General features: G+C 52.0%; 9 protein-coding genes, 1 long non-coding RNA gene and 2 pseudogenes across 20 annotated transcripts; 7 read left to right on the top strand and 5 right to left on the bottom strand.

The window, feature by feature from the left end:
* Positions 1 to 5,959: 5,959 nt before the first annotated feature.
* On the bottom strand, positions 5,960 to 41,397 carry TMEM255B (transmembrane protein 255B). Its single transcript, XM_026008899.1, has 9 exons — positions 41,352 to 41,397; positions 37,743 to 37,885; positions 34,949 to 35,011; positions 24,267 to 24,356; positions 15,453 to 15,533; positions 13,109 to 13,194; positions 11,786 to 11,945; positions 9,841 to 9,984; positions 5,960 to 6,094 (listed from the first exon to the last, which is right to left on the bottom strand). The coding sequence occupies exons 1-9, from the start codon at positions 41,395 to 41,397 to the stop codon at positions 5,960 to 5,962; spliced, it is 948 nt and encodes a 315-aa protein (XP_025864684.1).
* Positions 41,398 to 41,914: 517 nt separating this feature from the next.
* Positions 41,915 to 43,143, top strand: LOC112927505 (CCAAT/enhancer-binding protein gamma). Its single transcript, XM_026008913.2, has one exon. It carries the CDS (start codon positions 42,153 to 42,155, stop codon positions 42,594 to 42,596), a length of 444 nt encoding a protein of 147 aa, XP_025864698.1. The 5' UTR covers positions 41,915 to 42,152; the 3' UTR covers positions 42,597 to 43,143.
* A 7,999-nt stretch (positions 43,144 to 51,142) lies between these two features.
* GRK1 (G protein-coupled receptor kinase 1) lies at positions 51,143 to 67,030 on the bottom strand. The gene is made up of 7 exons (XM_026008807.2): positions 66,332 to 67,030; positions 64,647 to 64,774; positions 61,366 to 61,523; positions 60,804 to 60,887; positions 57,707 to 57,831; positions 55,564 to 55,765; positions 51,143 to 54,615 (listed from the first exon to the last, which is right to left on the bottom strand). The coding sequence occupies exons 1-7, from the start codon at positions 67,028 to 67,030 to the stop codon at positions 54,317 to 54,319; spliced, it is 1,695 nt and encodes a 564-aa protein (XP_025864592.1). The 3' UTR covers positions 51,143 to 54,316.
* Positions 67,031 to 74,808: 7,778 nt separating this feature from the next.
* Positions 74,809 to 80,364, top strand: ATP4B (ATPase H+/K+ transporting subunit beta). 3 transcript variants are annotated; one of them, XM_072761124.1, is made up of 7 exons: positions 74,815 to 75,013; positions 75,377 to 75,505; positions 77,213 to 77,326; positions 77,471 to 77,673; positions 78,514 to 78,570; positions 79,455 to 79,553; positions 80,067 to 80,364. In XM_072761124.1, the coding sequence occupies exons 1-7, from the start codon at positions 74,902 to 74,904 to the stop codon at positions 80,226 to 80,228; spliced, it is 876 nt and encodes a 291-aa protein (XP_072617225.1). In that variant the 5' UTR covers positions 74,815 to 74,901; the 3' UTR covers positions 80,229 to 80,364. The 3 variants fall into 3 exon arrangements, with proteins under 3 accessions (XP_072617226.1, XP_072617225.1, XP_025864574.1); XM_026008789.2 differs by having other exon boundaries at positions 74,818 to 75,013; positions 77,474 to 77,673; XM_072761125.1 differs by lacking the exon at positions 79,455 to 79,553 and having other exon boundaries at positions 74,809 to 75,013.
* Positions 80,365 to 81,569: 1,205 nt separating this feature from the next.
* Positions 81,570 to 124,186, bottom strand: TFDP1 (transcription factor Dp-1). 3 transcript variants are annotated; one of them, XR_012002067.1, is made up of 13 exons: positions 124,098 to 124,186; positions 123,329 to 123,403; positions 104,178 to 104,244; positions 95,473 to 95,579; positions 92,097 to 92,218; positions 90,860 to 91,025; positions 90,340 to 90,483; positions 89,741 to 89,809; positions 87,796 to 87,947; positions 86,922 to 87,088; positions 86,068 to 86,146; positions 82,619 to 82,877; positions 81,570 to 82,461 (listed from the first exon to the last, which is right to left on the bottom strand). XR_012002067.1 is itself a non-coding variant. In XM_072761123.1 (12 exons), the coding sequence occupies exons 2-12, from the start codon at positions 123,338 to 123,340 to the stop codon at positions 82,730 to 82,732; spliced, it is 1,233 nt and encodes a 410-aa protein (XP_072617224.1). In that variant the 5' UTR covers positions 123,341 to 123,403; positions 124,003 to 124,121; the 3' UTR covers positions 82,595 to 82,729. The 3 variants fall into 3 exon arrangements, 1 of the variants encoding a protein (XP_072617224.1); XR_012002066.1 differs by having other exon boundaries at positions 124,003 to 124,121; XM_072761123.1 differs by lacking the exon at positions 81,570 to 82,461 and having other exon boundaries at positions 82,595 to 82,877; positions 124,003 to 124,121.
* A 64-nt stretch (positions 124,187 to 124,250) lies between these two features.
* On the top strand, positions 124,251 to 146,480 carry LOC140599324 (uncharacterized). Its single transcript, XR_012002068.1, has 3 exons — positions 124,251 to 124,504; positions 137,387 to 137,543; positions 140,604 to 146,480. It is a non-coding gene; the product is annotated as an uncharacterized lncRNA (long non-coding RNA).
* Positions 146,474 to 204,427, bottom strand: TMCO3 (transmembrane and coiled-coil domains 3). Of its 7 annotated transcripts, none has more exons than XM_072761119.1 (15): positions 204,159 to 204,411; positions 193,104 to 193,212; positions 188,302 to 188,408; positions 186,848 to 187,371; positions 184,370 to 184,549; positions 182,680 to 182,871; positions 181,515 to 181,643; positions 178,835 to 178,927; positions 177,456 to 177,642; positions 169,301 to 169,418; positions 158,550 to 158,745; positions 154,706 to 154,856; positions 150,721 to 150,800; positions 149,368 to 149,517; positions 146,474 to 147,228 (listed from the first exon to the last, which is right to left on the bottom strand). In XM_072761119.1, the coding sequence occupies exons 4-15, from the start codon at positions 187,289 to 187,291 to the stop codon at positions 147,115 to 147,117; spliced, it is 2,034 nt and encodes a 677-aa protein (XP_072617220.1). In that variant the 5' UTR covers positions 187,292 to 187,371; positions 188,302 to 188,408; positions 193,104 to 193,212; positions 204,159 to 204,411; the 3' UTR covers positions 146,474 to 147,114. The 7 variants fall into 7 exon arrangements, with proteins under 7 accessions (XP_072617220.1, XP_025864595.1, XP_072617219.1 ...); XM_026008810.2 differs by having other exon boundaries at positions 169,301 to 169,421; positions 204,159 to 204,405; XM_072761118.1 differs by lacking the exon at positions 204,159 to 204,411 and adding an exon at positions 203,897 to 204,108 and having other exon boundaries at positions 169,301 to 169,421.
* Positions 170,564 to 171,048, top strand: LOC140599323 (small ubiquitin-related modifier 2 pseudogene; annotated as a pseudogene).
* Positions 204,428 to 211,150: 6,723 nt separating the features above from the next.
* Positions 211,151 to 239,518, top strand: DCUN1D2 (defective in cullin neddylation 1 domain containing 2; the record flags this gene model as incomplete). Its single annotated transcript, XM_026008817.2, is given in 7 exon segments — positions 211,151 to 211,342; positions 211,344 to 211,416; positions 214,467 to 214,635; positions 221,512 to 221,642; positions 234,304 to 234,386; positions 236,042 to 236,138; positions 237,322 to 239,518. Coding segments are annotated over 7 exon segments (825 nt in total), but the record flags the coding sequence as incomplete, so codon positions are not given.
* Positions 231,522 to 232,265, bottom strand: LOC112927450 (protein FRG1 pseudogene; annotated as a pseudogene).
* A 1,324-nt stretch (positions 239,519 to 240,842) lies between the features above and the next one.
* On the top strand, positions 240,843 to 258,404 carry ADPRHL1 (ADP-ribosylhydrolase like 1). Its single transcript, XM_026008813.2, has 7 exons — positions 240,843 to 241,384; positions 245,822 to 245,986; positions 250,622 to 250,747; positions 252,474 to 252,614; positions 255,329 to 255,456; positions 256,746 to 256,878; positions 257,527 to 258,404. Exons 1-7 carry the CDS (start codon positions 241,177 to 241,179, stop codon positions 257,682 to 257,684), a joined length of 1,059 nt encoding a protein of 352 aa, XP_025864598.1. The 5' UTR covers positions 240,843 to 241,176; the 3' UTR covers positions 257,685 to 258,404.
* A 7,075-nt stretch (positions 258,405 to 265,479) lies between these two features.
* LOC112927490 (uncharacterized) lies at positions 265,480 to 274,326 on the top strand. The gene has a single exon (XM_072761117.1). It carries the CDS (start codon positions 265,611 to 265,613, stop codon positions 269,412 to 269,414), a length of 3,804 nt encoding a protein of 1,267 aa, XP_072617218.1. The 5' UTR covers positions 265,480 to 265,610; the 3' UTR covers positions 269,415 to 274,326.
* Positions 274,327 to 274,567: the final 241 nt, after the last annotated feature.

Here is a 274,567-nt window from a genome sequence, read left to right as displayed (position 1 = left end):
GTCCTGATGGGAGGAGGTGAGCATCCCTCCTCACCCATGGCTGGCCCTCCCCTGAAGGGGTCTCCAGGTCTCTGGGAGAGCTGGCCATCACAGACACCCACCAGGGGGACCCCTCCCCAGACCTGCTACCCTCGGAGATGATGGCAGAAGGCAGCAGATGCCACAGCAAGGACACAGGAAGGCCCACGGGCTGTGGGAGGCCAGGCCACTGAGGCTGCCCAGGGGTCCCTGGCACCTCCACCATGCCCTCGGCACTCCCTTGCCTGCCCACAGCCACATGTGTGTCTGAACACCACCACTACCTGCCTGAATTGTTTTCCTAAGTATTTAGTAGCATCTGGGTGGAAATTCTGTTGACTCAGGACTTGAGAAAACTAGTCTAAGAGGTTCTTCAGGTAGTTTTTCATGCCGGTGCATGAAAAACAAGGGATGCAGGGAAGTGTGTGTCCTTGGAGGGTGCATGTTGGGCTGTCCCTGGGCTGCTCCAACCAGCTGTGTCCTCAAGAAATGTCCATCTTCAGCCAAGGTCCTAGTGGATGGGCCCCTTCCCACGGCACTTCCCCACTCTTGGTCTGCAACCGGGGTGGATCTATGTTCCCACTTGCACCATAAGGAGACCCCCAAACCCAGGCCCCCTCTGCTGGCTCTGGAATGGGCAGGTAGCTGGGTTGGGCTGAGCTGGTCAGGCCAGGACTTGGAGCTGCAGGACACAGCCTCAGTTGTCCATCTGGGGAGTGAAAGCTCAGTTTGGGGGCTTTAGTGTTGACCAGGAAGGCCAAGGCTTGGACACTGCTCAATAAGCAGGAAGCCTCACCCCAACCCAGACAGCCTCCAATGCCAGCGGGCTACAGCTCTAAGAAGTGTGGAGGTGGGTTCTGCCTGTGGCCCCCCGGGAGAGCACCATGCTGCCCACCAGGGGCCTCATGAGACATCGGGAGCCCAAAGCAGCTTTGGAGCCTGATCCATTTTTCAACTTGTCATTGCACCATTCCCCGTGGTGTTGTCTGGTTTCCCTCACTGTAGAGGCAGCTCTGGAATGTTCCTGTGGAATGTTCCCCTAGCCAGCCCCAATCTCTCAAGAAGGCCAGGACGGCCAGAGCTAAGAGCACACACACACTGAGCTGCAGGACCCCGTGGGCACACACAACAGAGGCCATGGCTCAGGGGCATTCTGACCACCATGGGTTCATCTCCCATCCAGTGGGGCTAGGCACAAATGTGTTTCCTGCTGTGGTGGGCGCTGGGGGTTATTCTAACTACTACCAAGAAAAAGCTTATGGCCGTAAACAGCTGAATGCAGCAGTACATTGCCCACCTGTGCCAGGCATGTTGGCACCCTCACCACCATCCAACCAGGCAGGACTGGCTACAGAGGACTCTGGGGCAGATGAAGCTCCATGCCATTTGACTGTGTGCCATGGGGCTGGGGCAATTCCGCCTGTGTGCTGTGGAGGGAAGGGGAATGATTCTGACTGTGAACCCTGGAGGTGGGGCTGGGGTGATTCTGAGTGTGTGCTGTGTTAGAGCAGCTGGATGAACTGATTCTGCCTCAGGGAGGAGGATCCTAGACCATTTGATTTGTGCTATGGAGCTGCAGTGGGGAATGGATTATGCTGTGTACAGATTTATGGTCTGTGTTGCTTGTTTGCTTTACAAGTGAAGAGCCACATTAATTTTGTTTGCTCTTTGTTCTTTGTGCCCCAACCCCCACAGCATGCATGACAATCACAAATGTCTCCAGACATTGCCAGATGGCCCCCAGACACAAAACCATCCCTGTTGAAAGCCGCTGCATTAAAAAAAAGGAAATTTGAAACTTAACTCACATAATACAAGGGTAGACTATCTATTTAGATCTAAAAGTAATCTATAAGGCACTTAGAAGATCATGTGAGACTATAGCCAGTCAGTGAGTGTTATCTACCCCTCCTTCTTAGTAAAGCTCATTGGCACACAGCCACGCCCATGAAGGTACTAATGTCTACACCTGTATTGGTCCACAGTGGCAGAGTTGAGTAGTAACTACACACCTACTGGCCTCTAAACCAACAATATTTACTATCTGGCCTTCTACACACAGACTTTGCTGACCCTTGTGACAGAAGAGTGTTATCAAGACCTAAGATAGAGACCTATTTCTTAAATAAAACACAAAATGCCCTCATGATGAGAGAAAAGATTTAAAACTTGAGCAACATTAAAACCAAGAACTTCATGAACAGACTTACAAGATTGACTGTATGTGACTTCAAGACCTACTGCAAGATACCATGATCAATACAGACTGGTATTGCCAAAACAATAGACAGATTGATCCGTGGAGCGAACAGAGAGCCTAGAAATAGACCCACATAAATACAGTCACAGGTCTTTGACAAAAGAGCAAAGGCAATACAGTGCAGCAAAGATCATCTCTTCAACAAATGGCACTGGAGCAACTGGATGTCTACTTGCTGAGAAATAAATCCAGACCTTACACCTTCACAAATAACTCAAAAAGGATCACATACCTAAATGTAAAAGGTGAAACTATAAAATTCCAAGATTGGGCATGGCGATGACTTTGTAGACACAGTACCAAAGGCATAATCCATAAAAGACAGATTGGGCAAGCTGAACTTTAGCAAAGTTAAAACTTTTGGAAGACAAAAAGAAGGAGAAGACAAACCATAGACGGAGACAAAGTATTTGCAAAAGACACATCTGACAAGAGACCCATATCCAAAATAAACAAAGGACTCTTAAAATTCAACAATAAGAAAACAAACAGCCCAAATAAAAATGGGCAAAAGACCTGGACAGACACCTCCCCAAAGCAGGTGCTCAGGGAACTGCAGATTAACATGACAGCAGGACACCGCTGCCATAGACCAGCATGGCCACGATCCAGACCGCCCACAGCACCCAGTGCTGGCGAGCACGAGGAGCAGCAGGAGCTCACCCACTCTGCAGAGGGAGTGCAGAACGGTGCAGCCACCCTGGAAGACCGTCTGGTGGCTTCTCACAGGGCCAAACACACTCTCAGCATCTGATCCAGCAATCACGCTCCTTGGTATTGATCCAAAGGAGCTGAAACGTGTCCACACAAAATCCTGCACTGGGGCAGAGGTGGGAGGGGCTGGGCTCTCAAGTGCCTCAAGCCCTTATACCTTAGCTTTAAGCATTCGTTCTGCCCGTATATGAAATTTCATAATTAAATCACTTTAGAACACGAGAAAAGGAAATACATACATATGTAACTGTTGCTGTCTGGGGAGCCACTAATGGAATGAGGGCCTTGCCTCCTGGACTTTTTCCCTCTTCCTGTAGGCCAGACAACATTTCCCCTGAGTTCATAGGGTATCTCTGCTCAGCTAGGGGCCACTCTTCACAGTGATGATGAGGGTTTCGTTCTTGTTAACTGGACACACGCTGTACTCCCGGTTCTGCTTCACATGCATTGACATCAGGGTATTCCGCCCTGTTTCATTGAGATACAAGTCACCATAATATTCACCCTTTAACAAGGTACAATTCAGTGGGTTTTATACATTAACAAATCTGTGCAACCATCACCACCATCTGGTTGTGCAGGGTGCAGACTGTGGGGCACTATCTTGGGACTGGGGGGTCAGGTGTGGGCATGTGTGGGGTGCAGGGCATGGAGACCTATCCCGGGGACTGGGGCGGGGGGTCAGGTGCAGGGCATGGGAGCTGTCCTGGGGATGAAGGGGGGGTGCCTGGAGCCACCACCAGGCTGGGAGTCGAATTATTCACATTCTTTGTGGCTGGTACAAGGGATAAAGACATTCTTGTGGGCAAGAGCAAAATTGTTGGTCTGGGAGTTTAATATTTTTATCAGCTCTTGGGTTCACCAGCCAGATAGAAGTGGGTTTGGGTGACATGGGTGTGAACCGGGACACTACTGTGTGGCTCTGGGCCCAGGATGAGTGTGGAGGTCAGAAAGTATCCTTGTGTCTCCTGGTACGTGCATGGCCATCTGCTGGGGTTGGCGGCCTGGGTCCGGTCAGCACAGGCTGCCAGGCTGCAGCTCAGGGGTGCTTCTAAGCAGGACGGGTCCTGAGGAGGCGGGCGTCCTGGCCCAGGAGGCACCACTTTACTCCCCCAGATCGCCTGAGAGCGTGGGACACACTCCAGTGGGTGGAGTCCAGGCTCCCATGACAGGGAACTCAGGGATGGAGACAACACCTCAGATTGCCACAGCTTCCTGATTGGCCACACGGAGCTGGTTCCTAAACTCCAGGCAGATGAGGTGCTTGCTGGGGGGCCCTGGCCCCAGGGGCCCCTGCTCTGGCATCCCCTCTCAGACCCACCCAAGCACAGGGCTGGCTGCCTCCACACTCCCCTTTGCCAGCCCTGCGCTGAAGGGGGATTTCCTCTGCAAAGGTCAGGGCTGGGCCGTGACCAGTTGGGGCTCGGGAGCCACCCCAGACTCCATCCCACTCCTAGAACCCGAAAGCGGCTCACAGGACCAGAGGCCAGGCCTCCCGCCTCTGCCTGTAACAAGCAACTCCTCTAGGGCCAGCGTGCCGGGCTCCTCACCTGGCCCACCACACGACCCACATCCCATGTGCGCTACTTCCCCGTAGGAACCTGCACGTTCACCTTTAGAGAAAGCACTCCTTGGGCTCAGGAAGCAGGGGGAGGGGGGATCCCTGGGTGGTGCAGCGTTTTGGCGCCTGCCTTTGGCCCAGGGCGCGATCCTGGAGACCCGGAATCAAATCCCACATCGGGCTCCTGGTGCATGGAGCCTGTGTCTCTGCCTCCCTCTCTCTCTCTCTCTCTCTCTCTCTATCATAAAGAAATAAAACAATTTTTTTAAATATTAAAAAAAAAAAAAAAAAGGAAGCCGTGGGAGGGTTTCCGTTCCAGGCCCGGAATGTTGCCTGGTAGATGTGCCTTCGCACCAGCTGAGGGGGCAAGAGACCACGGCTGCTGACCAAGGCTCCTGTTCCGGGGTTTTCTCTCCCTCCCCCACCCCCTCCCGTCTCCACCTCTCTTTCTCCAGTGCTCCAGGATTGTAATGTTCCCAGGCCTGTCACTCAGCCAGGATTTGATCATTGCCCAGGTGGGTGCCCACCTGCTGTGCCAGGTGTGTCTTGGTCAATGGCTGTTGGTCTGCAAGAGGCAGAGTTGTGGCCCAGGCTCTGGCTGAAGGGCCTCAGAAGCCGCCCACCCCGTGGTCACTTGGAGCAGAGACATTGGGTCATAGAGGGATCTATTCTGCAGGCAAGGGAGGCCCCCTATGGGCCACCCCACACAACAGATTGGACAGCCTCTAGAATAATCCATGAAAGATGGCAGCTGGAAGCAAAGATGCCTTGAATAGGAAACATGTAGCCTTAGGTAGCAAGTCTTTCTGCAGGTGTGACAACAGGTTGGGAAAAGAAGTGCACACAGACCTCAGTGAACACACATACCTTACAGGCAGCATTTGATATTTAAGCCAAAGCACCTTTCAATCCCCAGCAAGTACCATTTGGTTCATTTGAACACAGCTCTGAGCACAGAGCCCTGCACTTTGTGGGGACACACAGATAAGTATGTAAACATACTACCCACCTCCTTGATACAGGATGTTCACATGGGGCACACAGGGCCATATTCCCTTTGCAAAATAATAATAACAAGCTCACTGGGGGGCTGGTAAGAAAGTGAGCTTTGTTTAGTGAGTGATGACACCATGCCAGGGCAAGGAGGCTCCGGGGGATTTGGGATCTCTTTGGTGTCCAGCGTACACTCTGGGTGGCTGAACAGAAGTGCAGCCTTGGGCTCTGTCCCCCCACCACTGATCCTGGCCTCTCTGCCCACAGATGTGCCCAGGAGGAGAAAGAGGGCACAGACTCAGAAACATTCCCCCAATGTTCCCAGGAGGTTGGCCACAGAAGCAAGGTTTGTAGAGGCTGCTTTGTTTTTTAACAAACCAAAAATAAATTATTTTTCAATCTATGCCCATGTGTCATGGAGTGTAGGGGGGGGGCTTCTCCCCTGGGAGGAAGTGGGCTGGAGCACAGAGAGATGGTGTGTTGGGAGGCTGCACATCCTCAGACATAGGGGGGTCCCTGGGAGTCGAGGCTGGGAAGCCGCCACAGCGCTGAAAGGAACAGAAGGGTGGGGCTGGTCAGCAGAAGGGCCAGCCCCACACACATGCACATGGAGCACCACAGCACCCCAGAAAAAGCCCCCCTGGGGGCCAGGCTTCCCCACACCCAGGGTCACCCGCCTGACCCAGGCCTCCTGATCAGGCTGCACCGCCAGTGAGGCTGGGGGGGCCCCATTCAGTCCGCGGGGCCCTCCTCTGCACACACTCGGCACCCGCAGCCACCCGCAGAGATGCCCATCCTCCCGGCCCACACAGCTGCAGTGCAGGCATCTCCCACCAAAGTGCAAACATGTCCAAGGAAGAGGCTACCCCAAGCATCTGGGTTCCCCAGCACTTCATATTTTAAGAAAAAACTAAGACACCAACATTTTCAGTATAGTTCGATGGTTAATTTTATGTGTCTACTTGGCCAGGCCTTGGCCCAGATGCTCAAACACTGGCCCAGATGTTCCTATGGAGGTATTTTCTAGATGTGATTGACATTTAATCAGGCCATCAGTTCAAGGCCTTGAGAGGATAAGACTGAGTTCCCAGGGAAGAGGGACTCTGCCTCTGGACTGCCTGCCCATGCCTGCAAGACCCGTTCTTCCCTGCTCTGTAGCCTATGTCTACCCCATCCTGCAGGCTCTGGGCTCAGTCTGTCCTCCTGTCCTTCTCTGTCTCTCTGCCTCTGTCTCCATCTATCTCTGTCTCTATCTCTGTCTCTGTCTCTTTCTCTATCTCTCTGCCTCTGTTTCTCTGTCTCTGTCTCTATCTCTGTCTCTCTGCCTCTGTCTCTCTGTAGCAGTATCTGTATCATCTATATATGCGGACACATCCTGCAGGTCCTATTTTCCCTGGGGAACCCTGGCTAACACACACAGACTCAAGTAAAAGTGAGTCTGAGAAGAAAAATGTTGAGTATGGCACATAGTTTAAATCAATAAAATTTCCAGTTTTTCTCGACCTGCCAACAAAACTTTTAAGTTTTTTCCCTTAACTTCTAATAGTTAGAAATGCCTACTTCAAACCAGTATTTAAATAAATAAAGCAAACAGTCCCCTCTATGAAATACACAGGGTGTTTAAGAGCTCTGATCTCCTGATGGTGTTCTGGTCCCTCTTACCTCCACCTGTCAGGTGTCCAGGGCCCCCAAGAGGCCAGCCCATCTGACCTCTGCGGCTCCTTCTGGACCCTTCCCCACCAATGACCCAGGGGCCCCCAGGGATTTAGCATTCTGAAAGAATAATGTCCTCACAAGCTGTAGCTGAACCCAAGAATACTGTCCCCTCAAAGTCAACAGCATGGGCTTCAGAATCCAATGGCCAGGCCTCTGCCCACCTCTCTCTCTCTCCTCTCTGACCACAGGAGACAAATCAAACTTCTAGAGAACATTCTCTCTGGTCTGCTAGGAGCTCCCAGCCTTTACTGTGCATGTGTCCACTAGCTCTCCACTGGAAATGAGCAGCTGCAAGACCACACACTAAACCACCATGAACCCTGGACTGAACCACCACAGACCATTAAAAAACTGCTGTGAATCATGAGGACAATCTCTGGCAGGACAGCTTTGCACACCCTGGCAGCCCTGTTAGGAAAGCAGACAAGACACAATTTGGTGTAGGATGCAGCTAACCCTCTTCCATTTTTGTTCACACATGTCATGATGCCAAGCCCTCCTGTGTGTCCTGGCCAGGTGACCACTAGAAGCAGGAAGGGTAGTTCCCTTGAAGGTCTTTCTTTCAATGAATGGCTCCAAACAGCTGCACCTGCTGTCTGGCCCCTGCTATTATGTGGGGGGGATCCGTTGCTTCTAATGACCTCAAACACTCCTATTCCCTCTCTGTGGTCATGGAAACAAAGCATCGGTTCCCCTTCCATCGCCAGGACACACATGGAGCACCCCAGTCAGTCATCTCCTTGAGACCTGGTCATTGGTGTGAATGTACTGATGCTCCTGCACATGCTGGTGATAAAGCTCACGAGGCACAGGGAGAGCCCAGGCATCCCCCGGAGGACAAAGGGAGATCTTGTCAGGACAAGCCCGGACAGTGGCTGAGGATGGGATATGCCACATTCACTAGCCAGCACCATGGCCAGCACATGGAAGGCCACCCCCTCGCCCCATGTCCTATGAGGAGACACATCGTGACACCCACCCAGGGCTCTGAGGTCAGGACCCAGACCCAGAAGAGCCCCCAGCAGCTGCCTGCCTCCAAAGACCAGCGGGTGCCCAGGACGAGTCAGGGCTGCACTTGGACTCATGCGGGTCCACCATCACAGGCAAGTTCATGGGAGGCGTCCAAAAGGAGTAGGAGCCCCTACAGCACACACCAGAGCTTGGAGGGCACAACTCCCCCTGCTGCCTGGCATGGATGGGTGACAAGTGAGCCAATCCAGCCTGCACTCAGGTCCACTTTTCTGCACTGGGGTTTGTTCCCGAAGGTAGCCCACCAGCCAGTGATCCAGCCTCCCCACGGCTGTGGATCTCACACTCTGGGCTTGGCAAATTGAAGGAATGAGAAGCAGAGTGGAGCCTTCCGGGCACACGGAAAAGGCAATGTGGTCCTCACGGCGGTGGGGACTGAGGGGCATGCCCAGACATAGGCAGCACTCCAGGGAAGTTGAGGCTGTCAAGTGTGGCCCCCAGGATGGCGGGGACAGCTGTGCCCAGTGGCATGGGGATGAACCTGCCCTCGGGTGAGCACTACAGGGGTGGTAGACAAACCTCTCCTTTCTTCAGCCTTGGGACCATTGTTCTCCCACATCACAGAGGAGGGTAAGATACCCTCAAGCGAGGCCTCACCCTCTTGGGGACACGGTGCTTGAAGGGGCCTCATGCCCATGGAATCAGGACCGAGCACCCTGCGGTCCCCATGGGGACCTCAGCACCTGCTGGGTACTGCCTGGCAGACGCTTCTTGGGAAGGAGGAAGCGTCCCTTGGCACAGCCCTGTGGAGACCAGAGTGGGGCTTGACTCTGGGTGGACGGCTGTGTCGGGTGCCCTCTGGGAATTCAAAGACATCACCCACGCTCAGGCAGCTCAGCCACTAGCCTCATTTTCCAGGTGAGTAGAGACAGCACCAGCAGGAGGCCGGCACACCACTCAGGTCGCACCCAGTGGGCCCTCCGTTGGCAGGCTGCAGGTAACAGCCCCCTCAGCACACCATGCCCCATGTCCCGGGCTCCAGAACCCCCTATACCTGCTCCCAGCCACCTCACTGACACCCCAGGCAGCCAGCCGGCCTGGCCAGTGGGGTCCCCAGAGCCACAAAGGGAGCTGTGTGGAGACAGGACTGGAAGACAAGGCAGGTGCCACTCTGGGAACGACCACAGCTGCCCCAGGCCCATGTGTCCTACTGGCTGTGAGGTGGCCACTTCTGTGGGTGTGCATGGCTGGAGGGTGAGCTCCCATGGTCTCCAGATAACTGTGCACAGGCCACAGGTGGCTGGCCGGGACTCTGCGGTGAACTGCCACAGGGTCCGGGCCTGGGTCAGAAAAGGCTCAAGGCCTGGACGATACCAAGGGCCAGGCCAGCAAAGGAGGCCTGAAACACTGGAGGGGCCGGGCTGTCTGCCATGCCTCCCTCACAGGGCCCCCATCCCTGGCCAGTGCATGCTGGCTCTGCTGCCCTTAACAAACTGGGGGAAGGGAGGCCATGGACCTCCATCTGGGTCCCGTCTGACCAGGGCTGTCCTGGGCGACTGCAGCCTGTGATGTGGGCCCACTGGCTTCTCCCAGGCAACACAAGGCCTACCTGGAGAGGCAGAGGGTAGGACGAGCAGGTGGGGAGGGTCGCAGGCGATGGGCAGAAGCCCGTGTAGGCCAGGATATGCTGGGCGGGGTTGTAGAGGATCTGAGGCAGAGCAGACGGGCCGTAGGCCAGCTGGGACAGAGGGACCTGCCAGCAGAACAGATGTGTGTCAACCGGCCCTCCCAAGGCCACCCACCCTGGACATCAGGCCACCAGCCGCGGAGCCCAATCCTCCTGCTACCCTCCTGTGACACCTGCAAGGGAGACAACACTCCTGGATCAGAACACCTAAAAGCAGGGCTTACTTTTGCATTTTTCTATTTGTCTCAGGGACACACCAACGTGCCAGGCTAGGCCAGGATTTCTTTGGTGTTTTATTTGAAAAAACAAGACAACCACTAGCTCCAGGGCACCTGGGGGGCTCAGTCGGTGAAGAGGCCAACTCTAGATTTCAGGGTCCTGGGATCGAGTCCTGCATCGGACTCCCTGCTTCCCTCTCTCCCTCCGCCCCTCCCCACATGCACATGCTCACTCTCTTTCTAAAATAAATAAATAAACCCTAAAATGATTAAAAAAAAAAAAAAAAAAACCACAGCCCTCGTTCCTCTCCAGGGGAGCCATGTTACAGGGCATCTCTACCTGGCAGGTGCCTGCCTTGGAGCAAGCCTCTTCTGATGACTAATGAAATGCCTTCATTCCTTAAGATAAATTTTAAATTATAAAATCCATCAAAGTTACAAGACTATCTACTCAGTAGGTGTAAAATTTAAAGAACCTTCTAACAATTCTATTGTGGACTCTGATGAACGCCAGAACCTGTTCCAGAGCACCTGGGTGGCCACTGGCCATGCCTTCACCCAGGCTCATAGAGCGGCGGAGGTCTAAGCCCATACACCTAAAATCTACGCTCCTCCTGTCTCAGAAGATGTGCCAAGAGTGGAAGCTTTGAACTAGCTGCTTTGGCAAAGCCTTGCCTCAGGCTTCCACAGGAGCTCCCCGCGGCCTGTGCCCATCAGCATCCTGATCCCAGTCCTGCCACAGTGACATTAGTACAGGAGGAGGAGGCTTGTCTCATATGAGCTTAGAGACCCCTTGTGCCCCAGAGCTTGGAAAGGCTGTGCACCAACCAGTGGGGGAGGGGGGCTGTGGGTGGGGGGGGGAATCTCCCTCCATGACTCGGTCCAGACAGTGTGAGATGAGTTATATCTCAGGAGGGCTGCAGGCTCAGCTACTAAACATGAGCTGTGACCAGTCTGCAGCGCACTCAGGCCGCGTGTGGCCTGTGGGGCATGGGATCCATGTGTTCACACTAGCCGGTCCCAGCTTGTGCTCTCTGGAGTCCATGCCTGAGGTGGGGCCTCGCCAGCCAAGGACAGCCAGTGTCAGGAGGGGCTGTGCACAAGAGGTCCAGCTGGGTACAAGCCTGTCTCAGGGAAAAGAGGGGACAAGAGGTCCTGTGCAGCCCTGTCCCGAGGACAAGCTGCTTCGGAACAGAGAACCGGGCTGAGGGTGCCCCCGGGGCAGGAGGGGGAGGAGGGGGGGTGTCAGCTGGAGCCGCCTCGGCCAAAGCACCGGCCCCAAAGCTCTCGTCCATGGTCGGAGGCATCTCTAGATCACCCCTAGTTCGGGCACACACAGACCCAAGCCCTGGATCCGTAACACGGGGCTCTGGGCTTCCGTGTGCAGCAGGGCGTGACAGGGTGGGGTGAACAGACTGGGCTTGGGTCCCATCACATGTCCCACTCCTCGAGTGGCTTCGTGTACCACATGCTACTGAGGACTGGCTCCCGGGACCAGGTGGTAAAGGCTTGCTGTGACCCTAATGTGGCTGGCAGCTCATGTGAGCCTCTGTTTCCCCACTTGCAAGTGCGGATAAGGAGGCCCACCCTGTCCACCTCAGTGACTGTGGACCTCAAGCCCCGACCCGTCTCCAGTGGGTCCTACTCACCATGTCCTTGAAGGCACCCAGAACTGCTGCTGTGACGATGCCTAGGAGCACACCCAGGACATTCAGCAGTGCCGAGGCCCAGAGCAGCCGGTACAGGTGCAGCACGTCCTGGCAGCGATGCACACCCACGAACTCATAATAGGCAGGAGGGTGTTCAGTGCTGCCCAAGGGTAGCAAGTGTCACCCATACTGGCGAGGAGGTAGCCCACAAGCAGGGCAGGGCACAGAGCCCAGTGGTCTGAATCCGGACAAGGGAAGGTCAGGGGGATCCCCTTCGTGAACCAGCCCAGATGCACCCTGAGGTCACAGTGGCAAGGCTGTCTCCCAGGGCTTCTGGAAATCCTTCCAGGGAACAAACCCAGGCCTGTGAATGGGCAGGACCACCCGAGCCCACTCCCCAAACCCAGGTCCTGGCAGAAGGATGATGGAGCCCTGACTGGGTCACCCTCAGAGCCAGCAGGACTCGTGGCTGGGCTCTCTCTACCTGCTGCCGTGCAGGGAATATAGGAGGGTGAGCCCCTGCGAGGGTCTGTCCTGCCCCCCCACGGGCCTGCAGGGGTCCACACATCTGCTGTTTCTCCCATTTTGGCTTGGAAATGGGACAGAACCCTCTTTGGGGATAATGGGGTTTCTGCTTAAAGCCCTGGTGTTTCCAACAATTCTGGGGAGGGGTCCCCAAGAAGCAAACTTGGACGTCCCTGCTAGTTCTAACGTAGGTGATCCAGTTAGTAACATGACACGGGGGCCCAGGGCTATTGTAGAAGCCCTGCCGCATTAAGGATGGATGCCTGAGGCTCTGTGCAGGTGAGTCTGAGCACCAAGAACCCCAGGGCCCGTCCTGGGGAGGCCCCCACACGCCGTGAGCTTTCCGGCAGCCTGGGCAGGCTCTCCCAGCCCACGCAGAGAAGAGTGCCCTCCGCTGTTCACAGCGCAGGTTAGGGGAGGCACTCCAGGGCTGGCCAAGCACTGCGTTCTCGCCAGGACCTGAACTCAGAGCCCCGCAGGCCCGGGGAAGGGAGCCCTGGCTGCAACCACCCAGCCCAGCCCCAGCTGACCAGGAAGGAACAGGGAGAGACCTGGGGCACATACCATCCCGAGGCCCAGGTTCTGACAGAGCCACAACCAAGGGGCGGGAGGCTGTGGCCCTCCCCATACCTCAGCACCTTGCTGTGCCTCGGTTTCTCATCCATGAAATGGACTCAACACCCCTTCCTCCCATGGACATCTGAGGACTGAAGGGGACTGTGTGGGTGCAGAGCCAGGGCCCAGAGGGTCAGGAGCATGGATGGCGGCCATGTGGTCAGGCCCCTCCCTACCACTCACCTCTGGCAGTTGTAGAGGTCACAGCAGTAGCACGTGCTGCTCCTCACCTTCAGCTGGCACTGGCCATTCAAGGAGTGACAGGTGACCTTGAGCAGAGAGACCTTATCAGGTGCCGGCCATTCCTCACCCCAGAGGGGACATGGCTGCCTTCCTGGGAGCCAGGCAGCCCCTCCTCCTGGGCCCTGTCTCCTCACCTTCCTCCATCCACCCACCCCAGGGGCAGTGGGCTGCAGGCTGGTAGGGTCCCCTTGCTGGACACTCAGAGGATGAGGCTTGGCCAAGACAGCCATCATTTGGTGGACAAGGAGAGAGTGAGGGTCCCAGGCACTGAGCATGTAGGCAGGGATGCACCAGGAGGGGACAGCTCCAGGAGGCGGGGCGGTGGGGGGGACAGCTCCAGGAGAGGACAGGGGGCAGCTCCAGGAGGGGACAGGGGGTTGGTACAGCTCCAGGAGGGGAGGGGGGGACAGCTCCAGGAAGGGATGGGGGGCAGCTCCAGGAGGGGACAGGGGGACAGCTCCAGGAGGGGACAGGGGGCAGCTCCAGGAGGGGACGGGGGATGGCTCCAGGAGAGGGGGGTACTCCATCAGCGAGAACTCCTCCTGCTTACACATAGGCCGCACCCGGCAGCCCGGTGTGGCCGAGACTGGAGACCGCCTGGCATAAGAACATGTATCCTGCCCTCAGGCACCTGCCAGAATCACCCTATAAATGGCTGGGAGACTTATGATGTTAAAAAAGCAAGATTGGAGAAGAAACATGACCTTCTTCCTTCCCCCAGTGTGACATGAGCAATGCTGCCAGTGTTTGGGAGTTAGTGGCGCAGGACCGCTCCAACTTCTGAGGGGCAACCTCTGGGGAGGGCAAGAGACTCCTGAGATAGGACGACATGCCAAGTGAAGGGCAGGGGGCAAGCTCTGCTGGTCCAGGGACAGGTGAAGGAACAGCCAGGCCACAGGGTACTCAGAGTGTCCCTGGGGCCCCGGCCCTCTTGGCCACACTTCCAAAACCACTGGACTCGTGGCCTCCCCTCAGGGTCCTGTGGTTGCAGGCTGTGGGGTGTTCTGGTATGGGCAAGCACCTGGAGCACATAAGGACAATGTCCAGATCAGCAGGGCCATGCCTGGGGTCCTGGGAAGGGCAGGGCTGCAAGCTCAGGGGGCAGAGGGGCAAGGGAACGGGGGCCACCCATGGCTCCCTGGCCCCGGGGGAGTGTGCAAGCCCAGGGGATGGCGGCTTAGAGCTGGTTGGCCAGTAAGAGGCCTGGAGCCCAGCCTGGCCCCCCTGCCTGTCATGCAGGCAAAGCTCTGTGTGGCCATGCTCCTCTGTTCCTGTGGCCGTTCTTGCACCAGGGAGCCGGGGACGAGTATGGGAACAGAGACCCTCTGGTCTGTAGACCCTGAAAAATCACTGACTCTTTATAAGGGAAAGCCGCTGGGCCTGGTCTAGAGCTGTGCAGGCAGCGCAGGCCCAGAACCTCCAGGGAGCATTTCAGATCCTGAGTCCAGTGAAGCCACAAGCTGGGGGGCAAGGGAGGGCAGCATCAAGATTTGCTCAAGCTCCTGGGCTCGTTCCAAGAGAAAGAGGGTTGGGAATGAGGAGTGAGCCAGGGCAACCCCAGGGTCATGTGGCCCTATCCTCAGAAGGCCTGACAGATGGGGTTCAGGAAGTTATCTGTGCTCCTCTGTGACCCCAGGAGCAGAAGTGGACAGGTGGCCACCAGCAAACGATCCATCGGGGGGAGTCGGAAGGAGGGCAGACGGGAGAAGTGTCTGTGGATGGGTGGGGGTGTACAGGGAGGACCTGTGACAGCCTCTGGCCGGAGAGCTCTCCAGCCCCTCATCCCAGGTAAAAGGCCAGGAGGGCTGGGGGCAGCCTTTGGAGAAAGCTGCCTCCCCCTTGGAAGGGCAGCAGGGAACCTCCACCCCTGAGGCTTCAGAAGCACCCAAAGACATGTGGGGGTGATCCGCAGTGTCTGCTCCAGGCACCTAGCTCCTCCTGCACATGTGCACAGTTGGGAGGACGAGTTTAGTCAAACTGACACGTTTGTGCAGAACTGGGGCCAGACAGCCTGCCAGAGGGGCCCCATGCCTGTGCGCCACCCGCTGCAAGTGGCCACCTACAACCCGACAGGCGACCCGCAAGACTGCTGTGTGTCCCCAGAAGCCACTCCAGCTGCCACATGGTGGGCTAGTCAGCACTGGCTGGAAGAGACAGGGAGCTGTCCATGCCCCGCACAGCAGGGAGTCGGGAAGCTCCACTAGAAGCAAAGCCTTGCAGGCTGCCCTGGGTGCCCTGGGCCGGATCAACAGAAGGAAGCCCATGCACCCCAGGCCCTGTGTACCTCCGTCTGGTAGGTGTCGTGCACATAGCCCACCTCGCTGGCGAAAAACTGGCATCTTCCCGCAGTGAGGGGCCTGGGCTCCTAGGCACAAGGACACACAAGTGGGATGGAGTGGCTTTGACCCCAAGTCAGGAGCGATTCCAGACCCACCTGCAGGCTAAAAGCCTGTGGGCATCCACTGGGTGCGGGACGCAGAGCAAGAGACCCCGCCACTCCTCGTGGGTGGCTGGGCCACTGAGGGCAGGAGGCCCACCCCAAGTGGCACCTACCCTGCAGGCTGGGCTGACACATCCCTCCTCCCTCTACCTACAGAAGCAGCAGAAAGGCCGTTGCCTGACCTACTGCTGTGACCTAGGAGACCTGTCAGCTCCTGCCTCTATCCCTAAAACAAAACAAGTTTTGTACCAGGAAGGGAGAAAAAAAAGACCCGTCATTAATTCATTTACCCAGCCACCCCTCCACCTGATCATCCAGTCATTCACCATCTCTATATCCTTCCATCCATCCCTCTATCCATCCATCCCTCCCTCCATCCCTCCCTCCCTCCCTCTATCCATCTATCCATCCCTCCATCCATTCCTCCCTCTTTCCATCCATCCATTCATCCTCCATCCCTCCATCCATCTATCCACCCCTCCTTCCATCCCTCCCTCCATCCTTTCCTCCCTCCATCCATCCTTCCCTACCTCCCTCCAGCCATGCACCCACCAACCACTCAACATACATCCATCTATGGCCCTATCCAATTTTCCATCCACAAATCTGTCCCCGGTATTCATGGAGAAGATACCATGCCAGACGAAGAAGGTGCCCAGGTTAGACATAGTCCCTGCCCCGAGGGGACACACAATAACTGACACCCAGGAGCTGTAACATGCTGCGAACCTGTATTATCTATAAGGTACACAAGGGTATAGGGTCCCATAACTGTATTTATTTCTCCGTTAGTCCTATTTCTCAGAACACCCCCACCTCTGACCCAAAAATAACATAGGTTACCACCAGCAACAGCCCCTTTGGGATGCAGCCCGGGACACAGAGCTGGGCAGCCCCGTGGGTCCACCTTCCTGCAGGAGACAGACAGCAGAGCCAGGAAAGGGGTGTGGGGTGCAGGACGGACCACAGGGCTGTGCCAGGATGGGGGCTGGCAGGCTGGTGTGGCCAAGGCCCCGTGGTGACCACCACTGAGCCCTCACAGGATGCCCACTGATTCTGCCCTGCCCCTCCCCCTGGGCTGTCATCCCCACCCAGGCTTGTTCCAAAAGCTCCTCTCAGTGTCCCAGTGGATGGCAGGCGCCAGGGGCACCTGTGATAACAGCATCCGGTGACTTGGGTCCCATCCTGCTGCATCAGCGCCCCTCCTCACACCAATATCCATATGGAAACACCCTTTCTGACTGTACATCGCAGTCTTGCTAGAGGCGTCCAGATGCACAGGTCACCCGTCCCCATCCGAGTCCAGCCCCACTCGAGCACCAGCCACGCCCAGCCTCAGCACCGTTTCCACTTTGGTCAGCTGGGCCACTGTGACTCATGCCACAGATGGGCGGCCTGATGAATAGACGCTTGCTCCCACAGCCCTGGTGGCAGCCGCAGACCAGGGAGCAGCCTCTTCCTGCCTCGTCTTCACATGGCAGACAGCGGGCTCTGGTCTCTGTCCAGATGCTAATCCCACCACAGGGCCCCCCATCCCCATGACCCCATCTGACCCTGATCACCTCCCAATGGCCAGCCCCCCCCCAAGTGTTCTGGCAACACAGATCTGCAGCCACGGCAGCTCAGAGGACAGTCCACTCCTGGCACCACCTTAAGTCAGACATGAAAACTCAGCGGACAACATGCACGTTTCAGCAAACTATCTTCCTAACACAGAAGCTCCGGTGGCGTAATTTCATTTTCTGTCTAAATCTTCAGTGTCCAATCAGGAGGAAAGAATTCTTAGCTTGAATTAAATAAAACTGGGACCTATTTTAGTCCCACCGACCACACAGCCTTAGTTTTCGAATGTATGATGACACCGAGACTATGTTTCTCTGGGGATAACCCTCACCTCTGCTGGGCTGGAGAGAGCCCCGAGTCCGGGTCACTGGGCCTAAGAAAATAGGCCATGGGCATGCAGAAAGACTGTTGACAAATTTTACTTCCTAACTCTTCCACATAAATCAACATTAAGACACCATGCATATTAATATCAGACTCTAAGTCACTAAAACTCAGTTAAAACCCCGTTGTCTCCTGCAGGGGTCAGCCAACCATACCCTCGGGCCATGTCCAGCCCACCACCTGATTTTGTAAATAAAGTTTTATTGGCACAAAACCATGCTCATTTGTCCACATCTGTGGTTGCTTCTGTGCTTCGACAGCTGAACTAAGTAGTTGTGGCAGAGGCCACATGGCCACAGGCCTAGGGTGCCCCTGGCCCATTGCACGTGTGTCAGGGCAGGACCTGCTGAGCAGCTGTGAACAGAAGATGTGGGGCCGCCAGGAGGATGGGGACACTGTGCCCCTCACCAGTGTGGTGTGGTCAGCCCAACCACCAAGTGACCACTGTTCTGCCCACCCTGAGGGTGGACAAGTCCACCCTGAGCCCATTATTTCCTGTGTCTCCCGTCATAAACCAGAACCGCTTGTCTCACAGCCCAGACAATCTGCCCGAAGGTCCTGCTGGTAGAAATAGGTCGTTAGCTGCCAACAAATGTGCCAGCAACGACTTTCCGGACCCTGGGCACTGATGTTCCACTTCACGGGGCATCCAGCCAGCTTGGAAGGGGGAAGCCTGCCGTAGCTGCTGGTGACATTCATGCCCTGCCTGCAAGGACAAATGGCTTCAGCAGATCCCACTGGTCTTAGAAAGGAGATGGGGGCTGAGGGAGAGCACAGCTACCCTTTCACTCCCACGGCACTGTCTGGGGTCCCCGACTTGGGAAACAAGCAGATTTGAAGGATATTTCTCTCCAATACGTGCTGGGTGGGCGACGAGGCTGGCAAACACCCATGCACAAGGCAGGGCCAGGCTTTCCCTCCAAAGCCGGTGTTCCCAAGGCTGCCCACCTGGCTCCACCCTCGGGTCTCTGCTCAGAAGCCAGAGTGAGTGCTGCTGGCAGCAGGGAGACTGGGGCCTGGAGCGGAGCATGCAAGCCACACCGCATGCAAGGCTGCAGTGCCAGAGCTGGACCTGACCAGGAGGGGCGCTGACGCCCAGTGGGCACTGGCTGGGTCCCCAAGGCCCAGACACACTGTCACAGCTCCTAAGTACTTCTCAGGCCAGCTGGATGCCAATGTTGAGGAGCCACAGGCCATGATGGGGTCCACCCCACAGGCCCAGGGGTCCAGAAGCCACCAGCAGATGCTGTGCATGCCTGGGTACCTTGGGGCATTGGTGCCACATCCAGCACCGGGATCCTGCATCTGGGGGCAAGTTTTTCCTGGTGTCCTCCCACACCTTGTCCCCCAGTCATTGGCACCTTAAAGTCATAATTTGGGGAAGTGCTAAAAGCCGGTTGCAAGTTTGTAGGAAAGAGCCTTGATGAATTGATTTTATCGTCTGTGGGGCAATCACCCCTGCCCCCCAGTCAGGCTGCACGTTTTAACCCAGAGACCCTGCTTCTTCAGACCCATGCCCACATCTTCCCTGATGCACACGCCCTGTGCCACGTCCACGTGCAGCTGGAGGGAAACAGAAAACCAGACCAAGGAATAAAGAAAGGTGTGGGGATGGGGAGTGGGCAGGGTTGCGGGTTCCACAGGCACGACCCCTTAGCGTCCAGGCAGCCTGAGCCCTCTGGAGACGCAGCACCCAGGAGCTGAGCCAAGCCCCTGACCCAGGAGGGTGAAGCTATGCACTCAGTCCTGGCAATTTTTAAACCTTTTGTTTGGAAATAATTTCAAACCTACAGAAAATTGGAAAGAATCGATTACAAGGCAAACCGAGATTCGCTGAAGATTATCACCAGCCAGTGCTGTGTGAACCTGTAAGGAGCTGGAGTCCACGCAGGACACAGGGGAGCCTCAGAGAAGGGCAGAGAGGGGCTGTCGGTCGGGCCCGCGGCAGACGGACGCTGGACCAGGCCCCTGTGCACCCAGCCCCTCAAGCTCCTGGGCCCCCAGCAGGCAGGACATGGGCCCAGCAGGTGCCCGTCCTCAGACACCACATCTCCTTCTCGGTGAAACACAGCAGACAGTGGCCCTGTGGTTAATAGACAGAAAAGCCTGGTCCGTGAAGCCCTCTGACCAGACAGCCTATGGTTCTCGTTTCAATGGATAGAACGGGGTCTGCCCAGGAAGGGTGACTTCCTTGATCTGGCGACCCTGGAAGGCACGCGTGACTCTAGGGCATCTACCACTAGGACAGGAGCACCGCCCCTTTACAAGCAGGAAATGTCCGAGCCCTCACTTTGCGCCTGTGTTTCTCCAAGTGCAAGGCCTGCAGCTTCTTACCTGAAGGTTCCCTGGGCTCCACAGCCCGTGGCCCTCTGAGCGGGGCGCGCGTCCCAGGGCCAGCAGTCTCGGACACGAGACCTTTCCTGATTCTGCGGCCACGCTGCCTCTCCCGACGGCTCTGTGCCTGTGGCAGGATCCCAAGGCCAAGCTGCTCCACAGACCCCCTCGGGCGCCTCCCTCATAGAACAAGCAGGAGACAATAACGTTTCCCTGGCGCTTGACCTGACGCGGGAACGTCCTGCCCACCATCGATCAACGCTGTGAAGAGCGTCCTTCCTCGGGCACGCTGGCGGGTCCCCTCAATTGCCGCTTCACTTGCCTTTGCTGGTAAGCATCTGCGTCTGTGTCTGTCGTGCACGGACAAGCTGGAAGGGTGTGTGCTGGGTGATGCTAGCGGCCCTTCCACGTCGATGGGCAGGCCCGTGATCTGAGTCCTCACTTTGCCTGGATGATCCTCACCAGGGTGTGGGTCAGGGTCCATACCCCCTGGCTTGAGCACAGGTCTTCTTCTGCCAGCAGGTGGGGTCACAGGACCGGGTGACCACCTCTACAAACTGCCTGTCCTTCCTGGCTGGAGGGAGCTGAGCCACCTGAATGCAGAGGGGGCACTCACTCCGTGGCGGCTGGAATATCACATCGTCTCAAAATACGTTAAGTGTGCATTTAGAAGGAAAAGAACACGTGGTTTGAGAAGAGGCGTATTTACACTGAGAAGCCATCCACATTCACGCTGAGGCCTTCAGGATGGTGCCTGGCTCAGGGCGCGAAGAGGCCGCCTGGCCAGGAAGGCCTGCAGACCAGAGAGCTGGGCCCTGGTGGGAAGGACCCCCCCACCCAGGCCCTGCTCCAAGCCCTGCGCCAGCAGAGCCTGGCTGCCCCTGCCTCGGGCATGCTCTGCCCTCCGCCCCATGAGGGACACTTCTCCACAGCATCACCTACAACCACCCCTCCTGGCGCCCTCGGGGCCTGAGCGGAAGAGGCACCCTGGCCTCCCTGGGCCCGTGACACCTGAGCCGTGGTCACACTAAGAGAAAACCATAACTGACTCTTTTTAGAGCAGGATGCCACTGTGTGGACAGGCCTCATGAACCCAGGAGACGCTTACCTGGAACAGGTGACCAGTTGGCACAAAATTCCGGCCAGGCCAGGGCGGACAACCTGCATCTGCCCAAGGTGGAGCCTCCACCAGAGAAGTAAGGTGACTCAACTGTTCTAAACTCTTTCCTACTGGCTTGTCACAGAGCAGACAGGCCAGAGCCTGAGGGAGTTAACTTACTAGAAGCTGTTTTTTCTGCACACTGGGAACTAGCTCTACCCAATTTGGTGGGGGAAATGAAAATGTTCACAACAATCATATTTGGAGCACCTGAGTGGCTCAGTGGTTGAGCGTATACCTTTGGCTCAGGGTGTGACCCCAGGGTCCCGGCCGGGATCGAGTCCCACATCAGGCTCCCTGCGGACAGCCTGCTTCCCCCCCCCCCCCCCCGCCTGTGTCTCTGCCTCCCTCTGTGTGTCTCTCGTGAATAAATAAATAAAATCTTTTTTTAAAATCGCATTTGACTCCTGTCATCAGAAATTACATTATTCTCTGTGTCTGTTGGGAGAGAAATGGGTTTGTGCAGCAGACATGCAGCCTGGAGTTGCCGGCGGTGCTGTTCCCACCAACCAGTCACTGGCAGCCCCACAGCAGGCTTCATGCGGGGCCTCATGGGGTCACACACACACCCCATCTGCCAGCTTCCAGGTCAGCCTGCTAACACTGCACCCACAAACATCCATCCCCCAGGCGCTTCTCAGAGAGTGGCACTGAGGGCACATGTGGTGCATCCTCCTTAGAAGGGCTTGGGACACCCACCCCAGTGGCACATCTTGAGCACAGAGACCTCTGTGCCCCGGCTCAAGGAGCCCTTGGTCTGTGCCACCAGCTGGATGACCTGCAGGCATGACCGTCCAGCACCAGAGCACATGGTGGACATCACTGACCAGATTGGGATGGGAGTCAGATTCAGGATATGCTTTCTGTTCTAATCTGCAGAGTGCCAGAACCAGGACAGCAGATACTGGCCAGAGACTTGTAGTTTGAATGATCTTTCCAAAAATGAGACACAGGAGTCTGAGACAAAGTATATAGAAACTCCTAAAAAGTTCTAACAAACGATGAAGATGCAGAGGCACAGCCATGGGGCCCTGGCATCTATCCCTTCCAGGTACCTGCTAGCCGGGTCCACCCAGGGCCACTCGTGAGCCCTGCAGGCGCCGCCCAACGTGCAACCAGGGCTCTCCTGGGAGCTCTGCTGGAAGGTTCCATCCTGCTCTCCCTTCGCCTGCATCCATCAGCAAAGGCACAAACCACATTATGCAGAAGCAGAGGAGGGGTCACCACCACACCCCGACCCCCTGTCAAGGACTTTGCTTGGCCCCAGGAAGAACCCCCAGGCAGCACCCCACTCTTGGTACCACAGATCTTATATCTTAGTCCACACAGTCTGCTGCCACAAAGATGCTATAAATTGAGGGTTACTGAGCAACAGACGTGTTTCTCACAGTCTGGCAGCTGGAAGTCCACAATCAAGGGCCCCGGATCCGGCGTCTGGGGGGAACCCATGTCCTGGTTCAGGGACAGCGTGGCCTTGAGAATCATGAGCGAGCGAGCCCTCAGGTCCCTTCACAAAGTCTCCACCTTGTGACCTCCCAGAGGCCACGGCCTCATTCACCGTCACCTTGGGGGCTAGCTTTCAGACATGAGAATCTGTGGGGCACCCAGTCTGCCTTGACCTGACACTGCCACAGAGCCATGTGCTTGTTGGCGAGCTCCAAGGCCGCAGGGCAGTAGGAATGCAAAGTCCGTCAGCTCCTGGCCCATTGCTCCTCAGGCCGTGAAGTTCTGTTGAGGGGTCTCAGGGAATGACTGGCAGTTCACTGTCCTTTAGTAGGACAGGACACTGGGAGGTCAAGCGGACAGCAGAGGCAGAGTCAGCACCAGCCCCACCAGCTCTTGTGTCCAATCTCCAAGGTCAGAGGCGGCCGCATATGACGGGCATCTTGTTTCAGGAGAAACGTGGGCCAAGGACAGGTCAGGCTTCCATCTACCCAGTTTGAAACAAGGGCCATTTCCTGACATTACAGCAAAACTTTTCTAAACACACAAAAGGCTAAAAAAAAAACCCACATAATTTGACAATGGATTTTACATTTGCCTGTCATGTAGGAAGTTGAATTTGGATTCCAACTGAGTTGCTGATGCTGGTGCCTCTGTGTGTGATTGTGTCAGTGTGCACGTGTGCGTGCACATGAGTGTGTGTGAGTGCATCTGTGTACACGCATGCCCATGAGTATGTGCATGTGTGCATGTGAGTGTTGCATGTGTCTCACCTTGACTAATTTTAGCATATTTTAATATTTTTATGCTCATCATCCTCATTGCTCTCATTTCTCTTTCACGTGGAACCTCTGCCACAAACAAAATAAGCCAGTGCTCTGAGCTGTGGCCGCATGAGAGCCGCAGTGCTAGAGCGCGCACCCTGTACGGCTCAACCATAAGGGACTACTGGGGGAGTCTTCCATCTCGGACTTTGCACCGTGAGGTAAGATGGAGGTAAACGCTCTCACAGCACCAGCCAGAAAATATTGTCACAGTCTCTCCAGACACATATTTGAATTAAGATCTCCAGCAAGTGCTCAGGCAGCGGGTTTCTGAGCCGTGAGTGAGGAAAGTCATATAGGAAGTTGAATTTGGATTCCAACTGAGATGCTGATGCTGGTGCCTATATGTGTGTGTGAGTGTGTCAGTGTGCACATATGCATGCACATGAGTGTGTGTGAGTGCATCTATGTACACGCATGCTCATGAGTGTGTGCATACACGTGTGTGCATGTGAGTGTTGCATGTGTCTGTGCCCATGAATGTGTGCATGCACTGTATATACGTGTGTGCACATATGCACGTATGTGTGTGAATGTTCTCAGAGTATGTGCATGTACATGCACAGGACTCTGTGTATGCCTGTGCCTATGAGTGTGTGCACATGTATGCATGCACATGAGTGTGTGTATGCACCTGTATGCATGTGCATGCACATGAGTGCATGAGTGCACTGTATGTGCACACATGAGTTGTCCACATGTGACTTGTGCATGTGTGTGCATGTGTATTCCTGCCCACACGTGTGCATGCTTGTGCATGGGCATGCACATGTGCTGAATCAGTTTTGCAGGGAATGAGGAAAAGCCAGAGAAGTAGAAACAGCATCTGGCAAACAAGTGGAGAGAGAAACCAGGAAGGTCTATGAGCTGAGTTCTGCCAAATGAACTTTTGTTTTTGTAGATGTTTCTAAACCCCCGACAGCGATGGAGAACAAAATGAGGAGAACTCACTATGTGCCGAGCTGCAAACATGCCGTCCACGATGGCGCAGCAGAAGGCCGCCACCACGCCAAAGCTGATGAACACGATGGCCGCGAACAGCTGGGGCAGAGGGCAGAGAAGCGAGTGGGCATTACATGCTCCCAACAACTGTTCTCCAGGACAAACCGCCCACAGCCCCCTGCTCCCGGAGCTCGTGGCCTGTCCTGCCCCTGCCCTGCCCGACACTCCCCTCCTGGGAGGGCTGCCTTCTTGCAGGTTGTCCACATGGCAGACGGGGAGCTTCTGGCGCTGGCTCCTCCACACATTGCTCATGAACAAACTGACTATTGAACGGTCTGCAATTTCTCACTATTACAAACTCTGCAGCAAAGACCCTAATACATTGTGTCTACAGCTCTGGTTTCTGTGGGGGAATCTCCACAGGACAAACCCAGGAGTGCACAGATGGGACACATTTGGGTCACTGATTTTAGCAGCAGAGAAGCCACAAGGTCCCATAAACAGGCTTCACCAGTTTGCACCCCAGCTCTCCAGCACCTGTGTCCTTATACCCAAACGATACTTCCTATTATTAATCATTTAGACACTGCCATCTGATGCACAAAACAGGCTCACAGTATTTCCAGCTAGATTTCTATTAAGAACCTTTTCTTAGGTTTGTTGGCCATTTCTTTAAATCCTTAAAACATATTTTGTGAAATAATTTTAAATTTACCAAAAAAGAAGCAAAAATAATACAAAGAAGTCCCCTGTGTCAACCCCTGAGATCCCCCAAGTATTAACACCATCAAAACCACAGCCACACAAAAGACATGAAGAGAAATCTCACAGAGGAAGACATGGACATGGCCAACAAGCACATGAGAAAATGCTCCGCATCACTGGCCATCAGGGAAATACAAATCAAAACCCCAATGAGATACCACCTCACACCAGTGAGAATGGGGAAAATTAACAAGGCAGGAAACCACAAATGTTGGAGAGGATGCGGAGAACAGGGAACCCTCTTGCACTGTTGGTGGGAGTGTGAACTGGTGCAGCCACTCTGGAAAACTGTGTGGAGGCTCCTCAAAGAGTTAAAAATAGACCTGCCCTACGACCCAGCAATTGCACTGTTGGGGATTTACCCCAAAGATTCAGATGCAATGAAACGTCGGGACACCTGCACCCCGATGTTTACAGCAGCAATGCCCACAATAGCCAAACTGTGGAAGGAGCCTTGGTGTCCATGAAAGATGATGGATAAAGAAGATGTGGTTTATGTATACAATGGAATATTCCTCAGCAATTAGAACGACAAATACCCACCATTTGCTTCAACGTGGATGGAACTGGAGGGTATTATGCTGAGTGAACTAAGTCGATTGGAGAAGGACAAACATATGGTCTCATTCATTGGGGGAATATAAAAAATAGTGAAAGGGAATAAAGGGGAAAGGAGAAAAAAATGAGTGGGAAATATCAGTGAGGGAGACAGAACACGAGAGACTCCTAACTCTGGGAAACGAACTAGGGGTGGTGGAAGGGGAGGTGGGCGGGGGGTGGGGGTGACTGGGTGACGGGCACTGAGGGGGGCACTTGACGGGATGAGCACTGGGTGTTATTCTATATGTTGGCAAATTGAACACCAATAAAAAATAAATTTATAAAAAAAAAACACAGCCACAGCTTTATGTCCATAATCCTCTCGGCAGGAAGGACCCATTATGTGTGTTTATTTACCGGGTCCAGGATCTGCATAAAGCCACTTAGAACGATGCACCTCTGTGAGCAGCAGGCTGTGGTCAGGACACATGCTCGTGAGCAGCTCTCCAGGTCTCTAGCCTTGGACATGTGCTCATGCCAGCCAGCTGATTCCCCAGGTCTCTCAGGGCGGTATGTTTGAGCCACTTCCTGACAGCATCAGCCTCACCGGTCACTGTTGCACCAGGCCTGCTCCCTCCCCATCCTTGAAACCTGAATTATTCATTGACTCCCTGAAGCCAGGAGCTGCTAAGATGCCACCAGGCTTGACACTGCAGGGAGAGGGATGGGCGGGAGCACCACAACGAGGAGCAGAGAAGGGCTGGCACCCTGGCTCATCCTAGACCCCAGCCCCACCAGCACTCAGTGGAAATAATCCCCCAACATTGCAAATTAGGGCTTTGCCTAAGTCCTTGGGGGTCTCTCAACTAGTGACTCTCGGGTCCTCGGGTTCCCCATCTGGAGACAGGTGCATGAGCACCTTGCATGAGCCTCCTTGGACCTGCCTCTCTAGTGCCATGGGCAAATGTGGCAAAACCAATAGAGGTCCTCAGCTCTACCCCCAGTCTGACATTTCTGACATTTTATGATGAATTAACTGAGAGAATCTAAGGCCTCAGGGGGAGCCGTGCGGAAAGCCCTGCCTGTTGTTCATCCAAACAAGAAAGAAGAATCATCCAGCATCACCATTGCACTTCTAAAACCAACTCTTCCGTACAGCAGCTCCAGCCTGCAGACTCTGCTGTGCTGGCACCCCCGCTCTGTGCACTGGAGGAAGCACAGCCCTGCGGGCACCCCCAGACAAGAGCTGGTGCCCTGTGAGGTCCATGGCACCAGGGGGTTACCCACCTGCTAGGCTGACCAGGAAGGCCCCCAGAGGGACATGGCTGGTCCTTGCCCAGCTCTAGCTTCCCGGGGAGGAAATGCTGAGCCCCCTCCTACTGGCCCAAAGCCCGAGGATGCACCACCTCATTCAGCATCAGCAGGGAGGAGAGGCCAGTCAGGCCCCATCACTGCCCCCTGCTTCTGTGGACAGCCTCACGGCCCACACGGAAAGACTGTTGGCCAGAGGGGCTGAAGGGAAACAGGCTCGAGATGAATGAACCACCTTCAAGCCCAGAGTCCTCCTAGTCCCAACAGCTATAACATTATTGCCACCAGCAGGGAGGGCTGGCCACCCTCAATCTCAAGAGTGTGGGATGGAGCCCCGTGCCCCAGCACCAGGCCTCCCAAGCAGCTAGTGATCTCGGGAAGGGAGGCAAACTCTCTGACACAAATCCAAGGAGGGAGAGCCCACTCCTCCAGCGGATGCCTCCTGAGCACCTGCTTGATCCCAGACACCATTCTCACACTGGCCCATGATGCTCTCGAGCCCTGGGCACACTGGGCCACAGACAGGCCTCACAGCCCATGGCAGGAACTCTTCTATGTCTTCTACATCTGTCTCCCTCATCCCCAACCATCCCTCGGGCCACTCCTACTGTCCTCAAGGACCTGGACTGTCCCCAGCAATCACTCTACTAGAGCCCAGTGGGGTCTGTGGCCAACCTGGCTACTGGGCCCTTGTCGAATGTGAGTGTCCACCTGTTCTGTGCATTGTGCACTCACCCCCAGCTCAGCTGTCAGCTGGGACATCCACCAAGCACTGGCCACTTGCCTGAGAAGCTGCCAGAAGTGACCCCACCCCTGACGTGCTGACAGCCTCCTACCTCACTCGTGTCCAAGCAGAGTGCTGTCAGGACCTGCTGCCTTTTTTTTTTTGGGAGAACACACACCAAGTTTTATTGAGGGAAGGGGAATATTTACAGGGGCAGGTAGAAGAGAGGGGAGTCACATAGGGTGGGAGTAGGGGAGATTGTGGGTCCAAGGCAGACAAGGAGTACAGAACAGCCCCTGCACCCACCCCAACCCAGGAAGGGTGGGAGAGCAGCTGGGGCCCAGGAAGACGGGTGGGAAAGGACAGCAATGGGGGTGGAGTCCCTGGGCCCCGGGGGCTCAGGGGCTTGTAAACATTGACCACTCTCAGAAGGGGATGGGGGTGGAAGAGGGCTCCCCCTACACTTCCTCACAGGGTTAAGGCCTCTCCAGGCTCAAGGGCCCCCTAAATTCAAAGTCTCTTTAGCTGGGGGGGAAGGGGAAGGAAGAGACAGGGAAGAGTGTCACCCCCCCTCCCCTGCATTGGCTGCGGCAGGGGTGGGGGTGGGGGCGGTTACATTCAGTCACAACAGTATCCCCCCCCCACACCTCTACTGCCGCCAAATACTGGCGTGAGGAAGGCGGGAGCTGGGGGGCCAGCAGCAGCAAGACATTTCCCCCTGGCCCATCACCCCCTTATTGCTTTAGAGAGAATATTGTCTTTTCACGGACACTAACACTGTTGAAACCAGGGAGAAGCAGGTGGAGGGTGTCCTCCACCCCCGAGGCCAGCTTTATCCCCCAACACTGACCCAGTTGCCACTTTGGTGCAAAACGAAAAAAACAAACAAAATCATCACACACTGACTCAATGGACCCTCATAGAATGCCACGCTCCACGTGCTGGTCACACGACCAGCTCTGCCCCAGCAGTGGCCTGGCCAGAGTCTCAGACAGCCAAGACACTTCCTATTACACCTCTGCCCAATTTCACCCAGAACTTCACAGGAAGCCCAGGATGTGCACTGTATTCTTTGCCATTGCCTGCCAGCCCTAGGCTCTCCAGAGCTACATGCATGCCCTGGTTTGGTCTCATCCAAAATGTTCATCTGAACATTCTCATCGACTTCCTGCTGGCCCTGCCTTCACCCACCACCCTTGAAAAGTAAAACCCAGTGCCAGCATCACCCTCCACACTGCATGGGCGGCTGCACAGATGGGCTGTGCATGGAGGCTGTCAGTTCCACAAGGACGGGGTAACTGGCCTCAGCACCCAGCCCAGGCCCCTTCTCTGGGAAGAGGGGAAGGTCACCTTCAGATCTCCACCGGGCTCACAGAGTTTACATTGCAACAGGGAAGGCAGATTAAAAACCAAACACCAATAGATAAAGTCAGGTTGATAATGTAGGAATGAGAGCAAAGAGTGGGGTGAGCTTGGCACCTGCTGGGAAGGTTGTCATTTGGGGGTCAGGCCTCTCATCCGGGGCATTAGACACATTCAGTGACTCAGGGCTGCCAAGGAGGTTGGGATCTGACTGGGCATGGTGGTGCTCTCGGGTAGGGGGCAGCAGTCTGGGAAGGCCTGCCCTGGAGCTTGGGAGCCCTCTGCCTGCAGGGATGGACTGGAGCAGGTGGGAGGGGGACAGTTAGCTCCTGGGGACAATGACCCAGGCAAGTGATGACCAGTGTAGGGCCAGGAGCAGCCAGGGGTGGTCTGAAGGGGGCACCTGGAGATGGTATGGGAGAGGCATAGTGGTCAGGCCTCAGGGTTCTGGAGAGAATCTGCACTGGTGGAGGGGGCACTATTCCAAAAGGGCAGGTGGAGGGTGGCCCCTGGTGCAGGTAGAGGGGCTTAGTCAGACAGCCCAGGAGCATCGCGTGGACAAAGCTGGCGGGGACACTGTGGGCCAAGGAGAACATCACCAGGCCCTCACCAGGGAGCCCACAGGCAGCCCCAACCCCCAAAGAAGGGAGGCAGGATTCCTGGGCCATCCCTCAGCAGGTGTCCCCTATCCCCAGCTCCCTCGTCTCCAGGTGTCCCTCATCCCCTTTGTACCCTCTGCCCCTGGCTGTGATTGGGAGCCTCCTGCCAGGGACACTGCAGGCCCCGAGGCCCCACCATGGTGTGCATCCCCCACGCAGCCCACCCTGCCTCCCCTACAACCCCAGGCTGAAGTTCGTGTGTCTTCCAACCATGTTCCCACCATCTGTGCCTTCCTCTTCCCAACCACAAGGATGGAACTAGAAAATCATGGGTGGAAAGACGGAAAATCCAAACATCACACCCTGAAACAACCAATGGGTCAAGGAGGAAGTCAGCAGGGAGGCCATATACAGGTAGAGGTGACCGCAACGAGACGGAGGCACAGTGGAGCCTGGCTGGGGGCACAGCCAAAGCTTGGAAGGATCTGACCACAGTAAACATGCACTGAGAAAGCAGACAGACCTTCAATTGGCCGCCTGATGCCCAAATGAACTGGAAAAAGAACAGACTAAACCCGAAGGCAGTGAAATACAGGGAATAATGGTGGTTAATGCAGAGAGAAGACTCAGGAAGAAAAATAAGATCAGGTTGGTTGTTCAGGAATGTGAAATCTATAGCTGAAGTAAGAGAACAAGCAAGAAAAACCAGATACCTGAAATCAGAAATGAACCTAGAAACATTATTACCAACTTTACAGAAACTAAAGGGATTGTAGGAAAGTACCATGAGCTCGTGCACCAATGAGCATGACCTGGAAACCAACCATCCACAAGAAGCATGAACCACCAACTTCAATTCAAGAAGGAACAGCAGATTTTCACAAACTCACATGATGGAAAAACACCCAACCTTCCAACAAAGGACCAGATGGTGACCCTGGCGGTGTGCAGGGGAGACACCAGCAGGTCTGCGTCTGGGGGCAGAGAGGAGGCCCAGGACCCGCAGTGGGACAGCCCCTCCCGGCAGTGGCAGGTAGGGCGCCCAGGCACCCACTGCCATAGGCCCAGGTCCACAGGGCTAGCTCACGTCACCGCCCTCCCCCACCAAGCTCTCCGGACCCACCCCCCACATCGTAGTTCCACAGTCGACCACCGCAGGCCTCTGCCCCCACCCCTGGGGCCGTCTGGACAGCAGAGCTGGTAGTGACATCGATGGTTTGTCATCAGTCTGGGTGAGAGAAGGCACTAACTGACCATTAACAGAAAGTATGAAAAGCTGACTCATGTCGGGGCCTTCCTAGGAAATCACTGGAGACTAGCACAGAGCTGGGCAGAAAGAATGGTGAAGCCACTGACAACGATTAGATTCTACCTGTAAATTCTAGCAGAGTAAACTATTTGCAGATGAAATGGCACTATGTCTGCTATTTGCTTCAGAATAATATGGGAAGGGAAGAAACAGGGGTGAGGGGATAAGACTGGCCATGAGGTTCATTCGCCTCCCCTGCCTACTTTCGCATATGTTTAAATTTTCTGTCAGAGAAAATTAAAAGGAGATCAAGGAAGAAGAAAAAGAAGAAGACATTCTTACATGTCTGGATGCACTTGAAATGCGTTTTCTCAGCCTTCTAGTTCCTGACTTGGGAAGCAACACAAACGTCCTGGAGAGAGTGCTGGACACCTGCTCTGGGCCAGCCCTGGCAGGTGTCCTCACACAGGTGCTCCCAGCAGCCCTGGAAATAAGGAGACCCAGGTCCAAAGGGTTGAGTAAGGTTTCCGAGGTCACACCCCTCCTAGGTGAACCTAGGCTTCAGTCTCCGTCAGCATTAAGTGAAAGGTCCGTGAACACATTCATCCCACAGGTCAGCCTGGAGAACAGCTTCCCAACAAGGACAACGAGGCAGCACACGTTCACAGACAAGTCCGTCGAAGGCTCTGGTCTGGTGCCCAGGGAAGCTTGTGAGCTCGCTGGGCCCCACACTGCTTTCCTCTTACCACAGCCTCCAAACAGAACTCCAGCATCCAGATTGGAAAGGAAGAAGCACACCTATCTCTATTTGCAGGTAACATGATCTTTTGGATGGAGAATTCTAAGGAATCCACTATAAACTACCAGAACGGAAGAATGTGCTCAACAGACCTACAGGATACAAGACCAGCAGAGGAAAATCTATCGTATTTTTATACACATGCAATGGACGATCCAAAAATGAAGTTGGGGAAACAATTCTGTTTATGACATTCTCCAAAAGAATAAAATACTTAGGAATAAACTGAACAAAAGAAGCACAAAACAGCCTCCTGAAGACTCTTGACACAACAAAACATTATTGAGAGAAATAAAAGTAGATCTAAAAAACCTAGGAAAATAACCCACATTCATGGGTCAGGACAAACCTGTGACACTCCCTCGGCTGATCCAGGGATTGAGCAAAATCCCCATCAGAATCCCAGGTGCCCTCAAGCTGATTCGTAAATGTAGAGGAAATCGCAAAGACAGAGAATCAGAACAATCCTGAGGAAGAGGAACATGGTAGGGAGACTCGGGTTCTGATTTCAAAACTTGCTACGAAGCAATAGTAATTGAGACACTGCACTGACAGAAGGAGAGAGCCGGGGACGGGAAGGACAGAACAGAGAGCCCAGAAGCAGGTGCGCACACGTGTGATGAGGTGGCAACCACCACAGGCGTGGAGACCATTCTGTGTGGATTGCCAGGCTCTGCACCCAGAGGGCGGCCACATGGGCAGAATGGAATGAGGATCCCCACCGCACACCATAGGCAAGCACTGACTCAAAATGCACCAAAGACTGATGTGTAAGTGATGAAACTCAGAAAACACAGGGGTGAGTTTTCATGACCCCAGAGCTGGTACAGGATTCTTAGAAATGACGCCTGCAGGGCATCTGTGGGGTGCAGTGGGTTGAGGTCTGACTCTTGGTTTCCGCTCAGGTTGTGATCGTCCTGTGTGGGGCTTCATGCTCAGCGTGCAGTTGGCTGGAGACACCCTTCCCCTCCCCCTCCTCCCCTCCCACTCCAGCTCACACTCATGCTCTTTCTCTCAAAGAAATCTTTTAAAAAGAAAAGAAATGGCACCAATGGCACAGACAACAGAGAATGTATGCAAATGGAGCTTCACTGAAACTACAAACTTCCAAGGCCACCACCAGCAAGGGGAAGGGAGCCCACAGATGGGAGAGAATACTTGAGTCATGCATCCGACAAAGGGCTGGTCTAGAATGTGTAAAGGACGAGTCAGTAACGGGAAGACAACCCACCCAACGTAAACATCAGCAGAGGATTTGAATGGACCTCTGTCTGCAGGAAAAGGTGGAAAGGCCAATGAGCCCATGAGAGAAGCCCGCGGTCACTAGTCATCGAGGGAACAGTCAGAGCCATGTCTGGCCCACGGTGGGGCCAGAATACTACAGATGAGCACACGTGTCAGCAGGGTTGGGGACACTGAGTCCACGAGCACAGGGGTGGGAACGAGGATGGCACCCCTGCTCTGGAAGACGGGCTGGCACTTCTTCCCATGACTGCTGCAGGACTGGGCAGTCCCACCTAGGTCTGCGTGCCGGAGCCACAAAAACGGGTCTGTGGGACTGTATCATCCACCACTGATGGTGGCCCTGTGCACAAACGCTGGAGGTGGCCACAACCCCAGTGACCACTGCTAATGGATGGATACACAGGAAGCGGCCCATCCACACGCCCGAACGTGACTCGGCAATGAAGTCCCAACACAGGCCACAGCATGGGTGAACCTGGACTGCGTGATACCGAGTGACAAGCCATGACACAAGTCAACACGCACAAAAGTTGAGTAGCAGATGCCTAGGGCTAGAGACAGGGATGCAGGCCTGGTGGCTGATGACACAGGCTTCTGGTCAAAAGGGCAGAAATGTTCTCAAATGGCCTCACATACCTGGTATATGCTAAAGGTCACTGAATTTACACCTTTAAAGGGTGGATTATACCTCAACAAAGCTTTTGGAGGAGAGGAAAGAGTAGGTGTCTGTGGACCAGACGGTCAGCACCACCCCAAGTGTGCTGGCCTGCTCACCAGCAGCCTGACACCTGCCCCCCACTTCACAGCCGGCTCTGCTCCTGGGGAAATCGCATAGAAAAGCCATCAGGAGGCTGACCTCTGCAGGCCCAGGTCATCACTGCCTCTGCTGGATGGATTGCGGGGTCCTGGGGGCTGCAGCCTCTCCTCAGGCAGCCCAGCTGCGAGCCCCACTCTGCAAGCTTAGTGCCTCCCCACCCTGCAGCTTGAACTCAGGGGCCTCCCCAGGGACACTCACATTGGAATGTGGCTAAGTATGGACAGAACTCAACAATTCTTCCAGAGATTCGCTGGGAGGAGGGGGCATCCGGGCGCTGAGCACTGCCCTCCCAGGAGGCTGGGGTCCAGCACTGCCTGGATGGTGGGAGAAGCCTTGGGTCTCTCTGTCCACCTCCTCACAGCCGGCAGCCCAGAGTAGGTGCTCACCCTCCCAGGTCTTAGGACAAACACTTGTTTCTGCCAGAATCCATACCTCCTTGACCTGCTCCCCCTGACCCCAGACCCATCCCAGGACGTCCCGCCTCACTCAGCCAGGCTCGTTCTGCCCCAGGGGCTGCTTGTTCAGTGTGGCCAGCACAGCCCAGCTGTGGACACAGAGGACACATGGGGTCATCTCCTGCACACCCGTCATGCAGTGTGAGCCCCGGGGCAGGTGGCTGCAAACCTGGAGGTCAGCATGATGGCCAGATTGGAGATGAGTCAGAAACGGCCACATAGCCCCAAATACCCCTGAACACGAGCCACCTCAGTGATTGGAAAAACAAACTGACCATTCTTGGAGCTCCATCTCCCAAACCGTGCAATAAACAGATGCCAAAATGAAATTGTTAATAAAAATACCGTGTTTGGAATACTGGTCCAGATTGGCACTCACCCCAAGAACCGACTCCGTGGACAGGCAGTGTCTACATGTCTCCACAGAGCCCATCTGAGCCACGGGTCCTGCTGTCCCAGCTACCTCCCTTTTCTCCTCAGCCTGGGGGAGCCTCTATATCATCGTTTCACTTACTAACCCCCATCCCACCCCCTAATCTTTCTTTCCTGCACCTCAACCTTGGCAGCCAGGACTATCACATGAGGTTGTAGGATCCACCCTATGATCCCAGAAGCAACACTCACTTAGACTAATTGGGAAGGGCACCCACTAAACCTTGAGACCAGAGTTGTGCAGTGCACAGCCTGGGAAACTGGGCCCTGGTCCTGCGTTGCTGGGTGCGGGTGGAAGGCTTTCCTAGGAGCACTGCCAGAGCGGTAACACACTCTGTTGAGGGGCAGCACTCTTCCCGCCCCACATTTGAAAGAAACAATGTACATTCTTACCACCTGCCTTCTGTTCTCCACCAGGTTGATGCCAATAATTCCTAAGAAAGCTCCGAAGCCCAGCTGGCAGCAAAGGAAACACAAGGGAGAAAGCACTCAGGTTAGCGCAGGCAGCTCCCCCACCTTAACCGCCCAGTGGCACACAAACTCACACCGCTGGGCGGGCTTCTCCAGCTCCATCAAAGCTGGTGATTGGAGTAGAAGTTGCCAAAACGTGACCCATCTCCATTCCCGTGTTCAAGTACTTTGACGCTTGATCATGTGACCCTGCCCTCCGCACCCTCACAGAAGCTCAGCGTGCTCACAGCTGTGTCCTGCTTTGGCCTCCAGGTGAGGGCCCACCTGATTGTTTCTCCTGGGCCCATCTGAAGTCAGAGTCACAGGGTGGCTCCTTGGGTGACATACTGGAAAAGCAGGACCCAGGGCACGCGGGAAAAGAGTTGTCATCGCCCACAGATGCGGCCGATGCCACTCACAGGTGAGCAGGCAGACAGGTAACCCGGGGGAGCGGAGGAGAGCAGGAAGGAGTCTCCGGCACTGGGAGGACGGGGGACTTCCCATCCTTGAGAAAGCCTCGGCTCCTTCTCCCAGACCAAGGGAGGAGTCTGTTGGAGGAACACACCCTGGCTGCGCTCGCGTCAAGATGAGGGATGCAGGGCAGCGGGTCCCTCCACCGAGCGAGTCCACCTGGCGGGAGATTTTCTCCAGGAATGTCCATCGGCTGAACTGGTGGCCAACAAGGAGGAACTGCACTGGGCCACTCGCGACAGGCAGCAGGCGGCAGGTGCTCTCAGCAGATGGCAGGCGGCAGGCGACAGGCAGCAGGCAACAGACAGCAGGTGGCAGGTGGGCTCCTGCCCGTCGGGCTTGTGTCTGAGTTTGGGGCACTGATGGCTGCTGTGGGTGCTCAGGTGACAGTGTCAGATCTAATGCACGGACAGACACACTTACAGCTACTGAAGCCTCCGTCTGTATCAGTGGAAACGGACACATGAGCACAGGTGACGTTTTCACCAAGAGTTCAGGAATTCTCGGGGAGGAAAGACGAACGTTTCCTCCACATGCAGCTTCAGAATATCATAGTCCAGCTCCCCAGTTCAAAGGCATCGGAGACCCACTCGGACACGAAGGCACTGAAGTGCCTCTGTTGAGTTCCACTGGCTCTGTCCTGCCTATTCCCGGGGCCACTCTGACACCATGTCCGCAGACATGGGTCTCCAAGCAGGTGACTTTTTTTTTTTTAAAGATTTTATTTATTTATTCATAGAGATGCAGAGAGAGAGAGAAAGAGAGAGGCAGAGACACAGGCAGAGGGAGAAGCAGGCTCCATGCAGAGAGCCTGAGATGGGACTCGATCCAGGGTCTCCAGGTCACGCCCTGGGCTGCAGGCGGCGCTAAACCGCTACACCACCGGGGCTGCCCTCCAAGCAGGTGACTTTAATCCACATTTTCTTTAAGTGGACTTCATCTGCTCCTCCGCATATCAGCTTCAGAACCGGCAGGCTGAGGTTCAACCCTGGCTGGTCCCAGAACCGGCTCTGGCAGAGCAGACTGAAGTCAACACCTCGACACCGGATCTGGGGGTTCTCCACAGCCCTGGCCCTGTGTCCACACACACAGCAGACGGGCACCCCCAGAATATGGGCAGCTCTGCAGACTTTACTGATAAAGCCTTTTCTGACACTCTTTAATGTTTACTCATAAATAACACACAAGAATGTAGAATCATAGAGGATAGACAAAAACAAAGTGTTACTCTAGAGATGAAGTGAACAATATATATGAAATATTTTTTATTATTTCATGCCAATAACCCATTCACCTTTGCTAAAAATGTTACTAATATATTTTTTAAAGATTTTATTTATTAAAAAAAATAAAAATAAATAAAAAAATAAAAATAAAAAAATAAAAAATAAAAAAGATTTTATTTATTTATTCATGAGAGACACAGAGAGCGAGAGAGAGAGTCAGAGACGAGGGAGAAGCAGGCTCCATGCAGGGAGCCCGACGGGGGACTTCATCCCGGTCTCCAGGATCACACCCTGGGCTGAAGGTGGCACTAAACCCTGAGCCACTGGGGCTGCCTAAATGTTACCAATATTATTGCTAATCTTGACAACACTTTCAGTAAGAAAATGTGATTAAATGAGCTTTATTTTTAGAAGGTCTGGATTGACCATTTATGACAGCAATTTCAAGGGCATCACAGTGGATGACAGCCGAATCCACAGACCTCTCGTGCCATGTGGGCCCCTCAGCAGATTCTATTGCTAACAACAGTGGACATGAAATCACAATTCAGACACTCTCCTCAAAAACTCTGAATTTGGGTGGCACTTCTTGCCAGATCTGAGTAGGTTGTCCCCAATTATGCTGTGGCATTCCTGCCTGGAATCTGAAATTAGGAGTGGATGACATGCTTTTCTGCTGCCCCCATGAGAGCAATTGATTAACCGAACCTCCCTGGGGCTCCTCTGCAGGACTCTATTAAAGGCACACTCTGTTCTCCTGGCTGGGCTGGTCCGTTCAGAGGCCCTGGGTGGTCCGGGCCGGGGTCTGTCCTGCACAGGCCGGGCACCCTCCCTGGCTTGGGCATCCCCACCCCCCCTCACCTTCCCCATCTCAAGGTTCCAATGCTGTGCCACCTGCCTGAGGCTGCCCAAGCACACCCACAGGCCCAGGAGAAGACACAGGTGCCTCTGGGCTCAGCCTCTTCTGACCACAACCACTGGCAAAAGGTCCTGTGCCCTGCCCTCGACCCGAGCCCAGACCCAAGGGGAGCAGCACTCACAATGATTCCTGGGTAGTAGCCTCCCATGGTCACATTCTCTGTCATGGTGGTGGCAGTCAGGCCGACGGTCAGGATGGAGACAGACACCACGAGTAGAGACCCCACAAACCAAAGGGAGGTCTTCTTCCTCTTCTCAAACCCTTCTAGAAGAAGGACAAATGAGGAGCTGTGAGAGAGGGATGGGGCTTAGAACAGGGTCTCAGCAAACACACATCCTGCCTTGCTCCACCTCTCTGGGGCCTGGAGGGTCTGGAAGACCCTTCCGCAGGTAACCCAAGCGGCCCACATGACTGACCCCATCTTCCCAGGACCCTGTTTCTCATGGCAGGAAGTCAGCATCCCCCTGGTCACCCGCTAGTCCCCCTGGAAAGTTTCTACCAGGCTCCTCTCCTAGAGGACACGTGCACCCCCACCTGCCTGCACCTGCACAGCCTCCCCCGCAACTGCCTCCCTGCTGGTTGGAAGTGGGAGCCTCTGGCCGCACCCCTGCAGGCCCACTGCACCCAGTGAGCTCCACTCCAGTGTTCACCGCCCCGATATCAGACCCCCCACCTGATGGGCCCATGAGGGCAGCTGGGGATCTGTCTTTCCCTGCTCCATCTCTTGTGCCTGAGACTGTGCCCACAGAGTACATCCTCACTGAACACCAGAACCACCACAGCTCACCCGCAAAACCAATGCCCATCCTGGTCTGCAAGTTCCCCAAAGCCTTCATCCTGACAACCCACACAGCAGAAGTCATGCCTGACCATTAGCACCCATCAAAGCAAAGGATGTCTAGTAGGCCCTCCAGGAAATCTCTGAGAGAAGCCTGTCCCTCTGCCTTTCTCTCTCTCATCCTTTCTGCTGCCTGGAATATGAGCATAAAGGTGGAGCCCCAGCAGCCATTTTGGGCCATAAGGGAATCCACACTTACAGAATGGCAGAGCACAAAGAGCCTGGGTTGTCTATCTCCAAACTTTAGTAGCAGAACAAAGTCTCTGGACCTCATCTGCTACTTGGGACATCAGAGTGCTTGTGGACAAACCTGATTCCAGGTGTCACAGAACTCAGGAAAGCAGCCAGAGAGGAGACCTTCCCAAGGTCTCTCCAGCCCTCGAGTTTTGACTTCTGGGTTTCCCGTTGACCTGACTCTCTTCCCTGTGGTGTGTCTCAGGGAAGGCAGGGAGGCCTCATTGGCCGGGACCATTTGCACTTGGAGACACCCACTCCCACCTCATGGGCAGCAGCCACACAGCAGAGGTGGAGGCAAGAGTGCATCCGGGCTGTTGAGTTTTGTGTTCTTGGAGCTTAGCCATCTGGATCCCTGTGCAGGATAAGAGAAGAGGGTGCTTCTCTGCACCAAACTTCTTCAATTAACATCCTGAGTGTTTAGCAGCAGAGACAATGGCGCATGACAGCAATGTCCAGGCTCAGTCGCTGCACACAAGGTCCACACCCCCCGACAGTTTGTGTGTGAATTTGCATTTGTGCAGTCCCATCAGCTGAGCTCATGGCAGGTCAGCTACCTTGCCCGCGATGGGGTCCTGACATGCTCAGAAGTCACACGGAAGAACAAGTCACCCTGCAAACTCGTGCAGGTGACCTCCTCTGCAAAGGGTTTTTCTTCTGCTATTTTTCCTCACTTAGTATGGAGCACATCTCTTGCCCCCAGCCATAAGCGAGATGCTTCAGTGGCTGCCTCAGCCAGAGCACAGCCCCCGGGGCCTCTCAGCACCACAGGAGCACTCACCTGGCCTAACACCCTCAGCACGTCCCAGGGTCGCGCTCTGACGCACAGATCACAGAGCCAAGGGCCAAACATGTCTCCTCAGGGATCATGGGATGCTCCCTGCAGCCCATTCTGTCCTTTTTCCTTCTGAAGCTTGGGCACAAGGAGACGCGGCCACTCCATCCGAATTTCCATGACAGGCCCGAGGTCACTTGGAGGGCGAAGATGCCGTGGTGTGGCCCCCACAGGATGCTGGGAAGCCGAATGCCAGCCCACTGCGAGGTCTTTGCAGGCACTGCACAGAGACGGAGGAGAAGGCCCTGGCCTGAAACACTATGAACACAGGACTGGGCATAAGATAAGGGAACAAGAAGTAAACCCGAGAAGGGAAGGCAGGATCATAATTTCCCCCAACACATGCAGTTTTAGATCAGGTTTTGCAGACAAAGGGTCCTGTGCTGGAGGAAGGTCCTCTCCATCCTGTCCACACGCAGGGCTGAGCGTGGTGTTTTACCAATGACGTGCCTTGACTGGTACCTAAAATATCTACTGTCAGGTTTGTCACAGGCGGCTGCCACTCAGAAGGCCTCGTAGTCTCCATCCACCCAAGGAGAAGCCCGCAGAGTGGGGGCCGTGTGCCCTGTTAGCCACCAGATCCCACGCCCAGCTCAGATGACAGGCAGACCTCTTGGGTACAGTGACCTCCATTTCCCAAGCTGGACAGTGGAGACAGAGACAAGCAGCTGCATCACCGGCATCTCAGCTGCTGTCAGGACACATGTGAACGCGCAGTGAGTGAAGTGAATCTGTTCAACATGAGTGGAGAGAGCGCTAAGATGGCCTAACAGGTGCTAAACTGGCTTCCCTCCCTCGGGGGAGAGGAGTTTGAGGGGCAACCCTGAAGGCTACCAGCGGCATCTCCCATGGGACGTACGTCCTCCCGCCCAGAACAGCAGGCACTCAGCCCCCGGCCCCTGCCCCTGCCCTCTGGCCACCACAGCTCTTCTGGAAGCCTCGCCCCGTCTGACGAAGGGCAACCAGGAGCAGACACGTGTCACCAAGACCAGGCAGTGCTGGTGGGGCCTTGAGTCCCAGAGAGAAGAGTGTGCTTGCTCCATCACGTGGGATCACCAGAAACAGAGGGACAGTGACGCCCCCCGGAATCCAAGCAGAAACCAGAGACTCAGTCTCAGTTTCCTGCTCCCTGACTATCCACAGGATGCATGCCGAGGTGCTGGCCGCAGAGACACCGAGTGCAGAGTTCCCAGCTGCACTAATGTTTAGTATTTTTAGATAAGAGCCCAAGTCCAGCTGTTGTTTATTAGTTTATAATTCCTCGTCAGAAGGAAAGATGCCCGACACTGCTTTGTAAACCACCAGTCATTCCAGTGCAGTCATAGGACACCAGTAAGTGATCCGTCTCTGGAGGATGAAGTCACAGGTGCCAGAGCTCCGTGCTTTAGAGAAGGGAGCCGCACATCTGTTTCTTTCAAGGAAAAGCCAGATTCTTTAATTTTTATTTAAAAACCAAATACCATTAACTCTGGTTTTTAACAAGAGAGGCCTCCGAGAGGCTGCACATGCACGCCTGGCGGGACCCCCAGACAGGGAGCAGCAGCCTCTCTGCCCCGTCCCAAACCGGAGAAGCCACCATCTGTGCAAACAAGGTCTGGAAATGTCTGCAGGCTAAGATGGGACAAGGGAGGCAGAGGCCGGGTCCATGGTAACAGGAGACATGGAGTGGGGGGAGTGCAAAGAGCCAACTGTGTCAGGACAAAGGGCCCTACAGGTGAAGTCCCAGGGCTGCAGAAAGGCGAGCGGACCCTGCCCATGACCCCAGCCCAGGACTGCAGTCCATGGCCTTCCAGGTACCACCGGGGTACTGGCGCCCCACTCACCTGTGGCATCCAGCAAGGCCAGGGGCCCGGGCACCGAGGGCTGCATCCTGGGAGGGCCTGCTGCTGGGGGCCCGCCCTGCCTTTGCGACTGCTACCAGCAAGGATCTGCGTGGCGGGAGCACCGCCCCTCCTCTGCGTGCACCGCCTCCTTCCCACCTCCCTCCGGCCTCGGGTCCCTGTGCCAGAGCCTGAGGGCCAGCAGGCAGACCAGCGGGAAAACCCTCCAGGGCTTCTGGTCGGTGCCCACAGGCCACAGGCTGCAGAGGAGTGGGGAGGCTACACTCGGCTCTGACCTCCCACCTGCCCCGACCCCGACCCCGACCGGGCTCCTGCTCTGTGTCCAGAGGGCAGCAGATGCTTAAACTCAGTTCCCCACAAATGGATGAACCAGGGACACATGCAGGTCACAGGCCCCTGTCACATCCCTCCATCATGCTGGTACGGAGTAAAGACCCCAGGTTAGGATGGCAGCATCTGGGCAGAGGGGGTCCCGGGACCCGTGACCATGCATGGTGGCCAGGAAAGGGTCTTGTAAAGACCACCGGTGGGGGCGAGCAGGGGAAGCCGGCGGCGGCGGCGGCGGCGCGGGCGGAGGCTGCCGGTTTCGTAACCGTCGCTCCTCGTCGACTCGCGGGGCTGCGAGGCCTGGGTGCGTCGGGCCGCTCGGAGCGGAGGCCGCCTGGGGCGGGCGGGCTGGAGGCGCAGGTACATGCGAAGATTTCTTGCCAGCTTAGTGTGGAAACCATTGATCACCTTGCCCTCGTTTCTGCCTGTTTTGTGTCAGCGCGAGAGAGTGCCCAAATGAGCAAGATAGCACAGCAGAGCAGTACTCCGGGGATACGCGTTATTCATACTCAGGCTCATGCCAGCGGCTTACAGCAGGTTCCTCAGCTGGTGCCTGCTGGCCCGGGGGGAGGAGGCAAAGCCGTGCCCCCAAGCAAGCAGAGCAAAAAGAGTTCGCCCATGGATCGCAACAGTGATGAGTATCGTCAGCGCAGAGAGAGGAACAACATGGCTGTGAAAAAGAGCCGCTTGAAAAGCAAGCAGAAAGCACAGGATACGCTGCAGAGAGTGAATCAGCTCAAAGAAGAGAATGAACGGTTGGAGGCAAAAATTAAATTGCTGACTAAGGAGCTAAGCGTACTGAAAGATTTGTTTCTTGAGCATGCACACAACCTTGCAGACAACGTGCAACCCACTAGCACTGAGAATACAACAGCAACTTCTGATAGTGCGGGACAGTAGACCTCACTCACCCCTTCCCGACTTCACGACTTGTGGCTTGAACGCTAAAGGTGTGACTACCTGCACCGCTCGCATCAGTGGCCGAACGTTGTCTTGTTCATCATTCAGAGATCCACTGAAGGTTGTTTTCTAGGATCAGCACTGAAGAGTTGATTAGCTAAAAATGTTAGCCATGTAATTTGAATATCTAGTTTTAAATGATACGAATTTTTTTGTGGGGATAAAGCAAATTTTTAAGGTATATGGTAAAAAGAAAACCCAAAAACCAAGAACCCTGGACCTTGATGTTCTTAATAAACCCTCACTTCCCAAGAAATGCTTCTTTCTTAGGTGGATAAAAGGAACGGGGAACTAGCAGGTCCTGCAGGAGGGTCTTGGTTTTATTGGAGATGATTAATTAGGCTAAGAAAAGTTGAATGCCATCTATGTTCATGTATTTGTGATTTTTTTTCTAAATTATGTATTATAAATCCTTAGGGCTATAGAAATCAATCACTTTGTAATTTGGAGTGATTTTATGTATGACATAAACCTTGTTTTAGCCTAATTTGTTTTCCCCCAACAAGTGTTAGTTTTTGAGTAGCAGTGCCAGGTTAAGTAAATTCCATTGTGTTTTAAGGCAGTATATATCCAGTTGGCTTAAAAATACAAATAATTAGGAGGCAAATAGGTTTCCTAAAAATAAAGGTAAAGCATATTAGAATTATGCTTTCAGGATACCTTTGGGTTATTAGTTTTGCATTATTTTGTTTTCTAACAACAAAAAACCCCCAAGAGCTTAGAGATAAACTTGTGTACCAAAATTTTTGTTTCCAGTAAGTGAATATTTTTAAAATACCATTTTGACAGCTAAGTTAGTAGACAGATGCCTTAACAGTTTAGTAATTGGGATTTAGGTAGTTTCTCCTGTGTCTAAATATCTGCAATGGGGCCATGATTTTTAAAGGCAAAAATTTCTTTGGAGGATCATTTGGCGTTTGATCTTAACCAAGTGATTATTAGAACAATATATCATCGACTGTATGCCGTCTCCCAAAATAATAGTCTAAGAAAACTTGAAAGCGTAAGGTTTAACCTTTAATTTATTTCATTTAAATACATCTTTTTATATTGTTAAAAAAAAAAAAAAAAAGACCACCGGTGCCATCTTAAATTGTGTGAGCAGACACGTCACAGCAGAGGACCCGAAGCACCAGCCAGCGTGACAGGCACCCACCTCCCTGGTAATGAGGAGAACACCGACACGAGGGTGAGCCTCCCCCCACCACTGCGCCTTTGTGGGCAAACTGCTAGGGTGAGGCAGGAACTTCGACAGCAACGCCAAAGCGCTCCCTGCAGCATGTGCATGTGCAAGGAACAGAAGGTGCAGGTGCGAGCAGAGCCCCCGCAGGGCCATGCACAGGTGCTGGGGTCTGAGCCCAGGCTGACGGTACCTGCCACCAAAAGCTGTGTGTTCATCACTGTGAGCCCAGGCTTGGCCCAGCACCTTCCTGGGTCTGCAGGGTACGGTGTGCGTGCTGAGGCCACTGTCCTTTGGGGCCATCGCCATACAGAGCCTCGCGCATGTGTGCACTGATGCCGTGCACACAACAGCAGAGCAGCAGGCACGACGTGAGAGGGGTGCACACAGCTGGGGGATGTGGACTGGCGTGAGCAGTGTGGGCTTGTGAAAGGGATGTTAGGCAGCAGCGCCAGCAGCTCCCTCGGGTAAGCGTCCACCTCTTGGTTTCCGCTCAGTTCATGGTCCCAGGATGGTGGGATTGAGCCCCGTGTCGGTCTCCACGCTCAGTGTGGAGTCTGCCTGACTCTCTCCCTCTGCCCCCCCCCCCACCCGCTCTCTCACACTCTCTCTCTAAAATAAATAAATAAATCTGTTTTAAAGTGACATGGGGCAAGGATGCAGGTTCATGGTGTTCTGGTGAGTATAAGGCCATTTATGCAGTTTCAATGCCTGAAAAAAGACACTCTTTATTCACTGATCCTCTCAAACATTTATTGAGCACCCACTGCATACTAAACACTGATCCATGCACTCAGGAAGTGCCAGGGAGCCGATGAACAAAGATCCAGGGAAGCTGGCATTCACATGCGGAAGAGGTGTCAATAATGCATTTTGTAAATGAGGACAAGGCGCTGTAGGCCCCCCAGCGCCTCCTGACCTGACACATGTGGCATTAGTACGTGTGAAGAGCCATGTGGGGCAGGCAGACCTGGTGCAGCTTTGGGAAGAGGGAACACACAAAACAATGAGTCACCACCTGGGTCTCCCTGGAAAGGTGAGGGCATCACGCAGACAGGAGGACTGCGAGGCAGTCAGCCATCCGGAAACCCGACCGCACCAAGGCCTGGTGGGCGGGCCTGGGGAGGCAGCAAGGTGCTTGGGGGGCACCCAGGCCGGCCGGGGGTGCAGCAGCACTGAGCCCACCCACATGGCATCCTTGGACAACCCCAGTATTGACCCCCCCTTCACAGATGGGGAGACCAAGACCCCAGGGGTAAACTGTGAGGACGAGCAGATCCAGAATCCTTCCAAAGCCTGTGTGTGTAACTGCAGGGGCGTCCTGCTTAGAATTCACTTCTTAGAAGCCTCCTGCCCCCACTGCAGCCAGTGTGACAGGTGCATCAGGTTCAACCACTGGCGCCAGCTCACAACCAGACAACCAGTTCACCCACCTCCACCTGACACCAAGGCCCAGAGCGAGCTAGCCTCCATAGGAGCAGCAGTCTGGGATGGGGGACTTTTTAAATGTAATTTAATTCAGCTCTTGCTAAGACAATTAAGAGGAAATCTGTCCTCTTCCGGTCTGAAGATAATCAGAGGGACTGGACAAATTAGTATTGACATTAAGAAGATAATTGAGGCACAAGCTTATATCCGGCAGGGCTCTGAGTCCTGGGGCACTGGCGCCTCTGCAGAAGGCCCACTGGGAAGGCACAGGTGGGGCCGTCAGAGCAGCTGGGGTGACAGACGAGGACAGGAATCCAATGGAGGTGCAGGCACGAGCTGCTGGACAAAACACAGCATGTCAGGCCTCGAGTTAGTGGAGACACGTTTGCTGTGAACTATCGAATTCTGAGAGAGACGCTGGGAATGGCCTTGCAGACGATGGGACGGTTGGGAAAGTCACTGGAGGACACATCACACAACAGGAAGAGGCGCCACACTGCGCCGGGCTTTGGCCACTGTGGCCCCAGATGCGCGGGTTTCACTGGAAGTGGATGACGGCAAAGATTGCCTTTGCTGATGGGAGCCCCAGCAGCAGAGCCCAAAGGAAGGAAGGCGTGTCCCCATGGGGGGGTGGGGGGGTGCACACGGGACCCCAAAGGGTGGGAACCGGGTCCTCAGTGGGGGTCAAAGAGGGTGTGTGTGGTCCCTGGTGGGGGGTCATGGGACACGAGCAGGACCCCGAAGGCCACACAGGGCAGTCTATCTTCTGATGTCTTTGCTGCCCATGCTCCCTTGGACACGTAGCATTGCTTCCTTTCCAGTGGGTTAGGGGTTCAGGGGGTGTGTGTGGGTCATGGGGGTGCACAGGGTCCACGGGGGGCACTGAGGTCCACGGCGGGTCAGGGGGGCACATGGTGTCTCTTGTTTGGATGCATCAGACGGATCTGCCGACCGCAGGGAAGTGCCCAGCAGGTTTCCAGTCCCCGATGAAGAGTCTGACGATTCTGTGCACTCCAGGACATGAAGCGCAGCGTTAACAGGGTTCAGCATTTCCCTTCCTCTGTGAAGCATGCCCAGCAGCCGGCACCAGCTGACCAGTTTGGTAGATTGTGATGTTAGCAGTCATGACATCAGCAAAATATAAAAAAGCAACCACTTTAGTAAAAGCACCGGGTGAGGGAAAAGAGAACATGTATGAGGGCAGCCCTCCTTCCCCTGCCCAGGGCAGTGCCCTGGGTCTCCTACCCCGACCTCCCCTACAGGAACACAGGGCCCGGCGCGCCCCCAGAATCCACTGGGGCTCCCCATAGCGCCTGGCCCAGGGCTGCCACAGCCTGAGCGTGGCCCTGCCAACAGGCAGGCGAGTTGGCTGGTGGCTTTCACCCGCTGGATGCCAGCCGCGCGCCTCCCGCTGCGGTCACTGCTTTCCACCTGAGGCTTTATTTAATCTCCACAATATTTTTTTTTTTTAATTTCACAGATGAAGAAACAGGCCCAAGAATTGAAATACTTTTTCCAAATGGCGGTATCTGGTTGACGGCAGGTCAGCCCAATCCCAAAGCATGACGTCTTCCAGAGGGGAAAGCACGCGCTGATGCGACTGCAGACATCGAACGTGCTCTTTCATTTCTGCCACCAGCAAACGTTCTGGAATTCCCTCCATGCACGAGCCGCCAGGGGAGGCGGGCAGATGAGGGGCTGGACCGCACGGTCAGGGCGCTGCCGCTGCTCCTGCGAAGTGGGCCCTGAGCGCCGTCAGCCCCTGAGGCGGTCCGCGCCGAGACCCGCAGACGGCCCAGCCAAGTGAGACCCCGGCGCCCTCCCTGGCGGCCAGCACCGCCTCGCCCCCGCGGGCACCCAGCCCTGTGTGCTGAGATCCGGGCCTCTGGGCTTCCTGGGGAGGCCGGCGGAGCAGGGGAAGGACCGGTGGTGCGGGGGTGCACCCGGTGGTGGGTGGTCAGAGGGGGCGGGCTGTGTGCCTGCCAACCTAAACTATGGGACCACGTGACACCTTGGCAGGAGCCCTTGTCCTGGGCGCCCACACGGCCCATCCATGCAGACAGGGGGACAGAGTGGGGCGGGGGCAACCTGGCCATCAGGCCTCTCAACCATGTCTGACACTGGTGAGAGGGAGGCGCTGGTGGCGAGGCCTCGCCGTCCTGCTGGGCAGACTGGCTTGGACCCCGTCCTGGCCCCCACCCAACTCTTCTCTTACTGCTTCTCAGTTTTCTGGGTTAGGCTTTGGAGAAACCCAGATGTAAAAGGCACAAGGACCTCTGCCAGTCCCCCTGCCCACTGCCACAGGCCCCTCCCTGAAGCCACTGAGCAAGGAAGTGGAAGAATTCAGAATTTAGTATCTTGAGTCATGGTCAGGGTGACTTAAAAATGCATGAGCAGGCCACTCGAGGAATGCATGCTGCCCTGGACAGCCCGCCTGCAGGGAGGCCCCACATTGAGGCCAGACAGCTTGGCTGGGCAGCCAGGGCCTAGGAGCCAGGACCCCGCCCTCCAAAGGGCAGGAGTGACCGTTATACATGCCGCTTCTACCAGGAAGCAAGTGTTGGCTGAGAGTAGTCCATCTCAGGGCAGGCGCACGATCAATATGTGATGAGGAAATGTTGTGTAAACCTGACTCCAAACAGTATCAGCACCTGCTTCCTGCCAGGTCGGGGCACATGCTGGGCACATCCTTCCTCCCCAGCTGTCTCACCTTCGGGGTCCCATCCAGGTCAGGAGAACTTGCTACAGGCCCATCACATCAGCCTGACTGGCAGAAAAACCAGTTTGTTTAAGCAGATAGGGGTCAGCAGCTCAGGGATCAGAGGCACTTGGGAGTCACCAGTTCTGGGACAAGGACACAGGAGCCCCCAGCTCTAAGAGCAGGATGAGAAGAAATACAGCAATGAGCCAAGAGCCTCCTTGCTCATCCGCAGTCAGTGTGTTTCTCAGGTTTGTCCTTGACCCCGGCAGGTGGGAATCGTTGGGGGTTCATGTGTGCACGCAGCCTGGCTCTTGCTCTCCAGGGAGTGGTGTGCACACAGCAAAACATGACTCCCTCCTGTAACCAGATGACCTTGAAATGAAGCCCAGGGGATAAATAATGTAGACAACGAGCAACCAGAGAAATGGCAGATGGCAGGTCCTGCCTGCCTGTCCTCACGAGTGAAGTGGAACAGGACAGGAGATATGCTCAGAGACATGAATTTTTTAAATTAAAAACACCATCTGGGCTTTGCCAGGAGGGCTGGTAACCATGATCTCTCTAAGGAGCCCAAGCAGGGGGAATCCCGGGGTGGCTCAGTGGTTTGGCATCTGTCTTCGGCCCAGGGTGTAATCCTGGAGTCCTGGGATCGAGTTCTAGGTCGGGCTCCCTGCATGGAGCCTGCTTCTCCCTCTGCCTGTATCTCTGCGCCTCTTTCTCTCTCTCTCTATTTCTGTGTGTGTCTTTCATGAATAAATAAATAAAATCTTAAAAAAAAAAAAAAAAGGAGCCCAAGCAGGACACTCTGCTACATCCCAGATGTGCCCTGTTTCAAGGTCTCAGGCTCATGTGCCTCCAGCACCCAAGAGCATGAAGCCCATCCATGGTTCCGGGAGTGAGAGCACCTTCTGGGCCTTGGATTCGGCCCCACAGATTGTCCAAGGTCTCCTGTTTCAGCCACATGATGTGCGCAGTGCGTGTCTCCACAGCCTGGATGCCAGCCTGCTGACCACACAGACTCAGTAGCAAGTGGTGGCAGGCAAGGGAAGGACAGCTGCCCTCAGGCTTCCTGACTCAAGGGACGGGCACAGGGAATAGCAGGCCAGGCCTGGCAGGGGTGGGGGGCATAGGCTGCAGTGCCTGACGTCCGCTCTCATTTCCCTGTATCACGCCCTGGCCCCCAATACCGTTTAGGCTCTCATCCATTGATCCTGGAGCAAGAAGCCTGACTTTGGAAACACTTTTTTCCCATCGCTAGGGGACTGAGGGTTGGTTTCCACCTACTCAAAGCAAGCTGTTGTCTTTGTTTCATGTGATCTGCAAGGGCCTGCAAACCCACTCCTGTTTGTGTTTGACTTCATGTTTTCACACTGGGATCTGCCTTTCAAACCATGTGCTGTCCATGTCCTGCTGGTCAGGCGGCCACCCTGGAGCCGAGGACAGAGCACCCACTCAGGAAGCAGACATGTCGTCGAGGAAGCTCATCTAGGAAGACCACAGATGAGAGCACACCCGGTGGCTGTGAGGGGAGCAGAGGAAGGCCGGCCCCCAGCTGTCCCAGGCTCCCAGGGGCCCAGCAAGAAGACGTGTCCTGCGCGTCCCGCCTGCCATGTCGGTAGGGTGCCCATGTGCACCATCCTTTCGGCTGCTGAGAATTCTTGCCGTATTTGCCGTACATGTTTTGCAAATACTTGCTACAGCACTCTGGCCATGGCTTCAAGCCCTGTGGGGTCGTCCCAGCCTCCGAGCCACGTGGCACCAGCTCTGGCCATCCCATGTGGGGCTTCCTGCCGCTAGGCATACAAGTGCCTCTCCATTCTGCCCTGGGCCTCCAGGCGGCATAGGAGGACCCTGGGCCCCATGGGGAGTGGCACCACCCCACTACTGCCAGGTGGGGTGGGGTCCAGGTCCCCTCACCTCTGTCTATACCAGGGGGAAGCTGGGGGCTGGGTGGGGAGACACAGCACTTCCTCACAGCGAGGCTACGGGTGTGCATTGTCGATGGGGGCCCTGCCTCGCAGGGCTGGCTCCTTCGTGCCTGTGGCTGGAGGGCCACTCCTCCTGGGGCTGCTTTCCCTGGGCCTGGTGGAGGCCTGTCTAGAGCCTAGCCTAGGTCACAGGAGGCAGAAGGCATCCCCTTGGTCCGGGGCCAGCCTACTGCTTCCTCCTCCCCAGCCTCAGTCTGCCAGGGGCTGTCCCATGTACTGCAAGGGGCTGGTCCTCACAGGTTGGGGGAGGGGGGGACGAGAGTCCACCATGCCCAGAACCGAAGTCAGCTTCGTGCTGTCCTGAAATGGGAAGGTGGCTTATGCTCCCAGCCCTCTGGGCTGGCCTGCAAGGGCCTGGGGACACTGAGTGAGCCGCCAACAACACCACTGCCATTGGAACCTGCAAGAGTGAGGACCAGCCAGACCTGCTGCCAGGAGCCCACACAACCCCACCAACACCCACGTCTGAGGCCTTGTTCATCCAGGGGCTCCCAAGGGCCTCACACAGGGATAAGCAGAGAAAGGGTTTAATCTAACTCCTAGGTCACCCGTGGCCATGGAGGAACCATTTGCTTGCCCAGGTGGACAGGCATCTCTGAGCACCTGGCATAGGTGTGGGAACAGTGAGGCATAAGGGGGCCTGCAGCAGGTGGAGAGAGGAGCACAAACAGGAATGAGACACAGCACCCATGTTTCTCTGAAGTGTCTATACAGCACTCGGCACCTGCATTTCCCTGACATGCAACCCTTACTGCCCCGGTCTCTGGCAGCTCACTCCGCATGACCTCCTGTCCACCTAGTTAAACCCCAGGGCCTGCCTGGGGGCCTCTGTGCAAGGCAGCCACAGTGCCACTCACCTCTGCACATCTCTATTGTGTGCAATAGAAGGGAATGAACGATGCCTATCAACACCTCTAGCTCCTGTGAGCAGCCGAGTAAAGCCACACAACGCACCAGACAGGGTCAGGTGGAGGTGTGCAAATGCAGGTGCTTGGAATTCAAAGTCTGGCAAAGACGGGCGTGGCAAGCAATTATTATAATCTGATAGTTGTACAGAAATGAGAACAGAGGCAAATCGTGTGTGTGCATGTGTCTGCAGAGGGCTGTGTCAGCACACATATGCATGTGCATAGACGTGTGTGTGTGTGTGTGTGTGTGACTTCGAAAGAAAAAATATAACTAGCATTCATAGCATAATCTAGAATCCGTCCTCTGTTTTGCCTTTTATTTTTGCCTTTTTCTGCTTGAATAGAAAGAATTGAAACTGCATTTTTTGTTTTTCACAAACAAGAAGTCCCACTGAGTTGTTTAGATCCCAGCATCTCCGGGGCCCTGCGCTGCCCGGCCTCCTCCTGAGGAGAAATACCCTGGGGGCCGCCCCAGCGTGATCACCCCGTCCACGCAGGTGATCCTTGCTCTGATTCCAGGCCATAGATGCCCGAGTGTCTGAGGCCAGCCCCCGTGGGGTGTGGAGGCCAGTTTCTGAAGACCCCTAGGCAGCTGCAGCACGCAGAACAGTAGGGGTAGTGACAAAAGCTCCTGTGCAGGGGCTTCCCACTTAGGCCTGGTGTGGGCAGTCCCCCAGCCAGAAACAAGCCAGCAGACTGACCAAAGCCCTGAAGCCCTGATGGCCACCTGAGCCTGAGTGAGGAGTCTGTGTCAGGGGCAGCCCTGCAGTCCAGGACGGGCAGCGTGTCCCCTAGACTTCAGCCACAGCGGAGGGGAGGACCATCATACGTGTGGGACAGCCAGACCCCTGGACTGTGCCAGGTTAGGGAGCTGTGCCTGGAAGACCACCCACAGCAGAGACCCCCTGAGACCAGGAAGGAACCCGCAAGCACTGACCTGCCCCTCCTCAGACCCCCAGGAGCTCAGGGGGAGGGTGGGGGTGTCTTGCAAGAGCTGCAATTTCCACATGCTGGGCATCTTACCACAAGCCCCTTGAGACTACCATTCAAGTGTGTGCAGGGTTACCTGTAGATAGGGAGTGGGGGTAGGCCTGGGGCAGCCTGAGCTCCACAGGCCAGGGAAAGGCCCCTCCTGAACAGGCCAAGAGACACGCCCAACAGACCTGCTGGTTCAGCACAGTAACCACTTCCTTACACATGATGAGGATGATCGGCACCAGGCAGGCCAGACCCGGCCCATGACACCTTAACATTAGTGTAGGGTCAGGCTGTGCAATATTCGGGACACCCTCTAAGAACAATATCTACTGCTCATCTGAAATTCAGAGCAACCCATGCCCTGTGTTTTATCTGACCATCCAAGCAGATGGGTCCCCACTGGTGGCTTTCACTGCCACAAGAGGGGTCTCCAGTAATAGGCCTACTGGGCAGCAGCCAGGCTTCCACTCACATGGTTGCTGGAATCACTCCCAGTCCTGGGCCATGGGAACCTAGAACACATTAAATGGTTTAGAAAAGCCAGAAATGGGTCTTTCTTGCACCAAAATGTAGTGATGGGACACATGTGGCCGTCACCTACTTAATGATGCACCATCCTAGAAGTCACACCCAGGTTTAAGGGTGGGCATAGTGGTTGGCCCTGGCCCTGGCCCTGGCCTGCCTGCAGAGACCTACCAGGTGGCAGCTCTGGACTGCACACCAGAAAGCACTGGACACCTCACCAGGCCCCGCTCTTTGCCGGTGGCAGGCTACATGCTTGGCCAGGAGAGAAGGATCTTTCTGGTCCAGGGGCACTTCCAAGGTAGAGGCTTCAGATGTAGGTCTTCCAAAGAACACATCTGATTCTCTCCACCACCTGGCTGATGTCTACACCCCGGACAACTGTGTGTGCCACACACAACTCCCTGCATGGCCCAGCACCTGAGCAGTGACTCTCCCGTGGGCTGCAGGACCCACTGTTCCCTGAGGGTGGAGGGACCTGGACTGCACACGGACTTCTGCTGGCAATGGCCCCCCAAAACTCAGGGTCGATGGCCTAAGGGTGGGGGCGCCCCAACACTCGGGGTTGAAAGTCTGAGGGCGGGGGCACCCCAACACTGAATGCTCCAATCCGAGGGTGGAGACCCCCCCATACACTCGGGGTTGATGGCCTGAGGGTGGGGACAACCTGGGACTTGGGGTTGGCTCTCCAAGGCAGCTGGGACAGGAGGGGGTAACCCCAGTGCACGTGCTGAAACCAGGTAGGAGGACCCTGCACTCACTCCCTCGCAGGTCCCAACATCCCCTCCTTGACGCTGTGGCATCTTCCTGGGGGCACTCTTCCCAAACGGTCCCCACACACACAGTCTTCCGTCTCACAGCCACATCACGTGGCTCTCTGCCTGTCCAGTGTGTGACACGGCATGCAGGTTGTAGAGACTCAGAAATTCTTCCCTAGTCGAGGCAGAGACCCTTCTGAAAGTACTCCACAGGCCTTGGACCACCGTTCCACCCCACCCGAGCCCTGTGTGCAGTATGGGATTCCCAGGTTGACGCCACCACATCTCAGTTCAGGAGGCCGCTACCACAGGAACCATGTTCTCCCCATCAGGACACATACAGCACACAGGGACCGTGGGGTTAAAGGTGAAGCTGGAAACACAGGGGCCAGTGCCGATGATGCCCTGTGGCCAGAGGCTAAGGGAGGGCACCCCATAGGTGCTGCTGCCTCTGGGGACACAAAGAGGCTGCCCCCAGCCCACCGTAGCTGGACAAAGGGCTGTGCCAGGAGGCAGAGTGGGGTGGTGAGCAAGTGCTTGGGTTGGAAAGAGAAGATTCCTGCACACCTGTCTGCCCAGGGGGTGGGCAGCTTTGGGCCCGGGTGCCACCAGCTGGAGATGTTCTCGGGACAGAGAGAAGCCACCCTCAGCCCCTCCTCTGGGACACCTGGGCCCAGCCTGGTCAGGGCAAGCCAGGAGCCCGCACCACTCAGCACCCAACAGGTGCCAGCACCACCAGTGGGCAGTGGGTGACCAGTGCAGGCCCTGGCAGCAGCCAGCCAGCACGGGAGGTGGGGGCAGAAGCCAGGCACAGCCCAGGCCCCTCTGCTAGTGCGCAGGAGCCACCGGCTGTGGTCTGCCAACCCCTGAGCCAAGTGGGAGAAGGCATCCCCCAGACGGCAGGGCTCTGGGACATCACAGTGACGGTGCCGGAAAACAAATGGAGCATCCACCGATGTGGACAGCCCTCCGCCCCAGCAGCCCAACATGAGAGCCCGAGTCGTGCATTCTGGCATATTCCACGTGGGAACCACCATGGCATCTTTCTGAGTGAAATGGGGGAAAGGAAGTGGACTATTTATGGGCTGGGCTCCTCAGCAGCAGGACTCTGTGCACTCTGGCCTCTCCCCAGGCGCCCAGCGGCTCACAGAGGCATCCTCGCCCCTGTGGGCTGCAGAGCAACCTCTTTCTGCACGTTTAGGAAACCAGACACATCCCTGACTTGGACGCTGGGGCTGCCTCCTCCACGGCGATCCCCTTCATGTCATCAGGCATCTGCCCATCAGCGCGCCACACATTCAGCTCTGCGAACACGCCTGTCTCGATCATCTCCTCCTGCCAGGGGATGGAGCAGTTGCCCGTCGCGAACTCCTGGAAGAACTCTGTGTCGGCTTTGTCAAAGATGACACCCTTGACCGTGGAGAAGGCACCCACGTCCTGGATGTTCTTGGCATAGACGGTCCGTGAGTCTGGTACAAAGGGGGGCGTCAGCATCCCTGTGAGGAGAGAGAAAGCACAGGATGCGGGACACCACGAAAGAAAAGAGACACCCGCATGCTCAGTGAGCAGGGCCACTCTTCCCAAGGTGACCCGGTGGCTCCAGACAGGCTTCCCAGTGCCCAGCGGCATGAGTAGGACACAAGGGCCTTAGTGTCAGGCTGGACGCGCTTCCCCGGGTGCCCACCACGCTCTGGCCGGCATTCTCATACCAGCCTCCCCGAGGCGTCATCAGCGGCACGTGGGACACCTTGAACCCAGCTCAGGACTTAGCTCCTCGTCTTCTTTCCAAAGCTGCTTCTCTTCCAACCTGCTCAAGATCCCTGGCGCCCTAGTCTCCAGATACAGAATACCAGACACACCCTGGCCCCAGCCTCTCCCGGCCGCCATCCTCCCCACACCAGCTCCCCCAGCAGAGCCCCTTCCCTGCAGAAGTATCTTCCGTCCTGGGGTATCTGATGCTCAGGGCTCCCGCGTGGAGTCCCGTATTCACACGCCTCCTACAGAGTCTGTGGTAAGGCTGCGTCCACACATGTGCACCTGACACCTGACACCTGACACCTGACAACACATACTGTTGAATGAATCAGTTTGTACTAAGCAGACAGCTTGAGGAATCCCGCACTATCCCGGGTACAGCTCCTCAAAAGTGCAGGGTGTAGGAATTGACACAGAGGCCTGGGCCTTTGGTTCCCAGAGCAGCATGTCCCCCACGCATCCCATCCAACTTCTACCAGCTGGAGAAACCTGTGCGTTAACCCCCAGGTCTGGGTTGTAGAGTGACAGGGCTGGGGGGCGGATGGTCATCGGGGCAGGAGGGTGGCTGGGCGAGGCTCTGCTGGCATCGCCACTAATCTCAGGACCTGCCAACAGCAGGCCAGGCAAGCACGGACCCCCCCCAACAGCCCACCCTCGACCCCACAGATCCAAAGATGAGGAGACAGTACCAGCCTCAAGCTGCCTCCAGTTGATGTCCTTGAAGAGGGGGCTGGCGCGGAGCCCATCACATGTCCCATCTCTGAACCCCAGGCGCTTCTCAGGGTCCTTCTCCAGCAGTGCCTCACAGAAGTCCTTGCTGACCTGGCTGAACTTGTCTGGGTACTTGATGGCCTCCGAGAGGACCCGCTGCTTCAGCTCCTTGTTCTCTACCTGCACGGCAGGACACACCGCATCACACGGAGCCCGCAGAGTCCATGGAGTCCGTGTACGGCTGGGCCAGTGTGCCTCCCAGGAAGACACATGCGCACATGACCACGCAAAGGGCTCAGGACCTCCAGCCAGAGGACAGGCCCCCGCAGTGCTGGTCGAGGCAGCTGTGGTGCCCAGGGAGCTACGGGCACACTTACTTAACTGTCCCTCACCCCCTGGAGGGAACAGGAAACAGAAGACTGGGTGGAAGCAGGGCCAGCCAGTGCTGCCTGGTTCTGGGTCTGCTTTGCCACAGACCCCCATTCCCAGCAACCAGGGAAAGGGCCTGCACAGCCAGTAGGAGGCCCCACTACGACCCCAGATCGCCCTGTGCCTCGGCGGCCTGTCTCCACCCAGCTCGGGCAAACACAGGCCATCTGCTTTTGCCATGGATTAGATCCGTGTCTCCAAAAACGTCACAGACCCAGGCTCGCCCACAGCTACCCTTCTGGGATGTTTCTTTCCTTCGCCACGCGAGTCTGACACTTGAGACAAGGAGCTGTGTGGGCCTACCACGCTTGTTCTGTCCGAGCCCATCGGGAAACCAGGGTTCTGCTCGGGGCTGTGGGGTCTCCCCCACCAGAGGTCAGGCCCCCATGCACAGACCACACATGGCTTTGCCTTGCCTTGGTCTTCCAAGTGGATGTCAGGAGAGCAAACGGGTTAGTCAAGTTCAGGCTTGTGTGCAGAGACCCCAAGCAGCCCCGTGAGTGAGCGGCAGAGACACCACTCTCAGGAGACTGCACATGGCTTATTTCCACACGTGTCTCAGGGCCAGAGTGGGCCTGGGGATGGACATGCTAGGAGAGGACCCCACACAGTGAAGTGAGAGGGACGTGACCTCCAGGCATGCCTAAACACTGCTGTTTGCCACAGCTGCCCCTGAGGTGCCCCTCACCCTGGTTCCTGTCCACCTGGCTGACCACAGCCACCAAGCCTCAAGCCCACCCACACCTGACCCATGAGAAGAGGCTGGCTTTGCTCCCTCAGTTTTGAGCAGGTGGTAAGGTCCCCAGATATCATCTATGGGCACCCCTCTTCTCACTGTGCTTGAGAAATCTGTTTTTTACAGATGGCAGGTTTGTGGCAACATGGCAGCACATGAGTCTGTTGGCACCATTTTTCCAACAGCACATGCTCACTTTATGTTTCTGTTATGTGGTGTTCCTCACAAGATCTCAAATGTGTTCATTATCATTATATCTGTTATGGTGGTCTATGATCAGTGATCACAGCTCACTGAGAACCCTGAGGACGGTCAGCTCTAAATAATTTGCTAATTAAGGTACATGGACTGTTTCTTAGACATAAAGCCACTGCTCGCTATGCAGACTACAGCACGCTGTAAACACAACTTTTACATCGACCAGGAAACTGAGAAGTTCATCTCACTCACTTTACCATGGCATCGCTTCATTATGGTGGTCTGAGCTGGACCCAAGTGGTCTCTGAGGTGAGCCCGACTCTGGGCACATGGTGCAGGAGATGGGCATGGTGGGGGTCAGGGGTTAGGCATAGCAAGCCCATGCCTGCTGCCCCCTATTCAGAAAGGCTGCCATCCATGTCAGAGCAGGTTCTCAACACGCAGGTGACGGGGAACTTGCTGTCTGCAGCAGAAGCACGAAGGGGGCAAGCCTGCACCTCTTTCCTCCCAGGACCGGCTTGGCCTGGGGGTGCCAAGCGCTGCTCTCAGGGGAGGTTTGGGGAGGCCCAGGCATGGCTGGTCCTGAAACACATCTTAGCATGGGGCGCTCCCTGATATGAATAGATGAGGCCACCCTGTCTCCTCTCCTGCCCAGAAAGGACTTGCCACAAGAAGCCTAGCACTCAGGAAGGGCCAGCTGCCCCCTAAGGATGGTGGTCATGGGGTGGCTATAGGACACATCCCAAGAGACCTCCTACCTTCTCTCCTCGGGCACGGAAGGGTCCTCTGGCTGCGATCATCTCATACAGTGTGACCCCCAGAGCAAAGTAATCCACGGAAAAGTCATACTCCTCACCACGCAAGAGCTCAGGGGCCATGAAGCCTGCCGGGCAAGACACAGCGCATGGTGGTGAGCACTCCCTGCCCTGGCAGGTGCACAACTGACACTGCCCTGCACACGACTATGGACTTCCCGTCCTACCCCTTCTGTGCTGGGGCTGCCCATATACTGTGAGGTAGTGAGCAGCACCCCTGGCCACACCGAGAGTTAGAACCCCCAGCTGTCATGCCCAAAACTATCTCCAGACACTGCTGAGCATCTCCTCTGGCAGAGCTGCCCCTGGTTGAGAACCACTGCTCGCCACATAAGCAGTGAAGCCCCATCTCCCCCATGGCACCCTGGGCACACAACCAGACAGACAGTCCTTGCTCACCACACAGAGCAACTGTGACCTGTGGTGCCATGTAGCACATGTCAGAGACAGGTGCTAGGGGGGTATGGTCAGAGACAGGTGCTGGGGGATATGGTCAGAGACAGGTGCTACCAGCTCCTTTCCAAAAGGGCCCAGTGGACAAATTTAAGCAAAACAGTCCAAAAAGCAATGCAGATGCCCATCACTGCCCCATAGGCACTCATGCCAGGTCTGTGCCACATCAGGGGAGCTGGGGCCATGTGGGGAGCCCTGCATCTTGGAAGGTTCACACCCCTGAAAGCAAGCCCTAGACCTCCCTAAACTGCCACTGTATGGAAGCCAGCCAGCACATAGGAGGGGCGGGCAGTCCATTCCCTGGGGACCAGGGGCAGGTGCTATGGGTTGGGATGGGGCTTCTGTGCCCAACGGCTTCAGACATTCCAAGGTAAGCAATGCTAATGTGTCTGTTGATTTCTGGTACTGCCTGGCCCTCAATATACCAAGTTCAGAGCCAGTCTCTAAGAGGGGATGTGCTTGGCAACAGCAGCCAAGCTGAGGTGACCACAGACTCACTTCTTCCCAAAGAGGCTACAGGAGTCAAACTCCATAGACCCTTCTGGCCCTAACAGCCTATCTCCCCTTTGTGGGTCCACTTCTCAGGAATTATCCAAATGGCTCAGATGCTGTGAGAAAGACATGTTTAACAGACCACCACTTTCAGATTAAAACAGGGCCTGGGAGAAAGCCTCACCAGGCTAAAGGGAGGGGATCAATTTCTGTAGCAAATATCCCAGGGGTGGGTGGCCTCTAGTCTGCTTCCCAGCTCAGTCCAGGTTGACACATCATTTTCTCTCTCCAGGACCTACATGGCATCTGGGACAAAGTAACAGAAAACATCTGTCACCTGAAGGAGCAGATGGGTGAGTAAGTGAGTGAGTGGGTGAGTGAGCAAGCAGGTGAGTGAGCAGGTGGGTAAGTGAGAAGGTGAGTGAGTGAGTGAACAGGTGGGTGAGTGAGTGAGTGAGCAGGTGAGTGAGCAGGTAGGTGAGTGAGTGAGTGAGTGAGTGAGTGAGTGAGTGAGCAGGTAAGCAAGCGAGTAAGTTAAGTGAGTGAACACTACTCAGTCTAGTTATTAATTCCTCCTCACATTGACTCAGCCCTGTGTCTGGGCTGGAAACCCTGTGGGTTCGGAGGGCACGCCCACAAGTCCTCTGTGCCTGGGTCACAGCTCGATGACTGCGTGCAGAGGCTTGGCTCCAGGGGCTCCAGCAGGCAGGGCACAGAGAGGCCAGGGAGAAGCACACAGTAGGCTGCAGCCCAACCTACGCCTGCCTCCCCATCTGCTGCACCTCTTTGGAGGTCACACCCTGAACCTGACCCCAAATGCTCAAAAGATGCATCCTCAACTCAGAGAAAGGCAGCAGCCATGGCAAAGCCAGGGGGCCCTCTGGTGGCCGGCAGAGGCTCGCATTCTGTGCCACCGGGGGCGGGTGTTGCTCAAATCAGACTACTTGGAATCCAGCTTGTGGTGCCTTATTCTCTGGGGCTTTCTCCTAATGATTGGAATCACCCTAAAATATGTGGAGAGTGTTTCTGCTCACATGATCGCACACAGGGCTGGAAGGTCATAGACTAAGGCCAAAGATCTGGAAAACTCAAGATAGGACCTTCCCTAAATGAAGCCTCAGATGAGGACAGACCCTCCATGACATCAGGGACAACCCCAAAGGGGCCCAGAGCACAGGACAGGAGGATTCAGGGACACAGACAGTCCAAGTGGCCCCAATCTCAGTGGCAGCATTTCCCCCAAAGTCACATTAAACCAGGAAAGGATTTTCTGGGCATCCCTGGACCTTCTGGAACATGGAAGGGCAGGGCATTGACCCCACGTGCGGCGGGCACAGGTGTAGGGGCCGCATCATGGCACTGAGTCCCCCTGCCCCTGGGCTGCCTGCTGCACCCACCCCAACTTGAAGGCCCTGCTTCCCCCACCTGAGGGGAGTAGAGGTGTGGGGGAGCAGCAGGATGTGTTGTGTGTGCACACACACATAGACATGGACACGTGTGCACATGCATGTGGACATGTGTGTGCATGTTGACACATGTGCACATACACATATGGACATGCATGTGCACATATGAACACGCCTGCATGCAGCCACAGATGCATGTGTGCATACGTACATACACACAAACACGTGTGCACACACAGGCACACATTCTGGACAAGAGAAGCCCCCTCCAAGCCTCACCCTCTACCCTGGATTCCCTTGGACTGCAAAGACCCTGGCTACATGGAGGGGGGCTACCCCAGGTGGCTCTCCCAGTCTGCCCACCTCAGTGGGGGTCTTATTCTCTTGAAGGCAGGCTGGTGACCAATGTAGTGCAGACCCTTAGGTCTCTGACCAACAGGGCTGAGCACTCAAGACAAATGCACTCTGCTAATGTCCAGGAAGCCACTGATGCAGAAGCTGCATCACAGAGGCTGTGGCCAGAATTGCCGCCCCTCCAGCAGCTACAACCTGCCGGGCATATGCCCTGGCCAGAGCCAGTGGTTTCACTATTTGCTATGAGGGGTGGGGATACCCAAAGGTCCCCAGGGCCTCACGCCCACCCCACCCCCAGAAAAGAGGTGGCCCCATGCTTGACCTCGGGCACTAACCTGGGGTCCCTGCATAGCCCTTGGTCTTGGTCTGCCCGTCCTTCAGCTCCACAGCCAGACCAAGGTCAGAAATTCGGATATTGCCTGAAAGCAAACATAGGCTGAGGTCACACACGGCTCCACAGAACTAGGGCACTTTGATTCCCAGCACCTGCAGGAGCCAAGTGCAGCCTCTGCACACATGCACACACTTGCACACAAGGGCACGCCTGTGCCCACGGGCAGGCACTCACAGCACATGCCCACCCAAGGGCCCCGAGGCCTCTGCACCCCCCACCCTGTCCCCAGCAGAGGACAGCACCTGTCACTGTGATTGGGGGCACAATCCACCCAAATCCCATTTCAAGAATGCCCCACATTTGTGTGACTTAAAGACACAAAGGGAGGGTATCTAAAAGGACATAAAGCAAACCGAGATCTCTATTTACCATCTAATGAGAATCCCATAAAAGGCACAAAGAGTGACCAGTCTATCCTCTTATGGATGATCTGTTGGGCCACGGAGGAGAGCCTGGTGAGGGGAGGCTGGGCAGGAAAATGCCAGGAGGGGAGGCTGCCTCACCATCATCATCCAGAAGTACGTTCTCAGGCTTGAGGTCTCGGTAGACAATGCCCCTCTGATGCAGGTGCTCCAGGCCACTGATGATCTGGGCTGTGTAGAAGATAGCACGTGGCTCCTGGAAGCCAGGGCTCTCCTCATTCACATTGTAGATGTGGTACCTGGGTCAGACCACACAGAGGCCCATGACTCTCTGGGACAACAAGTGGGATGCCCACAGTTTCTAAGGAAGTAAAATCTCCCAAAACAGTGAGAGCCTCAGAATCCCATGCTGTCAGCGAAGTGTCTGGTCACTGTGGGGCCCCAGCATCAGCCAGAAGAGCCTGCAGCAGTGCCAAGAGGCCCTGGCAGCTGGTGTTTGTGTCCTCACAAACCTGTCACCACAACCATTGCGAGAAGAGCAAGGCATAAGAGCTCACTGCTCTCCCCACCTCACCCACACTGGTCTGCACAGGCTAGAAAATGTACCCCAGAGCCATTTCACCATTGCCAGCCAAATGAGGAAGGGCAGAGGATGGTGAAGGGCCCGGGGCAGGGAGCCTGAGTCCCCTCAAACGTAAGCAGTCAATCCAGTGTCCATGGAAGCACGTTGGCCATTTCACCGAGCCCAAGCACAGACTCCTGGGTGGGCCTACTGTAGGTAGGGTTTCCTTCCTGCTTCTCTCCTCCTATGACTGTGCTGCTCATCTTTTCCACTATTACTTTCTACAGAGAAGCAAGATCTAACAAATAAAAGGAAACAAATTATTTATGTCAGGTAGCAATCAGTGAGAGGCAGGCCAAGAAAACAGGAGAGAAAGCCTCAAATCAGCCATGATGACAAGATAAATGGCTTTTATGTTACATTTATATTATAGTATAGTGCAGTATATTTAGTACAGTGTAGATAAGGTATGTAACATTGTGTAGGATAGTATAGAATAGCACAGTGTAATATTGTGTAGTATGATGTAGCGTGGTAGAGTTAAGCACAGCATATCACAGGGCAAAAGTGTATAATGTAGTACAGCATGACACGGCATCACATAATACAGTGTGATGGAGTATAGTGTAGTACAGTATAGTGTGGTATATAGTACAGTGTAGTACATGTAGCATAGTATAGTGTGATAGTGTAGTACGGTGTAGCATAAAGTAACATAGAGTAGTAAGGCATAATACAGCATAGTATAGTAGAGAGCAGCATAGTGCAGTATGGTGTAATACAATACAGTGTAATGTAGAATGGCATAATGCAGTGTAATATACAGTAGTGTAGTAAAACATGGTATAGCATAGTATAGTATGGGACGGCACGGTGTAGCATAGTAGGGTGTAGAAGTACATAGCAATGTAGTGTAGTATGATTTAAAGTAGTATATAGCATGATGTATTATGGTGCAGCATAGTGTGGCATAGTATAATATCAGTAGTTTAATACGGTATAACGTAGCATAGTGTGGCATGGTTTAGTAGAGTGGAGTGGAGTGTCATATGGTGTAATATCATGTCGTGCAGTATGGTGTAGCATAATCTAGTATAGAGAAGTATAGTGTAGTATAGTGTAGCATAGGGTAGTAGCATAGTATGGTGTAGTGTAGTGTAATACAGAATAGCATAGTACATCATAGTATGGATGGTATGGTATGGAATGGTGTGATGGGGTACAGTGCAGCACATGTAGGATAGTAGACAATGGTGTAGTATAATACAGAGCAGTACTATAGTATGATATAGTACTGTATAATGTGGTATAGTGTACTATAATCTGGTACAATGTATTAGTGTAGTATGGTACAGTGTAGTATGGTGTATAATATTGTGTAGTGTGGTATGCTGTAGTATAATGTACTATAGAGTAGTATGGTGTAGTGCGGTATAGTATAGTACTATGTAGCAATATATAGTATAATATACTGTAGCATACTGTAATATGGTGTGGCGTAGTACAGTTTAGTATAGTATAATACAGTGTAGGACAGGGTGGTATAGTACAGTACAGTGTGCTGTAGCGTGGTGTAGTATAGTACAGTGTAGTGTAGTATGGTATAGTAGAGGACAGTGGGGTGTAGTACAGGATGGTGGGGTGTAGTACAAGACAGTGGGGTATATAGTACAGGACAGTGGGGTGTAGTACAGGACGACAGGGTGTAGTAGAGGACAGTGTAATGTAGTACAGGATGGCAGGGAGTAGTACAGGACAGTGGGGTGTAGTACAAGACGGCAGGGTATAGTACAGGACAGTGGGGTGTAGTACAAAATGGCAGGGTGTAGTACAGGACAGTGGGGTGTAGTACAAGATGGCAGGGTATAGTACAGGAGAGTGGGGTGTAGTACAAAATGGCAGGGTGTAGTACAGGACGGCAGGGTGTAGTATAGGACAGCGGGGTGTAGTATAGGATGGCAGGGTGTAGTACAGGATGGCAAGGTATAGTACAGGATGGTGGGGTGTAGTATGGTGTATATGATGCCCTGTAGTAGGATGCAGTACAGTACAGTGTCATGATAGTCTCTGTTCTCTAGGTCATGTTGCATGAACCTCCTAGTCTCTTCTCTCCTCTCCATGTGGTTTCACAAGCGTTCCTTAGTCAAGGCCTCAGAATTCCCGCCTGGAAAACATGGCCAACATACACATGACATATCTTCAATGAAGCTGAATCCACCAGGGAGAATGGAGGCAGGGGCTTGCACAGAACACCAACAGCAATGGCCCCATCTGTGACATGTGACACCCTTTCAGGTGTCTTACACATATTAACAGACTCTCCATAATGCCCCGAGAACACTAGTTTTACAGACCAGTGCATGGAGGCAAGAGCAGTCAGACTGCCTGGGCTGCACCTGGGTCTTTCCCTACTGAAAGCCAGTGGCCTGACATCCTCCAGAGTCCAGGGCTGGGTCCTCAGACGCCCGGCAAATCCAGACACTGTATCCACTGGCAGCAAAGCGCCGGTCCCAGAACTTGGCCACGTCATGTTTCCAGCTCTGCCATCATCCCCAAGAGCAGGTCACAATGCAGTGTCCTCAACCCCTGCCCTCCACCCAAGCCTTCTTTCGTCTGTCTGCCCAGTTAGCATTTGCTCTGTGGCACCCTGTGCTCCTGCTGCCTCCACCCCTATGTGGCCACATGAATCTCAGGTCCACCAGGAGCTAGAGAGCCACGGGCCATATGCCCGTGGTCCCACATTCACATAGGACTGCAGAGTATCAGCCACTGGGGGACAGGAGGAGCATGTTGATGGGGGCCCAGGGCTTTACCTCAGGTCACCATATTCTCTACACGTGTGGGCAGCCCCCCCACTTACCTTATGTCGCCTCCATTCATGATGGTCATCACCAGACAGAGGTCAGTCTTGGTTTCAAATGCATAGGCCAGAGAGACTATAAACCTGCTGTGTACCTTTGCTAGAATCTTCTTCTCCACCATAGCACCCTGAAAAGCAAGATGTCGAAATATTATCAGGTTTAAGCAGGATGTCACCAAAAAGACCAAGTCCCACATGCCAGAAAATAGATGCAAACACACTTGAAGGAGCTTGCACCACACAATTGCAAACAACCTACAGACATCTCACTCATCCCCCAACCAGCCGTGCAAATGTGTGGGTGTACAGAGGACTCGCCAGCAAGGGGCAGGAGTCAGACCACCAGCCTTAAAAACACCGGAGGACCCAGCACAGGCAATGGCAGCCTGTGTGGTGCTGACCTTCCTTCTGGGCCTTCGGTACACCCGGCCAGCTTGCCCACCACAACCCCAGGCCCCAACCTCCTCTCCAGGCCCTGGGCAGCGGCCAGCCAGGGACCCAGCAGCATCTCTTCATCTTCCAACTGTATTTTAAAACCTCACGATGTCCATTTAACATGTTTTTTAAAATTATGTTTGGGTAAGGAGGGTAGAATTCCTTTTGGAAGGAGGGATCCTGGTGTTCTGGGAGCCCTCTGCATCCACACTACGGAGCAGATGTCAGGTTGCTCTTGCTGAGTATTAGGCTCAGTGAGGACCCCGACCTTGGACAGAAGATGCTGGGTTCAGACCACACGTGGACAGTTGGAAGGGATGCCTGCTTGTCCCGTAGCCCCAAAGGGACAGCACTACTGAGAAGCCCTGGGGTGGGCACCCTGGGTGGCTGCTGTTAACCCCAAAAGTTGCATTTGTGCTCCATTGGCAGGAAAGACAAGGAACCATATGGGATGAGACAAGCTCCTACAACACAGCAGCTTCCACTGTCCTGCCTCAACGGAGCCTGACCCCCATGCAGAGCAGACCCCATGCAGCAACCCCATGTGCTTGGTTCACTCCGGCCCGGAGAAAGCATGGCGGATGCTACCAGGCTTGGCTGGTCTCCCAGCGGCTGGACTCCCAGCGTGCTCTCCATCACAGACAAGCCAGGGCCAAGAGAGCTCCAGGAAGCCAACAGCCTCCCCCAACACTTGTTCCCATATTTCATGATGGTGGTAAAAACACAAGACGGCTGGCAGGAGGGGCACCTAGGATGGTGCAGTCAGTTGGGTGTCCAACTCTTGGTTTCAGTTCAGGTCATGATCTCAGGGTCAGGGTCATGGGACTGAGTCCTGCGTTGGGCTCTGCACTCAGCTCAGAGTCTGCTTAAGACTCTCTTTCCCTCTGCCTTTATCCCACCTTCCCCACTCGTGCACACGTGTTCTCTAAAATAAATCTTAAAAAAAAAAAAAAAAGATGACAGCTGGCAGGATATGCAATACCGCCCACACTAACAAACACCTCTAAGGCCGCCTCTGATGAGGGGTCAGGGCAAACCCTGTGGTGTGCAGAGTGCTGGGCCAGGGTGGCAGAGCTGAGGACAGCCCCCTCTATGCCCCGGGGGCCAGGCCCTTGGCTCAGGATCAGGAGGCTGCCCAATAGGAGGGGCCCAGTGTCCCAAGGTCAGAGGAGCCAGCCCACAAAGGGCCCCGCGCAAGACTGGACACGGCCCGATGGCCCTCCCACCACCGTGAACAGTCAGCTGCCCACCTGGTACCCCTTCCTTTTCTTGAGTCTTTTCTTGTTGAGCTTCTTACACGCATACAACTTGCCAGTCGCCTTCATCTGGCAGGCAGACACCTCCCCGAAACCACCTTTCCCCAGGACCCTGAAGTCCAGGAACCAGTCCTCCCCCGTAGGCTGGGCCTCCAGCCACTTCCACTGCAGGAACCTCTGGAAGTACAGGCTGCCCAGGTACTCCTGGAAGGGCACCTGGCTCAGGTGCTCCAGGGTAGCCTGCAGCAGGGGCTGGAACAGCCCATCCTCACTTGCCGTGGGCCCTTCCCGGAACTTGGCCACTACCCCCTCCTCCAGGAAGCTGCAGAAGAGCTTGGCCTGGGGGTCCAGGTACTCAGCCAGGATGGCCCGGGCCTTCTGTGGCCGGAGGTCGTCATCTGCAGTGTCATAGTCCTCGATGTCCTTCCAGAGCTCCAGAGCTGGCACATGCCTCTCATCAGCCCCCAGGAACTGCTGGAAGAGCCGCTTGCCGATGGGCTGCTCTGAGCACACACTTTGGAATGCCAGGTCCAGGCTCTCCCGGAGGCCCTCACACTTGGACAGTGGAGGCAACTTGAGCTTAGCCAGGTACTTCCTGTCTCGAGAAGATGGGCCACTGCTCCCATCGAAGCTGCCCCGGGCGGCAATGAAGGCGGAGTTGGCCACCACCGTCTCCAGGGAACCGAAATCCATCCTGGTGCTGGCCTCCTGCCGAGATAGGCACGAGAGGCCTGACCCACTGTCCGGGGCCTGTGCCCCCTGCCCTCCCCAGACTGCAGGCGTCCCAATAGGTGAAGAGTGACTGGGGGCCTCGCCGGGAGCCCAGGGAACCCAGCTGACACAGCTCCAGCCAAATCCCAGCCCGGGGTCACAGAGCAGGTGCCAGAAAAAGACAATCCTCTAAGCTGCTTCCAGGCGGATTAGATGCCCATCCTCCCCATTGCTTCCTCTGAGGACAAAGTGCAGACCCCGATGCACCTCCCTGAAGCTGCCCTGTTGGGTCCTCAGCCCTAGCAGGTGGCGCACCTGCTTGTTCCCCTGCGTGAGCCAGAGGCCAAACAGAAAGCAGAGGGGCCCGGGAGAAACCCCAACTTAATATAAGATGGCTGTGGCTTTCCTACTGTATTTCATTTTTGTCTTAAGAAAATAGAAAGCAGGAGGAAAAACAGCTGATAGCAGGAATTCAGAGAGAAAAAACCCCACAGTGAACAGCTCACTGGGTATTCGAGAGTGAAACCACTGGGAGGGGGACTGGTTAGTATGTGGGGACCTGGCCTGACACTGACAGGAGCCTGCCCTCAGGTCACCTGCCAGCTCTGAGGACCTAAGGTAACCTCAGCACCTGCCGGGGGATCAGCTCCGCATCAGCTCCCTCCCCTCTCCTGAGCTGTGCCAGCAAAACATAAACACCCAAGAGAAGCTTCAGGTGAAGTTAGAAGCAGGAGACCCCCAGCCACATCCAGGGCTGAGGCCTCAAACAGAGAAACAGGAATGAGAGGGCAATGATGAGCCCAGGGATACACCTGGAGGCATATCTGGGGGAAACACCTGGGGGACACACCTGGGGCACATCCCTGAGGGACACACCTGGGGGTACACACCTAAGGGCACACATCTGGGGGCACACTCCTAGAGGGACACACCTGGGGCACACACCTGGGGGACACAACTGGGCACACCTCTGAGGGACACAACTGGGGCACACAGCTGGGGGACACAACTGGGGCACATCCCTGAGGGACATTCCTGGGGGCACATACCTAGGGGGACACGCCTGGGGGTACATACCTAGGGGGACACGCCTGGGGGTACATCCCTGAGGGACATACCTGGGGGCACACACCTAGGGGGATACACCTGGGGGCACACCCCTGGGGGACACCCCTGGGGATGCCAGGACCAACAGAAATGTCAGACTCATATAGGCAAGGTGTTGTCCGTCTAGTATGCAGCAGGTACTCTGTAAATGTGTAGGGGAGGAAGTGATGGGGGTCGGTTAGAGTTTGAAGAGGGGAGGAAGTGAGGTTATAGAAACAAGAATGTAGGAGCCAGAGGAGACCAGCAGGACCAGCCCACCCCGTGTCCCTCCTCTGGGAGGCATGGAGGTTCCATGAGTGGGTGTGTGTGGGCAGAAGGCAGAGGAGGCCAAGGAACAACCTGCCATCTGCGCAACCACAGTCCCCTCCTTAACCCCTCCCCAGCTACCGGTGAACACTGGCTGGGGTTGGTCGCAGCACAACCTCTACCAACGCTTCTGACAGTGTGCGCGCTTCCCAGTGGTGCCAGGCACACTCATCGGCCAAGGATCTTACCGAAATAAAGATTCTGCTTCAGCAGCCCAGGCTGGGCGGTGCATCTCTCCTGAGCTGCCTGGGGACGCAGCAGGCACCCTGGGGTAGTCTGCAGCCCACCGGCTCAGTCCCTGGTCCCTCTACCACCATCACCTCATCCCCATCACTGTACACAATACATATAACAGATAACAAGCCTAAGTTAGTAAACACAGTTGTCAACTTTACAGTTCCTTTTCAAAAATATTTTTCAAAACCCATTTTTTAAAAACTATTCAAAATACAGAAGAAAATATTCCACTTTCTATATAAATTTTACAAAAGTCTGTATCTACACAGAAACATCTTGCTGGATCTTGACAGGAGTTATCCCTGTCTATCAATCTGGGGAGAACTGGCATCTTTGGTATGCTGAGTCTTCCCACCTATGAACATACCTGTCTTCATGTCCTAGATCCTCCACTACCGCCCTCACCAACATGTGGCTTTCAGCACACGAGTCCTAACGTGTTCTGTTGGATTAATACCTAAACATTCTTTTTGTTTTGAGCAACTAGCAATGGTATCATATTTTTAATTTTGTTATCCATGTGTTCATTGCTAGTAAGTGCAATCGTTGACTTGGGGGCATCATTTTGTATCCTCTGCCTTGCTGAACTCACTTATTCTAGATTTTTTTGCAGTCTTTGGCATGGTCTACATGTACAATCCTGTCAACCAAAAATAGGGAGTTTTGTTTCTTCCTTTCTAGTCTGTGTGCCTTTTCTTTTCTTGCTTATTCCACCAGCTGGCAAGTGCAGCACAAGGGTCATCTGTGGCGAGGGCAGAAGTCCATGTATCGCGTCTTCGGGTAGACACATCCAGTCCTTCACCACTGGATAGGATGCTGGCTGGCAGTAGAGATCCTGTCAACGCTTTTAATCAGGCTAAGTTTCTGTCTATTCCTAGCCTGCTGAGAACTTTTATCATAAATGAATCTTGAATTTTGTCAAGTGCTTTTTATGTATCAGCTGATATGATTGCATGGTTTTTCTTCTTCAGCTTGTTAGAGCATTACACTGATTTTTAAATATCGAACCAGCTCTGCATCTCTAGAACACATCCTTCTCAGTCGTCACCAGTTTAATGCTTAAAAAAAAATTATTCATTTATTTGAGTGAGTGGGCACACAAGGGACAGAAGATGACAGAGATGGAGAGAGGTTCTCAGCAGACTCCCCGATGACTGCAGAGCCCAACACGGGGCTCAATCCCATGACCTGAGCCGAAACCAAGAGTTGGATGCCCAACTGACTGCATCACTCAGGTGCCCTATTTAATACTATTAAACATTAGCATTAACAGCTAATTAATGCTATTGTTGGATTCATTTGCCGATGTGTGGTTAGGGATTTTGTCTGTTTGACAGGGTTTTGGTCTGTAGTGTTTGTTGCCTGTGTTTATGCTCTTTGTCTGGTTCTGGTGAAGGGTGTGCTGGTTTCATAAATCATTTGGGGAAGTTCCCTTCTATTTTCCAAAGGATACACCACACAATCTGTGCTACTTTACTACATGTTTGGTACAATTCTCCAGTGAAGCCATTGGGGCCTGGAGAGTTGTTTTATTTTGCGGGAGGAGGGGTGGTGGTGGTGGATTTTAAATTACAAATTCGATTTCCTTAAGTTATAGGGCTATTTAAATGACCTATTTCAAATTAGACAAATTGTGTTTGAGGAAGAGGCCAATTTCATCTAAGTTGTTGAGTTTATGTGTATGAAGCTGTGTGTTATTTTTTTTTTTAATGTCCAAAGGGTCTCTAGTGATCTTCCATTTTTGATTTGCTATGTGTCTTTCTCTTGCTATACGTTTGCCAATTTTATTGACTTTTCAAAGAACCAATTCTTTCACTGATTTTCCCTTTTGCTTTTCTGTTGTTAATTTCGTGATTTCTGTTCTCCTATTTCTCCTTTCCACTTGCTCCCCCCGCCTTTTCCTAAGTTTTCCAAGTGGGAATTCAGATTATTGAGACTCTATTTTTGACTGCATGCACTCAGAACTATAAACTCTTTAACAGTTTTAGTGACGTCCCACGAATTTTGATTTCATAGATTTCTCACCAGCCCTACGTATTTTCTAATTTCCCTCCAGACTTCCTTTTGATTCATGAATTACTTTAAGCATATTGCTTCATTTTCATGTTTGGAGATTTTATCTTTCCGGTTTTTTAGTTTCTAGTTTGGTTGTATCATGGCTGGAGAATATACTCTGCATGATCTCAACTCTCTTAAATTTGCTGAGCTTTATTTTATGGCCCAGGATATGGTCCCAGGTTTATGTTCCTAGGTCACTTAAAAAGAAGTTGTATTCTGCTGTGTGTGGATGCGGTGTTCTACAAATGTCAATGGCATCCTGTTGGTTGACAATATTGTTGAGTTCTTCTATATCCATGCCGATTTTCTATTTAGCTGTTCTATCAATTGTTGAGAAAGAAGTGATGAATCCTCTAACTAAAATTGTGGATTTGCCTATTTCTACTTTCAGTTGTATTTGTCTACTTCATATATTTTGAAACTGTTGTTTGGTGCACACACATTTAGGATCGCTTTATCTTCTTGGTGGATTGACCCTTTATCATCATGCAATGTCTTTCTCTTGTAACCTTCTCTGCTCTGAAGTCCGTATGATACTAATAATAACCACACACACTTCATTGATTAGTATCTGCATGATGTATCTTTTCCCATTCTTTCCCAGTCAACCTACCTATATCATTCTACTTGAGATGAGTTTCTTGTAGATAGGTTTGGAAACATTAGCCAACTATAGCCTGTCAGTTTTTTTATTGGTGTACTTATAGCACTTACAGTAATTGTTGCTCAAGTCTGCCATTTTTCTATTTTTCATCTGTTTTTTTCTATTTTTTCTGTGGGTTACTTGAACTTTTTTAGAATTCAATTTTGATTTATCTATAGTATTTTTAGGTGCATCTCTTTATGCAGATTGTTACTGGTTGTTATTGGTATATATACATAACCTATTACATTCTATTGCTATCATCTTTTTAAAGATTTATTTATTTGCGAGAGAGAAAGCATGTAGAGGGGGAGAGAGGTAAGAGGGACAGACTCATCAGGCAGAGTCCCCATGAGGCACTGAGCTCTACATGGGGTTCATGAGGTCATGACTTCAGGTGAAACCAGGAGTCAGACTCAACCGACTGAGCCACCACAGCGCCCTTTATTGCTGTCATTTTATCAGTTCAAGTTAAGTGCAGCAATATCACCTCTTTTTATCCTTTCCTGTTTACATATAATTAACATTATTTCATCTACATACGTTTAGCATATTAGGCAATATTATGGTCTTTGTTTCAACCATCAAACATAATTTAGAAAATTCAAGAGAAGTAAAGCTCAGTATTTACCCATATTTTGCTCACCATATTCCTTCTTTCAACATTCTGTTTTGAGAACTTCCTTCACCATCCTTTTAGGATAAGTCTACTGGTGACAGGTGACAAATTAGCCTCCTTTCCTTTTCCTTCATTTCATAGTGCTGGGACCTCCTTCAGACCAAAAGGATATTTGCACTGGATTCAGGATCTGGGTGACAATTCTCTTCATTCAGCACTTACATATATTCTGTAGCTTCTTTCTGATCTCTGGTTTCTGGTGAGTAATCTGTAAATCAAATGGCTTTTCTCTGGCTGCTTTCTAGATTTAGGTGTGTGTATGCTTTCAGTTTTCAGAAGTTTAATGATGATGCACCTTGGATTTTGGAACAGTTACCCTGCTTGGGTTTTAATCCATTTCCTGAACTTTCAGGTTAATGTCTTTTGCCAAGTTTGGGGAGTTTCTAGTCCTGCCTTCATTCTTCTTTCCAAAATTCTGACAACAGAGATGTCACACTTCATTACAGTCCTCCAGGCCCCTGAGGCACTGTACATTTTTTTCTGAATCTACTTCCTATTGTTCAGATCAGGTGTCTATTATTTTTTCTTCCATGTCACTGATTCTTTCCTCTGTCCCCCTCTCTTATGCAGTTTAGCCCATTTGCTGAGCTTTTTATTCTCATTATAATTTTTGCATCTAAAATTTCCATTGGTTCGAGGCCTGGGTGCCTCAGTGGTTGAGCATCTGCCTTTGGCCCAAGGCTTGATTCCGGAGTGCCTGGATCGAGTCCCACATTGGGCTCCCTGTACAGACCCTGCTTCTCCCTCTGCCTATGTCTCTGCCTTTCTCTCTGTCTCTCATGAAAAAAATAAAATATTTAAATATTTTATTTAAACCAATGGAAATAATAAAATTTCCATCGGTTCTTGTTCATATCTTCTAATTCTTTCCTTAAACTTTCTTTGTTGAGACTTTTTTCATTTGTTTCAAGCACGTTAATGATTGCTCACTCAAGCATTTTTATCATAACGGCCTAAAAATCTGATTCAAACATCCCTGTCACCTTGATATCAGCATCTATTGATTGTCTTAATTCATTTTGAAATCTTCTTGGTTCTTGGTCTGATGCGTGATTGTCAGCTGAAACCTGGACTTTTACTTATATACTCCTTTGGTTTTAGCTGGCTCTGTTCCAGCAGCAGGAGGAGAGCCCCAGCTCACTACTGCCAGCTGGAGAAGTCTGGGCTCCCCGCACTGCCTGGAGGCTGCTCTTTATGGGGCATGGGTCCTGCACTCTCAGAGCACCTGTTCAGGAGGCTGCCCTCTCCCTGCCTCTCCTCCCCAAGGCACACGTCCAGAGGTCATTTTGATAACGTGTACTCAGTTCACCACATGCTTCCACTAAATGTGGAAGATTTCATTCAGTGACTTCTACAATGAATTCACATCTTATTCATTTCAAGGGCATGTCTATAATATACTTTCCAGACGAGTGTGGCATTTACTCTGCAGGTAACATTTGCTGTGCTGCATCTTTAGGCCCAGGAATTGGGGTCTAAGGCCCACAGACTGTGAGCAATCAGACTGCAGCCTAATGCCACTCTGCATCTTATTGACCTAAAATTACAAAATTGTGCATGAAAACAGTATCATGGAAAACACACAGAACTGGTCCATGAAAAGGTCCAAGCTAAAATGGTGCTATTCCATCTGAATCTTAGGGTGCTCATTTTGCTAACAAACTCTAAATCATCCTGAAGAAAATAAGGTAGAACTAGAAGAGCATTTTTCATTATTCTTCTTCCCCAAGAAACCTTCAGATTTGGCTACATAGGTCCTCCAGAGGGAAAAACTAGATGTGACAAGAAATGAAATTCTAGGTCTTTGTGCATAACACCCACTATTTTAATCAGGCTCTGACTTAGATATCTGTGAAAAGACTTCTGTGGCACATCTAGCTAATTGGGGGACTTGCAGCTGTCTGGGTACTCCAGCCACCTGGCAGGTCAGCTCGCTGAGTAACTTGACGGTGGTGGAATAGCTGTCAGAAGTATCCAGCGCAACCCAGCTGATTCAGATGAGCTGTCAGGCCAAGTGTCCCCTGCCTGGACATTGCTATAGTCCTAAAGCCACCTACACAGCTCACCAGGAGCCCCTGGGTCCAGTGGGTCCCCACTGAGTCAGAAATGCATTTCAACAAGATGCCAAGGACTGGTGTGCATTAAATATTAGAAGGTACCTCTAGATGGTATGGCTGTGACCTCCATTTCCTCCATGGACACAAAATAATCCTAAAGGACCCCAGCACCACCCCAACAACATGAGCCTCATCACCTATACTAAGCAACAGGAGTGACCAGGGAGGTTAAGACGGGAACCTTCTGAACCCTCTCGTCTAGAACAGAGCCTCTGACCCTTTGCACACTAGCCTCATCTTCGCTGTCAGATGTATTCTCCAGCAAGTGATAACCTGCAGGCATGAGTGACAGGAGCCCCCTGGGTCACCGCCCCCATTGACTCAGACCAGGACAATCTCAGGCACCATGCCAGGGTTGAACCCAGACCTGTCCTTGTTCATCCTGCACTCCTCCCATCTCTCCTCTGGAGCTGAAGAACTCCTCCTCCTGCACCAAAGTCGTTCTCCTTGGTCATATCAGAACAGATAAGGACATGGCCAAGGACGTCCTGGGAGGAGGGGCTGGCAAGGAGGGGGGCATCTGATAGCTGTGTTTGGATAGCAAGGTGTGCTCAAAAACGCCCTGGTGCTTTCCCTGGGGCCAGTCTCCACAGTGCCTTTGACCTCCGGAGGAGGAGACAATAAAACCCAGAGGCCACCTTCCTCCTGTCAAGCTAGTGTGGGGAGCACCCGTGTTCTGCAGGAGGGGCCTCTAGGGGCTGGGACGATGGCAGCACTACAGGAAAAAAAGTCATGCAGCCAGCGGATGGAGGAGTTCCAGCGCTACTGCTGGAACCCAGACACGGGGCAGATGCTGGGCCGGACACTGTCCCGGTGGGGTATGTGCCCAGGGGTCGGGGGTGGGGGGGAGGCGCGGAGGGGCTGTCCCTCACCAGGTGACCCCAGAAGCCCATTCCAGCTCTGATCCCTGCCGACAGCAGATGCTTACAAAGTGGGAATATCTGAGGGTCAGCCCAAAAGGTTTAGCCCTAGGTTTGAAAAGAACATTTTTAAAGCTATGTACCTAAAACTTACAATTTTTAAAGACTTTTAAGTGAAGGGGTACAAAGCATCTCTTGGGTGGTGAGAACAGTCTGGACCTTGACAGAAGCGATGGCTGCATGTGTGCAAACGCACTATCTACACTGAATGATGCTGAATCCCACCCTCGCCAGCTGCATCTCACCTGCCTCTCCCCACAGTGTGGATCAGCCTCTACTACGTAGCCTTCTACGTGGTGATGACTGGAATCTTTGCCCTGTGCATTTACACGCTGATGTGCACACTTGACCCATACACGCCTGACTACCAAGACCAGCTAAAATCACCAGGTAATGGGGCTGGTGGCTCAGCATGGACACCAGGATCCCATGCATGGGGGCAATGCTCGGTCCTAGAGCTGCCTGGCCAAGAACAAAGCCCAGAGAGGGAGCCCAAGGATCTGAGGGGCCACTGGGGTGTAGACAGCCCCTCCCCCCTTCTAAGGATGGTGCCCCAGGTTACAGTTATTAAAACAGATCTGGTATAGCTCCTTACATCTCTTACTTCACCTGCTGATAAACACAGCCACACCACACCTGGGGGGACAGACAAGGCAGTTGGCAGGGCCATTAGGGACGAAGGGTCTGTGGGAAGGAAACACCTCTGAGCACCGAGGACTCTCTGAGGGGGGAGCGCTTCCAGATACGAGTTCAGTTCACAACATGGTTTTCTCAAAGAGCAGTTTGTCTACTGTCCCGTTTGAGGACAGAGGCTCAGAACAAAGGCTGAGCACAGAACTCTCCTGAGTCGGCACCAAGATGAAGAGGTCACTGGCGTCACATGACTCCAAGGCCTGAAACAGAGAGGCGGCACCTCCCAGGTCCTGGGGAAGGTGGCCGCCCCCAGCTGCCTGCACACACCAACCCGGAAGGGCAGGCAGGGGTAAAGGAGGAAACACACTCGCCAGTATAGTCACTCACTCACATGTCCCTAGTACTTCGGAAGGCAGCCATGAATGGCCACAGCAGCACCAGTACTTCCCAGGGACAGGAGACGGTGGTCTCAGACGCTGGAGCCAAGGCGGGCATGTGTCCTCGGGCAGGCCCACCATTGTGCTGGGGTCTTGGTGAATCTTCTGGTTGGTGACCACAACACCAAAGTGCTTTACTGGGTATCATTTTTGGAGCCAACCAAAGATAAGACATGGGAGATTTCACCATAGCTTCAGAGCAGATACAAACCCAAGGACACGACAGGGGTCACAGGGAGCGGGAGAGAGACACGGTCCTGGATGAACAAGCCATGAGACCCTGGGAAGCAGCTGTGGTATTTGCATGGATTAGACACTCATGAGCGGTACCCCCTTTGTCTCCTTGGTCAGATCCTCTCAAGGCCTTTAATTTAGACCACGTACAGCCGTGACTTCCATGTAGTCCGTGAAACAAGAGGATGCTAGCTTAATTAGTTAAAAAGTAACATCAACGTGGGGGCTGGCTTTGTAAACTGTGGAATGTTCACACAGCAAAGAAATGACAGTATTTGTGGGAAGAAGGCGGGGAGTCAGCTTGTTGATGGCATGCTTACACGTGGCACTGGAAAACGGAAGAAGGAAGGTAGAACCTGAGTGGTAGGATCCCATTTCCCTAACTTAAGACACAGGTCTGTGCATCTGTGCTCACAGACACGAGGATGTTTGTGTGGATGTTCCAACTCCTATACACGCATCTTTTCTTTTTATACAACACACATTGTCACATTGCTTTTGTACTTCATTGAAACCAGTGAAGATTGTTCAAATGCGCCTTCAAATACATCTTCACTTAGCAATGCAGTCCAACCAGGCAGCTGGGCAGGCCTGGCGCTGATGGTGCAGCTTCCATGTGGGCAGGGTCCCTGCTGAGCCATGGCTGCAGAGGACACCAGGCCGCAGCCTCCTCGCCCAGGGGCCCTTCTTGGCCACTGGACCAGGCCAGCTCTGCATGGCACTTGCCATCCCCACAGCAAGTGGCTGGGTGTGGATGGATACTTTGGGGGGAACTGAATGTGTCTCTTTCCAGGGGTGACCTTGAGGCCCGATGTCTATGGGGAGAAAGGCCTGGACATTTCCTACAACGTCTCTGACAACAGGACCTGGGTAGACCTTGTGAACACCCTCCACAACTTCTTGGCAGGTGACGTTTCACATGCTTCCCATCTCTGTTTCTCCCTCCTCTAAGACAATCTCACTGAGGGGTACGGGCTTCCCACTGTCCAGCCAGCCCCAGGTGGCTGTGGGTGGAGGCAGGCAGCCACAGCTGTGTGTGTGTGTGTTCCAGCAGGCTACTCGCCCACATCCCAGGAGGACAATGTCAACTGTACCTCTGAGAAGTACTTCTTTCAGGATGTTTTTGGGGCCCCAAATCACACCAAGTTCTCCTGCAAGTTCATGGCAGACATGCTGCAAAACTGCTCAGGCCTGACAGACCCCAACTTCGGCTTTGCAGAAGGAAAGCCGTGTTTTATTATTAAAATGAACAGGGTGAGTCCTGAAGGGCTGCAGACCAGGGACCCAGCCTGAGGGCCCCTGTGGAGACAGCTGTGTGTGACCCCAGGCATCCCTGGCTGGGACCTAGGCAGCAGGGTGGGGACATGCACTGCAGCCCCATCCCTCCCTGCACTTTCGCTCAGCTCATACCTGCGTCACGCTGGCTCTGGAGTTGACCGTTCCCCAAATACAACCTGAACACATCTCAGACACAGCCCTGACTTCATGCTCCGCAGCATCTGGACACTGAGCAGTAGAGTCCAGGCTGCTTGGGGCGGCCACATGTACATGATAGCTTGACAGCAGCCAGCTGTATACAGGTGCCACAAGGACAGCTGGGAATCTTCCAGGGTAGAGGTTTTCATTTTCATTCTGGGCCAGGGGCTGTGCCGGGCATGAGGGAGGCTGAACAGGCCAGTATAAGCAAACCACAGGAGAGCACAGTCCACCCAGCCTTGGGGTGCAGGGCGGGGGGGGCGGGAGGGCTGGAGGGTCTGTGCTCCATGCTGGCCAGCAGGTGCCGCCAGGGGTTCCCAGCTTCTACTCAGCAATACAAACCTTCCGTCCTGAGACCAAAGGAAGCCCCACATTTGTGAACTGCACACTTTCCTGGGTCCCTGCTAGGTCTCGTGGCCACCTGGCAGGGGAAGCTATGCACACAAGGTGTGCAGGGAGGGCAGTATTGCCCTGGGCACTCCACTTCAGGGCACCGCAGAGCACCAGAAAGTGGCAGCTACAGCTCAGGTCCTCCTGTCCAGCTCTGCCACCTGCTGGCAGGAACCACAGCTGGGACAGAAGCCCATGGAGAGCCACAAGGACACCCTTCCCTTCCAGATCGTGAACTTCCTCCCCAGCAACAGCACAGCCCCCAGGGCCGACTGCACCTTCTTGGTGAGTGCGCGGCTGCCCCAGAGCCGCTTCCCCCTCAGTTCCCCTCAGCTGCCTGGCTGTATCATCCTTGGTCACACGAACCACCGCTCAGAGAACCACCGCTCAGAGCGGCTTTCTCTTAGGGAACAAAAATCTAGTAAGAAGAACAGCGTATCTTTGTTGTTTTGCTACAAGAAGCATACAGTGTATCACTAACACACTTCAAAGACTTTGGTGGCAATTTGGAAAAAACTGAGTTGGTATTAGTTTACTCAAAAACACTTCTTAAGCACAACACAAAAAAACCCAAACTTCTTGTCATTGAATATTCCCTAATGCTTGTTTTCCCAATCATGGCCTTGCCCGAAGACTCCTGTGAGCAGCCACAGCTCCCACCCCAGCCTGTCTCTCTGGTTCTGGGTCCTTCTGTAGCCACTCATCCACACATGTGGGCTGACCTGAGCTTCTAACAGATGTCAGAGTGTCCCCCAAGACTGACTGACAAGCTCTGGCTATCCGCCGAGAGATTCACAAGCTCTCATAATGACAAGAAACATACCCCACACGAGCAGAGACCCTTACCTAGAAAGTCTCTCAAACTTGTAGCCAGTTCAGCCTCCACAGCTTTCATTCCCACAGATGGACAAACAGGCACCTTCTTTATCAATCTTGTTATTCTACAAGGACTTGAAATGATAAAAATCCAAGTTTGATAGGCCATGGAAGGTTTTGCAAATGAACAAACAACGTCCCTATGAGATCTCAGCATTCATCATAAAGATTAGATCTAATGCATGCTAACTGCACAATGAAGTGTTTGTATCTGCACGTGTGCATACGTACACATGTGCAGACACAAGCACCCAGATCCTGCCTCTCTCAGGCCATAGCCTCTCTGCCCCCAGGACCAGCACAAGGATGACCGGCCCCTGCAGGTGGAATATTACCCACCCAACGGTACCTTCAGCCTTCACTATTTCCCTTACTACGGGAAAAAGGCGCAGGTAGGTTTGTCCCACTTCTCCCAACAACAGCTGCAGAATCATCTCAAAGTTAGCATGATTGGCAAAAGGAAAGCCATCAATGTTTTACCCATGCAAGTGAAACAAAGGTGTCACTTGGCCCGTTCTGACTGGGTAGCTCTTTGGGTGTTTCCCTACCTGAAAACACACAGCTCTCCTGTGAAACACAAATGTCAAACCTAATTCTTTTCCGAGAGCTTCCCAAATCCTTTTAGAGAACCACATACCCATTTTAAAGCACTTCCTCCAAATCTCGCAATTTTTCCTGTTTTATTTTTATACTAATTTTCATCAAATATAATTTGAAGTTAACTTTGTCACTGGTGTGGTCTCCCTACCCCCAGACCAGCTCTCCTGCATGTGGCAGAGTGCGAGGGCTGCTGAGCAGGTGCTGCAGGCCACATGAGAATAGAGCAGGCAGGGGCTGCCACGACAGGGCACCTGCCGTGCAGTTTCTAACTCTCTCCTCCTCCCGTTTCCACGCTCACGTTCCAGCCCCACTACAGCAACCCTCTGGTCGCCGCGAAGCTTCTCAATGTCCCCAGAAACACGGAAGTCCTCATTGTGTGCAAGATCCTGGCAGATTATGTGACCTTTGACAACCCCCATGACCCCTATGAAGGGAAAGTGGAGTTCAAGCTCACCATTCAGCAGTAGAGAGCAAGGAGGCTGCACCCTGGCTGCCCACCCCCCTGCCATCCCTGTACTCCTCCTAGCTGCCTGTCGCCCCCCACCCCCCAGCTTCCCACTACCCCCTGCCCTCTGCATTCTTCCTAGCTGCCCGCTGCCCCCTGCACCCACCCACCAGGCCTCTAAACGCCCAGGAACTGCAGGCAGCTGTGCACTAGGCACCTAGTGTGACAATCAACAGCCTCTCGCTAAGTCTTTTCTGCTCTTTGACCCAGAATCAGTAGCTACGATAAAAACACTAGGCCAATGTGATGACCCTGAGGCAGCAGCAGACTTCATGTTCCTCACTATTCCCTAGTCTTTTTAACTTCAATGACATCCCAGTCCCCGTGTCTACGTGAAGACTGCTCCCACTCCCATAGAAACACTACTTATCAGGCATTCTGAAGGCTTGCTCTTAAAGAACAGAATTCCCAAAATGTAAAACTAAAACACATTAAAGGTACTATGTTAAACAATCATGTCTCTTCTGATAAAGGAAAAATATAACAAAATCACTTTCTCTTTAAAATCTTCTTCTTAAAGTTTCAATCCCCTGTTGGGGGAAATTCAGACAAGGCTGGAGCAGGATGCCCCTGAGAACCCATGCGGCAGCAGGAGGTAGGCAGGCGAGGCAGGAGGGCAGCACATGTGGGGTGCGGTCTAAGCCACAGACACAAGCCCACCCTCCGACTCCCAGGGATGAGCGGGCATCTCACTGAAGCCCCCTGTGAAAGCCTGGACTGAGAGCCCTGCGCTCCTGGAGCTTCGGCCCCTCCACCCCAGTCATCTCACACAGCCTGGTGCCCTAATCCCCTGTGAGCACCAGGCACAAAGTCACCACCAACAGAGCTACAAGGCCCCACACAGTGGAGGGTGGGAAAGATGTCAGACACCCATGTGCCAGCGGTCTGCGAGCTGCTGCCCCCACGATGCCCAGCACAGGTCACCTCCACGGGTTCCACCTGCATGCAGCAGGCAGGGAGCACCAGAACATGGCGGCTGCACGTTCACCCACCCCCAGGTCCCACTGCCCTCGGGACACTGGCAGGAAGTCAGACTGGAAAGAAAGGCCACTTCCTCCCATAGCACCACGGACACCCCTCCAAGGCCTGCGGTAAACACTTCATCATCCTTTCTCACCTCACGACCTCACTCCTGAAAGTCAAACCCCCAGAATCTGGGTCAACTCTGAAGGCCTGGGAGGGCAGGTGCACTTGGGCTGTGTCCACCGGGCCCCCGACCCCTTGCTTGGAGACAAGCAATACTGACACAGAAGATAAATTGACTTATGGACCAGAATCCTGAATTAGAGGAACACAGAGCGTGTTTAAAATGCCCATGCGCGTTTTATTAATAAAAACTAACAGTGCCAAGTTAAACAAGTCAAACAATTAAAGTCTCTTTATATTCCATAAAATATTACAGAAAAGTTTATTTGTGTTTCAATAAAAAGACTATTGTTTAGAACAGGCAGCTGACAGCAACTGTGCGGTTAATGGTTCTTTGTGAATAAATTTTAAAAGGGACTATACTGCCTGTCCTGAAATTCCTTTTTCTTTTTATAAAAAAAGAACTATTAAAAATGATTGACAAATTTTGAGTTAAAAAACTGTTAGAACATTCTCTATATTTAATGTCAACTTCATCATAGATTACAGGAAGATGCTCACGAAACAAATAACGTTTGTTTCAGTTCATGTCCTTAGATGACAGACGTGTAGGTATGTAAACGACTACACAGGAGTTTCCACACCCCGCCTGTAAGAAATCAGGCGGACCTCCCACGAGCAAATGTGCTCCGAGCCTTCCACAGTTGTCGCAGCTGCACCAGCACGGCAGTAAACTTTTACCAAACAAAACAAAAACAAAGAAAGAACTTTGCAAATTGTTTGCTGCAACATAGAGGAAAAAAAAAAAGGCATAAACTTGATGGAATCACACAGTCAATATAATTTAAGGGTAAATAAAGTCATGATACAGTTTCTGGCGCTGAATGCTGAGGAGCATAGCCCTGCTGCTTGCCGGGCCCCCAGACGCCCCAAGAGGTGGGGGCATCAGGACGGGGCCACATGTCCCCAGCAGCTGTGCCGCTCCCAACACACTGCAGACACATGGTGCCCAGGTGCACCAGCCACGGCCACACTGCATTTTACTGTCGCGACGTGGATGGGGCACACGGCTTCGGCACACTCAGCAAGAATCGGGGGCAAAGCGAACTCTGAATGAGAAACAGACAATGAAAACGAAATCCTAGACAGTGAAGAAAGGCCCTGTGTCGCCGCTGGCATGGAAGCGCACCACAGCTCCCCCCAGGACCCCGAGGAGCACAGCCCTTGCCTGCTCAGTGGGGCCGCACGGCCGCGCCATCAGCTCACCGCTGGCTCCTTGGGAGGAGGCCAGGAAGAAACACGCGCCCGCGGCAGAAGCAGTCTCTTCCGAAAGCGGTGTTCCCGATGTAGACCGTGAGGGCGGGCCACGGGCGGGCGTCAGTCCTCCTCCTCATTCTCATTGAAGTCATCGTCCTCCTCTTCGTCCTCCCCAACGTAGGACACAGGGGTCTCCACCCGGGAGCCGCTGTACTGAGACCCGCTGGAGCTCGTGGCCAGCATGCCGTCTGCACCATTGGTCAGGTCACTGTGAGGATGAGGCGAGACAAGGCAGTCGGTGGGACGCGGGCTGGCTCTTGGGGGGGAAGGGGCTTTCCCTACCATGTGGACACATCAGGGACCCCCGACATCCACCCCTGTGAGCCCGGTGCTTCTCCTGAGCCGTCCTCTGCGACAGAACAGAAACGAGCAACACTGACAGGACCTCGATGTCAGTGACCAAGTTGCCAACAAAACCCCAACATGCTCCAGCTGGAAACCTACGGCTCCTTCTGGGCCTTGACCTTGTGAACTCCCTCCATCTCCAGGAGGGAGCTGAAAACATGTTAGAAAACAGGGGCCCCCAGGAAAAGACGTGGCTCCCCAGATGGCAGTGCATGGGAGATGCCAAGCAAGTCTGTACATGTGCTGTAAGTGTAAGCATATGTTGTGTGTGCATGTGTGGTTGTGCATATACATGTGTTGTGTGCGTGCATGTGTTAAGTCTGTGTGCATGTGTGGGTGTGCATGTGCACATGTATGTGCCTGAGTGATGTTGTGTGAATGCATGTGTCCACAGTCTCCGAGGCCCCACCCTCAGCTCCTCTGGCATCAGTGCAGAGCCTAGGAAGACGAGGTGTGTGACAGATGAGTCTCACTCAGATGCTCTGCAACCTGCACTTCTAGAAACAACTCCAAGGACCCCATAGCCTTCTACCATTTCATGAAACAGCAGCTGCTCAAAGCCATGGCGGTGGCAGGGCAAGGTCCAGGAGCCCAGGGGGCCAGACCTGCAGGGCGGGTACTGTTGGGAAGCAGGGCTGCTCAGCCCTACACTCTGGTCCCTCAGACGGGTGTCTGGAACCTGTCTACGTTGCCCCTGTACCCTTGAGAGTCTCAACAGGGCACATCTAACCTCCTCTGCTATCACAACTGGGGGGCATCTGAGCCCAAGGGTGCCACTAAACACCTCACTAGGCACAGCACAAGGTGCATGACAGACTCCTCTAGCCCCAATATCAACAGTGCCTTGGGCAAGGCGGCCCTGGCCAAAAAGCCGCAATCCTGAGGAAAGACTTCTGGGTTCAGGCACCACCCCTCAGGACCCAGCAGAGCGGGTCAGACACCGTCTCGGGGCACCAGCAGGTGACAGCCCATACCCCCTATGAGGTGCACACGTCCCCTGAGAAGTATAATCTATTGTCAAAAGTCATTGTGATTTCTTAGTAATTGAGAAGAAAAGGTATTCTAAGAAACACCACATACTAAAAGGATGCCAGTCTAGAATTTAAAGCTCAACAGAGTTCCTCCAGATTCTAGCCAGACACCCCATAACCACACAGGGGTTTGGGGGTCACCCCAGCAGAAACCCCATGCTCAGCATCCTCTCTGCCACTCAACGGGAAGGCCTTCAGTCACCTGCCTCAACAGGACAGGACACAGGAGGGTAGAACCACACAGGAAACATGGCTGTTCTACACTCGAAGAAGAGGGAGTTTGGGGCGTGGGCTGATGAGCACCACTCTCACCTGGCAATGCAGGTGGGAGCCCCAAGGGTATAGCATCCCATACCTACCACAGGCCAGAGCCGTGGCTCCAACAAACGCTTTTCTTTGACATACAACCACACGTATATATTTTAATGCCTTTTACTAGAATTAATGAACACCATATGATTAAAAACTATTAGATGTGACAGTCTTTGACAAAGAAACTCCACATCTATGAAATCCAGCCTAGCAAAAAAGTCAGAAAGGGTAAAAAATTTAGCCAAAAAACTACTTCAAATTGCATCTTTTCTTCTAAGTGGGAACCACCTAACTGTCCAAGAAATCACTGTGCCTTGGTAAAGTATCAGTGCCAGTTTCTACACTAGTTTTTCTTCTGAAATGGTAGTGGCCCTCCTTACCTTGCTATAAACCTGCATTAATACCCAAATTCCGCCTCTTGGAATAACCAGTGCTCAGCATCCCACAGACTCACAACCACACATGCACAGCGGGAAGGTTACGATCACCTACTGAGCTGACCTCTGCCTAAATCTGATGGGGGCCGGATACTACACAAAGGACTGCGGTGACAACCCCACAGCCAGCCCATCGCATGGCGCAAGTCAAGAGCTTCACTCGTGTCACAGAACCCAGGAGCCGGTGACGGTCACAAAGCGCCACATCACCCTTGAGCAGATCAATTCCATTCTGTTGAACCTATAGACCGCTAATCTATTTCACGCTTCAAGAAATTAGACATTTATTAGTACTTAAGATTGATATGAGACACTATGTATAATAACATATAACATAACATGAAAGTTAATAAAACCATTGTTTTGTCAATACTTAATGCAGAAATTATCTTATGTTAATCTTTAGAAAACTAAGATAAATACCCAGCGACAACATAATCCTGCTTTTGCAGGATGGCTAGTTCAAAGGCTACTACATGGTGATTTAAATAATAAAACTTCAGTAACACAAAAAAAACACATACAGTAAATAATAAAGCAAAAAACAGAGGCCCCGGGTGGCTCAGTCAATGAAGCATCTGCCTTGGCCTCAGGTCATGATCCCAGGGTCCTGGGATTGAGCCCCACATCGGGCTCCCTGCTCAGCGAGGGGTCCCCATCTCCCTCTCCCTCTGCCCCTCCCCGTGCTCCTGTGCACACACACTCTATCTCTCAAATAAATAAAATCTTAAAAGAAAAGAAAAGAAAAGAAAAGAAAAGAAAAGAAAAGAAAAGAAAAGAAAAAAGAAAAAAGAAAGAAAAGAAAAGAAAAGAAAAGAAAAGAAAAGAAAAGAAAAGAAAAGAAAAGAAAAGAAAAGAAAAGAAAGCAGGGATAAAGTTTTATGTATACTGTGATCTCAACTGTGTTAAACAGAAATAGGAAACAGACGGAGAAACACCCCATCCCTCAGGCTGCCAGCAAGAGCTCAGGCAATTCCGGCCCTACCTTCAATGCATCCTACTTTTTAAAAAATAAAAGGCACACATCACTTTGATGTTTTAGGGGGAAGAAACCCTAAGCAAGAGGATCCTGTGTACCCAGGGGATGAGCTACGATGGGCCTTCAGGGGATGCAGCTCAAGAGGAGCTGTGGCCGGGAGCAGCCAAAACTGTGGGCAGAGTGTGGGGATCTGCCATCCATGCGAGGGAGCCAGTGGGGAGCCCTGAAGGAGGCAGGACGGTCTTCAGGAGAGCCAGAGGCTCCACCCACCAACCCAGCCCAGAGCTGTAGTACCTGGCAGAGAGCCTTGTGCCATTTGAGGTTGAAACTGATGACGTGACGAACACCCCTCCGATTGATCCCTGAGCCATCTCTGAAATGAGAAGAAAACAAAGCAAAGGTCACAGGTACAGGCCAGACAGCTGACCCGCCCTGCAGCTTCTGTGCCAGGACACCATCCATCCTGCCCAAGAAGGCACCCAGTCCTTGGTTTACGTGATCACTGATGACCATGCAACTGTCCCATAAATGGACACTGTTTGAAAGTGGGGTTGAGAGCAGGAGGACCAACCCTGACTCCCCATCCCAGGAGATAGCATGCACTGCTGGCAGCTGCTGTGGTGTCTGATCCAGCCCAGTGGCTCTGGGAGGAGATCCACACCCCCAGGTGGTGCAGGGCCAGCAGCCTTCTCACCACAAAGCCCCTCCGTGGCCACGACCCCATGGCTCGGCAAAGGAGTCCCCAGAAGGGCAGCGAAAGCAGAGAACTGCCCCCCAGGCAAACCCATCCTCACCCCCACATCGGGAAGAGGCACAGAGCACAGCACTCCCCAGAGCCTCTTCTGGTTGTGGGACCTCGGAGGTCAACCACCCACCTCGTCCACACCCTCTGACATTCCAGTCCCTGCCTTCTTGAACCCAGAAGGTGAAATCCTAACTTAATACCTCCATCACATAAACCACACAATGCCAATATGGCGTCCAGCCTGCCAGCCCTGTACCCTACCCGCCTCACGGCCCCAGGGCCCCCTTTCTGGCTGAGTCCACTCCTGGTGCCCAGTGCTGGATTTGGCCTCTGCAAAGGCGGGCCACACATCCAGAGCTGGGATCTGGCCCCATGGCCACCAAGGGGACCAGACAAGACTGACCTGTCACATAGGGTTCCAGTGCTTTCGGCACCAAACTCCTAGCCATCTTCAGGTCTTCAGCAGAGCAGCTTCCGGACTCCAGGCCACAGGCCATCCCCATGCGCTTCAGCACTTCTATGTCATCGTGGATCTCAAACGTGTTGTCAAAGTTGAACAGATACTCAAACCTGAGAGACAATGTCGCCACCAGAAAATGAACCACATGCCACGTTTCTGAAGGTGCAGGCATGTGGGGCACACGGGACACATGGGGCCCCAAGCAGAGTCACTCAGCCCAGCCTCCCAGGATGTTTTCTCATCTGGCATCCCACAAAACCCATCACCGCAAAAGCAGCAGGCATCACAGAGCTGAGCGTGGGGCAGCTGCCCACACCTCAGGCCAATGCTGAAACTGAACACTGGCTACTGCTTGTACAAGGTTTAAACGGATGCGCTAATAATAACACTGAGAGATTTTACATTTTAAGAGATAAACACAAAACTGGGGATGTGAAAAAGAAGTCTATCATCTCATTACACTGAAAGACTATATATAATAATCACAAATTAGATACTTCTATAAAGAAGTAAGCGGGGGCAGCCCGGGTGGCTCAGCAGTTTAGCATCCCCTTCGGCCCAGGGCGTGATCCTGGAGACCCGGGATCGAGTCCCATGTCAGGTTCCCTGCATGGAGCCTGCTTCTCCCTCTGCCTGTGTCTCTGCCCCTCTCTCTCTCTCTCTCTCTCTCTCTCTGTCTCTCTTATGAATAAATAAATAAAATCTTTAAAAAAAAAAGTAAGTGAACATGCTACTTCTGAGTGTGACAGTGGCCTTCACGCTGACCTGAGGCTCAGCTGGGACCTCAGGATAGGGGCCCACTCATCAATGGACCTACTTGTCGTTGGAAATGCTGCAGTCGATCACGGTCTTCTTGCTGGTATTGACGATGATGAAGGGCAGGTGGATGACGGAGTTGGGGGGCGGCGGCCGGCTGGCCTGCTGCTCCGCCTGGCGGTTCCTCTGCACCAAATTCTTGAAGGCAATTTGCTAAAAAAGATGAGCCACCAGCACGCTGCTCACACCAGCTGCCACCAATCGAAGGCCTTGTCCATAGGTGTCCCAAAAACTCTGCCCAACCCCACAGGACAGCAACAGGGGTCAGGCCCGTGAGAGGCCAGAGCAAACCAGGGGGAGACGCAGGCCCCGTTGAGGGCTCAGCAGAGGATGCACACCCTGAACACCAAACAGCCCTAGGGGAATGGAGGCAAATGCTCAGGCCACTGAGATAAAAACGTCTCCCAGGAATGGTTAAAAGAAACGCATCAATGCTGGATGTTGCATTCCTCCTGCCCCTCTGGGTCCCGAGAAGGCAGACATGGGGCCATGCCCCCATAGGGACCTGGAGCAGCAAACATCTGCAGACCTGCTGGCACAGGGCTCTCTCTGAGGGTGTGGGCCCTGAGCTCTGCAGTGACGTACACCTTCACCATAACTCGCGTGTGGTCAGGTGAAAGCCAGGAAGCCAGGAAGCACCCCTCCCTCCTCAGCTAGCCCCAGGCCACAGCGCCTGGGAGGGGACTTGGGGCTCACAGCTAGGCAGGAGAGGCAGTGACTGGATATTTTAAAGTAGCCTCGTGTGCCGTGGATATCACAGGGAACTGAGCCGAAGAGAGGGACCACTGCTGACAGACATGCGCGTGCTGCCCTGCTGCCCTACTGCCCTCTGCAGCCACATCCTGTCCACCAAAGCACTCCCTGCACCAAAGGCTAGGGTGGAGGAGTGACCGAGGTACCGCGTGCCAAGTGCACCCAGCATGGCTAGACTACACCCTCCGCTGCAGTCTGAAGGCACTGGGCCAGCAGCTATCCCAAGCCTCTCACTGACCCCTCCCCTCTGCTTTCTCCTGTGTTTGAAGATCTCCTGACATCAGCCACCAGGCCTGTCCTCAGACCCCACTGCACTTCCCCCAGGACCCCAGGGTTCCCCATGCTCCCTCCAACCTTACCATGGGGCCTGTGGCTTCACAGCCCTTGGGGTCCATGAGCACCTCAATAAATCACGGCTAAGCCATGTCCCCTTCCTTGGCCAACCACCAGTTCCACAGCAGCTGACTCGCACACCGTAGGCCCCAGCTGGATGGCCCAGTGCCACACAGCTTCAATCCAGGGACCCCCACTCCAGCAAGCTCCTGGTATGTTTGTTATTTCTGCTTCCAACCCTGAATGGGCATCTCCAGGACCCTACAGGGATGGGGATGGCGGCACACGCCCCCCAACCACACATGCTGACCATCTCACACCCCTGGTCTGGGGTTTGGTACTCAGAACGCACTTCAGACCTGTCCCTGGGAAGCTTCACATGCTACCTTCCACAAGGCATCCCTCCCGTCATTTAGACTGTGATAAGCAGCACGCGTGCAGCACATGTGCTCACCCATACATCCATTCTCTCTGGGAAGAAGACCCTCATCTGTAAAAGTTTACATCAAGGACACCTGTGCCCGACTCAGTGGGTGCTTGTGAAATGTGCATTCAGATCTCAAAGTGGAGATTTTCCCCAGGAGGTAGGCACCAAGGCTGCACGGCACTGAGCCCTAGGTATTCTATGTTTCTTCCCAGCCATGCACTCCAGGGCAGGGTTTGCAAGCGAGGTGTGGTTAAGAAATGAACAGTAATACAGGACAGTTAGGATAACACCCTGGTAAAAGCCCTCCATCTGCATGCAAGGCGGCACAGGCACGGGACATGGCAGTGGATCACAGGGCACAGGGGATGCCACAGCAGGAGGGAGCCAGACCAGCAGACACAAAGCAGCTGCCTCCGGAGAGCAGCACCCTTACCTGCAGGATGAGCTCCTGAAGCTGAGACTGTTTCTGCTTAATCCTTTCAAGTCTCCTCTGTCTCTCCACCTTCAAAACAAAGATGGTGGCATCACACTGCATCTAGCAGGGCCCCCTAGGGACATGCTCCCTGGCCTGTTTGCCAAACTAACAGCAAGGAAACAGATGGCCTATAGCACGTGGCACATGTCCTGGGACAAAGGGGGGTTTCTTTAATCTTAAAACCACACCCTCTACTCCATCTTCTCTTATCTTCTGGACACGGCAGTGTCTTCGGACACAGCAGCTATAAAACTCAAACCTCAGCTGTCAGGATTCAGAATTTATCTATGCTGGGGATCACCAACCGCGGCCAGGAAGGCCACCTCCTCGCCAGTGCCCACAGAGCACGGATAGGCTAGACGGATGGCATGCCAACGTCTGGTGAGCAGGCGTGGGGCCTGGGGAAGCAGCCGACCCCCGGTCCAGGCCAGGAACACACAGCTTCAAACCCTGAGTGGGCACCTCCAGCACACACACCAGAAATGCCCACCCCAAACACACTACACAGGGGGCACATCTACAAGGGCACAGCGGGAAACAGGTGGTTAGCCGCATACCTCTAAATTCTGACATTCCTGAGCCGAATTGGTGGGCAGACCAATCCACTTGATCTCCTTCTTCTCCTTAGAGATGATGTTCATGGCCATCAGCACATTTAAGGCATCATAGACTCGCCGTCTTATGTTCTTCTGGTCGTAAGCCTGGGGAGGATAGAGCATAAGTTTTCCAAACCATCCAGAGCAGCTCACAGGTGAACACTTGAACACCACACTCAACCATATGCAGGGAAGCACACCACCAACCCACCTTATGCCCTGTGAACACACCAGCTGTGGCTAGATGGCTCCTAGTGCATCCCCACAGAACTCCAAGGGAGTCTCTACAGGGAGCTGACCCAACAGGAGCCAGAGCCCACGCATGACACCATCTGGGGATGATAAAGTGTCATACTGCCGAAAGATCCAGAAAATTCTTTTGTGTTGTTCTCTGAACTTGTGTAACTCAAGTAGTTTCAGAGAAAACAAGAGTGAGCAGTACGACGCCAGGGCGTCTCCCTGCCATGCAGCACATACTCACGGATTCGTTTGGTAGAATATGGTTATCGGCAGCACTGAACTCTGCAACCAGCTCGTCGGCCACCTCGTTGTAGGACGTGGTCCCCTTCCTCTGCACCTTCTCGCACACCTTCATGGAGAAGTGCCTTAGGCCTTTCCCGTTCTTCTCCCCTTTCCTGTGGCGTTTCCTTCAAAAATACAAAGGAACAGTGGTGCCCTCAGCACCAGCCCCAGGGGACACACATGTCCACCCACAGGCTAGCAAGCTGGGAATGGGCCGAGACCCCAGGTGTGGCCCTGGGGACCTGGCTCGTCTGAAGAGTGCACTGGGCACAGCCCTGGGGCCAAGGCTCTCTTGCTTTCTTTAGGGGCCAGAAAACAGACTTTTAGGTGGCCAGGCCTCACATCTCCATCAGCTCCCAGGAAAAACAGGGTAGACACACATCAGATATGCAGGAGCCAGTGCACATCTAATGTGTACTGATACACCAACATTGCTTCTTAAAAAGATGTCCACTGACACAGAATTATGCAAGTTTTACTGCAAATTTAAGAACTTTTAAGGAAAATTTGAGCAGGCCAGGAGCCAAGGCGATGTGGAGACCATGACAGCCATGTGGCAGTGGGCACCCAACACTGAAGACCACAGTGTGCTTCAGACTGGGGGAAAGCCACTGTTTCAACTTTTTAAGTCACCACGTCAAGGGAAGGGTGGCTCTGGACAGACACCTTGCTGGGTGATTCAGAGAATCACGGTTTTTGCTTTGGAACCAATACAGACATAATTCCCAAAAGGTTTTTGTTTTTAAGGAAAGTCACAGAGCTGACCTCCGAGTAAAATTATTTCCTCACTAGGCTGCTTACTGGAAGACAGGGTCAAGGTGACAGTGGGCCGGGACCCTCCTACAGGTGGGTGTCACCCGTGGAACAGCAGTTACAGAGCCACAGCGGGTGAGGCTATGTGAGATCCACCACATTTGCACACTCTTCCCTAGATGCTACTTTCCAGTGCAGAAAACGGAAAAAGTGCCAAAGTCACCGAAGTGCTGAGAAGCCAGCTTCCTCATCTTCTTCCGATCGCATGTTGGCCACCCTCCATGGTGCAGACCCCTCCCCCCAAACCGCAGGGAGGCGGCCCCCTGCAGCCAGACTTCTCCTTTACGAGGAAAAGTGTACCCTGACTACATCTTTTCTGGGCATGACGGCCAGCCCTCATGGCCCAGAGAGCTGGAGGTTATAATTCTAGGCAATGTGCTCACCCGGCAGACCAAGGTGAGGGGTCTGAAGGCTGGTTCTGTGAGACAAAGTGAGTGTTAGGGGTGTGTGGGCTTCCTACCACGATAGTGTTGGGCGCTGCAGGTCTCTGAGGCGTACCAATTACCTACAGTCAAAAGAGACAATTCAGAACACAATCAGAAATGTCCCGCATATGACCCTGCCATTTTACATTTCCCATCATCTACAGCCACTGCTGAGCTCCATTAGCTAAGAAATTCAGAGAACACGGTCACGTGAGCCCCTAACAGCTGACCCTGCTGAGTTAGACGCCATCGATCAGCACTTGTGCCCTCATCGACCTCAGGTGTGTCCCCGGGTTCACCAGAAGAGGCAGGAAATGCCCCCACGCCAGCGAGCCCCATGGAACAGCAGGCACCAAGGAGGTGGTGGAGAGCGGGGGCACCTACAGAGTGAGCCTCAGGGTACATCCCCACTGTTCCTCTTGCCCTAGTTCACTTGCCCTTCCCTTCAGGGACGCGGACAAGGATGAAGCCCTCTCTTTCAGGGCTCCCCAAGTGAGACCAAAACACAAAGAGGAAAACTCTCAGAACAAAGGGATCACAGAACAGGCCTTGTGGTGTCCCACCAGCCCTCCCGTGTGTGGGAGCCTCACGCCAACAGCGGCTTCATGGGGGACCTGGCACCCTAAACACTGCAGTGGAAGGAGGCAGTTAGCACCAGCAGCAAAAGACACACTCCAGGCAAGAGCAGCTCTGGGGACAGCAGTGTGACCTGCCCTGCACGTGGTTGAGTCTGAGCACCCCATGCCATCTCTTCACAGAAGAAAGGGAAAGCCTGCTTTGTCTTTGACAAAGACTCAGAATTCGGTCTTGTGAACATGCAAATATTCCCATGGGGGACAGACACACTGCTGTGTATAGTCAAGTAAAAATCCCAGTTTTCTAAGATCTTGTACATGTCTCCACCCACATCACAGAGCTGATGCAGGAAACAGTTCAGAAACCTGACATCCCAATCGGAGAAGGACAAACATTATATGGTCTCATTCATTTGGGGAATATAAAAAATAGTGAAAGGGAATAAAGGGGAAAGGAGAAAAAATGAATGGGAAATATCAGAAAGGGAGACAGAACACGAGAGACTCCTAACTCTGGGAAACGAACTAGGGGTGGTGGAAGGGGAGGTAGGAAGGGGGTGAGGGTAACTGGGTGACGGGCACTGAGGGGGGCACTTGACAGGATGAGCACTGGGTGTTATTCTATATGTTGGCAAATTGAACACCAATAAAAAATAAATTTATTAAAAAAAAAGAAAAAAAAAAAAAGAAAGAAACCTGACATCCCAGTATCTACACAGCTGAGTGCCCCAGTGCCATTATGCCGCTGTCCAACGAGTCACCCTCAGGCACCAGGTGCTAGGGCAGCCCTTCGCAGGGGCAGGGCGCACCCTAGGGTCTCTCTGTGTCCACTGGGCAGCCAGGGGGACATCCCTTGGGCCCCTTCTTAGCAGGATGAGTGTGCTGCCTGCCATGGCTGTGGGATAGCTGACTGGGCACTTTGTCCTAAGTCAGGTCACCTGTCAGTGCTAATGACCCACAAACCACAGAAAGAAAAATGTTCTCAATTTCATTCTTTTAATTCACATTTGATCATTTTCCAATGATCACAGTTTCATCACAGTGTTTTCCAAACTGTGGATCACTCATTCAAAAGCCATGAAATCAACAGCATGCTTTCTGAAAAAAAAAAAGAGGTCAACAGAGACAAATTCCCAGAGAGGAGGCACACCTCCTGAACCTTCTGATTCTTTTAAATAAACACATGCATTTAAAGGGCCCTGGGTCACTGTGGAGAACGTGCTTCTGCCGAGGCCCAGGGCCACCAGTTTGGGAAAACACGGAGCCCTGTCACTCGTGGCACTTCCTGGACGTATACTACGCAGACCTGGTTGGCTACATTCTCAGGAGAATGGATTTAGGACACCGACACCCACGCGGACGGGAAGGAGCATCACCAGAGGGCTACCTGACACCTGGTCCAGGCCCCCACAGCCAGCACACTTGCTCTTGTCTTCTCCCTAAGCTGGACCTCCTCACGCATCTGGTCCACAATGAGAACGAAAGTCAGAGGACCAGGCATACAGCAGGTACTCAATAACCATTCACAGTGAACATGGCCTCCCTGGATGACAGAAGGCTGTTCTCTCTCTGGTCCTCTCCTACAAACTGTGCCCGCAGGCACTGACTCTGGCGGGGCTGTAGCCCAAGCTCCTCATGAGCCCAAGCCACGCTCACATCACATGAAGACAAGGCTCCGTAGTCACAACGCGCCCGTCCTTCTGTCCTCAAGTGCCTGGCAGATGGAGTTGAGAGACATTCGGGTATGTACTCGGCTGCTCACCCTGCTGGGCTTCACAAAGGAGTTACCATCTCTAACTCCACCCCGAAACCACCAGGCTCCAACCAGAGATGTAACTTTAGGTCTGATAAAGTTTAAGGCACCAACAGACAAATGTGCATGTTAATTTTCTTCCCTACTATCTACAGCCACAAAAAGAGATGGATTCTCAATTAAGGAGGTATTCCCAAGCTATGTCTGATACACAGTACCTAAAAATAAAATGAGTTACAGAATAAAACAAAACAGAGTATTTAACTTATATCAAAAACACATTTATTAAAAGCTATGATGAGCCAAATATCACAGCAACTCTCTAAGAAAAGCAGTCACGCCTACTGACGGGGGTTAAGTGACGGGACGCATCCACAGTTACCCGGGAGCTCAGATCTGAGCAAGCTCAGGTGGGCAGTCAACATCCTCCTCTTGATGCTACACATGGCCCAGGAGTCAGGGAGGCTTCAATCTGACTGAGATCCGTCAAGAAGGGCCCACTGAATCCCACAGGTGATCAATACACAGGGGCGCCCAGCACGGGCTGAGGAGAGCAGACCCACCTCTGCCCCCTTTTATCAGGTGGGGCAGTCAGGGACACACCTGTCCCAGAACCCTGACAGCCTACAGAGCCCTAAGCCCACTGTGTGCTCCACAGGGACCCCATCCCAGGCAAGGAGTGTCCACCCTAAGGAGGGTCAAGGCTGGGTGCTGCCACCCACACACAACTCAACACGGCTTCCCCAGGGCAGACTCAGGACCCATGGGCACACGGCACAGGCCAGGAAGCTGCCGGGCCTGAGCCAGGCCCCACTGTCCAGTCACACCTGCAGGCAGGCCTGGTCCAGGGGAGTGCACACTGGCACCCCGAAATCTGGCACTATCCCAACACAGTGAGCATTCGAGAGGGAACAGCAGAAGGCAAACCTCACACCCCGACCTCCGCACCATAGCCTAAGAGGCCACCATCCAGAATATGCAAGCCCGCCTCCCCAGGGCCCCTTACCACTTGCTGTGCAATGTTGACATTGGACTGTCCGAATGTTTTTGGCAACAGCTGCTTCCCCAGCGTGTTCACTGCAGAGGGGTGGACAGCTACCAAGGACACCACACCTACAATGTAAGGAGGTAACAGGTTAGTTCCATTCTGGGGATTAAGGCTAAACATGACAGCTTCAGGATGATGAGGCTTCTGATGAGAGGTCCCTACTTTACCCACCTTAGGTCTGTGGGTCAGTTGCAAATCCTTCTAAGTTTAACTCACACCTCACAGCACCTGCATGGACACGACCACCTGCTCTCCCACCCAACCAGCCCCTCCTGGGTGCTTTCATGTCAGGAGGCAGACCTCAGGGGCCGCAAGCACATCACCAACCTGCCCCAAGTCCCTGTGGAGTTGCCTGCTCACGTATACTGTTCTGCAGGGACCCCCCCAGGGATCTGAGGATACCAGCTCTTGAAAGACTACAATTGTGACAATTAGAGGCAACTTATGTTCTAGCATTTCTCTGTGTGCAAAACTAGTTTAGAAATTGAACAATCGGGGCACCTGGGTAGCTCAGGGCATGATCCCGGAGTCCCAGGATCAAGTCCTGCATTGGGCTCCCCGCAGGGAGCCTGCTTTCCCCTCTGCATGTGTCTCTGCCCCTTTCTCTCTGTGTCTCTCATAAATGAATAAATAAAATCTTAAAAAAAAAAAAAAAAAAAAAAGAAAGAAAGAAAGAAAGAAATGCCTGGTGACGAAGATGCCCCCTCTTTGAACACGCAGATGACCTCATCACAAAGCAAAGGGGAAGGATACACGATGAACAGAAACACTCATTCCAAGCATTAGAGTCCTGTGTGCCTGGCTCTGTCCTTGGTGCTAGGGATACAACAGTGAATAAAAATGATAAAACATGTTATCTTGGGATGCCTGGGTGGCTCAGCGGTTGAGTGTCTGCCTCTGGCTCAGGGCGTGATCTGGGAATCCGGGATCAAGTCCCACATCAGACTCCTTGCAAGGAGCCAGCCTCTCCCTCTGCCTAGGTCTCTGCCTCTCTCTCTGTTTCTCTCATGAATAAATAAAAACTTAAAAAAAAAAAATCTTATATATTAAATAATAAAATCAAAAGAAGTAGAAATGATAAAAATTCAAAACATAAAAATGAAGTCCTTGCCCTGACGGCATGAGAAGACAGAGAGGAAATAAATAAAGGGAGTGCATACAAGAGACAGTGATGCCCGGGAAAATAGGTAGAGGGTGGAGACCCTCAGAGTGTGCTTGGTCCACGTCCTATGCAGAAGGGCCAGAGCACCCCCAGGAAGAAGCAGACCAACTCCCCCTCTCCTGGTCACTGGGTCACTGCCCTACAGGGAGAGGAGGAACCCTGCTGGCTCCTGGAGCAGACTGGCCTCCTGTGGCTGCCACCGCAGGGGAGAACAGGATCCTGAGAGGGGGATGGGAAGAAGGGGGGACCGGCTGGGGGATGGGGAAGGGAAGGGGGGATCTGCAGGAGGATGGGGGGACCTGAAGGGGGATGGGGGGTAGGGTGGTGGCTCATGCCAGGCAGCAGCAGATGGCATTTCCTTCACTTCACGAGGCCATCTAGCCCAGCCTGAAGGTTCATTTTTTGTGCCTTTTATAAGTCCATGCATTTTAAAGAACAGACTTCGCTAAACAGTGAATCCTAGAGCCGCACACAAAAACCAAATAATTTCTGAACAGCACAAGTTGACCAAGCCAACTGGCTAAATATTAGTATTTTTACCAACCAACACCAATAGATATTTATTTTCTGTAAATATATGCCTTGTTTTTATTTTCCTTTGAACACAGAGATCTATATCGTAGCAAAAACAAATTTTTTTAATAATTGTTTTAGGTACGCAAAATGTTTTAAAAGACAAAAAGCAAAATTATTCTACTTTGTATAGAGATTTAAAACATACAAACCTATCACTTTTCAGATTCATGTATAGATTAGCTTTAACCTATTATTCCTAGGTTTCTAGGAATACTGGATTGATTCATTAAAAAAGATAAAAATGGGTTTTTTTTAGTCTGCAAATGACACACTGCCAACATCAGGTGGTTCTTAGGACACGTCTTAGCACTTACTTTGCGCGTCACGTAAATGAAGACAGAACACAGGACTGCTGCACTGGGCGCAGCCGCTTGTCTCGGGCTAGACCTGCAGGTCCAGATGCAAGTGCTCCCACCCGTAGAAGGCAACACAAACCACCCAGAACCACAGGAAGGTCCTTCTGTAAAATAACATGCTTAGAGCCCCAAGGATCTCAGGGAGCAAGGGGGAGCAGAGAGGCAGATGTGTACCCAGAGCCCTTTCCTGGACAGTGGTAGCAGCTGTCCTTTCCACCAGGGGCTCTTCCTCGTTCTGTTGAGAGAAACTTCAATACAAAGAATTGCTTTGAGGCAGTCCTGCTCCCACAAAACCTAGCTTTAACTATGACCATTTTACCCTATTTGCTGAAGAGGCCTGAAAAGCAGAGGTAAGCTTCCCGCCCACAGACCCGCCCTATCCCCAGCTGCAGCCAGAGGGCTTGGAGGACGCACCATCTGTGCCTGTGAATCCAAGAAAATACAAGCATTACTCATGTGGGCCTTTGAAATCTCAAAGAAAGCTGACTTGTATCACATCTTCTTGCATCTGCGCTCACCCCGTTGCTGGGACTATCCTGACAGATCTAGCGGGTTCCTGCGGTGCTGAGCCACTACTCTGTGCTAGCAGGCTGGCTGTGCGGATGCACAGATGCTCCTAAATGCAGTAGTTAACGCTGCAGGCCTCCTCCTGCTGAGTCTCCCAAGAGCAGGGGCACCAAAGGGAACGTGTGCTCCAGGTGACCATCTGCATTTCGGGTTTTGGCCCAGCACATCCATGCACACACACTCAAACACCCCCCCACACACACGCCCCCCCAGCGACTGTCCATCTCCCAAGTTCCTGTCAACTGCTGACTCAGGAAGACATGTCCCTTTTTGTCAATCTCAAGGATGGAATTTCATTTCTGGTTTAATCTGATCACAGAAATTAGAATTGTTTAACATCCTCTTCTGACAAGGACCACCACACACTCAACCCACTCACACGGGGGACGGGAACCAGTTTAGTCACAACACTGGCCTAGAGATCTACTCACTAGAAGACTGTGAACTGCACTTAAAGACTTTTATTTAGGGAAATATGCACAGTATTTTCAAATATAACATCATGAAATGGAGGATTCCTTTCCTAGCAAGAAAATGCACTAGGAACATACGTGATCTGAACTGCTCTAACTGTAACAGAAAAAGGATCCTAAAAATACTATGTAATCATATTATAATAATCACAATCCATTAATATCTATAGGTTTTAAGATATTTTAAATGATGAAATTATAGGGTTTAATATTTTCTTGGACATAATTTTAACCATTTTTAAGTTCTGAGAACTTCCTATCCTGCCCACCACACCACACACTCTGTGCACTGATGTGGCTGAAAGGGCCATTAGAACTGGTGCCAGAGAAGCTCTGCCCCAGGCGATGGCAGGTGCTACCCCACACAGTGGGCACTGGATCACCACCAATGGTGTCCTTCTCAGGATGAGCTCACTTGGGGACCATCACAACAGCCACACCACCCCATACGCTCACTGCTCCCCAGCCGAGCACCCTGAAGGGGGAAACGGGCTCTGCAGGGGCCGCCCCCCACCCTGGTCTGAGGGGCACTGCATCTCAGGACTCTTAGGACACTGGCTCGGACAGTGGCAGATGGACGATGCCCTCACTGCTTATTTGTGCAGCACCTGTCTCTTTTGCACCGTGGCAGTCATAGCAAGCCCGGCAGCAGGGTTCAGAGGTTGGGACGTCATCTAGGCTTTAGGTGTCCCCTGGGTTCACACAGCTGGGAGGAGATAAGCTGGGGCCTCTGTGGCACATGCCCCGGGGGGCCGAGTGAGTTCTGCCATTTCCTCCTGCACAGGGTCCTTTCCCAACCGCCGCACGAATATCAGCCTGGACTGACCCACCATGTGTGCAGGCGCATGCGCCTCTGGGAGGGAACAGTGTCCATGTCTCTAGAATCACACAGCAACACCAGGCTTTCAGCCACACGGCACCACTGAAATCTCACCTCCCCTGCCTTAGAACCCTTCCAAGGGGAGACACAACACTGATGCAGAAGCGGGAGGTGTCTGTCACCAGCCAGACGTGCATCTGCCCCCCGCCCCCCCGCCCCCCCCCCACACACACACGGAGCGCACACAGGCACAGAGCTGTTCGGGGAAAGGATGGGTCTCTGTCAACAATCAACATGTCTTACAACTCTCCACCAAGAAGGCACCAGGCGACAATGGGCAGCACTAGGAACTCCAGGAATGGCCCAGCAACAGACAAGTGTTAAGTCACACAACCACGGGGACAGGACAAGCACACGCCAACAGGACACACCTGTATGCCGCCATCGGAGAGTGTGTACAGAATAGTGAATACACACATACATGTACCTTTACATTTTTAACTGAATTCTTAAGTACCCTTGCAGTTTCTGCAGTGAGCATGTTTGATAAGAACTTTGCCGAAGGGGTGTGAGTAAGGCTGATGGGCGAACAGAGATTGGGTGAGAGGAAGAAGGCTGGCTGTGTGCAGAGGGCAGGCAGGCAGCAGGCGCATCGGGAGCAGAGGGTGCCCGCGTGGCAGGGGACAACGGCCTGAACCCCAAAGCAGCAGCCGGATGGCTGAAGAAGAGAACCAGGCAGGAACACCAGCAAGAAACTGGGCCAGCAAAGCACCTGGACAGACCCAACCAGCACGCAGGCCCGGGAGCAGAGGGGCTCAGACCCCCTGGGGCACCAGGACCCAAAACATGGCTGCTGCGGGTATGCGGGGCTGGGCATTCACATGTTTGGTGCAGCCATGCACATGAGCCACGTGGTCCAGTACCCAATCCTGAGCATCTGCTCAGAACACAGGAACAAAAGTGCATGCAAAGGTTCACACGGCATCACCACCACTGGCAAAACACCAGAAGCACCCCAGTGCCGTCACACAGAGGATTCACCATCTCCAATGGCATCGGGGGCTCTGGCCCTCAGGGTCAGGAGTACAGAATGTGGTGACTTCAGTACGTTTTTCTGGGGGAAACAGCTTTCTGAATCTTGCAACTGTGACGACTAACAGGATAAGCCCAGTTGCCAAGGTGCCCGTTCTCAGCTGCCCATTCACAGGCCAGCCAGGGCTGCTCTGGAACCAGTAAGCCGACTTCAGGGAACAGAGACCACCCTCCAGAATTAACCTGACAAAGGTTTTCAGAGCAGAAACTGGGTTTCCTCAAGGAGGAAGGAGTTCTGTCTTAGGGTTAGAGCCCCGGCCCCTGCCTGTGTCCAGCCTGCAGATTTCAGACCTGCCAACCCCCTCATCAACTGGGACAACTCCATGAAACAAGCCTCTCTCGGGATCCCTGGGTGGCGCAGCGGTTTGGCGCCTGCCTTTGGCCCAGGGCGCGATCCTGGAGACCCAGGATCGAATCCCACGTCGGGCTCCCGGTGCATGGAGCCTGCTTCTCCCTCTGCCTGTGTCTCTGCCTCTCTCTCTATCTCTCTGTGACTATCATAAATAAATAAAAAAAAAAAAAAAAAAAAAGAAAGAAAGAAACAAGCCTCTCTCACATGCACAGCATGCCTCCCACAGGCTCTGCCTCTGGAGAAGCCTGTGGACACTGGGATCTGGAAATGGGCCCCACACAGCAGCAAAAAGACACAGGCAGAAGAGAGTCATGGGCAGCACTGGAGGCCAAGATGGTGAGCTGAGTTGCCGTCAGGACCCAACCAACAGGGCAAGAGCTGCAAAGCCCGCATGGGAGCGTGTGGGAACCCAGTGTGAGGGGCATCCTGGCCAGAGCCTGGGCAGGAGCAGGCGGGGGAGGCCTCATCAGTACCAGCTGGGGGCAAAAGGGTCCCCAGGGTGCAGTGCAATTCAGGTACTGGCCTGTTCCCAAATTCTCAGTGGGTAGACTGGAAAGTTGGGGCAAACTGGCCTGGCAGGCACAGCACACAGGGTACAGTGAGACTAGCCCCTGCCCTGCAATGCCCAACCCGCACTGGGCCCGGGCCACAGCCCTCTTCGTGACTACTCCCCACCCCACAGTTGAACCGCTACAGTGAAAGCCAGCTCCTGCCGCTCATAGTCACTCCACAGAGACCCGCTCTCTGGCACACACCACTGGCCATGACGACTCCAGGCTCCTGGAAAGGCTGGTGCACAGGGTCTGGCCTCACTCACCGTGACCCACGCTGAGCTTGTGCCAAATGTCCTCAGGAAGTGCCTGCAGTGACCACTGAATCAGACAACACGGCGCAGGGACACCTGGGTAGCTCAGTGGTTGAGCATCTGCCTTTGGCCTAGGGCGTGATCCCAGAGTCCAGGGATCGAGTCCCACATCGGGCTCCCTACACAGAACCTGCTTCTCCCTCTGCCTGTGTCTCTGCCTCTCTCTCCGTGTCTCTCATGAATACATAAATAAAATCTAAAAAAAAAAAAAAAAAAAAAAAAGACAACGTGATGCAACACCCAAGGTCTCCTCAACCAAATGAAACACCAATGAATGACCCAAAGTGAACAGCTCAAGTCAGCAGCTGCTTTAGTCTGTTGTCTAAAATTAACCTCAAAATCTCTGAGCCCAAAGCAAAGGAGGCTGCAGGTAGAAACTGTCTTGACGGGCAGATGATACGGGATAGAGCCTGTGCACCAGAAGGCGGCATTCAGGCACCTGGTCCCACTCCCTCAGGGCCAGGCCAGCACCTAGCAGCCCGGACCCACAAACAGCTCTGTATTAAAACAACTTCTGTGGAAGTGCATGAGAAGCCTGCACGGGCAGCAGGTCGCAGAGATGGTGTGGGGCAGGAGCCCCACGAGGAACCCGAGCACCTGTGAGGTGTACTGGTCCTGGAGGGGCACAGATGCAGAGGCAGAAGCCAGGAGAACCTCGAGGGGCAGAACACAGAACCTGCTGCAGGGCGCACAGGGGGCTGCAGGGGGGCCAGATCACACTAAGGAGACACCAAGTACTTTAGCACTTGTCAGTTAGCAGGCAAGTGACACCAGAATGTTGCCTCATGGACTCAAGGAGCTGTTTTCTGGTGCCTCTCAAGCCTCTGCCTCACCATCAAACTCTGCAGGACACAGCTATTCATAAGCAGGAAAAGGGGACAAGCAGCCTGTGATAACAAGCAAGGCTCTCAGAGTGTCCCAACAGTGAAGAATTCAACGTAAACACCAGAATGAAAGATTTCCATCATTTCCAAAGGAACAAAGTTTGTGGGGTTTTTTTCATGGTTATTTCTGCTTCATCAGTTTGACAAAACATGTCATGCCTACAACTCCTGAAATGCTAAGTGTCCTGGTAATTACACTACAGTGTCTCTCACTCATGCAATCTATGGACAGTGAAAAGCCACACACTGAGCCCCTTGGCGGACTCTCCAACCCTGCGCAGGAAGCTGAAGAGCAAGGGATCCACAAAGAAGCAGGACTCTGCCTATGGCCTTCACAAAAGCAGAGAAACCAGGAGAGCAAGTGGAGGCCCATGGCCCACAGCCTGTCCTGCATGACAGCAGCCAGCAGGATAAGCCAGCCTGGACAGGGCGCAGGCCAAGGGCCCTGAAGGGCAAGAGAGCCTCCATGGGCATCTGAAGGTGACATCCCAAAGCAACAGAGGGGACGGAGCATGAGCCCACCGCCCCAAACCACAATGGCCTGCTGAGCCATACAGGCAAGGGCCCCATGGGGCAGGAGTGGCTGGGCTGCCATCCCACTTGCCACAGCAGACAGACAGGAAGGGGCTAGGACACAACACCCAGCTCAAACTCCCCTGAAGCTACAGCGGGACCCAAGAGGTCACTTGTGCAGGCCTCAGCCTGGCTGGTGTGGACAGAGAAGAGGCAGTGAAGTGACCCAGCCACTGTGAGCTCCCTAGTCTCACACATCCACACTGGAAGGAGCATCTCCTCTGATGCAACACTTCTACAGCTAGCCTACCCAAGGAGACAACTAGCACATTCTGACATGGTCACTACGAGGGGAACCATGGGGCCCTCGGGAAAAGTGGCTTTGACCAATCCACCCCCATGCTCACCCCTCAACTCCAATGAGCCACTGAAGAGACACACACGGCTTCCTGACAAGGAAGATGCTCATCCGCACATGAGGTATGCACCACAAGCCTTGCACCTGAGTCTGTTCTGGTTGGGGCCCATGTCCAGAGCAGACACCTGAAGAGCCGTGAGGTGGAGGAAACCATGTGACCTGGGTTCTTGGCACCTCACATTCCCGAATTTCTGCAAACAGTATGTGGCTTACACACCAAAATGAACTGACCACAGATGTGTGCCTGCAGGTGGTGTCTGGCTGACTTCATTGGGGGGCCCAGGCACCCTCAAAGCAGGACTCTTGCACCAAAGAAACTCACACATACACCCCATGGAACACTCGTACAACAGAATGGCATTGGGGATCCCTGGGTGGCTCAGTGGTTTAGCGCCTGTGCCTTTGGCCCAGGGCACGATCCTGGAGTCCCGGGATCGAGTCCCATGTGAGGCTCCTGGCATGAAGCCTGCTTCTCCCTCTGCCTGTGTCTCTGCCTCTCTTTCTCTCTATCATGAATAAATAAATAAAATCTTTAAAAAAAAAAAAAAAAAAAACAGAATGGCGTTTCAGAAAGAGGCACCTTACCTTTTCCAGGACTAAGATTCTGGTCTATGAAGACCTTGAGTTCTCCGTTGGCTTCAATTAGACCGGCCTGCAGAAAGCAACAACAACAATAAATAGGACATCTGGGAGGACAAGCCAGCCTGTCTGAGCGGCGCGTAAAATAAAGCATGAAAGACCACATGGCCGTGGTGATGCAAACAAGTGCAGGAAGCTGTGCAGGGAGTGCAGGGCCTCCCCAGTGCTGAGCTCTCTAACTGGACACGCCGCGTGAAAAAAGATCACATGAAGACTTCAGCCTTTGAAAGTAAGCCCTTGACCCGTTAGTCAAACAGCTTTTGTCTGTTAGATCAACGTACATATTACATGGCAAGCCTGAGAGCAGCAGGGGCACACCTTGGGTAAACATGAAAATTCATCTAACCATCTTGAAAGCAGACTAGTGATTGACCTGAGAAGAGGGCATGGTCACAGCTCTGGACATAGCAGTTCCTCCTGAAACTGGGCGTAAAGTACTTATGTGCACAACAGGGGACACAGCAGGATGGCAGGGGTGCCTGACACCCTGGGCGCCCCATCTCATGAGTGGGGCAACCACGTGCAGATGCCAGGCCACACCCATACAGCGGTGCCTGCTGACAGCACGAGCACACTGGGGGCACCAGGGAAATAAGGTCACAACCCATGGCACACAATGCACAGGGAGAGTCTGCAGGACCACCTAGGACACTACAAGTGGTCATGTCCAGGTCTAGGAATGATTGCTGACGTGCTTTCTGCTTTTGTCTCTTCTAGATTTTCCATTGGAAAAATGGAGACTTGCATAAGTTAGCTGTGGGCACCTGCACTGTTAGTGCCTATTGTGATGCCAGCATCCTTGAGTTCAGAGCCAAGAGCTCCTCCATCCCCACCAGGCATCAACAGAGGGCGTCTGCATGCCTCACTGAATCAACACAGGCAGCTCTGCTGGGGATGGGGGGGTGCCTGGGAAACCAAGCCTCCTAACACCTGCCTTGCCACATGCACTACTTACACCAGCTCATACACGTGTACACATGCACAGGTGTACACACACATCCATACAGAGGCATCAACACCCACACATGAACACGCATGTGCCGAAGTACACACATGCACACAAACCACAACACAGGTCAGTTAATCTCAAGAGACAAGTCTCTTCTCCCTCCTGCTCAGGCTCCTGACCACCAGCAGCCAGCGCAGTGGAATTTCTGGCCTGGTGAGAGCACCCCCCCCCCACCCCAGAATGCCTAGTTGCTCAGGGACTCACACCTATGTCCACCCACAGGAACCATGCATTCACAGCAGCTCACGTCTGTGTGCTGGAGGTTCCTCATGGGATGTGTGAGCACAGGCCAGCCTGTAAGCAGATCTAAGCCCAGCTTCCAGCATCATCTTGCTCCTCCAGGAAGCCAGGGTATCCGAAGCCCCATCACCTTCCCACCCTGAGCAAATGCAGTCCCCAGGGGTCACAGCTTGAGGCTCCAGGGGCCATGGCTTGAGGCCAGAGACTTGTCCTGTGAGGAGCCTGAGGTTTGCAGCTTCCAGAAGCACATCTCCCAAGCACACATGTGGCAGTGACGAGCCTGGAGTACACACAAGCACAGCTCACCTGAACCTGGCGTGGGAGAACCCCCACCTCAGGCCCCGTGGCATCCCAGGGGTGGGTTTACGGTCTCTACTGGATGCACAGTGAACAAACTAAATGCATCATCCACACAAGAAACCAAGAGCATATATCCCAACTCACTGACTCTACCTGAGATGGAAGTCAGGCCTACACATGTGAGGGACTACCTGCACAGCCTTGGAGCCCAGCAAAGCTTCCTGGACTCTCCAAAACCCCAACTTCCCACAGAAACCAAGGGACCAAGTGTGTGTGCCCAGGAGGACAATGGCAGATTGAGGCCTGGCTGGGTTAGAAGATCACTGGCCAGGAAGTGGGTGAGGAAGACTTTCCACTTGCCGATGGAGCCCCAAACAGGCTGGTCCCAGCAAACAGGCTCCAAGTGCCCCAGAGCCACAAGACACCAAGTACCTTGAAGCAAGGACCTAGCTATAGCAGGAGAGTGCCTCAGTGCCCCCACAATGACAGCAGCACCTGTCAGACACCCCCCTCCCCGGCACATCACCGGCGCTGCCAGCTCCTCCTTCCCACAGCCCCAAGGGCTCCTCAATCCCATAGATGTGGCCCTGAAGGCCCTGTCCACAATCCTTCACACCAGAGCAGATGCATGAGTGGACGCTGGACAAAGACCCGATGAGAATAGGGCCTGCCACTGCCCTCACAAATCTACCCCGGTAGGACTTGTGGGACCCAGCATCTGCCCTGACCTGGTGCCACTGCACGTGCTGCTCTGGCGCTCACTGGCCGTTCACTGGAATGCCAAGAATGCTGCCACCCCTGTCCCATAGAGATGGCACTCATGGTTGGCACAGCGGTGGCACAACCCTAGCAACCCTCACAACCCAAAGCAGGAACCAAGCTGGGAAGCCCCAAGTCCCCCTGGGGAACACCCAGTCTGACTCGAGCTATAGGTCAGAGCAGCCCATCCTCCCTGGAACAGAAGGGCTTCATCTTCCCCCACCACGGGCTGCCTGCAGTAGCACCCAATGGGCGGCCTGGGCGGGAAGAGACCAGCACAACCTTTTTTTTTTTTTTTTTTTTCAGCACAACCTTTTCTGGAAAAGTCTGGGAATGGATGAAGAGGCCAGTCCCTACCAGTCTCAATGTCAGGACCCAGAGCTGAGGAGCCACTGGAGAACCAACGGACAAGACATAAAGGAAGGCAGCTGCAGAGCCACACAAGCACTGGACAAGAGACAGGTCCCCCACAAGTATCAGGTCTGCTCCATGATACCAGGAAAACCCTCACATGAACCCTGAGTGCTCATGCTCAGTCAGATTCCTGTCTCTTGCACTCCCAAAGAGCTCGTGTAAAAAGGGGGCTGGGAATTTTAATATGGGCGGTACACCCACCACCTGTGCAGCAGACAGGGCCCAGCCTCACTCTGTCCCGTGAGAGCCCAGTGATGGGCAGTGGCCAGGCACAAAACGGCTGCAACATCCAGAGCATACTGTCCCAGCAGCACGAGTCCAGATCTCAGGCTGGGAAGACCCTGTCTGACGCAGTTTGCCCTTCACTGTTAGACCAGCAGCACACAGGCCACCACCACCAGATGCTGGCAGCCCCCCAGGTGCGACAACGCCTGGAGGCTATAGGTGCCATTTCTGGAAATGCACTGCCTCTGATGGGATCATCTGCCCAGAGCTGCCAGGTCAGGAAAGACACACCTGTCTTATTCCCAAGCCTGGTTTTCAATTCGGAGCCTAAGAACCACAGGACAACAAATCTGACCTAGAAAGAAGCTAAGCAGCTGGCAACCAGCTCCTGTGGACGCCTACACTGTCCACACTCAGGACGGTGACCAGTTTACCCCACAGCAAGTCTTCCAGACACAAAAATGATCTGTTTGGAGACAGAACATGTGTCAGAATCACAAGAGGTGCGAGCTTGTTTTTCACTAACAAAATGAGAAAAACAAAAACACTACTTTTAATGCTCTTGTTCACGGGTGATGTGGAGAAGAGCTTGTACTCCAAGCCTGGGGGATGGTGACCAACATATGAGACAGAACTGGGAGCCCACGTGCCCCAGGCACTCTGCTGGGGCTGGGAAGTCAGGCTCCAGGAAGTCGCTACACCATCAGGCAGACCTGTCCTCGCCTGGGGGCGAGGTGGGAAACAGAGATGGTGAGATGGTATGCTGTGTCCCACTGTGGGTCACCAGGAGAGGTGACAAGACCTGTGGGTACAGCTGCCGTGGAGGCCAGTGTTTTGGGTACACACTTTCTGGTGGCTGCAGAGCCGGGCAGTGTCTCCACTACAACCCAGCCACTCCCACATTCTGACCCACAGAAACCCTGCAGGAGAATAAACATTTACTATTATTTTAACCACTGAGCTTTGGGGTCCTTTGTTTCACAATGACGACAGTGGTCAATCGTTTTGCTACAGAACCTAAGGGGAAAAAAAGGCTTCTTTTCATCAACTGGGAAGTCATTCAATATATTTCTGAAACAAACTTTAACAGTAGCACACAGATTTGGCACAAATTTCCTGGTGTAAGACCACTCATTGCCAATTATCAAAGACAAACAGCCATGACCAAAGTAATGTATCTAGGTTTCCTGACCTCAGACAACAGCACCTGATGAGTGCGTCCACAAGGAGCGTTGGCCTGGGAGTAAGCGAGCCCTGTGGTGCCCGGCTGGCAGGATCACCGCTGACTACTCAGGCAGCAGAGGCCTGGCAGCTGCGATACCAAGCAGGACACTCTTGAGGCCAACTGGCTTCCCTTTACGGATGACCCACACTAGCTCCAGTGCTGGTTCATCCTGCCCAACTGCCCACACTCACAGCACAACACAGTTTCCACATGAAGCCCAGGCCCCACCCAGCTCGCATCCCCCAATTCCGCTCTCGGTGGAGAGACACACTTGAGTGCAGCAGGCTGTGCAGGTCTACTTCATCTGGAGGTGCACAGCCCACGAGGGCTGCACCCCTCCCCTGCAGCAGCAGGTACAGTGGCCCACGACAGCACCGGGTGTCACACAGCAGCAGAAGCGTCTTTATACTCAAAATGCAAACCTACCCTCCAGTAAGAAAAACACCAAAATGCTAAATTTGTGTTAACACATAAACCAAAAGCAGAAGCACTCGTGTGCCACAACTAACCATTTTTCTTACAAACATGGCATTCAGCCTTTCATGTTTGTGCTACATGAAAACAAAACCAGCTGCTATGTTCTCATGTGGGCAACGAGGATCCCGCTCCCACAGAAAGTCACCATGCCGCCTGGAGAGCTGAGCCAACTGCAAGGGCAGACAGAAAGGGGATTAAGGCCACTTTAGATGATTCACAGAACGAGCCAGAAGTCACCAGGCTCCAGGCTTCAGAAAGGCCACCCATGTCCCTCCAAGCGCCCTCTACCCCCCACAAGGCGCGAGGGCCACAGCAAGGCCCTGCCTCATCCTGCCGCCCACCCTGGATCTCCTCCCCCTCCACCCACCCCATCATCGCCCCCTACCCCCATCCTCTCCCTGAAACACACCCCATGAGACAGACTCCCTCTGGGCACCCGCATGACAAGCAGGACAGAGCCCCAGAGCTCAGGACCTGTTGGAGATGAAGCCTGTGACAGGGCAGCAGGGCGCAGCTCCCGGTGGGAGGGGAGGCCAGGGCTGCCTCACTGCCGTCCTCCATGGGCAGGCCCCATGCTTCCCACCGCCTCTGCACACTTTCTACTTCCAAACAGGTTACCTACCACAGAATACAAGTCCCCGCGGGGGAACAGAAGCCCCTTAAGGCCGGACAGAGGCCTGGGCAGACAACCCCCATGGCTAGTCCAGATCGAAGCGGTCCCCCAGCCCGGCAGGGAGGCTGGGAAGGGCTGAGTGGCACCCAAGCAGCCACTGTTAAGTCTCAAACAAATGGCAAGATGCTCCAACAGAACTTCACCTCCTAGAAGAGGCAGTAGGCTAGTCATTCAAAGACAGAAGCATGAAAGCACCCAAACAGGGCCAATGAACGGATGGAGAGTCAATGAGGACATGGAAAAGCCAGCAGAGAAAGAGAAACCTACACACAGATCTCCTCAGGGACAGTCACACAAAACATGGGGCACCTGAAGGAAGCTACAAGGGCCCTGAGAGAGGGACCGCCCTCCTCTACCAACCTTGCCCCCAGCCCCCAGTGATACTCCTTACAGGGGCCCCTTTGCACACGCAGCGGTGGCCGGCACCCAACCACAGTATCAGAAGCACGTCTGGGCCGAGGGGGCATGGAGTGCTGCTGGGAGTGCCGGCAGGAGGCAGACACAGTGCTACCACCAGTGATGGGTGTGGAAGAGGGCAGTGGAGTCCTTCCACAGAGGCCAACAGAGACACCAACTTCCAGGAACGACAGCACCCACGGGGCCACACAGGAGACTCCCTGGCTCCCTGATGGATACACGCCACAGCCACGGAGCGGAAACCTCAACACTGTAAATCATACCACAGAATGCCAAGCGCTGCTCAACACCTCACGTTTCAGGGGGGACCTGCAGTGGGACCTGGCCCTCACTCCACCCCATGGGTCCCATGTAGACCCTCCCTCAAATGCAGAGCCACAGGACCAGGGCCTCCAGCACCAAGGACAGGGAAGTCCAGAGGACACAGCGGACACAGCCTGCGGGCACCCTGCGGGCTCCCAGGGTGGGAGGTAAGGGGGAACCACCTAACCCCCTCCCCATGAGTGAGGCCTGACCTAGTGATGGGATCTGCAAAGGCCAGGTCAGGTTTCAGGAGCTGGGTCTTGCTGGCTCGTCTCTCTCTCCCTGTGTGTCTGTGGATCTCACTCCAACCCTCCCCTCCCTCTCCCCTGCTGCTTCCTTGCTCTGGCAACACAAGCTACCCCGCAGCAGGCCCACAAGGCAGGGAACTCAAGGCAACCCCCCCACCGCAGCCCAGAAGTGCACGAACCCCACCACGGACCAGGTGAGAGAGCTCAGATGCAGTCCTGCCCACAGGGACCTCAAGGTATTGGGACTCTTCCAGGTCCTAGACTGGAAGCCAGCACAGCTGCAGCCAAATTGGACAATAGCAGCACACTTCCAGTGTGCTCACTCGGCCTGAGTGAGCCGAGTAACACTGACTGAGCAGGGCATGAGGACTTGCCTAAGCCAGAGCCCTCCTCAACTCTGCGCACTTTCCTGCCTTCCCCACCTGCCGCTAGTCCAGTCCTTGCACAGAAAAGGCACCACAGGAATATAAAAATTAGTGAAAGGGAATAAAGGGAAAGGAAAGAGGATGAATGAAAATATCAGTGAGGGTGACAAAACATGAGAGACACCTAACACTGGGAAAGGAACAAGGGGTAGTGGAAGGGGAGGTGGGTGGGGGGTTGGGGTGATTGGGTGATGGGCACTGAGGGGGGCACTTGGTGGGATGAGCTCTGGGTGTTATGCTAAATGTTGGTAAATCAACTCCAATAAAAAAAAAAATTTTAAAAAAGGCACCACAGTAATCTCACAAAGCAACTGGAGGCAGCACACTATGCAAAAAAACTATAAGGTAGAGTCACAGTTTATCACATAAAAAACGGTTCCAAGCGGACAAAAGAATAAAGTAGAAATGATACAAGTAGGAGCACTATATCCAGCACCCCTGCCGTAAACAGCACAGTGAGCTAGCCCTCCTGCCTCCACCCAATCTGCTTGCCCCACAGAGACACCAGCATACTTCCAAGGTTGCCCACAAAGTGCCACTGCAAGAGCCTGCCAATAAGGGTGCTTGTCCCAACTGTGCTTACAGAGGAGGAAGCTCCTGAAGACAAACTAAATGCCCATCAGCAGGACCAAAATACATGAACACATCCAAACAAAATACTAGCTTGACACTGACACGAATCATTCACATCCCCAGACACTAGCTCTCCAACAATACTAACAAACTATTGTTCATTATTTTGGGTATTTTTAGAGATACACACCAAAATACTTAATGAGGAGGCAACATGTTTGTAACCAGCTTCACAATCACTCAGGCGGAGAAACAGATAAACAGCCACAAGCAAGATTACTCAGGATAGGGATGGGGTGAAGGAGATCACCACCATATTCTCTCTGCACTTGCACATCGCTCTCAAATGTTCCACGAAAGTATTATCTCATTTATATTTATAGTTACCAGTGTAACTAGGAGAAGCTGTGGAGTAAGACAGCAGGGAACAGAATGTGGAAGTTCATTTACATCAAACTGTACAATAGATGTGCAAGTTTAAACACACACCTGGGAGTTACCCCCGCAAATCACCACCAGAGTATTGACAGTAGAGTCACCTGGACTATGATTTTCAGTAACTGCTGGCTTTCTGCTATCCTTTCAGTTCTTACTGAAACACTGTGTTCTGTAATTAGATAAAGCATAAGGCTGGATAAAACAAAGCATGTGGGGTCCCAAGGGTAACAAGATCTAGAGATGATAAGGGACGGGTAAGGATGCAGCCTAGATGGGAGGTCAGGACCCAGAGGGGGAACCACAGAAATGAAACCAAGATAGTAGAAGAGCCAATGGAGCAGAGGCCCATGCCCACAGACCAGACAGAGCAGGATGGAAGGTCACAGAATGCTGGCCCTGAGCCACAGGCAGGACAGTGGTGGCTGGAGAGTAGAAGGGCAAGTCTGGAGAGGAAAAGGAGCGGCTCACACCAGGAGGGCACTCCAGTGAGCTGCCATAAGAAACCCAGACTCTCAAGAGCGAGCCTCAAGTCCCCGGTCAGGGAGACCCGGGAGGGAGGAGTCAAATTTGCCAATACCAGTAAGTTGAGGGGAAAAGGTGAGGCACAGGTGAGATAGACTGGGGGGGGGGGGGGGGGGAGGTTATTGTGACCAAGATTTCTGAAGTTTCGGTGAGCACGTGGGCACTCTGCCAGGAGCCAAGTAGACTTGAGTCATTCTTGCTGCCCCGGCCCCTAACCAGTCAGTACAGTTGAACTCAGCAGTGGAGGCAAACCTCCCAGCATCCCCCATTACTTGGATTCCACTCCGTGCAGGATCGCCCATACCCCTTGGCTTGAGCACCACCACTTGAGACACAGGATAAACTGTCTCCATCCACCTCTGCCCCACTCCACCCACCAAGCTGGACCCAAATGTCAACCAAATGCAGAATCAATGAACTACCATCCCCACCCCGCTTCAAAGAGCACAGGTAGCCAATTGCCTCCTAGTCACACCAAAACACAAGGTTCTGTGTTTCTCCCTGGATTTGTCTCTCTTATTCCCCAGAGTTACAACCCTTCCTAGACACAAGCAGCCAGAACCACAGCATCTGCTTTTCCTCCTTATCTGACTGCACTCTGCACTTCACCCTTTGCCTTTTTGCCAGAAAAATGTCAAATTTATTCTAGAGCATGCAAAAATACAAAGTCTCGGGAAGATATAACATGGCTGCAAAACAATTTTTAAATATTTGCCTACATCTCACTTTCTGGCGTTCCTGTAGCCAACCTGCTAAGGCAGCTGCACATGTTACATACTGCATTTTCACACCTGCTGAGCAGGGGAGGGAGGCTGCTCACAGGGCCTGACAGGGTCTCCAAATGGCAGGTTTGGGCTGCGATTCATCACTAAGTCAGCCCCAGTACAACAGGAGTCCATCTTCTTTATAATGACAAGGTCTGAACCAACCAGATGGCCATACCGAGTGCTCTCTCCTTAACCAAAGTCCATGCTATTTAACTGCCCCACACCCACCCTTCTGATGGGCCTGCCCCAGCTTCCACCCCTAAAGGGGGAGCCCCAGAGTCTGAGAGTCCCTGCAGCCCACCTCCCATGCAATTCGTCCAACTAGTCAGGGCAATCTGGAGAATATGGGGCAGACAGCTGTCTATGGAGAGACTGAGGGTGAGGAGAGGCATGGGGCTGGACGGGGCTGGACGGGGCTGGAGACCCTGGGCGCCCAATGGCGAAGCAGCATCCCCCACACCCTGTCTCTGGCAGCCTCTGCCCCCTGCACCCCAACTCGGTTCCCAAGCTCAAGCCCTAGGAAGGAGCTGGTCCCTCAGCCACACCAGGAGGGGGTCCTCCCCCAGAGCTGACTGGACCAACTGCTTGCAGCTGCGGAGAGCGTCTACGAGGACCTTCTATGAGCTCCAAGTTTTTCAACGCCCTCCACCTTACTGTGAGAACCTGTCCAAGTGCTGCCAGACTGGGTGGGACATGTGATATGCCAGCCCTCTAATCTCTGCTGCCCTGAAAAAGGGACAGGACACTTGTCACCCTATTTACCAACGCGTCACCAAGCCCTGGAGAAGCCATGTGGGTCCGCTCAGAATCATGGCCTCTGTCCTGGTCAGAAATCATTTCCAGGAAATGCCCGCAGTCCCACGGCTCCATGTGGAGGGTGGTGGGATCCAGGCCTGCAGGCCTCTCCTGGGAGTAACAGAGCCCTGTCGTTGGACCATCTTTATTTTACTGGCTAATTTAAAAACACGCTACTCTGACTTCTCTCTTGGAGAAGTTACTGCAGAGCACTTTCTCTCAGAAAGAACCCGACTTCCCTATCAACAAAACCCAAGTGACCAGAGCCAGAAGTTTCAAGAGGACCCTGGTCCTTCAAAGCCTCCAGGGCAGCTCCTTGGGGCCCAGGTGGACCCTCTCCTTTCCCAGGGGAAGGGGTGTTCTGAAGTACAGAGTGAGCATAGTTCCTACTGTCCACACGGAGGCACACGTCACTGAACGACAACCTAGGATGCAAAGATGTCAGGGCCTCAGGCATCAGACACTGACCACCTCCTCAACGATCCCACCCCCGTGCAGCTCCATGAAGGAGGAAGAGGGGGTATGTCCACAGGAGTATGGTATACTCGGGAGCCTCTACTTCCTGCTGGGAAGTGCTCTAACACCCAGGTACAGGCCAGCATTTCAAAGTTCTCTGCAGTTACAAAACCCCATGAGATTGTTTAATTTTGTGACTTCCCTCCTGCCCAAGCTGGCGCTCATGCTGGGGGAGGGCACATCAGGGCACCCCAAAACCAGGACAAGATACCTCAAGATCCACAGCCATCCTACTGGGAGGTTACTTAGACAATATCAAGGTAAACACTCATCTTTTATGCTGTATATCATTACAAACAAGGTAGCTAAATCCCAAAAAAGAACAGGTTTGAGAAATGCTGATGTACTAACAACATCCAGGAACAAATAGCTTCTGGATGACCTGGGTTAGCAGGTTCACTGCATCAGAGTCGTGCGGGGCTTTTTTTTTTTTTCTTTCGTGCAGGGCTTCATACATAGCCCCCACACTCAGCCTCGGGACAAATCTACAGGATGATCTCCCACATAAATACCTCCCTCCCATAAACAAGGACTGAGGGTCTGTCAATACAGGTGCACTCAGATGTTTTCACTCAAATCCTCATTTTTCTGAAAATCAAATAAAACAAAAGAAACAGAAGAGCCCTCCGAGGCAGTCCAGGTCATTAACACTTTTTTTTATAAATTTATTTTTTATTGGTGTTCAATTTGCCAACATATAGAATAACACCCAGTGCTCATCCCGTCAAGTGCCCACCTCAGTGCCCATCACCCAGTCACCCCCACCCCCCGCCCACCTCCCCTTCCACCACCCCTAGTTCATTTCCTAGAGTTAGGAGTCTTTCTTGTTCTGTCTCCCTTTCTGATATTTCCCACTCATTTTTTCTCCTTTCCCCTTTATTCCCTTTCACTATTTTTTATATTCCCCAAACGAATGAGACCATATAATGTTTGTCCTTCTCCAACTGACTTATTTCACTCAGCATAATACCCTCCAATTCCATCCAAGTCGAAGCAAATGGTGGGTATTTGTGATTTCTAATGGCTGAGGAATATTCCATTGTATACATAGACCACATCTTCTTTATCCATTCATCTTTCATTAACACTTCCAAACAGAGGAAGGAAGATCTTGCCCAAGGCTGAACAGGCCTGATGGGCTATACTTATGTTGCACTGTCAGACTCAGGAAGTTACAAAAATACCTGCCACTATCCTGAGCCTGGACCACAGAGAGTCCTCAGGATCACACTAAATGAAGATGAACAAATACATATTAGCCAATCAAACACAGGACAAACATTTAAACTACCTAAAAACGGGGCACCTGGGTGGCTCGGCGGTTGAGCATCTGCCTTTGGCTCAGGGCATGATCCTAGAGTCCTGGGATCGAGTCCCACATCGGGCTCCCTGCATGGAGCCTGCTTCTCCCGCTGCCTGTGTATCTGCCTCTCTCTGTCTCTCGTGAATAAATAAAATCTTTAAAAAAAAAACCAAACAAAAATCTGTTGCTAGAATGACAAAGGCAAACCTAAGCAAACCTAATATTAACATTTTGCTATGGAACAATGAACATAGGTTTAACAACCTTAATCTAAAAAGACTGAATGTACATCACATAGGAAACAGACACTGGACTAGGAAAATGAGCTCAGGACATGCTCATCAATTCACAGAGAAACATGCTTTAAAAGGAAAATATTCAATCTCTATATCAAGAAATGCAAACTAAAACAAAACACAGATCCCCGGGTGGCTCAGCGGTTTAGCGACTGCCTTTGGCCCAGGGCCCGATCCTGGAGTCCCGGGATCGAGTCCCACGTCAGGCTCCTGGCATGGAGCCTGCTTCTCCCTCCTCCTGTGTCTCTGCCTCTCTCTCTCTCTATGTCTATCATAAATAAATAAATAAATCTTTAAAAATAAATAAGTAAAAAATTAAAACAAAACACAATTTAAAATTCTACCTACCAAATGGTACAAGTTTTCTGGGCTTTTAAACTGTGACCACCAAACTGAATGTCATGACAATGAGCTCTCCTTTACCACCTGATGAAACTCAGTACAAACTGGCATAATCAGGGCAGCCCAGGTGGCTCAGCGGTTTAGCGCCGCCTTCAGTCCGGGGCATGATCCCGGAGACCTGGGATGGAGTCCCGCATCGGGCTACCTGCATGGAGCCTGCTTCTCCTTCTGCCTGTGTCTCTGCCTCTCTCTCTCTCTCTGTCTCTATGAATAAATAAAAAAATTAAAAAAAAAAAAACTGGCACAATCATTTTGAAAAGTTATAATGTCTCAAAGACAGCACAGGTACGTGCACACATGCCTGCCCGTGGCCACGCACAGTTGCACGTCCAAGAACTTATTACTGAAGTCATCACAGGTTGGCACCAAGCAGAGAGGAGAAAGCACTGGAACCCCACAGCTGGAGGCTGGGGACCTAGGGCGCGCCCACACGGTGGGATGGAGGAGCATCCCACCCTCTCCGAGTGGACATGGACGGCTCAGTAGGTGAGGTGGGACGCTCACGCTTGGTTGTGTGCACTCCTAAACACCTCTTTATTACTAAAACCCGGGAATACTACAAATACTCTAGAAGGCTGATGTGGTATCTGATTGACAGACACCAACACTGGCTATCACGTTCAGCTGAGGGAAGACACTCAAGTGGGCTGAGAAAGCTTTCTCTCCAAAGCAAAGGAAGTGAAGAAATACTGGCTTGGATTTAAAATGATGTGTTTAGGTTTGCATCATCCCATTTCCCATTTTACGTCATGTTTTCAATGAAAGCCGACCATCTACAACTCCCCAACATGCCGTATCCACACACACCCACTAAACCCAGCATGGCCCTGAGGACTGCACACACCTCCCCACAAGACAGGCCTGCCACACGACACTGAGTCAGCAGGTGCCCAGGGGATCCCACCTCTAATTTGGCCAGCACAGACACCCCATAGCTGAAACGATGCCCACTCGGCAAGCACCTGCTGGGTGGCCCTACACCATCTCAGACCGCACCCCCCCCACACACTCTTCCCTGCAAACCCCGTCCCTCCAACAGACAATACGAAGTTGAACGCAGGAGAAGCCAGGTATCAATTCTGAATGAGAATTTCCTTATTGCTCTACATTTAGGTTTCAACCAGTAAAGAGAAGAGGTTTTTAGAAAGGTGGCTCAGGGTGCCTGGGGGGCTCCATCGATTGAGCATCTGCCTTCAGCTCAGGTCATAATCTCAGGGTCCTGGAATCGAGTCCTGCTTCAGGCTCCCTGCTCAGTGGAGCGACTGCTTCTCCCTCTCTCTCTGTCCCTCCCCCTGCTTATACCTGCTCTGTCAAATAAATAAAAATCTTAAGAAGGAAAGGAGGGAAGGGAGGAAGGGAGGGAGGAAGGAAGGAGGCTCTGTGTGGAAAGCATCAAGGAGTCCACCGCCAGCCAGGCCGCACACAAATACCACAGGCCCATTTCCAAACGGCTCTGAGACAAAACAAGAGCACAGAACTGATAATGTGATAAAGACATCCCTTTTATTTTTAAAGATTTTATTTATTTATTTATTTATGAGAGAGAGAGAGAGAGAGAGAGAGAGAGAGGCAGAGACACAAGCAGAGGGAGAAGCAGGGAGCCTGACATGGGACTCAATCCCGGGACTCCAGAATCACACCCTGGGCCAAAGGCAGGCGCCAAACCGCTGAGCCACCCAGGGATCCCCCATTTTATCTTTTGAGTTTTGTGCAAGGTATTCATTCATACAACACTTGTTTTACAGCAAGATGCTCCAAAGCAACACTTCTGATGGAGCTGTAGCTTTCTGCTTATAATCCCATCCCAGAGTTTTTCCAATGCCATTCCACACAGAAAGCCATGAATTCTGAAACATGAGAAGCCTATGTAAAAGCAAGCATGCCACCATGGCCCTCGTTTCATAACCTGCATGCACCCCACATACTCCCCTCTCCTGTCCGACATGATGATGATGTCCTGAAGGAGCACCGGACCCCACAACTCACTGCATCCAAACTGAAGGAAACCACAAGTAGTAATACTTTACCACTTTACCACGTTTATTTCTCCCACCCTCATTTCACCATGGAGGTCTGGGTCTGAAAACTCATACTCAGGATGTGTATTTTTAGATAAGCTCATTAGTCTCCTAGCAGTATTAAAGCAGGCCTCATTATATCATCCCTCCAAAACTTACATGGAATGCATTATTCCTTGGTCTTCGGCTCTCACATAACACTAGTTAAGAGAATTTTCCATAAACTCACAGAACCCCAAGTGAAGTCACAGACCAGCTTTCAAAATGGAGGCCACACACTCTGCAGAGGGACTTACACACCACCTCCTTCACCAGGAGCTGCCACTGCACTGCCCTCAGTGCTCGGGCTCCCACCCCTGCAAGTTGCAGGGGTGGGGCCATGCTGGAAGGGCCACTGCACATACCGGCATCCCCCTCAAAAGCACCTCTGTAAGTTTACAGACCAAGTGGGCACCTCCCTGTTCTTCACAAACCTTCACAGCACTGGAAAAAGACAAGAACACAGTCTCCCCTCTGGTGCTCACGAGGGACTCGGGCTCTGCCTGTGACCTTGAGGAAGGACACAAACCCCTGTAGGACCACAACACACACACCACATAGGCACACACAGCTCGCACATGGGCACACACATGTGCATGCACGCTACATGTGCACACACAGCTCACACACAGACGTGCACACCACACGTACACACATAGCAATGCACACAGCTCACACACAGGCACACAGTCACATCAGATGTTTTCCCCTTCCTACTGCACACAATGGCAACTTCTCAAATGAGCATGTTTAAACAACAATTTCTCTATCTTCCCTAAAGTTGATATTTACATCTAGAGCCTTTCTCAGGGCTGAAAATGTAACTGTCTTCTCAGGCTGCTGAACCTCCCCAACTGTGATCTATAGCCATGGGAACCTTGGTTGGCACAAAACAAAATTCAGATACCTACCTTCATGAATCAGTACATAATCTACATTTTTCACTTCCCAGGGTGATGAGACCCCAGGACGGAGGGACAGGTCCATGGCTGTGGAAACCAAGACCCACGGTGTCCCAGAGTCGCAAGTGAAATGTCACCATGTACCTTGCCCAGTCAAGACTCTGCATAAAAGCCACATCACTGCCCACAATGACCATCTAAGGAAGACCCCACGCTTCGGGGCTGAGCCCAGAGGGGCAGCCTACGTGCCACCAGGGGGTCCCATGCGGGCCCTGGTGGGAGACCCCAAGGCAGTACTCTGCTGGCTGCACTGACCCCTGGGTGTTGCCCCCAAGGCTGTCCAGGACTGCAGGAGGACCACTCTCACAAGGTGACCAGTCTCTACAGCCAGGGGACTCCTGTCCCAGAGCCCAGTACCTACAATATTCTTAGATTAAATTCTGGAAGTAAACCCCAAAACTATTACTCATGGTCACTTCTGGGAGTGACAGAGTGGAGGATCCTGGTCACTTCCACACTGTGCTTTATACCATCTGAGCTTTCTCTCCTCCACCCAAGTATGAATACTTAGACTTTGGATTTGTACCATTTGAATTTTTCAACGCCAGCATACAACCAACATAATCCCAGTAAATAAACGTCAAAGACCCACTCAGCCCTTGCCTCCCAGCCAGCTTCCAGGACACAGGCAAGAGTGGGTCTCCATCCTGACACACTGCCTCAGGCCACACAGCCCTTGGTCGGGCCAGAGTCAAGCCAGGGAAGCAGGAGGGCACACAGGGACCTGCCCACCAGTCACGCACACTTCCAGGTCAGGAGACGCACTTGCAAAATGAAATACTAGCGATTCATCACCGAGGAATCGGGCTTATTTTTACATGTTGTTAGAAGATGCAAGGGTTTTTTTTAGCCAAAAAATGACAGTGTTTTGTCTAGATACCCTTTTAAAACATACAGAAATATTTATTTGTTCTCTAGAAAAAGACACATGGTACAGTCAGTGCCAAAGCAGCTAGGCTCCAGATCCATGCTCTCCCCATCACCCATTTCAGTGACAACAGCATTGCTTCCCCAGGGGCCTCCACCCCCAGCCCACCACCCCACCTGCCCTCAGAATGTACCCATTCCTCCATCCACCCTCTACCCCTCGACCCCTGGCCCTCCCAAGCCCCCAGCCCCCGTCAGCCCCTCCACCCCTCACTCCCCTCCTGCTCCAGCACTATTGCCCCTTCCTCCTTGCTCCCGGCACCCCCCAACCCCTCACTCTCCCCATGCCCCAGCACCCCAACTCATTTGTCATCTCCAGCCACTGCAAGCTTTATGAGAGCACCCGAATGGCACAGCTCACTCTCTGCCAGGCCTGGGCACTTGGCAAATAGCAAAGGATGGACAAGATGGACGTATGAACAAAACAAGCAGGTCAGCTTCGACGCAGGAATTTCCACCTTGTCCCCATGTGCTGAGAACTAAGGCAGATGCACCACACACAGAAACCAGCGGGCCTTGCTCATATCAATTCTGTACTGAGACATGCCTCCAACAGGATGAGCAAAAAGATACAGATCTTCCCAGAAAATGACATCAGGCCCCTCCACCAGACACAGTTCAGGGGATCAGCCTGCAGCAGTGGTCTGCATGCCCAGATGCCTGCCCAGCGCCACAGCGTGGCCCCCCAGCTCACAGGTCAGCATGGCCATTGCCACCCCAGGCCTGCTGCCCTCCCTAGGCCCTCTCTAGCTGGCAGCCCCCTCCCTCAAGGGCCGACTCCTACCCTTTAAGGCCTGCCCACACCCACTACCCCATCACTCCCAGTCAACACACTCAAGCCATCTAGCGACCCCAGCCTGTGGGTGGTGTCCCTGGACCTCCGCTGGAGGTAGGAAGCTACCACACCATTTTCCCCGTATCCTCTTGACCAAAATCTGCCTGGCTGACCCCTTTCTGTCTTCTACATTTGTCTTCCTTCACTGTGACCCCACCCCCCAAAACCTAACTGCAGCCCCCTCCAGCCTTCCAGCCCACCCCCCTCAGCTCACAGGGCTCACCTCCCACCTCTGCTTATGGGCTTTGACCTTCCACTTAGCTCAAACTGCAGAGCCACTATCTAAATTAACTACTGCTGCTTCCCCTCTGACACTGGCTGCCAGTCTTCTTTCCAAACTCAGATATCATACCCCTACTTAAAAAAAACAAGGCAGCCAGAGAGAAGGCCGAATGCCTTCCCGTGGACCACACTCCCCATTCCAACCCAACCCACCAGCCCTGGTGAACCCTGGTTCCAGCCATACCTGCCGTCCACAGCTCTCAGGACAGGGAGGCACTTCACTCTGCTTCTTCTCACACCGTTTCTTGGCCTGAGCTACCCCACCCTCCAGTGTGTCACTTTCCACACTGCAACAAACGCCCCAACCTAGCTGCAGGGACACTGTGCACTTTGCAGAGGTGGCCTCTGTAGAAGTGACCATTGGAGGAGACAGCAGATACCACCACAGGCTCCAAGAGGCCTCCATAGTCCATTAAGGAAGAAAATAAATGGGCCTCCCCGGAGCACACAGCCCAGAGCACCTGGCCAACAGAGGCTCCCGCTGAGACGCCTACTTCATGTTACTGAGCATACACCACCAGTCGGGCATCTTTGGGGAATAAACACCAGAGACCAGGGCACAGTCATCAACAAACATGACCAGAGGTGACAACCTCAACCTCACCTTGTGTACAGATTATGACTTTAAGTCAAACCAGAGCACACAGGGTGCATGTACATATTCACATGCTCTCTGCCAATTAAACCCAGAGCTGGAGGGCAAGAGCCTAACAGCAGTGCATGCCCAACAGTGGCTGGGCACGGGGCATGCCTTCAATGAAGCTTTCTGAAAAATGGTAAAATGTTTGAAATGATGGCTTAACACACATTGCTGGGTCCCACAGAGAGGAGACACACTTGTAGCGCATCTCGGGTTTCAGGGAGATGCAGGTCCTCTGGGCTCAGTCTCCAACTCTCTGCAACAAATACTGAACAGCCGCTTCCTCAGATAACAGGGCTTTCTGAGAAGCCCTACAGGGGAGGACCACCCTAGGCCCGCCGACATCACAGAGTGCGGCAAAGAACCGCACCACCCCTCAAATAGGCTGTTGTGGGACCTAAATGCCTGTTTCTTGGTACAAGCTTAAAAAAAATTATTCGACGTATTCCACAGTTTCATGACAAATATGGAAAAAGCTAAAGTAGAATGTTTCACATTTCAATAGTCACCAAATTTCACTTTTCTGAAGCAAAAGAAACGTGGCCAAACTCCCCATAAACAGGTGCTCAGGGAACATACGTGCATGACCAGCCGCAGCCCCACACAAATATTCAAAACCAGAGGTTAACACAGCCCAGAGGGCTCCAGGAGCCACTGGTGTCACTGAAGGGCCTCCAGGCTGCAGCGGACCCCTGAGGCACCCCCGAGGCACCCAGCCCCTCCGGGCATCCCCAGCCCCCCTGGGCACCGCAGGGCCTCAGGGCACCCCCGGAGCTCCTCAGCCCCTCCCAGCGCACCCACCCCCCCCCCCCCCCGCACCCCAGCCCCTCCAGGTACCCCTTGGGCACCCCGGCCCCTCTGGGCAACCCAGTCACCCCCCAGCACCTCCAGGCACCCCCAGGCCCCTCCGGGAACCCCCAGGCACCCCCAGCACCCCTAGGACACTCCCAGGCCTCTGCGGGCACCCCCCAGCACCCCCAGACTCCTCCATGCGCTCCAAGGGCCTGCACAGCGAGCAGGCAAGGAAAGCAAAGAACGTGTCCACAGCACGCATCGCACGTACTTACATCTTTTGCCATGTTACCAGATCCGTGAAATCGATGCTATGAATGTTCACCCCCCAGAGAAGAAAACTGATTTTTCTGGTAAGAAAAACGGAAAGACAAGAAATGAGTAAGAACGAAAACCCGGTAAATAAACTATCAGCGCTCCCCAGCGCCGCTAGCCCCGCGGCCCGCCCTGGGGGCAGGGGCCGCCCGCGCCGCCGGCCGCAGGTACAGCCTCCCGGCCCACACAAAGCCCGGCCGCCCCCCGCCCCCGCCCCCGGGCCCGGGCCACCGTGACAGGTGGGCTTCCGGCCCGCGGGCCTGTCACCGGCCTCCGCCGCCGCCGCCGCCGCCGCCGCGCGCGCCTCCCGCGCCGGAACCGGCAGTCGGGTCAGCGCCGCCCCCACCCCGCGCCGCGCCCGGCCCCGCGCCCCGGCCGACCCGGCCGACCCCGGCCCCCCGCCCCGGCCCCCGCCGGCCCGAGCGCCGCGGCCCCGCGGGACCCCCCGCAGCCGCCCCCGCCGCGCCCCGGCCCCCGACCCGCCCGCGACCCCGCCGGGCCAGGCAGCCGGGAGCCCCCAGGGCCGCGCGGACACGGGGGACCAGGGGCCCGCGGCGCACACGCGGCGGGACGGCGGCGGCACCGGGGCGAGCGCCCGCGCGTCCGCGCCCCCCGGGGCCCCGGCCCGCCGCACCTGGCTGGCTCCGGCGCGCGGGCACGGGCGGGGTCCCGGCGGCGCGCTCGGCCCCGGGGTCCCAGCCCAGCGAGGCGCCGGCGCGCGGGGCTCACCCTGCGAGCGGGCGTCGGGCGGCGTGACGTGCGCGGCGCGGCGACGTGACGTGTGCGGCGGGCCGGCTCCCGCAGCGCGCCTGCGCGCCTTTTCGCGCCTTCGCCGCCCTCCTCCTCCTCCCGCCGGGCAGGCCCGCGCGCTCTGAGGGGGATGGGCTGGGCGCGGGTGCGGTGCGTGCGCGCGTGCGCGCGTGCGCGCTGGGCGGGGACGGGACGCAAAGCCTGGCGCCGCGAGGCCGTGGTGCGCGCGCGCTTGGAGAGGGGCCGAGGTGGGCGCACACCTGGAGAGGAGCCGCACGTGTGCACGTGCCGCTGCGCGCGCACTCACAGAAGGGCCGGAGGTGTGCAGAGCTGGAGTGCGGGGCCGAGTGTCTGTGCAGCTGTGCGCAAGGGAGAGAGGAGGCCAGGTGTGTGCATGTGCACGAGCGGATTTGTGGGTGTGCACATGCAGGCGTGCACGCCCTAGGAGGAGAGGGGCGGAGGGGTGTGCACGCATGGGTAGAGACCAGCCGCGTGCATGTGTGGCTGTACGCACACAGAGGAAGAAAGGCAGCTGTGTGCACACGTGGAGAAGTGTACATGCACATGTGTGCAGGTGTCCTTGCGGAACAGAAAGGCAGGCTGGGTCTGTGCAGGGAGAATATTTGCCCATGTGCATGAGTGTGTGCACACAGCATAGCAGGCCCGGACCGCCCAGTGCCCTCCTGTCCCTCCAGGGCCAGCGGTCTTCATGCTTACACCCAGCCTACACCTGATTCCCCACCTCCCGGTGGGGTGCTTAGGACGGAGGTCAGGCAGCCTGTTTGCTCCCCACTGCTGACTGGGCCTGGTGGACCCTGAACCCTGGAGACTGGTCCTCGGGGAGCCCACCTACCACCTGCAGAGCCAGGGTAGCATTGCTTACCTCATACCCCACCCCCCATCCCCCAGGCTAGGGACGCAGCAGAGGGCGGGCTGGAGTCCAAAGTTCAGGGCTGCTGGGCTGTGTGCAGTAAGGAGCAGAGCAAAGGCCTCTCTGTCCACCGTGGGGGTGGCTGTGATCCCCTTACACCCCAGGATGGTGGTGTCCACTCCTGCTTCTCTGCCCATGGGCCACTTCTGCTGTGAACACTGGACTCAGCATCGGTTTCATGAAGACAGCAGATTTCTGCACCTTCTTTGTGCAGATTAGCACAGAATGGGCACCAAAGAAACAGGTGATGGGGGTCACAGGGGAGAGGCCAAATCCCTCACAGTCCTGCCTGCAGAATGACCTTACTTCTCTGCAGGTGTGGCTTATACTGCTCTTGGCCCCTTGGTAGGCCCCTGGGGTGACTGAACCGGCACCCCCCATGTTGTCCTAGTGGTCCTGTGTCCCAGCCCATTCTCCTCGCATAGCATCTCTTGATTTTTTACTATATTCTGAATATTCACCCCCCAGGCAGCAGCTGGAAGCCCCACCCCCAGCCCTTAGATCCAAGTGCACAGGGCAGCAAGCCTGTCTCCTTAAAAGCTGGGGGCTCTGGAAGACACAGGGTTAGAATACAGGATCTTAAACCTCTCCCCACAAGCTCAAGATTCTACTGGTCCAACAACATTCACACGGGAGAACTACTCTAATATTCTAAGTGATGCCTGCACAAGAATCACTGCAGTGAAATATGCCAAAGTCGCAAGAGTGGCCACAGCAGTGACACAGCTCCAGAGGCTCTGGTTTACTTGGGAAAAGGGGCAAAAAGTTGGTTGGGGCTTTTATTTTTTGCCTCTCTATGGTCAAATATTTCTGTATTAAAAGTTAGCAGAATTTGTAAAAATTTTTGGTTGAAGATCCAAGTATTTTCGGCCACTGCCCTGCCTTGAAGTCTCTAGACTGGAATGCAGAAGATGCACCCTTGTAATGAGTTTGTCAGTGCATGCATCCACCTGACCCGCCAATATCCACTCCGCATCTGTGGCACGGGCTCAGGACCCTGACTCAGCGATGCTTTTGTTTGGTGTTAACCCATCCCCATCTCCATGGCCGGCGTCCAGCCCTGTATCATCGTCCACGATACTGTTCGGAGTCTCTTAGAACAAGGTGATTAGGTCCTTCCTGGGAAAAGTCGGCATCTCCCTAAAGATCCCTCTTCCTCTGTGTGCCTGCCCTGTTGAGTCTTGGGGTGATACAAATCCTTACCCCTACCCCACCCCATTAAACTGTCCTTTAAAAAGAGAATGTGTTCTAATCCCTTGAAAATTAACATCCTAAGTATTGTTAAATATCTGACTTGCCTTTGGTACCCTCTTGATGATACTAGTCCTGTCTCTAGCTATTTCCTGTTTCCCACCTTCTTGGGTCACATCATGGTGATGTCAAGAGGTGGGAAGACAGGGATGGGGACGTACGTGCTTGTGGAAGTTATGTAGGAGAATGTTCCTAATGTGAACAGGTGACATTTTCTCTTTTGGTAAAATAGACAGGCATTTTTAGAAAACTTTCTCTTGCTTATTTGTGGGTATGATGAAATATCAGTAAATCAGTGCTTGCTTGACCTCAAGATAAATCCCTTGACCTCTCTGGAAAGGCCACTGCTTCCGAGCCCCATTGACAAGAGACATTCTGCAGCCCCCACCCCACCTAGACACATGTAGACATCCTTACTCTTCCTTATGTCATGATTCATGATTCACTTTGAAAATTTCTGGTCGTGCGGGGCATCCCTGGGTGGCTCAGCGATTTAGTGCCTGCCTTCGGCCCAGGGCATGATCCTGGAGTTCCAGGATCGAGTCCCACATTGGGCTCCCTGCATGGAGCCTGCTTCTCCCCTCTGCCTGTGTTTCTGCCTCTCTTTCTCTCTGTGTCTCTCATAAATAAATAAATAAAATCTTTAAAAAAAAATTTCTGGTCAGGGACCCTGGGTGGCTCCATCAGGTGAAGCATCTGCCTTCTGCTTGGGTCATGATCCCAGCTCCTGGGATCAAGTCCTAGTCAAGGCTGGGGGTGGGGGGCAGTGAGGGGCAGGAGGGAGAGATCCCTGCTCAACGGGGGTCGGCTTCTCTCTCTCCCCCTGCTTGTGCTTGCTCTCTCGCTTTTCCCCAAATAAATAAAATCTTCAAAAAAAAGAAAATTTCTGGTCAAATTCAAAGTCCTCCTCTTGGGAAAAGGTCCAGTCCAGGACCCTCCAAGCATTTTCTCACACTTTAAAAGATCTGCATGATTGTGTGCAGCTGAAGCCACCATCCTTTGGAAAGTACGCCTCAGATCTGACAAATTTCTCCACCTCGGCATCTGAATCACTCAAGTTGACTTCACCAGCCTGTTTACTGTTCAGACCCTGTTCTTAGCTCTTCTCCTGTGGTGCTCTCCGGCCTCTGCAGTGGAAGATTCCCCTCAGTCTGTCCCATTTACATCCACAATTCTTCTGAAGGGCTCCTTCTGTGAGCCCACACCGCCCTGGCTAAAATGGCAACAAGATTATTTTGTATGGAATCCTACAATGGGAGGTGGAAATACCCCCGTTTCCTTCCTCACAGGAAGGGAAAGCAGGACCAGAGCCCACGGCAGTTTTGGGAAGCGTGACTTTATGTACAACAAAATGCCTTTGGCCATTTATTTCTCTGCTACCCATCAACTTATCTCACAGATTCAGAGACCGGCCTTGCAGCTCACCTGCCACAATGAAGCTGACACGAAGGGCAGTCAAATGGCCTTGGATACATAACCTCAGCCTCTCTGATACTCCGATTCCTATAGCTGAGAAACTGATAGAAGTAGAGTTCCTTGAGAGGAAGACAAACCACAGTTTCAATAGTTTTGAATTCCTGCATTCCTTACCCAACTCTGAGACCTGATACGGTACAGATGAACAGATAGAGGGTTGCTGTAAAGGGACAGGCAGGTTCACATACAATCTGGGCTCAGAGGCGATATGCAGGAAACAAGCAGGGCTGCCCACCTTGTCCTGGCCTAGTCAGCAATGTGCAAACTGTGCCTCAGAGACCAGAATGGAATTGCAGTTCTAGAGTCAAAATAGGATACAGAAGCCTAAGAATGGGTCGGCTTCCCCAGTTCTCTGACTTCTGGCGGTAGTGACTCTCAGGCTTCCCCGGAAGTGGAGGATGGTGGCACTTACCTCCTGCCAATAGTTAACAAGAACAGATTTCTTAAACATAAGGGGTTACTTTAGATGCCAGCTTCTGGAATGCAAGTTTTGCTACAGAGACCTTTACCAGAAGACACTGAGGATCCACAGGGGCAGGGAAGAGCAGGGGTCAGACTCTAGAGCCCAAATCCAAGGTGTTGGGCCAGGACACGAAAGAAGCAGGTATGGGCAGCTGGGGCAGGAGGCCTGGTTACAGGACAGCTTTGGGCAAGTGTTTCTGGCAGTGGCACCCAGGCCGGACACCAGAGAGACCTCAGTAGGCTATTGAGAGTGTTCTTTGTCCCTACAGTCCCTAAAACCTCCAGCATAACATGTACCTAATCTTTCTCCAAACCAGGTTTACAGTCCTATAGCTAGAACACAGATTCCTTTGGAGAAAACCATTTAAATTTTTGGTTTCATGGCACCTGGGTGGCTCTGTTGGTGAAGCCTCTGCCTTGGGCTCAGGTCATGATCCAAGAATCCTGGGATTGAGTCCCATGTTGGGAGTCGGGGAGCTCCCTGCTCAGTGCAGAGTCTGCTTCTCCCTCTCCCTCTACCCCTCGCTCCTAGCTGGTGCTCTCTCTCTCTTTCTCTCTCGCTCCCTTCCACTCTATCTCAAATAATAAAATATTTTAAGAAACCGAAAATAAGTGGACACCCTCATAAGCCATTGATGGGAGGCTGGAGGAGCATGGCTTCTCAGTAAGGTAACTGTTCAATATGACTAATCCTGACAATGTCATTAGAGACAATGCTCATGGGTGGACTCATGACTCTTCCACCAAGCCAGCTCCTCCGTTCATCCCCAGTCCTCATGCGCTCTCAGGAACTAAAACCAGTCACCAAACTGAAATATCTTGGTTTCTTCTTCTCCTTCCCATATCCTCTGCCACCCTCTATCCCCACTACTGTCCTGCTCACTGAAGACTACAAAATAACTCCTCTTGTTCCTTCCTCCAATGTCCTCCCACTCAGATCTCTTATCTAGTCAGCAGCCAGAGTGATATTTTAAAAATGGATGATCATGCTACCCCCTGCTTAAAATGTCTCAGTTTGCAACCTGCTTTTGGGTTGATGAGAACCTAGAGGCACTGGATTAACGGACTCTGAGTGAGACTCCTTTTCAACACACTGCTACTGCCGGCTCACACAGGTGGGGTGTCTCTGTGACCCAACCCTGGAGAAGGTTGCAAGCGCATGGGGGATGAATGTGTGTGCTGATCACCAGGCCAAATTAAGTCCAAGTGGTCTGCAGTGGGGTGCAGGGCCTCTGAGTGCTCGTGGCCTTCTGTTGTGGTGTCCTGCCTGCTGAGCAAAAAGTACAGAAAGTTCTCATATACCCTCTGCCCTGCACCTACACACAGCGTCCATCACTATCCAAACTGCACCAGACCAGTACATTTGCTACAATCAGCGAACCTACATTGATACAGCATAATCACCCAAAGTCCATGGTTTACACTGGGTGCTGCTTGTGGTGCTGTATGTTCTATAGTTCTGACAAGTGTATAATGACATGTATAGAATCACACTGGTCCTGCCCTAAAAAGCTTCTGTATTCCACTTCTTCATTTAGCAATAATAGCGCCTCGGATAAACCCCCTTGGCTATGATACTGCCACTGCACAAAGCTCGTATTCCACTTCTTCATTCTCCCTCCCCATTACTCTTGTCAACTACTGACCTATTCACTGTCTACAGTTTTGGCTTTTCCAGAATGTTATATACTTGGAACCATTGAGTACATAGCCTTTCAGATTGGTTTCTTTCACTTAGGAATAAGCAAGTTTCCTCTGGTCTTTTCACTGCTTGATAGCCTATTTATTCTTAGCATTAAATAATATTCAATCGTCTGGATGTACCACAATCTATTTATACATTCATCTACCGAAGGACATCTTAGTTGCTTCCAGGGTTTGGCAACTATGAACAAAGCTGCTGCAAACATGTATGTGGGGTTATTGTGTGGACATGTTTTCAACTCATTTGGGTGAATATCAAGGAGCATGATTGCTGGGTCTTTTTTTTTTAATTTTTCTTTATTTATGATAGTCACACACAAAGAGAGAGAGGCAGAGACATAGGCAGAGGGAGAAGCAGGCTCCATGCACTGGGAGCCCGACGTGGGATTCGATCCCGGGTCTCCAGGATCGCGCCCTGGGCCAAAGGCAGGCGCCAAACCGCTGCGCCACCCAGGGATCCCTGCTGGGTCTTATGGTAAGAACATGTTTAGTTTTGTTGATGACCGTGAAACTGTCTTCCAAAGTGGCTGTATCCTTTGCATTCCCATCGGCAATGAAAGAGAGTTCCTGTTGCTCTTCATCCTTATCAGCATTGGTGGTGTCAGTGTGGGATTTTGGCCGTTCTAACAGGTGTGTAGTGGAATCTCATGGTTGTTTTATTTTGCAATTTTCCTAATGACATACGCTGCGAAGCATCCTTTCATTTATGCTTATTTGCTATATATGTATTTATTTGGGTCTATTTCTGGCCTCTCTATTCTGTCCCATTGATCTATTTTTCTATTCTTCTCCTAATACGACACAGTCCTCATTACTGTAGCTTTACAGTAGGTCTTGAAGATGATAGTGTCAGTCCGCAAACTTTGTTCTTCTCCTTCAACATTGTATTGGCTATTCTAAGTCTTTTACCTCTACATATAAATGTTAGAATCAGTTTGCCAATACCTACACAAAAACTTGCTGGAATTTTTATTGGGATTGCACTGAATCTATTGATAAAGTTGGGAAGAACTGACATCCTGACATTATGGGTGAGGCTTTTGATTCATGAACATGGATTATCTCCACTTATTTATAGTTCTTTGTATCTTTCATCAGAGTTTTATAGTTTTTCTCATGTAGATTTTATACATATTTTATTATGTTTATACCTAAGTATTTCATTTTGGGGGTACTAATGTAAGTAGTATTATTATTTTTTTATTTCAATCTCTACTTGTTTGTTGCTGGCATATAAGTGAGTGACTTTTATATACTAACCTTATATCCTGGAACCTTGTTATAATTGCCTATTAATTCCAGAGTTTCTTGGCAACTCTTTTGTTTTTGCTACATAGACAGTCATGTCATCTGCAAACAAAGATAGTTTTATTTCTTTCTTACAAATCTTTACATTTTTTTCTTTTCTTCTTCTCTTTCTCCTCCTCCTCCTCCTCCTCCTCCTCCTCCTTCTTCGGTCTTTTTTGCATTAGCTAGGACTTCCAGTATGATGTTCAAAAGGAGAGCTGACAGAAAACATTCTTGCCTTGTTATTTTTTTAAGACCTTATTTATGAGCAAGAAAGAGAGAGAGCTAGCATGAGCAGGGAGTGGGGGGCAGAGGGAGAGGGAGAAGCAGACTCCCTCATGAGCAGGGAGCCCAACATTTCAGGACTCGAACTCAGGACCCTGGGATCATGACCTGAGCCAAAGCCAGATGCTTAACCCAGGCACCCCCCCCCCTATCTGTCTTTTGTTTTTTGGGGGAGGTGTTGGCTAGTAGCTGTGTCATACAGGTGGCAATATGTTTATTCAAGATGTCTTGTGAAATGGATGCCTCAGCAACCAGAAGCTTAATATCAGATGAATGGATAGAGGTAACTGCATCATGAGGAGGTAACTGCATAATGGACATGAAGGAGGGCACGTGGTGTGATGAGCACCGGGTGTTATTTAAGATGGATGAATCACTGGCCTCTACCTCTGAAACCAAAAATACACAATATGTCAATTAAATTGATTTTAAATTTTAAAAAAGAGAAAAAAAGCTTAATATCATGCACTTACACTACAGTGTCTTTTAAGGAATTAGTTCATTTCGTCTGGGTTATCACATCTGTGGGCAAGGAGTTGTTCATAATATTCCTTTCTTATCCTTTTAATGTCCATGGGATCTGTAGTGATGTCCCTTCTTTCATTTTTTATATTATTAGTACTTTGTGTCTTCTCTTTTTTTTTCTTAGCTCTGCTAGGGGCTTATGATTTTATTGATATTTTCAAAGAAACAGCTTTTGGTTTCATTGATTTTCTCTATTAATGTCCTGTTTTCAACTGTATTGACATCTACTCTACTTTTCTTTATTTACTTTCTTCTGCTTACTTCCAATTTAATTTGCTCTTCTTTTCCAGTTTCCCAAAGTGGGAGCTTACTTAGGTGACTGGTTTTAAATCTTTCTTCTTCTCGACTCTGTGCACTCACTGCTATCAGTTTCCCTCTAAGCACTGCTTTCACTGTGTGCCACGAATGAGGTAGATTGTGGTTTCATTTTCATCTAGTTCAAAATACCTTTAAATTTCTCTTGAGATTTCTTCATCCATGTGTTATTACAAATATGTTGTTTAATCTCTACGTATTTTCAGATTTTCCAATAACAATCTGATTTCAAAATTTATATTCAATGCCAATACCTTGTAATATCAAGACAATCTTGAAGAACACTACTGTTGAAAGATTTGCACTACCAGATCTGGATGCCACATTAACACAATTAATTGGGCTCCCTGCATGGAGCCTGCTTCTCCCTCTGCCTGTGTCTCTGCCCCCCACCCCGTGTTTCTAATGAATGAATGAATGAATGAATAAATAAATAAATAAATAAATCTTAAATAATAATAATAATAATAATTTCTGAAAGCTAAATTTCAATTTTCCAGAAGAAAACAGGACCTTGGAATAGGCAAGGATTTTTTTTTAAAAGATTTTATTTATTTATTCATGAGAAGCACAGAGAGAGAGAGACAGAGACGCAGGCAGAGGGAGAAGCAGGCCCCATGCAGGGAGCCCAATGTGGGAGTCGATTCCGGGTTTCCAGGATCATGCCCTGGGCCAGAGGCAGGTGCCAAACCGCTGCGCCACCCAGGGATCCCAGGCAAGGATTTTTAAAATAGGACAAATATGATACTAACCACAAAGAAGAAGATGTATAAACTGGATTTTATCAAAAGCTAAAATTCTTGCTCATCAAAAGCAAATTTAAAAGACATCCATAGGGATCCCTGGGTGGCGCAGCGGTTTGGCGCCTGCCTTTGGCCCAGGGTGTGATCCTGGAGACCTAGGATCAAATCCCACATCGGGCTCCCGGTGCATGGAGCCTGCTTCTCCCTCTGCCTATGTCTCTGCCTCTCTCTGTCTCTCTCTGTGACTATCATAAATAAATTAAAAAAAAAAAAAAGACATCCATAGACTAGGAAACATATTCACAGTAGAAAAATCTAATAAAAAAAAAAAAAAAGAAAAAAAGAAAAATCTAATAAAAACTCATATCCAGAATATAAAAGAACAACTAAAAATCAATAAATTAAACATAAAGAACTCTGTTAAAATTGTCCAAAAAATTTTGAACTATGGTAAAATTGTCAAAAGAAAAAAATAAAACCCTTGAACTATGTTAACTATACTAAAGAAGATATCTGAATGGCTAAGAAGCATATGCAAATGTTCCCAAGTTCCTTAGCAATCAGGAAAAGGCAAGTTAAAGCCACAGTACCAAAAACCAAGGGGTTAATAATAAAAACTGTTGATAAAAATGTAGTACAACTGGAACTGTCCTACCCTGCTGCTAGGAGTAAAATGTTAGAATCTCTCTGAAGAACTGACTGGCATTTTCTAACAAAGTCAAGCATACAGGTGCTCTGTGATCCAGCAATTGCATTCCAAGAATATATCCAAGAGAATTAAGTGCATACGTCTACCAAAGACATCTTCTTGGAGTGCTTCCCAGAGCACTCTGTGTAATGGCCCAGTGGCACCTGCTGATGCCCCTGCATAGAAGGAAAAGCTGGGATGTAGGCACACTTGGAAGGAACGCCTATGACCACAGATGACACTCTGATCAACGTCCTCACACTGCTTTGAGCAAAAGTCGCCTGACTCAAAAGACTACATTTTGTGTGAATACATTATTACAAAATACCAAGCAAGCAACTCAAAGCCAGGTCACCTGTGGTTGTTTATGAGTGGAAATGAATGGAGGAGAACACGGGAGGTCTTTGGATGCTGATCAGGTTTTACTTCTGAGAGGTAGATTAAATAAGATGTGTTCAGTGAAAATTCATTAAGCTGCAAACTTAGGATATTTGCACCTTTATGTAGGCACGTTGTACTGCAATAGAAAGCTTTTTTTTTTTTTTAAGATTTTATTTATTTATGAGGGAGAGAGGCGGAGACACAGGCAGAGGGAGAAGCAGGCTCCATGCAGGGAGCCCAATGTGGGACTTGATCTGGGGACTCCAGGATCATGCTCCAGGCCAAAGGCAGGCACTAAACTGCTGAGCCACCCAGGGATCCCTGCAATAGAAAGCTTTTTAAAGTGCCATTTAGCAATGGATCGAAAATGCAAAATACCTAGGCATAAAGCTGATGAAAAACATATACCAGACCTCTTCACAGAAGTCTCTGAAAACTAAAATATTAAGTAAATGGAAGGATCTGCTATACTTACAGATTGGCAGAGTGGGTATCCTAAATTGGCCAATATATATACATATGAATTGATTCGTAGTCTCACTAATGATCAGGGAAATGCAAATGAAGGCTGCAAGCAGAAATCGATTTATACCCATTTGATGTGCAAAGGACCCTAAAGGAGTCTGACAACAGCAAGTATTGGAGAGGCTGTGGAACAACCACATCCCTTACCCACAGCTAGTGGGGATGTAACCGGATGGATGTCATCACTTTTGATAATAATTTGGCATTATTTTATTAGGTTGAGTATTCCCATACCCAAGCCACTTCTAGGGTGTGTCTGGGGGTCATGCTCAGCACCAGGGTTTACACCAACAAAAAGCCAAAACAGTTCCAGCGTACTGCAGCAAGAGAGGAAACTGATGTGTGTCCCCCAATAGGATACTAAGCAGCACCGTACACGAATGAGGGTACAACAGAGAACGAACACTCAGGGCACACATGCACACCATACGTCTCAAAGAAAACAAAAAGGACAAGGCCAGAGAGGATGGTAAGCACCGAATTTGGGGTAGTAGCCACTTTTCGGGGGGAGAAAGTGTAGGGCGATGTTTGTCCTCCGTGGAGAGAGGGTGCACTAGCATTTACATCCAGCAGACAAACGTGATGAGTGGAGCATGCACCTGCAGTCATGCCCACCCTTGGTGGGGCCATCTGAGCCATCTCAGTGCTGCTTCAGCCTCCACCTTTGCTTGCCGGGCCCTGCATGCTCTGGCCTCTGAGGACCCCTGCAGCCCTACTCTGCCCTGTCGTCCTCTGGCAACCGTGCTTTGGTCACACCAGAGACCAGGAGATCTTGGGAGTGTTTTCCCATCTCACTTTTTTTCCCCCATCTCACTTTATATAGTTTTTTTTTTTTAACAGTGAAATTTATAAACACTCTTTCTTTTGTCTGGCATTTTCTGTATAAATATCTAGAACGAAACCTTAAGTTTAAAACTCCGGAAAACGTCTCTTAGTATGAAAGCTGCAAACGGATGGTTTCCCTCTCCAAGATTAAGAAGGAAAAATAAAAGCAATGAGTGTTGCCAACATTCACAGCTCATAGGATCCTCTATAGAGTTCCAGATTTCTGGCTTCTTCCAAGGAATGAGCGACTTGGCCCCAGCAGGTGCATCCCTGTGGGCTGGCAGCTGGCCAAGGCAGAGTGCCCCCCACCTGCCTCTGGGCAACGAGGTGTGTCTGTGGTTCTCTCTGCTGTCGCTGCCGTCCTTCATCGGTGTGGCTCTTCTTGCTCTTTGGTATCCTTCTAGGAAAGAGGACTCCCCACGGCAGCCACAACCATCTAGTCTAATTAATGCGTCCTTTGCGGCCTGGAGCCTGTCGGAGTGGGGTTGGGGGGGCTGGGACACCCAGGGCTAGGGAGAGGAGGTGTGTGGGTGTCAGTGTTGGCTAGAAGAGCTGGGATCTGCTCTGCTGGGGACGCAGGAAAAGAAGTCCAGATGGAACAGAACTGGAAACAAAGGAGGAAAATGAGAACAAAGCCATTTCAGGGGCCACTCCAGTTGGCTACGAGAGATGCCACAGTGTCAGCCAGTGCTCAACCTCTTAAGGAGACACCAAAGCAATGTTTAAAGGAAATTCTCACTTGCTACCCAGACCTCACCGGTGTCTCAGTGAAACCACAAAGGGTGGGTGGTGGAGGAAGGCCAGGGAGCAGAGCTGGAGCGGGTGTAGGGGAGGCCAGGCGGGGTTGTGGGCAGGGGTGGGGCGCCCTGCATCAGCTTCCCCAGGCACCTGGGACTACACTATGCAGAGCCCAGCGTCCTCTCCCTTTCTCTGATTTAAAGTGGTCCCACGGCCACAGCACAGTATCAAGGTTAACACCACCTGCCTAACCCCCACCAAACCTCCCATGCAAAAGGTTTCTGCACAAACCAGCTGGGGATGCAGGCTCATTTGCCAGGGGACCTCAAACGAACCCATCTGCTCTGTCATTCCTTCCACAGCGTATCTGGAGGAGGCGGTCACTGGAGTCCCTGGACCCAGCAGGGCTGGTGGCCAGGCCTGTGCTCCCCCATCCTGCCAGCCCCTGCTGACAGTGGTCTGGGAGCCTGAGGCTGAGGGACGAGGAGCTGAGCCGGCTCCAGAATCAGACTCAGCTGGTGAGATGAACAGGTGCCTCCACCTTCCCATGTATGGCAGGCAATGGCTGCAGCCATGGCAAGTGAGAGACAATGAGAGTGTGTTGGAGAGAGCTGGGGGCCCTGACCTCAAATCTAGATGGAGCAAACCTGGGCAGGGGTCAGAATTAGAGCCGCCAGTGGTTGAACACCGTAGTGTAGTAGACACTCACTCGCACACTAATGCAGTAGGAGAAAATGTCCGGCATTGCTGAAGCTCAGTGGAAATAGGATGCTCTCAAGTGCTGCTATTTGGCAACAGTTTTTTCCCCTCACCTCTTACCACAAATGTCATAAAACAAAATGAAACTCCCTTGTGTGGTACCAGCCAAGGGCAGAGATCACTACAGTTCGTTAGAGGACTCCCGGGGATTTCCAGAGGTGCTCGCAGCATCCCGCCATCGAGGGAAATAGATGCGCCTTTTTAAATGCACTGTACAATTGTGAAATAGGATGCTTTAGTCCTTCATCGTCACTGCAACAGCTGAGTGAGTGCTGGGCTTGGTTCCCACCTCCACCTCCTGCCCCTACTCTGCACAGCCTTGCGAAGTCTTGGCTTCTAATCAGTGTTTAATGATTTTTATTTTGGTTTTTAGAAATATTTCATTTGAGAGAGAGAGCACATACGTGGAGGAAGGAGCAGAGGGAGCAGATCCATCTCGCCACTCTGAGATCATGACCTGAGCCAAAATCAAGAATCCAACACGTGAGCCAAGATCAAGAATCCAACACTTAACCCACTGAGCCAGCCAGGTGCCCCTAATGATTTTTTATTATTTTATTTTTTAGATTTTATTTATTTATTCATGAGAGACACAAAAAGAGAGAGAGAGGCAGAGACACAGGCAGAGGGAGAAGCAGGCTCCATGCAGGGAGCCTGAGGTGGGTCTCGATCCTGGGACTCCGGAATCAGGCCCTGGGCTGAAGGTGGTGCTAAACCACTGAGCCACCCGGGCTGCCCCTGATTTTTTATTTTTAAACCCAAATGGTTAATATACTCTACAAGGGACTGCCCTGTAGGGCAGGAATCATAGTTTTGCAGGGAAGCCACAGCCCCTTTTCCCAGCCCAGCCACTTGCCCATTCTCAGCCTGTTGCCGCGCAGCACCAGGCGGGCTTCGGCGGGGATGGAGACCCAGTGCCTTCACCACCGGGAGGGTTCGTATCCACATCCATGCCTCAGCACCCCCCCAACTACCTACACCCCAACCCCCATTATAAAATGAGAAATGTGAGAATTTCTAATGCCGGTTCCCAAAAGTAGTGTTGTCTGTCCGAGTCCAGGCCAACGCCGAGTCCCGGTGGGAGCACGCTGCGCGCTTGGACGGTGGTCCCCCAGGCTCCAGGAGGCCGCGAGCCGGGGCTCACCTGTCTTTCCACCTACCTGTGTGTGTTCACATCTCTACCCCCATCCCCCACCTCTATCACCTGTCCCCACACGCACGTATCCTCGCAGGTCCTTAGGTTCCGTCATTGGGCACGACTCCCCTTCGGGCACCTGGCTGAGGGGATACAGCAGCAGAAGCATCCAGGCCCCAGGGCTCCAGGGACTGGCGCGCTGACAACCTGGTCCCAGAGCAGGTGCGCTCACCGGCGGGAAAGGGGCCGCAGCGCCCACGTGCCCCAGGGGTGCCAGGCAGGTCGAGTCGCGCGAACCTTCAGGCTTGGGCTCGAGTCAGAAGGGCCGGCACGTGGAGGGGCCCCAAGGAGGCCCAAGCCCACCGGCTGCCGGGACCTGGGGTCCCTTTGTTTTCTCCAAGCCCGCCCCCCCGGAGGCCCCGCCCACACACCTGGGGCCTGCCCCACCTGAGGCCCCGCCCACAGACTGGGACCTGGACCCGCCCACACACTTAAGACCCACCTCCTGAGGTCCCGCCCCGGAGGCCCCGCCCACAGACTGGGACCTGGACCCGTCCACACACCAGGGCCCACCCCAGCCCGAGGCCCCGCCCACCCAGGTCCCACCCACTCAAGGCCCCCCCACACACACACCCACCAGGGCCCCCCCCTCACCCCAAGCCCCTCCGCCTCCTAGGGCTGTGCCTGACCTCAAAGCCCTGCATGCAGACCTTCGGGGCTCCCAGCTGAGCCTGCAGGTGACTGGCCCAAGGGGTGTCCCTGGTCGTCCTGCAGCCACCATGAAGCAGGGCGGAAGGGGAAGCAAACCCTCAGTCCAGAGCGGGCACAGGAAGCGTGTGTCAGTGTCCTGGGGCCGTGGTAACAAAGCAGCACGAGACAGGCAGCTTAGAACAACAGAGATCTAGTGCACACCAGGTCTGGAGGCAGAGGTGTGAGATGGAGCTGTGGGGGAGGTCCCTTCCTGCTTCTTCCAGCTCTGCAGGCCGGGAGGGGGAATGGGGTGGGGGCTGCCGGCACCTCTCTGGGTCCCCTGGCTTGTGGCTGCATCACCCTCTCTCTGACACCTACGTTCTTCTCTTTGTAAGTCCCCATCTCCAGCCAAATGTCCCTCTTCCTATAGGGACACCAGCCATGGGATGAGGCCCCCCTGGGGACAGAGTCCTCCCATAAGCTCCCCATCCATGCTGAGGTTCCCACGCAGGCCCTCTGGGCTCCCAGTCACAGTGGCCAGTCCGCACCTCCCACTAGCTGTTCCCTCCACAGATTCTGTCCATCATTCCAGGTCCAGCCCAATCCCCTGACCTGCAGGCTTCTCTACGGAGGCCATTCTCAGGGTGCCCTAGTGGTCTGCATGTCCACATGTAACACTCCCTACGTCAGCCCCCTCAGTGTTCCAGAGTACCTCCATCTGACTGCCCTCCAGGCTTGCAGGGGGCCTTCTGCCTCCCTCCCAGTGCCTGGCTGCCAAGGATGCAGAGGAGGACGTTATGCCCACCATGCATGGGTGCCCTCAGCAGGGCGAAAACTACCCCTCCCAGGTGGGAGTCTGTCTGGCCAGGCTGCCTGAGGCTGGTATGGTGCCACATGCACACTCTCCCCTGTGGTTTAGCACAACAGTGGTCATGTCTGCTGTGGCGTGGCTGGTTTTCTATTTCCCGCTCCCACAACTATTGGCTGAGGGAAGTCCTCCTGAAAGGAGAGATGTCCACTTGTCTTCAGCTGGTCACTCTGGCATAGACTCTAGCATGTGTGTTCCCCTGCGAGGTGGATTCCAGAGCTGTCACCATGTGTGTCGCAGCTCCAGGATCCCTCTGTGGCCCCTGGCAGTGCCTTTGGGTTAACCGACTTACATTTTTAAAACTGTTGCAGTGGAAGGATGTGGTGGGGCAGGGGCAGGAGCAGGAAAGGACCTGGACATGGCTTCTGGGCCCAGCTGTCGGACTTGGGGCCATGGCCAGCAGGTTCATGGACCAAAGCCCAAGCGCATCATGTGGGAGAGGCGAGGGTCCAGGGACAACAGTGTTCATATGCTGTCCCTCAAACTAGGCCACTGACGGATACACATGGTTGCCACGGAGTGCAGGTAGGAGCCCCAGCGGCCTGGCACAGAGTGGCACCCCAGCCTCATCTCCCCCTCTGGGCTTTAAATTCTCTGGGATTTGGTCCAACTGTGGATGTTGGAGCAGAAGCCATACAGAAGACAATCAAGAACAAGCAGCATTAGGCAGATGTGGTAACAGTTAGTAAGGGGCAGACACAAGGTGACAACTGGTTCAAACGCACCCTGGAGAAATAAAAAACGGAGCCGTCTGTTTTAGTGCTGCCACTGACGACACACAGCAATGCCAAGTTTTTCTGGTAAGACAAAACGTGGCAGGAACATGTGCCATCCAAACGTGCAGAAGAGGTACTCATGTTCTGCCCACTGCCATTCCCCTTTTGTGTCCCCTCGCAGGAATGGCTGGTTCCTTCCTTGTTACTCTGGAAAAGCGGTGGAAGAGGCCTGGACCTAGTAACTTGAAAGTGGGCGTCAACGGTCCTCTGTTCAGCCTGCAAATGTCGTTGTGACGGGGGCTGCTGCAGGTAGTTTCTGGAAATCCGGCAGAATGGACAGCAGTGTGGAGGGTGGTCAGGACTCCGTCCCCAGCCAAGCTGCAGGCATCCAACAGGTGGCTGAGCGAGCCCCAGGCCCCTTCACCACGGCTGGGCTGCAGGCCTGCTGGGGGCCGAGGCTGTGGTGTTCTGGGCGCCTGGATGGAGGCCCAGCAGCCCCTTGGCAGAGCACTGAGGGACAGGTGGGTGGACCTGGGAGTGTGGCCAGACATCTTGCTGATGTGCCAACCGCCAGACTGTTGTTTCAGACTATTCTCCACCAGCTTTTGTGTTGGCCTTTTCTCCCTGACATCTGACTTCTTTCTCTCACCTTCACGTGTCAAGTCAAGGTTCGGCGGGGAGCTCGCAGTTACCTGGAGGACTGTGGGCCCCGCTGAGCCTGGAAAGGGAACGCCCCCCTACTGGGCTCCCCGGGGGGCGCCGCCCCAGCTGGCCCCGCCCACTTCTGCAGGCGGACCAGCTGGTGTGCAGAGCCCGCAGCCCTGGGCCTCGGCGTCTGTGTGGGGCCACTGTCCGCCGCTGGGCTCCTGGGAGCCTTCCTCCTGTTCTCCGGGTTCTCTCCTCCCCGCCCAGGAGGCGCCAAGGCCTCACTCCATGGGCACACGGGGTCCTGTCATCTAGCTACATGCACGGCTCCCTGACATCCATCTCCGTTTGCACATCTCCTCTGATTTTACCTTCTTTTTTTTTTTTTTTTTTAAAGATTTTATTTATTTATTCATGAGAGACACACAGAGAGAGCTAGAGTGAGAGAGGCAGAGACACAGGCAGAGGGAGAAGCAGGCTCCATGCAGGAAGCCCGATGTGGGACTCGATCCTGGGACTCCAGGATCACGCCCTGGGGTGAAGGCAGACTCTAAACCACAAGCCACCCAGGGATCCCACCCTTTTACCTTCTTGGTAGAGCCTCCAAATTTTGGGGGGCTTCTGTAGAGTACGAGGAAGACTCCCAAGCTAAGTCTGTCCTCTGGCCTACTGTGAGCCACCCTGAGACGCCAGAGTCCATTTTCAGGGAAGAAAAGGTAATTGAGGGAGGAAGCACATCTCAAAATACTGTCCAAGCCCCCACGTGAGGGACACCTGTCCAGGCAACACTCTGATCTTAAGCGGGTTCGAGGTAACAGGGCAAGTCTGCACCAGCCCTCCCATGGGCCTTTCAGGCACGCGCCAGCCTCTGAACCCCAAAGGTGGAGCCAGTGTAGGATGCGGATGCCTCCCTCTCCAACACTCCCTGTTTCAGAGTAACAATGTCCCTTTGCTCAGAATCGCTCACTGCCCCTCCTTACACCTGCCACACCTCCCCTGTGGACACATGTAGTTCTTGGGTCATTTCTCCACACTTTATTCATAAATCATGAAATACTCTGGTTACATTAAAAGACTCCACTCCCCCAGAGTGCAGCCTGCACTCCAGCACCCCTGTGCAGGTGGGACATGCGGGTGCTCCCTGACAAGCATGCCAGCCTCCCTCCCTACTCTGGACGCCCACGGTGATGCCCACCTAGTGCCTCGTTGGGACAGAAGGTGCTGGAAGCCAATGTCCTGAGCTCCCCCTGTTCCTCCAGCTGCTCCTGAGATGCATTGGCCCCACAACCCCTAGGGAGCACCTGCCGTCTGCCCTCCTGGACCATCTTCCTTTACATCAGCAGCTTCCAGCTCTCTAGCGAAAACACATGTGACATGTGTGTGTACAGTGGAACCAGAGGCCTGGTTGCCTTCCCCACCAGTCTGCTGTTGGACAGATGCTGCTCAGGGGTCCTCGGAGTAGCCAAGGCTCTGTTCCAGACTCTGTTCCTGGCTGCTGGGAGGCCTCTATCTTCGACATCTGGGCTCACGTGTTCAGTCCGTGAAGGCCCAGCAAGGACCATCATGAGCTAGACTCTGCCTCTCACGTGTGCTCTGAGCCCAACAGCCCAGCACTGCCCAAAAATGCAGGACAAACACTCATTTTCAGGCCCCAGTCCTGACCGATGGGATCTGGACTCAGCGGCTCCCAGAGGACAGTGCCTAAGTCATCCTGAACCTGTGGAAGCCACCAGGGGACCCAGGGGCCTGGGCCATTCCGTCAGGCCTTCACGGCTGTAGCTCAAGGACCCCTCTGAGGTCAGGTGTGTCAGGTTGCTCCTCACGCCACCTTCCCCCTGCCCTGGGACTAGCATCTCAGAATGGGTGGTGACAGTCTTCTGTGGCCCCTGAGCATCTGTGGAGGAGGTGACAAAGGCTGATGGCCTCCAGATAGGTGCTAACCTGCACCTGGCACACACACCTGGGTGCCCACACCAGTGCATAGGGACAATTCTGTGTCTACTTGCAGGAGAGGCAAAGACACCCGAAGTGGCATGTGAAGAACCTGTCTCATCCCTAGCTGAGCTTTTCTGACATTATTCCCACTGGGAAAGAGGTGCATGAAGACAATGGTTGGGACACTGGTGATGACATAAGCACTTAGCAGCATCTTCACGGAAGAGATGGTCACAGAATGGTGAGAATTGTCTGCCTTAAACTCAGCATCAGGATGAGTCAGAAACACACAGTTGAGTAAAGACCACAGAACACAGCGCTTCCGTGAAAGCACTGATGCCACTAATGCTGCACATGCTCCTCAGGGAAGGAAGCAAGCCCTCTGAGGGTGACCTCTGAAGGGCCGCGAAGGGTAGGGGTGTCCCAGCACCAACACTGCTTCCTGTGACAACCACGCCCCTGCACACAGGCCTTCCAGGGACAAACAGCTCATGACCTCACTGCAAGCACAGGGGGCTGTGGGCAAATTGGGCTCAACACCCTCCCAGGCACGTTCACCCCAAATTTCTAAATCACGGGCACAACGTTTCTCGATTTTTCAGACCATGTTCAAGGGCAGGTGTTGGCATGTACCCCAGGCAGTGGGGTCAGGGTTCAGCCTAAGTCCTCACAACCCCTGGAGCAGCTGGAGAAGGGCCCTGCCCTGCGCCAATGCTGCTGGACCCCTTGGCACATTGTTCCTTGCACGGTCTATCCCTAACGTAAGCAAAGCAAAGGCCTGCTCACTCTGGCCAGGTGCCAGGCGCCAGAAGCAGGAAGCCAGAGGCCGGTGGGACAGACACCAGGCCCCAGTTGCCCTCAGGACACATAGGCCTCACTCTTTCTGGATGAGCTGATGGAAATGGAGCCAGCCAATTTCTCTGCCTGTGTCGTGTTCGGGGGGCGTGGACTTTCCAGCCAGCCTCAAGACCCACTGCTGGCAAAGGGGCTGCCGGAGAGCCTGGGGGCAGGTGAAAGGAGGTGGGAGCCAGTGTGTGGCTGGGAGGCATGGACAGGCTGGGCTTGGCAACAGTCCAGATTAGGATGGACAGATGACAGAGAGCTGGGCTGCCATCATGTAGGAGGTACACACAGCTCCGGGGGCCTGGCCCACAGACATAGGCCGTGGGGACTGGGAGCCTCGGAGCCAGCGGCCAGGGCACCCTGATATTTGTGCGGAGGGCCCTGGGCTGGCAGCAGCGAGGTCCTGGGGGTGTGGGGAGCCGGCAGGAGGTCCCAAGGTGGACGCCGGAGCAACTGCCCACCCTAGCCTCTCCTTCATCTTCACCGCGTGCTCCTCTAATGCCTGCCACTGCCTGTCTGCCTGGGCCTCACCAGGGCCACTGCACCACCACACTGCACCTGCACCCTCCCAGGCTCGGACGATACGACAACTGTGCCGGGTCCAGATGTCGTATCCAATGCGCATGCTGGTTACTGCCATGCTCTGCCTGGGGGGACGCACAGCCTTGCTGCATCCCTGTTTAGGGTGCAGTGGCATGGTGGCCTGTTCAACAGCCCGTTCAATGATGGATTAGTGCTCCCAGGGAGATACGGTTGCCACTCTATCTCTGGGGCGCTCTGCTGCACCACACCTGGTGGCTGTGGCCCAGGAGCCGAGGGGGAGGCTGCCTCACACCTTGACCTAGGACCACTGAGCACCTGCTAGCCCAGCACCCCCGCACCTCTCCCAGGAGGCTCTGACCCACCTGCTTTCTCCTGAGTCGTGGCTGTCTCCTGCACCAGGCTGCAAGCTCTGCCTCCGCTTTTGTAGCCACCCCTGCCTGCTTTGTCCACGGTCAGTGACGCATGAATGTTCTCCTGTCTGTGGAGTAAGCAAACCAAGGCAAGCCTCTCTCCTCACTGACCTCCCACACACGATCTGCTCTGACAGCTATTGCTCGCAACCTTCCACTGCAAGGTGGCACAGCCAGATGGTGTTGGACATCCTCCTCTGGATTCCTTCAGGCTGAATGAAGTTCTTCCACGACAGAGTGGTCTATCTCACTCCTGCTCCCCATGCTCAGCAGAGCACCAGGACATGGAGAAGGGTGCCTACCTGCCACAGGTTTAGGCGGCAGAACTCAGACCCAGGGAAGGAAGAAGACTGTGAGAAGGTTGGAACATGTGCGATGTGTGTGGGAACCAAAGGGGGAGGAGATGGAGGTGTGGGAGGGTGCAGAAGAGTCAGGCTAGAGCTCTTGGCATGACAGGTGACCAGCCAGGTGAAGTGTGTGGAAGACCCAATGTGGTGCTCGCTGTCGGCAGGTGCATCTGCTCCTCATTTCAGAGGTCAATCCACCAGGAACAGATTCAAGACACCAAGTTTTAATTTCAAGATGAGGACATCACTGCTGGGCTGGTCAGCAAGCACACTCCTCTGGCAAAGGATCCCACACAGAGGAAATGCTGACGGAGGCAAGTGGGCTGCAGGGGCTCACACTGGCGGAGAAGAGATCTGAGCTGGGTGAGTCTGGATGAGGAGGGGAATGCGGACAGGGCTGGAAAGGGCTGTGCGGCCTCACTGTGGGGCAGGGTGTGGATGATGGGCCCTGAGAAGGGATTGGAAGGTGAAGATGTCACGTGTCTGCAGGCAGATGTCTTCCAGAGGCACATCCTCTCGTGTCTTTATCCACCATTCTCTCACGGTGATGTTAACTCCACATTCTGGGGAAAACATCTCAGTGCGTCAAATAGGTTTCCTTCCACTCAACAAATTTCATGAGCTCCTGGTTCTGCCCTCAGGTGCTGGGGATATAAAATGAAATCACAGGCACCCCAGCAGCTGCCTTGAGTGGATTCCAGCCTGCTGGGCACGGGAAAAGAGAGAGGAACTGTGTCCTGCCCACATGTCCACACCTGACAGTTTAGAGGGAATGGTCCTCATGTGCTCTGATCTAGAAATGAATAGAACGACTGCTTTTTCTACAAAGAAGATGATCTTTGTATCACTTCTCCAACAATTTACTTCAGACTAGATACAGTTTACTTCCTCCTCCAGAGTGTTAATCATGTCACTGCGATCCACATTTACATCTGTAGGACATAATGGTACCCAAGGTGGCTGTCCTGCTACTCCAAGGATGCTGGTCCAAGTATCAGGCTCTTAAAGCCCATCTTCACAGGACACTCCACACAAAGCACCCCATAGGGAAATCTGTAAGGATTAGACCTTCAGCCATGGATTTTCTGAAATGGGGCATATAGTAACCAAAATACACTTTAAAATGCAAAGTTAAAGAAGAAGAAAAAGAGAAAAAAAAATAAAATAAAATAAAATGCAAAGTTACAACTTAGGTTTTCCAAATAGCCGTATGTTAATTTGGTCACAGAGAATGGTGTGGCAATATACAAATAATCCTAATTTTTGAGAACTATCAAAGATTAGCTTAACACAAAAATCTAAAAAACATTCCAATAAATTTCAATTAATTCCTCTTATCATACATGATCTTTATTAAAGCATGCATAGTCTTATGATTCAAAACAAATATTTTAAAAGAATGACATATCTAATAAAGATCAACATGAGTTTTATTTAAAATTATTATAATAAAAACAAATAGACATTTAGAAGACATTTGTTATTTTAGAAAACAGACAGTAATGACTAAGTAACTTTCCAATTTCACTGCCAGAATTTAAATTTCACCTCACAGAAATGTTTAATGACAAATATTGACCAACAGCTTATAATACATAAGTTGAATAAATAAAAAATCCTTCGGATTTTTCTTTACCAAAAAATAATGAACTGATGAAATAACAATAGAGAGCTAACATTAACTTCAGAAAAAAGGCACATCTAGGCAAAACAGTCAAGGTGATCTGTAAAATGCAGCATTATGTTTAAACTGTGCATGATCAAATGAATGCAATAAATTACTCTGGAAGACCCGAAACTATGGCAGTAAAAGTCATCACTGGGCAGACAGGGAATCCCTTCAATGGTGTGCTTTGTCCCCAAGGCAAAGGGCTCGCAGGGATGTGCAGTCATGTACGTGTTCCAAGCTTCTGCGTTCCGCACACAGGTCTCACTTTCTGAAGCCGTGTATCCCTGTTGGTAGGTGCCCTCAGAGACTTAACCGTCTCTCTGGTCGAGGCACACACCTCATGATTGCGGCTCTCCACAGCACTGGGGCCAGCAGGAGGCTGAGTGTGGTCACACTCAGGATTAGGAGGTACACCTGCAACAGGAAAGACCACATCATCCTGGGACCAGGAGGGCCCTCAGGACAGGACAGGCTGCCGGAGGTCACACTCACCAGCAGGGGCCTCGCACACCCTGTGCAGCCATAGGCACATGGCCATCTGGATGTGAGCTGCAGAGATGTGGCCCTGCTGGAAACTATCCTCAGGGATTGCCCAAAGTCAGCATGCAGCCTTAGGGCCGGTGTCAGTGCCTGTGCACAGACTTTATTCTTCAGCAATTGTTTCAACACCGAGACTCCTCCTATCTTCCTCATGCTCATGGACACGAGGAGACAAGCCTCAGACATAATTCTGAACGCCCATCAGCATGTCCTATGACCAAGAAAAACCCCTATTAGTCATTTGGCCCAAGTTAGGGAGCAGGTGTGCAGAACTGAGTATGGGCGGCACCTCGAGGTGGTAGGGCTCTTCCAGCAACAGAGTGTCCAGGGAGGGATGCTTGCCATACAGGGGACAGTGGGCACACCCCCGCCCTGACTCAGGGACCAGACTGACATGCTCACATATGCTTGCACAGGCATCAGAAAGGGCAAAACAAAACTCAGATGTGGTAGGGTGTTGAGGGGTCACATTAAGTAGAAAAGTAGAAAGTACCCTTCACAAGCTTATATGTCTACAAACCCCCAATCTGAGAAGGCCCCGAGGCTGTCTCTAAGCTAAAACCATGGGTATGAGCTGGTCCCCACAGTTATGAGGTTATGAGTCTGTGTGGGAAGGGAGTGTGGTCTCCCAGCTGCTGGCACACATGAGATCTCCTGGTAAGCCAGCAGTTCAGAGCTGGAGGTCCAGGCTGCTTCTATGCCACAACCTGACATTTATCCACTGACAACAACAGAGTCCCTTTAATGTCCACCTTGCTTTCACTGAAATGGCAACACTCCACTTTAGTTGTGAAACGTTCCTACTGCTACATCACCATCCTCAGACGGCTCGGGCTAACACTGGCTCTGCTCTAAAGGACCTTAGCTCTTGCCATGGTGGACAACAGACTGTGGCCCCTTGACCTCCGGGTGGGGGGGCCACAGCCAAGCACAAACCTCCTGCTTTTCAAATTTAAAGTGACAACCATGGATCATCAGATGATATTCATTACATTCTAATTCATGACCAGCTTTAAAAGGGCAAATGAACAAAACCAGAGAGGAAGACAAGGCAAGTGCATGGCAGCAGGCATCTGCGCACCTGGCCCCCCATAGAAAGGCTGGCCCAGGATGATCGGACCAGAGACAAAGGAGGAGGCAAGTGGTGCAGGGAGCTCATCTTCCAGGTGCCACACACGCTTAAAACTGTGGTAGAGGAAGGAGGGGCTGATTAAAACAGCCCCAAACTGTTGTATATGTTGATGCGCAGGACAAACCTCTGTGTATCTTTTAAATAGGAAGATTTGCCATCATTTCTATTAAAGGGGGCACCTGGGTGGCTCAGTGGTTGAGCATCTGCCTTCAGCTCAGGGTGTGATTGAGTCCTGCATTGGGCTTCCTGCATGGAGCCTGCTTTTCCCTCTCCCTCTGCCTGTGTCTTTGCCTCTCTCTGTGTGTCTCTCATGAATAAATAAATGAAATCTTAAACAAATAATAATAAAATAAAGGTTAAAAAAAAAGGTTTAATTCCAATCCCTAAAATTTGGAGACATGGTGTCTTTAGAGACACTTGTGCTCACCTTTTACACATTGGCAAATGTCGCAATCTACGTTGTGAGGAAACACCAAGTGAACTAGGGCTTTCACATATAACAACATTCCAGCTTTGCGTTTTAGATGGTGTCGGTGTTCAGACCCCAGCTGCAGTGACTCCACTCACATACACGGTCCCAGGAAGGCTGGGGCTCTCAGCCTGGCTGACAGCCGTGCACAAACTAGCAGGCAAGCTTTAGCATTTAGCATTTTACTTTTTGCCAGAGACACGAGAGTGACCTCACTATTGCTGCCTCAGGGAGCGAGGTGATAGCTTGGGCAGTGTCAACTACTGACTGTCACCCAGACCTCCTCGCCCATATGAGGCAGAGCCCTGGCCCCACACCCACTGTGGGCGGCTGCATGTGGGATGCTCAGATGCCAGGTGGGTATGGAGGCAAGGACTCCCTGAACACATACACAATGTGGGTGCACACTCACCTCCCGAGAGATGATGCCAGCTCGGCGCGCTCTGCTCCCCAGGACAAAAGAGAGCTCGCTGACCTGTGCCAGCCCTGCAGCCACGATCCACTTGACGTACTGACTGCTCTTCGGCAGGAGGAGAGACAAGACCAGGGCTGCCAGAGCAAACTGCGAAAGCAACCGTGTTACTGCCTCCCCCAAGCCTGATAGCCAAGCAGAAAACAGAAGGGAACCCTTGCCTGACACAGGGGACACATGCAGGAGCACCACACGAACACAAGGTGTCCGACAGAAAACCATGCTGAACATCTCAAAGTCCATGTTCAGGTTCACCCACAGATAGCTAAGTTCTGCACAAACTAGGCCCACAGCAGTACATGGCAGGTAGCATGCAAGGACATTTCAGTCTCTAACGAGTCCTATATGTCTCTCACATACGCAGTGTCTAGAGGTGAGCAGCTGGAACTGCCAGGGCAAGTGCAATAGTCATCAGGGATTCTCATTCCTTCCAATAGAAATATTTTAAGTTAGGGGCCTCTGGGCGGCTCAGTTGCTTCAATGTCCAACTCCTGGTTTCCACCCAGGTCATGATCTTGGGGTCGTGAGATCAAGCCCCAAACTGGACTCTGTGCTGGGTGTGGAGACTAGACTGCTAGGGATTCTCTCTTTCCCTCTGCCTCCCCAGCCCCTCCCCTCCCCCCCCAAAAAAGTTAACATTTTAAGGCAGCTTTTATAATTTACGCAGCCAGACAGCTACTAAACAGATAAGCGGACCCTGAAATAAATGTTAACAAGAGCAACTCAAGAATCTGTCGTCATGGGGGATAGTCAGAGGTCAGCAATTCTCTGTGGCTGTTAAATGTACGTCCATGAGGCGCCTGCACAGATATGAGCACTCCATGCCCCGTGCCATACCCCCTGCCCTGGGCATCTTTTCCATTCTTTTATGATAAGCCACTGATTTAGTAGGTAAAAATATTGTAATAATTTCAAGACATATAAACAACAAAATGTATATGTGTGTGCATTGCTAGCAGGGCTTGCGGTTCTGCAGACTCACTCAGGACAAAAGTCTAAGTGCAGGTGCCTTACGGGACATCCAGAAGTGGCTCATTCTGGTCCAGCTTTTCTAACTTCCCATTTCAAACATACCCAATTCTAAGACAAATGAAGGAAAACAAACCCAAAGGCCCCAGTCCCAGCCCTCCCCATCCCAGATCGTTGGGTGGCAGGAGGGGCTCATGGGTAAGTGGTGTTGCTGTAGTTTTGCAGACTCAACATCACTATGGGTAAGAAGGTAGGCTCTGTGACACATTAAGCCAAAAATGCCAGGAATTTTACCAGTCCTGAAGCACCGAGGGGAACCCGTACCTTCATGATCACCACCGACAGAGTGAGGACCATCAGGACGGTGAGCTCATACACCACGAAAGTGGGGAACACGTGAAGGCCTGTTGGGGAAAGCACAGACATGGTCAACTCTTGCAGGATCCCTGCCTCGTCCCCAGTCAGGAGTCTGTGATGTTTGGGCTTCCATACATCCTTCCCACAGGACAAAGGAACCTCGTGAGCTCAACCCCACAGCACCTTGTATTTATGGCTCATGCCGAGTGCCATCCTCCACCAGACTTCACCCCCAGGACTTGGCAAAATCTAACAGCAAACAGCTGCTAACTGATTTTCTTTTGTGAAAACATTCTGTCCAAGATGCATACATCTTCCAGGGCCTGGAATCAAGAGGGAGAAGCCACAGGATAGGAAGCCCAGCCCAGATACTCATGGCTGCTTGCTGCTCTGGCAAACAAAGGAGAACAGTGTCTGCTGGGAGGCTCTGCTTGCTGGGGATGAGGGACAAAGGATGAGGGATGGGTGCTGGTGGGCCCCTCCTCACTTGGTGGCTGGGCAGGACTGGCTGTGCACTCAGTCCCATACCCCTAAGGAGTACAGGGCCGACTAGGCCTCCCCTCCTGAGCACCTGGAGCCCAGGACAATCTCCTCTTCCCTGGAATGTGGCAGCATCCACCCTTCAGGCCCTGGCTCCATTGGGGCCTGCTGATGAGCACTTGCCCTGACCTGCCTGGCAATGTCCCTCTTCCTGGGTCTGAGTCGGCCACCTCTCACACCTGCAGTCTCCCTGAGGAGACTACCTACCAGGGAAGGGCACACCTACCAGGGAAGCCCCTGGCCTCCCTCTCCTCCAGCTTTTTATGGAGTCTTCAACCCCCCAGCCCTCCTGCTGCCATAGGTGCAGACCACCTCTGGCTGCACCTGTGTTCTTCAAACTCTTGTCACTCACAATATGATGTGATCAGCGTGAGGACTGATATGCACACCTCCCCAGAAGACATGTCTGACCTAGCCCATCGCATGGACCAGCTTGGGGTGCGTGGCCCTTGTCTACCCGTTTTCCCACCCAGGCGATGCCAAATGTGTCACTACCTTATTTCAAAGCTCAGGGGCCTCCCCTCTCCCGAGGATAAGCATGCGCCCTTCCTGCCTCGGAGCCTCTGCGGTGACATGATGGCACCACACTCGTGTCCCTGCTCAATGTATGGTGGAGCCTCTGCAGACCACAGGGGCCCTCACCCACGGCAAGCACCAGGCCCAGGCATACAGGACAGACGGCAGAGACCCCTGTGCTGTGAGCAAAGTGCCATGCACCCTGCTCAGGGACAGAGGCAGAACCCACGCTGGCACATCTGACACACAAGCCACCTTGTAGTGTTTCTGCTCATGGTCATTCAGTCATCCTCCTGACAAATACTGAACGTGTCCCTGGAATGGCAGGAGGGGCAATAGGCTCTGGACGACCATGGACCCTGGCGTGCCTCCTGACCTCTCTCTGCAGATGTGAATCTCAGGGATAAATGAGCAAACATGTGTGAAACAGAACAGGGTATGTAGTTGGTCAATCGATACAAGCCCCACAGTCACCTCTCACGCAGGCCCAGTCTCCAGGGCACCTCCAAGAATGAGGAATGGGCGATGCCCACTTCTGAATTCCTCTCTGTGTCCCAAGGAATGAATCCTTGTTGAAAGTTTACAAGAAAAATCAAGTTTGTGGCCTCATTCATAAGAAGAGACAGGGGATGAGTTGTCACGGTGGTCGTGCAGGACGGTGTGGTGGCTGCACAGGCTCGGCTGCCCCCACTGCACTCTGTCTCTGGAGCTGCCACGACCGAGAAGAGGCTACAAGCCCCTGTGACAGCACCTGAGATGGCTTCCAGGGGGGTGCTGAGGGTTACCAAGGCTCACAGGGTGGGTACCTGAGCCAGGGGGACTGGTGTCCTCGTATGAAGGAGACACAGAAGTGCTCTCCTGCTTCCCTACCTCTGTCTCTGTGTGTCTGTCTCTCCATCCTGGTCTCTCTCCTTGAGTTCACTGTGTACTAGGAAAAGCCACACAGGGACCCAGCAGGCAGGCAGCCATCTATCTGCAGGCCAAAAAGAGGCTTCCTCAGCTGCAGCCACCTGGACACTGGCATCTGTTTTGCCAGCCTGAGCCAAGGCTCAAATGCCTCATTACTACAGCACAAAGGAGGGACCCTTGGGGGGCTCACTGAGTGAAGTGTCTGCCTGCAGCTCAGGTCATGATCCTGGGGGTCCCGCAATCAGGTCCCACATCCAGCTCCCTGCCCAGCGGGAAGGCTGCCTCTCCCTCTGCCCCCCCCACCTGCTTGTGCTCTCCCTCAAATAAATAAAATCTTTAAAAAACTGTAGTACAACAGAACGCGTACAGTGTTCTTCCAGTGACCTGGGATTTAGGAAGTCAGCTGCCAGCAGCACTGTGGTGAGGAGAAGAGCCCGTGGCACCCTGGTCTAGCAGGAGGAACATTGGAACTAAATATCTGCAGTGCCAGCTGCCCTCTGAGGGTTGATGCCCACGTTGCTGGATGAGGCAGGATCTCCGCCATCTGAGTCAAGTCCCTGCCCCGATGCCCTCCCAGGCACCTGTGCCAGATGCTGCTGCCTCTGTATTCAGCCAACGGTGGGTGGGGGCCTCCTTCACTCTGGGCCCCAGACTGCCCTTGGCCAGTCACACTGCTCTCAGCGCTCAGAGCTCAGCTAGGCCCTTGGCACTCCCCCATCCCAGGATGGACTGTGGCCAGCAGGCCCTCCATGCAGTCTTAGGCCCTCCGTGGGGCCTGACATGGCGGTGTGTGTGTGTGTGGGGGGGGTGTCAGGGGCCAGTTGATGTGCACATCACTGACGTCCAAGAACGAAGAAAAGGAAAGGCATCATCTCAGACCAGCTCTGTGTTGTCCTGAGCAGTGGGAGAGTCCATGCTGCATGCACACGTTCCGCAGCTGAACTTCCTCTCACATGCTGAGTGTGAAGAACCTAAGTACAAACACGGGTGGCTATCTCCTTGTTAGACATTGTTCTTGGCAGGTGGAGAACCCTCACCTGAAGAAGAGTTAAGGGAACCAGTCTGCCAAATAATGCGTCCATGGGATTTTCATTTCTAACCAGCATACGCTGCAGGCAGCCTTATAAGCAGGACATGAGCCACATGCGTGTCAGCGAGATGGGGCCCCCAGGAGGGAATGTGGCCTGGACCCAGTCGAAGGGAGCTTGCATTTGTGGGCCTCATGGGTCCTTGTCTGGAAGAGTGATGGACGAAAGGTAGCAGGAAAGAAGAGGGATCTGGGGGGCAGGGGGCAGGAGGGACAGAGACAGACCCAGGCACAATGACAGAGGACAAGGACAGGAAGGGGATGGACAGGTAAGGGGGCAGAGGAAGGACACATGTTGGCAAGAAGGTCCTCTCCCAGAATAGTGAGGACACTTGTCACTAAAGCAGCTGCTTCACCGAGTGTCAGGTGGCCCCCCGATTCCTCACTCCACTCTCAGGACCAGCTGCCCTCGTTTCCCTATCAACTTTAAAAGAATGTGCTTTCCGAGGTTCTCCATCTTGCTGTGGCTGCCCTGAGTCCGTGAGTGAGTCAGCATGGTGCAGGAGCTTTCTGGGCAGAAGGCAGCAGCGTGAACAGAACGTGTGGGGCAGAGACCACAGGGGCATTTCCAGAGCACCACACCTCGATGTGGCAGTTTAATTTTTTGGCATCAAAATTAACCTTTCCTCCCAAATGCCTCATTTTGGTGCTGAGTTTAAGTTGCTAATGTGCTGGGCACCTGCGCCTTTCCCGTGGAGTCGAAAGTGGGAGTCGTCCTCCCCCAAGGGCATCTGAGAATCCCCCAGGGCATGGCAGCTGGTCAACAAGTTAATTTCCCCAAGTATAAATCTTCCCTCTTTTTGATGAGATTTCTCTGCTGACCCTATTTTACGGGAACATGTAAATAGGTTGCAGCAAACCCGTGCATCTAACAAATACTGCGTGAACAAGAAACATTACCTATGGATGCAAAGAAGATGATAACCAGGAAGTCACGGATGGGCTCGATGTAAGACATGACCTCCTCGGTGACCATGTGGCCTTGGGAAGAGATGAGTGCCCCAGCCAGGAAGCAGCCCAGCTCCATGGAGATGTCCAGCAGCTCCGTGACCTGGGCGAGAGGGGAGGGCCGCATGTCACTCACAAGTGCCACCAGCGACATCTCTGGCCAGGGGTGGGTTCACACCCAAAGGTGGGTGTGCGGTCACAGCAAAGGCCCATCTCCAAGTCCCCAGAGGAACCTCTGTGGGGACGGGCTGAGACAAGCACAAGGAAGCTAACGTTAGTTGAATTTGTCATACAGGGACAGGAAAAATAATTTAAGATATTTGAAACAATCATTAACATCTTTGAATGACAAGATTTTCCAAAACTTATTTTAAATAGTTGTGATAGATTTTCTTTCCCTTGGCTCAGTGAACAGCCCAACTATGGCACTAAAACTGAAAGCATGTGGAGAAAAAGGACACTCTAGTGAGCGAGGCCTGGCGAGAACAGGACCCCAGAGGAAGCACAAGAGAGTTCAGTGAGCTGGACACAGTACAAGTCAGGATTTACTGGGTTTCTAATAACAGTTGTTAAATGCAAATTCAGGTGAACTTAGTGAGGTGTTACTGACACAAAACAACTTGAAAAGGAGGAGGAAGTAAAACCACACACAGAAGTCAGCAGCCAACAGAATCGTTACAGAAACACGGTTCATAACAGTGCCAAAATACCCCCAGCACCCTAGTCCCCTGAGAGAACACACGACCCTCACGCCAAACACCACAGAGCTCTGCTGAGAATCACACAGAAGAGCTGAGCCGAGCAGAGCATGCTCACAGGCAAAAGGTTTGCAGCAGCAAATGTACAAACTCTCCCTCAACAGGCCCCGGGTCCCTGCAGTGGTGTGTGAACACCCACAACTGGATCCAAAAGCTCATGCAGGTGCCGGCAAGACCATAAGTATAGCTGGACACCCTGGACTGAGAAGGCTACTGCCCACAGTGCTAACCACCTGCAGGAATAGGCAAGTCGGCAGGGGACAGAGCAGAGAGTCAGAAATGCACAGGCACACTCAAGCACTCGTGCTCACTCATGCAAGCACAAGTGCGCCATCACACTATCACATGCACGCTTGCATTCACACACCTCTTGGCTTCTGACAAGGTGACCCCACGCTAAAGTGTGGTGTGGAGAGATGCATGTGGAAACATGGATTCTTGTCCACAGCCCTATGCCATGTGCTCCACCCACCTCCAGATAGACATAGATCTAATGAGAACAGCAAAGCAGGACATGCCAGGAGATGACATGGGTGCCTGTGGATACAGGAAGGGAAAGGTCTACACAGGACATAAAAGTGCTAGTCATACAAAATTTGAAAGACTACATTAAGATAAACAACTTCTGTTAATCAAAAAAATGCCATCAAGAGAGCTAAAAGGCTTCAGACTAGACTGGAAGATATTATCAAGAACATACGGACACAGAACTTCAGCCATAAGGAGCTAAGGACTGAAAGTGCCCCGGCATGGATGGACCTTTACTTTGTACACCAGAGGGGCAGACACAGGCAAGTTGGTGGGAAAGTGAGTGGTTACTACAGGATGGGGGGACAGGGGGGACTTGCTCGTTAGGGGTGTGTGTGACAGAAATGTTCTGAGGGTGGCGACCGTCATGGCACAATGCCGTAAATGTGCTGAAAACCATTGACTTGTATACTCTAAATGGGTTAATGCAGATGATTTTGTTGTAGGAATTTCATTTTAGTAAAAAGATAAAAAGACAAAAAATTTGCCAGAATATATAAAAAAAAATTCCTACAAATGAATAGAGAAATAACCAACTCAATAGGAAAATGACCCAAGGGTCTGACAGGCTGTCCCTGAGGAGCATCCGCATGGCGAAGGAGAGCACGGGACATGGTACTCACCAGGGAGATGCGAGTCAAAGTGCTGACAAGACACTGCTACCACCCAGCAGAGCAGTGGACACAAGAGGGACAGACAGCACCAGGACAGGGGAGGGTGTGGAGAGACCGAGCCCACATGTGACACCAGTATCAATGGGCACAACCTGTTACCGGGAACCACATGCCACCTCAAGCCAGCTCCCATGCGCCCACCAGCTACTTTACTCACAAGAGCCCTGAGTGGGAGCCCACCCTAATATCCAACAACAGAAAGGATGAGTTGTGAGCTGCATGGGACACTGTCATGGCTGCGGTGGAGTGTGAGCTGTGAGACTGTCTGATGTGCAAGATGCCCAGCCCCTAACATGTGTGGTGAACCTAGCAGCTGCTCAGAAAATGCTGTCAAAGAGAGAAAACAGAAACTTTGAATGCAGAACTAGCTTCACTTGTGTAGCCAGTGGAAAGACAGCATGGAAGTCATCCAGACAAGACAATTTGCTGGAGGTCATTTTCAAAGAGTAAAACACTTCAGAATGGATAAAGCAATGGGAAAAAAAAAAATCCAGTCACACACACGAGCAGCTCTGAGCAGAAGCAAATCTTAAGACTTCTCCCAAAATTATAAAATAGTAGGAGGCAATTAAATCATACATAAGGAAGTAGGTGTTGTTAATTTCCTTTAAATTAAAATTAACCTTTTTATTTTGAGGTAAGTGTAGATTCACTTCCACTTGTAAGAAAACTTAGGGGCATCATGTATCCCTTACTATCTCACTAGAGTCAAAGTGCGAGATCACAGCCAGGATATGGACATAACACAGTGAAGACACACAACTTCTAGTCACATGGATTCCCCCCTCCTCTCCCTGCTCCTTAACAACTGGCAACTGGCAACCTTCCCTCCATTTCTGAAATTTTATCATTATAAACGCCACATAAATGGAATTACACAGTATGCAACCCGTGGGACTGGCTTTTCCTGCTTAGGATCATTCTCTAGAGATTCACGTACCAGTTGTTTTAAACCTGGGTGGTCTCTGTGGTGTGGACGGACCACAGCTGGGTGAATCAGGCACCTGCTGAAGGGCATCTGGGTGGTTTTTGGCTGCTATGAATACACTGCTGTAAACATTCACATGTGAGCTTCTGCATGAACCTGAATCTTCACTTCTCTGGGGCTCAAGGGGAGGAGCACAGCTGTGGGGCTATGTGTGGGGCCTAACAGCATTTCCTCCATTCTCTCATGAGAAGTATGTCCTCTAAATAAGGAAAAGGCTGCTTCTTAACCTTCTATTTTAATTTTCAACTTTTTACATTACAGCAAAAGAAGTTACACTGCTGACCAGCTTCCTCATCATGGAATAGAACAGAAAGTTGTTTCAAACTGTTCATCTGATTTCAGGTACAAAGTTGTTTAAAAGTTTGACAAGGTAACACTGGTGATGCTGGGAATCCATGTGGCTCTCAAGGCCACTCAGACTGCCTCCAGTGCCACACTCAAGGTGCCATTTTAGCAAAGTACTTAAGAGTATGGGAGCTGGGGCGCCTGGGGGGCTCCATCAGTGAACACGTCTGCCTTCAGCTCAGGTCATGATCTCAGGGTCCTGGGATCAAGCCCCACATCAGGCTCCCTGCTCAGGAGGGCATCTGCGTCTCCCTCTGCTTCTGCCCCTCCCCACCACTCATTCTCTCTCTCAAATAATACTTTTTTTTTTTTTTTTAAAGTGTGGTAGCAAACAGGTTCAACTTGCAGCGAGGGGCAGAGTAACAACTGTGCATAAAATAAAAATACACCTGTGTTTCAAATACTTTAACTACTATAAAGTGAAAAGATAAAGAACTGATTATAAGCTTTCAGTTAACAGATACAAGTCAGAGTATATAAATAACAGGTATTATGAGAATTACCATTAACATTAAAAAGATGAAAGCAGAGATTCCTAAGATAAGGATTTCTTTGTTCCCTTTGCTTTCCACATGCAGTTTCCGATAATACGGTCCAATGAGGTAAGTCTTTATAACAAGACACAGAAGAAAAGCAGCAGCCAGCGAGAAGAGAATCTGGCCAACCAAAGCCAGTATCCGCAGAGTCTCCATGATGATGCTAGGAGAGAAAAAAGAGGTTATTGCACCTCCAAAATACATTTCCTTAACACCCAAGAAAATGAGCTTTCACTTGTTTTTCTTTGACAGGACAAAATAAATTTCCCAAATCACATTTTTATTTCCAAATACTAAAATAAACCCTATCAATCCATTAATTCTAAACAACTTGGTTCAAATTAACTTATTTGAATCAAATATGGAAGCTGGATTGTGTGCCATCGATACTTTGAAGCAAATGCATCTTTTAGGGATGAGGACTTCTGACTGCAGTTCATACAGCTCAGTGATTGGTGACCAAATTCCTCGCCAGAACTAATCCCCACATGACGTTCTTCCAGAGGTGACCATCACCGGGCAGGCTGAGTGGTGGGGCCATGGCTAAAGAACCCCGGCCACTTGCAGCACAAGAGCTCCTTGTGGCCAAGCCAGAACTCTGAATTTCACATCGGTTATTTAGTCTCGGAGAATGGGATTCTGTGCCAAGCTCTTTTTAGAATATACTGTTTACCTCTCAGAATGCAGTCTCAAGATCTTGGTCAAAAAATCTTTCAGAAGAAAGGCCTAACTGTGTGTTTATAGTACCGACAATGAGTATGTGTATCTTTTATTTAAACTTAGTTCTCCATCATATTTAGGAAACTAGTCCAAAACTCTGGTTTAAAAGTTCTTAATGGCAGAGCACAATCTGATGATCAGGAGAGCGTGCATCATTGCAGCCAAGCTTCACACAGCAGCAGTGGACATGGATGTCAAGTGGCCCCTGACTAAGCACGTGGGGGAATCTGACCGAGCTGGGCATAAAGGACCCTCTCCCGGTGGAAGGCTCCCCACAGGCTCAAAAGGAAGGTGAGACAGGTCTGCACAGAACAAGCAGGCCAAGTCCAATTCAATTCCCGGCCAGTTTTCCCACCCTGGTCATGCAGCACCTGGCACTCAGGCATCTCTTCCCTGGTGCCATCGCCTCCCCGTATGGCTGTGCTAACTTCCCTGGTGCCATCACCTCCCCGTACGGCTGTGCTAACTTCCCTGGTGCCATCACCTCCCCGTAGGGCTGTGCTAACCTAACTGGTCTCGTGATGCTCCACAGAGACCAGAACAACACTGAGAACAGCAGATGACCCCAGGCTTCTGGCCCAGTCGCAGCTGCTCCTCCCTTCCCCACAGAGCACGTTCTCCCAGCGGTAGGCAGGACCAGGCAGGACTAGCATACCAGGTCCCAAGTGCGGGGGCTTCCCACCAATCTGACGAGGCCACTGTGGTTCACCACTCCTCGCCCTACCCGGATCCTCTACACAGCACCTTCTGGTTAACCGTCATGTAGTAACTGCTCTTATCCTCCCCAACACACTGCTGGCCTGGGCCCTGAGCACTGCAGCCACACTCTGCTCCACATAGGAGCTCCAGTCTCAGTGCCATTTTATTTGGCTGATAAAGAGTGCAGACAATGTACACCCATGTTCCTCCAGACAAGTTCTAGAACCATCCCATCCACAGAGGAGAACGTGGATGGATCCCAGTCACCGTGCACTCGCCCTACCACCCCCCTGCCCACTGATATGCTGTAAGAAAGGGGATGTCAAACAGCTCAGAAAGGTCCAAGTGAAAAGTTAAAGCCAGGGAGAGCCTTTATATCTATGAAGATCCTGGCTCCAGGGACATTTGTGTACCCCCCCACCCACATCCTGCTCTTCATTCATATGGTGAGGACACTAGGGTTCTGCACCTGTATTTCCCCATTTGCCATGTTTTTGCAAAGTCCCTGTGTCAGTGCCAGCCTCACCTTTCAAAGCCTGCATTGCCACCAGACACCCTGGATGCTGTAGGTTCTGGAGGTACTGGACAGGCCACTTTGAGCACATGCACATGGACAGTGCTCTAAATCCCCCTCCAGAGGAGGCACCAAGGGCCACAGCCCAGCCTGGGCATCACCCCGCTGTTAAAGATCTGCAGTCTGACAGGTAAGGATGCCTTCTAACTTACACGATAGAGCTGGCATCTTCCATTTGCTCATTTATAGATTCCCTGTTCATCTGTTTTTTAACTGGGTTATTCTAATTAATAGACCTGTATAAGAGACTTAACTTTCTGTCTTTGATATTTTTCCCATGTGTCTTTGGCCTGCTTACCAAATGTGTACCTGTGTATGTTTAAAAGCACGTGTGTGTGTGTGTGTGTGTGTGTGTGTGTGTGTGTGAGAGTGCGCACATGTGTGCACAGGGATATTTAAACACTCCCATGAAGTAACACTGATTGCTTTTCCTGTTCTTCACGGCTTCTGGAATTTCTGCTCTGCTTGAAGCCGAGGGCTCGCGTCCTCAATATTATAAACAAATCCTTTCTTACTTTCTTCTAGGATTTTCATGATCTTGCAAGATTTTATTTTTCATAATTTAAATCACTATTATCTTTAATTTTTTTTTTAAAGATTTTATTCATTCATGAGAGACACAGAGAGAGAGGCAGAAACACAGGCAGAGGGAGAAGGAGGCTCCCTGTGGGGAGCCTGCTGCAGGACTCAATCCCAGGACCCCGGGATTACGACCTGAGCTGAAGGCAGATGCTCAATCTGAAGGCAGATGCTCAATCACTGAGCCAAGCAGACATCTTTCAAATCATTCATTTTTTTAAAAAAAGACTTTATTTATTTATTCATGAGAAACACAGAGAGAAAGAGAGAGAGATAGGCAGAGACACAGGCAGAGGGAGAAGCAGGCTCCATTCAGGGAGCCTAATGTGGGACTCGATCCTGGGACTCTGGGATCACACCCTGGGCCGAAGGGAGACGCTAAACTGCTGAGCCACCCTAGGATCCCCCAAATCATTCTTTTTAAAAAGTATTATCACAGTCTCTGGGTTCTGTTATTTAACTGTAACATATTTGGGGAAGGGGGAGTTCATTCTTTTCTTTAGAAAAGCTCAAGATTAATTCTGACTGAGGGGAACCTGGGTGGCTCAGTCGGTGAAGTGTCTGCCTTTGGCTCAGGTCATGATCTCAGGGTCCTGGGATGGAGCCCCATGTCAGGGTCCCTACTCAGTGGGAAGTCTGCTTCTTCCTCTTCCTCTGCCTGCCACTTCCCCTGCTTGTGCATGCTCTGTCTCTCAAATAAATAAAATCTTAAAAAAAAAAAAATTCTGACTAGAGCTTAATAAAGACCATAGTAACATTACCACTGATTTTATATCTTGTTTGTTTAATATAAATTTTCTCTGGTAATCAAAATTAGAATAAATTTTCCCAAATTATAGAGAAAAGTATACATAGTAGGCAATAAAATTATCATAATCTATCCCTCTAGTAGTAGAAAATCATCAACCCGTTTTTTAAATATATATATATATATATACAAATTGTGTATGTAAGTAGACAGATTTCTAGTCTCTTATTTTCTTCTTTATGTAGTTGAAATAATGTATATATTTTTAACAGCTTTACTGAAATATAATTCTCATCCAGTACAATTTACCCCTAAAAGTAGACAATTCAGGGGTGCCTAGGTGGCTCGATTGAGCATCTGACTCTTGATTTCTGTTCAGGTCATCTTAGGGTTGTGGGCTTGAGACCTGTATTGGGCTCCCTGCTCAGCAAGGAGTCTGCTTGAGAATCTCTCTCTTGCTCTCCCTCTGTCCCTCCTCCAGTCCTGCTTGTGCATGCTCTCTAAAATAAATAAATCTTAAAAAAAAAAAAAAAAAGAAAACACAGTGCACACATCAGTGGTTCCTAGTACACTCACAGAGGTGTGCACCCATCAGCACTGCCCATTTCAGAGCATATTTATCCACCCATCTGTGCTCACTGCTTCTGCCCCAGCCCCTGATCTACTTCCTTTGTGGATTTGCCTGTCCTGGACATTTCACAGAAATGGAATCACAAGGCCTCTGTGTCTGGCTTTTTTCACAAGCATGATGTCCTCAGGTTTGTGCTGCTGTGCATGGCCTATGTCAGGCTCCCACCCCTTGCCACATGGCTGGATATCCCATTATGTGGTCACAGCACATTGTACCCAGTCATTAGCTAATGGACATTTGAGCTGTTTCCACTTCTTAGCAATTATGAATAATGCCACTATGAACATTCATACACAAGTTTTGGGTTTTTTTGTTGTGGTAAAATATTTTAACATAAAATTACCACCTTAAACATTTTAAAGTATATAATCTGTGACATTAAGGATGTAAACACTGCTATGCTGCCATCATCCCCACAGGTAGCTTTTTATGTGGACAGATGTTTTCACTTGTCTTGGGTAAACACCTTGCACTGGAACAGCTGAGCCTTCTGGTAACTCTATGTTTAACCTTTTGAGGAGTACTATGTATGATCTGACTCCATTTTTTACAGCTTAACATAGAACATCTTTTCCACATCATTTAAACTATAAGGTTTCATGGCTAAAGTGGAACCATAAATAGGATCAATACATGTACTGGATTTTTTTTTTTTGTACTGGATTTTTTAATTGAAAAAATAGAAAATTTTGAGATTGTCTAGGTGGCTCAGTGGTTGAGCATCTGCTTTTGGATCAAGTCAGGATCCCAGGGATCCTGGGATCAAGTCCTGCATCAGGCTCCCCATAGGAAGCCTGCTTCTCCCTCTGCCTATGTCTCTATCTCTCTCATGAATAAATCAAATTAAAAAAAAAAAAAAAAGAAGTTCCCCAGGCTTTCTGACTGAGCCTGTGTCCTACGGCGACAGTTTTACTTGTCTGTGAGTGGCAGACAAGTTTCTTGCGATGAGGGGTCATATTTGTTCTTTACGAGTGCCTTCAAGTCTTTGTGGAGGCTCTGCTTCCTATTTGGTAAGAAGACTCTGACCTCTATAAGTCATAACTGTATACATCTTAAATAGAACTCAAGGGATTTTCAGCTAAAGCTGCAAACCTTCCTTTTGCTGTCCAAATCTTGTTCAGTTACTTATTTTAAAATCTGTAGCCAGAAGGAAAAAGAACTAGCTCTGATTTATAAGTTGTGACTAGACGTGTTACTTTTCTGATAGTTAAAAAAAAATCTGAATCACAAGAAAATAACAAGAGGACCCTCTCAATAAACTGACTCAATCAGTTCCACCCATGTAGTGGGCTAGCACTCTGTAGGATTCTCTCCTGCAACCTGCACACGGTCCATGAGGCAGGTACTATTTCCATACCATCCCCAGTGTTTTTTTTAAAGATTTTATTTTTAAGTAATCTCTGTCCCCAACATTGGACTCCCCACCCCAAGACCAAGAGTCACATGTTTCACTGGATGGAGCCAGTCAGGCACCCCACACCACCCCCATTTTCATGGAAAAAACTGAATTCTAGAGAGTGCAAAGCTGGCAAGTGGCAAAGTTAGAGCTCCAAGGTCTCAGACTCAACCTATTATTCACTCCTTCTCCTTTCCCTGGCAGGCAGAGAAGAAATCTTATCATTTTAGGATTGCTGAAACGTAATATAACATCCTGTAAAAGGTAAACATCAAGGTGAATCATTATTAGAATTATCTAACAAAGACTTTAACCAGCTGTCAGAAATATGATTCAATAGCAATTCAAATAAAAATTCTCTTAAAAGAAATGAAAAAATAGAAAATCTCAGTAAAGAAACAGAAGTTATAAAAAAAAAACTCCACATATCCATGTACCCACAGAGTTCAAACCAGCATTGTTCAAGCATCAACTGTAATAACCAAAATAAAAATCTTGCTAGATGGTTAAAATAGAGTGAAGACAGAAGACAGAATCTGTGAACTTGAAGATGGATGAACAGAATTTACCTGGTCTAAACAAAAGAGAAAAGAGAAAAAAGAGGAGTCATCTCAGAGGCCTGTGGACAATAACAAAGCCCCTGGGGATCCCTGGGTGGCGCAGCGGTTTAGCGCCTGCCTTTGGCCCAGGGCGCGATCCTGGAGACCCAGGATCGAATCCCACATCGGGCTCCCGGGCATGGAGCCTGCTTCTTCCTCTGCCTGTGTCTCTGCCTCTCTCTCTCTCTCTCTGTCTATCATGAATAAATAAATAAAACCTTTAAAAAAAAAAAAAAAAAAAAAAAAGCCCCTGGAATCCTAACAGGTAGATCATGTGGAACTGAGACAACAGCTGAGGAAATAATAGCTGGAAAATCCTCAATTAGGAAGAGACATAAACTTACAGATTCAAGAAGCCAAGCAAACACCAAAGAAGATATGCCCAGACTATTATGGGTTGAACGTTTGTGTCCTCCCCTGAATTCCAAGGTGAAGTCCTGACGGATGGTGTTAGAAGGAGGGACCCCTGGGAGGAGTCCCATGGCTGGTGCCCCGAGGTAGGGTCAGTGCCCTCATCATAAGAAGAGACCAGAGACCTTCTGTGTTGTGCTCCCTGGGCCACAGGAGGCCCCAGCAAGAGGACAGCTGTGTCAAAGTGAGCTCTTGGCAAGAAATCAATCTGCCAGCACCTTGATCTCAGCTGTCCAGTTGCCGGACTGTGCAATGAATGTCTGCTGTTTAACCCCAGTCTGTGGTGTTATAGCGGGGTGGACCAATGAACACACCAAGATGCACCATAATTAACATTTCTAAAAACTGAAAACAAAGAACAAATCTTGAAAGCAGCTAGAGAGAAAGTATTCCTATAAGTAAGTAATTCTCTGTGACTTGTGTTTGGAGAAACACAAATTTGAATGCAGCCAATTTCTCATCAAAGCCAGTGGGGGCCAGAGGGAAGTAGCACATTTTTCAAGTGTTGGAAGAATAGAACCATCAACTGCAAAATCCATATCTTGTGAAAATATCCTTCAGGAATGAGGAGAGAAAAGATGCTCTCAGTTGAAGAAAAACTATGAGAATTTGTCACCAGAAGCAGACTAACCATGAAAGAATGACCAAAGAAAGTCCTCAGACAGAAAGGAAATTTTAACAAAAGAGTTCTTGAACTTAAGGAAGAACAACAGAACTGATAAAAATATAATAGATAATCCTCATGAGTTTAAAAATTCTATTTGATTATTGAAGCAAACTTAATAAACCCATCTGACATGGTGCTTGATATAATACAACAATTATATTTAAAAAGTAGAGAAAGGAAAGGGAGCTAAATGGAAATAAGGTTCCTATATTTCACAACAAGGGGACTGATTACAGTAGCAGGTGTACTACAGTGCCTAGAGTAGCTACTAAATAACTATACAAAATAATACACTAAAAAAACATGCAATCCTTAAAAATATGCAAGTAACCCACAAGGAGGTAAGAAAAATATAAAAGAGGGGGGATGCCTGGGTGGCTCAGTGGTTAAATGTCTGCCTTCAGCTCAGGTCACGATCCTAGGTCCAGGGATTGAGTTCCGCATGGGGCTCCCCACAGGGAGTTTGCTTCTCCCTCCACCTGTGTTTCTGCCTCTCATGAATAAATAAATAAAATATATAAAAAAAGAAAAATATAAAAAGGAACAAGAAACAGAGAAAACAAATAACAAAATGAAAGACATAAGTCCTAATATATTTACTTCAAATGCAAACGGTCTCCACACCAATTAGGACAGAATGAGTGGGTTAAAAAACCCACTGTTCAACAATACCTTGTCAGTAAGGAACTCATTTCAAATATAATGGCATAAATAGATTGAAAGTAGGAAGAGGGGATCCCTGGGTGGCTCAGCAGTTTAGCGCTTGCCTTCAGCCAGGGCATGATCCTGGAGTCCTGGGATCGAGTCCCACATCAGGTTCCCTGCATGGAGCCTGCTTCTCCCTCTGCCTGTGTGTCTCTGCCTCTCAATCTCTCTCTCTCTCTCTCTGTGTCTCTCATGAATAAATAAAATCTTTAAAAAAAAAGTAGGAAGATAGAAAGGACAGACTATTGTAGACATTAATAAAAAAACTGGCAGGAGTGGGTATATTAATAACAAAGTGAATTTCAGAATAAGGAAAATTATTAGAAGTAAACATTACATAACGATAACCAGATCTACCAGGAAGACAAAATGATCCTAAATGTGTATGTACCAAACAAAGAGCCCCAAAATGCATAAAGAAAAGCTGATAGAGCTAGAAGAAGAAACACACAAATTAACAATTAGAATTGGGAACATCAATAACCATGTTCCTTGGTAACAGATAGAACTACAGAAAGAATACAGAAAAACTGAACAATGCAATGAACAAATGGGATCTGACATAAAATACTCCATTCGACATCAGAATACACATTTTGTTTTCAAGTGACTTTGGAACATTAAGACAGACCATATCTGAGGCCACAAGACAACCTCAACAAATTTAAAAGAATTAATATCATACAAAGTATGTTTGTTTTGTGACCACAGTGGAATGAAATTAGAAATCAATAACAGAAAGACAACAAGAAAATTTCCACAAACACTTGGAAATTAGGCAACAGACTTCTAAATAATCCATAGGTCAAAGAGGAAGCATCAAAGGAAATATTTTACATTAGCTGAACTAAATGAAGATAAAAATACAACCTATCAAAATAAAAGAAATGCAACTAAGACAGTGCTGCAAGGAAAATTTATAGCACTAAATGCTTACAATAGAAAAGAAGAAAGGTTTCTTTTCCTTTTTTTTTTTTTTTAGAAGAAAGGTTTCAAATCAATAATCTACATTCACAGCACAAGAACCTAGAAAAATAAGAGCAAAACAAACCCAAAATGAACAGAAGGGAAAAAAAAATAGAAGGGTAGAAACCAATGAAATTAGAAACAGAAAAACAAAGAGAAAAATCAATGAAATAAAGAGCTGGTAATTTGAAGAGATTAATAAAATTGCCTAACCCCCAGAAAGACTGACAAAAAGAGAAGATGCAAGTTACCAACATGAGGAGCAAAACAGATTCTACAGACATCAAAAGGATGATAAAAGAATGCTACAAACAATTCTACACATATAAATTTGACAAGTGAAATGGAATAGACCAACTCTTTGAAAAACTAAGCTACCACAACTCAACAAAATGTAGTAGAGAGGGGCACCTGGGTGACTCGGTCAGTTAAGCGTCTGCCTTCGGCTCAGGTCATGACCTGGGGTCCCGGGATTGGGGTCCCATGTCAACCTCCCTGCTCAGCGAGGAGCCTGCTTCTCCCTCTGCTCCTCCCCTCTTGTGATATCTCTCTCTCTCAAGCTCATTCTCTCTAATAAATAAAAATAATTTTTAAATATAGTAATCTGAATAGTCTTATAACCATTAAGCAAATTGAATTTGTAATTCTAAGAAATATCCCCCAAAAGAAATCTCAGGACCTAGACAGTTTCACTAGAGAATTCTATCAAACATTTAAGGAAGAATTAATAGCAGTTTCATATAATGTTTTCCAGAACACAGAAAGAGAAGGAACATGCTCAAATAGCTTTATGAACCTAGTATTACCCTAATACCAAGTCTAGAAAAGGAGATTACCATAAAAGAAAGCGACACACCAATTCTCTCATGAGCTTAGATTTAAAAATCTTCAACAATATATTAGCTAATTGTATAAAATGTATAAAAATTATATATGACAACAAGGTAGGATTCATTCTAGGTATTCTAGGATGGTTTGACTTTCAAAAATCAATTGATGTAATCCACCATATCAAATGGCTAAAGAAGAAAACCTATACAATCATATTATATTAACAGATGTAGACAAAGCATAACAAAATCCAACATTCACTAACAATCGGAACTCAGCAAACTAAGAATAGAAGGGAACTTCCATGAATTGATAAAGAGCATCTACAAAAAACCCCCACAGTTAATGTCATATTTATTGGTGAAAGAATGGATGCTTTCCCTCTAAGATGAGTAAAAAAGGCAGAAACATCCACTCATAATGTTACTCAACAAAATACTGGAAATCTAGCCAGTACAAGGAAATAAAAAGGAATAAAAGGTATACAGATTAGAAAGGAAGAAATTAAATGACAGATCTCACCATTTCAAAGTGGTTCCAAAAGAAATTTCAAAAGTCTGCTAATCTGTGACCTATGGTATCATCACTGTGAAACATGAAATAAATGTAGCATCTGGAAACACTTCAAAGCCCAGTATTTATGTGCTTCTAGTATATTTGCTTAAAATAAACTCAAGCTTATAGTCCTAACCCAAGTGCAGTTTACCTTTAAGTTTTATGGGGCTCCTTACATTTTCCAAGTGATTTATTTTCTGGCTGGTGTTCTTGTAATATGCTGTATATACCACATAACCTACGACTTTCTGAATATGTTTATTTTTCCACTTTTCAATTTGACTTCTCTCTCTACATGAACCTAAGCAAGTGCAGTTCAGGTTTGGGATTATTTTATTGGGAGAAGGGAAAGATCAGAAAGCGAAATGATAACGACAGAGACACTAACAATGATAATCCCCATAATGATGGCATGCATGCACACACAAAATCACACACATGCACAGTCACACACACGAATCCTTCATACATGCATCCCCCTACACACACACACAGCGTGACCCAAGTCTAAGCTCTCAGCCTGCGCCATACAAGCTCTGAACATCTCTTTGGAAAAAAGATATTAAATGATATTTTTATAAACCAACGATGGGAAACTAGAAACGGACTGTGCGAGGAAGTGACAAAGCGCATTTACCTGGAATAGGTACCGGCTCCAGCTTGGATGAGGGTGGGCATCCCAGCTATGAATAAGCCCAGCTGCACGTCCTGGACTACAAGCATCCCAAGCAGCACTGCACTGTAGTCAATGTCACCTGCTTGAGGAAAAAGGTATCAATAGCACAGATTTCTAATAATTTAAAGTGTCCCAAGTCAAAATATAATTGTGTGGATATTTCCAAAATAATTCAAATAATTTTGATACTTTGGCAGAATACCGACTTTAAAATCTCTTTGAGAGCACACACTGAAAGATATTAAACATTAAAAATTTTGTAAACAAAATTTCCAGTTTTTAACTACTTTTTATTTGTAGAACTACAGAAAAAAACACCATCATAAAAAGAAGCATGGGACACATGAATATGGAGGGCCTGGATAACCATGCCAACTTCACTCTGTGTCTCCAGCACACAGGAAGCACCCCTTATTACTCCCTGAAGCTACTGAGAAGATGTGGCCTAGCCCTCTTCTGTTGCACCTACTGGCTGACGGGTCTCGATCCTTCGAGCCTACTACCACTGCTATAGTGAGCATCAGTCCCTGAGATGAACACAGATCTGCTGGAGAAACACTAGAGCAAGGAGTAGGCAGGGCTGCCTGATGGGACTATACCACTCCTCTGCAGAGAAGACAGGACACTGATACCACCCAACTCAATGGGTCGCGTGGCCTCCGAAAGCTCCATTTTCAACCAACAGTTCTGGCTTTGGGTCAACTATTTATTTATTTATTTATTTATTTATCTGAACCCAGACTTTTTTTTTCTTAAAGATTTTATTTATTTAATCATGAGCAGGCAGAGGCACAGGCAGAGGGAGAAGCAGGCTCCATGCAGGAAGCCTGATGCGGGACTCGATCCCAGGTCTCCAAGATGACGCCCTGGGCTGAAGGCGGCGCTAAACCACTGAGCCACCCGGGCTGCCCTGGGCCAACCTTTTAAATGTGATTCTAAACACTTAAGTTTCATGATCTCCCTGTAAAATAAGCTATTTTTTTTTCTTAAAGAACAAAAATCTATTCATAAGAACAGATATTTAAAGGCCAATCTCATAAGAATAACCTTATGGAAAAGAAAAAGAATGAACAAACCCAATAAAATCTGTCATCACTAGCAAAAGTCACACTTGATTAGAAATCCAGGTGATCCTTCCAGGAGGCTTCTTTTATTTTGCACACAATGTTAAATTTTTGGTGAATAACGTATCTTGTCTTCTTGTCTTACAATTTTAGGCTCATTCGGTGTGGACCTGGTACCTCTTTTGTGAAGTGGCAGCTGAGGAGACTCCGGCACTCGCCATGGCTGACGAAAAGCCCAAGGAAGGAGTGAAGACTGAGAACAACGATCATATTAATTTGAAGATGGCGGGGCAGGATGGTTCTGTGGTGCAGTTTAAGATTAAGAGGCATACACTATATGCTAATGAAAGCCTATTGTGAATGACAGGGTTTGTCAATGAGGCAGATCAGATTCCGATTTGATGGGCAGCCAATGAATGAAACAGACACACTTGCACAGTTGGAAATGGAGGATGAAGATACAATTGATGTGTTCCAGCAGCAGACAGGAGGTGTCTACTAAAAAGGGAACCTGCTACTTTACTCCAGAACTTTGTTCCTCCAGACCAAGAAGACATTCTCAAATAGAAAGCCGTAATTTGGTTCCACCACATCCTGACTACTACAGTATAGTTTTCTCTATTCTTTCATTTTCCCCTTCCCCATTCTTTTACTGTACATAAAGTAACTGGGTATGTGCACAAGCATATTGCATTTTTTTAACTAAATGGCCAATGGTATGTTTTGATTGACATCAAATGGAGATGGGATGGGGGAAAATACTGCTTCTGTGAAAATACCCCCTCTCTCCATTAGCGGCATGCTCAGACAGCTCTTATCTTTATATTCCAGTAAGTGATTTTGCTCTCACTGTTTAACAAAAAAAAATAACATAAAAATCCTTGCATACCTTGTTCGATTGGAGAATTTTAATGTTTTTCATTTATCATTGTAAAACCAAGGACAACTTTATAACTTTTTTGTATGTAGCTGTTACATGTAGGGCAATCTGTCTTTAAGTAGGGATAAATTACTCTAAAAGAAATGAATCCTAGTTTTCCCTTCAAGTCAAGCGTCTTATTTAAATAAACTTCTTGTTTAAAATGAAAAAAAAATTATTTTTGGCTTAGAATTATAAAACATTCTAAATGGATAATCCCATTAGGTTTCTGTTGCATCCTTGAGGATTGCACAACTTAATAGTGAAGAATACCCTCCTCACAAAAAGTAACAGGTGAGCGGGACACTTCAAAAACCTATCTAATTTTCAACAAATACCCCAATGGGTTCATGAGCACTGACTCTTGATCTTGGAAAGTGCTAGGTCTTGTGCTCACAGGGACACCACCATCTTCCATGCAGTCCTCACATGGGATTAATATAGTTCAGCCCTGTGTCCGAGATGGTGCCTCTTCCTGACTTCGAGGAAATATAAAATCTCCAGTCACATCTTCCTTTTTAAAAATAGCATTTGAGGGATCCCTGGGTGGCGCAGCGGTTTGGCGCCTGCCTTTGGCCCAGGGTGCAATCCTGGAGACCCGGGGTCAAATCCCACGTCGGGCTCCCAGTGCATGGAGCCTGCTTCTTCCTCTGCCTGTGTCTCTGCCTCTCTCTCTCTCTCTGTGACTATCAAAAATAAATAAAAACTAAAAAAAATAAAAATAGCATTTGATGGTATTCTGGCAGCATTTTTTAAATGTTTCTAAAATCCTGTTCTTTGCCTTTCACCTGTTCCCAGTCAAGGATCATGAACTATCTACCACCAGGGGGCAGGCGCCACAGAATCGGGGGTGTGGGGGATCCCCAGTGCACCCTGTCCCCAGGAAGCCCTGGGAAAAGCAGCTAAGGCCTCATGGGAAACACACACATGCACTGCAGTGACTGATGTGTGAGGTAAGCAGTAGAGTCAAGATACAAAGTATATACTCAGATGGAACTATGAAAAATTAAAGATACCACTTTAAATATTTCTCGTCTAAATTTTGCACTGTTTAATTTTTTGTGCTTATCCCTAATGTAGCACTTAATTTTTTCCTGTTTCCCATCTCTTTTATTAAATACTTTTAATGTATGAAGAGTAAACAATATGATGAATACCTACCGTGCTTTGCTAAACTGTAAACTTTTGAAACATTAGCTTCAGATTTTTGAAAAAGTAAGATCCTGAAGATATTGCAAGTATCACCAGTGAGCCGGCCACCCGCAGTTGAATCCCTTCCTGCCACACCCCCAACTACTGCCTTAGTTTTCATTCCCTTGTTTTTTGTTTTTTTTTTTAAAGATTTTTTTATTTATTTCTTTGAGAGACAGAGAGAGCAAGCAGACAGCACGAGAGAGAAAATGAGCAGGGGAGGGGTAGAGGCACAGGGAGAAGCAGACTCCTCACTGAGCAGCCTGATGTGGGACTCAGTCTCATGACCCCAGGATCACCACCTGAGCCAAAGACAGACGCTCAACCACTGAGCCACCCAGGTGTCCCTCCTTGAGTATTTTCCTACTTTAACATAATAACCTCTATGTATGCGGGAACAACACTGAGTTTATTATCTTATAATTATAAACTTTACAGAATATAATGAACATTTTTGCAGCTTGTTTTTTTTTATTCACCATATGTCTGAAAATGACCCACTGCTCACGCATAAAGATCTCTTTTTAAAACTGCTATAAAATACAGCAATTTACCCATTCCCCAATCAGTGGCACTTAGGTTTTCAATCTTCCCACTACTGCAAGTATGCTATGATGAACATTCTAGCACATTTACTGGAAACACTCCATTCCCTTGCTTTTCATGAAAAGATTGCCCTGCCTCACCTCTCCTGGCCTCATGCCCTACCCTGCCCACAGTACTCCCACAGATAAGTAACAGGACAGCAAGGTCCCAGCATGGGTGTCTCTTGTAGGCCTGTGTCTTCCAGAGGAGGCCTCTGTGGGCCCATATAGCACAGGACTGATAGGAAGTCTCATTCTGGGGATAGGTACCAAAGGCCACCATTGCCAGAGGTTGTGTCACCTTTCATCATAATCAAGCTGCTACCATGACCCAGGGCTGCCTGACCCTTCATCGTTCTCTGGATTCTGAGCATGGGCATGGAGAGGTGGAGCGATCTACTGACCCCTTTGGGGGCATACCCACATATGAAGAGGCAGGGGCATTGAATCCTTGGGGACTTCCTTCTGCTCTCAGGGTGCAGCTTTGCACAATTTCAAACTTTCCATAAATTATATTGGATCAGACATTTGTATTTTGTATTTCTTCCTCAACAGCATAAGATTAATCCACTTTTATATCTGCAGTATTCCAATATATATGAACACACCATAATTTAATTGCTCATTGTATTACTAAATACTCAGATTACCTAAAACTTTTTGCTATCAAAAATAATTGTTTTGGGGGCACCTGGGTGGCTCAGTTGGTTAAGAGTCTGCCTTCAGCTTGGGTCATAATCCTGAAGTCTCCATTCAGTGGAGTCTGCTTCTCCCTCTGTCCCTCCCAACATGTGCGTGCTCTCTCTCTCTCTCAAATAAAGAAATAAAATCTTAAAAAAGAAAAGTGTTTTGAGTATCCTTTCACATTTGAAGAGTTTTCTAGGATGTGTCTCCAGAAATGGAAATCTGTTTGTGGAAATGTTCCCCAAAGCAAAGAATCAGCTTACATTCCTACTGATTGCGTGTGAGGGCCTACAGTCCTGTGATATTGGGCACAGCTGAGGGGACTCCAGGCCGGGCCTGAGAGGACTGACCTGCACTGACATTCCCCCAAGCACCACTGAACTGTTCTTTATGCTGCCTCAGAATGCACGTCCCTCTGCCCTGAGTTCTCCATTAGGATGTTCTGCCTATTTTCCAACTGGGGTGCCTCTTGTTTCGATCACGGTTAAAGTTCTTGGATGTGTTCAAGTATTACTTCCTTATACATCTCACATACACAGCTAATGTCTTCTCCTAGTCTGCAGCTTCTAAAAAGTGCCTTTTTAATATAAGTTTTACAAAGTTCAACTTCTTCAGGTTTGTTAACATCTTTCCTTTTGGATTTTGCATCTCAATTTCAGCAATCCTCCCTACCCTCAGGTCGCAAGTGTTTCCCCTACTTCTCTCTAGGAGGCTCTGAAGTTCTGCCCTGCACACCGAGATGCTGAACCCACACAGAGCTGGTTTCTGTGTGTGGCTCCAGGGAGCACTCTGATTCATGTAGGGAAAACTACTTCCCACCCACCCCATTGGCCCACATGTCCCATGTGTGTGCATGCATGCATGTGTACGTCGGGCTGTCCTTTCCCCTCCTACCCTACCTGGCCTGGACATGCCGTGCTGCCTGAGCACAGGGACAGGACCTCAGGGCTTGCCATCTGGTGTGGAAGCACCTCACTTCAAATGATAATTGGCTTGGCCTTTGTTCTTAAACAAACTATAGGTTTAGTTTGCTAAGTTTCATGAAAAAACCTACCAGATTTTTTACTGGGATAGCTGGGAATTTATAAATTTGGGAGAAACAATGTCTTTTTGTATCGAGTCTTTTCATCATAAACACAGGCTATCTCTTTAATAACATTTTGTACTTTTGTCCTTAAAGGTCAGAGATTTATTCCTAAATTTTTTGTGGCCATTATATATATATATATATTTTTTTTTTTCCATTTATTTATGATAGTCACAGAGAGAGAGAGAGAGGCAGAGACACAGGCAGAGGGAGAAGCAGCCTCCATGCACCGGGAGCCCGACGTGGGATTCGATCCCGGGTCTCCAGGATCGCGCCCTGGGCCAAAGGCAGGCGCTAAACGGCTGCGCCACCCAGGGATCCCCATATATATATATTTTTTAAATCTACCTTTGCTTGCTTTATTTATTTTTTAAAGATTTATTTATTTATTTATGATAGACATAAAGAGAGAGAGAGAGAGGCAGAGACACAGGAGGAGGGAGAAGCAGGCTCCATGCCGGGAGCCCAACGTGGGACTCGAGCCCGGGACCCAAGACTGCGCCCTGGGCCAAAGGCAGGTGCTAAACCTCTGAGCCACCCAGGGATCCCCGCCCCCACCCCTTTTTTTTAAATTTGTGGCCATTATAAATCAAAGCTTTCTTCCCCCCAAATTACATTTTCTAATGGTCCTGCAGGGGAGGATTTAGCATGTGAGTTTCATCTTAAGTTTCCATGAGGTCCAAGTTTGTCCGTGTGTGCACCCACCTCCCACACCTGCAGCCCTGTCAACACTCCCACCTTCTAACAGTTCAGAGTTCCAGGCTGACCTTCCTTTTCTCATAGTCCATATGTAAAATACATGAGGCACTCTGTGTACGAGGCTGATTAAAAGTGCCAACCTGGCCACATTCCCTGCATCGCAGCGCTCCGTATAGGGCTACAGGTGGCCATGCCATCAGGCCCTGTGTGTGTCTGACAACATGTTCGCCTCTGCCTGAGCTTCGGGGACAGCTCTGCTGGGCACACATGCCCCACACACGATCCATGGGTGTCCACCACCCAGCTCTCCGATAGGTGTCAAGCCCTTCTTGTGCTGGGCCATGCCCAGAGTAAATTTCCTTGCCTTCTTTCTGCTTAGTTTTGGAGTGGTTTGTTCCAGCGAAAGGTTCATATCCTTCTCCATGTCTGGAAGTCAACAGCTATTTTCTCCACTTTCTTCCAGGAATTCTACTGTATACATACTGAGCCTCTTAGCTCTGCTCCCCGTTTCTTGGCTTTCTTTCCCACATCCTATCTCTGTGCCTCTGTGAATTGAATCTGTTTCTTGGCATTTGTTCCCACGTCTTCTTTCTACAGTGTGTCCTATCCCTGTGCCTCCGTGAACTGAATAGGCATGATTCCCTCACTTATGTTTGAATGCTTCAGATATGCTTACTTCGCAGGGGTTATGAGATTTTTCCACAAGCCAGGAGAATTCACTCCTATCATTTGGGCTGTCACGAGTCTCTCCCAGGCAGGGACCTGCTCATGCACACTGGCACTCAGCGCATGGTCCTTATGGAAGGACTCTTCATTCTCTTACCTCTTACCGCTGCCACCCCCTTCACCTCCTCTATCACCTATGAGAGGTGGTCCTAATTACCTGGCCAGAGGGACCCCCACAGACGAGACCATCAGCTAGTCCGGTTCCAAACCAGGAGACCCATGGCCCACAAATCACAAGACACCAGTTTGTTTATGATGTTTTCCAGACTCTGATGCAAAACCCCTGGTGCCAGGCAGTGTGTGTGATGCCAGGAGCCTGCAGCTTCATGACCAGTTCTGTGTACAGCAAGGTGGGCTTTATCAGAGAAGCCAGCCACTCAGCTCTGGTCCTCGCTTTTCGTATTTCTCTTTCATTGCTGTGTGTTGATGCATGGCAAATAGCATTGTGAAGTTACTACAGTTTAACCCTGTTTCTTCTACAAAATAAAAGCCTAACAGTGAACATCATGAGTTCACATGTAAAAAATGGCAGTGCTGTCAAGGCTTAGCTATGAGACAACCCAGAATGTTCACCCTGAGCTGCTGATCCAGTCTGGCTTCATTATATCCGGTAACGATCAGAGACCAGTGCTTTGTGCACAGAGACGAATGAAACTGGCACCAAAGAAGTGAAAATCCCTTTCAGTTACCGTATTCTACATAAGAGCATCAAAGGTATGTCAGTTTCCAGTCCCAGCCAGAAGGAAAGCAGTGTTACAGCATCCAGCACTCACTCTGTGATGGCAGAGCACAGCAGCGCAGGCAGTAAAAACACCATTATCTCACAGGAGAGCCACGCAGGCAGTGGGTGGCTCCAGGGCATGCAGCACATTCATCTCCCAAACCCCCAATTCCATATACATTTTCCAATGCGGATGGATTCCTTTCTTTTGAATGTGGCCCTCAAACCAACCTAAATTAGCAAGCACATAGGAGCCACCTTAGTCCAGTGGGGATTTGGAAAAGTTGAACACAGGCACAAGGGACTGTCACTGCGAGGAGAACCCTAGGGATGGGGGTTGGGGGGAGCACTAACCTTTCTAAGAGGTCTTAGGAGTGAATTCAAGTGAATTGCACACCTAACACTTCAACACATACATACTTAAAACGTGTCACCACCTACCTTCTTTTTCACCCCGGGCACTGCCCATGAGGAATCTGGACACTAAGGGTGTGCTTGATAAGGACAAGCAAGTAGAAATGAAGACACTCTGAGTGGGTCTGATTTGTAAAAGGTGTCCCCACAACAAGCCAAATGCGATCATTAACAGTGTCATGTAACATGGTCCTTGCAAGGCTATCTTCCACACCTTCAAGAGAACACATTTGTTAGTGATAACAGCTGTCTCTTGACTAGCACCCGGCGGAGCACATACAAAACAGGCTGCCCAGTTGTGGGGCCCCAATCTTTCAGGACTGTGGCTTGCAGTAAACACAGCATGGCACCCAAAGTCATGATAAGAACACAAGAAAAATGGCTTACTGGTTGTGAGGGTACTGCAGGGACTAAACACACGTGCCTCTCTCTGCATTATACATGTCTGTGCGCATGTATTCTAACCTTCAGAACACACTTCCCAGATAAACAGCACCACCTCCCTTTCCTGGATGGAAACACATGGCCCTGTGGAAGCCAGAGTCAGGCCCAGATCCAGGTGGTGCAGCTCAGTAAGTGAGTACTGATGAGGTGCCTCACTGTCTGTCCCCTTAGCGCCTGTGTTAGATGTGATGGAAAATGTGAAGAAATCAGGTTTAATTCTTACTCTCTAGGATTTCCAATTGTGTGGAAGAGACACAATAATAAAGTCTATATGACGTCTGTACAAACAGGAACGGTATATACTGACCAAAAAAACTCATCCTATTCTACTGGAAAGCACTTGTTCGTTCTCTTCTCACCCCAGATCCTCTCAGGCAAAACCAACTACCAAACCCAGGCCCAGTGACAAGAACACAAGGGGGCCCAAGGGCGGGCAGGGGGGCAGGAGGGGCTCAGCACAGAGGCTCTGAGGCCAGTGCTCAAGGCCTTATGGGCTAGCCAGCCTCACCTGTGCGTTAACACACTGCTCACCTCTGGGTGCTCTGAAGGATGTGGGCTTCTCCTTCTCTGCTCTGCTTCTTGATAAAAAGCAACACTTCCCTCAAAATCACAATCCTGTGTTTGGGGATCAGGTCAGCCGGGAGGCTCTACCTAAGGCTGGGTACTAACTTCCTACTGTGGCCCTCCTCACAGCCATAACTGGCCACCAGCCTGTATGTCCACTCCAGATGTTTCCAATGTCAGGAAATGTATTACAAGAGCCTCATGACACTGCCAAGTCCCAAGTCAAATGGTGGGAGACCCATAGAGGGAACCGAACCAAAAACAGTATCAAGCTAAAGCATACTGTATTCTAAAATGTTTAATTTCACAGCCCAATCACGAACAACACAGAAAGCAAACAAACTGACACCCTATGATGCTAAATTTGGGGTAACAGCACCGCCTGGTGAGGCCCTTACCTTTCTCAGCCGTTCTGGGGAGAACTCCAGGCCAACAAGGAACAGAGTAAAGAACACACCGACCTCTCCCAAGGTCTCCACCTGCACAACAGACTGCAAACACAACCAAAAAAACCCCACACAATTTAATGTATTTAACATACGAAGCGTACTAGCTCATGAGTTCAGCTGCTTTCAGGCTCAGCAGCTGCCCTGCTGTCTTCATTCCCACTGCCTTTGCTCTCTCTGGAGGGCAGGGCGGCTCAGAACCTGAGCAGGATGTCTGAACCACAAAGCACATGGGTCTGCACACGACTATGTGCACCAATGTTCTCCTGGACGCCACATTTGGCCACTCCCCACAGGTTTTGAGATACAGTGTTCCTGTGTTCTGTGTTTGTTCTAGTTCTTTGTTTGCTATTTACTTTTTACACCACTGTGCTACAGCAGAGAATTTCCACTGTTATATTTGGCACCACCTACATGATTTACACTTGAGGTTTACAGCACAGCCATGAACTCAATGTCTGAAAGGAAAGCTCAGGCCTCCACATGTCCACACCCTGCCCTGGCCTGCCACACAGGGACACACACACAGCCCACCAGCCACCCACAGGATGGGCCTCGCCCTCTTTTTCACTGCCATCTCCTCCCTTTCGCTTCAACCTTTCTTACTCAACTTATTTGCACCGAGTCTTGCTTATTGGACATTTTTCCTAAAACCATCTGCAAACCTGCATCTCAACAGATAGGTTTATTCCAATTCTACGTATTATGCTGAGTTTTCTGCTCTTCCTCCTTTGTCTCTTGGCTTTTACTTTTCTTCCCTCTTTAAAATGAGGCTGTAACCTATGACTTCAGACTAACATACTTAAAACTGTTCTTCTCAACTTAATGAACAGAAGCCTATCAACCTCCTACTAGAAAAAGATACGGATTTGGCACCAGCTCCATGAACCGCTGCCCAGTTTCGGCTGGTACACCCTAGGGTTTTTATCTTTGTCTACCATAATTACGTTATTTTCCAACTAGAGCAGATTGGTTAGAAATTCCAATATCTGTAGCTTCTAATCGTATTTGCTACCTTACTCAGCCTTTATTTATTATTATTCAGCCTTAATGCTTTTCTTAAAACAAGCTTGGCTGTGAAGAAAAAAATGAAAAAGGAAAATATATTCATATTTGCCATTGTTTGTAAATAGTCTAGAAAGGGAGGGACATGGGCAGCCCCGGTGGCGGTGTAGCGCCGCCTGCAGCCCAGGGTGTGATCCTGGAGACCCGGGATCGAGTCCCACATTGGGTTCCCTGCATGGAGCCTGCTTCTCCCTCTGCCTGTGTCTCTGCCTCCCTTTCTTTCTCTCTGTGTGTTTCTATGAATAAATAAATAAAATCTTTAAAAAAAAAAAAGAAAAGAAAAGAAAGGGAGGGACAGGGTATGGGCAGGAAGAGATTTTTCACCTATAACTTAAATTTTTTTCTTTTTAACCCCACCATTTTATTCTCAATCACATGGAAGTTACCTACTCAGAAAACTGAAGTAACACCATTCTTCCCAGAGGCACCTGGGGGGCTCAGTCAGTTGAGTGTCCAACTCTTGGTTTCAGCTCAGGTCATGATCTCAGAGATTGGACTCTCCACTCAGGGTGGAGTCTGCCTCTCTCCCTCTCCCCCTCCCTCCACTCCACCATCTCTTTCTCTCTCAAATAAATACAAAAGTCTTTAAAGAAAACCCCCCAGAAACCATTCTTCTCAGAGGCCATCCTGCCAAGTTGAGCCCAGCCCACAAGAGTACCTGCCAGGTCACTCAGTGGTTCACCTACCACCAAGTCCTGGGCTTTCAGATTACATCACCCTGTCAATCAGACCCGTTGTTAAAATTACTTAGGAACGAGGATTTTTTTCACACCTTCTGTTGTCTGGTCTGGAGAAATGGCAGCAATCCCTCTGCCTGGTGAGGTGTCAGTCGGGAGCAGGCATAAGGCTGCAGGCGGGAGTGTCCACACCTCTCCCCATCTGTCTGCTCCTGTCCTACCCATCCAAGAAGGGCCAGGGACCTTCTGAGGACTCTGTTGCTTGTTTCTCACCACCCTATATGACTCCTTCTGTGTGGGACTCATGACATTCTTTCTTGGCATTCTCATTTCATCCTGTCTGAATGGTATATATTTAGATAACACATTCTGGAGCCCTCCTCCACGAAAGCTTGGGAACCCCTCCTTACTGCCAAAAACTGTCACTGATACAGGACGTAGCTCACTTCAATCTGTCAGCAAACAGCTCCAGTACTCACTGTTTCCTGGGGTCTTCACAACACCCCACATTTAGGCTTGATAATTCCTCACTACTTCACCAGCTTTACAGTACATTACAAAGTGTTAAACTTTACATTTAATCCAGTATTCTGAGCTGTTTTCACTATCTGAAGAATAGAGTTCATTCTAGTACTGGAAACATTTCTAAAACTAATAAAAACAAAGACATGAACATGATTTTTTCTCTAGTCAAGTCATCCATTCAACTAATGAACAAATTACTTCCTTATGGTTTAAAAATTTCTTATGAAACTCTATAGGGCATCTTCTTCAATATGGTTTATAAGAAACCGCTCTTTACTAAGTTCAAAACTTTAAAACTCTTTAGTCTTTGTGCTTCTTTAGTATTCTATTACACAGATACTGAAATAGTTAAAATTTATTCTTACCTTAATACTGTTCAGTCCCGAAGGCCCCAGAAGAACACCGCAAATAATATACCCAAACATTGTAGGCAACCCTATGGTTGTACACAGCCAGCCACAAGGTAAAGATAGCATTCCTATGGTAACAATGTCCTGGCAGAGAATAAACAAAAAAGAAACACAAACATTTAAGATAATGGTTGGCAAGACAAGAAGATAAGGGCTGGTTAGCTGAGAAAGCAGATGTTCTACAGGCCCTCCCAGCTTCCACTCTGGTCATAACAAAGGCAGGCAACACCTGGGCTGACCTTCCCCACATGAGTTTATCGGCACAGGAGTCAGCCACCTCCTATACTCCTTGGGGATCATGTACCTTTCTTTCAGCCTGTGCTGCCATCCTCTTTGAGGCCAACACAGGAACACCTGCCTGGGTGGCTCAGCGGTTGAGTGTTTGCCTTTGGCTCAGGGTGTGATCCCGGAGTCCTGGGATCGAGTTCCACATTGGGCTCCCCATGGGGAGCCTACTTCTCCTTCTGCCTATGTCTCTGCCCTTCTCTCTGTGTCTTTCATGAATAAATAAATAAAATATTTAAAGAAAAAAGACCAGCACAAATTCTGGCATCCAGGACAATGCTGGAACCTGACAGTGTGTCTAGATCCTGCCAGCCTTTCCTGAGCAGGCTGCTCTGGTCACTTCTACACCTGGTATGCACTCTGGTCCAGACCCAGGAAGTGATCTCCAGCCATAACACTGTCAAGTGCAAATCTTTACATAATGCACATCCGGTCACCTCTGAGGAGCTGGATCTCATCCTACTCCCATGTCTACACAAAGCCACACACCATGTCTCAGCCAAAGCCTCTCTGCCTCATCAGGTGTTCCATTTTAGTGACAAAGCTTGAGCCCATCATAGTAACTCCTGACTTCAAAAAAGACTTTCAAATTCTCAAAAGCAAAATTAATTTTCATTTAAAATATTACAATGCCTTATTCTTTTGGGAAAAAAATAAAAAGAGAAAATGTTTCAAGTTACAGAAGACACAGGGAGTTCTAATAGAATCTGTTAGGACGAAGGTCACGCACTCCATTATGACACTCAGAAAACGAAGCACAATCTTACTTCACATACGTATACCAGGAAATGGGAAGGAGGGAGTGGGGATCTTGAGAGGTGAGCAAACAGAGTACCTTTAGGAAGTGGTGATCTGCGCGTGGAATTGTGGCATCTCTGGGTTTGGTCAAGATGTACCGGTTGTTCTGGGAGTCAATGAGCATGCTAAGACCCAAATCATCCTCCACTTCCCGCTTTGTGAAGTTTTGCTTAGAACTGGCCTCTTCTTCTTCCACTCTGAGAACTGCCTCAAAATTGACCCCTTTCACCTGTAAGAATACCCAACATTGTGTAATGAAAACCAATGAAATGTTCTCAAGCTCAATTTTTAGAGCAAAAATTCCATAGAGAAGTGACAGGAATGTTTCTAATATTCTGTCATGTGTGATGAAAGATCAATAAAGGCTCATTAGCATAAATCAGGAAAACTGTTTCAACTAAAAAAGTGATTTAAGGGTAGAAGTGTTTACGGTTCCTATGACTTTCAAATACCCGCTCTACCTGACTCAGGGCACAACTTGTAACAAGAAATACATATTTGGTCTTCATCCCCCTTCCTGGCTCACAGCTCCCACAAACTGTGTAAGGAGCGACAGGAGCACCTTACAAGCCCTTTTATCCTCTCCTGAGTTCACAGCAGTGAGGGGATTTTTAGAAAGCCGCTAGGTAACCACAGGATGGGGCTGGCCACCCGCGGAACTGAGCATGTGACCTCCAAGAGGACAGGGGGCCGGAAGCTGAGTTCATCACATGCCTACACAATGCAGCTTCCATTAAACCCTGGAAGTATGGGGTTGGGAGAGCTTCCAGGTTGCTCAACAAAAGGAGGTACTCAGCTGGGAGAGAAGGAAGCAGGCCTAGAGAACATGAGAGCTCCATCCACACTTTCACCTTTTCCATCTGGCTGTTTCTGAGCTGTATCCTTCATAATGACCTGGTAACCTAGCAAATAAACTGTCTTCCTGCATTGTGAGAGCCTGAGGAGGGGGCTGTCAGACCCTCTGAGGTGAAAACCTGGAACCTGTGATTGGCATCTGAAATGGAGGCATAGTGCTGGGCTGGGCCCTTGTCTGCAGGGTCTGCAGTGTCCATAGTGACCCAAGCTGATGGTGGTGGAACTGAACTGGAGGAACATGTGGTAGGGAAAGCCTGATGTCCTGACACAGAAGTGCTTGGTGCACAGTAGCATACAGGGCATGTTCCTTCAAAACAATGCTCACATGTCCTCTTCCCCTGCCGTTGGTGAGGTCAGAGAGCAGCCCTGCTTGACATTCAACCGACCCAGACTGTGTTCCCATTTGTTTTTATTACCACATACTTTTCTGAGTCCTTCTCAGGATTCAATTTTTGGCATCAATCTCATTTTTCCCAGAGTATCCTGAACATGTCACAGCAAGTGAGAGGTCTGAAAGCCTGCCTCGCATACGATTCCCATAAGGACTTTAGGGCTCCCCTGAGCAGATCAGCACTGAAACCCGACTGTCCCAGGTCAAGCTTTTTTGAGACCAGAGTCCCAATCCACCTGAGGGCAAAGTGGAACAAGGATGAGCCGCTGGTGGGTAACTGACAAAAACATAATGCAAAGTAAAGGATAGCTAGTGTACTTTCTGCAAAACCATACCAAATCATGTTCTGGGACACACAGGTGTTTTGGTTTTATCTTCATTTTCAATTCACACTAAAAACAGACATGCCAACAAATTCAACCACACATCCTTTCTGCAGGCAGACAGACAAGACAGGAAACTGTCTTGGAATGCTACTTACTGATTTATTGTCATCAAAAGCATGTTCTTCTATTTCCTCCTCTAGACGATCAGCTGCCTTTCTCACATCTTCAAGAATTTCATCAAGAATGGATAAACTTTTGTTTTGATGTTGCATATTTTTGAGAGCTTCAACTTGATGTTTTTCTGCTGCCAGAAGTTCCACATATTCTGTCTCTTCCTGCTCATTGGTGAGAAAGGAAATGTGGGGTTTATTAAGAAATAGGCCAGGCTAGGATTTCCATTCAGGTGCCTCACCTGGCGCTACCAACCAACATGCTCTCACTGTCAAATATGTTCATAAATGTGTAAATCTGGTTCCAGTCAACGAGAGAGGGTCAAGTGTCCTAGGTCATTCAAACATAATGGAGCTTAGCCAAATGTTTAGGGAAAGCTATTTGTACATACACACCACAAATGTGATATACTACTGTAAATAAATTCTGAAGGTCACCTATTCATCCAAATCACTCACTGAACAGATTATATTCCAGACATCATGCCTACTATGCATGGAGGTCCAGTTCTACTCTAAAAATACCTATGACACTTGATTGTTGAGCTAAAAACTTCTAAGCAAGATACACACAAATTCTAAGTTACAAAGGAGAAACTGCTCCAGAAGAAACCAACAGCATTACTTGGAAAACTGATGGATGATGCCAACAATACAGGTATCTTATACAATCACATTTAAGTCCAAGCTATCAATGAAATCAACATCCTTACTAATAAAACATGCATTCATCCTTTAAAGGCGTGGGGCATGCTGGAACAGAAAAGCAGCAGGACGGTCCCAAGAACAAGCGTGGCTGTTTGACAGACCTCTTCTCAACATCATCCAATGCCTCTAACACAGCTGCCTGCTACACTACCCAGACTGTCTCAGATGTGAGGCACAAACCATGTGTAGAAAGCAAGCACAGTTGGATCATCACTCAAACTCATGTTAGTTCCCTATTTTATAGTGAAACTATCTCAAATCAATAACACTAAGTGCCTATCTTCAAAATCAAGGAGTATTCATGGCTCAGCTGTCCGAAGGATCTGGTAAGGCAGTAACATCTGTCAGATGAGAGCATCAAGGTCTGTTTCTGACATTCAATCACACACAAAAACAGATACGCTACTGAACCAAGGTGGCCCAAAACTCTGACTCCAGCTATCTATCCTATCACCATGTTCTACTTTGGTACTTTGGTAAAGAAAGTTTAGTAAGTTTGTATCCTCTCTACCTTTTAAACTGTGTGATAATACCATAACCCTTCTATGAAGATGAAGTATTTCATATACCGATGGTCTCTGACTTAGGATGGTTTGACTTAAGGCTTTTTGACTCCATGATGGTATGAAAGTGATACATATTCAGTAGAAACCACATGTGGAATTTTGATGGGATCTTTTCCTGGGCTGGCCATAAGCAGTGGGATCCCCTCTCATGATGCTGGGCAACAGGCATAAGGCCACAGGTCCCAATCACACAGCAATCACATGGAAACAATAAACACAATGACAAGCATTCTGTATTCACTTTCAGTACAGAATTCAATTTATTACATGACATATTCGGAGCTTTATTATAAAATAGGCTTCATGTTAGGTAATTTTGCCCAACTGTAGGCTAACATTGAGAGTTCTAAGCAGGTTTAAGGTGAGCCAGGCTAAGCTACAGTGTTGGGTCGGTTAGGTGCATTAACTGTTATTTTTGACTTGCTGTATTTTCAACTTTTGATGGGCTTATTGGGATAAAATTCCATCGTAAGTCAAGGAACATCTGTATTTAAACTGATGCATAAGAAATGGTATAAATGATGGCTTCAAAAAATCATGTAAGTATCACATCTGCATCTCCCCATTTTCAAAATACACTTCATCAAAATCCTTACCTCAAATGTATATATTTGTTTAAAACTAACATTAGTACTTTTATTTTCAGCAGATGGACATTAAAGACAACCAACCTACACACTAAAAGAAATTGTTGTCAGGAACTCAAAATGTTGATTGCAGTTACAAATATACTTCTTTCCATATCAGTTTACTGGTATAACTTAGGTCACTATTTTGGTTACCTGGGGATTTCCACAATAGAGAGAAGCATTAGAACAACTCCTGGAGGGGATCCCTGGGTGGCTCGGTGGTTTGGCACCTGCCTTCTGCCCAGGGCGTGATCCTGGAGTCCTGGGATTGAGTCCTGCGTCGGGCCCCCTGCATGGAGCTTGCTTCTCCCTCTGCACCCGCCCTCCTCTGTCTCTTATGAATAAATAAAATCTTTTTTTTTTTTTTTAAAGAACAACTCCTAGAACAGACCCCTGGAATTCATGAAATGTAGCTATGCTAAGATCATGCAAAAGGAGTGGAATATTTCTGTATGTGTGCTGCTGCACACGTGCCTTCTCTTGTGTGCACACAGTGCCCACTGCCTTCTCCCCTGACTCCAACTTGATCTGCTCCCTGGCTTTGAGTGGGACAGACTGACCTTTATCGCAGCCTCCCTCAGGGCCTCCAGGCGCTGCCTGCTGCTCTCCTTCATGTTCACAACATCTCTGTAGTCTCCCTGCAGGGCTCGTTGCAGTCCATAGATCGCCTGGAACACTGAGTTTTCACTTTCATTCAGCTCCTTCTGGAAAATTTCAAATGTGTGCACCTGAAACAGTTTCTCTTCATCTGACAGGCTAACATCTTTTTCCACTGCTCTGATTGCACTATTCAGTTTGTTAAGAACCACAGCCTTTTGGCGAAGAAGCCCAGAGAGCTTTCTGCAACTGTCCAGGACCCACTGCTTCCTCTGAGCGATCGCCGCTCCTCTGCCTCGGTGTAACTTGATGGCATGCTTTGCTACCTCTTCGTGTTCTGCAGCATCTGCTATCAAACGAAGCAGTGGAAGCAACATCCAGAAGTAGTTTTTTTCCAATACCTTCATGATCCAATTTTAGAGGACAAGGGAAGGCCGTTTGAAGGTTTCTGCTAAGGTGAACTTGCATTTTAGATACACATTTTCAGCTGAAAGAGATTTATTATCACATGTAGTTGAATAATGACTCATTACTATTGAGACCAGAGTTAAGTAATAAATAATGACATCCAGAAAACTATCACTTTTTTGAAGATGTTATTCTTCCAAGATAAATTTTAACACCTGAACTATCTATTACACCTGTAGTTAAATCAAATACTGAATGTTAAAGCACTGGGGCTGGTAAAGAGTTGAGACTACAGCCATTAGAAATGACAAATACCCACCATTTGCTTCAATGTGGATGGAACTGGAGGGTATTATGCTGAGTGAAATAAGTCAATCGGAGAAGGACAAATATTATATGGTCTCATTCATTTGGGGAATATATAAAATAGTGAAAGGGAGTAAAGGGAAAGGAGAAAAAATGAGTGGGAAATATCAGAAAGGGAGACAGAACACGAGAGACTCCTAACTCTGGGAAACGAACTAGGGGTGGTAGAAAGGGAGGTGGGCAGGGGGTGGGGTGACTGGGTGATGGGCACTGAGGGGGGCACTTGACAGGATGAGCACTGGGTGTTATTCTATATGTTGGCAAATTGAACACCAATAAAAAATAAATTTATATATAAAAAAAGAGTTGAGACTAATGGTTACATTAAATTTAAAAGTAATTGTTTTTTTAAAACTTAGCCTCATCTACATACTAAATCTGTGTGCAAAAGACAAAAATCAATTCATCTTATAAGGGCCCTTGTATTAAACCCCCCAAAATAGCATTGATTTCTGCTATCACAGATCGGTGAACCACCTGGAGGAAACATGGTCCACACCATTTATGAAAAAATGAGTAATTAGCTTACTCTACCATATTGTTTTCTTTCCAAAATCATTAGGAATTTCCCTAAATCTTCAAAATCACAGATGTCAAACATAGAAAATGAAATTCGCAAAACACAAATCATAAATAATCACACCTGGATCAGTAGGGCTTTATTAAATGTTCAAACATTTCTATCATCCAAATTGGGGTCCTTCTCTCCCTCTCATCAGGAAGCGCCCGGGTACCGTGCATGAATTTATCCTGGCAAGTGAAGCACAGATAGGACCCTGACCATGACAGGCTGACGGTTGCATTGAAGCCTGTGGTGCAGGCTACAGCTGTGGTGTCCAGATTATACTAGGAGGGCAGGGCTCTGTCCTCCCTCCAGAGAGAGTGATCAAGGAGCAAGGAAACACTGTGTCAGCAAGGTCACTGAGAAGCAATCACCTCAGAGGTAGGAAAAGAGAGAACAAAGATGGAAAAAGTAACAAATGCCAAGATAGGCCAAGCAAGCTACGCCCTAAAAAATAACCACTGAAGACATGGCAACCCAATCACTGGGCATAAGTAGTTGTGACACAAAAGAAAACAAAACAAACTTGCCACTTACAAAAACTTTAACGAAAACAAAATATTGATATAAATTAACTGGGGCACCTGGGTGGCTCAGTTGCTTGGGTGTCTACCTTTGGCTCTGGTCATGGTCCCGGGGCTCCGGGAACCAGCCCTGTGTTCAGCTCGCTCTGGGGGAATCTGCTGCTCCCTCTGCCTCTCCCCTGCTCATGTGCTCTCTCTCTCAACAAATAATCTTAAATAAATAAATAAGTAAACAAACAAACAGACTAATCATTTAGCAGCAGCATCCCCATGAATTATGCCAAATGTACCAGTAATTTCCCATTCCTGGGGTTCTGTTTACTCAAACACACATCTATACCTCAGTTTCACTAGCAATCCCAATTCTCACAAGTTTAATCTGGTTTCCCAGGCAAAACAGATCAGATGCAACAAAAGTAAGAGTGTTGGGCAGCCTGGGTGGCTCAGCGGTTTAGCACCGCCTTCAGCCCAGGGTGTGATTGATCCTGGAGACTCAGGATCAGGTCCGTCAGGCTCCTTGCATAGAGCCTGCTTCTCCCTCTGCCTGTGTCTCTGCCTCTCTCTCTCTCTCTCTCATGAATAAATAAAATCTTTAAAAAAAAAAAAAAAGTAAGATTGTGACATTTCTAGAGAAAAAATTCTGACCAGACCAAGAAATGACAGCCAGTAGAGAGTTGAGACGAAACAGAGCTTCTGAAAAACCAACACAAGAACTCTGCCAAATCTAGCAGTCCAGGGTCTGGTAAGGGCTGAAGTATGCCCTTCAGTAGATGCTGAAATACAGAACAAGAGGGACACCTGCCTATCAAAAATCACCAGGAAAATATTATCTTCTGGCTCAATATTCTGGTTAGAAAGTCAGGAAACTGCTCAATTTCAAAACATTTTTGAATCCTTGGGCTCCTGACATTATGTACTACAACAGTTCATTTCTTTCCAACATGAGAATATACTGTCTAAACTACCCAATTTCATGTTAGTTTTAAAGTAACTTTAAGTAAATGTTAACACCTTAAAAATAAAAAAGTGGTTACCTAATGATAGTAATGCCTAGCAATTTAGTTAATCTCTCACTTAATGACTCATTTTATTGCTAAGCTTCTAGTGTTGCAGGGGACAGAAAGAATTCAATCACTACTTCAGAAGTGCAAACTTTTTTAGTATTTTCCAGAATCAAGATAGAAATTTCCGAAGCTCTGTCAAGGTTTCCCATTTTCCTTAGAGGATCTCAAAGAGTGATTCTTTTATGGATTTCAAACTTCAGACAAATAACCTGCCACACAGTTTGTGAACAACACCCTTCTATTCATCTCTGGTTCCTTCCCTAAACATGTTCCTGAAATTAAATAGTTAAAACTCTACCCCTCAACACATGAGGGACTATTACATTTTATATGAGAAATCATTGAGAATTTTGGTTGTGGTAATACTAGTCTTTCCACTAAAACAAGCTTATATCATGAATATGAAACTGAAATTATAGACTGAAAATATGAACCACTCCTTTTTTTATAAATTCAATTTCATCTTACCTTCAAGCTTAACTATCAAATCCTATGCACTACTAAATTGTAGCATTGTCTTCAAGAGATATTAAGCATTTTTACCTCCATTGTTCTGTTATTATCTTCAATTATAAAAAGACACTTTGGCTTTATTGTGATTAAAAGAACTAATATAAGAAAATCCTGTAAATTTTATGATGAATTCCTAGAGTTTCTGCATCTTTTTTTTTTTTAAGATTTTATTTACTTATTCATGAGAGACACACACACAGAGAGAGAGAGAGAGAGAGAGAGAGAGAGAGGCAGAGACACAGGCAGAGAGAGAAGCAGGCTCCATGCAGGGAGCCTGCCCGATGCAGGACTCGATCCTGGGTCTCCAGGATCACACCCTGGACCTAAGGTGGTGCCAAACTGCTGAGCCACCCAGGCTGCCCTGCATCTTTTTTTAAGATCGTATTTATTTATTTATTTATTTGTTTGTTTGTTTATTTAACATTTTATTTATTTATTCATAGAGACACACACAGAGAGAGAGGCAGAGACACAGGCAGAGGGAGAAGCAGGCTCCATGCAGGGAGCCCGATGTGGGACTCGATACCGATACCGGGTCTTCGGGATCACGCCCTGAGCTGGAGGCGATGCTAAACCCACTGAGCCACCAGGGCTGCCCGAAGATTGTATTTATTTATTTGAAAGAAAGAGTGAGCATGAGCATGGGGAGGCGGGAGGCGCAGAGAGAGAGGGAGGAACAGACTCCCCACTGAGCAGGGAGCCCCACGGGGACTTGATCCCAGGACCCTGAGATCATGACCCCAGCTGAAGCCAAACACTTAAATGACTGAGCCATCCAGGCAACCCTAGAATTTCTGTATCTTGATTCACTGATACAGCCTCAAGGATCGTGAGGCTGTGCAAAGACAGCCTATCACAGGGGCTCTACAACTCCTTTTTTTTTTTTTTTTTATTTATTTATTTATGATAGTCACACACAGAGAGAGAGAGGCAGAGACACAGGCAGAGGGAGAAGCAGGCTCCATGCACCGGGAGCCCGACGTGGGATTCGATCCTGGGTCTCCAGGATCACGCCCTGGGCCAAAGGCAGGCGCCAAACCGCTGCGCCACCCAGGGTTCCCTACAACTCCTTTTTCACAGCGTTGTTAAATGACAAACTGTGGAGAGGGGAGCAAATGGGGCTGTGGGAGGCCAGGGGAGCAGGAGGAGGGACCCTGTGGAGGGAAATGGTCTGTGTCCTGGCCACATAGGAGGCCACAGGAACCCACACGTCACACACACACACACACACACACACACACACACACACACACGCGCACGCGCGCGTGCGCATGCGCGCGCACGAGGATTAAGCCGTCTGGGTGAGGTGGGTGGATCGGACAAATGCAGTCTTCTGCTTATACCAGATGTTTTGTCAGGAGCTACCATTGGGGAAATCTGGGTGAAGGATTTACAGGATTTCCTTATATTAGTTCTTTTAACTACTTGAATCTATAATTATCTTGAAATAAAGTTTTAAAAATTCAACACGCCGATTATTTTTATATTTTAACCTAGGAAATGCCCTAAACCAGAACTAACGGTTTTAAAGATGTCACTGCTGCAGTAAAACACAAAGTTACTTTTTGTTTAAAGCAACAGCAGAATCCGTACTCTGAATACAACCCACCCCAAAGGTTTCTATTTACATATATTTCAACATTATTTAAACTATATCTTCACAGGTTTGCCAAATCTCTAATGGGTTTTGCTTGCTTGAAAAATGCAGAACAGGATTCCCAAAACTTACCTTAAAATTGATGAGAAAAACAAATTGATGAGATTATTTGATCAAGAACAGAAATATTAAATAAATGTCTTAAGCAATTCAGAATAAAAAGGCAAATGGGTTCACCATTAAGCCCACTCAAAAAATAAAAAAACAAAACAAAACAAATAATCTCCCAATACTTTTAGGGGCGACTGGGTGATTCAGTCAGTTGAGCATCCAACTCTTGGTTTTGGCTTAGGTCATGGGTGATGTCATGGGTGATGGGACTGAGCCTGTTGTCAGGCTCCATACTCAGGGAGGAGTTGGCTTGAGATTCTCTCTCCCTCTCCTTCTGTCCCTCCCTGGCTCACACCCACTCTCCCTTTCAAATAAAAAAACAAATCTTAAAAACAAAACCAAAAAAAGAAAAACAAAACAACTTCCAATACCTTTAATTCACTGTCATACAAAAATCACATTACTCTTATTTTGTCCAAAATCTTTCGCAATGCAGAAACATCACATCATTTATTGCATAGAAAGCTCAAAAGCAAAACACAATGATGTAGTCTAAAACCAGCCTTTTTCAGAGCAGTCACCCAGATTCAGATTTCTCACACATGCCTCTGACTCTGAGCTCTATAGGACTGCAGGACGTGTAAAGGGACTACTTCCTTAGACATCTGGCATGAGAGAGTGCCCTAGAGCCCTGGGGTTGCTCAAGTCCCTTCATGGAATGGGGCTGGGGAGGCAGATGGGGAGGGGAAGACTGGGGAGCAGCAGCTCCTCTACTCTTTTCAATTTTCTATAATGGGCTAAAATTCAAAAACCTCACAGCTCTGCCTCCCAGCATTCTGCCTATGTGTAGCCATAGGATGCTCCATCATCTCTTCTCCTCTGGACCTTCCAGATCCACTTTCTCTAATTTTCCTGATCAAACCACTGAAAAAGAGTCGTTTGTTCACCACACTCGTAGTGCAGCCAGTCTGTGAGGCAGAGGCCAACCCCACCAGGCTCCAACACAACTCTCCGGAGGGACCCCAGCCCCATCCCCTCGGCTGAAGCAGGGCCCTAGGTGTGGGGAGTACAGACCTGGTATCACATGCAGCACCTGGCGCTGTGTGCAGGGGGTTCCAGAGCAAGTAGTGTGGGTATGGCAGGAACAAAGCTAGTAAGTCCAATACTGGTTATTCAGCTTCTTCTGAAAAAGGAAAATATAAAGATCACTTGTAGGAAATAGTTTAAAGTTAGAATTTCTCTGTGATACCAGCAACACTTCAGGAAATGAACAGGAAACAACGCAGGGCTCATGGAAAGGTCTTAGGAAGCTAACTCCCCAGTGAAAATAACCTACCATAATGTAATTTGTGGAGAATTTTAAATATGAACAAATTGAATGACAACAATATAATTCTTAAAAGATAAAGTACTTATGATCTTACAAATACAACTCCCAGATTCATATCTAATTTGTAAAATAATTAGGCAATGAATCAGGAAAGAGAGAGAGGGAAAAAAAGACAATGAAGGACAATTCTCGGGGACTAAGCAGTTTTAGAGTACTTAATGTTACCTAACCTACAAAAATACCACGTGTTCCATTAAGTAATCCAATGACTGAGATTACTTTTTAAAAAATTGATATCATATAAGAAAAAACTTAGAACCGGTAAAGCACCCTGATCCAAAGAATGATCAGGAAAATGTTTATGAAAAGGCCGAACTACTTTTTACCCCTAGGTGATGACACGATCTAAAAAGACATGAACATCAGAACCTAGCAATGTTCTGAGAAGGTAAGATCCCCGAAGACGGTGGAAGCAGAGCCTCTTAAGAAACCCGGTCAGCTACCTGCACCCAGGACGGTAGGGGGAGTGGAGGTGCACCCGTCCCTCCTAGAGCCTGGAGAGCGGGTACGGGGGAGTGGGGGTGCACCACGTCTCGAGAGCCGGGAGAGCGGGTACGGGGGGAGTGGGGGTGCACCCGCGTCTCTAGAGCCCGGAGAGCGGGTACGGGGGGGGGGGGGAGGGGAGGGGAGTGGGGGTGCACCCGCGTCTCTAGAGCCAGGAGAGCCGGTACCGGGGGGAGTGGGGGTGCACCCGCGTCTCTAGAGCCCGGAGAGCGGGTACCGGGGGGAGTGGGGGTGCACCCGCGTCTCTAGAGCAGGTACCGGGGAGTGGGGGTGCACCCGCGTCTCTAGAGCCGGGAGAGCCGGTACCGGGGGGAGTGGGGGTGCACCCGCGTCTCTAGAGCCCGGAGAGCGGGTACCGGAGGGAGTGGGGGTGCACCCGCGTCTCTAGAGCAGGTACCCGGGAGTGGGGGTGCACCCGCGTCTCTAGAGCGGGTACTGGGAAGTGGGGGTGCCCCCGCGTCTCTAGAGCGGGGACTGGGAGTGGGGGCGCACCGGGTCTCTAGAGCCAGGAGAGCGGGTACCGGGGAGTGGGGGCGCACCGCGTCTCTAGAGCGGGGACGGGGGAGTGGGGGCGCACCGCGTCTCTAGAGCCCGGAGAGCGGGTACCGGGGAGTGGGGGTGCACCACGTCTCGAGAGCCGGGAGAGCGGGTACGGGGGGAGTGGGGGGTGCACCCGCGTCTCTAGAGCCGGGAGAGCCGGTACCGGGGGGAGTGGGGGTGCACCCGCGTCTCTAGAGCCCGGAGAGCGGGTACCGGGGGGAGTGGGGGTGCACCCGCGTCTCTAGAGCAGGTACCGGGGAGTGGGGGTGCACCCGCGTCTCTAGAGCGGGTACTGGGAAGTGGGGGTGCCCCCGCGTCTCTAGAGCGGGACGGGGAGTGGGGGCGCACCGCGTCTCTAGAGCCGGAAGAGCGGGTACCGGGGAGTGGGGGCGCACCGCGTCTCTAGAGCAGGGCCGGGGAGTGGGGGCGCACCGCGTCTCTAGAGCGGGTACCGGGGGGGAAGTGGGGGCGCACCGCGTCTCTAGAGCGGGTACCGGGGAGTGGGGGCGCACCGCGTCTCTAGAGCGGGGACGGGCAGTGGGGGCGCACCGCGTCTCTAGAGCGGGTACCGGGGGAGTGGGGGCGCACCGCGTCTCTAGAGCGAGTACCAGGGGGGAAGTGGGGGCGCACCGCGTCTCTGGAGCGGGGAAGGGCAGTGGGGGCGCACCGCGTCTCTGGAGCGAGGCCGGGGAGTGGGGGCGCACCGCGTCTCTGGAGCGGGGACGGGCAGTGGGGGCGCACCGCGTCTCTGGAGCGGGGACGGGGAGTGGGGGCGCACCGCATCTCCGGAGCGGGGACGGGCAGTGGGGGCGCACCGCGTCTCTAGAGCCGGGAGGGCGGGTACCGGGGAGTGGGGGCGCACCGCGTCTCTAGAGCGGGGACGGGCAGTGGGGGCGCACCGCGTCTCTAGAGCGGGGACGGGCAGTGGGGGCGCACCGCGTCTCTAGAGCGGGGACGGGCAGTGGGGGCGCACCGCGTCTCTAGAACCGGGAGGGCGGGTACCAGGGAGTGGGGGCGCACCGCGTCTCTAGAGCGGGGACGGGGAGTGGGGGCGCACCGCGTCTCTAGAGCGGGGACGGGCAGTGGGGGCGCACCGCATCTCCGGAGCGGGGACGGGCAGTGGGGGCGCACCGCGTCTCTAGAGCCGGGAGGGCGGGTACCGGGGAGTGGGGGCGCACCGCGTCTCTAGAGCGGGGACGGGCAGTGGGGGCGCACCGCGTCTCTAGAGCGGGGACGGGCAGTGGGGGCGCACCGCGTCTCTAGAGCCGGGAGGGCGGGTACCAGGGAGTGGGGGCGCACCGCGTCTCTAGAGCGGGGACGGGGAGTGGGGGCGCACCGCGTCTCTAGAGCGGGGACGGGCAGTGGGGGCGCGCCGCGTCTCTAGAGCGGGGCCGGGCAGTGGGGGCGCGCCGCGTCTCTAGAGCGGGGCCGGGGAGTGGGGGCGCGCCGCGTCTCTAGAGCGGGGCCGGGGAGTGGGGGCGCGCCGCGTCTCTAGAGCGGGGACGGGCAGTGGGGGCGCGCCGCGTCTCTAGAGCGGGGACGGGCAGTGGGGGCGCGCCGCGTCTCTAGAGCGGGGACGGGGAGTGGGGGCGCGCCGCGTCTCTAGAGCGGGGACGGGCAGTGGGGGCGCGCCGCGTCTCTAGAGCGGGGCCGGGCAGTGGGGGCGCGCCGCGTCTCTAGAGCGGGGACGGGCAGTGGGGGCGCGCCGCGTCTCTAGAGCGGGGACGGGCAGTGGGGGCGCGCCGCGTCTCTAGAGCGGGGCCGGGCAGTGGGGGCGCGCCGCGTCTCTAGAGCGGGGACGGGGAGTGGGGGCGCGCCGCGTCTCTAGAGCGGGGACGGGCAGTGGGGGCGCGCCGCGTCTCTAGAGCGGGGACGGGCAGTGGGGGCGCGCCGCGTCTCTAGAGCCGGGAGGGCGGGGTACCAGGGAGTGGGGGCGCACCGCGTCTCTAGAGCGGGGACGGGGAGTGGGGGCGCGCCGCGTCTCTAGAGCGGGGACGGGCAGTGGGGGCGCGCCGCGTCTCTAGAGCGGGGACGGGCAGTGGGGGCGCACCGCACCGCGTCTCTAGAGCGGGGCCGGGCAGTGGGGGCGCACCGCGTCTCTAGAGCGGGGACGGGGAGTGGGGGCGCGCCGCGTCTCTAGAGCGGGGACGGGCAGTGGGGGCGCGCCGCGTCTCTAGAGCGGGGACGGGCAGTGGGGGCGCGCCGCGTCTCTAGAGCGGGGACGGGCAGTGGGGGCGCGCCGCGTCTCTAGAGCGGGGACGGGCAGTGGGGGCGCGCCGCGTCTCTAGAGCGGGGACGGGGAGTGGGGGCGCGCCGCGTCTCTAGAGCGGGGACGGGCAGTGGGGGCGCGCCGCGTCTCTAGAGCGGGGACGGGCAGTGGGGGCGCACCGCGTCTCTAGAGCCGGGAGGGCGGGGTACCAGGGAGTGGGGGCGCACCGCGTCTCTAGAGCGGGGACGGGGAGTGGGGGCGCGCCGCGTCTCTAGAGCGGGGACGGGCAGTGGGGGCGCGCCGCGTCTCTAGAGCCGGGAGGGCGGGTACCAGGGAGTGGGGGCGCACCGCGTCTCTAGAGCGGGGCCGGGCAGTGGGGGCGCACCGCGTCTCTAGAGCGGGGACGGGGAGTGGGGGCGCGCCGCGTCTCTAGAGCGGGGACGGGCAGTGGGGGCGCGCCGCGTCTCTAGAGCGGGGACGGGCAGTGGGGGCGCGCCGCGTCTCTAGAGCGGGGACGGGCAGTGGGGGCGCGCCGCGTCTCTAGAGCGGGGACGGGCAGTGGGGGCGCGCCGCGTCTCTAGAGCGGGGCCGGGCAGTGGGGGCGCGCCGCGTCTCTAGAGCGGGGACGGGCAGTGGGGGCGCGCCGCGTCTCTAGAGCCGGGAGGGCGGGTACCAGGGAGTGGGGGCGCACCGCGTCTCTAGAGCGGGGACGGGGAGTGGGGGCGCGCCGCGTCTCTAGAGCGGGGACGGGCAGTGGGGGCGCGCCGCGTCTCTAGAGCGGGGACGGGCAGTGGGGGCGCACCGCACCGCGTCTCTAGAGCGGGGCCGGGCAGTGGGGGCGCACCGCGTCTCTAGAGCGGGGACGGGGAGTGGGGACGCGCCGCGTCTCTAGAGCGGGGACGGGCAGTGGGGGCGCGCCGCGTCTCTAGAGCGGGGACGGGCAGTGGGGGCGCGCCGCGTCTCTAGAGCGGGGACGGGCAGTGGGGGCGCACCGCGTCTCTAGAGCCGGGAGGGCGGGTACCAGGGAGTGGGGGCGCACCGCGTCTCTAGAGCGGGGACGGGGAGTGGGGGCGCGCCGCGTCTCTAGAGCGGGGACGGGCAGTGGGGGCGCGCCGCGTCTCTAGAGCGGGGACGGGGAGTGGGGGCACGCCGCGTCTCTAGAGCGGGGACGGGCAGTGGGGGCGCACCGCGTCTCTAGAGCCGGGAGGGCGGGTACCAGGGAGTGGGGGCGCACCGCGTCTCTAGAGCGGGGACGGGCAGTGGGGGCGCACCGCACCGCGTCTCTAGAGCGGGGACGGGCAGTGGGGGCGCACCGCGTCTCTAGAGCGGGGACGGGGAGTGGGGGCGCGCCGCGTCTCTAGAGCGGGGACGGGCAGTGGGGGCGCGCCGTGTCTCTAGAGCGGGGACGGGCAGTGGGGGCGCACCGCGTCTCTAGAGCCGGGAGGGCGGGTACCAGGTAGTGGGGGCGCACCGCGTCTCTAGAGCGGGGACGGGGAGTGGGGGCGCGCCGCGTCTCTAGAGCGGGAACGGGCAGTGGGGGCGCGCCGCGTCTCTAGAGCGGGGACGGGCAGTGGGGGCGCACCGCGTCTCTAGAGCGGGGACGGGGAGTGGGGGCGCGCCGCGTCTCTAGAGCGGGGACGGGCAGTGGGGGCGCACCGCGTCTCTAGAGCCGGGAGGGCGGGTACCAGGGAGTGGGGGCGCACCGCGTCTCTAGAGCGGGGCCGGGCAGTGGGGGCGCGCCGCGTCTCTAGAGCGGGGACGGGCAGTGGGGGCGCACCGCACCGCGTCTCTAGAGCGGGGCCGGGCAGTGGGGGCGCACCGCGTCTCTAGAGCGGGGACGGGGAGTGGGGGCGCGCCGCGTCTCTAGAGCGGGGACGGGCAGTGGGGGCGCGCCGCGTCTCTAGAGCGGGGACGGGCAGTGGGGGCGCGCCGCGTCTCTAGAGCGGGGACGGGCAGTGGGGGCGCGCCGCGTCTCTAGAGCGGGGACGGGCAGTGGGGGCGCGCCGCGTCTCTAGAGCGGGGCCGGGCAGTGGGGGCGCGCCGCGTCTCTAGAGCGGGGACGGGCAGTGGGGGCGCGCCGCGTCTCTAGAGCCGGGAGGGCGGGTACCAGGGAGTGGGGGCGCACCGCGTCTCTAGAGCGGGGACGGGGAGTGGGGGCGCGCCGCGTCTCTAGAGCGGGGACGGGCAGTGGGGGCGCGCCGCGTCTCTAGAGCGGGGACGGGCAGTGGGGGCGCACCGCACCGCGTCTCTAGAGCGGGGCCGGGCAGTGGGGGCGCACCGCGTCTCTAGAGCGGGGACGGGGAGTGGGGACGCGCCGCGTCTCTAGAGCGGGGACGGGCAGTGGGGGCGCGCCGCGTCTCTAGAGCGGGGACGGGCAGTGGGGGCGCGCCGCGTCTCTAGAGCGGGGACGGGCAGTGGGGGCGCACCGCGTCTCTAGAGCCGGGAGGGCGGGTACCAGGGAGTGGGGGCGCACCGCGTCTCTAGAGCGGGGACGGGGAGTGGGGGCGCGCCGCGTCTCTAGAGCGGGGACGGGCAGTGGGGGCGCGCCGCGTCTCTAGAGCGGGGACGGGGAGTGGGGGCACGCCGCGTCTCTAGAGCGGGGACGGGCAGTGGGGGCGCACCGCGTCTCTAGAGCCGGGAGGGCGGGTACCAGGGAGTGGGGGCGCACCGCGTCTCTAGAGCGGGGACGGGCAGTGGGGGCGCACCGCACCGCGTCTCTAGAGCGGGGACGGGCAGTGGGGGCGCACCGCGTCTCTAGAGCGGGGACGGGGAGTGGGGGCGCGCCGCGTCTCTAGAGCGGGGACGGGCAGTGGGGGCGCGCCGTGTCTCTAGAGCGGGGACGGGCAGTGGGGGCGCACCGCGTCTCTAGAGCCGGGAGGGCGGGTACCAGGTAGTGGGGGCGCACCGCGTCTCTAGAGCGGGGACGGGGAGTGGGGGCGCGCCGCGTCTCTAGAGCGGGAACGGGCAGTGGGGGCGCGCCGCGTCTCTAGAGCGGGGACGGGCAGTGGGGGCGCACCGCGTCTCTAGAGCGGGGACGGGGAGTGGGGGCGCGCCGCGTCTCTAGAGCGGGGACGGGCAGTGGGGGCGCACCGCGTCTCTAGAGCCGGGAGGGCGGGTACCAGGGAGTGGGGGCGCACCGCGTCTCTAGAGCGGGGCCGGGCAGTGGGGGCGCGCCGCGTCTCTAGAGCGGGGACGGGCAGTGGGGGCGCGCCGCGTCTCTAGAGCGGGGACGGGCAGTGGGGGCGCACCGCGTCTCTAGAGCGGGGACGGGCAGTGGGGGCGCACCGCACCGCGTCTCTAGAGCGGGGACGGGCAGTGGGGGCGCGCCGCGTCTCTAGAGCGGGGACGGGGAGTGGGGGCGCGCCGCGTCTCTAGAGCGGGGATGGGCAGTGGGGGCGCGCCGCGTCTCTAGAGCGGGGACGGGCAGTGGGGGCGCGCCGCGTCTCTAGAGCCGGGAGGGCGGGTACCAGGGAGTGGGGGCGCACCGCGTCTCTAGAGCGGGGACGGGGAGTGGGGGCGCGCCGCGTCTCTAGAGCGGGGACGGGCAGTGGGGGCGCGCCGCGTCTCTAGAGCGGGGACGGGCAGTGGGGGCGCACCGCAACGCGTCTCTAGAGCGGGGCCGGGCAGTGGGGGCGCACCGCGTCTCTAGAGCGGGGACGGGGAGTGGGGGCGCGCCGCGTCTCTAGAGCGGGGACGGGCAGTGGGGGCGCGCCGCGTCTCTAGAGCGGGGACGGGCAGTGGGGGCGCGCCGCGTCTCTAGAGCGGGGACGGGCAGTGGGGGCGCGCCGCGTCTCTAGAGCGGGGACGGGCAGTGGGGGCGCACCGCGTCTCTAGAGCCGGGAGGGCGGGTACCAGGGAGTGGGGGCGCACCGCGTCTCTAGAGCGGGGACGGGGAGTGGGGGCGCGCCGCGTCTCTAGAGCGGGGACGGGCAGTGGGGGCGCGCCGCGTCTCTAGAGCGGGGACGGGGAGTGGGGGCGCGCCGCGTCTCTAGAGCGGGGACGGGCAGTGGGGGCGCGCCGCACCGCGTCTCTAGAGCGGGGACGGGGAGTGGGGGCGCACCGCGTCTCTAGAGCGGGGACGGGGAGTGGGGGCGCGCCGCGTCTCTAGAGCCGGGAGGGCGGGTACCAGGGAGTGGGGGCGCACCGCGTCTCTAGAGCGGGGCCGGGCAGTGGGGGCGCGCCGCGTCTCTAGAGCGGGGACGGGCAGTGGGGGCGCGCCGCGTCTCTAGAGCGGGGACGGGCAGTGGGGGCGCGCCGCGTCTCTAGAGCGGGGACGGGCAGTGGGGGCGCACCGCACCGCGTCTCTAGAGCGGGGACGGGGAGTGGGGGCGCACCGCGTCTCTAGAGCGGGGACGGGGAGTGGGGGCGCGCCGCGTCTCTAGAGCCGGGAGGGCGGGTACCAGGGAGTGGGGGCGCACCGCGTCTCTAGAGCGGGGCCGGGCAGTGGGGGCGCGCCGCGTCTCTAGAGCGGGGACGGGCAGTGGGGGCGCGCCGCGTCTCTAGAGCGGGGCCGGGCAGTGGGGGCGCGCCGCGTCTCTAGAGCGGGGACGGGCAGTGGGGGCGCGCCGCGTCTCTAGAGCGGGGACGGGCAGTGGGGGCGCGCCGCGTCTCTAGAGCGGGGACGGGCAGTGGGGGCGCGCCGCGTCTCTAGAGCGGGGCCGGGCAGTGGGGGCGCGCCGCGTCTCTAGAGCGGGGCCGGGCAGTGGGGGCGCGCCGCGTCTCTAGAGCGGGGCCGGGCAGTGGGGGCGCGCCGCGTCTCTAGAGCGGGGACGGGCAGTGGGGGCGCGCCGCGTCTCTAGAGCGGGGACGGGCAGTGGGGGCGCGCCGCGTCTCTAGAGCGGGGACGGGGAGTGGGGGCGCGCCGCGTCTCTAGAGCGGGGACGGGCAGTGGGGGCGCACCGCGTCTCTAGAGCGGGGACGGGCAGTGGGGGCGCACCGCACCGCGTCTCTAGAGCGGGGACGGGCAGTGGGGGCGCGCCGCGTCTCTATTGCGGGGACGGGCAGTGGGGGCGCGCCGCGTCTCTAGAGCGGGGACGGGCAGTGGGGGCGCACCGCGTCTCTAGAGCGGGGACGGGCAGTGGGGGCGCACCGCGTCTCTAGAGCCGGGAGGGCGGGTACCAGGGAGTGGGGGCGCACCGCGTCTCTAGAGCGGGGACGGGCAGTGGGGGCGCGCCGCGTCTCTAGAGCGGGGCCGGGCAGTGGGGGGCACCGCACCGCGTCTCTAGAGCGGGGACGGGCAGTGGGGGCGCGCCGCGTCTCTAGAGCGGGGACGGGCAGTGGGGGCGCGCCGCGTCTCTAGAGCGGGGACGGGCAGTGGGGGCGCGCCGCGTCTCTAGAGCGGGGACGGGGAGTGGGGGCGCGCCGCGTCTCTAGAGCGGGGACGGGCAGTGGGGGCGCACCGCACCGCGTCTCTAGAGCGGGGACGGGCAGTGGGGGCGCACCGCACCGCGTCTCTAGAGCGGGGACGGGGAGTGGGGGCGCACCGCGTCTCTAGAGCGGGGACGGGCAGTGGGGGCGCACCGCGTCTCTAGAGCGGGGACGGGGAGTGGGGGCGCGCCGCGTCTCTAGAGCGGGGACGGGCAGTGGGGGCGCGCCGCGTCTCTAGAGCGGGGCCGGGCAGTGGGGGCGCGCCGCGTCTCTAGAGCGGGGACGGGCAGTGGGGGCACGCCGCGTCTCTAGAGCGGGGACGGGCAGTGGGGGCGCGCCGCACCGCGTCTCTAGAGCGGGGACGGGCAGTGGGGGCGCACCGCGTCTCTAGAGCGGGGACGGGCAGTGGGGGCGCGCCGCGTCTCTAGAGCGGGGACGGGGAGTGGGGGCACGCCGCGTCTCTAGAGCGGGGACGGGCAGTGGGGGCGCACCGCGTCTCTAGAGCCGGGAGGGCGGGTACCAGGGAGTGGGGGCGCACCGCGTCTCTAGAGCGGGGACGGGCAGTGGGGGCGCACCGCACCGCGTCTCTAGAGCGGGGACGGGCAGTGGGGGCGCACCGCGTCTCTAGAGCGGGGACGGGGAGTGGGGGCGCGCCGCGTCTCTAGAGCGGGGACGGGCAGTGGGGGCGCGCCTTGTCTCTAGAGCGGGGACGGGCAGTGGGGGCGCACCGCGTCTCTAGAGCCGGGAGGGCGGGTACCAGGTAGTGGGGGCGCACCGCGTCTCTAGAGCGGGGACGGGGAGTGGGGGCGCGCCGCGTCTCTAGAGCGGGAACGGGCAGTGGGGGCGCGCCGCGTCTCTAGAGCGGGGACGGGCAGTGGGGGCGCACCGCGTCTCTAGAGCGGGGACGGGGAGTGGGGGCGCGCCGCGTCTCTAGAGCGGGGACGGGCAGTGGGGGCGCACCGCGTCTCTAGAGCCGGGAGGGCGGGTACCAGGGAGTGGGGGCGCACCGCGTCTCTAGAGCGGGGCCGGGCAGTGGGGGCGCGCCGCGTCTCTAGAGCGGGGACGGGCAGTGGGGGCGCGCCGCGTCTCTAGAGCGGGGACGGGCAGTGGGGGCGCACCGCGTCTCTAGAGCGGGGACGGGCAGTGGGGGCGCACCGCACCGCGTCTCTAGAGCGGGGACGGGCAGTGGGGGCGCGCCGCGTCTCTAGAGCGGGGACGGGCAGTGGGGGCGCACCGCACCGCGTCTCTAGAGCGGGGACGGGCAGTGGGGGCGCACCGCACCGCGTCTCTAGAGCGGGGACGGGGAGTGGGGGCGCACCGCGTCTCTAGAGCGGGGACGGGCAGTGGGGGCGCACCGCGTCTCTAGAGCGGGGACGGGGAGTGGGGGCGCGCCGCGTCTCTAGAGCGGGGACGGGCAGTGGGGGCGCGCCGCGTCTCTAGAGCGGGGCCGGGCAGTGGGGGCGCGCCGCGTCTCTAGAGCGGGGACGGGCAGTGGGGGCGCGCCGCGTCTCTAGAGCGGGGACGGGCAGTGGGGGCGCGCCGCACCGCGTCTCTAGAGCGGGGACGGGCAGTGGGGGCGCACCGCGTCTCTAGAGCGGGGACGGGCAGTGGGGGCGCACCGCGTCTCTAGAGCGGGGCCGGGCAGTGGGGGCGCACCGCGTCTCTGGCGCCGGGCGGGAAGCGGACGCGGTGGGCCGCGGGGTACGTGAGGACCCTTCCTGGCCCCCGCGGCTGCGGAGCAGCGGGGCCCCGGCGACCTGGGCTCCTGGCTGAGCTGCCCCTGAACCGCCTTCCCGGAGTCGGAGTCGGGCCGCAGGGAGGCCCAGGACGCCCGGAAGCAGGCTCGGGCCGGATCACCTGCTCCGTAGGCCCCGATACCCCGCAGGGACACCGCTGAGGGCTGCGGCGGAGCAGCCTCCGCGGCGTTTCGGTAAGTCCTGGCGGCGGCCTCGGCCCCGGGGTGTCCCCGCCGGCCGCAGCCGCCCGAGGAGCAGGGGCGACGCCGGCAGCGGGGCTAGGGCCGAGGGGCGGGTCTACGCGCGGCGGGACAGGGCGACCCAGGATGGACCGCGGAGGCCGGGGACGCGCGACCCGCGCCCGAACCGCGAGCAGCGCTCACCTGCACGCGGCCGGCGGACGTGCGCGCTCGGTCCGGGTCCCGGCGCCGGGAGCCGAGCAGCCGAGCAGCCGACAGGGTCGAGCCTCACTCGCATCCCTCTACCACCTACAGGCCCGCTCCGGGGCGGGGACGCGGACGCGGACGCGGACGCGCTGGGGCGTGGAGAGGGCCCCGGCCCTCAGTCGCCCTCTCCCGACCGCCGTGTGCGCGGGCGCGGCCCCGAGGGAGCGGCGTCCCCTCAGGGGCCGGGCCTGGGTCCCGTCGGCCCCGGGCGGCGCAGTGCACGTCGGGGACTGTAGGCGGTGGCGGGCCCGGGTCCCGTCGGCCCCGGGCGGCGCAGTGCACGTCGGGGATTGTAGGCGGTGGCGGGCCCGGGTCCCGTCGGCCCCGGGCGGCGCAGTGCACGCCGGGAGCTGGGAGGGCGGAGCCTGAGCGTCGCCCGCCCCTTCCTTCTGAGTGGGTGTCGGGGCCGCTGACGCGGGGGACGGGACGGGACGGGGACGGGGACGGCCTGCCGGAGCTGGGGCGCCTGCGCAGACGGCCGCAGCCGGCGGGAAGCCGGGGAGGCGCCGCGGAGAATGGTAGGTGGTCGCCCCGGGGACGAGGGCACGCCGGGCTGGGGTCGGGGGCTGGGGGGCGCGGGGCGCGAGGGTCGCGGGGGCGGCGGCGCGGGCCGGGGCCGGGGCCGGGGCCGGGCCTGAGGGCGCCGAGGGGAGGCGCGCGGGTGGGCTTCTGCGGGTGGTGCCGGACGCGGCCCTGGGCAGGCCCCGGCGGAATGGCCCGCAGCCGGGGGAGCAGGGCCGGGGGCAGGGGCACGGACGCTGCGGTGGGGTGTGCGGTCGGAGCGCGGGCCTCGGACGCCCGATAGCAGCGACGGTCCTGGCAGGTGCGGCAGGTGCGGCAGGTGCGGGCCGGGCGCGGGCGAGGCTGGGGGCAGGCGGCCGCGGCACGGTGGGGATGTCCGCGCAGACAGGACGTGCGAAGCAGAGCAGCGCCGTGCGGGAAGCAGCACGGGGATGAGGGCAGCCCGGAGGGGCCTCGCGGAGGCCGGGGAGGCGGCCCGCGGCCCGGAGGACGGGCTGCAGGAGAGGCGCAGGCGCTCCGGGGTGCGGTGGAGGCCGGAGCCGGTGGGCTCCCTGCGTGCACCACGAATCCCGGGGCCTCCCTGCGCCCCTGAGCTGCGCCCCTGAGCTGCTCAGCATTCGTGGAGCCGCTGTTGCGGCCTGCGGCGGGGGCACCGGGCAGCTCTGCACTGTGTCGTGGCTGTGGTCAGGGCTCGGGGCTGGGGAGGCCCAGGAATCTGCGGTGCGCTGGGCAGCGGTGCCCAGTGCGGGCCCGAGCAATCCCAAGCGTGGGACTGCGTGCGCTGAGTTGCCCAGGCGCGCCCTAGAGGGTGCAGCCCTGTAGGCAGAGGAGGGCCCCGGGACTGGAACGTGCACCCCGCTCAAGTGCAGGCTGGCAGAGAACAGTGACCTTATAGGAGCCTGCGGAGGGGAGTGCCATCTGGTGGGAAGCACCTTCCAGGGCCCAGGAAGAACAGGCTCGTGTTTGTCCTGGTGGTCGTGAGGGGCAAGTGACGGGGCTTCAGACAGGAGGGAAGTGGTCTGGGAGGAACGTGTAGGGGACAGCGGAGGCCTGAGGGTGGAACTTCAGGGGGAGACACAGAGGGGCTGGCCCCAGAACCAGTGGACTTAGAGACCCAGAGGGGGCATGGTCATCCGTGCAGCCAGAAGGCTCTACATGGCCCTCATGGAGCAGCTGCCCTGCCTGGGCAGGAGGATGAGTCCAGCCCAGGGCCTGGTGGAGGGAGGGAGGGAGGGAAGGGGAAGGGGACCGTGGAGAAGGCTGCGCGGCGACTGCAGAGGCGGAAGAGCCAAGCGAGCGTAAGGGGATGCTTGAATATGACTCCACCCCGGCCTGCTGTGCACTGAAGCACACACAAAATCAGTGACAAAGTTAATGTAATTAATTTGACCAAAATGTTTGCCGTGGCTACCGCTAACCAAATGTTTTGTTGTGTCTCTGGAAGAGCATTGCAAGAATAACTTTTTGGGAGCTCCCTGGGGGCCTAGTGGGTTAAGCGTCTGCCTTCAGCTCAGGTCGTGATCTCAGGGTCCTAGGACTTGGGTCCTGAGGTCAAGCCTGGCTCTTGCTCCCTGCTCAGCAGGGGTCTGCTCCTCTCTCTGCCTCTGCCCCTACCCACTGCTTGTGCTCACTACCCCCCCCCCCATAAATAAATTTTTAAAAATCTTTAAAAATAAAAAAAGAATGACTTTTTTCTTTTCTTTTCATTTTATATTTGGGTAGTCTTGGTGCCCAGAGTAGTAGTGGGCAATTTTTTTTCAAAGTCACAGTTGAATATGTTTTAGACTTTTCCTATAGATTAGAGATTTTATTTGAGATTGTCCATATTTTTATTTCAAGAATTTTGTATATTTTAACAAAGTAAAACAATTGAATATCCCTCTCCTCCAAAAAAAAAAAGAAAAAGCTGCTGTTAATTTCTTTGATGCATAAGCTGTAGTGAGGGCCATCAAAGCTTGAAAGAGAGACCCTGGTCCTGCCTATTTGGGGGCTTTCATTAATGTTACGTGGATGTAGCCCGTCTAAGTGAATCCAGAGCTTGCTTCTGTCCCTTGGGATGTTTTAGTTATGAGACATTTTGTTCTAGAAAGCTTCGTGCTAATTCCTTTTTCTTTCTTTCTTTTAAAGATTTTATTTATTCATGACAGAGAGAGATAGGGGGGGGGGGGCAGAGGGAGAAGCAGGCTCCATGCAGGGAGCCTGACATGGGACTCAATCCCGGATCTCCAGGATCACACCTCGGGTTGAAGGCAGCACTAAACCGCTGGGCCACTGGGGCTGCCCGCCAATTCCTTTTTCTACAGATCACAGCTCGAGTCTCTCAATACATTTTGGACACGAAGTGCACACGTGGTGTTTACACTTAGCCAGTGACCATTGTTTCAATTATGGTTACTTTCTGGAGAAACCAGTAAGGGGTAACATTGAATGTTGCTTGTTTGTTGAGAATCCCCTTCCTTTTGCATTCTGGCCAGGGAATGTTGTTGGCCAAGCCTAGACCCACAGCTGCCGCTAGCTACCCTTGCGGAAGGAGCACCTGGTGACCCATGAGGCACCGGGAATAGATGGAGGAGGGACTGTCAGTTTCTCCATCTGTCCTGCTGCCCACTGTGTAACTTCCATAGTAACAGGTCAAGCCCCTTTGCCTGGCTTGCTCCATATACACTTAGACCTCTTTCTAGAGTTTTCAGAGAGTATTCTTCTTTACCCTGTTGATATTTTGTCATGTGTTAGGAGAAGCTTCAAGAGGTGATTATCAGGAATTCACCTCAAGACCAGAGAACGTTTACCTGGCATGAATTCATCAGCATGTGATGCTGGTAAAAGAATTTAGTTACTGGGGCGCCTGGGTGGCTCAGTGATTGAGTGTCTGCCTTCGGCTCAGGTCGTGATCTTGGGGTCCTGGGATCGAGTCCTACTTCGGGCTCCCTGCAGGGAGCCTGCTTTTCCCTCTGCCTATATGTCTCTGCCTCATTCTGTGCCTCTCATGAATAAATAAATAAAATCTTTTAAAAAATAATAATTCAGTTGCCTAACAGTATGCTTCTGTGTTGATTAATCTTAGAGATTTTAAGAGTATGATACTGGAATTTTTTTGAAGCATAATCCACATAATATAAAATCAGCTATTTTAAAGTGTATGACTTAGTGGTGTTGAAGACATTCACAGTGTTGTGCTTCCACTACCTCTGTCTAGTTCCAAACCATCTCAAGATCCTCAAAGAAAGCCCATGCCCATTAAGCAGTCATTGCCCATTTCCCACGCCCCCCCAGTCCGTGGCAGCCACTGGTCTGCCTTCTGTCTATGCATTTGCCTATCATTTCATGTAAATGGAATCATACGACATCTAGTTTTTCATGTCTGACTTCCTTCACTTGGTATAATGTTTTCAAGCTTCATCTACATTGTATCATTTTTCAGTACTTTGTTCCTTTTTATGGCTGAATTTCAGTGCGTATTGTGTATGTACACCAAATTTTATTTTACAACCATGACAGAATTTTAAATCGAGCACTGAGGGCAGTTTTCATCATACAGATGTCATGAGCACTGCTAGTGATGCGCTGGGTGGGTTTTGGACATCTATCTCCCCTTTAGTTGCTGAGGGAGCCGTTGGCTTTACCCACCTCCTGTGGGGAAGCCATCACCTTCATTAAAGATGCTGCTTCCCTTTTGTCAGCTAATTGTCAAAACATATGGGATCTGTTCTAATTTAGTTAATTTGATCTTACCAGAAAGTATAACTGAGCTCTTTGTCTAGTTCTTTTCCGTGGCTCAGTTTCAGGAAATAGGGTACTGAATATATATTGTATATATCTCCCTATAGTCTAGATCAGAATTAGAAACTACAGCCTGCAGGCTCAATCCCTATGTGTGTAAAATAAAGTTTTCTTGGTACACAGCTCATCTGTCATTTACACATTACAGAACTGAGTAGCTGCAGCAGAGACCAGAGGCCCCTCATCTACCATTCTGGGCCTTATAACCTGAGCTTCACTTTCCCTTCATCTCTGAGGAACCAATAGATAGGCTTCAATAATCTGTGTGAACACCCCCAAATCTTATGCAAAAAACACATGTTTTGCCTAAGAAAGGATCCGTGATTTTCACCAGTTTCTAGAAGGGACACAAGATCAAGATCCCAAATGATCAGCAGTCATTGTTCCGAGTAGCCAAAAGGTCAGTGCCCTGTGTCTACATCAGCAGTTCTGACACTTAATAGAACTGGGTTTGGTATGCACTTTAAAAAATTACTGGAGGGATCCCTGGGTGGCGCAGCGGTTTAGCGCCTGCCTTTGGCTCAGGACGCGATCCTGGAGACCTGAGATCGAATCCCACGTTGGGCTCCCGGTGCATGGAGCCTGCTTCTCCCTCTGCCTATGTCTCTGCCTCTCTCTCTCTCTCTGTGTGTGTGTGTGTGACTATCATAAATAAATAAAAAAATTTAAAAAAAAGAAATTAAAAAAAAATAAAAAATAAAAAAAAATAAAAATAAAAATAAAAAATAAAAAATTACTGGAGCCCCAAAGAGATTTTGTTTATGTGAATGGTAGCCATCCGGATTTACCATATTAGAAGTTACAGTGAAGGGGGATCCCTGGTGGCTCAGCGGTTAAACGCCTGCCTTCAGCCCAGGGCGTGATCCTGGAGTCCTGATATCAAGTGCCACATCAGGCTCCCTGCATGGAGCCTGCTTCTCCCTCTGTCTGTGTCTCTGCCTCTTTCTCTCTCTCTCTCTCTCTGTGTCTCTCGTGGATAAATAAAATCTTAAAAAAAATAAAATGAAAAGTTTAAAAATATTTGTATACTTATAACAATAATCAGCCTATTGCATATTTGTGTTACATTTTTGCAAGGATCACAAGTCACGTGGTCTCTGCTGCATTCCAGTGAGCTTGAGAGTGGCAGATAATGGGATTGTTGTGAAAATAGTTCTGTCACGGTGGAACCCCAGAGAGGTCTCAGGACCCTGGATTGCCTAGACCATACCTGGGGAGCGGTGTGTTTGAACTGTATTATGTTCGCTGAATTGCACTCTGCTATTTTGGCATCAGCAGTGAGGGATGCTGTAAGAAGCACCTTTGGAAACTTACTCTGCCATTGGCTGTGGGCATTGTGGGAGGGGCTAGTCTGTTTCTAAGAGCAGGAAGGGCACAGGGCAATGTCCTTCTATGAGTGGCCACAGGGGCCACTCCTTCGGGTTTCAGTAGGAGGAGCTGTGCCACTTCTGGGCCACTGGTAGGTTTTTAAATCTTATGAAACAGATTTTCCTGACTAATTCTGTTTTCATCTTTGGTTTGGCACCAGGGAAGCTAAGAGCCTAATTTTTAGCCCCCATTCGGCTCTTAGTGTGGTGTGTGTGTCTGGGTGTCACCCCCAACTTTCCAGCTTCTTCCTGCTCAGTCTCTCCGTCAGCATGCTGTACTCCATTCACATATTTCTGTAAGCTGGAGTTTACTCTGTGGGGTTTTATGTACTGTCCTGTCCTTTTTTGAACATGATTGAGTATAAATCGTCTCAAGTGAAACTCTCCCCCTTATGTTATTTTGTGCAGCGTTTGTGTAGAGCATTAACATCAGCAGATTAGAGTGTGTTGATTTACGGAGGCCAGTGAGTCACTTTCATTTCTGGTGTCCTTTTCATCAGGTTACCTTAGATAAATCTGAACCTAACCATCCCATATCTGGAAGTACAGAGCGCTATTTTGTTTCCTTACATACTATATATAGTACAGTTACTTGGCAGTCTTGCTATTTACTACCTCCCACAGCCTCTGCCCTATTTTTCCATTATATTTCTGTCTAGTGTATACAGATATTTCTGTTATTCATATTATTACAATTAGTCATAACAGGCTTCTTACAGCTGCTTTGGGAACTTTTGTAACTGATGATTAACTCTATTCTTAGTTACCTGTATGTGTTTTCATCAGTGTGGCTGATTTTAAACTGGGAAAACTTAAAACATTGATGTTTACACACTGTAGAGCTCTTCTGTTCATTAGAGCTTGAAATTAATGGAAGCCGAAGCAGACACTGCAGATGGGCCGTGGTGATACAGTTGTGCCTCTGGTCAGACACCCAGCCTGGCTGTATCGGGGGCTATGTGTGTGTGTAAAAGAGGGATTTTCCTAAAACTTGGGGAAAAAATAATGTATCTTGTGCTAATTGAAGTGGGTAGGGATCAAATGTATTTTGTACAAAATACTGATTCTCAGAGTTGTTTGAAGGTTACACTTTGCCTATTTGTTGTTAGAGTGCTGTCATTTCAGCTTCCGGGAGACCGTGTGGTCTCTCCTCAACTGATGAGGCACGAGGCATGCTGTGCGGAGGTTCTGCAGTGAAGCTGACCTGGTGGGAAACAACGAAGTCCAGTTAGACCACCAGCCATGGGGATGGGACGCTGAAACGAAGCTCCGGACCAGTGGTGTTGGCTTTCCTGCTCCTACTGCGTGCAAAGCGTATGCATAGGGCATTTCAGAACAGGCCCCCAGTTTCTGGTGTTTCCTCGGGCTGGCCACAGAAGTGCCCTCTGCTGCGTCACGCAGGATGAGTGGAAACTAGGTGTGGCCACAGACCGCTTCTTACGAAAGCTAGACTCTCTTCCTTAAGGAGCCCATGAGAGACGCCGTGGACAAGAAGAAGCTGGAGCAGCTTTACAACAGGTACAAAGGTAAGAGGTGAGAGATGGCTGGGGCTGGTGGGGGCCAGGGCAGACAGCCCCTCACCGTCTCCGGGGAGCAGGATTCTGTACTCCAATCTGTGTCAAGGGGACCTCAACCAGGGACCATTGATGGCTGGGGTGGGATGCCAGGAGTGGGGTCTGCAGGTGGAGCTGTGGTGTCCCGTCACACACACATACACACACACACACACACACGCACACACCCCGTTCCAGGCAGGGTCTGAGGTGTGCTCGGCCAGCTGGGAGGTGGCTGTCCCAGCCACCACCGGTGGCCCCCACGCTGCCCCGGGAGTTGGAGGGTTAGAGTGAAAAGGCTCATCAAGAAGTTGATCTGACGTGAGGGTAAAAGTTGACTTCCTGCTAATGCGGTGTAGCCAGGTGGCCCTAGAGCACCTTGGCTGTTGGGGAGGCCAAGGTGGGGAAAAGCTCTTAGCAAAGAAACTTTTGTGTTATAAATTGGGGACAGTTGTTTTTAAAATTAAAATCAGCACTTAGAATGGAGCTTTCCCTATTGAAATATGGTTGTGCTGCACAGATACGTCTGTGTGACAGATATGCACAGATCCAGATCACTCAGCAGGCTGTCATATTCCATATCAGATGTCAATCTGTGGGGCATTTGGAGGGTCAACTACTATTCAAGAGTTTTTTCTTTCTTTCTAGCACTTTCTAAGGTTAACTTTATTTCCCAAATTTAAAGACAAAAACAGCAACCTCATTTAAACAAGTATTAACCCAAACAAGTATAACTCCTTGGCTTTAATTCTTGTTTATGTATTATTTATGTATCATTTTCATTTTTTACTTTTGAAAATACCATGTGTATTTTTTAACCTATTTAGATCTGAAGATAGATGAAAAATTATATTTTTAAAAAATCTTTGGCACAGAAACATACTCTGTGGTGGAAAGATCAGCTTTGTATTTGAAAAATGAGCATTGGTTTTCCAAAATGAAAAATCATTTTTAATAAGCTGTAATATGCTTTCAATGTTTTTGGCTAAGGTAATTGTGGAGCTAATTGTGAATGAATCACATGCTGTGCAGATTTCTGAAGTGATTCAAATATATCTAGCACCTTAAAAAAATACTTTATGTGATAATTATTTCTTTAAACAGCATCCTTTCATCATTTAACTTTATTCATGCAAATCTTGTCATTTAAAGTAGACATGTTGTGCTATCATCTTGGACTCCAGAAATAAACATATTGTTCAAAGACTGTTGACAAATATGCTGGTTTATGTTCATGTATACGAAGGAATGAGTCCTCTGAAAATTACTTTCAAATAGTATTATTGCAAGTGAAATTTATGAGGTGAGGGCATGGAGGACAATTTTGCTCTCCTGAAGATCAGTACCTTTGGGAGCATTGATGAGGAAGCTGGGTGAGAAGCAGAAGCCCTTGGGACACTACTCTATCGTTATGCAGGAGAAGAGGCTGTGAGGAAGCCTGTACTTTCATTTGTTTACTTTATGGCATACGTTTTCTTTTATTTTGGTAACATGTCTATTAAAATGTAGTACGTACTTAAATGACCAAAGTTAAATTTTATACAATGGAAGAAAAGTTTATCACACCTAATCTTCATTTAAGCAAAGAAGCTACAAATTTTCTCTTTGTACCTTCTAAACTAACAGAATTAATGTTTATGTCATGATAAGATATTAGTGTACATGCATTTTTATTAGACCTAGTTTGTTGAAGTCTTGCTGAGATTTTTCTAATAGACTTTATTATTTGATTTTCTGTTGAAGAAATGCTAAGTTCCTTAATTTCATTTCCAGACCAGAAATGGGAGTTAGGGAGGCCTGAATTTCTAAGGCATTAAATGTGGATACATGAACTTAATGATTTTGAAGTCTAAATGTTGTACAGTAGTATTAAAGTTATAGCAAATGAAATCACATTAAAAAGAAAAACAGCGGGATCCCTGGGTGGCGCAGCGGTTTGGCGCCTGCCTTTGGCCCAAGGCGCGATCCTGGAGACCTGGGATCGAATCCCACGTCCGGCTCCCTGCATGGAGCCTGCTTCTCCCCCTGCCTGTGTTTCTGCCTCTCTCTCTCTCTCTGTGTGTGACTATCATGAATAAATAAATAAAATCTTTAAAAAAAAAAAAATAAAAGAAAAACAGGGCAACCTCGGGTGGCTCAATGGTTTAGCGCTGCCTTCAGCCCAGGGCCTGATCTTGGAGACCCGGGATCAAGTCCCATGTCAGGCTCCCTGCACGGAGCCTGCTTCTCCCTCTGCCTCTCTGCCTGTGCCTCTGTGCCTCTGTGTGTGTGTGTGTGTGTGTGTGTGTGTCTCTTTAATAAGTAAATAAAAAATCTTAAAGAAAAAAGAAAAACACTGCTTGATGAGATGATCACTGGGTATTATACTATATGTTGACAAATTGAATTTAAATTAAAAAATGGGATGCCTGGGTGTCTCAGCGGTTAAGTGTCTACCTTCAGCTCAGGGCATGATTCCAGTTCAGGGATGACGTCCCTCATTGGGCTCCCTGTGAGGAGCCTGCTTCTCTCTCTGCCTATGTCTCTGCTCTCTCTCTGTGTCTCTCGTGCATAAATAAATAAAATCTTTAAAAATAAATAAATAAATAAATGTAAAAAATAATAAAGAAAAAAGAAAAACATTAGTTTCTCTATTGTTTTGGCAGGGTTGTGATAACTTAATATGGTAAACACTTTAAAAATTCAGTATTTTTTTTAAATTATAGATTTTTAAAAATTTTTAAATAATCTCCACACTCAATGTGGGGTTCAAACTCATGCCCCTGAGATCAAGAGCCATGCATTCCCCTGACTGAGCCAGCCAGGTGCCCCACAATGCAGTATTTTTTTTTTTTTTTTGTAGCAGTATGCCTTTGGGCAAACTAGAATTGTGTAAACTTGAATATTTATTTTACTTTATGGAAATTAATTTTTTTCTTACCACTGATTGATGTATCATGCTTGCTAGGGCTAGGAATCCAACCACCCATTAGCGGTACTTTTCAAAACAGCGTAATTTCTTTCTCTCTTGATTTTCACTGTAGACCCACAAGATGAAAATAAAATTGGAATTGATGGGATTCAACAGTTTTGTGATGACTTAAGCCTTGATCCTGCCAGTGTCAGCGTTTTGGTTATAGCATGGAAATTCAAGGCAGCGACACAATGTGAATTTAGCAAAAAGGAGTTTATAGATGGCATGACAGAGCTTGGGTAAGTAAATTGATCTCACTTTAAACTTTTTCAAAAAGGAAAATGCTTTCAACATTAATTATTTTTCAACAGCCTGTGAACATTAATTTCAAATTAATTTATTTTCTTTCTTATACATTTTCTTTGCCTCCGCTCTATTAAGGTTTTGGTTTCCTTTTAAATTCCTGTTAGAGTTTTATTTAATATTTTTATTTAGATTAATCCCTTTTGTAATTTACTTTTTCTTTTTAATTTTTATCCTTCCTGTTTTGAATTCACAGTAAATATCAGGGTGTTTTTGTTTGTTTTCAGCCATTCAATTTATTTCATGATACTTAATCCTGAATGTGTAATTTTTTTGTGTTGCTATGTTAAACATTAATAAAATACCATTTTGGTTTTTTGCTTGTAACACTTCTCTGTTCTGCCTATCCCAACCAGGGTTGGCATAAAAGCTTCCTTAATAACTTAAAATGTGTCTCACTTGTCAGATAAGTCAGAGAAGCAAATGAAAGCATGTAACATAAATGCTTTTTGATCATTAAGCTTCCTGAGCTATTTCGTGGGGTGGTATAAATGCCAGCATGCTTGACTTGCTGATATTGTGATATTTTGATGTTGACAACTTAAACTAGCTTATTTTTAGCTGCTGAAGGAGCTTAAAAGTCTAAGGTAAACATGTTCTTAAAGGCATGTACTTACAAAATCCCAGCAGAAAAAATGGAACATATGTTTTCCACTAAACTGATGAATCTGTTATATTTATTGGCTTTATCTGTTTAGATGATAAACTCTGTAAGACTTATTGTATTGTTGGTGGTTGTATAAAATCAAACAAAAGACATCACTGTGACAATGGCATAACAGCATGTTGCTTCGTGTTCTCTGCACTCAGGAAAACCTAGGTGAATTACAGGGGATTTTGGAACGGAAGATACCTATTAAAGCAGCATACACTTGGCATTGTAATACCATTTATCCCATCCACTAAACCTCCCCCAAGGGGGAGATTTTGGAAATAAGTACCTCTTATAAAAACACTTACTGGCATTTCTTAGGCATTATCTAAAAATATGCTGTACTGGTGAATTTTAAAAATTCCTGTCTATTATTCTACTAAGTGTTATAAATTAAAAAACATATTTTAAAGATTTTGAGTATGAATCTTCCCAAACTGTGCTAGATAAATTCATGCTTTCTTCTATGGAATGTATAGAATATAATTTAAGATTGTAGTTGGTGCTGATTGATAGTGCTTTTCTTCACATCTCACAGGGCAGTTAAAGGGGAAAGCACTTTGTAAATATTAAAGTGCTGTATGTTAAGTATTGTTAACGTGACAGTAAACTATATTTTACAGATAACTTAAGTGCTTTTAGAGATGTAAGAGACTGTTATAGTCTAAACACCACTAAAAAATCCTTTGGTTTTGTTTCTGCTCTATTGCTATTTTTCACATTTTCCTGGCTATTAACTCTTGACAGTGGTTGGAATATCTGCCTTTAACAGTTAATCCTACACCCTTTCTTTGAGGGCTTGTGGATTCATAAGTGAACTGAGTAAACTTTATGAAATTCCTTGGCATCTTTGTAAAAACAAGAAATTGGCCGTGTTGTGGATATGTTTCTGGACTCTATCGTATTTAGTGGGTCTATTTATCCTTTACCCTGCAAGCACACAGGCTTCATTATTGTAGCATTAGGTAAGTTTTGAAATGAAGTAGTGAAGTATTCCTGCTTTTTTTTTTTTTTTAAGATTTTATTTATTTATTCATGAGAGATGCAGAGAGGCAGAGACATAGGCAGAGGAAGAAGCAGGCTCCCTGTGAGGAGCCCGATGAGGGACTTGATCCCAGGACTCCAGGATCACAACCTGAGCTGAAGGCAGACACTCAACCACTGAGCCACCCAGGTGTCCCTCTTCGTACTTTTTTTATCTGCTTAAAGACTGTTCGTCAAGTTTTATATTTCAGTGGGGAAAGAAGAATCTTTTCAATAGTTGATACAGAAATAACCAGGTGAGCCTGAGAACATGTCACCCCTGCTTCAGAGCATGCATGGGCCACCCCTAGCGATGGATATGGGCTGGATTACACACCTATACAGGAATCTTAAAACTGTAAAGTTCTAGACAAAACATGGGAGAATGATTTGTTAAAATACAGATTAAGAGACACTTTTTGGAGAAGATATAAAAAGCACTAGCCACAAAGGAAAAAATTAATAAATTGGACTTCATCACAGTTAAGAGCTCTGTTTAATAAGACATACTGTTTAAAGGACAGAATAGTGGGAAAAGATACTTGCTCTCTGTGTGTGTGTTAAAATTATGATAAAAATGGTAGAGGATGTGTGATTCATGTATAATTTCTAAAGGAGCAGGAATAAAAGAAGAAAAAATTCAAAAGAATGTGAGAAAAAACTTCAGGAAAATTAGCTTAATGCAGGACAAATAGCAAGCACGTGATAAAATGGAGGATTTAAAGGCAATGTGTCAGCATTTACATAATTACATTAAATGTAAGTAAATACTGGATGGATTGTAGAAAATCAACTCAATTATTGTGTATACTGTTTACAATAGATACAATTAAAACATAAGGACACAACAATTTGAAGGATAAAAGTTGATGTAATTTGCAAATATTTACAAGAAAATTTTGGTGTGGCTATGTCAATATTAAAATAAGCTAAAGCAAAAAGTAATTCTAGAGATAATGAAGGACATTTCATAATGAGGAAGGGTTTATTTCACATGGAAAGCACTGGATTATTTAAAGCAAAAATAAACACTACAAAGAGAAAGATATAAATCTGCAATTTGTCAAAGCAGGGAATTCTCACATACCTTACCAACTGATAGAATGAGCAGGTGACAAATCCATAAGGAAATAGGAGATTTGGACAGCACAATAAATGGCCTAATGGACATGCTTAGAACATTGGCTTTGATGTTGAAAAATACATATTCTTTTCAGAAAAGTAGGCCATTTATAAATATTGACCATAAACTAAGTTGCAACAAATTTCAAAGAATTAAAATGATACAGACTATGTTTTCTGACCATAATACAATTAAGGTAGAAATATAACAAAAAGATAACTTGGTAGGTTGAAATATGTGTAAATACTGTATACTCCTGAATTACCCTTGGGAATAAGAAGAAGTTACAGTGGAAATTAGAAAATATTTTGAATGATGAAGGAAATGCTTCACATGAAGACTTGTAGGATTTAACTTCCTAAATGCATATTTTAGAAGGAAGAGTTGAAAATCAATAAGCAAAGCATCCACCTCAAGAAGTAGAAAAAGAGCAGGAAGTTAAACTCAAAGAGTGTAGAGGGTAGGAACTAATTTTTTTGAACAGTCAGTGTAATTTAAGGAAATAGAAATGAAGTCAATAGAAAGGATCCATAAACCCAGGGCTTGTTGTTTGAAAAGAATTACAAAAAGTAACAACCAATATGGGATGAAAAGGGAGACATCACTATAGACCCTATAGACGTTAAAAGAAACAAATCTGTATTTTTTGTTTATTTGAAAGAGGGGGCAAGCACGAGTTGGGGGCAGAAGCAGAGGGAGAGGGAGAAGCAGGCTCCCCGATGAGCAAGACCCTTGCATTATGACCTAAGCTGAAGAGATGCTTAACCCATTGAACCACTCAGTTGCCCCGAAAGATAAGAATATATTACCAACAACTCTATGCTAGTAAATGTGAAAACGATGCAAGAGAGGAATTGTCTTAAAAATACAATTTACTGAAATGGACACATAATAACTCTTAAAAAATTTGAAGCCATGATCTAAAAATATTTCTTTTCAAAAAGAAAACAATTGACCAGGATTGGTGCACCAGCACATCCTACAAAACATTTAATGAAGAGAATAATACTAATTTGGCATGACCTCTTTAGAGAATTGTACAGGAAGAAACACTTTGTAATTTGTTTTGAGGCCAACACAACCGGATAACAAAACCTAGAAAGGATATTTTAGTATGTATGTTGCTAAAGTGAGCACAAAAGGATATTTTGAGAGTGGAAATTTATTGGCTACTCTCATAAGAATCAAAAGATGCATAAGATGCAGAAATCTTAGAGAAATTATCAGCAAACTATACCTAGCCCCCAAAACAAGTCAACCAAAAACCAGGATAATTTATCATGACAAAGTTTGTTATTGTCCAGGATTCTGAGGTTTGTTTAACATTACAAAGTCCAATCAACATAATTTATCACAGTAACAATAGAAAAGGGATTATCTCAGTATATAAAATGAGTTTGATAAAATTCCATTTCATTCATTTTTTTTTTTTTTTAAAGGGAATTTAGCACAAACCAAGACTACCAGGATCCTCGGGACACTTGTGTGGTTCAGTGGTTGAGTATCTTCCTTCAGCTCATGGCATGATCCTGAAGTTCAGGATTGGGTCCCACATCAGGCTCCTGGTGGGGAGCCTGCTTCTCCCTCTGCCTATGTCTCTGCCTCTCTCTGTGTGTCTCTCATGAATAAATAAAATCTTAAAAAAAAAAAAAAAATACCAGGTCCTCAAACTGACCACCCCCCTTTTCCTGCCAAATCCTGCAGAAATATTATACTTAACTGCCACATGAATGCCTGCTTTTATTCAGCATTGAACAGGAGGTGTTAGCTGGTCTGATCCACAGATAAAATATTCGAATCAATAAGTGAGTTTAGCTAAACTGCAGGACCCAAGATCAAACAAAAATCAGTCTTATTTTAGAACACTGAATGCAACAATACAACAAAGTGAATTTTAAAAATGTCATTTTCAGTAATATCAAAACTACAAAACACCTAGGATAAATCTAATTAAAGGTGTGTACTACCTCCCCATAGAGAAAACAACTCACTGAGAGGCAGGATACCTGAATAAATAGAGATATAAACATCATTCATAGGTTGGGACAGTCAGTATTTTATCCCTAAATATATCTATACTCTCAGTGTGATATGAATCAAAACCGCATAAGTAGTGTTATGTGTATTTGTATGTGTAATTTGACAAGTGGATTTTTTTTTTTTTTAAGATATGTATTTATTGGGACGCCTGGGTGGCTCAGCGGTTGAACATCTGCCTTCAGCTCAGGGTGTAATCCCGGTCCAGGGATAGAGTCCTGTATCAGGCTTCCTGCAAAGAGCCTGCTTCTCCCTCTGCCTTTGTGTCTGCCTCTCCTCTGTGACTCTCATGAATAAATAAATAAATTTTTTAAAAAAGATCCAGCACCCCAGGATCATGACCTGAGCCAAAGGCAGGCGCTCAACCCCTGAGTCACCCAGGTGCCCCTTGACAAATGGATCTAAAATTTATATGAAAATGCAGTCAAGAATAGCCAGCAGTTCCTAAAGAACAAGATGGGAAGATTTACTCTCTACTTTTCAAGCTGTAGTATTTATGACTATGTGGCACTACTACAGAGAAAAATAGACTGGTGGGACAGAATGGGGAGCCAGTGAACATATCCATGTGTACAGGTGCATTTGCCTTATGGCCAAGGCAGCACACAATACCACGAGTTCCTATTTATCAAGTTCAGAGACCAGGTAGCTGACCTTCAAGGAGTGGGGGGATGCAGGCACACAGGAGAGCACATGGTGGCCCCACAGGGAAGAAGCCAGGATGGGACAGCGCTGCCATGCCCCAGGTGCTGCCCCACCACCCTTGCTATGGGTCCCCAGAGCTGTACACCTGTGCCTCCTGGGCTTATGGGTGTTGACACAGGTGTTCTGCCCTCTCAGCCCTGCTGACGGAGTGCATTCATCAGTGAAGCATGGCTGTTATCCTTTTCCTTGCTGGGTACTCAAAATTAAAAAGACAATTTTAGGTTTTCACTATTCTAGATTTCTGCTTTAAAATCTTAATATTCTTTTTTAATTTTTAAAATTTTAAAAAAATATTTGGGAGTGGGAGTGCATGTGAGAGAGAGCATGAGCAAGGGGGAGGGGCAGAGGGGGAGGGAGAAGCAGCCTCCCACTCTCCCCACCTGAGCAGGGAGCCTGATGTGGAGCTCAACCCCAGGACCCCAGGATCATGACCTGAGCCAGGCAGACGCTTCACTGATGGAGTCACCCAGGCACACCAAGGCTTTTTAATATTCTCAAAGGCTGTTGACCTTTTGAAGGAAAATCCAATTTTACTATTTATTTATTTTTAATTATTTTTTCAATTCCAGTATAAGTAGTGTTATGTCAGTTCCAGGTGTACCACATCGTGAATCAGCAACTCCTACATGACTCAGTGCTCATTATGATAAGTGTCCTCAATCCCCTCAACCTATTTCCCCCTTCCCCAACCCAGAAAACCCAATTTTAAAGCAATGGAGTTATGTTTTATCATACTTGGTTTTTTTTTACTCTAGCCTGCTGTAAGGAAGTGAGTCCAAGATCAGGAGCTTGTGGGCTGGCAGAGTGGCTTGGCTCCCCAAGGTCACAGAGGAGTTGGAGTCTTTCTGATTTGCCCATCCATCATCCCAGGGCCCTGGCCTGTGTGGGTGAAACTGCATCTATATTCCAGCTCATACAGAGGAAGGCAGGCAACTTTGGATTTTGTTTTTTCCTTTTAATATTTTTTCCTTTTCCTCTTTTTTAAGATATGAGTCATATACCATAGAGTTCACCCACTTAGTCTACAGTCAGTGGTTTTGGTGTCTTCACAGAGCTGTGCAGCTGTCATCATCACAGTTCTGGAACGATGGAGTCCTTCCAGCCACAGAAGGGGGCCCACAAGCAGTCTGCCTCCTGCCTCTGACCTCCCAGGGACTGGGACAAGCCTCAGGGTGCTGCAGCCGGCAGGCACCTGCAGCAGGCACCAGGGGGCCGAGGGGCTGGGGGGCACAGGACGTCTCCCACCTCCACAGCACTGTCTCTCATTTGCAGGTGTGACAGCACGGAGAAGCTGAGAGCCCTTCTGCCAAGATTAGAGCAGGAACTGAAGGACACAGTGAAGTTTAAGGATTTTTATCAGTTTACCTTTACCTTCGCTAAGAACCCCGGGCAGAAGGGTTTAGGTGAGTGTAAAATCCACATTCGAAAGAAGCCGTATCTTCTTGAGGCTAAAGTGGGTATGACCAGCCAGGTCCCAGTCCTGCTTCTACAGTATTACTGTTGTTCCTTTGGCGTATTCTCTCCATGGTTGCACTGCGTGCATGCAGGCCATCTGGCTCCACCACGCACTTGGTACTTCAACCTCAAAGCACTCTGCAGTTCTGGGTTTAAATTTTTTTTTTAATTTTTATTTATTTATGATAGTCACAGAGAGAGAGAGAGAGAGAGAGAGAGAGGCAGAGACATAGGCAGAGGGAGAAGCAGGCTCCATGCACCGGGAGCCCGATGTGGGATTCGATCCCAGGTCTCCAGGATCGCGCCCTGGGCCAAAGGCAGGTGCCAAACCGCTGCGCCACCCAGGGATCCTGGGTTTAAATATTTAAATTTCAAAATGCAAACTAATTTGCAAATGCTTTGTGTTCTGTCATATTGAATATCCAATTGACTTGTGGGTTAGAGAAGTCGACAATTAGTATTGAGAGAGCATTTGTATCAGCCAGATCTGTGAGCCAGCAGATGGTATTATTGGGGCCAGCCAGGCGACATTGATGCTGTCTTGGTCTGGACATTCAAGTTAACTTACTTGAAAACAATTCTGATGTGCCTTGGATCACATTTTAGTACTTCTTTCAGAATTGTATGATTTTGCTATAACTTGTTTATTACTATATACAGTACATTTGGAAGATTCCTAACTTAGATTTTCAGTTTGAGTTTTGGTTTCTTTGAGGGTTTTATTCTGTTTATTTTCATTTATTTTTCTTTCTAAGTACTATATAATTTATTTCTCTGTAAAGTAATAGATATGGTTAGTTCAGTAAAAGGTCTTACAAGTTTAGATGAGGGACTTACATGGTCTTTAAATAGGGACTAGACAGATATATTAGAAAAAATGGTTTTTTAAAAATTTTTATTTATTTATGATAGTCACACAGAGAGAGAGAGAGAGAGAGAGAGGCAGAGACATAGGCAGAGGGAGAAGCAGGCCCCATGCACCGGGAGCCTGACGTGGGATTCGATCCCGGGTCTCCAGGATCGTGCCCTGGGCTAAAGGCAGGCGCTAAACCGCTGCGCCACCCAGGGATCCCAGAAAAAAATGTTTTGAAGGAGAGTTTTTACACAGAAAAGGAATATTATAAAGTAACCAAATTTAGGTAGGAAACCAAAAAGGGCTTGAAAATCCAGAGATAGAAAAATCCACTGCAGACAGTTGATTTCAGGACCTGATTTTGCTCATGCATGTTCACAGGAGTGTGTGAGCAGTGACCATTCTCATCCCTCTGTCTCTGACATTATTCCTTTCCTTCTCCTGTTGTCAACATATTGAATGCAGGTGTAGATTGAGGGGACAGGCCCTTCTATCCCAGGGCCCGAGGGTGGGGTCGCTGGGCTCCTCTGTCCCACAGCAGGAGGTGACAGCTGTCTCGTCCTAAGCACTATCCTTTTTCCATGGCAGGGATTTTTTTCTTCTTTTTACTTGTTCTTCTCCAGTGTTATGGTTGCTCATTTTTACTGTTGGTGCCTTGCACTATGACGAATCTCCCATCAGATTTCCCTTGTCTCCAGGCTAGTTGGCCTTGTGAATGGGTTTCTCGCCTTGGGTACCACCTCACAGATTATGTACCTGCCACCCTGGAAGCTGAGAAAGGCCTTTCCGTGCGTCTGGATCAGGAACTTACTGGAATGGGTCTGCTAAGACCTGGGACAGTGAGAATAGCAGAGCCACCGGGAAGGTTGGGGATAAATTTTTCCTGCTGGGGGAAGTGGGTGAGCAGCCAGTGTGTGAAGGCACAGCACCGAGCTGTTGCTGTCATCAAATGCTCTGCACGTTTACTACCTTATTGTGGGTCCGAGAGCTGAGGCCAGAGAGCATCCGTGGAACCGTATGACAGAGATGGTAACACGTCTATGCATTAAACCATGGCTTTCCCATCTGGCCTGCCATTGGTGAAGGATCCCATCTAACCAGGTACAGACTGCAAGGAGAGGGGAATCCACAGCCACTGGGCACAACAACATGAGCAATGAGAAGAGCGAGTGAACCCCAGGCTTGCTGGGTTTTATGTGTTCGCCACCCCTTGTGGAGAGCAGCCTGTGCAGAGAAAACAACTGAGGGAAGGAGGAGCAGGGGCTACTGGGGCACTGGCCTTGAGCTGACCTTGAGAACTGGCCCTGAGCCAACCCTGGACTGGCCCTGAGTTGACCCTGGGCTGACCCTGAGCTGACCCTGAACCATCTGAGCCGGCCCTGAGCTGACCCTGGGCCGACCCTGAGCCACCCCTGTACTGACCCTGAGCTGCCCCAGGTGTTTTGGGCCGGTCAGGCTATGACTCCTCCCTGGGTGTTGCCTCTCCTGGAGAAGAGCTTGCAGGACCACACCAGAGCAATGCCAGGAGGGACTGGCAGCAGGGCCCTGGCTGTATTCGGATTTCAGAAGATTCCAATCATGTGAGTGCAGAGTGGAGAGATGTGCTCATGGTGCTTTGTTCCTGGGAAAGTTCCAGCACTTACAGCACCCTAGTCCCCAGCCATACCCCACCTCACATCTTCCCTGCCACCTAGATGCCCAGATGCAAGCCCAGCGTCCCTGGTCAGTGTGGTTCTGGCTTGTGGGTGGCCTCTTTTATCTTTTACCTTGTGGCTAGAAAGAAAGGTAGAATCTAGCATTGATTAAGCACCTGTGCTATGGCAGGCAGGTGTGTTCATCTGCCCATACATGGCCTTGCCCACATTTTTATTTTTTTATTTTTTATTATTATTATTTTTTTGCCCATATTTTTAAATCAGTTTATTTATGGGCATCCAGTGTGGATGTGGGGCTCAATCCCATGACCCTGCGATCATGATCTGAGCCAAACCTAGAGTCAGTCAGACCTTACCTGACTGAGCCCCAAGGCACCACCTTGCCTACATTTTATAAACAGGGAAATAGGCTGAGGCATGGAAAGGGTGTCAGAGGTCTGCAGATGGGTGTGACAGCCGGTGTGAAGCCCATTCTCTCCTGTACCATGTGTTCATACCTCCTGGTGAGTTGCCATGGACCTGGGTATAGGAAGCCACAGAGGACCAGGTGTGCCTTGGCTCCTTCTGTCCCCTCCTGGCTGCTCCTGCCTCAACGCTGCCCCGTGTTCCGTGCTCCTCTGGCCTGTTCTCTTGTGGGCTGTGCGTTCTCAGGACACTCCGGCTCTGAGTGTTTATACAGGCTCTGAGCCAACTACTTGCCACTTTACCCACATTTTATAGTTTATTTTTTTTGGTCTCAATTTACTTGCTTCATGCTACACTTGTATGTTGTGGGAGCAAAATATTTCATAATTTTAAAATTCTTAAAATTGTCACAGTTGTATTTCTGCACACTTTTTTAAAAGCATTTTTTGAAAGCAACAAACATTGACCAAAACCATGGTGATTCGTCAGGTGGTGTTGCGTCCTGTGGTCATGTTGTGGTTGCACTCTGTTGTTGGCTGCTGAGTGTGAATAGGAAAAGCTTTCTTGCTTTCTCACCTGCCAGTATGCCCTGAGGACGTGTCACCTGGCGGTCATACAGCCTTAAGCCAGGTTATAAGGATAGAGGGTCACCTTAGGTAGGAAATAGTGTGACTTTGGTCAAGGTCAGTGTCACTGTTGGAGTGTCATCTTGCCTGGTGTGTGGTGGTGTCTTGATGACATCACCCCATGAATTTTGCTCTTGCTATGATGTAGTAGGTAAGTTCATCTCCTCTCCTGCCTGCCTTGCACCCAGCGGGAAATAGCTCTTCGCCCTCTGTGGACCTGGCTACCTGACCACACTTTCCACCTCAGCTTTACTTTTGTCTGATACATTGCAGCTCTGTTGTCAATAGTACAGACTTTGTATATTAGGAGGAATTCCATCTTGACTGCCATTTCCACCATGGCAGGGATTAGGTGGCTGCCAGGGGAGGCAGTGTGGTGTGTAGGGGCAGCTTCCAAGACGTGCAGTGGCCCTCAGAGGGGCCACCGGAGAAGGAGGGACAGGCATGTGGGAGGGCAGGGGGTCCCAGGTCTGTTCATAAATTACCCGCCGTGCCATCTGGGTTAGCAGGGTTTGGACTGCCAGCCTCTGTTTTAACAGTAGTACATGTGTTTTTTTTTTTTTTTTTTAATTATGTTAGGACAACTAAGAAAAATGTGTAAAATGTTGTTAGCTCCATGACACCCCATAGGTGGTAGGTCCGATGCACCATGGTGCTGGCACCCAGAGCCACAGAACTGCCCTTGGTGGAATGCGCCTCAGGGTGTCCGGGCCGGCACAGACTTGCCTTCCAGCCTTCAGAGAGACTGTGGGTGGCAAGGGCTGTCTTGGATCAGACCTTGCCGCTGGCCATCATCTGTTTGAGATGCTAGCTGCTGCTTTTGCAGCTCACTGCCCACATTCATTGGCTCACTGTGGCGACGCTCTGTGTCATCCCTTTCCATTATTCTGTGGAATAATCTCACAAGGAGATGCTTCCCTACCCATCGGTGCAGTTCATCAAGGGAAGGCAGGGTACGTGCGTGGTTCTATGCCTTTATCCGGTGTCAGGATAACAAACTGTTTCCCTGGCGTCCTTTGGAAAGGACCTACTAGTGTTGTGTTTGTTTGTTTGTTTGTTTGTTTGTTTGTTTTTTATGTCATTGTGAATGTACAGAGCAGGTTTCAATTGACTGCAAATTCCAACCCTCTCTGAAGCTCAGAGATAATGATTCCTCCTGAGGTGGGAGAGCCTCTGCAGGTTGGCACCAGCATCCTTTTGATGTGACCCAGAGTGTGTAGCTGTGGTCTCCTTGTCTGTGAGGACAGGCTGCTTGAGGCTCGTCATGCAGGTGTACTGCCCTGGACCCGAGGTTGGCTGTTTCTACAGGGAGTCCTGGTTTCTTGTACTTAAGACCAGTCGGGAACAGTGCTCCTAAATACTGACTTGGCCGCCGTTTCTAGATTCTTCAGGAAACACAGCGTCACGCCAGTGCTTCTCATTCAAATTTAGGACTGCAGGGGTAGCCCCCGTGGCGCAGCGGTTTAGCGCCGCCTGCAGCCCAGGGCGTGATCCTGGAGACCCGGGATCAAGTCCCATGTCAGGCTCTCTGCATGGAGCCTGCTTCTCCTGCCTGTGTCTCTGCCTCTCTCTCTCTCTCTGCATCTCTATGAATAAATAAATAAAATCTTAAAAAAAAAAACAAATTTAGGACTGCAGAGTTTTTTTTAACTTGAGGTTTTCTGTATGACAACTGTATTTCCTTTCTTCTGCCACCAGTGTAAAGACTGAGGATTTCCTTTAAGGGTTACACACTCTTTCTGAACAGTGGGGTGCGTGTACGCTGGGCACACCATCTGGTGCCACTGGGGCTGTGCCGCTGGATGGGGATATGAAGGGAGGCCCCGGCCCTGTGGGCTCAAGCAGTCCTCCTGGGCGTGAGCTCTTGACCCCAAGTTTTTCCTTCTTTGAATATCTGAAGTGTGTCCTCCCACTCTCTGGTCAGGTCCCTGAGGGTCACCTGACTGCGCGGCCCTGGATGCCCCCAGAACAGTTTTCCTTCCTCCTGGAAGGCCAGTGACAGTTGCTGACAATGCTGGGTGCCAGCTGTCCAGGACCAGCGCCCTTTGGGGGTGGCGTGCCCTCCTGCACATCCTCGTCTGGTCTTTCATCCTCTAGGAGAAGGGCTGCCACCCTGCCTGCCACCCCTCTTCCTCCACCTGATGGGCCATCGGTCTGCAGATGGCTGGCTTCCTCTGAGCCCTTCACCGCTTCCCTGTCAGTCTACCTGGGGCACGACCTCCCTGTCTAGCTCTTGCTCTCAAGCTGATGCCTGGTCCTCCTTTTAGTTTTGCTGTTTCAGAAACAATGTCTCCCATTTCTTCTTCCTGAGCCTGGTTCTCTCCCTCCTGAGATTCTGTGTCATGTGTGGGCTGTGTCCCACGTGTTGTCATTTCTTGATCTCTTCACCTGTTTGAAATGGGAGGTCACACTTGCCTGTGGTGGCAATCTGCAGTTTTTTTTTAGGATAAACTGTCATGCTTTTTGCTCGCCCATTTTTATGTGAGATTCCTTTTCCTGGGTTTCTAAGACGCTGGTTCAGGGCAGCTTTCTCAACTTCATAGAGCTCAATCTTGTGGACACCAGTGTGTATTCACACGTGTGTGCATGAACTTGCCTGCCTGTTGGTTCCTGCGTGCACACATGTGCAGGTTGTGTGTCCTGCCTATCGCTCTCCTTGCTTTTGTCTCTTCCTGGCTCTGGTGTCCTCCATTGGTTACCTTGCCGCCTACTCTCCACTGCCTGTGGGTACAGAGCCCCTACTCAGAGGTACCTGGTGGGCGGGTCCCTGTACCCACCTCCCAGGGCCCAGTGCAGGGTCTTCCTCTCCTCATCCTGGCTTTGTGGTGAGTGCCTGCTGCTGCCCTGATGCCCCAGTGTCATCTCTGTCAGAGACCCCATGGCTGCCGGTGGGTCCTCTTCTCTGGCCTGGACTGCACTATAAATGTTGCCTCTGGGTTGGGTTATGTAGTCCAGGTGCTTTTTCTGTTTTTATGTGAAGATTCACAGAAATTTTTTTTTTAATTTTTTATTTATTTATGATAGTCACAGAGAGAGAGAGAGAGGCAGAGACACAGGCGGAGGGAGAAGCAGGCTCCATGCACCGGGAGCCTGATGTGGGATTCGATCCCGGGTCTCCAGGATCGCACCCTGGGCCAAAGGCAGGCGCCAAACCACTGCGCCACCCAGGGATCCGATTCACAGAAATTTAAACCTATGCTGGCTCTCTTGCTACCTTTCCAGAAGCCTTCCAAATGCCCATGAGTGTTCCTTGTCATCATCAGTCACTTGTTTAAGGGACAGAAAGGAGGGGTGTGTGGGTGGCTCAGCCAGTTGAACCTCCCACCCTGGATTTTGGTTCCTCAGGTCATGACCTCAAGGTCCTGGGATTGAGCCCCACATCGGCTCCATGCTGGGTGTGGAGCCTGCTCAAGACTCTCTCCCTCTTCTCCCTCTGCCCCTGCCCATCCCTCCCTCTCTTAAAAACAGGAGGGTGGGGTGGGGGTTGGGGGACAGACAGGAAGAGGGGGCTGCAGCACACAACTACTCATCCTAAATCTTCATCAGGAGCCCTTGGGGGCTTCTCCCCTGGACTGCTTTTCCTTTTCCTTTTTCTTTACCATTTTAACTGTGTAAAGTGGGCAGCTTAGTGGCAGTAGCAGCATTCCTACTGTTGTCCAACCACTACCACCAGCCATCTCCAGAACATTTGCACCTTGAGAACTGGACTCTCCCCACCAAACAGTGACACCACTCTCCACCCCCTGCCACCCTCCTATACTCTTTGACTCCTGCAGGGAACTCACATTGATGGAGTCCTTTTGTCTCATTTATTCCATTAGCGCAAAGACCCCAGGGCTCATCCTGGTTGTCTTGTGTCAGCTCTCTTCCTTTCTAAGGCTAATACTCCACCTTGTGTGGGATGTGTACACCACATTGTGCTCACACATTCATCCTCAGTGGGCACTGGGGTTGTTTCCACCTTTTCTCTATTGTGAGCAGTGCTGCTGTAAACATGCCTCTTCACCCATCAAGCAGGCTTGAGCCCCTGCTTCTTGATTCCTTAGGCTTGTACCCGAATGTGGAATTGTTGGGTTGTATAGTAAATCTGGGCTCAATTTCCCAAGGAGCTACCATAATAGTGTCCACGGCGCTGCCTCCCTGATGTTTCTGCCAATGGAGCACAAGATGGGCTTTCTCCACATCCTTGTCAGCACTTATTACTTTCTGGAGGTTTTGATGGGGTGTTTTTTTCCTTTTTTTGATAGTCCTAGTAGGTGTGCCCAACACTGTTCTTTTATGAGCTGATTTTCTCCTTTGGCAGCTAAAACTTTTGCTTTATCATCTTTTCTGTTTTCTATTCCTTTGTTAAGAGGCTGAGGCAAAATAGTCATTAGAAATGAAAGCCCTACCTACGCAGTAATTTCCAGGAGTGTTCTCAAGAAAGCATTACCAGGCTTTTCCAGAAGGTAACACACAGGCCACAGAAGGACGCCATGGAAGTGGGCTCTCTCTGTGTTTTTGGGCATCTGTAAGAAGATGACCTCAGTGACCCCCTCGTTTGGCAAGGACAGGTGCCATGGTGCTAACAGGCTGCTCCTTCTGCTGGGTGGTATTATTTCTTCTTATACTGCTTGTCTTTTAACTTCTCTGTTTCCTGGTTTTTCCCTAAGGAACACTCACCTAAGCAAGAAGTGGTGTCTTCCATGCTTTCCTAAAACTTGGCTGATTCAGGTCTGAGTGTAATTATTTTACTTCAAAAGTAAAGTTTAGGTAATGCTTTATTTTGAGTAGCTTAATTCTTAGATCCTTATTTTACTTCATTCTTCAGAATGATCATCAGTTTGATCCAAATTGCAAAACGACAGCAGTTATTCCTTACTGAGAAATGGTGACTGGGGCAGGTGACCCTTTCTGTCTGCGATATTCTGTAACTTCAGTATCTTCAGTATAGTTCAGATAATCTTCTGTTAGAAATGTTTGCTTATATCTATTGATATTTTGCACCATATGGGATTCTTTCCTTTTGATGTTCAAATGAAGATGATTGAAGACTTAGACTTCATTCAACTTTCATGTGTAGGTATTGTTTTTAAGAATTTCTGTCTTATAACGATTGCCAGGAGTGAAAAAGTTGTAAGGAACTTCTTTTAAAGTTACTTTTTATCTTAGATCCTTGCAAAGCAAGGTCTGCAGACCAGCAAATTGGCATCACCTGAGAGCTTGCCAGGGTTGCAGGTTCTCCAGCTGTGCCCTAGGCCCACTTTATCACAAAGTACCTCAAAGCTTAGTGGCTTCAGACAACCATCGTTTTTTTACACCTCATGATCCTTTGGGATTTAGGCAGGGCTCAGCCTGCAGCTTTTCTGTTCCAGCTGTGACTTGCAGCTGTTTCCTGGCCTGTGCGCCAGCTTCAGGAGGGGAAGGGTCAAGGTGGGGGCAGGGCAGAAGTGGAGCAGCATGGGGCCTTGCTTATTCCCAGCTTCCACTGCAAGTTGCCCCCTTCAAGTGCAGTTGTAATTCCAAGGCATTTTCAGGAGGTTGTGAATTAGAGTCTAAATTAAGTGCCTCTATTTTCCTTCTCTGTTTGTTTTTCAAGGAGGTTCAGTGTGAGGGAAGGAGGGACTTTGGAAGGTTTGTGATAAAAGCCTAATATGTGTAGCCTGTGGTTTAGATGGATCTGCCGAGAGCGTCCCGACTCTCACCTGTGGCCCTCTCCTAAGAAGGAATGAAGAGTCTTGGGCCTGCGTCTGCAGACACCAGCAGGGGGAGGGGGGACACCTACAGGGACAGATACTTGTTGGGGGAGACACCTGTGGGGGAGGGGGATGGCTTGAGCAGCTGCGAGGAGAGGGCAGAGAGCTACCAGGAAGCAACAGCTTCTTCAGGAAATCAGATTATTCAAGTGGTGCGATTACCTTCATTTAGAAATTTTTGAAGGCTTAAAAAAAGAAAAACAGCAAAGCCAGATGAATAATTTTATGACCACATACCCAAAGCAGAACAATTAATTTTACAATTTCCGAAGTGTATTACGTGCTTTGTCTCCTGAAGGATTGGTTCGGGTGTTCCTATAGTTCCTAGAAACGTGGCTAGCTGTTAAAAGGGTTGTTTAAAAAAAGAAAGTTTTTTTCCTTCATTTCCTTCAAGTTGGTGTGTCTCTTACATGTATATGTTAGAATTATGTGGATTGTATTGTTTTATGTGTGATTATTCTTTAGCCTGTCCTTAACTGAGGTCACCCTGATGAGGAAGGGAATGAAAGTTCCTATTCTAGGAACTTTTTTTTTTTTTTTTTTTTTCTGTAAAAACACTTCCAGTGATTATTTTATTCAGAAACAAACAAACAAACAAACAGGAGAAGAAACACAATTCTGGTCATTTGCAGTATCTATCAGCTTTCAATTTGGCTCTCCTGTCCAGAAGTGTTTCATGCAAAAATCCATCTTTCCGGGCCTTTTTGAGAATTTTACTGTCTTCTTTACTTATTTTAAGTTTGTGGTCTTGGAAACTCTGAAATTTCTTTACATAATTGATTTCACACTGTTTAACGTTTCCTTTGTCTTCTTCTGGAATATCATCTTTTTTCTTAGTTTCTCTTTCAGCACATGATCTAATCTTTATCATTTCTTCTTCTCCTGCTGTTTTACTTTTTGCTTCTATATCACCTGCTTCATTGCATCTAATGAAGCAGCTATTTGAGGCCAATAAAGCCATTTTCCCATCTTGAAAGACTGGTTCCCATTGTTCTCTTGGTCCGATTGCATCTGACCGCCCCACAACAAGTCCATCTGAATTAATACCAAGGTATTTTCCATAGCCAGATTTCAGGGCAATTCTAGAATCAGACAATTTGACAGCTGTAAACTGCTCTGGAGGAGTTTCATACTGGTTGGAGCCTGGAGTCAGTTGCTTTGAGAAATCTTGACTTTTGAGGAAGTAAAGTTTCATGTTAATTAGCTAATTTTTGTATCTGCTCCCAAATCCTTTTTTGATAGGAGGGACATCTTCATTATGTAATTATAAATGGAGCATCAGAAACAAGTTTTAACGAGTAATACCTTCCCCTAAACATTTTCGTCCTCAGGAGATAAGACTTCTCAGAGGTTACTGGAAGAGAGAGCTGTCATCGCCTTCCTGTAGCTGCTCGGGTAGCTATTGTTCTTGGTCTAAGTTCTGTCATTTGGGGTATTTATAACTGTTGTTTTTTAAATATTTTATTTATTCATGAGAGAGGCAGAGACATAGGCAGAGGGAGAAGCAGGCTTCCCGCAGGGAGCCCGTTGTGGGACTCGATCCCAGGACCCTGGGATCACAAACTGAGCTGAAGGTAGATGCTCAACCACTGAACCACCCAGGTGCCCTGTAACTGTTACTGTTATTTTGCAAATGGCTCTGTCCATGACGACCTTGTTGAACATTTTTACATAGAAAAATACTCAATATGGAAAAGGTATGCATTTGTTTTTAGTCACAAACATGTGATTCAGGAACTTTGAAGAAAGGTTTCTAGGACCAGACTAACCCCAAAGTACCTAGATTACATGTCTTCCATACAACTGTATTCCACTTTCCTCCCCAGGTTCTCCCCGCTTCCTCAGTGTGGGACATGTCACCTTTAGGCTGAGTTGAGAGTAGACCTCAGGTAATGTTCTTCCTAAGTCCCAAGGATGTAGGCTTAGCCACACAAGATGCTTCTTTCCGAGTTAGACTGCAGGTGGTGGTGAGGGGTAGCAAGCTGGCCCGTCCTGTCCGTCCCACAGACCTCCTGGCCATCTCTTTCTCATTAAGCCTCCAAGGTACTTAAGGCTGAGAAAGTCTGTGATGGACTTTAAATATGGAGAATATAGGCATTTTACTGAAAGTTGGTGCTATTCATGACTCACTTTGCTTATGCAGGTATAGTAATGCTCTTTCCTGGAAATCTTAGATTACAGCTCTACTTTTTTTTTTTAAGTTTTATTTAAATAATCTTTGTAGCCTACATGGGACTGTCACTGACAACCCTGGGATCAAGAATTGCATGTTCTACCTACTGAGCCTACCAGATGCCCCTGCAGCACTACTTTAATCATTTGTCCAAGTGGGACCAACCAAGATTTAGAGGAAGATTTTCTAAGAAGTGGTTAGTTGGATATTTTGCATTTAAAAGAATCTGTTGCCTTAAGTATTTGTTTTTCACATTAGTCCATCTCGACATATATATGTAAACACCATAACTAGGAAATTATTTTATTGTAACTGTTTTTTATTGCCTACAAGTGGTGAGCACTTGAGATTAAAACAGGCAATTAAAGGTTGTCAATTTTAATAGAAAACTCAGCTTAATATACTTGTTATGTCAAACATACAGAAAGAAAGAAACATTAAACTTACAGTAAACAGAGAATGAGTCAGTATTCCAGAAATTATGGCTTAGGTTCATATTCTCATGCAGCCCTATGACTCAGTGGCCCTGTTTGCTAAGATGTCATCTTCAGCCTGAGCCTTGCAGCATGGGTCTGTGTCAGGCAAGATGGAGAATGTGGACTCGGGTTAGTGCCGTGTAGATTTTCAGCGAGCTCACATCAGGGGAGGGTCTCTCCCTGGGTGTGCTTGTCCTGACTACACCTTGAGACATGCAGAGTCCCCATGGTGCTCATTCTGACTCTTCCCGCTCTTACAGTGGCAAAGCAGGTCACCTGGAGAGCACTACAGCCCTTCCTCTTGAGACAGGGTGTTCAATTTGTATTCATCACTTAGAAAGTGCATTGACCCACTTTCTAAACATAAATGATGTATACAAATAGCATCCTGGTTGGTTCAGTCAGGTTTGAAGGAAGCCCGATGTGTATGAAAATCAGAGTTTTGGAACTGCTGTTCACTAGAGGGTAATCATTGACATGTCTGAACCACAAACACATGGGTCTCCTTTTAAGGGATTTCCCCAGAGTTATAAGAACACATGGGTAGGGGTTAGTCCTCATTCTACACTTGGGTAGGACTGTGAGTTTTATTAAGTGGATATTGGTGTGCTAAAAAGTGGTCACTTTTTGTTTGCAGTGGAAAAAGAAATGGGATTTACTAACTGGTCTTTCTCTCTTTTTGCCAGACTTAGAAATGGCCGTTGCATACTGGAATTTAGTATTATCTGGAAGGTTTAAGTTTTTAGATCTTTGGAACACCTTCTTATTGGTAAGTGTCCTGCTTCCTGCTGTGTGCACGCAGTGTGAGGGGGTCAGCAGGTTACATGGCTGTCTCTCTTATCTGACCAAGGTATTCTGGCCGGATATTGGGTCATGGGAGTTCTGGATGGTGACCATGTGGCCTTGCCATCATGCATGGTGCCACGGCCACTGAGCTCTAGCCTGGTGGTCCCGAGGCCAGTGTCAGAAGCAGCTTGGGAGCCACCCAGAACCCCCAGGCTAAGGTCTCAGGTGCCCACAGACCTAGGCAGTCATCTTTCTACCACCTTCTCTAAGAAGCTGTAACTAACTCATTCTGTGCTTCCTTGAAGGAACTTGAAATTCCTAAAGAAAGCACCAGTAACACACATCCTGTGTACATTGATACTGTAACCCCGTGCCTAGTGTGTTGATAGTTGGGTACATTTTTAAATGTGTCTTACAGTGTTCAGAAGGAAAAGGAAGGCTTAGGTGGCCCCTTATGAGAGAGTCTGTGTTGGAGGCAGGCCTTTGAGGGGTGCCAGGTCTTCTTACTGGGGTGGCACAGCTGAGCTGGAAATCAGGGAAACAGGTGTCACTGTGTGACATGTGTGGAGCACAGGGTCCTCGCTCCAGAATAAATAGTCATGTGGTGTAGACATACCCAGACCTGCTGTATGGGTTCCTTTGTGAGCGTATGAGGGGGCAGGCCTTCTCACAGCACAGACCCTGGCCTGGCTGAGGACCATCTTCCCACGGGGTCCTCCTGGAAGCAGTGTGGGAAAACCAAGATGCAGCTTCAAAGCCGCACATCACATTCACTCTGCTCCACCACTTCCTAGTTTGGTGGCTAGTTGACCCCAATTGCAGACGTTCCCCCAGAGAACCTGCATAGGTGCCCAGAGATGGGGCAGTGTCACAGCAGCATGTGGGGAACAACCAAAGATCCCTATGCAGGAGTGCAGGTAGAAGGTCAGATTGTCACCACAGGAGAAGGCTCCCAGAGCTCAGTGAAACTAGCACATCCCACTGTGATTTCAGCCTGCCACACGTGGAGCCTAGATTCCAGGGGCAGAAAGCTGCAGAAGTCTACATGGTTTGGGGTAGCTTGAGATAAATGCACAGACAGGCCTGAGTGGGGTGCCTGGTCCCTTCAGGAGGGAGCACTGTGCTAGGTGGTGAGGGCAGGAGAGAGTGGTGCCCACCTGGGCTGCGGGGTTGTGCAGTGGGAAAGTGAGCCACAGACAGGTGGTGTTCTCGGCAGGTTTGGTAAATCTCAAATACCAAATGACACAGTTGTAGACACCTTCCCCCCTCCCACCACAAGCACTGCCAGTACAGAGGGGAATCAGTGGTCTCCAGGAGCAGTTTGCTATGGTCCTGCCCTGGGTCTGAGTCAGGGGTTAGGTGGAGACTGAAATGGCTGCCTGGTGTTTGACTGAAACAGATTATAATCTTTGCATTTTAAATGTTTATTAGGTTGTTTAAGTCTATCTTTCCATTTTTGCACGTTGGTGGTAGGTAGCACCTAACATTTCCCTGGAAGCCTTATTCTTACTGACAGCAGAGTGTGAGCACAGGTGCTGTTCTGCGTCCGATTGTGTCCCGAGCCAGCTAGACAGCTGGCGCTCCTGAGGAGCACGTCTGGTTCTCAAGTCTGCTGGGTTTTTTTCTTTTATGTATTAGGAGCATCACAAAAGATCAATCCCAAGGGACACTTGGAACCTTCTGCTAGATTTTGGAAATATGATTGCAGATGATATGTCTAACTATGACGAAGAAGGTACGGGAAGTCCTAATGCTTCAGCTGATGGCCAGAATTGCTGCCGTGCGCCAGCAACCCCCCCACCCCCACCCCCGGGCACAGGACATGCCAACCATCCTGCTGACTCCGGGCCCCACCCCTCGGTGCAGTGGGAGTGATGGTGGTAACAATTACACCCACTGTAGTATGTCTGTCAACCACAAGAAAGAAAAATAGGCCTTCAGAGTAGTTTAAATCAAGAGGAGAGGCCCCTAAACTGAAAGCAGCTCAAAGGTAGTGGTACAGGGAGCCAGGCAGCTGAACCGCAGAACCAGACAGTTGTCTGGAAGGTGCCACCCAGGTACATAGTCCCATGTGATGCCTCAGGTTAGTGGTTCTGTCAGGCTACATAAGCCTGAAGATTCCAGTGGTACTTCCCTTATAAACATAGTTGCTTATGTTGTGGTCCCTCCCCCCAGATATCTCAGGGCGCTGGGCAGGGAGCATTTGTATGCCTGCCTCCGTGGGCACTGTGCCACGTTAGGGAAGAGGCACAGTCGGCCCACCCGCCCTGTGATCCTCGGCGCCCAATGTGGAGGCAACCCTCCAGGGCATGTCCTCACCTCCTTTGTCTTTGCTCTGGGAAGCGAAGGCTCAGAGCCACAGTGCTCACTGCCCTGGCCTGCAGGCCTGTGTGTGGCCTTAGCACCTGGCACAGAGCAGGCACTTCGTAAACGTGTGTGAGTGAACGGGGGGGGATAGTTGGCTCTTGGGACCTTAGCTATGGTGGCAAGACATGGTCTGCAGAAAGAGAGCTGGCAGCTTACAGCATGTGTGCCTGGCCAGCGGAGATGTTGGGGCCACTTGGAAGTGTGGGGGTGGCCTGGGCTGGAGCGGGGGGAGGGCACCCAGTGTGGCCAGAGGGTCCTGACCACCTGGGATGGGGACGGGGCCTTGTGGCCAGCTAGCCCCGCCTGCCCTGTCATTAGAGGCCACACAGCACACTAGTGCAGTCTGCACAGCACACCAGTACTCGAACCCAGGTCTGGCCAAAGCAAGAGAAGTGGGTTTCACTGGTCAATTCCTTCAGAAAAACAGGCTGTGAAACTTAAAGTCACTTGAGTTCTTGAAATACAAATATTGACTTGAGAATTCTCTGAATATAAAAATATTACTCTAAACTGTTGATTTTTTAAAAGTCTGTGTGTTTGCTTTCCCGTAGGAGCATGGCCTGTTCTCATAGATGATTTCGTAGAATACGCGCGACCAGTCGTCACGGGCAGTAAGCGCAGCCCTTTCTAGGCAGAAAATTAAGATGCGTTAAGATGCTGAGAGGAAGTGCCTCCTGCAAGGGGATGCTTGGCTCGTCACTGGCCGGAAGTGGTCATCAGCTGGCCAGGGCGTGGCGTGGCCTCTCCCTGCTACAGAAAGGGTTGAGTTGGACACAGAAGGAGCGCCTCGGCAGACGTGGCTTTGGGAGGCCTGGGGTGGCCCTGTGGCTGTTGCTTTAGAAGATTTCTGCATGGGTTTTATTATACTTGGGAAAAGTAACTCAGCCTGTTTGCAGAGTGGCAGAGCCTGCTGTTTTTTAATTCATGATGTCAGGTGAACACCAGCAGGGACCATAGCTCCTGCTGAGCTAGCTTGCAATTCCACTTAAAAAACGGGATTTGTGTCCTTGGCAGGACGTTATAATTTTTACGTTAGTAACCATGTGCCCTAAAGAAGATCTGACACGGATTCTAACATTTTATAAACTTGGTGCCAAGAATTCAAGATTTGTATTTTCTGAATTATCAAATACCTAGATTTATTAGATCTATTTTTATTTTAATTCCCTGTGGATGTTCCCATGAAAGTCACTGCACAGCTCTCACTGTGTCACAATTTGCCCAGTGATGGCACATGTGGGGTGTGACTCCAGGGACGTGTCACAGTAAACCGCTGACAAATCGGCAGCTCTTTTCCTTCCAGTGTCATTTGGACGAGCTTCCTAATAAGTTTTATAAAATGTGTTTTTTTAAAAAATATTTTATTACATTTAAAAAGACCTTTTCCCATGAAAATATTTCTTTTACAAGCAACAAATTATAGATTTAAAAGTCAAGTGAGTTCTTTCTAGCGGTCCTTGAGGCCTGTCACCCACCCTTTGGCCGTGTGCATGGTTGTGAACATCCGAAAGCCACAGCACACATCGTCACCCAGAAACACCCACATGGAAACCTCCCCTGTTTCCACCTGAAGCCCGTGCTTGTCACGGTGCCCTCTGGTTCTTCGGTGTTTGCTGGCCAGAGAAGCACATCCGGTGAGGCACGGATGCCCCTGGCATGCCATCCGAAGGTGGAAGGCCTGTGATGCCACCTGATTTCCTTTTGGAAGAAACTGTGTGTTCTGAACATCACTCTGTGGACCCTACCTCATATGTGAAAAGATCTTCATATCACAAGTGTGCCTCCTGCCCACCTGCAACCCACCTGACGAGTCAAATGAATTGGGGTCACTTGGTGGGAGAGAAGTAGTTCCCTCTGACTTTCTGTAAATGGACAGTGTGCCTGAAATGTGTACTTGAGTTGACTTTTTGGAGATGTGGTTCAGCATTTAAGGAAGTGTCTATGCCCAGGGAGGGGGGTTTCCATCCTTGCTGTGTGTGAACTGTGTATACTTCAGAGACAGCAGACTGTGCGGGGCCCAGGAGGGGGCTTGAGGCCTGGACACCACCACAGTCGGGGCTGGGGCGGTGCCTAGCAAGGGGCATGACAGAGTCACCTGGCTTCTCCATGGCTGTGGAGGAAGAGGGAGGGCGCGTCTCTGCCTGCGAGCCTGTGGCTGTAAGAGCACTTATTCTTATATAAGAAGAATCTCCACAGTTTTTTTTTTTAATCTGTAACAGTTTCTCCTTTTATTTTTTTTAAATTTTTATTTATTTATGATAGTCACACAGAGAGAGAGAGAGAGAGAGGCAGAGACACAGGCAGAGGGAGAAGCAGGCTCCATGCACCGGGAGCCCGACGTGGGATTCGATCCTGGATCTCCAGGATCGCGCCCTGGGCCAAAGGCAGGCGCTAAACCGCTGCGCCACCCAGGGGTCCCAGAATCTCCACAGTTTTAAACATCCTCCAAGGCTTCGCAGGTTCTTGCTACATAAGTGTTCTGCTTGGATGAGGCTGAGGAACTTGGGTAATCTTGCACAAATTCTGGAGGTCCGCAGCACCTTCTCATTGTTAATATTCAGCATTATGGTGGGGAAGTTCTATGTGCTTGTTTTTTCAGTAGATGACACAATCCTAGTGGTTGGACAAAGGCTCTTCAAAAAACTGTGGGTTTCTTTTTTTGCTGTTACACATATTTAAGGCATGCATGCTATGGAAGTACTGAGTGCTTCAGAAACATTAAAATAAATTATTTTTTCTGGTGTGGTATAGTGTCCTTCCAGTTGTGTTCTCAGTGCTCCAATGCTGGATGCCACAGGACCCACAGGAAAGCAGCCCACCCATATGTGGCCTGTGCCCCGGCTTAGAGGCAGCATCCCCCAACAGATGGCCAGGCCAGTAGTGTCCTTTTCATCATCACATAGTATGCTAACTGATGTGGTTGTTTCCATGTCAAAATTAGACATTTTCCTTGAGCTGATGGGAATTATATCCCAGAATACACTGAAATGCAAACTGCAAATGTATTAATGCACAGGTCACTCAAATCTAATAGTTTAATAAAGACATGTTACCTGTGCCTTCATGGAGCGCCTGCCAAGAGTTTCTGGAACAGACACGGCCCCGTCTGCCCATCTTGCAGACGTATGCGCGTTGCCATGTCACCTGAGCTCGCGCATGTCTAAGTGCAGCACTCTGCCCCTCAGACTCCAGGCTGCGTGGCGGGAGGTGCGCCTGAGGCTGCAGGCACACATCCAGGCTCGGTGAACGCCGCTGGGCAGTGTGGAGCCAGCAGAAGAAATGAGCTGCAGACCCTCTCCGCCCTGCACTGTAGCTGTTTCTGCAGGACGACCTCTTCCACTGCAATGGGCGGCTGACTGGCTGTCCTGCCTCACCCCCCAAGGCTGTCCAGGCTGGCTCTGCAGGACCCTGCTAGCTGGAGGAACATGCCAGAAGCTCCTTAGTAACGGACGATGATTAAACACTTCTCATGCTCAAGCACACCTCAGTGTCTAGTTATTACCCAAAGAAAATGCTATTTTATCAAATGTGCTTCTCAAATCCAGATGCAGTGGGTTCCACTTCTGGTCTGATGAGTGACCAGGCCCCAAGGGCAAGGGGGAAGCGTGGACCTACATCAGGGCCAGCAGGTAGGGGGCTGCTTCCTACTCCTGATTTCAGACCTATTCACACCCTAGCCTGCCACTGAGCGTCTCTTGCACAGGTCTGGGGTTGTCTGGACACAGTATGGAGCCTGGCATGGGTGAGCCCTGTGAGCCCCTGCATTGGGGCCAGGGGTACTTCTCTTCTTTGTCCTGGACATTTTCTAGGTTTTCTACCAAACACAGCTCATAATCAAAAAAGTTTCCCAAAACAGAAGACTGCAAGGAATGAATGAAACTCAGCGTTCTGCTAAGTGAGAGAAGCCAGACACAAAGGCCGCAGAGTATAGGGTCCTACCTACTTGAAATTTGAGAAAGGGCAAAGCTGTCCAGGCAGAAAGCACAGGAGCGCCTGGGACTGGCGGGGCGGTGTGCACAGAGTGCTGGTTGTGACTGAGGCTCACTCCGCGTAAACTCCGCCCTGAGGCCTCAGCTGCATGCACGTCTTCCAGAACACTGGCAAGGGCTTGGAGGTCGTGGCCCAGCGGGAAGCAGCTGCAGCTGTCACAGAGGCCGTCTGGGCTGCTGGGTGTGGAGCCTGCGTCTGTGCTGACGCCTTCCACGTGGTCCCTCGGCAGGCGCAGGGCACAAAGGGGCTGGGGCCTGTCATTGGTGCCACCGCGGAGCAGAGTAGGCGTGCCTGGCCATTCAGGGAGCTCCTGGCCACTGCACAGTGACCATCACAGAGGTCAGGGGGCGTGCTGAACGCCGCGGAGCACGAAGGCTGGGCACTGGCGGCCCGGTGGCCAGAAGAGCTGCTTCCCAATGGAGAAGTTCAAGGCGGCCATGCTGCTGGGGGCCGTGGGGGACGCTCTGGGGCACAGAAACGCCCGCAGGGACAGCGGTGCCCCTGGCAGGAAGGCCAGGGAGGAGCTGCAGACAGGCGGGGACCTGGACCACCCGTCCCCAGAGAAGTGGTGGGTGAGTGACAACACCATCATGCACCTGACGACAGCCGGGGCCCTGACCACAGGTAAGCTGGTGGACTGAAGTCCTCCTGTGGGCACCCAAGCCCCAAAGACGCCACGGCCCCTCTACGGACTGTCACCTGGTGCTGTGGCTGAAAGGGGCGACCTTGCAGGTGTCTGCGTCCCCTGCCCCCACAGATGTGCCACTCAAGGTCCCTTTGGGTTGTCACCCCACATGTCTGCCCTCAGCCTCTCAAACAGTGGCCTCTCGCTCGTGTCTGTGTCCAGAGTTAAACCAGTTGAGTTTCCCACTTTGAGGCTGTTTGGGGAGAGGGTTTGAGTTTTCACTGCAGATATTAAGCCTTCTGGTTTTATTTCAAAAGAATAGAAAATAATAAGCCCACTTCAAATTTGGACCTCTTATGATAATAGTTCGGGGATTATTTCTAAATCCCAGTGAATTTGAGTCAAAATGCCATCTAACAAAATAGGATCCAGATATCTGCTTACACACAAACACGTCCTGAGAAGATGCTGTGAAAGTGGCTGGCCAGGGCGGAGACTTTCCAGAACTGCTCTTCAAGGAGCAGGTGGATGGTAGGATAGGGTTTTGCACGACTTTCAGGGAAGCAGTGTCTCATGCAAGGCTTCCAGACAAGGTACCTGTGCATGTCGGTAGTGTGTGGTCTCCCGGTGAGTGTCTGGGGCGATGGTGCAGGCACTGAGGCCTGGCCTTGGGCCCCAAACTGGGGGCTCGCTCAGCTTAGCTCTGTGCTCATCCTGCAGGAATGCCATCTGCGCCGCAGCTGGTGCCAAAATAACTAGGGTGAGGGCTGAGGCACCACAGATAAGGTAGCGTCCAGCACGTTGTGTGGTGAGGTCCCTTTCTGAGTTTACACAACTATGACATCCAAATATTTCCAGTTTCTTGTGTTCCCAGGCTAACCTGCGTTCTGGCCGCTGAAGCAGGGGTGCCTGCCCGACTGTGGGCGTCCTCTCTCCCCTGAGCAGAGCTGGCCTGTTCGGGCTGCACACATCTGGTCCTGACTGCTACACCCGCTCCCTCCACGGTGTCAGACGCCAAGCACATGTGTACGCACTCCATGTGTCCTGTCCCTTTTGTGAATGGCAGAGTCTGTGGCCTGTCCCTGCCTGTGGAGGCACCCCTAGGACAGACACCAGCGAAGTCAGGTCCTCCTGATTGTGTCGTGCTCTCTGAGATTAGGCCCTCTTGACAGAAATAGGACATAATCTGCCCCAACGTGAAATATGTGCATGCGGGAGGGCGGGGGTGCCTGGGGCATCATTTCTAAGCAGAGACGTGACCTCCCCCTCCCGTCGGCTGGCCACGAGGAGACACTTGTGAAGACCGCCCATGACTCAGCCTCCAGAAGCACAAGCAGGCATATTGTTTTCAAGTCACTAAAAAATCTAAATTGAAATTCTATTTAAATTAAATTAATTTAAATTAACTCCAGCCCACCCTGAGAGCCTGTCTTCCAGACAGGAGGGGAAGTCATGGCCACCTGGTGCCCCTGGGCTGGTCCGTCCCCCTCGCAAGTTTCCCCACCAAAGCTGGCTATGGGAGCCCAAGTGTGCAGAGAGAGATGGTGATGCTCAAAGAGCTGGATCTTTTTTCTATAAATAGCAAATTGTAGCCTATAAAAGGGGCTTTTGAGCCATATTCACGGTGATGCTGACGTGGCACTGAGTATTGCCAGGCACTGTTATGACTATGTGCATCATTATCTGACCCTCACATCACCCTGAAGGTGACATCATGACTACAGTTGTTCAAAGAGCAGTTCACGGAGAGGCCGGATTACTTGCCCAGTGCCTTATGACCTAGTGAGTGTCCGAGCAGGGACTAGGATGCTTGAAGGACCCTGATGGTTAGTGGCTCTTCACTGTTTCTCCCAAAAACACAGACTTTCACAAAGTGGAACCATGGGTTGAAAATGCATGTCCCACTGTTCCGTGCCATGGCTCAACCAGCTATGTGGCTGTGTGGTCCTGCTACTGTGAGTGAGATGTGGGAGTCCAGGACATCTGTGGGACCTGGTCCTCTGGGCTGGGTCTCTCGAAAGTGCAGATTGGAAGAGATCAGACACTGGCCTGGGAAGCAGTGCCCCATTCCCCATGGGGTGAGTGGCAATCCAGTAAACACAGCTCGCCCAGCCAGCTTGCTAGACACACTGACCAAAGGCTCCCTCTTGTGTGTGGTCCTGTGTTGGTCACCCAAGGATGAGATGGAGGCTCTGCCTCGGGGGCCCTGGGGCCTGGCTCTCCTGGCTCACCACCCACTGACCCGAGAACTCTTGAGCCTGCTTCCCCTCCTGCAGGGTGCATGGGGAAGCTGATGCCTTCGTCATAGGGTTGAGATTAAGTAGGGCAGCATGGGCACTTAATACATTATTAAGGGAAGATGGCTCCTGGCAGGTTAATGTCTGTCTCTCTAAATGTCCTGGTCTGCAGGTCAGCAGCTCCAATGGCCATGGCCAACTGAGGTAGCCTGTTGCCATGGCCGCTCAGAAGCAATAGGGACACGAGCCCACGGGGGATAGGGCAAGTGCTGTGGGCATGACCATACCTGCAGGGGAGGTGGGGCTGGGGCCACATGGGAACCAGAGAGGCCTGTCCAGACTCCCCTCTCTCTCTTCCTCCATCACTGGCCCCCTGACGGTAACTGCATTTTGAAAAGTTGACATTTTTGTGACAAAGCAACTTGATAAGGGTATTGTGCCTTTTCTTTATCATGACCTTGGTTTCATGAGCGGATTTGTCTTTGAGGAGACAGGGTGGGGAGGGTGGAGAAGAATGAGCTGAAGAGCTTTGTATGGAGTGGAGAAACCCTGACAAGTGGGTCCGAGGCATTGCAGCTTCAAAGACTCTGTTTCTAGTTTGAATTCTAACCTGAAACAAAGCAGGAGACTGGTGCCATTTTGTTTTTAAGGAGGTTTTTAAGTTTTTCCTTGAGAAGGATGAGATTCAAGAATAAAATGAATTCTTTAATGGCCTCTGGAAAGGCCAGGCTTCCTAAACCTGGATCGAGAGGTGCTGGTGACCTGGAGCCGGGCTGATCCTGGCGGTTCACAGGCCCAGCAGCTGCATGCCCCACACCTGCGTCTGGCCGCACACTCCACCCCAACTCAGAATCAGGCCATGCACGGTGTGCCCATTGGATGCCTGCTGCCTAGTTAGGGACAGAAGGACTGAGGCCCAAGTCCTGCCTCCAGGGCCCGAGGGCCCACCTGCCCTACTGGCAGCAGCAGGGGGAGAGGTGGCGGCGTACCTGTCTCCCACACCTCCATGCTGGGATCCCGGCCCCGGGGTGGCTGAGAGGGGACCTCCCTCTCTCCCTCCCTCCCTACCAGCCTCTTCCCCTCCCCCATGCCCCTCAAAGTTGGGGTGTGCGCCTCGAGCAGGAGAGGGGCAACCCTGGCTCCTGAGGCCTGAAATGCAGTTTGGGTACAGTATGAGTTTGCTGGTGGCTGTAAAGGTCACACTGGCCGTGCACCATGTTCCTACCCAGCAGGTCTGGCACAGAGGCTCCCTCACCACCCGGCTCTGCTCCCTGATGGAACAGGCACACTAAGCCCCAAATTTGGAGCTACAAAGCCTCTGTCCACCTCACTGTACGTTTATGTAATGCAGGAATGCTGAGGCCCTGCCATCGAACCCCGTTTGCCATCTCTGGCCTTGGGCAAGTGGCATAACCCACTGAGCTTTGCCTGTGAAACCCAGCACGACAAGTAAGAGCCTGATGGTGTCTGACAGTGTCTGATGGTGTTGGGTGGGTAGGGGTGGGGGCATGTGCAACCATCTAGGGGCCGTGCATCCCGGACAGCAGGTGGGCAGCATGTTAGCCCCCTTACCCTCCATTTCTGTGATCCTCGAGGGACTGAGACTGTGGTCATCCCCAGAACGCCATCACACACATGCCTGCCCCATAGCCTCAGTTCCCAGGATGGAGACACGAGATTTTAGAAGCCTGAGGAACAGGCAGGTTTCAGGCCTGCCTCTCTGTGTTAGCAGGAATTGTTAGAGGGAAATGAAGATTGTGGGTTCTGTCTCAGTTCTTCTATGTAACCAGAATGAGAAGCACAACGAATTTTTTTTTTTAATTTTTATTTATGATAGTCACACAGAGAGAGAGAGAGGCAGAGACACAGGCAGAGGGAGAAGCAGGCTCCATGCACCGGGAGCCCGACGTGGGATTCGATCCCGGGTCTCCAGGATCGCGCCCTGGGCCAAAGGCAGGCGCCAAACCACTGCGCCACCCAGGGATCCCCAAGCACAACGAATTATAAATGTCTGAATTGTAAGTCAGATCTAGAGTGAATTGTCTGCTACACTTCTCTAGGGAGCCAGGATCGTGAGGTGGAGCTCCAGAATCTTCCTTCTCTTCTACCAGCTTGGGGACATGAAGCTCACTGCCATTGTGTGGTCCCTGCTCACTGGGGCCTCCTCAATCTAACCCTGCCCCACCCCTTCTTCCCCAGACTACTGGTGCCTGGATGACCTGTACCGGGAGATGGTGAAGCGCTATGTGGAAGTCCTTGAGAAGCTTCCAGAACATTGGGCTGATCCAGCTACCCTGGAAGGCTGCTCCCAGCTGAAGCCAGACAACTACCTCCTTGCCTGGCATACACCTTTCAATGAGAAGGGTCAGGGAAAGCCTTCTTTTCCTTGTGAAGCACGTGCTGCAGAGCTACTAACCCGTGTGTGGTCCCACTAACCAGCAGCATCGCAGGTTTGCATGACAGGGGGATCTACTGGGGCCCCTTTGTGCAGCATAAATGTCTCCAGGATGCTTTGATATGTTTATAGGTGATATATTTACATAGGCAGAGTGTCTGCCTCTAGGGAACCTGCTCCTGGGGTCCCAGACTTACCCCTCCTGGGTTTATAGGGTTTACAGACAATGAACTTGCCCCTCTAGGTTTATGCTGAGGATGGACCACCCACCCTGGGTTTATGCTGAGGATGAACCACCCCCCCTGGGGGTTATGCTGAGGATAGACACCCCCTGGAGTTTATGCCGAGGATGGACACCCTCTTGGGTTTATGCTGAGGATGGAGCCCCCCCTTGGGTTTATGCTGAAAATGGACCCCTCCCCCCCGCCTTGGGTTTATGCTGAGGAAGGACCCCTCCTTGGTTGTTTTTTTTTTTTTTTTTAAGATTTTATTGATTTATTCATGAGAGACACAGAGAGGCAGAGACACAGGCAGAGGGAGAAGCAGGCTCCATGCAGGGAGCCCGATGTGGGACTCGATCCTGGGACTCCAGATCACATCCTGAGCCGAAGGCAGAAGACATTCAACAGCTGAGCCACCCAGGCATTTCCTCCCACCCTTTGGGTTTATACTGAGGATGGACACCACCCCCACCTTGGGTTTATGCTGGGGATGGCATCCAATCATGTTATGTGGCACGAAAGAAGAGAAAAATCAATAAATCAAAACCAATTAAATCCGATGTAAATGTTAGAATTCTCAAACAGATATAAAATATTATATATTCCATAGGTTGAAAAAGTTAAGGACATGGATTTATAAAAAGAACCTAAATCACATTTCCAGAAAAATGTTACAGTGTCTGAGGTTTTAAATGCATTGGCTGAGATTAATAGTAGATTAGACATTTTAGAAGAAAATTTTCATATCTAGGCACAGCAATAGAAACAACCCAGAATGGGACACACAGAGAAAAAAAGAATCCAAAAATATAAGAGCAGTAGCGAGCCATGGGCTGTCAGCATACACTGCACTCTTCTCCTTATTATTAGTTTTGAACAGTTGGATTGCCATGTGCCACAGTGTAGCTTTGCCTGTGACAGAGTCCCTGACAGAGCAAAGGGAACAAAGAAATGATTTGAAGCAATGGTGGCCAAAATCTCAGTAGACATAAACAGACATTTTTCCAAAGAAGACCTACACGTGGCTAACAGACACATCACTGGGCATCAGGGAAATACAAACCAAAACCACAATGAAATACCCACCTCACACCTGTCAGAATGGGATGAACAAGTCAGGAAACAACAGGTGTTGGTGAGGATGTGGAGAAAGGGGAACCCTCAGGCACTGTTGGTGGGAATGCCAGCTGGTGCAGCCACTCTGGAGAACAGTGTGGAGATTCCTTAGGAAGTTGAAAATAGAGCTACCCTATGACCCAGCAATTGCACTGCTGGGAATTTACCTCAAAGATACAGATATAGTGAAACAATGGGGCACCTGTACCCCAATGTTCACAGCAGCCATGTCCACAATAGCCAAACTGTGGAAGGAGCCCAGACATCCAGCAACAGAAGAATGGATAAGGAAGAGGTGGTCTATGTATATAATGGACTATTACTCAGCCATCAGAAAGGATGAAATCTTGCCATTTGCGATTAATTACATGGATGGAACTGAAGGGTATTACTCTGAGTGAATTAAAGTCAGTCAGAGAAAGAAAGACAATTATCATATGAGCTCACTCATATGAGGAATTTAAGGGACAAAACATGAACTTAGGGGAAGGGAGGGAAAAATAAAATAGGATAAAATTAGAGAGGGATACAAACCGTAAGAGTTAACTCTAGGAAATAAACTGAAGGTTGCTGCAGGGGAGGTTGCGGGGGACGGGATCACTGGATGGTGGACTTGAAGGAGGGCACGTGATGGACTGAGCACTGGGTGTTATATAAAATGAATGAATCACTGATCTCTACCTCTGAAACCAATAGTACGCTGTATGCTAGCTAACGTGAATTTTAATAAAACCAAAAAGAAAAAAATTAGTGCCCAAATCTCCACAAATTTGTTGAAAACCGTAAACCCACAGATTGAAGAAACTCAGTAACTTCCAAGTAAAGCACAAGAAACATGGGAAAGCTACACTGTGGCACATGGCAATCCAACTGTTCAAAACTAATACTAAGGAGAAGAGTGCAGTGTATGCTGACAGCCCAGGTGAGGAGGGTGCAGGTCTCCTGTCGGAAGTGATGTCATTCAGGCACCGAAGGAAACAACTTCACCCTGGAGTTGTGCTCCCAGAGCAGTATCTTACAGATGCTGTTGTTAACGGCCAAATAACCTTTTTCAGGCACACAAAAGCTATAGGATCCATCACCAGCAGAGTGATGCTATAAGAAAGGCAAAGGGACAACCACCATTCCGCAGAATGAACCTAACACTAAGAGGAAAGTACAGAAGAAGTGTGGCGGAAATCACAATCACATGGGTAAATAGGGGAGAGTTTTAACTTACTACTGAATCTCTTTGAAAGATAATTGACTTAAAAAACTAGTAATGCTCTTCGAGTTTATCAAATGCTTGTGAGCAGGTGTCTGACAGTGTGGTGGAGGCCTGCGGCCACAGGGTGCTTGTCCGAGGCATGGGGTGGTTCAGCCCTAGAGCAGTCATTAACATCACAAAACAGTTATAACTAACAAGCAAACAAAAGAGAAAATGGAATCTTTTAGAAATACTTGCTGGGGAAAGTGCCACAGGTGGCCTGTGCGCTCCTGCCCCCTTGCCTAGCCAGGGCCCAGCCCAGAATGTTTCCATCTGGGGAGACCCGTGCGAGGCTGTCCCTCTGCCTTGGAGTCCTCCACCTCATTAGGGGAAAGCTTTCTGTATTCTGGGTGTACTGTGTAAGCATGAGCATCACATTCCCTAACCAGCCCCACTGATGCCTCCGCCCCTCAGGGGGACAGCAGGTCTTAGCTGCAGTACCAGCATGTGTGCAGCCCACTGCCGCACCTCAGCCTCAGGAGGGACCCTCTGCTGTGGGAGACAGCACACAGCCCGTGTGGATCTCCCCGCATGTCTTCTCTGCCCAGGGAGGGAAGCGCCAGCCATGCGTCTCTTTGTCACATCTTCCTCGGTGACTACAGACCAGAGAAAAGGGCCGAGGTCTGAGGCTCCTCTCTTGGTGGCAGGCACCATCCTCCAAGTGGTAGGAATCTTCACCCAGGTTGGCAGCTGATCTCACTGCTCTGTAATGTTCAACCCTACAGGCAGACAAGAGACAAAAGGAAACAAAGAGCGGTATAGCAGACCTGACCCTAATCCCATCAGTAATCACATCAAATGTAAATGGTCTAAAGTCTCCAAATAAATGGCAGATGCCCAGCAGGGTTAAAGAAGGGAATCCCAGCTCTAGGCTGCTTCCAGGGAATGCTTATTACCTATGAAGGCAGACGTAGATTAGGGTAAGGAAAGTTCACCATGCTAACGCCAATCAGGAGAAGGCTGGTGGGGCTCTGCTAATGTCACAAAAAGCAAAAGACCATTGCTGGGGGTTGGGGAGGAAGACAATTTCATCGTGGCTGTGCACCTATTCACAGCAAGAGGACACAAACTGCCAAAGGTTATTTGAGAAAAGATAGATCACCCACATAGCACTACGTTTATGAAAGAAATGACGAAGGAAGCCCCAGGTTCAGGCGACCTCTGCAGGGAAGTCCTCCAAACCATTAGAGAAGAAAGGGAACCAATTGTACACGACTCCCCCAGGGAGCTGAAGGGAGGATGTGCTCCCTGATTCATCCTGCTCCCCAGAAGACTGCTGAAAGAATAACACAGCAAACCAAAGATTGGGGGAAATAGTTGCAAAGCACACATCTGATACTCAGCAGCCCAAAACAAAAATGAGGAATATTTAAGTGAGTAGTTCCCCACAGAAGGAATGGAGGTGGCCAGCAAGTGCATGAAAATAACGCTCAGCCCCATTGGTTTAGAGGAAACGCTAGTGAAACCCGTGATGAGACAGCACCACGTGTGCTGAATGGGAAGACCACTGGTGAAGAGCATCCAGGGCCAGTGGGACAAGGAGCATGACCACCATTTGGAGAGCCCGTTTGGCAGCACCTTCAGCATCAGACACCCATCCGTCAGATGAGCTTAGTGTCTGCGTGCCCCTTGCTGCAGCCTCCAACCCCAGTACCTGGACACGCCATGGGCTGCATGTCAGTGATAACTCAGCTGGGCTCTACAAAGAGACAAAACATGTCTGATGCAAGCACACGGGGTGTGCAGCTCCATGTTCTGCGTCTTCCCAGTGGGAGCACCTTATGAGCACATCCCTAACCATCAAAAATTCTGTGTTTCATGCCCAAGTAACATCCCAGCATATGGAAGCTTGGCAACTTACTTACTCTTTTGTCTTTGTTGGGCACTGGGGTCATCTGCTGGTTTTTCACACTCAAATGATGCTATGATAACCATTACATAAATTTGTTTATATCTGTGGGTTATCTGTGAAAGTTAGGTTGCCAGAGATGGTGTTACTGGGTCTTCTGTGTTCCGAGTAGGCTCAGGATTCGGAGCTGCCACCAAAGCCATGTGCATCGGCATGCGGTACTGGAAGCCAGAGCGTCTGGAGACCCTAGTGGAAGTGAGCATCGAGTGCGGCAGGATGACCCACAACCACCCCACAGGTGATGTCTCCACAGGCAGACCCCGCTGAAACTGTACCCACTCTTCGATTTGTTTACTTGGTGGATGCAGGCTTCTCCATCTCAGTTCTGCTTACGCTGCTTTTGACCTAAAAGCAGGCTTGGCATTGAGTGTGATGATACTGGGGTGGGAAGAGTCCTCAGCAGGTTCAGTGTCATTTAGCCAGGATAAAAGGAAAAGAAAAGCACCAGTTATCTGGATGCAGTGAGGATCTGGTTGACTCATGGGCATCAGCATTTCTGTTGCCATCTGCTGCCAGGTGCCACACTGGGTGGGGGTGGGGGTCTGAACCAGACCAGCGTTCACTGGCCACATGAGCAGGACCACCTCAACGCCCGTGCCTCTGTTTCCCCACCTGTCACAGTGGTGACTGTGGTATTGAGAGCCAGGCCTCATTGTGCACAAGGAAAAAGTGCATGGAGCGACCCCTCTTGCTGGTGCTCTGGGGAGCAGGCAGGCCAGCTGTGCCCAGGGTTCCCCACTGTGTGCCCATCACAGAGATGGAGGGCAGGCAGGGCCCCAGCGCATGATGGTGACTCATGACCTAGAGAGTCAGTCAGCTCCTAATTTTAAAAAAAGAATGACTTGAAACTCATACACCTGTAAACACTCTTGATTGATGACAGTGACACGCCCTCCCCAGCCCCTGACACAGCCTGCCAGCTGCTCTCCTGCGACTTTCAAGGCCACTTCATCATAAAAAAAAAAAAAAAAAAAAAAAAAAAAAAAAAGCTTTTATTTATTTATTTATTTATTTATTTATTTATTTATTTGAGAGAGCATGCACACCTGATCAGGGGGAGGGGCAGAGGGAGAGCCCCAGAGCCACATGCAGGCCTTGAATCCAGGACCTGGGATCATGACCTGAGCCAAAGGCAGATGCTTAACCCACTGAGCCACCCAGGCACCCCTCATGGCCACTTTCAATTCCCCCTATAAGTGGTGTAGCTCTGGGGTTGTGAGGACCACTCTGTGCCCTCCTGGCGACACCTTCGCAGGGCCACGTCCCTTAGACCCTTCAGTCTGTGTGAAGGGCATAGAATTCAAGCACCTGGCACACCGGGGCTGACTAGGAAGACTCAGGGCAGAGCCATGGCTCACTGGGACTTCACCTGGAAGTGGATGGTGCCTGGGAAGCCCCGACCATGATGGCAAGGAGCATCTGGAGACAATATGACCAGCAAAAGAGTCTGGGTCGAGATTAGCTAATGTTATTATTAAAGGGTTGTTTCATGTAATTTGTTTCTAACTTAAGACTGGATGGAACGTTGAGGGTTTGGTCAAATGTGGGCAGCACCAGGAATTGACTCCTGTACAAGTTTCTAGCCACCTCTGGCAGCAAGCGTCATGGCTTTATGGCCATGTGCACATCCCAGATGCTAGATACCCCACAAGGGGGCAGGGTGACAGCAGGTGGTCGGGACAGTAATGGATCTGACAGCGGGACCCTCACTCCCAGCCCATAGTGAAGCCTCACAGACTGGCCCGCAAGCCATCAAGAGGGTCTCCGGAGATGACCATGCCTTTTCCCAGGTGGTTGTGGCCTCTGTGTGGCTCTGCACCCAGGCTGGCCTGGCGGGCTGTCCTCTGTGCTTAGGGCCATCTGTCCCCCTAATCGACCACCTTTGCAAGGTAGGTGTGGCACCCTATGAGTGGGAAGCACCCTATGCACAGAGCCTACCTTGAGCCTCTGTGTCTGGCCCACAGGCTTTCTCGGGTCCCTGTGCACGGCCCTGTTTGCATCTTATGCTGCGCAGGGCAAGCCACTGGAGCAGTGGGGCAGAGACATGATGCGGACAGTCCCGCTGGCTGAGGAATACTGTAAAAAGACCATCCGGCACCTGTCAGGTGAGCCTGGCCTCCCTCCCTGTCACACTCACACTGGCCCCCAGAAATGGGTTGGTTTAATTCACACTCAGAGGAGGTTTGCATGGACCGGGCTCCCAGAGACATTGAGGTCTGTTTGCCCCACAGTGAAACCGAGGGCATCCTCCTGTGAACAGGCCCCAGGAGCTCCTGGCAGGAAGCAACACCTGCCCAGGGGCCCAGTATGCCATGCCAGGAGACCACATGCCGTGCTAGCTACTGTATCCAGCCCCCAGCCCTCTGCAGAGACCCCACCCTCCTGCTGTCAACAGCAGCCAGAAAGACGAGAGGGGTGCACACATAGGTTCAGTATTCCAGATGGTCCTTACATAGCCCATTCCCTGGAGAAGGACAAGGGACATACTGCTCTTCCACCTTACGGATGGCTGTGCCTGCCTGGAGGCTGAGGTCTGCTGCCACGGAGACCAGATGGGTACATGTGTCTGTCTCCACTGACTCCAAACCCACCATCAAGGGGCTCACACTGTCTTTGGCACCAGCAGAGGTCCTAAGTGATCGCATTGTTGCTGGCAGTTGGGTGAGTGGTGGCCTGGCAGATTGGACTCAAGAGGCAGGTGCAGGACTCAGAAACTCTGGCTTTGTCCTCGGGTGGCCACTCCCCTGCAGGATTCCTTCCCCTCGGGGAGGGATGGGTGTTGTGAGCAGTATAGGCAGCTCCATGTGGCCTTGAAAGTTTGGAAGCTGTCCTGGAGGGTTTCTGGAATAGTTATCCTGTCTGTCCCGGGGTAGTGGGACCAAAGGCACAAGTGCAGGGGCAAAGCTATTGGTTTTCTAGCTCAGGGCTGAAGTCTGGAGATAGAGAGCCAGTGAGTTACTTTCCTGTCACCTCTGATGAGTGGGGACTCATTCTCAATGTCTCTCAAGAAGCTTCCAGAACAACTTCACCAGGAGAATGTTGCTTCTCCTTGTGCCAGGTCATAGCTGGGAAACTCTTATCTCCAGGGCCTATTCCCATGAGAATCAGAGAGCCTCACATCCACAGTGAACTTAAGTGTCCCTCTATAAACTTAATTATAGAACAGAGCTGCACAATCACCTTATTTCCGACCCTGGGGCTCTCTGTAGTGAGTACGTTGCCTGGGGTCACCGGGATGGTCATGTGTCCAGCCCAGGGAGGATCACCTCCTCCCACACGGGAGACTCAGGTAAACAGGCCAGTGAGGGCTACACAGTGGCTGCATTCCCATCGTGTCAGGGTTGAGACGATCCCCCCAGAGGTCTGGCTTAGCCCAGGGTATCCTGAAGAGCAGCCGTCATCAATGCTCCTTGGGCAGGAATGGGGAGGACTGCCATGGGTCAGAAAATCTGAGACTTTATTCTTGCTGCTTAATTTTAAATTTGTTTAATCTGGAGCTTTTTGACCTTGTATGACACACCCTTTTAAACAGAAACCCAAAATCCTCCAGGGAAAATCATGTTCTGTTCACCCAGGGCCCTCTGCTTAGTGGTAACAACATCCCCTGGCAGTAAAGACAACTGGCAAATCAATTCCGTGATTTTTGTTTTAAAGATTTTATCTACTTATTCATGAGAGACACAGATAGAGGCAGAGACGCAGGCAGAGGGAGAAGCAGGCTCCCTGTGGGGAGCCTGATGTGGGACTCCATCCCAGGACCCCAGGACCACAAACTGAGCCGAAGGCAGATGTTCAATTACTGAGACCCTAGTTCCATGTTCTAATGTTTGGACTTCTCTCTTTTTTTTTAAGATTTATTATTATTATTATTATTATTATTATTATTATTATTCATGAGAGACACAGAGGGAGAAAGAGAGGCAGAGACACAGGCAGAGGGAGAAGCAGTCTCCATGCAGGGAGCCCAATGTGGGACTCAATCCTGGGTCTCCAGGATCAGGCCCTGGGCTGAAGGCAGCGCTAAACCGCTGAGCCACCGGGGCTGCCCTAATGTTTGGAATTTTGTGTCCAGGAGGGAAGCGGTAGTGCAGGGACCAAGCCCTGGTCTCTGTGGGGCAGCTGGAGCTTCCCTGTCTGACCCTGTCATCTCACCCCAACCTTAGGTCAGCTTTGCTTTCAGTTTTATAAAGCAGACTCTGGCCAGCTTTTCCAGGGGCCTGTTGTTCCCTGGGGACCTGGAGCCCCGCCCCAAGACCTGTCCCTGAGGGTATGTCTGCAGCCGCCCAGCCCTCCCCTATTCCCCAGGCTCTGTCCTCGGCTCCTGCCCATGATAGGAGCAGCAGTGGCCACGGTGTGCTGGCCCAGGCTGGAGGGCCCACAGGGGCTTGTGCCTCTCAGGTTCTTGGAGGACACAGCACGGTCCTCCAGCTGCACCTGCCCAGCTGCTGCCACGAATGTCCTCTTCATTCAACACCCCTGGGACTGGCGCGCTGGGCCATTGGCCAGAAGGGAGAAAAAGCCTCCTCCTGGGCTGCCTTGCATCAGTGAAGAGATACAGGCTCAGAATTTCCAAGAGGATGCTCTTTGAAGAACTTTACTCCCTGCTCTGAGTTCAGAGTAGAGTCAAGCAAGGTTCGGGGTTGCTTTGTCCTATGTCTCCATTTTCCTCACTCGTTTCAAAGTAGCTGCAGACATGAGCATCACAGGGGGAGGGGGCTTGGCCTCCACCTCCTCCTCCTGCCCGAAGGCTACCCGCCCACCGTCCATGCGCCCTGGCCGGTGGCCCTCGTGTGCAGCCTGGTCTGTTCTTTATGTTCAGAATACCAGGAGCACTGGTTCTACTTTGAAGCTAAGTGGCAGTTTTACTTGGAAGAGAGGAAACTCAGTGAAGACACGGGAAGTAAAGCCATCTTCCCTGACCACTATGACGCAGAGGAGAGGGACAAGGTGAGTCTTGCCTGGTCGGGGGGTGGGGATGGGCTGTCAGGGCCCACTGCCCGGCATCCCCACCAAGGAGCCGCTGCCACTGGACTGCACCTCTGCCATGTCTCGGGCTTGGCCTAGGGGGCTCCCCTGGCAACCAGGGGCCCAGAGCCACCATGGGGGTGGGCCTGGAAGCCTTCCTGGAGGAAGCATGTTTCAAACAGATAAAATTTTATCTTTCCATTTTCTCTAATTAAAAGCATGGTTGTGCTAGAAATTTTGAGGATGTAATTGTTAAAGATATTCTATTTCACCACATATTTTCTAAGGGCCAGGGCCAGGACATGAGGTCATATGTGATGAATCAGGTTGTGCACACCATCACCCTTCCTCATGCTGATGTTGTCAGCATTGTTTTTTTTTTTTTTAATTTTAAAATTATTTTATTTATTATTTTTTTTTAGTTTTTTAAATTAATTAATTTTTTTAGCATTGGGTTCGGTAGCACAAGGGAAAGACCTGATTCATAGCTCAGCCAAGATAGACACTACCCTTATGTTCACAGAGCCCACAGCTGAGTTGAAAGTACCTCGCAGTGAGCAGCTGAGGACAGTTCTGTGTGGCTACTCGGCCATTCTGAGTACACAGCTGTAGTCCAAGCTGGCTGCCCCAGCCCCAGCCAGCACGTCTGCATTCTAGGTGTTAGGGAGGCTCAAGGGGAGAGATGCTCCCTACCACCCCTCCGTGTGCCCCTCAAGGGCCTCTCCGGAATGCAGGCAGGCCTAGGGGTGCGGTCCTTCAGATGGAGGTGCTGCTGCCCCAAACCAATGCTGAATCTGTCGCTCGGGCACAGAGGTGAGACTTTCCCGGATCCCGGCTCTCTGCAGTCTTTCTGCTCATGTTGCACCCACAGGGCATCACTGCACCACCACCGGGCCCTGACCCTGGGCCTTGGTGCCTGCTGGCCCCAAGCTCTGCTCAGACAAGGGCTGCATGTGTCCCAGCAGCCCAGTCACTGGCTCTAAGCCCCTTGCTGGACTATGATGTCACCACAGACTCACCGGCTACCCCAACATGTGGTCAGGTGATCTGTGGACTGTCTGCATCCATAGGAGCTGCGAGAAGTTGATCTTCCCTCTGCACTGTCACCCCCTGCCCTGGGGCAGTGCTTGGCACACAGGTGGTAATCCATCAGTGCACAGCGAGTATGTGAACAGCAGAGCCCTGGACAACCCAGGAGGCGCATGCTCTGGCACAAACTGACACTGGTTTTACTATGGCTATGTGCCCCTGACCCCTAGCTCTTTCTTTAGGCTTACAGGAAATGGAGTTCGGAAGGCCGAGGGGGCCGGCGGGGCCATGACGCTCCTATGATTGCCTATGATGCTCTCCTTGGAGCCGGGGATGACTGGACGGAGCTCTGCCACCGGGCCATGTGTCATGGAGGTGAGATTGCCTTCTTTAATGGTCTTGGGCTTCCAGGCAATCAGCACCCCTTCTCACGCCAAAGTGCGCTCCCAGCACACCCGAGGCTACAGGCATCAAGGGCAGCCTCCTGAACCCCAGAGTATGTGTCCTTCCCTGTGCAGGGTCCTGCCTCATGTGCCCATATGAGTGTGAGCTCAAGAGAACAAGGCATCGGGGGAGCCGTGGGGCGGCCCTGTGGGTACAGGCAGCGCACAGTCCTGAGGACTCACTCTGTAACCCCCGGTCCAAACCCTCCCATGGTAGCTGTGACTGTTGCCTGGCTGGGCAGGACTGCCCTGTGTCCTGGTGCCCACGCTCTCCTGTGAGTGTGAAACGAGGGCATTCCAGCAGCTCGTGCTGGGCACAGTGTGTCCTGGACATCGGGGCCCCTCAGTTCCTGGTGCTGAGGTAGGAGAGACACCAGCACCACCCAGTGGATGTGGGTCTGTGGACAGCCCAGGCATTTGCGCACACTCGTGTCTCAGTGTGCAAGGAGGGAAGGAAGGGGCAGCAAATCCACCAGATTGGTGCACCCAGAGCAAAGCTGGGGTTTGGCCCAAGGGCGAGGGCTGCCCAGAGGACCTGTGAGATGGGCCTTGGCAAGGAGAACGTGCGCTTCCCTTCCAGGTGAGAGCGGGGCCACAGGGACGATCGCGGGCTGCCTGTTCGGGCTGCTGCACGGCCTGGACACTGTCCCCGCGGGCCTGTACCAGGACCTGGAGCACAAGGAGGAGCTGGTGCAGCTGGGCGAAGCTCTATACCGCCTGTCCACGGAGGAGAAGTAAAGCTCTCCCGCCGCCAGGCTCTGGGTCCCCAGGGGCATCTCCGCACTGCTCTTGGCCCTCCCAGGAGGGCCGACGCCTAAATGGCCATAATTATATTTTAACTGACCCCCCATTGCCAAACTCTAACTGCCATATGAAATGCACTGTCTGTCCTAGAGAATGTCTGTCCTGCTCACATGTGGCCCCTTGGCCCTCCTCCACACATAGCGGCACAATCCTTTGCACAATCGGTGTATTTCACTCTGGGCAGAACTAATGCTACTTGCTCACTCACGCCAACAAAACTAATGTGACAGCCGAGCGTGGACAGAGCCCACGTGCCCGCCTGCCCCTGGCCTTGGCCTCTGGCAGGGCCGCCAGGCTGTGCCTTCCTGCAGCAGATGGAAGCACGCACTTAACCTCCTGCTGACGTCTTTAATCACACTAGATCTTTAAAACCAGCCCCTTTGGAACAAATGCCTGAGGAAACCGGGGAATAAAGGGCCCTTGTGTGTCACCTGCATCTCCTGTGTGGTTTGCAGTGGTCACGGGGCTGATGGGTCCACCCACGGCCACCACCTGCTCCACCAGGCTCGTGCTGACACTCCTCGTGGCCGGGGTGTCTCTGTCTGTGAGTCTTGAAAAAGAGAACTCTCTATTTTCTTAAAAATGGCCTGGGACACAACATTTGTGAATTAGCATCTGGTGTGAATAAAAGAGCAGTTGGTGTTTCACGGTTAACATGGAGCTTTGGTGGCTTGCCTGGGGCCGTCCCGCTGTGCCAGCGCTCTCTTCATGGAAGGCAGCTTCGGAGCATGGCCGGCGGCCCCCCGAGCCCATGGGGTCACCCCCTTGCTTCTCAGGCCTGCCTGAAGGCTTTGTGCCAGCTGGCAGGCGAGAGACCCTGGGGGAGTGGCTGGCAAAAGGGCATCTGGGTCATTCAACTAACCTTTGCTGCTGTTGGTGCTTTCCAGTGGGAGGGGGTGAAAAGGCACAGGCCAAGCCCACTGGGCTGCAGGGGGGCGGGGACGGCCACCAGCGTGCCCCTGAGAAGGTAAGCTGGCTCACCCTCATCACCTGCCACAGGGGCCCTGGGACCACCTACCAAAGCAGGCACCGGGTTGGGGGCCCGGTCAGCCGCAGGGGAGGTGGCTCTTCGTCCCACTGACAGTTAGGAGAACCCATTCCATCCTGGGGAATCAGGAAGTGGGCCTAGTTACAGGTTGATTATAAAACATTTCAGCAAAACTTCACAGGACCTGGGAGAGGAGCAGATGGTCTCCCCATCTCCCTGCAGAGAAATACACATGCTGAAGAAAACAAGACCACAGAAGGCAATGGGGTGAACAGTGCACCCACTCAAATTCTGAAACATTTTATACCCGTGATTTCATCTTTATTGCAGAGGAAACACACCACACAGCTTCTGAAATGCAAGTGCCATACATGGTGGTGTGTGGAGAGTGGGAGGCTCCCAAACTCCCAGCTACAGTTGTGCTCCCAGGCCCCTCACAGGCCCCAGAAGCAGCCTTGTGCATGACCCAGGGACTCGCACAGGCACACACGTGCACGCACACACACACTCCAGTCTCTGGCTGTGGGATATTGTACTTACAGGTGTGGTATAATTCATGTAACTCATTTGCTCCTCTTCTGTAGCGCAGATGGCTCAGGCTTGCATCCCCCGCCCCCTTCTGCTTCCCATCCCTGAGCAAGGACACTGGCAGTAGCTCCAGAAGTCTGCACTCCCGGGTGCAGGGCACTAGTATCTCTGTGGTCAGGCCGGGGCGAGTCCTTACCATGTGGATGGCGCTCCTCCAGCTGTGCTGGCGCGTGCGGGGCTCGTGGGAAAGGGTCTGCTCTCCTGCCACCCTCAGGGCCCCAGGTTGGAGCAGGTGCTCCGCTCTGCTCACATGCTTCTGCACATCAGGCTGATTTGACTAATTCCCATCCCCAGACTCTTTGGTTAAGAGGTTTTGCATTTAGATTTTGAATCCTTGATCCCAGTGTTTTGGTTCCTGGAAGCCAGACGGAAGGTGGGTTTGGCAGCAGGGGCAGCCCACCCGGTAAGTCACCCGCGAGATCAGAGGGGTCTGCTCAGGCGGTCCAGCGGCACAGCGGCCTCAGCCCGTTTCCAGGGGGTGGGGGGCAGCAGGTGTCATCACTGCCCCTCATACATGGCATGGTCGGAGCTGTTGGTGAACTGAGAACTTAAACCCAGCCTGCCTGCAGCCCAGCCCCACTTCCCAGCTGTCCACCAGCCTCCCCCATGCAATGACACATGTCTCCAGCCTCAGGCCCACCGACCCTGGAGCAGACAGCATAGGGGGCTCAGTCAGGTGATCTCAGAGGGAACCGGAAACAGTCCTTGTTTCTGAGAAGGCCGCTGGGGACACGGGGCCTTCTCAGAGCCACAGGCCATGGGGACACGCCAGGGACATCCTAACCTATGTATTGGCCCTTGGCCCACGTCCATCCTGCCCCATTTTAATTCTTTCCAAGTACATTAAAACACAAAAAGTCACCAAGTGGCCCCAGACGCTCCCTCCAGGAGCTGTTCACCCTGGGCCGATCGCTGCTGTGTTACCACGGGCCTCATGTGCCTAGTGTCTCTCTCCATGCGCGCTCAGTGATGCAGACGGATGCGTCCAGCAGCGGCTGTGCCGGGGACCCCACGGCCTGCCTGCGCCCCCCATCAGCTGGGGCTGCGCTGACGCCCCTCTCTCCCCATAGCCAGCCAGCTAGGGGCTTGGGGGTGGGGCTAGGGGCATCCTAACCAGGCCAGCCAGCTTCACTTCTAGGAAGACACAGGGGCTCAGGTAGCCTGACCCTGACTTATAGCACAGTTTCAGCCCCACTACCCCTCATGGCTCCAGGTGGCAGAGGTGGCCTGCTCAGGGAGGCGACCTGCTCAGGGAGGCAGCCCACCGAGCATCTGCAAGGACACCTCCACAGGGGTGCAGGAGGGCGTAGGCTACGTGGGGCAAGTGGGCAGGCTTGCTGGGCCAGAGGGCCACAGTGGGCAGGAAAGGGTGAGTGCAGGTCACTGCAGAGCAGGGGCTGCCATGGGGGCACAGCTCTCTGTGTGGAAGCCTCTGAGCCCCCCAACTATTGTGGGAGCAGAACCGTGGGTGTAACCCTGGCTGGCTTCTCGGCTTCTCTCCCTTCTCTTGAGGACACACTTGGCAGGGTGCAGGGTCCCTGCTGCCTTGGGACTCAGTGGTCTACTCAACAGTGCCTAGAAGATCTCTTATCTCAGAAGAAGACACGGGGGCCAAGGGGCATCCCCTCACTGCCCGAGGACATGCTGACGAGGGCAGAGAAGGCACAGGCCCATCCAGATCACACCCGTGCCCACTGATAAGCAGACGGTGAAGGCCAGGCACTGCCAGCCAGAAGGCCCAACTGGGAGCCCCCAGGCATGCCGCGAGGCTGGCCTCCTGAAGCCGGGGTGGGGTGGAGGGTCTCAGCCAGGGGGTGTCCTGCACACTGACCTGCCAGTGTCCCTGTGTTTCCAAGTGACCCCTCAGTTGCCAGAGGTGCCAGAAGAGCTGCCAGCAAAGTTTACATAAGCTGTGCCACTTAGATTGGCCCTGGAGAAATGTGTTCTGGTCTGGCCCTGACATGGGCCTGGGGACGTCCGCCCACACTAGCCGGCAGGGGGCAGCCCCAAGGAAGCCACAGACCTCAGCCCGCCTCTGGGAAGCACTGGCACCACAGAAACAGCTTGGCTTTGATGTGCAAACGGCTGGCACTCCCAGCTGTCCTCACCTGCATCATGCTGCTCAGGCCAGGCGCTCAGGACACAGAGAAGGACATGTGGGCCTGCCTGCAGGTCCGGGGTCAGGCAGCCACGAAAGGCCCGACCAGGGACCTCACCTCCACAGGTGCAGAGGGCCAAGCTGGTACCTTGCAGGGACGCTGAGGGGCCTCCACAGGACCTGTGGGACAGCATGGCCAGGCTGCTGGGAAAGGCCTCTCTGAGGAGGGCATCTGAATTGGGTCGTGAAGGTTGCATAGGAGCTTGTCAGCAGTGTTGGCTGTTCTAGGTAGGAAGGCTCATTGTGGGGCTGGGACAGAGCACGGAGCTGGGCTGCTCAGTGAAGCGTGAGGCACATGGGTCTGCAGCCCTCACCCCCAACAACGATAGGCAGGGTGAGCCGGAGCCTCAGACAGGGGCCCTCCACAGGGTCCGTTGAGTGCCTGCTTCTGCCAGACGTCGCTACAAACCCAGGGAAGTGCAGAAGAGATGGGTTTCCCATCCACATGGAGCCTACATTCTGTGGGGGGAGACAGACATACCCATGTGTTTGAAACTGCTCTCAAATCTCAGACAGTGATGGTTGCTTCAGTGATAATGACCCAGGTGGGGCACTGGGGTACTGGGGTAGGGTGCTCAGGGGGTGACCTCAGGCGGGTCCTCGTGAAACCCTGAGGGCGGACCGTGGAGAGCAGAGGGAACAGTTTGTGCAGAGGCCCTGGGGTAGGAACAAGCTGGGGATCAATCGATGGCCAGTGCAGCTGGAGCAGAGTACAAGGTGGGGTCAGAGGGCCAGATGGGCGAGCTCGTGGCCTGGGCACAGAGTAGCGTGTCCCTGAAGAGAGGGCAGGAGCCCAGATCAGCAGCATTGTGATCAGGCACTGCACAACATCCTGCAAACAGAGTTCAGCGTTTGCCCAGGAAAGAGGTAGCAAGAGAGGTGGTGCAGGAGCAGGTGCAGCCAAGGACAGGTATCGTGTTCACAGGGGCCGTTACACAGAAGCCACCTATCAGAGGAGGATGTGTGGGCACCCTCGGCATTTGCTGCCCTGGGCATCGTTCTGAATCCACACCTTGTATTGTGACCAGCTGGTGGGCAAAGCCACCCTGGCAAGGCAGGGCTTACCTCGGAAAGGACGTTAGGGTCCTGGTGGGGCCCGTGCGCATCAGCCTCCCGACCGTCCCTGGGAGCAAGGACAGTTCTTAGGTGGTTATGGATGCAGCTTGGAGCTCACTGCAGCCCCACCGTGGACTGGTGATGAGTCCCCACCATGCTTCCTGACATGGAGAGGTGCTTGCCATTGAGGCCATGGCTTGGAGATCGTGGCGGGGGGTGCCCAGTGACCCTGACACCCAGAGACGTCAGAGGGACAGGGTGCAGTCCACCCTGAGCTGTTCAGACCATGGGGTCCTGGCACCCGTGGGCAAGGGAAGCTGCAGGGGCACAGGCCATGGGGCTCGTCCCCAGGGCCTGTCTCCAGAGCTGTTCCAACCATCACACTCAGCCCCAAGCCAGGAAGGTGGATGGAAAAGGTCATGTGAGCCATGGCCTCCAGTAGGGTGGCCAGCTTCTCTCAGAAGCCCTCACCCCAGCACCCCAGGCCCTACTGCAAACTGGGGTCCTGGGCCCAGAGGCCCCCGGGGGCTCTGCTGCTGCCACCCTGCCATGAAGCTGGGACCCTGCACACTGTGACGGGCACTCAAGACCCCGTGGTGATGGCATGTGACAGCATCAGCCTCCTGCTCAGTCCCATCATGAGCTCAGCCGGTGCTGCCAGGCCGGACCACACACCAGGTACGGAGCCCAGTGTCTGGACTCGGTGTGGAGGTGCTCAGCACTGCAGAGATGGGTGTCCAGTCGTCGGCTGGGAGCAGCCTGGCTGGGGTGAGTGCTTTGGCCAGCGCTCCAGTCGGGATGAGGCTTCCATGGGCGTCTTCCAGAGCGTGGGCAGGGTCCCAGAAGGAGCGATGTGAGCATGGACAGGCGGACAGGACCGCAGCACGAGGACATGGTGCCAGGAACACGGGGCTGTGGCCCCGCTGGCAGCAGGAGTTTGGACCCAGTTCTAGAAACAGTGGAGGCTGCATCTGCATGACTCTTGAGGAGCCGGAGCCCGTGGGTACACGGGTGGAGTGCTGGGTCTCCTCTGGCTGCCTCTGGGTGGTGGGGAGACACAGCTCGTGGGCTGTGGAGGAAGCCTGGACTGCTGGTCCCAAGCTGATGACAACCTGCCTTGGCAGGAAAATGCAGTCTCCGGTGATCCTGCAGAGGGTAGGAGAGTGGGGTCCCTGCAGGCCACTGGAGGCCAAGGAAGCAGCAGCCGGGCAATGATGCCAACCTCCTCCACCAGAACACGTGGTGCCAAAGGTCCCAATGACACTGAAACCAGCCTGCTCTGACCCCAGGGCCGGGGATGTGGGTAGCAGGGACACGGCCTCCTGGGGCGCCCCGCTTCTGCAGCGGCTCACATTGTGCACTGTGACTGTGCAGCCCTCCTGGCTCTCAGCCTTCCAGCTTAGGAACGGGTTTAGCTTTCTGTTTTGTTTTAGGAGCCTGACCACCACGGTGGCTCCCCAAACGTGCAGTTGTCTGAGATCGGGAAAGAGCCTGAGCTATCCTGGGGTTTCTCAAAGTGGGATCCCTGGGCCAGTGGCAGCCACAGCAGGTTCTCAGGCCCCTGGCGGATGATGGCGTCGGACATAGTGGAGGCACCACCAGTCCTCGGGGTCATCACAAGTAGTCTGGTATCTGAAAACAAGGAAAGCTGCTGTGCTGCACAAACTGACAGCATCAGGGTGGACTGGGGGCTCTTGTGGGGAGCCTATGGGGGCAGGCGTCCAAGATCACATCCCTCAAAGGGAGACCCTCAGCTCCTGGGCACAGGCTGGGGTCAGGTTGCCAGACTACGGACCACCTGCGACCCCGGGCAGCCCACGGGAGTGTGCGTGCTCCTCACAGCTGTCTAAAAGGATGCAGGTGTGGCATCTATAATCAGAGCCCTCTTTTCTGGGAAATGCATAAAAGCACATAAAGAAAAGTATTTTTGTGTTTCCTTCCAATCTGATTTGTGTCAGGTGGTGGGGTTGGGCCTCAGTTCATGTGCGGCTCCACAGCTTGCCTCTCCACCTCTCCACCTGAGCTCCTCCCGAGCACAGTGGAGACGTGCTGTGACTTAAACAGCCTGATCTCGCACGTTTAGAACGCTGTCGACTTTTTTACTGTCATGGACAGCAGCATGAAGGCTGCCTCGCCATTGTCTCCACGGAAGAAATGCTAAAAGGCAGAATGGCTGGGCTCTGCTCTGGGTGCATCTTCACAGAAGTGCCGCCTGGACGGATGGGAGGGGGTCCGCCCGCCACACCAGGCTGCACAGGATGGGGTCCCAGCGACCCCGTCCCCGGGACCCTTGTCAGTGGCAAGGATGAAGTCAAGGGCCTGTGGGCACCTTGCTGATGAGCATCTCCTGGGGACAGAGCTATGGGGTAGCTCTGGGAGCATTTCAAGTCGTTCAGGAATCCAGGCCTCATCGGGGCCTGGCTCTCCCCGCGCTGGGCAGCAAAGACCAGTCCTCCAGATCCACATGTTGACTGCCCGCACTTCCTGCCTCCAAGATCTGCCCCAGGGCTAAGTCCCTGTCCCAGTCCAGGGCCCGTGCTCCGTCTGGGGCTCTCGGACAGCTCGGCCCCGGGATTGAGTCGGGATATACCCATGGTGTTAAAACCTCATTTCTCACACTAAAACTTAGATATGCACAGAATCCCACACAAAATACAAATTCTCTACTCTTATTTTTTTCTTATTTATACATCATAAAAAAATTCAAATAGCACAGCAGTTTTCCAACGTGCTTCCACAGAGTATTACCACCAATGTCCCAAAGCCCTGGAAGGACTTTGGTGGTAATAGAGGTGGGCTAGAAATGGGAAGTGACAAGTGGCCTGGGAGGTGATGGGTGTCCCTCAGGTCTCTGCATCTCCCAGCTCCCCATCTGCTGTTCTCCCCTAGGACTTGTTGGGGTGTTGGAAACGGGATTGTTCCCCAGAAAACATTCTGCGGAGTCACCTTGGAAAAGACAAAGATAAAATCTGTGACGACTGATTTCTTTTCCCGCAGCTCCAAGCGCAGCAAGATCTGTGAAAGCAAGAAACCCGTTGACACCCACACCTTGAGAAAGAAGGTCAGCAGCATGACGTGTGAGCCGGCTGTCCGTGCTGTCCTCGGCAGTCTTCTGCTCTATGTCACCGAGCTCCAGGCCAGGCCACCAGAGCCTGCTCCTGCCATGAGGGCAGAGGGCACAAGGAGCAGGGTGGGCTGCCCCTCTGAGACCCAGAACACCCAGCGGCGGCCTACATGCTTCCAGCTCCTGCAGGCCAGGTTCATGGGCACTGGCCGCGAGCCCCGTCTCAAGAAGACCCAGGAGGTGGGCAGGCTGATTTTCAAGGACAAGCAGGGGCCCAGCAGGAGCCTGGTGACCACCACCATCAACAAACTCCTGGAGAAGGCACGGGAGGGTGCCAGCTGCCCCACGCGGGACCGGGAGACGCTCCACAGCCAGAAGCCGCGGCAAAGCTCCCCCACCAGGAAGGGCACCGTGAAAAACATCCTGAAGATATTCTTGGCCGCAGAGCAGAAGAATGTACATGAGGAGCCCAATGCTGCCAAGGGGCCCCCACCAACACCGGCCCCCAAGAGGGGCTCTGTCCTGTCCAGGCTGCGGGAGAAGTTTGAGCAGAGTGGCTGTCTCTGTTCCGAGGCTGGCGTGCTGCCACTCCGCAAGGATGGGAGAAAGAAGAAAAACCTGCAGAAGAGGAGGCTGCACCGGCCCGAAACCCGCGTGCTCTGCACGGCCACCATGACTAGCACCTGTATCCGCACACCGCTAGCCCGCTTCCTGGCCTGCACTGCTGAGCCCAGGCTGGCCTTGAACATCGCCACCGTTGTCTGTCGCCCCAGAAGCTGGCTGTCCCACTGTGCCAAAATCCGCCACTCTGATCGGGGGCGTGTGCCCGAGGGGAGTAAGACAGCAGGACAGGGACAGCCAGCTGGAGGTGCTCCCGCAGACAGACTGCACATGGCACTCCTGGGTGGGGAGCCAGCCCCCTGTCCTGTCTCCCCCAGGGGCCGTGAGCCCATGGTACCCCTCCTCCAACCAGCCTGCTCAGGGCAAGCCGGAGCAGTGGGAGGGTGCAGGATGGGGGAACCCCCGGCAGGGGATGCCACACAGTACACCTGGGAGCCTGGGGAAGCCGGGGCAGGAGCTGGCACGGCCCCTGAGGTTGCCTTGATGGTTTGCAGTTCTGAGGATGAAACAGAAGGAGTGACTCTAGGCTCTGAGGGAGACCCTCTGTTCGCGGTCCAGGAGACTTTCCCAGAACAGAAGACTGTGGGACATATCCCACCACTTCTGGCGCCCGCGGTCCAGGCCCTGTGGCGGACACAGTCAGCCATGGAACCTCCCCAGGTAACCGTCATGCGGCCTGTTGTGTACAAGATGCCACCTTCTCCTGCCACGCTGCCCAAGACCATGCAGCCTCCCCAGGTAACCACCACGCGGCCGGACACATGCAAAGTGCAACCACCTCCTGCCACGCTGCCCAAGACCATGCAGCCTCCCCAGGTAACCACCACGCGGCCGGACATGTGCAAAGTGCAACCACCTCCTGCCACGCTGCCCAAGACCATGCAGCCTCCCCAGGTAACCACCACGCGGCCGGACACGTGCAAAGTGCAACCACCTCCTGCCACGCTGCCCAAGTCCACGGAGCCTCCCCAGGTAACCACCACGCGGCCGGACACGTGCAAAGTGCAACCACCTCCTGCCACGCTGCCCAAGTCCACGGAGCCTCCCCAGGTAACCACCACGCGGCCGGACACGTGCAAAGTGCAACCACCTCCTGCCACGCTGCCCAAGACCATGCAGCCTCCCCAGGTAACCGCCATGCGGCCGGACACGTGCAAAGTGCAACCACCTCCTGCCACGCTGCCCAAGACCACGGAGCCTCCCCAGGTAACCATTCCATCTGCAAGGGGCGCCACCAGTGTGGGGCAGGACCTCCTCACGGCAGCTCCACAGAAATGTCCCACCCAGGGAAAGGAGACCACGCATAGCTTTGGGGCTCCCAAGGAGCTCCAGCATCCTGAGGGTATGGCAGGAGAGGCCATGTCTGAGCTAGCCTGTGAGAAGCATCAGCTGCCAATGTCACATGACAAGCTGATCCATGGAGGGGATGCCCCATGGCATCATCCCACAGCCTCAGAGAATCAACGGAGTGGGGACAGCCCCTTGGCTCCGGGCCATGAGCAAGGGCTGCCTCCCGACAGGGGACGCCCAGCGGGCATCTCGGCACTGCTAGAGGCCCCCCTCAGTGACAGGACCAGGTCTGACAGTCCAACCTCCATGGACAAGAAGGTCCTGTGTGGGCGAGAGCTCAGGGGACCACCTCTAAGGGACTCTGCCCGGCCTGGCCCGCAGGCAGCAGGGAGCACCGGCCCCAGCCTTGGTGGCTACAGACCTGCCTCCTTTGGCAAATGTCTGAAACCAAGTACTGAAATCCCCAGGCTGGTGGTGGCCACTGGGGCCATGGAGAGTCATGGCACACCAGTGCCGGGTAACACCGTGAATGCAGTAAACAGTGAGGCCAGAGAGCAGAACCCTGTGCACCAAGGAGAGAGCCTGGCAGCAGGAGCTCTGGCCCAGGACACCAGCCAGCCACACAGCTCAGCCCCAGCCGGGTCCTGGAGGCACCTGCTTGGAGCAGCTGAGAGTGGTGCCTGTGGAGGCTCAGGGCATCACCAGGCTGAGACCCCCGAGTCCCCGGCTGCTGTTCCACTGGAGGCGGCGGGTACCCCGCATAAGAATGTCGTGACCGAGGGTGAAGCTAGCATAGTGGCAGGAGGCAGAGGGGCCGCAGCTGCTCACAGGAGCCCCTGGGGGGCTGACATGACCCCAGGCCCAGGCTGGGCTCACCCCACACCCCAGAGCAGGGGTGCAGTGGGGTCTCCACCTTTGCCTCCCGAGAACCAACAGGCCCAGGAAGACAAGCGCATCATGCCCAAAATCCAGGTTCTTCCCCGGGCTGGGGCTCCCTGCAGGCCTCCATCACCCCAGGCAGCAGCTGAAGGGCAGCGGGCAGGCAGGGCACCTCCAAAGTGCCCCAACGTCCAGGCACAGCCCCTGCCCACGTCCATCCCGAGGGCTGGTGTCTGGGAGGGAGCCAAGGTCGGGGACAGGCGTCGGCCGTGGTCAGGCCTAGGGATGCTGGAGGATGGGGCCATGGGGCCCACAAGGCTAGACGGTGCTCCCAAGGAGGGGGCAGCTCTGTGGGGCCAGAAGGCTGGGTCACATGCTGCAGAAGAGGGTCAGATGTGGCCCTGGAGGGTCGAAGGGGGCAGGGGCACTAAGGTGGGGGCCAGGGGGGTGGAGACTGGTCCCCATCACACTGAGAAGGGCCCAGAACATGCACGGGAACAGCAGGCACAGCGTGCAGAACACCTTCCGGGGGGACCTGGTGCCCAGGCTGGAGAGAACCAAGCACCTCCCCCTCCAGAGAGTCTGGGGCACCCGGCACTGGCACAGGCCAGCAGGATGTCACCCCACATCTGGGCGGGCCCACTCCACAACTCATCAGAGGCTGTGGCTGTGGCAGATGTGAGCGGGAGGTCCCAGGGAGCCCCCAGCGCCAGCCAAGGGGGGCCTGGAGCCCCACACGAGGTGGGCAGGAACCAGCGGTCCTCCAGCCCCAAGCCAGTGCTTGGCTTCACGGTGCCTGCACCCAGGCCTGGGGGCTGCCAGATGCCCCGTGCCCCAACCGAGGAGGGGTCCCCACACACCATGGAGGCAGAGAAAGGTGCACTGGCACATGAACACCGCACAAGGTTGGCGCGCTTTGCAAAGTACAGAGCCCAAAGCTTCGGCGACCAGAGGTCCTTCGATTTGTCCTTCAGGCCAACGACAATCAGGGCCAGTGACACTTTTGAACTTCCAAAGTGAGGCCTCGGCTTCCGCACCCCAGACACTCCTGGCACCATGGTTGCTGCTCCTTGCCCAGACTATCGATTGTTTTCCTGCCTCCAAACCACACGGCCGTGCAGGTGTGTGTCCAGAGTGCCAGGTGGCTGGTTCTTATGTGGGCCCAGGGGCAGAGGGAGTGGGGTCCGATGTTCAGACTTTGAGCTCTGTGCCACCCCCTCGGTGCTCTGTGCCTTCTTCTCCGGGGTGGAACAGTGAGGACGAGGGATGCCCGGGACATCCAGGTGCGTTTCCTCACTGTCCCATTTTTTATGGTGCTCGGGGGTGTCCAGGCACACGTTTCTATCGCTGCACAGAGCCATGCTGTTTTCAGCACTTCAGTGTTTGCTGCTGAGCTTGTATGCATCTCTCCTGTCCTGTCTTGATGGCTCTGGCCACCTTGCCCTCTGCAGTGTCGTTGGCAGGTGCCAACCCACAGGCCGGCACAAGGCAGCAGCCCCTCAGCTCTGCACCGGCAGGGAGCTGCCCATGAAGCACCTGCGGGACAAGAGCAGAACAAACCACAGGGAACTTCCAGTGCACAGGGCTGGAGGGGGGGCCGGTGCACAGGGAAGGGATGGTGCACGGGGATGGAGGGGGACCTTCAGCACACTTTCCAAAGGCACCGTCCCCAGGAAGAGGTCCTGTGGGCACCATGTGCTGAGAACAGGGACAGTCATGGTGCCGTGTCCCACCTCTCCGCACAGGGCCCGGCAGGTGGGGGGTGGGAGGTGGTATCTGGTGCCCCCGCCCCAGGAGTGGCAGGGGGCTGGCGTCCTGGAACTGCAAACCTGGAGCACACACTTGGGGGCACCTGGGCACATGCTCGGGGGGGGGGGGGGCGGCGAGACCCACAGAGGCCAGGGTGGCAGTGCCTGCTCACACCCCAGGTGGCTTTGCAGCAGCTGAGGGTGACTGTGTGCCTGTCCTCTTTCCTTCATATTTTGTTCCAGAGGATCTGAGGCTGTGTTTGGCAAAGAATGTGATGACAGAGGAGATAAAAATATTATATTCACGGAGTGTTCCCTTTTTAAAATAAGCAGTGGAGTTGTGTTGCTATTTTTAAATAGACCAGAAAGTCCGCGGATAATGTTCGGAGTGGTATGAGTCCAAGTGGTGGAATCAGAATCTCCTCCAGATGGCATCATACAGATCACACACCCAGCGCCCCTGGAGGCCTGGCCAGCGCGGTGGGGGGGGGGGGGTGTCTGCGACCCGCTGGGCTGGGGGCTGGTGCTCCCTGCTCACCAAACACGGCCGCAGGTCCCCTGCCTGTCCTGGGGCGGCTCCCAGTCGAGGATGATTTTCTGTGAGGACTTGACGGTGTTCAGTTGATGCGTTCCCATCACGGTGAGGCCATGCGGTCGGGGGACCCCCACGAAAGCAAGTGCCCGACCCCCCGCCGGCAGACTCGGCCACTGCGTCCACACAAGGAAGGCCGGCGAGCCCTTCTGTGTGGGAGTACGTGCTGTGGGTGGCGGGTGGGGCTGTGGGCAGTGGGCATCACCCCAAGAGGGTGTCCGTATGAGCCCCGTAGCCGATGGGTGCACTCCATGTGTGGCCTGGCTGTGGACGCCAGCCAACTTCCTCTGCTGTTGACACCCTGCCTGCGGGGCTTCCAGGGGAAGGTCTCAGGTGCCCGCTGGGCGCTCAGGTGCTCCACTGTGCCCACCGGTGGTTAGGATCCTACAGACTCAACATCACTTCCTTATCTGAGTTACAATCTTGTAATTACGTGATTATGGAGCAAGCCACAGCTATTGGACTCAATGCTCCCTGTTTTATCCTCTTTTGTATACAAATCCCTCTAAAATGGGTTTCTTAGGAAAAAACTACTATTTGTTCTATCTTTTGCGTTCTTCCCTTTGAATTTTTACTAACTTTGTTCAGCTGGAAATAATTTTGAAAGCAGAAATTAACTATGTTGCCTATCACAGGCAAGGTGGGTCATCTTGGTGTCCCTGAGGACTCGGGCGAGTCCCCGAGAGTGGGTCTAGCGGCACCTTCCAGCTCTGTCCGCGAGGGGGAGCTCTGGGCGTGTCGAGGCTGTGCGGGGTGCGGGCCACACCACTGCTACAGCTCTGGCACTTGCTGGACACAGGGGAGGCCGGACCCCAAAGCCGCACCCTTTGGTGACCACACTCTCAGCTGCGCCCCCCGCGGAGGGGACTGTCCCGTGGCTGGCGGCAGACACACAGGCTTCCCCAGCCCTCCCTGAAGCCGGCCTTCCGTGGGGCTCCTGGAGAGAGCTCCGCAGTGTCAGGGGGCAGGCGGGCCACACGGCCTCGGGGGGACATGCGTGTGTGTGTGTGTGTGTGTGTGTGTACCTGTGGGGTGCCTGGGAGGGGGAGAAGGGAGTGTGTGCACACACCTGCTCCTGTTTGCCCCGCCCTGAAATGAACTGGCTGCTTGAGCTGGGTGGGGAGTCACAGACACCGAGTGAAGGCCCAGCACTCGGCACTCAGCACTCAGCGCCCAGCACCCAGCATGGCCTGGCAAGCCTGGCCGGTACTGTCACAGTGGGAAGGAGGGGTGCTCTGGCTGGCAGGTGTCATTGGAGAGCTGCCCCTCCAGGCTCCGTACTCCCTCTCTATGGGTGACAGGAGCTCCCTGGCGCTGCCCTCGGACTTCTGGGCTGACCGACTGGAGCCTCATCCCCAGTCCGGTGTGCTCAGATGTGCCGTCGTGGGTCTGCTCTGCCCACCTGGGTGCAACCCTGCTCTTCAGCCCGCACTCTGGTCTGTGAGATGCGCACAGATGCTGTGTGAGCGAGGGCTGCAGGGTGGGGGCCACAGTAGCTCACACCGCCAGTCCCCTGTGTGAACGCCCACAAACACATCTGGCCACTGTAGGGCTACCCGCTCCGGCCCTAGGGTCTCTTCCTCCCCAACTTGTGTCTGCTCTCCAGCCTATGACCCGATTGGTACCTCTGCCCCCCAGCTTTTCTGAGAACCACTCACTGTAGGAGGGAACTCCGCTCCCGGTTGCAGGCCCCTGGAATCCCATCCAGCAGGCTGTGCATGGACACCCTCTCTTCTGTACGCTTCTCTTCACCGTGGCTTTGGTGAACCCATTGTCCCGTCAGCATGCTCCGAGGGGCCCTTCCTGTCCCATTGTCACCAAAACTGAAGACCGTTTTGAAAGCGGGAGGGGTTGGCACTTGGCCTGGACATCAGTGCGCGGGACGGGGATGTGCTAGGGTGAAGGGACTGCGTCTGCCGTGGGCCCCGGGGCGGCCAGTGAGAAATGTCAGCAAGCCTCTAAAAATAAACGCCCTCTGCACTTCTGCCTCTGGGGCTCGTTTGTTCCTTCTGCAAGGAGAGCCTCCCAAGAGTCCTGGGGGATAGGCACAGCTGCTCGCTACTAACCCAGCTCCGGATTCTGGAGGACCATTTGGAGTCCGAATTCACAGCGGGAACACAGTGTCGATTGTTGAGACCTGCCTCCAAGGCCATCTCCCCAGGTCTCCCCAGGTCTCCCCAGGTCTCCCGGTCTCTGCTGTGCTTGTCCTGAAGCCCTGGGACCTGCTTTGCATCCAAGGCGATGGCACCTCATGCCCCCGGGCCGGGGAGGCTCAAAGGGGAAAGCACAGAAACAAGTGTTCTTCCTGCCCAACAGGCTCTCCGAGGAAGATTCTCAGGGAGAAAGTGTCCCCTCACGATCTGTTCGCTGAAATCTGGGTCTCAGTGTTTCCTGTACATCCAGATCGGGCTGTGAGCTGAAATGCAGGATGCGCGCACTTACGGAACAAGGACAGATGTGTCAGCCCTACTTTAGGTGGACGTGACGCAGGTTTCTCTGGGTGTGTGACTGTCCTCTCATGAATCTGGGACATCTTTCTTCATATTATTGCTCTGACAGCCCAGAGTTGACGGTGCCATCACTTCTCAACAGTAGGGGTATTTCTGGTGTGACTGCATTTGGACACACAGCCTGAAAAAGTGAGCCAGGTAAAACAGGTCAGTAGGCTGAGCCCAGATCCGCATGATTGGTGTCCTAGTGAGAAGAGGCGATGAGGGTGTACACATGCATGGGGTGGCCATGGGGAGGACAAGGCCCTGCCTGGACCTCGGACATCTGGCTCCAGAACCCCATGAACATGAGCGCCTGTAACCACGCCACCTGGGCTGTAGTTCTCAGCCCTAGCACCCCCCTAACAACACTAAAACGTAGAGCTTCTACTAGAAAAGGAAGAACAGGAGAAAGAATGGTGGGTGTGTGTGCCGAGTGTGGTGCCTGTCTTGAGCTGGCGTCCTCCTGCCCTCCCCGAGGACTTGTCTGTCCATCTGTCCACTGCAGCAGGTTGAAGCAGAGCAGCCTGTATCCCACTCTTGGCTTCCTGATGAGGGGGGGTGCTTCGTGCACCTGCCCGGAGAGAAGCACCTTCTCCCCCTCCTGCAGTACCTCTGAGGGCTATCATAGAATATGTTGTGTCACAATATTTGTTCTTAAAAATGTTCATTTTAGGAGTGCCTGGGTGGCTCAGTCACTGAAGTATCTGCCTTCAGCTCAAGTCATGATCCCGGGGTCCTGGGATCCAGTCCTGCATCAAGCTCCCTGCTCAGTGGGGGCTCTGCTCCTCCCTCTGCCCTGCCCCTGACTCATGCTCTCTCCCTCTCTGTGTCAAAAAAATAAAATATATTTTTTTAAATTGTTCACTTTAGGGGCACCTGGGTGGCTTAGTGGGTTAAGTGACCAACTCATGATTTCAGCTCAGGTCATGTTCTCAGGGTTATGAGATGGAGCCTCACATTGGGATCTGCACTCAGCAGGGAGGGTGCTTGAGATTCTCTCTCCCTCTGCCCCCTCTTCTCCTGCCTGTGCATGCAAGCTCACATTCTCTCTGTCTGTCCCTCTCGCTCTAAAATAAATAATAAATCTTTTTTAAAAAAAATTCATTTTATCTCATTATGAAGTAATGTCTCCAAAACCAACTTGTAAGTTTCTTGCAATGCCCAGAACCTGAAGAATACCTGACATTCAAAATCTGTATTGGAAGAAGGAGAAACACCAACAAATGTCAGTGCTCTGATTCTATAAGCCACATGCAAGCCACCTGCTCCTTCCATAATTTGGGGCTCCCTGCAGCTCTCACTATGCTGCACAGTGGATCTGCCAACTTCCAAAACCTGTTT

The sequence above is a fragment of the Vulpes vulpes genome, chromosome 6 (assembly GCF_048418805.1).
Source record: "Vulpes vulpes isolate BD-2025 chromosome 6, VulVul3, whole genome shotgun sequence".
Classification (NCBI taxonomy): domain Eukaryota; kingdom Metazoa; phylum Chordata; class Mammalia; order Carnivora; family Canidae; genus Vulpes; species Vulpes vulpes.
This window is presented reverse-complemented; position numbering and strand designations above follow the sequence as displayed.

Coding starts and splice junctions, on each gene's coding strand:
- TMEM255B (XM_026008899.1), bottom strand. CDS start 41,397: ATGCAGCCCTCGGTGCCCGGGCCCCTGGCCTTGCTGGATGCCACAG. Junction 35,012..37,742: donor GCTACTACCCAGGAATCATT/GTGAGTGCTGCT, acceptor CTTTGCTGCCAG/CTGGGCTTCGGAGCTTTCTT. Junction 11,946..13,108: donor GACCTCTACAACTGCCAGAG/GTGAGTGGTAGG, acceptor ACCCTTGGGCAG/CACTGAACACCCTCCTGCCT.
- TMCO3 (XM_026008809.2), bottom strand. CDS start 187,291: ATGAAGGTATTGGAAAAAAACTACTTCTGGATGTTGCTTCCACTGCTT. Junction 184,550..186,847: donor TGAGGGAGGCTGCGATAAAG/GTCAGTCTGTCC, acceptor ACCAATGAGCAG/GAAGAGACAGAATATGTGGA. Junction 178,928..181,514: donor CGGGACTGAACAGTATTAAG/GTAAGAATAAAT, acceptor TTGTGTTTGCAG/TCTGTTGTGCAGGTGGAGAC.
- TFDP1 (XM_072761123.1), bottom strand. Junction 89,810..90,339: donor AGGAATGTCAGAATTTAGAG/GTATGCGGCTAA, acceptor TTTGTTTTGAAG/GTGGAGAGACAGAGGAGACT. Junction 86,147..86,921: donor ACTGGAACCCTATGTGACAG/GTCAGTCTTGTC, acceptor TTCTCATTTCAG/AGATGGCTCAGGGATCAATC.
- LOC112927490 (XM_072761117.1), top strand. CDS start 265,611: ATGACGTGTGAGCCGGCTGTCCGTGCTGTCCTCGGCAGTCTTCTGCTC.
- GRK1 (XM_026008807.2), bottom strand. CDS start 67,030: ATGGATTTCGGTTCCCTGGAGACGGTGGTGGCCAACTCCGCCTTCATT. Junction 55,766..57,706: donor TCCGTGCCCGAGGAGAGAAG/GTAGGAGGTCTC, acceptor CCTGCCGTGCAG/GTAGAGAACAAGGAGCTGAA. Junction 54,616..55,563: donor CTGGAGGCAGCTTGAGGCTG/GTACTGTCTCCT, acceptor CTCTCCTCACAG/GGATGCTGACGCCCCCCTTT.
- LOC112927505 (XM_026008913.2), top strand. CDS start 42,153: ATGAGCAAGATAGCACAGCAGAGCAGTACTCCGGGGATACGCGTTATT.
- ADPRHL1 (XM_026008813.2), top strand. CDS start 241,177: ATGGAGAAGTTCAAGGCGGCCATGCTGCTGGGGGCCGTGGGGGACGCT. Junction 241,385..245,821: donor AGCCGGGGCCCTGACCACAG/GTAAGCTGGTGG, acceptor CTTCTTCCCCAG/ACTACTGGTGCCTGGATGAC. Junction 252,615..255,328: donor GACCATCCGGCACCTGTCAG/GTGAGCCTGGCC, acceptor CTTTATGTTCAG/AATACCAGGAGCACTGGTTC.
- ATP4B (XM_072761124.1), top strand. CDS start 74,902: ATGGCAGCACTACAGGAAAAAAAGTCATGCAGCCAGCGGATGGAGGAG. Junction 75,506..77,212: donor AGACCAGCTAAAATCACCAG/GTAATGGGGCTG, acceptor GTCTCTTTCCAG/GGGTGACCTTGAGGCCCGAT. Junction 79,554..80,066: donor ACTACGGGAAAAAGGCGCAG/GTAGGTTTGTCC, acceptor CTCACGTTCCAG/CCCCACTACAGCAACCCTCT.